General features: G+C 35.7%; 13 protein-coding genes across 20 annotated transcripts in view; 3 read left to right on the forward strand and 10 right to left on the reverse strand.

Moving 5' to 3' along the window:
- Nucleotides 1-1841: 1841 nt before the first annotated feature.
- Nucleotides 1842-7859, reverse strand: adm2b (adrenomedullin 2b). Its single transcript, XM_065283644.1, has 3 exons — nt 7692-7859; nt 7463-7606; nt 1842-2528 (listed from the first exon to the last, which is right to left on the reverse strand). Exons 2-3 carry the CDS (start codon nt 7531-7533, stop codon nt 2168-2170), a joined length of 432 nt encoding a protein of 143 aa, XP_065139716.1. The 5' UTR covers nt 7534-7606; nt 7692-7859; the 3' UTR covers nt 1842-2167.
- A 4795-nt stretch (nt 7860-12654) lies between these two features.
- Nucleotides 12655-25948, reverse strand: LOC135773817 (MOB kinase activator 2). The gene is made up of 5 exons (XM_065283643.2): nt 25550-25948; nt 20214-20365; nt 19518-19614; nt 14701-14825; nt 12655-13713 (listed from the first exon to the last, which is right to left on the reverse strand). Exons 1-5 carry the CDS (start codon nt 25687-25689, stop codon nt 13481-13483), a joined length of 747 nt encoding a protein of 248 aa, XP_065139715.1. The 5' UTR covers nt 25690-25948; the 3' UTR covers nt 12655-13480.
- Nucleotides 25949-43117: 17169 nt separating this feature from the next.
- Nucleotides 43118-67011, reverse strand: ppp6r2b (protein phosphatase 6, regulatory subunit 2b). Of its 2 annotated transcripts, XM_065283641.2 has the most exons (22): nt 66772-67011; nt 63398-63660; nt 61436-61622; nt 61212-61349; nt 61061-61126; nt 60244-60356; nt 59197-59310; nt 58986-59112; nt 58591-58743; nt 58311-58514; nt 55757-55821; nt 55392-55507; nt 55220-55305; nt 54993-55090; nt 52765-52816; nt 52503-52633; nt 52239-52393; nt 51966-52128; nt 51809-51882; nt 44794-44989; nt 44596-44685; nt 43118-44514 (listed from the first exon to the last, which is right to left on the reverse strand). In XM_065283641.2, the coding sequence occupies exons 2-22, from the start codon at nt 63622-63624 to the stop codon at nt 44499-44501; spliced, it is 2571 nt and encodes an 856-aa protein (XP_065139713.1). In that variant the 5' UTR covers nt 63625-63660; nt 66772-67011; the 3' UTR covers nt 43118-44498. The 2 variants fall into 2 exon arrangements, with proteins under 2 accessions (XP_065139713.1, XP_065139714.1); XM_065283642.1 differs by lacking the exon at nt 43118-44514 and having other exon boundaries at nt 44592-44685.
- A 672-nt stretch (nt 67012-67683) lies between these two features.
- dnaja2b (DnaJ heat shock protein family (Hsp40) member A2b) lies at nt 67684-71785 on the forward strand. The gene is made up of 9 exons (XM_065283640.1): nt 67684-67861; nt 68520-68579; nt 68931-69160; nt 69570-69650; nt 69751-69884; nt 69969-70165; nt 70329-70473; nt 70556-70683; nt 71086-71785. The coding sequence occupies exons 1-9, from the start codon at nt 67784-67786 to the stop codon at nt 71272-71274; spliced, it is 1242 nt and encodes a 413-aa protein (XP_065139712.1). The 5' UTR covers nt 67684-67783; the 3' UTR covers nt 71275-71785.
- Nucleotides 71786-71927: 142 nt separating this feature from the next.
- On the reverse strand, nt 71928-81524 carry LOC135774028 (uncharacterized). Its single transcript, XM_065283959.2, has 9 exons — nt 81315-81524; nt 80888-81013; nt 80744-80801; nt 78375-78601; nt 77827-78030; nt 77410-77739; nt 74375-74479; nt 73366-73457; nt 71928-72102 (listed from the first exon to the last, which is right to left on the reverse strand). The coding sequence occupies exons 1-9, from the start codon at nt 81522-81524 to the stop codon at nt 72030-72032; spliced, it is 1425 nt and encodes a 474-aa protein (XP_065140031.1). The 3' UTR covers nt 71928-72029.
- A 2479-nt stretch (nt 81525-84003) lies between these two features.
- Nucleotides 84004-88591, reverse strand: LOC135774027 (uncharacterized). The gene is made up of 11 exons (XM_065283957.1): nt 88569-88591; nt 88269-88413; nt 88076-88168; nt 86530-86628; nt 85918-85982; nt 85674-85843; nt 85440-85578; nt 85166-85333; nt 84773-84892; nt 84528-84642; nt 84004-84114 (listed from the first exon to the last, which is right to left on the reverse strand). Exons 1-11 carry the CDS (start codon nt 88589-88591, stop codon nt 84004-84006), a joined length of 1248 nt encoding a protein of 415 aa, XP_065140029.1.
- A 1680-nt stretch (nt 88592-90271) lies between these two features.
- On the reverse strand, nt 90272-139244 carry kcp (kielin cysteine rich BMP regulator). 5 transcript variants are annotated; one of them, XM_065283634.2, is made up of 53 exons: nt 138592-139243; nt 136056-136606; nt 134213-134285; nt 131824-132023; nt 131401-131566; nt 129608-129684; nt 129426-129519; nt 127204-127286; nt 123656-123749; nt 123487-123569; nt 123297-123390; nt 123126-123208; nt 120680-120765; nt 120518-120608; nt 120159-120252; nt 119986-120071; nt 119698-119794; nt 119498-119608; nt 118301-118407; nt 118065-118158; nt 116489-116641; nt 116187-116342; nt 115896-116006; nt 115680-115789; nt 115464-115557; nt 113669-113842; nt 113307-113389; nt 113133-113226; nt 110471-110653; nt 108169-108339; nt 106704-106880; nt 106524-106606; nt 106141-106320; nt 106017-106056; nt 104437-104613; nt 104262-104344; nt 103881-104060; nt 103757-103796; nt 99717-99799; nt 99537-99630; nt 99280-99453; nt 99094-99176; nt 98903-99023; nt 96807-96889; nt 96625-96724; nt 96449-96537; nt 95885-96157; nt 95633-95805; nt 95439-95550; nt 95242-95343; nt 94444-94608; nt 92113-92413; nt 90272-92025 (listed from the first exon to the last, which is right to left on the reverse strand). In XM_065283634.2, the coding sequence occupies exons 1-53, from the start codon at nt 138701-138703 to the stop codon at nt 91808-91810; spliced, it is 6936 nt and encodes a 2311-aa protein (XP_065139706.1). In that variant the 5' UTR covers nt 138704-139243; the 3' UTR covers nt 90272-91807. The 5 variants fall into 5 exon arrangements, with proteins under 5 accessions (XP_065139706.1, XP_065139708.1, XP_073671905.1 ...); XM_065283636.2 differs by lacking the exon at nt 116187-116342 and having other exon boundaries at nt 138592-139244; XM_073815804.1 differs by lacking the exon at nt 138592-139243 and having other exon boundaries at nt 134220-134285; nt 136056-136105.
- Nucleotides 139245-142351: 3107 nt separating this feature from the next.
- LOC135773813 (uncharacterized) lies at nt 142352-155603 on the forward strand. Its single transcript, XM_065283633.2, has 13 exons — nt 142352-142907; nt 143546-143641; nt 143892-144025; nt 145207-145293; nt 146755-146865; nt 146963-147121; nt 147348-147438; nt 147528-147634; nt 149089-149289; nt 149452-149583; nt 149671-149749; nt 151490-151683; nt 153212-155603. Exons 2-13 carry the CDS (start codon nt 143554-143556, stop codon nt 154010-154012), a joined length of 2184 nt encoding a protein of 727 aa, XP_065139705.1. The 5' UTR covers nt 142352-142907; nt 143546-143553; the 3' UTR covers nt 154013-155603.
- A 921-nt stretch (nt 155604-156524) lies between these two features.
- On the reverse strand, nt 156525-164905 carry calub (calumenin b). 3 transcript variants are annotated; one of them, XM_065283630.1, is made up of 7 exons: nt 164810-164905; nt 163994-164235; nt 161977-162170; nt 161726-161892; nt 161576-161636; nt 161254-161453; nt 156525-157609 (listed from the first exon to the last, which is right to left on the reverse strand). In XM_065283630.1, exons 2-7 carry the CDS (start codon nt 164212-164214, stop codon nt 157505-157507), a joined length of 948 nt encoding a protein of 315 aa, XP_065139702.1. In that variant the 5' UTR covers nt 164215-164235; nt 164810-164905; the 3' UTR covers nt 156525-157504. The 3 variants fall into 3 exon arrangements, with proteins under 3 accessions (XP_065139702.1, XP_065139703.1, XP_065139704.1); XM_065283631.2 differs by having other exon boundaries at nt 164806-164875; XM_065283632.1 differs by lacking the exon at nt 156525-157609 and adding an exon at nt 157616-158707.
- A 1470-nt stretch (nt 164906-166375) lies between these two features.
- Nucleotides 166376-177739, reverse strand: utp15 (UTP15 small subunit processome component). The gene is made up of 13 exons (XM_065283629.2): nt 177609-177739; nt 177241-177380; nt 176883-176975; nt 176368-176552; nt 174639-174817; nt 174355-174480; nt 174142-174277; nt 173171-173252; nt 172919-173074; nt 172733-172834; nt 172506-172639; nt 167548-167606; nt 166376-167432 (listed from the first exon to the last, which is right to left on the reverse strand). The coding sequence occupies exons 2-13, from the start codon at nt 177328-177330 to the stop codon at nt 167224-167226; spliced, it is 1551 nt and encodes a 516-aa protein (XP_065139701.1). The 5' UTR covers nt 177331-177380; nt 177609-177739; the 3' UTR covers nt 166376-167223.
- Nucleotides 177740-188007: 10268 nt separating this feature from the next.
- il12b2 (interleukin 12B 2) lies at nt 188008-192923 on the forward strand. Its single transcript, XM_065283627.2, has 8 exons — nt 188008-188232; nt 188598-188679; nt 189067-189315; nt 189928-190030; nt 190111-190274; nt 190871-191031; nt 191175-191297; nt 192685-192923. The coding sequence occupies exons 2-8, from the start codon at nt 188598-188600 to the stop codon at nt 192817-192819; spliced, it is 1017 nt and encodes a 338-aa protein (XP_065139699.1). The 5' UTR covers nt 188008-188232; the 3' UTR covers nt 192820-192923.
- Nucleotides 192924-193082: 159 nt separating this feature from the next.
- On the reverse strand, nt 193083-201219 carry cfap161 (cilia and flagella associated protein 161). Its single transcript, XM_065283956.2, has 7 exons — nt 201010-201219; nt 200848-200937; nt 198870-199102; nt 198721-198802; nt 194716-194874; nt 194497-194570; nt 193083-193316 (listed from the first exon to the last, which is right to left on the reverse strand). Exons 1-7 carry the CDS (start codon nt 201079-201081, stop codon nt 193097-193099), a joined length of 930 nt encoding a protein of 309 aa, XP_065140028.1. The 5' UTR covers nt 201082-201219; the 3' UTR covers nt 193083-193096.
- A 1598-nt stretch (nt 201220-202817) lies between these two features.
- minar1l (membrane integral NOTCH2 associated receptor 1-like) overlaps nt 202818-203705 on the reverse strand; it is a 12310-nt gene continuing 11422 nt past the window's right edge. Inside the window, exon 4 of the mRNA XM_065283626.2 lies at nt 202818-203705. This exon is cut by the window's right edge and continues 4326 nt beyond it. The gene's annotated coding sequence lies outside the window, so the exon portion shown is untranslated.

Consider the following 203705-nt stretch of genomic DNA (forward strand, 5'->3'; position numbering starts at 1 on the left):
AGGATTTATTAACAGAAATGCAATATGATATACATAATGTTTTCAGTGCTGTATAAAGGCCTTACATAATAAACCATTATTTACATTTGTTCATTTAGCTGACGCTTTTATCCAAAGCAACTTACAATTGCTATATATGTCAGAAGTTGCCTCTGGAGCAACTAGGGGTTAATTGTCTTGCTCAGGAACACAATATTGTGTCACAATGGATTCGAACCCGCGTCTCTCACACCAAAGGTGTGTGTCTTATCCACTGCGCCATCACCACCCACATTATGTTTTTATTTCCTTAGAATGAATTGTTTTTATCTAAATACACAGCCTTAAGAACAAACTGCTCTTCAGAGTGTGTTTTGTCCCTATGTTGTGTCAGATGATGACATGTTTGTCCTGTGACAGCTACCGTAGCTTCTCTATGTGCTTCGAATGGGAGGTGTGAGCAGGGGTTGCAATTCACAGTCTCACCGCTAGACGCCGCTAAAATCTACAAGGTGCACATTTAAAGGACCCTTCCATAAAAAACCTATTGTGATAGTTCGACCTACAGCCAGCAGAGGGCAGTCATACCTAAAACATTTGCAGTCAGCATAAACTTTAGGAAAGACTTTAATTTGGGAGATTGTCTTAGTCTCTGTCATAATGAAAATTTCTAATATATGATTGGATGAGCCACCTGAAGGTCATTAACCAGGTTTTTTCATTTTGAATAATAAACTCACATATTCATAAAAAAATTTGAATGTTTATTAAACATTTGGTGTTTCTATGGGTCGTGCTTAGAAATGTACCTGTGATACAATGCACAATCTTTTAAGTCATGTGTTGTGTAGTTTTGCATACTAACATGCAGTAGCTGAATAGTGGTTGTTGTCTTGTGATGGGTTATTGATCAAATCACACTGTTTAATGCACATTAGTAATGATGCTTACGCACGCACACACACCTAGTCTTGCCTGTCTGTGTGTGTGTGTGTTTGTATGCATGTGTCTGTTTGTATGCTTTACAACCACTCAGAGGATATAACCAGTGAAAATATTCACATATTTTCTGTTTATTGACAAAGCTAAATTGTAATAAAATACACAAGGCAGACAGGGAAACTACAAACATGCAACTTAAAATACACTTGTAAAATATTTACACTTCAAATGCCTTAGTTAACATAAATAACATCTCTTTTCATTCAAGTGATATATCTTTTTGCTTTTAAAGTGCCTTGTAATGTAACATTTGGCCTATGTACAGTAAACATTTATTTATAAAGTTAAATTAAAACTTAAATATTAAAAGTTAAAATGGAAAAAACTATTTAGTGGCGGTTTCCCGGACAGGGTTTAGTCTCAGACTAAAATGCATGTTTGAGCTGCTTTCATTTAAAATTTAATGTTAACATATTTCATTGACATTGTTTTGTCTTAAGATGCACACCTGTAGTGTTTTTTGTAAGGTATCTTTGTAAAAACTGCTTAAATGACCTAATATTTATAAGGCCTAGTCCTGGATTAACCTAAACCCTGTCCGGGAAACCGCCCCATAGTGTAAAATACTTTGGTCCCAAAATATTAAAGCCATGATCAGCATGTCTAGTTTTTGAATGTTGAAATAGTTGAGCTCACAGCTAGTTTAGTAAGCCAAACTGCAGATTTATTTTCCATCAGATTGTAAACACTGTTGGTCTGTGATGCTTTTTAGCATACTCTTCAGGTATTTTAAGATGATTCAAGTGTCGCATTTTTAACCAAAATTTAACAGTAAATGGATATCGCTGCATTTCATCTGCATTCGAAACTCTTCTTTACAAACTTCTCATGAAATGTTTTGCTTGAAAGGTGCACTTGCACATGCAATGACATTCACGCAGTCTCATTGGCGAGGCTTAAGTGTCCAAATACGGGATGTTTACTCTTATAAAGTGCGTATGTCGAAGCTCTGTGCGCCTTTATCTGGCTCAATCAAGGACGTTTCGTCTTGGATTGAAGAGACAGAGAATGCAAGCCTCCCTAAAAGTCAGATTACTGTAAAGATAATGCAGCTTCAAACAATCCACTACAAAAGCGTATCAAGTATTCAAAGAAGGTTAAGACAGCTTAGCGGCATCCTTTATCCAAAACGTGAGCTGTTGATAAGGACAAGTTCATTGGGTTCGTCAGTGTCGACTGTGTGGTTTTATCCATAACTATGTGGACTTTTAGGATTGATCGGTGAGTCTTGGCGTCCACTTTGACCCATTTGGTAAAGACGGTGACCGAGATTTTGGACCTGACAGGTGCCGAGCATGCATCCCACACGCATTAGTTGACCCCGCGACGGTTTGTGGACGTGCCGGCGTTCCCGCTGATGTCCTTGCGGAATGTTGTTTGGACTGGATGTTGGTCTCGATGATTGTCCTTTATTCATTAGGGCCCTCCATACCGCACCATGCTCTCTTGCCCCGGCACTTGAAGCTTTGGAAGGAATGGTGATGGTTTCCATGGTAACACTGCTCTCTGTTTCTGGAAGCCTCCATTGTGTTCTGGGAACTCTGAGTCTGGTGATGGGAAAAGAAATAATTTGATTGATCACCAGTGCACACATTGAAGACATTTAAAACGTTTGTTTTTAATAAAGTTTAGTATTCAGATTAGTAGCTGCCTTTTTGGGATGACTAATACAAGGATTTATTAATAATCGAGTCTCAAAGTAAAAGTTTGGGCCGTAGTCCCATTTATCTCTGGCATTGGGTAATATTGACTTTCCACACACTTCACTTCCAACTCTTTCCCATTTTCTCTCTGACTTTCCTTGAAACACTCAAGACAGGACTTTAACAGGAGTTTAACAGTGTATTAACAGGAGATTGATCATTAAACGTCTAGAAATAAAGATGCTTAAAAGGTTCTTCACATGCTATGCTATTGAAAGAACTATTTTTGGTTCCTTAAAGAACAACTTAAGTCAAAGGTTCTTGGAAGAACAATTTCTTTCTTACTTTCTCTTTCTTTTTATAATCTCAAGAACCTTTTATCACCATAAAGAAATTGAAAGGTTTTTCAGATGTTAAAAGTTTCTCATGAAACCATTCAGTCAAAAATGGTTCTTCTATGGCATTGTGAAGTGCCTTTATTTTAAAGAGTGGGTTCTTTGGTGTAATGCTATAGAAGAACCATTTTTGTGAACCCTCATTTTTTTTAGTCCTTAGAACCTTTATACACTTTTTCTTTTTTAAGAATATAGGGCGAAACAGTTTTCGAATTGAAGGAGAGCTGTGGTGGTCCTGGACTTCCTAGCATTGAGGGCCTACTATAAAGCACAAAATATAAATTAGGGGAGTCCCCTGGTTTTTATTAAAATACTACATGAATTTAAAATTCTTTTAAAGTTAACTCATTCCCCGCCAGGCTTTTTTGAAAAAGTTGCTTGGCAGAATTTTTTGTGATTTTCACAAAATGCCTTCCAAATTTTCTTCTTAAAATATTTAAACATACAAATATATCAAATGAAAGAACAGACCCTCTGCTTTCAAACAAACAAACAAAACGAGAACATTTTTCTCTGCTTATAAACTCTTAAATATGGTTATTTTTCTTAAAAAATATTTTTTTAGCAAAAAGCTGAAATAATTGCATTTTTGTGAAGGAATTTTGATTAGATTCAGAACGATTATAACTTACACAGAGTTTAAATTTAGAAAAAAAAATTGCTTCACTTTTTATAAATTAGGTTGTTTTTTGGATAATCATGGTATTACAGATTAACATGAAAACTGATCAGGGACACGTTTTTTCATGCAAATGTTTTTTCTTATTTGATGAGATAACTCTTCAATATGGGGAAAGAGTTGAGGGTAATTTGGGGTTTTTTTGATTAAAAAGTTGATCCAGGACCAAAAATAAAAATGTTGATCCAGGATCACCTCTTACTTTGTGAAATCACGGTGACCCTTTAATGATGGGGGGGGGTTAGCTAAGGGACCCCCGTAAGCTTTGACATAATTCAAACATAGGGGTGAAAATTAACTCTACTCCACGGATTTTGGATTTTGGAGGATTTATTTTTGCCATCTTAAAGAAGGCCTGGGACTGTTTTAAAACTAGATTTAAGTAGTATCAAAACACTACTTTATAAAAAAAACTTTATCAGCTAGTTTACATCACAAACAAACTCCAGTGGCCAGTTGCATTAACTTAAAATAGTCTTAAAAACTAGTCATGTATTTTTTTCTTGAAGACTTATCATAACTGTTTTAAGTATGTTACATAAAAATGTTGATTTTAATCCAAACGCTAAGACTGATTAGCCCTAACTAATTGGTTAGACTAGTTCTTAAGACACAGTCTTAACTTAGCGGCTATGTTTATGCAACCGGCCACTAGGATTTATTCAGACAAACTAATGCAAGGGCCTTTTTGTCAGGTTACTGGATATAGGGTTACTTGTTTTTAGCTGTACTCTAAAGGGAATAGCTGAACATTGGTCTTGTGCTGTTAATGTCTTAGAAATAAACTGGCACCAGTACCCTACCCATCATGCATCAGTCTTAAGTTGGGTTTTATGGTAAATATTAATTTCACTTTTGACTTTAACATCGTAATTTGAATTTTTTTATACAACTTAAAAATTTTTAAAAGAGAGATGCTCATGTATGTTCTTCTGTGTGTATTTCATGCTCCTGTATAGAGCATTGTGTTAGCAGCGCCAAAGGCAAAAGGTCATTGGTTCAAACCCTGAAAACACACACAAAAAGTGTATTTTGAGACGTCTGTATGATTTCATGTGAATACAGTCTCTTAAATTATAATCTGAACCAGAATGTTTTCTTAACAGGATTAGTCTGTTTAAAACTAGCTCATTACAGAGAAACACTTGGTCAGTGTACACAAACATTCCTGTATCTCTTAGTAGTTTCCGGGTATTTAAAAGATTATAGTATGTAAGCCTTTAGTCAATATGTATGGGTTTTTATGTCCTTTGACACTTTTTGCTCAGCTGGTAGAGCATTGGATAACAAACCCAAGTTTGTGGGTTTTATCCCAGGGAACACACATAATAATAAAATAATGAATAGCTTGAATACACTGCAAGTTGTTTTGCATAAAAGTGTCTGTCAAATGCATAAATGTAAATGACTGTTCTGATGATTTAAAACAATAACGTGTGTTGGCATGTTGACTGGCTTGTGTGTTGGAGTTGGAACAACGTGTTACTGTAGTTCAATAGGTGGAACCGGAGATGTTGGGATCAGTACAGGTTTGTGTGTGTGTGTGTGTGTGTTGGCTCCTTTTGTTTCTCCATACTTAATTAAATGTAGGCTAATGCAGGAAAGGGCTTTCAGTCTGAAGTTGTCTGTGTTATTATTAAAGGGCTCATTGTAGTTCTGCTTGGGTCTTATGGTGAAGCCTCAACACTTTAGACTACACGTCAGTTTTTATATACACTTCTGCGCAGAAGTGTTCGCGTCATCGTGCAATTACACATGCAGACCGCTAGTTGGCAGTATACACGCATGTAACCCACAATAGCAGTGCAACAGCCGAAGAAGAAGCAACTAGCCCAGTGAAATCACAAATGAAAAAGAGGAAAAAGCTTGTGTATGTTATTTGAGAAGATCAGCAGCAGTGATTTGAGTTAAATATCACATCTCATCTTGGCCCATCTTTGTTTTTACCATCATAAGTGGAAATGCGATGGGATCTTTTTGACCTGATGAGTGCCCAGGATTGGAGAAATCTATTGGCAAACCTGTCTGTCTACTGGTCTGTCTGTCTGACTGCTTGCCCATTTCTTTGTATGTCTGTCTGACTGCATATCTTTTTTTCTGCTTGTCTCTCTGTCTTTCTGTCTGTCTGCTTGGCTGCCTATCAAAGTTCTTTGTCATCCATTCTTTCACAAGCACTTCATAATTTCCAGCGTGTATCTGATACCACATTATCACCATTAAAGCACGATTTTCTATTTAAGGTTAACCTGCCATTGTTGTTGCTATATTTAGTAATGATTATATTAGCAACCTCATAAAATCTGAGAGTTACAGATACAGTTACAGTAAATCAGTACAGAGTACAAGGACTCCATATTCCCATCCTAAGCTAAATTCCCACTGTTTCCTTCATCCATTAATAGACTTCAGACTGAGGTGCTGTATTTCACACACACATCTGTGAATATGAAAGAAGACAGGGTTAAGAGTCTCTTGGCGGTCAGAGGAAAGGCACAAGACAGACAGAAAGAGATGCATTGTGATGTTTCATTCTGCCCGTTTGGATGAATGGATAGAAAGAGAAGAAGGAAGTTTGAGGATGAGAGAGAAAGATTGTTGAGATGAGTTCCCACATTAGCGCTCCACATGACGTCCGTGTGTGTGAGAGAGACAGAGAGAGAGAGAGAGAAAGGTGTTGGAATGGAGAAATATTCATCTTAACCACATAAACTGTTAAGAATAATTTTGCAATTCAATCTTTGAATGGCACATGGTCAAAACATGGCTTTTGTGGCGGGAATGGCCTAAATCCACCTTATATAAATTCGTTGGACCTTGGCCCTATGCTTGCGTGTGAACACAAGAGGATTTAATTTGCGGCTGAACATTAAAGTTGTAAATCACGATCAGTGTTTGTGTCTGGGACCTCATGCTGCCAATTTGACCTTTTCTCACATTACATTCAAACAGCATGTTTCGATTTATAACGAAAGCTTGTTTCACTTTTGAAGGCCAAAGAGGCATTAACCAACCAGCAGGGGGAGCCAATGGGCTTCAAACAAGAAATGAGATTTGAAAATGCATTATTTGAAGGTCTTATTACGCATCAGTACAGTGACCCCTAAAATTAGTTAAGATTTGGCATAGTATTTGAATATGTAACTGATAATTGTATCAAATAAAATATTAAAACAAATGCGTACTTAAATCCGGACCTGTTCTCAAAACTGTTAAATATAAATATTAATAAATACATAAAGTACATACAATTTGGGTAGCCTGTACAGTACTGTAGGGACTTTGTGAGTTACGCATAATTGGTTTACATCACCACTCAAGTTTCATCCAACAAGTCAGAGTCTGAAATAGATCTTTGTATCATGACTAAGCAGTCACGATGAGGAAATATGAGAAACTACGTTACAGGTGGCACGTCTCCCCTGAGCTCTGTGCGTGCGCCCGTGGAGGCTGTCAAATGAGTCATGAGTCATGATTTTGGCCTATTACACACACTTTTACTTGTTCAATCAAATGAGAAATTGTATCTATTTTTAGATTATATCCATTTTTAGTCGTTTTATTTAGATACCAATAATGCGCACTCGCACTAATTATGCACCTTACAAAACTCAGCATATTGGTCGTATTGTGTACAATATTTAAACGATAAATAATCAAGCACATTTACATGGTTATTCTACACATGATTAAGTTCATCATGGCACACAGGTAAACCGGGCAGCGCCGCGGTACCCCGTGCGTAAACGCAAGTGTCCATCACTCACCTGTTGCGCACCGGCAGCGCCAATGTCTGGAGCGGCAAAAGAAACACGCAGATCAGCAGCACTGATTTCATTTTGAATGAAGACGTTGTTCTTTAGTCCAAAAGGAGTGTAAAGTGTATCAGTCCAAATGGAGACGACGCGCACCTGTGGAGGAAACCAAAATCAGAAATGATCGTATATCTATTAATCTCTAATGACAGTTTTTGATCACTCTTAAAAGCGTTCTTACGTCAGAAAAAATTCAGGACTGGTCATTTCCCATGATCCGGCAATAATGTTATTAAGATTAAGTGTAAATCATGCGCATTAAAAGAAAAAAATGAGCGAGATGGTTGCGCTCCGGCTGTTAGTAAAGCACTTTGATTTATGGGCTTCAGTGACCCTCAATAGCGACTCGGAAAACTTTCCTTTTGAGCACCGCAGATCCTTAAATACCCAGAGGGAGGGATTTAGCATAACTGACACTTCACTATTAAAGATAAAGCTTATAGATTAAAGCTTTAGTTAAAATAATAAATAAGCATAAAAGCAATATGCTACTAAAAGACAGTTAACTGTACATCATTCTGGTGGCCAAGTTTTTCCTCTCTCTCATGCTAGTCGTTTTTTTGCCAAATTAAATGATATGGGGCGTGGCCAATATCATAATATTAATATTTATAAATTAATATTTATATAATGAGTTATGGCAGCTCATTTTAGTCCAAAATTTTGATTTGTCAGTATTCACTCACCATCATGTCCAAACCTGCACTGTATGTAATGGCTGAGTTTATTTCAAAATGAAAATAGCCTAATAAAGAAAAATATATGAGTAAATAAAAATGTAAGCCTAAAAAATGTAAACAAATATTGGTAAATATTATTCACTTCTCTCAAGGGAGATGCTGTCCCAACGTTAATTTTATATTGTATTAATGTAATATTTGAAGATCTGAGCTATATTATTAAGTGTCAAATACAAATACATGTCAGATACAACCTAGTGTCTTATGTTGAAGGTCAGAGGCAATAACAGAATTGTATTTTGTATTTATTTATAGATCTAGCTCAGTCTGTCCTGTGTCCTTTCAAAGAGGATTTTAAGAGCATCAGCATGATGAGAGTCAGTCACAGATGAGACTCAAAGACACACGCGTGTCGTGTCTGAACGTGTTGTATTTGAGTTTGTGTGTGTGAGTGTAACTGTATGATTGTCTTTCTTTATTACTCAGTAGCATAAAGGTCAGATTTGTTCATGTGACTTGTGTTCAGAGTAGCTGTTTAAAAGCAATTGAGAAAATATTTACTTATTGATGTGGTTAGTTAATCAATGGTGATGCTGAATTGGCAACAGTGTCTGAAAAAACACTAAGAATTGATCAATCATTATCTTATATTGATATATTTAGTGATGCATGCTTAACACTGACCCTAAATATAACAGTAGCCCATGCCAGCATTTGTGCATGAATCTTGCCTACAATCATGTGGCTCTTTTAAAGGGCACATTTCACAAGACTTTTGTCAAATTGACATTTTGACAAATTGACATTTATTTGACACCAAAGATGTCAAATAAGTCTTTGGTGTCCCCAGACTAGGTAGGCTATGTGAAGTTTTAGCTCACAATATCATATAGATCATTTATTATAGCATGTTAAAATTGACACTTTGTAGGTGTGAGCAAGAATGTGTCATTGGGTGTGTCCTTTAAAATGCAAATGAGCTAATCTCTGCACTAAATGGCAGTGTCGTGGTTGGATAGTGCAGATTAAGGGGCGGTATTATCCCCTTCTGACATCACAGGGGGAGCCAAATTTCAATGACCTATTTTTTCACATGCTTGCAGAGAATGGTATACCGAAACTAAGATACTGCGTTTTCCGTTTCCACATTTTTGGTTGAAGCACTGGGGACCCAATAATAGCACTTAACTCTTTCAACGCCAGCGTTTTTAAAAAAAAGTTGCCAGCCAGCGCCAGCGTTTTTCATGATTTTCACCAAAGTTTAATGCCTTCCAGAAAATGTTCTTCTTTAAATATATAAACATACAATATACCAAATGAAAGAACAGACCCTCTGCTTTCAAACAAAAAAAAAACGTTTCATCCTACCTTCAGTAGTTCTTTTGTAATCAGCTTTTGAATATGGGTAGGTTTCTGCAAAAACACCACATTTTGAGCAAAAAGCAGAGATAATTAAATTTTTGTGACGGACTTTTCATAGAGATCCCATTCAGAGCGATCTTTAAAACAGACACGGACATGCAGCAGCTTGCCATAGGGCAATACTTCCGGTTTTAACAAGTTGCGGAAGGGCGCCACCTGGTGGATAATAGCGGTATTGCGGAAAGACGGAAAGAGTTAAACATAGATAAAGTCAGATTTTCATGATATGTCCCCTTTACAGGTGCACTGTGTGACTTTTAGAAGTGGTGGACTGAGCAGTTAGTTGCTATTCCAAAACATCACCACTAGATGCCACTAAATCTACACACAGCATTTTTAACTGTTGCACGGGAAAAATACCCTGGATTTACTTAAAAATATAAACTGCAAAAAACGATTTTCAAGAAAAAAGTTTTTTAGTATTTTTGTCTTGTTTTCAGTAAAAATATCAAAAAATTCTTAAATAAAGATGCTTTTTCTGAATGTATAAAACAAGCCAACAAATCTGCCAATGGGGTAAGCAAAAAAATCTTGAACATTTTTCTAAAACACAAAATTCAAGAGAAATGTGCTTACCCCATTGGCAGATTTTTTTTCTTGTTTTAAGCACAAAATCACTTAAATTTGACATTTTTGGTCTAAAACTACACTTATTTTCTTGGGTCATTTTGTTAATCTTTTTTTAGATATTTTTACTAAAAACAAGACAAAAATACCAAGAAAATGTTTTCTTGAAAATCATTTTTTGCACTGTAGTGCACCATTTTTGCATCCACTTTTTTAAGTAAGTTTTACTTGAAATTTTAAGCAATTGCATAAATTGCTTAAAATTGCATGTAATACACTGCAAAAAAATATTTTAAAGAAAAAAATGTCTTATTATTTTTGTCTTGTTTTAAGTAAAAATATCTAAAAATTCTTAAATTAAGATGCTTTTTCTTGATGAGCAAAACGATCCCAAAAAATGAGTTTAGTTTTTAGACCAAAAATATCAAATTTAAGTGATTTTGTGCATTAAACAAGCATAAAAAACCTGCAAATGGGGTAAGCACATTTTTTTTGAATCTTTCTTGAATTTAGTGTTCAAGATTTTTTGCTTACCCCATTGGCAGATTTTTTGGCTTGTTTTATACACAAAATCGCTTAAATTTGACATTTTTGGTCTAAAAACTACACTTATTTTCTTGGGTCATTTTGTTCATCTTTTTTTAGATATTTTTACTAAAAACAAGACAAAAATACCAAGAAAATGTTTTCTTGAAAATAATTTTTTGCACTGTAGTGCACCATTTTTGCATCCACTTTTTTAAGTAAGTTTTACTTGAAATTTTAAGCAATTGCATAAATTGCTTAAAATTGCATGTAATACACTGCAAAAAATTATTTTAAAGAAAAAAATGTCTTATTATTTTTGTCTTGTTTTAAGTAAAAATATCTAAAAATTCTTAAATTAAGATGCTTTTTCTTGATGAGCAAAACGATCCCAAAAAAATGAGTTTAGTTTTTAGACCCAAAATATCAAATTTAAGTGATTTTGTTCATAAAACAAGCATAAAAAACCTGCCAATGGGGTAAGCACATTTTTCTTGAATCTTTCTTGAATTTAGTGTTCAAGATTTTTTGCTTACCCCATTGGCAGATTTTTTGGCTTGTTTTATACACAAAATCGCTTAAATTTTATATTTTTGGTCTAAAAACTAGACTTTATTTTCTGGGGTCGTTTTGCTCATCAAGAAAAAGCATCTTAATTTAAGAATTTTTAGATATTTTTACTGAAAACAAGACAAAAGTACTAAGAATTTTTTTGGACTTACTTAAAAAAAATGGATGCAGAAATAATGCACTATATTTTTAAGTAAATCCAGCCTTTATTTTTTTTCAGTGTGTGTTATTACTTTTTAAAGTGCTTGGACCTTCTGATTTTTATTGCACAGAAACTGAAATAGATTAGATAGACGTACACTGAATCCAGGATCTGGGCTATATAAGGACCAAAACATCTTATAGGCCCACTGTAGCCTTGGTCTTTCTTTTGATCTGAAGTAGACATTATATCTAAACCAATTTTGTTTCTACCAATCTGGAGTTTTTTGTGTCTGTACTGTATGTGTGTGTCTGTGTTATGCTTTATTTCACACCTCAGTTACCTCAGACAGACCTGTTTATGTGTGCAAGTTTGTGTGTTTGTCCAAAAATGTCTCTCCACTCAAAAATAGGATAAACCCAGCCGCTGGGTAAATAAACCTGGAAAATGTTTATACTTGACCCAACAATGGGTTAAAACAACCCAACTCAGCATTAGGTCAAAAAGGGACAAATCTCAACCTCTTGGATTGTAATTTAACCTATGGGTTGTTTCAACTCGAAATGCTGGGTTGTTTTAACAAATATAAACGTGAGTAACTGATGAGTTTTCATTTCAAGAGCTTTTATACAAAGAAACTACAAAACTTTCACTACTGGATAGCTGTGTATTACTGTATGTTAAGCCTTGAATTTACCAAGGAGTTCTGCCTAAATTAGGCACAATATCACAATAAAACAAACAGCGTTTTATTATTGAATGCACCATATTTACATTCACAGTGCAAGATGGAAAAAGCTTGTGAATTACTTACAGTCAAATGATTTGTTAAAACTCATTTTACTTTCTCAAAGCTGCCCTTCAGACAGATACATTAACCAAATCTGCACATTTATGAGATGTTTCATAGTCATTATTTCTGTTACTTATTTAAACACTGTTTCAAAGGCTTTCAGTGTTAACAGCCTTTGACGTCATGTCATTTGGTTGAAGTGTGTGCTTGTTGTTGTTGGGGCTACAGAAACGCTTTGCTGCCCCCTGCAGGAAGAACACATTTTAACACATTGAGGTCATGTGTTTACAGTGTAACAGTTTGAAATGTTTATTGGTGCATGCTACTACAGACTGTTTTTCATACGACTTATATTTGATATGACTTCTTGCTAAAATACTTTGCACATAAATATACATTTTCAGCTTGAATGTGCTACTTTTTAATGCAGGACAAAGACTTAATGTGTGTGCGTCTGTCCTTCAACAGATCTTATTCCTCATGGGAACCAGTCAGACCAGATCACTCCTGCAAATACAGTGTTTGTGTATATTTCAGATATCCTAAGGGCTCTTCATTCATGAGCATTCGTTTACGTTTCAGATAAAGAAGAAAGTCTTTTTTCCATACAAATCCTTCTGACCCAAAGATATATGCAACACTAACCAACATAAGACAATCAATACAAGACAAACAACAGTATATTATGATGTATATAACAGCGTCACTATTCTACTTAAATTAATATAACTTCATATACATTAAAGACCTTCATTAAATTCTGAATCAACATAGGTGATGCATTTGTGAATGATTCATTGAGTCAGTGATTCGTGAACCATTTGTTTTGTGCTTCTGTTGTGCCACAGCATGCCATGTGACATTTTCACTATTAACATATCTTTCCCAGGCGTGACATGTAAATGGCTGTGTCTGTTCTGGACACAAAGTCAGTAATGTTGCTTTGAACACAAAGCATTGCATTCGGTCATACAGTATGTTTTTTTCCAGTAGTACCGGATGAAATAGCTGTCATACTTTAAAACATTGTTGCAGACAAATATGTCGATAAGGAATTTGATTGGAATTTGCAAGGCGCAACAATGTAGATTCCCTACGACGGGATGGCAGGTGTCCAAAAGAAAATGACTCACAGTTGGCACTGAAATAGGCGGGAAGACTACTGAACTAATCAAAGTCCAGTATGCAGTTGATTGACACATTACAGGAGTGCATTCCCTAACATCATCAGAAATAATCCCAGCTTTGATTTAAACCATCAGTGTGTTTATTCAGCGCGTGAGCACAGCGATGAGGTCATCGATTGGCGCCGTCTCCGCAGGGTCCAAGAGTTTAAATGTGTGGCTGAAGGTGATGAAGTGTAACATTAGGGTGTTGAGATGAGGGTGTAACTCCATGGTGACGCTGTCTTGATAATGTGCACTGAACATATGAGCCAGAGTACGGAAGAGCATTACAAAGACCTTCTGGATCAGGAAGGTAAATCCAGGAGGAAATGATAAACCTAGACAGATAAAAAAAAGTATTTTACGTAATGTTCACCACAGACGTAAATAAATACTGCTATTGTACAATCCAGAGAGAGCTGAATTAGACTTCTGGATCGCCAAACAAATTTAAAAGTGTCTTAAAGGTGCTGTGTGTGGATTTTAGCGACTTCTAGTGGTGAGACAGCTCACACCTCCTGTGGAAGCGCATAGAGAAGCTACGGTAGCTGCAACAGGACAAACAGCTTGTTGTATTGACAATATAGTGACTTCTTTTTTCAAGGACACTCAATGCGAAGTTTGTCACAACATGTATGTATGTATCCCGTCATGTGTGTGGTTCGTAATTTCAAAATATGCGTTCTGCAAGTCGAGTGATTCTGTGTGCATCACGTGTCTTGTCAAAATAAGTGCCTGCGGCAGACGCATGATAAAAGAGACGCTCGAGTTTGCCAGATACTCACATAATCTCATGCGTAATCTGTTTACTGTTAAGGGAGTGTCTTGCGTGTATTTTGTGAACGTCTCTTTTATCATAAACGGTTTTGACGCACTTATTTTGACAAAACACGTGATGCACATGGTTCACATGACGCAACAAACAAATATTTTGAAAACACAAGCAACACACGTCACTCACTCCGAACACATATTTTGAATTTGCGCCCCTCGGATGAGCAGTCATGAGCACTATATATATATAAACTTGTAATTATTTTTATTATATTGCATTTCTGTCAATAGATCCTCCTAAAATGTACACACTGCACCTTTAACTAATCAGATTCTACAGCTGAAACTGTTTAGCGATGCTTGTTGAGTGCTTCTGTAACTCAATCCTGAATGAAAACACATATTGATCAAATATATAGCCTGTAATTTACTTTGGATAAAAGCATCTGCCAAAGTTATAAATGTACCAGGTTCAGTAACGTGCAATCAGCTGATGCCTCTTTTCTGATTGGCTAGAAATAAACGTTTGTGCGTAAAGCATCATACAGTACCACTTTTGGAGGGAAAGACTCGCTCATCTGTGAGAAGCTCCTGGATGTAACACATGGCGTAGTCGATGTATTGCGGCGCTAAACACTTCATCTTCTTGCCTTGATCATCTGTCCATTCATAAAGACTAAAACACACAAATATATAAACACAACTGTTTACAATCTCCATTAACAACCTTTGCAAAGTAAAATTCTATTTAATAATACACTTTCAATTAGGGATGCTAAACAATGAATCGCGATTAATCGTTAGCAGAATAAAAGTTTTTGTTTACATCACATATGTGTGTAAACTGTGTATAATAAATATGTATATATATAAATATGAACACAATCATGTATAATTTTAAGAAAAAAAAATGTATATATTAAGTATTTATATTTATATATAATATAAATTATACATAAATATACAAATGTGTATACACATGTAAACATTTCTAAAACATATACATGGATGTGTGTACATTTATTTATACAAATTTATTATACACAGTTCACACACATATATGATGAAAACAAAAACTTTTATTCTGCTAACGATTAATCGCGATTAATTGTTTAGCATCCCTACTTTCAATATAGTCAATACCAATAACTCATTATACAATAATCAATTTATTAATTAAAAATAAGGAAGAAAGAAAATGTTTTTCAGATTCAATACCCAGCAAGCAATTCTGCGTTTAAAAGATGTCTAATAGCCATAACCATAGCCCAAAGAAAAATGAAAATAAATACATAAATGAAACCAAACACCTTGTAATCACTGATGACTTTGCTTACAGGATGAAATATCATACATCTCAAGGTATTTTGGCAAACTAAATTCAATTTTATTTGGTCTAGAAGTGGGTAACTCCGTGCTATGTGATCTCATGAGAATATGTGTGTATTTTTACTTAAAGTGTGGTTGTACACCCCACGTACATTTACTTACGTTTTCGTACACCGTGAAATGTATAATATTGATGTGTTGACAGGACTTATACCAGTGGTTCTCAAACTGGGGGCCCTGAGATGGTTCCAGGGGGTCACAGTTTAATTACATTTTTTAAATCATCAAAACCACATTGTATAATTTAATATTTTTTATTTCAAATCTTTGGGATGTTTTATATCATACATTTTCTTTAGGGGGGCCACAAAGGGATGCACCATACACAGAGGGGCCGCACGCCGAAAAAGTTTGAGAACCACTGACTTATACGTTAATTATTTATGTATTTAAAAACAGCTTTACAGACGTACAAATTTGTACATAATTTCTATTCATAAATATTAACTCTTTCACTGCCAGCATTTTTAAAAAAAGTTGCCAGCCAGCGCCAGCGTTTTTCATGATTTTCACCAAAGTTTAATGCCTTCCAGAAAATTTTCTTCTTTAAATAAATAAACATACAATATACCAAATGAAAGAACAGACCCTCTGCTTTCAAACAAAAAAAACCGTTTCATCCTACCTTTAGTGGTTCTTTTGCAATCAGCTTTTGAATATGGGTAGGTTTTTGCAAAAACACCATATTTTGAGCAAAAAGCAGAGATAATTCAATTTTTATGACGGACTTTTCATAGAGATCATATTCAGAGCGATCTTTAAAACAGACACGGACATGCAGCAGCCTGCCAGGGCAATACTTCCGGGTTTAAAAAGTTGCGGATAATAGCGGTATTGCGGAAAGACGGAAAATCTCGTCATTGGCGGGGAAGCGTTTTCTCTTAATTGACGAGATATCTCGTCAATGGCGGGGAAAGAGTTAAAATCGTGGGCATTGCCGTTTCTTACTCATATTAATGATAGTATACTCATTTACCTAATGAAATGTTCATGATTTTCAGAGAATAACACAATATTAAACAAGAAAGTGAAACCCCTAAAATCAATAACGTTTCTGTAATCATTTAACCATTTTAAATATTTAGGGTTTTTTTTAGTTTCTATGCAAGTCTTCTCCTTTGCAAATAATAATTACACCAAAACACAACATACATAAATTCTCACACTGTAAAAAAGTCATTTCAACTTACTATTATATATCTTGACTAGAGATGAGTTGTTATAACTACAGGTAAGTTATTATAACTTATAAAATTAAGTTGACTTTTCTCAACTATATTTTATAAGTTGTGACAAGTCATCTTTCTTGAAATGACTTGTAAATCTGAGTTGATTTAACAAAAAATTTTAAAGCAGCAAAGTATTTTTTTATAGTGCACAAAAGATGTTTTTATTCATTCACTGTAATCCACATCTTTAAGATTCATATGATTGGAGGAGCAGATCCAAATTCAGCTCTTTATCCAGCAATCTTAATCCCAGTTTTCATCAGCGACCGTACACGTCAAAACTTGTGTTTATTATAAAACTGAATTCAAATAGTTCACCTCAAGAAGCTTTACGACAAATTGCTTTATGGCGGTGATATCAAAAGCTCGCTGGCTCTTGTGTGCTACAGATTTGTGACATTGCTGTCTTTCAGTCGATTTACTTTTGAAATTTGAAATGCACGCCTTAACAAAGAGAAGCTGAATTAATGTTATCGTCAATCATATACAGAAGTAATTCATTTGAGTAACTACTTTTGGTACTGCTTTAAAAATTTTGCAATAAATAATTTATTGTGAATACACTTGTCTGTCTGTTATGCTTTTTATTTTTAATAGCACATGATTTTAATAAACTGTTTTTATGTAGGACTGTATTGTGTCTTAAAATGTATTTTAACTCTTTCCCCGCCATTGACGAGTTATCTCGCCAATCCGCAATACCGCTATTATCTACCAGATGGCGCAATTCCAGAATTAATTAAACTCGGAAGTATCGCCCTAGGGCAAACAGCTGTATGTCTGTGTAAGTTTTGATCTCTACCAAAAGTCCTTTACAAAAATGGAATTATCTCAGGTTTTGCTCAAAATGTGGTGTTTTTGATGAAACCTAATAAAAAGAGAATAAAAGGTAGGATGAAATGTTTGAAAGCAGATGGTCTGTTCTTTCATTTAATATTGTATTTTTTTATATATTTAAAGAAGAACATTTTCTGGGAGGCATTAAACTTTTGTGAAAATCATGAAAAATGCTGGCGATGAAAGAGTTAAATGCTTTACTGTTACGATTGCTACAAAAGTTTCCTACACATTTCTGTTACTTTGCATAATATAAAGAGGATACATTGCATATTTTAAAAATTTTTGTAAAAAAATTAGTTTTAGGGTAAGGTTTGGGGTAGGGTTAAGGTGGTAACATTATCGATAAAATTTTTAAAGGGAAATTATAAAGCAATCTTTATGGTACTGTATGAAAGTAAATGATTTGTAAACGATTTATGTTTTGTAGCTGTATAAAATTAAAAATGCTATGATTATATGTTGCAAATACGTCTACATTGTACACTTCAGCATCTTTTTAAAAAAACAAAAAAGTATGTTTCGTGTTTTTGAAAGTTACGTATTAATGCTACGTATTAACAGTGAGACCAGGGCCAGGTTTCCCGATAACGATTGAACTTAGCTCTTAAGAGCGCTTTTTACGAGCTACTTAACGAACATTCTTGGTTCATTTACGTGCGTTTCCCAAAGATGCACGTTAAACGATCGCTCGCAGCTGGGTTTTAAGTGCTACTTACGAGTCGCTATCCGTTTGTCAAGTGCTGAAATGACACCAATAGAATGACTCGAATTTGTAGCAGAAGCTTGTTTAGGATAATGATCTTCAGCGATGTGCACTAATGTTTTTTTATAATATTTTTCATTATTGTTTGATGACTAAATATTATAAAATATAGTTATTAAACAATTATTTGTTTAAAATTATTAAAATGTTTTAATAATTTGTGCATAATGAAATATTCTTTTCCGTATGTAGTTAGGACTCGTCCCACTGCGAAATGCCTTCTGCATTTTATGTAATAGTTTAGATTATTATTATTATTATTAGTTTTTATGTTTATTCATTATTAGGGATTATTGCATTGTACCGTACATATTTATTTGGTTTCCTTAATCAGATGCCATTTCACTTCAAAACAATTTTTTTTTACTGTAGATTAATTATAGAAGCAATTGGTAGGAACCATTTATCAATTTAATAGTACCAACTATTACCAAAATTATAATTTAATTTAATTGTAATTTAAATTTGATTTCTCATTTTAATTTTAAATATATTATATTAAAGTAATTTAAACAAATAAACAAAGAAGAACCCAATAAATAAATATACATTACATTTAAAACATTACATTATCGTCATTGCAGGAGTGCAATTTGCTGGTTGTCCTGCAGGTGACCTTGTAACTCTGTTGTCTTACGATGCACTTATGAATGAACGATTACTCCAGACCACTCGTAGATCTACGATGATTTTCAAGTGCTACTTAAGTTACGAAGCTTTTGGGAAACGGCCCGTAATTTTAAGATGATTCGTACGATCGTTTTTACGATCAACTTAGCCTTACGATGCTTTTGGGAAACCCGGCCCAGGCTGGTTAGCCAGGTAACCTAGATGGTAAAATGACGGCTATCACTTGCTGGTTATTAGAATCATAATAGAAAAATGCCTTATACCATTACATAGTATAAATTAAACATTTAATTACTTTTAATAACAGTTACACAAGCGTTACATACATGTCTGTAGGTGTATTATTTAACAATGCTTGTTTGTGTTTTCTTTATAGTTTATTTTTAAATGTCATCTGTGCCATCTAATTGACATCATGCCAAAGATGTTGTCACTGGGGTTCAGTTGTCATTTTTATTTCTTAAGCTGACTGAAACAAATGCTTTGTGTGTGTGTGTCGTGCGTGCGTTTATCTCACATGTTTCTGGGGCCTTTGTTTGCTGGACATGTTGTCGTTGAGCAGAAATCCGACAGAGCGCCGAGGATGATGGTTGTGTTGTGAAAGAACGAAACAGCTGAGAGAGATTATTAAAGGTGAAGTGTTAGTGCACATGTATATGACTGGAGTTATTAATAGTTGTCTTTGTTTATTAAGCTGGTATGGGAGAAAACATTAGACAGATAATCTTTAACTCACATGAACACACGGTTAATAGTTAATTACATAAACACATTCTTTACATTCTTTATGTGTGACTGAACATTGCACATGCATGTGTTTCCTCTCTCTATTTGTTTTTTTATAAGTCTGACTACACTTTTGTGAGTAAAATCATTTTCATGTTTGTAAATATTGTACATATTCTTGTAAAATGACATTTTGTTACATCTTGTATTTTGTAAAGTTAGAAAAAAGGTCCCTAGGGCAGTACCCTTTCAATAAAGTACACCTTTGCACCTACATAGTGCATTTTAATTCCTAAGAGGTACATATTGGTACCAAATATAGCCTAGGCATTAGGACCTTTTTAAAGGGTACTGCACAGCTACGGACCATTTTTGACCATTCCTTCTGATTTACAGTTATGCATTCGATTCGTATGTGCGTTCCCTGGGATTGAACCCACACATTTGAGTTTCGGGAACACTGTATGTCTTATGTTTTAATACTCACTGTTTGTTGCAATCCACTCCTGCTGGTCGAGTCCATGTGGAAGAGCAGAGAGAGACAGAAGATTGACGTCAGTGATGCGTTTAGATAAGTAGTGATCTTTCAGGTACGGTTTGACCGCAGCAGATGGGACCATATGTAGACTGTTATTTTTTCTGTTAGACACACACAGATAGCAATTTATTGCAAGGCTGTCTCCTGTATTTCTATTAGCATTTATATTTATGAAAGAAATTATACACCACTGATACACCTTTTTTTACCATAACTGTATATTTTTGTACATTTCACAGACAGGGTTACATATAAAGTCATACTGGAAAATAAATCCCATCTGGTTATGATCACACAGTCAGGGTTTATTTTTGCAAAACGTTTTGTTATACCTCCTGTTTGTCCTCATGGTGTGAAATACCTAAAGGACTTTTATTTTGTAAGTTTGAGTCAGGGTTTTATGCATGACGCAGATTTGTATACCAACATAAAGTAAGTCACAAAAGTGTGAAAAAGAGTTACAAAAACATTATACACTGCAAAAAATTATTTTCAAGAAAATAATTCTTAGTATTTTTATCTTGTTTTCAATAAAAGATATCCAAAAATTCTTAAATTAAAATGAAACTTTCATGAATTTAGTGTTTAAGATAAATGTTCAAGATTTTTTGCTTACCCCATTGGCAGATTTTTTTTTTTTTTGCTTGTTTTATGCACAAAATAAGTTAAATATGATATTTTTGGTCTAAAAACTAGACTTATTTTCTTGGGTTGTTTTACTCATCAAGAAAAACCAACCTAATTTAAGCATTTTTAGATATTTTTACTGTAAACAAGACTAAAATAAAAATAATTGTTTTTCTTGAAAATAATTTTTTGCACTGTAGGTAAACCATGGAAAAATCTTTTATATGCTAATTAAACCTGGTTACTTCAATTTTACTATAATAAAATAATTGTTAATTTTCATAAAGGTTAACTAAGATGATTGTTTTAGTAAGGGAACCCCGGCGAGTTACTTTTATTTTATGTACACTCTAAAAAAATTGAGTATATATATGAATATATGTTTTTTCTTGATTACCAAAACAACCTAAGAAAATAAGTCTAGTTTTTAGTGAATTTGTGAATAAAACAAGCCAAAAATCTGATTTTTTTTCTTGAATTAAGTGTTTAAGAAAAAATATTTTTTTGCTTAACCCATTGGCAGATTTTTTTGCTTGATTAATTCACAAATTTGTGAAAAAAAAATTCTTAGTATTTTTGTCTTGTTTTCAGTAAAAATATCAAAACGACCATAGAAAATAAGTCTAGTTCTCAGATCAAAAATATCAAATTTTAGTGATTTTGTGCTAGAACAAGCAAAAAAATCTGTGGGCTAAGCAAATTTTTCTTGAATTTAGTGTAAGAAAAATGTTCAAGATTTTTTTGCCTACCCCATTGGAAGATTTTTTTGCTTGTTTTATGCACAAAATCAATTAAATTTGATATTTTTGCTCTAAAACTTATTTTCTTGGGTCGTTTTGCTCATCAAGAAAATACATCTTAATTTAAGAATTGTTTTAAATTTTTACTGAAAACAAGACAAAAATACTCAGAATTTTTTTCTTAAATAATTTTTTGCAGTGTACAGGTTTATTTTTAACCCAATAGTTGGTACTGGCCACTACAATGGGTTTTACCAACCCAATATAATATTAAAAAGTTAAATGATGTAAAATTGAAGTGATTTCTATCTGTTCCAGTAATGCAGGTAATGCTTTCTGCTTGTTCATTGATGTTTAAATAGTTCTGCTGAACAAACAAAGGAAAAGTCTGTGTTTTCCCACAAGGACATACGGGTATAAAGTTAAGTGTGCTGTGTGTGCACATGGTGTTGGTTGTTTAAATTGTGATTGTGTACCTACAAGGCACGGCGTATGCACGTAGTGTTTTCCAAGAGTGTTATCGAGCACCCGATCTCATTATCCTGGAAAGAGATCAGCTTACTACTGTACAGGAACCAAATTTTCCTTCATGCAAATGGGAAAAGCCACACGTGGTGGAAAAACAGCCGTAGTGTAGATTGTACTCATACTTTAAAACTAAGAGTATTAGCCTTGAAATAACTGCACGTTTGTTTGTGAAGTGAGGGTGTCCTCGCCCTCGACCTAAATGATTAAAAAATAGCGGGACGTGGAGTCACTCTTTGGTTGATGATCAATGGTTCTTTAGGGGACAGACAAAGACTATTTTAAAAACCTTTGGTGTTTGGAGGACACACTGCAAAAAATGACTTTCTTACTTAAGAATTTTTAGATATTTCTAGTGAAAACAACACAAAAATACTAAGTCAAGATTTATTTCCTTGATGAGCAAATGAACTAAGAAAATAAGTCTAGTTTTTAGACAAAAAATATAAACTTTAAGTGAATTTGTGCTTAAAACAAGCAAAAAAAATCTGCCAATGGAAAAAATTATTTTCAAGAAAAACATTCTTAGTATTTTTGTCTTGTTTTAGTAATATACCTAAAAATTCTTAATTAAGATGCTTTTTTCTTGATGAGCAGAGTAGTTTTTAGAAAAATATCAAATCTAAGTGATTTTGTGCTTAAATAAAAAAAAACTGCCAATGGGGTAAGCAATTTTTTCTTGATTTTAGTGTTTAAGAAAAGTGTTCAATATTTTTTTGCTTGCCCCATTGGCAGTTTTTTTTTTGCTTGTTTTATGCACAAAATCACTTAAATTTGATATTTTTGGTCTAAAAACTAGACTTATTTTCTTGTGTTGTTTTGCTCATCAAGAAAAAACATCTTAATTTAAGATTTTTTTAAATATTTTTACTGAAAACAAGACAAAAATACTAAGAATTTTTTTTTTGAAAATCATTTTTTGCAGTGTAAAGGATTACTCCACTTTTCTTTTTTTCTTTTTTTTGAATAAAAAAATCATGATTATTTACTCATCCCCATGTCATCCAAGATGTTTGTCTTTTCGTTTTTTCAGTGGTAAACAAATTTAGTTTTCTGAGGAAAACATTTCAGGATTTTTCTCCATATAGTGGACTTTAGTGGACCTCAATAGTTTACAGTTTCATTGCAGTTTCAATGCTGCTTCAAAGCTCTACACTGCAAAAAATGACTTTCTTATTTAGATATTTGTTCTGAAAATGAGACAAAAATACAACAAATTCTTAAAAGAAGATGCATTTTCATGATGAGGAAAATAACCTGTAAGTCTAAAAAATATCACATTAAACTGAACATGAACATAAAACAAGCAAACAAAATCTGCCAATGGGGTCTTTAACTTTTTTCTTAAACATTTAATTCAATAAAAACAAAGATTTGTTGCTGGTTTTATCCACAAATTCACTTAAAGGGATAGTTTGGCCAAAAACGATATTAAACCCATGATTTACTCACCCCCAAGCTGTCCGAGTTGCATATATCCATCGTTTTTCAGACAAACACATTTTCGGATATTTTAGAAAATATTTTAGATCTTTCAGTTGATTAAATGTAATGTTACGGGGTCCACGACCTTCAAGTCCAATAAAAAAGTGCGTCCATCCTTCACAAATTAAATCCAAACGGCTCCAGGATGATAAACAAAGGTCTTCTGAGGGTAATCCGCGCGGTGTTGTTGTAGAAATATCCATATTTAAAACTTTATTAACGTAATTAAATACCTTCCGGTAGCGCCGCCATCTTAGTCGCGTCCGCATTCAGGATGAGAGCTTACGCAGCCTACGGAGGCTACTCTGCTGCTGCTCTGTGCCCCCGCCCTCCGAATTTGTCATACGTCACTAAGAAAAGTGCGTACACTACGCTAATACTCTCTCCTGAATACAGAGGAGTCTAAGATGGCGGCGCTACCGGAAGGTATTTATTTACGTTAATAAAGTTTTAAATATGGATATTTCTACAACAACACCGCACGGATTACCCTCAGAAGACCTTTGTTTATCATCCTGGAGCCGTTTGGATTTATTTTGTGAAGGATGGACGCACTTTTTTTGGACTTGAAGGTCGTGGACTATGGACCCCGTAACATTACATTTAATCAACTGAAAGATCTAAAATATTTTCTAAAATATCTGAAAAAGTGTTTGTCTAAAAAACGATGGACATATGCTACTCGGACAGCTTGGGGGTGAGTAAATCATGGGTTTAATATAGTTTTTGGCCGAACTATCCCTTTAAATTGTATATTTTTTTTCTAAAAACTAGACTTCTTTTCTTAGGCCATTTTCCTCATTAAGATTTTTTTTATCTTAAATCTTGATTTAAGAAATTTTAGATATTTTTACTGAAAACAAGACAAAAATACTAAGTATTTACTAAGTAACTACTAAGTAATACTAGTTTTTTGCAGTGTGAGTTTTTTTTATAAAAGTGGAGTAATCCTTTAAGGGTTCTTTATGAAACCATTCAGCCAAAAATGGTTCATCTTTTCTATGGCATCGTGAGGCACCTTTATTTTAATATTGTGTGTATTTTTATTTCCATGTTTTTCATTTTTTCTGCATTTCTTTATTTATAGTTGAGTTCTTTCTCCTTCTTTACGCAACTCTATTGTCTTGCAAACAAAACCCTTAACTAAAAACATTTACATTTTGAAGAAAAGTTTTAGATTGTTGCAATGAGATTCTCCTCACACCCTGTTGTTTTATCACTTGAACTCATCTTAACTAGTTTCTATTGCAGACGTTTAGGAAAAAATCCACCTGTTCTCAGCACAGTCATGACATCGTGTTTACCTCACATTTAATGGATCTAAACAGATGCATGACCACAAGTTTGGGTTTTCCTTTTTTAATTCAGATTTTATAAAAATGAGTTATACTTTCTGGGGCATTGTTTGATGATACAGATCCCAATTTGTAAGTTTTTTTTTAATAAGCATTTCTTGGTTTCAAACATATGTTTAGTTGTTCTGAGTTATTTTTAGAAATGTATATTCCTGTCTCAAGTCGGCTCGATACAGGGCCCTAAAATAACAACTAAACACAACAACCAATCAAACTGTGCCGTTTGTGAAAATCCTCATCTGCAGTTTTCTCTTTGTAAACAATATAAATATTTTCCAGCACAAGTGCGTAATATGTAAATATAGGGGCCGGAGCAGGTGTGTTTATCTATAAACGGGGCCCATACAGGGGTCGGTGTTTTTATACACAAAAAAAGTTTCTTTTCACTTTGAGCTATTCAACTTTTCAACCCATGAAGTGAACACAGCTGAATTTTCTCTCTCTCTCTCTCTGAAGGTATGTTGGATCTTATCTCTCCAGCAGTTTGTGTGCATACCATCTCCCATCTGTTGTGTGTGTGTGTGTACTGTATGTGTGCAAAGTTTGTACTCACACTTTAAACGTGCTGTGGTTTGCCTTCAGGACTTTCACGTCCTCTTCATCAGAGCTGCTGTTGCTCTGACATCCCCCCATATCCACAACACTTCTACCCATTAAACGTACATAGAAATTCCCAAAATCCACATCTTTCATACGGCGAACCTCTGGGATGTAGAGTCGCACCTGTCACATAAGGAAGCACAGATCCAGCGCTGTCTCACACCCATGATGTCTTCATTTATGTTAGATCCGTTCAACTCAATTCTCATAGAGTCGATTTACCTCGATCCCTCCCTGGCTGGTAATGTAAATGTGTTTTTGTTCTCTCGGTTGCCCTTTTTGGGCTCTACACCTCAGGCTGCGTCTTCTTGTGTCTCCGCTAAAGCAGCCAGACAGGTTTCACCAGTACTGGAAAAATATTTACTCTCGTGCATACGCCCCTTTACACACATAGGCCCCTCCCCGTTCATGCCTCCAGGGCAACTTTCACTTTCTACACCATTGGAAAACTGGATGGATTCCATTGGATGGAAACCAACGTTATGTTTCACTATTCTGAATACAAGTTATAGTTACAATGCAAGGCATAGGGGCTACAACAACAACAACACAAGATGCTATAAAAAAGGGATCTTCACAGCTGTGCCAATAAGAACCATTCATATAATGGTTCTTAATATTTTATTGTCCTTTTTCCAATATCAAGAATCTTTATATGAACCATGTATGACCCTGTCTGTGAAATCTATGTTACTCATAATCTAAAGATGAGATTGATTTCAATCTTTGACATGACCTCACTCAGTCAATATTAAAGGTTATGTTTTCACAGAATGGTCTTTACATTAGGATGATTTTATGTGGAAAACAGGAAAAAATGACTTTAGCTGGGTTTTATAGGCAGAGTTTTTTCTAGTTTGTGGAACCATTTCCCCTACAATAAATATTAGTGCAACAGAAAGGTTCTGTGGATGTTCTTTATGGAACCATAGCCTGACAGAAAAAATGTAGGAACATTTATTTTTAAGACTGTATGATGAGAAAATGTCAATCAGAACATACAGTATTGGCCAAAAGTGATGTCCTAAGTTCAAATCATAGCTAAACTACTACTCTGAGCTAACGTAAAACTAATGTATACAATGTTAGCTACAGATCCTTAAATTCTTGCCTGGCTGCCAAACCTCTCTTTACACAATTTGGATACATCCCCACCGTGTCCCCTTGTCTTTAGGAAACCAAAACATTTTCCACAAGGTATTTGTTCCAGAAGTCGTATGGTGTGTTATGTTAGGAAAACATATGGTATGTTGCATTAGGAAAACGTATGGTGTGTAATATTACAACAACGTATGTTGTGTAACGTTATGGCAACGTAGGGTCTGTAATGGTATGGCAACGTATGGTGTGTTATGTTAGGACAACGTATAGTGTGTTAGGTTAGGGAAACGTATGGTTGTGTTACGTTATGGAAAATTATGGTATGTTACGTTATGCGAACGTATTGGGTGTTATGTTAGGGAATGTATGGTGTGTAACGTTAGGGCAACGTATGGTGTGTAACGTTAGGGCAACGTATGGTGTGTTACGTTATGGGAACGTATGGTGTGTAACGTTAGGGCAACGTATGGTGTGTTATGTTATGGGAATGTATGGTGTGTTACGTAAGGGAAACGTATGGTTTGTTATGTTATGGGAACGTATTGGGTGTTATGTTATGGGAACGTATGGTATGTTACGTTTGTGAAACATGGTGTGTAACGTTAGGACAACGTATGGTGTGTTACGTTAGGGAAACGTATGGTGTGTAGCGTTAGGGCAACGTATGGTGTGTAACGTTAGGGCAACGTATGGTGTGTTACGCTAGGCAAAAGTATGGTATGTTACGTTATGGGAACGTATGGTATGTTACGTTAGGGCAACGTATGGTGTGTAACGCTAGGCAAAAGTATGGTATGTTACGTTATGGGAACGTATGGTATGTTACGTTAGGGCAACGTATGGTGTGTAACACTAGGGCAACGTATGGTGTGTAACGTTAGGGCAACGTATGGTATGTTACGTTATGGGAACGTATGGTGTGTAACGTTAGGGCAACGTATGGTGTGTAACGTTAAGGCAACGTATGGTGTGAAACGTTAGGGCAACATATGGTGTGTAACGCTAGGCAAATGTATGGTATGTTACGTTACGTTATGGGAACGTATGGTATGTTACGTTAGGGCAACGTATGGTGTGTAACGCTAGGGTGTATGGTATGTAACGTTATGGCAACGTAGTGTGAAACGTTAGGGCAACGTATGGTGTGTAACGTTAGGGCAATGTATGGTATGTTACGTTATGGCAACGTATGGTGTGTAACGCTAGGGCAACGTATGGTATGTTACGTTATGGGAACGTATGGTGTGTAACGTTAGAGCAACGTATGGTATGTTACGTTATGGGAACGTATGGTGTGAAACGTTAGGGAAACGTATGGTATGTTACGTTAGGGCAACGTATGGTTTGTTACGCTAGGCAAAAGTATGGTATGTTACGTTATGGGAACGTATGGTATGTTACGTTAGGGCAACGTATGGTGTGTAACGCTAGGCAAAAGTATGGTATGTTACGTTATGGGAACGTATGGTATGTTACGTTAGGGCAACGTATGGTGTGTAACGCTAGGGCAACGTATGGTGTGTAACGTTAGGGCAACGTATGGTATGTTACGTTATGGGAACGTATGGTGTGTAACGTTAGGGCAACGTATGGTGTGTAACGTTAAGGCAACGTATGGTGTGAAACGTTAGGGCAACGTATGGTGTGAAACGTAAGGGCAACGTATGGTGTGAAACGTTAGGGCAACGTATGGTGTGTAACGTTAGGGCAACGTATGGTATGTTACGTTATGGGAACGTATGGTGTGAAACGTTATGGGAACGTATGGTATGTTACGTTAGGGCAACGTATGGTGTGTAACGCTAGGCAAAAGTATGGTATGTTACGTTATGGGAACGTATGGTATGTTACGTTAGGGCAACGTATGGTGTGTAACGTTATGGGAACGTATGGTATGTTACGTTAGGGCAACGTATGGTGTGTAACGCTAGGGAAACGTATGGTGTGTAACGTTAGGGCAACGTATGGTATGTTACGTTATGGGAACATATGGTGTGTAACGTTAGGGCAACGTATGGTGTGTAACGTTAAGGCAACGTATGGTGTGAAACGTTAGGGCAACGTATGGTGTGTAACGCTAGGCAAATGTATGGTATGTTACGTTATGGGAACGTATGGTATGTTACGTTAGGGCAACGTATGGTATATAACGTTATGGCAACGTAGTGTGAAACGTTAGGGCAACGTATGGTATGTTGCGTTATGGGAACGTATGGTGTGTAACGTTAGGGCAACGTATGGTATGTTACGTTATGGGAACGTATGGTATGTTACGTTAGGGCAACGTATGGTGTGTAACGCTAGGCAAAAGTATGGTATGTTACGTTATGGGAACGTATGGTATGTTACGTTAGGGCAACGTATGGTGTGTAACGCTAGGGCAACGTATGGTGTGTAACGTTAGGGCAACGTATGGTATGTTACGTTATGGGAACGTATGGTGTGTAACGTTAGGGCAACGTATGGTGTGTAACGTTAAGGCAACGTATGGTGTGAAACGTTAGGGCAACGTATGGTATGTTACGTTATGGGAACGTATGGTGTGAAACGTAAGGGCAACGTATGGTGTGAAACGTTAGGGCAACGTATGGTGTGAAACGTTAGAGCAACGTATGGTATGTTACGTTATGGGAACGTATGGTGTGAAACGCTAGGGCAACGTATGGTGTGAAACGTTAGGGCAACGTATGGTGTGAAACGTTAGGGCAACGTATGGTGTGTAACGTTAGGGCAACGTATGGTGTGTAACGTTAGGGCAACGTATGGTGTGTAACGTTAGGGCAACGTATGGTGTGAAACGTTAGGGCAACGTATGGTGTGTAACGCTAGGGCAACGTATGGTGTGAAACGCTAGGGCAACGTATGGTGTGTAACGTTAGGGCAACGTATGGTGCGTAACGTTAGGGCAACGTATGGTGCGTAACGTTAGGGCAACGTATGGTGCGTAACGTTAGGGCAACGTATGGTGTGAAACGTTAGGGCAACGTATGGTGTGTAACGTTAGGGCAACGTATGGTGTGTAACGTTAGGGCAACGTATGGTGTGTAACGTTAAGGCAACGTATGGTGTGAAACGTTAGGGCAACGTATGGTGTGTAACGTTATGGCAACGTATGATGTGTAACGTTAGGGAAACGTATGGTATGTTACGTTATGGGAACGTATGGTGTGTAAAGTTAGGGAAACGTATGGTGTAAAACGTTAGAGCAACGTGTGGTATGTTACGTTATGGGAACGTATGGTGTGTAACGTTAGGGAAACGTATGGTATGTTACGTTATGGGAACGTATGGTGTGTAACGTTATGGGAACGTATGGTGTGAAACGTTAGGGCAACGTATGGTATGTTACGTTATGGGAACGTATGGTGTGAAACGTAAGGGCAACGTATGGTGTGAAACGTTAGGGCAACGTATGGTGTGTAACGTTAGAGCAACGTATGGTATGTTACGTTATGGGAACGTATGGTGTGAAACGCTAGGGCAACGTATGGTGTGAAACGTTAGGGCAACGTATGGTGTGTAACGTTAGGGCAACGTATGGTATGTTACGTTATGGGAACGTATGGTGTGAAACGCTAGGGCAACGTATGGTGTGAAACGTTAGGGCAACGTATGGTGTGAAACGTTAGGGCAACGTATGGTATGTTACGTTATGGGAACGTATGGTGTGTAACGTTAGGGAAACGTATGGTATGTTACGTTATGGGAACGTATGGTGTGAAACGTTAGGGCAACGTATGGTGTGTAACGTTAGGGAAACGTATGGTATGTTACGTTATGGCAACGTATGGTGTGTAACGCTAGGGCAACGTATGGCATGTTACGTTATGGGAACGTATGGTGTGAAACGTTAGGGAAACGTATGGTATGTTACGTTAGGGCAACGTATGGTGTGTTACGCTAGGCAAAAGTATGGTATGTTACGTTATGGGAACGTATGGTATGTTACGTTAGGGCAACGTATGGTGTGTAACGCTAGGCAAAAGTATGGTATGTTACGTTATGGGAACGTATGGTATGTTACGTTAGGGCAACGTATGGTGTGTAACGCTAGGGCAACGTATGGTGTGTAACGTTAGGGCAACGTATGGTATGTTACGTTATGGGAACGTATGGTGTGTAACGTTAGGGCAACGTATGGTGTGTAACGTTAAGGCAACGTATGGTGTGAAACGTTAGGGCAACGTATGGTGTGTAACGTTAGGGCAACGTATGGTATGTTACGTTATGGGAACGTATGGTGTGAAACGTTATGGGAACGTATGGTATGTTACGTTAGGGCAACGTATGGTGTGTAACGCTAGGCAAAAGTATGGTATGTTACGTTATGGGAACGTATGGTATGTTACGTTAGGGCAACGTATGGTGTGTAACGTTATGGGAACGTATGGTATGTTACGTTAGGGCAACGTATGGTGTGTAACGCTAGGGAAACGTATGGTGTGTAACGTTAGGTCAACGTATGGTATGTTACGTTATGGGAACGTATGGTGTGTAACGTTAGGGCAACGTATGGTGTGTAACGTTAAGGCAACGTATGGTGTGAAACGTTAGGGCAACGTATGGTGTGTAACGCTAGGCAAATGTATGGTATGTTACGTTATGGGAACGTATGGTATGTTACGTTAGGGCAACGTATGGTATATAACGTTATGGCAACGTAGTGTGAAACGTTAGGGCAACGTATGGTATGTTGCGTTATGGGAACGTATGGTGTGTAACGTTAGGGCAACGTATGGTATGTTACGTTATGGGAACGTATGGTATGTTACATTAGGGCAACGTATGGTGTGTAACGCTAGGCAAAAGTATGGTATGTTACGTTATGGGAACGTATGGTATGTTACGTTAGGGCAACGTATGGTGTGTAACGCTAGGGCAACGTATGGTGTGTAACGTTAGGGCAACGTATGGTATGTTACGTTATGGGAACGTATGGTGTGTAACGTTAGGGCAACGTATGGTGTGTAACGTTAAGGCAACGTATGGTGTGAAACGTTAGGGCAACGTATGGTATGTTACGTTATGGGAACGTATGGTGTGAAACGTAAGGGCAACGTATGGTGTGAAACGTTAGGGCAACGTATGGTGTGAAACGTTAGAGCAACGTATGGTATGTTACGTTATGGGAACGTATGGTGTGAAACGCTAGGGCAACGTATGGTGTGAAACGTTAGGGCAACGTATGGTGTGAAACGTTAGAGCAACGTATGGTATGTTACGTTATGGGAACGTATGGTGTGAAACGCTAGGGCAACGTATGGTGTGAAACGTTAGCGCAACGTATGGTGTGAAACGTTAGGGCAACGTATGGTGTGTAACGTTAGGGCAACGTATGGTGTGTAACGTTAGGGCAACGTATGGTGTGTAACGTTAGGGCAACGTATGGTGTGAAACGTTAGGGCAACGTATGGTGTGTAACGCTAGGGCAACGTATGGTGTGAAACGTTAGGGCAACGTATGGTGTGTAACGTTAGGGCAACGTATGGTGCGTAACGTTAGGGCAACGTATGGTGTGAAACGTTAGGGCAACGTATGGTGTGTAACGTTAGGGCAACGTATGGTGTGAAACGTTAGGGCAACGTATGGTGTGTAACGTTAGGGCAACGTATGGTGTGTAACGTTAGGGCAACGTATGGTGTGTAACCTTAAGGCAACGTATGGTGTGAAACGTTAGGGCAACGTATGGTGTGTAACGTTATGGCAACGTATGATGTGTAACGTTAGGGAAACGTATGGTATGTTACGTTATGGGAACGTATGGTGTGTAAAGTTAGGGAAACGTATGGTGTGAAACGTTAGAGCAACGTGTGGTATGTTACGTTATGGGAACGTATGGTGTGTAACGTTAGGGAAACGTATGGTATGTTACGTTATGGGAACGTATGGTGTGTAACGTTATGGGAACGTATGGTGTGAAACGTTAGGGCAACGTATGGTATGTTACGTTATGGGAACGTATGGTGTGAAACGTAAGGGCAACGTATGGTGTGAAACGTTAGGGCAACGTATAGTGTAAAACGTTAGGGCAACGTATGGTATGTTACGTTATGGGAACGTATGGTGTGTAACGTTAGGGCAACGTATGGTATGTTACGTTATGGGAACGTATGGTGTGAAACGTAAGGGCAACATATGGTGTGAAACGTTAGGGCAACGTATGGTGTGTAACGTTAGGGCAACGTATGGTATGTTACGTTATGGGAACGTATGGTGTGAAACGTTATGGGAACGTATGGTATGTTACGTTAGGGCAACGTATGGTGTGTAACGCTAGGGCAACGTATGGTGTGTAACGTTAGGGCAACGTATGGTATGTTACGTTAGGGCAACGTATGGTGTGTTACGCTAGGCAAAAGTATGGTATGTTACGTTATGGGAACGTATGGTATGTTACGTTAGGGCAACGTATGGTGTGTAACGCTAGGCAAAAGTATGGTATGTTACGTTATGGGAACGTATGGTATGTTACGTTAGGGCAACGTATGGTGTGTAACGCTAGGGCAACGTATGGTGTGTAACGTTAGGGCAACGTATGGTATGTTACGTTATGGGAACGTATGGTGTGTAACGTTAGGGCAACGTATGGTGTGTAACGTTAAGGCAACGTATGGTGTGAAACGTTAGGGCAACGTATGGTGTGTAACGCTAGGCAAATGTATGGTATGTTACGTTATGGGAACGTATGGTATGTTACGTTAGGGCAACGTATGGTGTGAAACGTTAGGGCAACGTATGGTGTGTAACGTTAGGGCAACGTATGGTGTGTAACGTTAAGGCAACGTATGGTGTGAAACGTTAGGGCAACGTATGGTATGTAACGTTATGGCAACATATAGTGTGAAACGTTAGGGCAACGTATGGTGTGTAACGTTAGGGCAACGTATGGTATGTTACGTTATGGGAACGTATGATGTGTAACGTTAGGGAAACGTATGGTATGTTACGTTATGGGAACGTGTGGTGTGTAACGTTAGGGAAACGTATGGTGTGAAACGTTAGAGCAACGTGTGGTATGTTACGTTATGGGAACGTATGGTGTGTAACGTTAGGGCAACGTATGGTGTGTAACGTTAGGGCAACGTATGGTATGTTACGTTATGGGAACGTATGATGTGTAACGTTAGGGAAACGTATGGTATGTTACGTTATGGGAACGTGTGGTGTGTAACGTTAGGGAAACGTATGGTGTGAAACGTTAGAGCAACGTGTGGTATGTTACGTTATGGGAACGTATGGTGTGTAACGTTAGGGCAACGTATGGTGTGTAACGTTATGGGAACGTATGGTGTGAAACGCTAGGGCAACGTATGGTGTGAAACGTTAGGGCAACGTATGGTGTGTAACGCTAGGCAAACGTATGGTATGTTACGTTATGGGAACGTATGGTATGTTACTTTAGGGCAACGTATGGTATGTTACGTTAGGGCAACGTATGGTGTGTAACGTTAGGGCAACGTATGGTATGTTACGTTAGGGCAACGTATGGTGTGTAACGTTAGGGCAACGTATGGTGTGAAACGTTAGGGCAACGTATGGTGTGTAACGCTAGGCAAACGTATGGTATGTTACGTTATGGGAACGTATGGTATGTTACTTTAGGGCAACGTATGGTGTGTAACGTTAGGGCAACGTATGGTATGTTACGTTAGGCCAACGTATGGTGTGAAACGCTAGGGCAACGTATTGTATGTTACGTTATGGGAACGTATGGTGCGTAACGCTAGGGCAACGTATGGTATGTTACGTTATGGGAACGTATGGTGCGTAACGCTAGGGCAACGTATGGTATGTTACGTTATGGGAACGTATGGTGCGTAACGCTAGGGCAACGTATGGTATGTTACGTTATGGGAACGTATGGTGTGTAACGTTAGGGCATCGTATGGTGTGTAACGTTAAGGCAACGTATGGTGTGAAACGTTAGGGCAACGTATGGTGTGTAACGCTAGGCAAATGTATGGTATGTTACGTTATGGGAACGTATGGTATGTTACGTTAGGGCAACGTATGGTGTGTTACGCTAGGGCAACGTATGGTATATAACGTTATGGCAACGTATAGTGTAAAACGTTAGGGCAACGTATGGTATGTTACGTTATGGGAACGTATGGTGTGTAACGTTAGGGCAACGTATGGTATGTTACGTTATGGGAACGTATGGTGTGAAACGTAAGGGCAACGTATGGTGTGAAACGTTAGGGCAACGTATGGTGTGTAACGTTAGGGCAACGTATGGTATGTTACGTTATGGGAACGTATGGTGTGAAACGTTATGGGAACGTATGGTATGTTACGTTAGGGCAACGTATGGTGTGAAACGTTAGGGCAACGTATGGTGTGTAACGTTAGGGCAACGTATGGTGTGTAACGTTAAGGCAACGTATGGTGTGAAACGTTAGGGCAACGTATGGTATGTAACGTTATGGCAACATATAGTGTGAAACGTTAGGGCAACGTATGGTGTGTAACGTTAGGGCAACGTATGGTATGTTACGTTATGGGAACGTATGATGTGTAACGTTAGGGAAACGTATGGTATGTTACGTTATGGTAACGTGTGGTGTGTAACGTTAGGGAAACGTATGGTGTGAAACGTTAGAGCAACGTGTGGTATGTTACGTTATGGGAACGTATGGTGTGTAACGTTAGGGCAACGTATGGTGTGTAACGTTAGGGCAACGTATGGTATGTTACGTTATGGGAACGTATGATGTGTAACGTTAGGGAAACGTATGGTATGTTACGTTATGGGAACGTGTGGTGTGTAACGTTAGGGAAACGTATGGTGTGAAACGTTAGAGCAACGTGTGGTATGTTACGTTATGGGAACGTATGGTGTGTAACGTTAGGGCAACGTATGGTGTGTAACGTTATGGGAACGTATGGTGTGAAACGCTAGGGCAACGTATGGTGTGAAACGTTAGGGCAACGTATGGTGTGTAACGCTAGGCAAACGTATGGTATGTTACGTTATGGGAACGTATGGTATGTTACTTTAGGGCAACGTATGGTATGTTACGTTAGGGCAACGTATGGTGTGTAACGTTAGGGCAACGTATGGTATGTTACGTTAGGGCAACGTATGGTGTGTAACGTTAGGGCAACGTATGGTGTGAAACGTTAGGGCAACGTATGGTGTGTAACGCTAGGCAAACGTATGGTATGTTACGTTATGGGAACGTATGGTATGTTACTTTAGGGCAACGTATGGTGTGTAACGTTAGGGCAACGTATGGTATGTTACGTTAGGGCAACGTATGGTGTGAAACGCTAGGGCAACGTATTGTATGTTACGTTATGGGAACGTATGGTGCGTAACGCTAGGGCAACGTATGGTATGTTACGTTATGGGAATGTATGGTGCGTAACGCTAGGGCAACGTATGGTATGTTACGTTATGGGAACGTATGGTGCGTAACGCTAGGGCAACGTATGGTATGTTACGTTATGGGAACGTATGGTGCGTAACGTTAGGGCAACGTATGGTGTGAAACGTTAGGGCAACGTATGGTGTGAAACGTTAGGGCAACGTATGGTGTGTAACGTTAGGGCAACGTATGGTGTGAAACGTTAGGGCAACGTATGGTGTGTAACGTTAGGGCAACGTATGGTGTGTAACGTTAGGGCAACGTATGGTGTGTTACGTTATGGGAACGTTTGGTGTGAAACGCTAGGGCAACGTATGGTGTGTAACGTTAGGGCAACGTATGGTGTGAAACGTTAGGGCAACGTATGGTGTGTAACGCTAGGCAAACGTATGGTATGTTACGTTAGGGCAACGTATGGTGTGTAACGTTAGGGAAACGTATGGTATGTTACGTTATGGGAACGTATGGTGTGTAACGTTAGGGCAACGTATGGTGTGAAACGTTAGGGCAACGTATGGTGTGTAACGCTAGGGCAACGTATGGTGTGTAACGTTAGGGCAATGTATGGTATGTTACATTATGGGAACGTATGGTGTGAAACGCTAGGGCAACGTATGGTGTGAAACGCTAGGGCAACGTATGGTATGTTACGTTATGGGAACGTATGGTGTGTAACGCTAGGGCAACGTATGGTGTGAAACGCTAGGGCAACGTATGGTGTGAAACGTTAGGGCAACGTATGGTATGTTACGTTATGGCAACGTATGGTGTAAAACGCTAGGGCAACGTATGGTATGTTACGTTATGGGAACGTATGGTGTGAAACGTTAGGGCAACGTATGGTATGTTACGTTATGGCAACGTATGGTGTAAAACGCTAGGGCAACGTATGGTATGTTACGTTATGGGAACGTATGGTGTGTAACGCTAGGGCAACGTATGGTATGTTACGTTATGGGAACGTATGGTGTGTAACGTTAGGGCAACGTATGGTGTGAAACGTTAGGGCAATGTATGGTGTGTAACGCTAGGGCAACGTATGGTGTGAAACGTTAGGGCAACGTATGGTGTGTAACGCTAGGCAAACGTATGGTATGTTACGTTATGGGAACGTATGGTATGTTACGTTAGGGCAACGTATGGTGTGTAACGCTAGGGCAACGTATGGTGTGAAACGTTAGGGCAACGTATGGTGTGTAACGCTAGGCAAACGTATGGTATGTTACGTTATGGGAACGTATGGTATGTTACTTTAGGGCAACGTATGGTATGTTACGTTAGGGCAACGTATGGTGTGTAACGTTAGGGCAACGTATGGCATGTTACGTTAGGGCAACGTATGGTGTGTAACGCTAGGGCAACGTATGGTGTGAAACGTTAGGGCAACGTTAGGGCAACGTATGGTGTGAAACGTTAGGGCAACGTATGGTGTGTAACGCTAGGCAAACGTATGGTATGTTACGTTATGGGAACGTATGGTATGTTACTTTAGGGCAACGTATGGTGTGTAACGTTAGGGCAACGTATGGTATGTTACGTTAGGGCAACGTATGGTGTGAAACGCTAGGGCAACGTATTGTATGTTACGTTATGGGAACGTATGGTGTGTAACGTTAGGGCAACGTATGGTATGTTACGTTATGGGAACGTATGGTGTGAAACGCTAGGGCAACGTATGGTATGTTACGTTATGGGAACGTATGGTGTGTAACGCTAGGGCAACGTATGGTGTGAAACGCTAGGGCAACGTATGGTGTGAAACGTTAGGGCAACGTATGGCATGTTACGTTATGGCAACGTATGGTGTAAAACGCTAGGGCAACGTATGGTATGTTACGTTATGGGAACGTATGGTGTGTAAGGCTAGGGCAACGTATGGTATGCTACGTTATGGGAACGTATGGTGTGTAACGTTAGGGCAACGTATGGTGTGAAACGTTAGGGCAATGTATGGTGTGTAACGCTAGGCAAACGTATGGTGTGTTACGTTATGGGAACGTATGGTATGTTACGTTAGGGCAACGTATGGTGTGTAACGCTAGGGCAACGTATGGTGTGAAACGTTAGGGCAACGTATGGTGTGAAACGTTAGGGCAACGTATGGTGTGTAACGTTAGGGCAACGTATGGTGTGAAACGTTAGGGCAACGTATGGTGTGTAACGCTAGGCAAACGTATGGTATGTTACGTTATGGGAACGTATGGTATGTTACTTTAGGGCAACATATGGTATGTTACGTTAGGGCAACGTATGGTGTGTAACGTTAGGGCAACGTATGGTATGTTACGTTAGGGCAACGTATGGTGTGAAACGCTAGGGCAACGTATTGTATGTTACGTTATGGGAACGTATGGTGCGTAACGCTGGGGCAACGTATGGTATGTTACGTTATGGGAACGTATGGTGCGTAACGCTAGGGCAACGTATGGTATGTTACGTTATGGGAACGTATGGTGCGTAACGTTAGGGCAACGTATGGTGTGAAACGTTAGGGCAACGTATGGTGTGTAACGCTAGGGCAACGTATGGTGTGAAACGTTAGGGCAACGTATGGTGTGTAACGTTAGGGCAACGTATGGTGCGTAACGTTAGGGCAACGTATGGTGTGAAACGTTAGGGCAACGTATGGTGTGTAACGTTAGGGCAACGTATGGTGTGTAACGTTAGGGCAACGTATGGTGTGTAACGTTAGGGCAACGTATGGTATGTTACGTTATGGGAACGTATGGTGTGAAACGCTAGGGCAACGTATGGTGTGTAACGTTAGGGCAACGTATGGTATGTTACGTTATGGGAACGTATGGTGCGTAACGCTAGGGCAACGTATGGTATGTTACGTTAGGGCAACGTGTGGTATGTAACGTTAGGGCAACGTATGGTATGTTACGTTAGGGCAACGTATGGTGTGTAACGTTAGGGAAACGCTTTTGGCCACTACGGTATGAAAACAGATATAAAAAAAATGACTCATAAACCCATTTGAAATATTTATTTGATATCTGATTTAAGCCTAACTTTTGACAACAGATAACAGGTACGGTATTGCATTATAAAAAAAAAGATAAATCACCAGCATCCGTTTACACTGAAAAGGCATTTGACTAAATGACAACAGACATGTGTTCCAGATTCACACAATGGACAGATGCTCAAGGCAGTAACATACCATAAAATATTCAACCAGATTATACAGTATGCGTTTTCAGGTATTTGAATACATACAATAGCTGAACATAAAAATGAAAGTAAACAACATAGGTTTCACATTGCATTTTCAGACGTACCTATTAAGCTATAAAATCTTGCTTTTGGTGGCGTGAGAGGGGTTGATCGATAAATTACATTTTTATAAAATGAATTCAAGAGTGGGCAAATGTTGTGTAAAGTTCTACTGGTTTGGTCCAAAACTTACATTAAAGTGGCATCATTTACAGGTGCATCGTTTCCCATATTTTCCGTCTCTTCACATGTTAATGCTTTAAATAAACTATCGCTATTATCTCATTTTAAAATGAGTTGCCACAGCAGCAAACAGTACTAAACCCGTGTAACAGTACCTGACAGGTCAAATAAACATGTTTTAGGAACACATTAACCACAACCATTGATGATCTCCACTGAGACGAGGTGGTTAATAAAGACCTGTACTGTATGTGGAAGACAAGATCAATGGTATAATAAAGACCTCAATACTATTTCACGGAGCGGATGTTGAAATGCAGTGCAAATAATACAGCACAAATGTGAAGGTACAGCAGTGACGAACACTGCAAAAAATTATTTTCAAGAAAAAAATGTCTTAGTATTTGTCTTGTTTTCAGGAAAAATATCGAAATATTTTTAAATTAAGATGCTTTTTCTTGATGAGCAAAATGACACAAGAAAATAAATATAGTTTTAAGACCAAAAATATCACATTTAAGTGATTTTGTGCGTAAAACAAGCAAAAAAATCTGCCAATGGGGTAAGCAAATTTTTCTTGAATTTTTCAAAAAAAAGTTCAAGATTTTCTGCTTACCCCATTGGCAGATTTTTTTGCTTGTTTTACGCACAAAATCACTTAAATTGTATATATTTTTTTTGTCTTAAAACTAGACTTATTTTCTTAGGTCATCTTGACTTGACAATTTTTAGATATTTGTGCTTAAAACAAGACAAAAATACTAACCAAGAAAGTTATTTTTTGCAGTGTTCATACGTATTTTTACAAGGTAGCTAATTCGTATGACCAACATTGTTCGCATTTGTATAACTTACTTTCTAATCAAAAGTTTTTGTGCAATTCATTCTGTACGAACACATACGAATTTAAATACTTACAAATTCCCGTGAAAACATGCAGGTTAACGTTCATATGACAATTTAGTCTCCAAGGGAAGAGAATGTAACCCTGTTATCCAATAGCTAAGTTAAAGGGACACTCCACTTTTTTTGAAAATATGCTAATTTTCATTTTTAGCTCCCCTAGAGTTAAACATTTGATTCTTACCGTTTTGGAATCCATTCAGCCGATCTCCAGGTCTGGCGCTAGCACTTTTAGCATAGCTTAGCATAATCCATTGAATCTGATTAGACCATTAGCATTGCGCCTAAAAAATAACCAAAGAGTTTCAATATTTTTCCTATTTAAACTTGACTCTTCTGTAGTTACATCATGTAATAAGACAGACGGAAAATTAAGTATAGTTCCTAGTCATATTGGCCTAGAAAATGTCAACTTTTAATTTTCAGTCAGTCTTAGTACACGATGTAACTACAGAAGAGTCAAGTTTTAAATAGGAAAAATATCAAAACTCTTTGGTTATTTTTTAGCGTGATGCTAATGGTCTAATCAGATTCAATGAATTATGCTAAGCTATGCTAAAAGTGCTAGCGCCAGACCCGGAGATCAGCTGAATGGATTCCAAAACGATATAAATCAAATGTTTAACTCCAGAGGATCTGGAAAATTAGCATATTTTCAAAAACAGTGGAGTGTCCCTTTAAGGGACAAACCAAATATTTAAGCGACTTTGGCAAAAATAAAGCATTAAATTATTAAGAAAAATAAAGCACATATAAAAATGAATTACATTCAAGCACAAAGCCGATCAGTCATCATTTCTCTTTCAGTTGCTCTCATTCTAACACACAGAAATGTAAAATAAAGTAAATGCTTGTAAACTCAAAAACACAACCAAGCACCGACTACTGTCATTCTGTTGCATTTGGTATCAAAATCAAGTTTTTAAGAGTGCAAAAACTAAGAAAAACATTCACACACGTTCACTCTTATCTTTAGACACACTGTGTGCCTGTGTGCACATTGTCCCAAAGCTACATTAATAAAATACAAATCAAACTTCTTATTGCTATCGCTCTAGATTCACTTAGACACAGATGCGTTCTAGTGTTTCGCTAGTAATTAGTAAAAATATATGAATTGTACATATCATAAAGAATACACATCAACAGTTCTTACTAAGACCTGATAACTACAGGAAGATTATGACGGATATGTGCACACACACACAGGCACGTGTTAAACTGTACTGATGTGTCATTCTCGGACATTTCAAGGCACACACACACCCAATTCTGTAAATTTTCCAACTTAACGCTCAAACACACCACCTTCACCTGAGTTCATTCTTACACATACAACCAATTTAAATTCATAATGAATCAAAGGGATAGTTTAGCCAAAAATGAAAAATACCCCATGATTTACTCACACGAGTCATCCTCAATCTTTTTTCAGACAAAAACAATCTGAGTTATATTACAAAAAGTCCTGGCTCTTCCAAGCTTTATAATGGTAGTAAATGGTGCTTTGCTTTGATTTGAAGCCTAAAAAACCACAGGCCCCAGAGGGTTAATAAAGACCTTCTGATGGTAAAAATTTCAATATTTAAATCTTTACACTGCAAAAAATGATTTTCAAGAAAACATGTTCTTAGTATTTTTGTCTTGTTTTCAGTAAAAATATCTAAAAATTCTTAAATTAAGATGCTTTTTCTTGATAAGCAAAATTACCCAGAAAAATAAGTCTAGTTTTTAGACCAAAAATATCAAATTTGAGTGATTTTGTGCATAAAACAAGCAAAAAATCTTGAATTTAGTGTTTAAGAAAAATGTTTTGGATTTTTTTGCTTACCCCATTGACAGATTTTTTTTGCTTGTTTTATGCACAAAATCACTTAAATTTGATATTTTTGGTCTAAAAACTAGACTTATTTTCTTGGGTCATTTTGCTCATCAAGAAAAAGCATCTTAATTTAAGAATTTTTAGATTTTTTACTGAAAACAAGACAAAAATACTAAGAATTTTTTTCTTGAAAATCATTTCTTGACGTGCATTCTTTCATGAACGTGCGTCGGTCATTACCGGAAGCTACTTATTTTGGTTTTATAAGAAAAATATTAATATTTTCTTACAAAATCGGATCAATTGTCGTTAGAAAGTATTTTTTAATCCCCTGGAGCCATGTGGATTACTTATGTAAAGGATTGGATGCACATTTTAGGGTTTCAAATCAAAAGCACCATTTCCTTCCATTATAAAGCTAGGAAGAGCCAGGACATTTTCTAATATAACTCAGATAGTGTTTGTCTGAAAATTTTTTTTTTCAGGGATTGAGGGGGAGTAAACCATGGGGTGATTTTAATTTTTGGGAGAACTATCCCTTAAAATGAGCAGATTTAAACTCATTTTTCCCAACAAAAAAAATGAAACGTCTGTCAATGAATTACTTTCATGACTTTGTGGAACACAAAAGCTTTACAGTTATTCACTGTTATTAACTTAGAAGTGATGGAATATTATATTCCAGAAGAAAGGTATTCAGAAGAACATCTCATAACATCTCATCCAAAGTTGATGCATCACAATATACATATGTGATTTAATAGCTGGAGCTGAAAGAAAGATAGTACACTGCAAAAAATGATTTTCAAGAAAAAAATAGTATTAGTATTTTTGTCTTGTTTTTAGTAAAAATATCTGAAAATTCTTATATTAAGATGCTTTTTCTTGATGAGCAAAACGATCCAAGAAAATAAGTCTAGTTTTTAGACAAAAAAAAACCACATTTAAGTGATTTTGTGCATAAAACAAAGCAAAAAAATCTGCCAATGGGGTGAGCAAATTTTTCTAGATTTTTTAAATATAGTGTTTAAGAAAAATGTTCACGATTTTTGCTTACCCCATTGCCATATTTGTTTGCTTGTTTATGCACAAAAATCACTTAAATTTGATATTTTTGGTCTAAAAACTAGACTTATTTTCTTGGGTCGTTTGCTCATCAAGAAAAAGCATCTTCATTTAAGAATTTTTAGATAATTTTACTGAAAACAAGACAAAAATACTAAGAATCTTTTTCTTGAAAATAATTTTTTTTGCAGTGTAAACGTTTGATTTTAACTATTTTGGAATCCATTCAGTCGATCTCTGGGTCTGGCGGTAACACTTTTAGCATAGCTTAGCATAATCAGATTAGCATTGCGCTAAAAAATAACCAAAGAGTTTGTATATTTTTTTCTGTTTAAAACTCGACTCTTCTGTAGTTTCATCGTATACTAAGACTGACAGAAAATAAAAAGTGTGATGTTATGATATTACGCACTGCCTGAAAATAGTCCTCTTGGTAACTTTCAATAGCATATTTTTCTGTCGGTCTTAGTACACGATGTAACTACAGAAGAGTCAAGTTTTAAATAGGAAAAATATTGAAACTCTTTGGTTATTTTTAGCGTGATGCTAATGGTCTAATCAGATTCAATGAATTATGCTAAGCTATGCTAAAAGTGGTGCCGCCAGACCGCAAAATTTTGCTTATAATCTTTTATGTTCCACAGATGAAAGTCACACAGGTTTGAAACAACAGCAATAAAATACTGAATTAACCCGTTGATGTGAAAACACAGTACATCAAGCACATTTGCTCAAAAAATGGGTTCAATTAGTTTAGTTAGTTTTAAAACACATGTGTGTGAGACTGTTAGGAGTGCGGCTGATAAAAAGTGCAAATAAAACCAAAAGCTTACAGAAATATTGATCAGCCACTCGAGTCACACAAACACACAGTTTTGTTAGTGCTAAACACTGATCCAAAAACAAAACATAACACTATTAACACCCGTAGATGTATCTTTTCGAGCATGTTGTTTATGCATATGTCAATGTGCAACTTATTCTTGTCCCAAAACAACAAACACACGCTTACGGGCTGCTCTCACAGGGTTCAAAGGTCAATTTAACTCCAATGAGTCTTGGTTAGGGAAGACTGGGGTAGATGTAGATTACCAGTCAACAAAAACCTGCATGACTACATGACAGATCAATAGGAAGGGGTTAAATGCCAAAGGGAGGGGCTAAGGGTGGCAAAAAACATCATTTCACGGGTGTGGCAACAGTTGTCACGGATATAGAGGTGGGGTTGTGAAATGCCGTTACTTCGGACTGCTGCTGTAGAGCGATACAGAGAGATATTTAGAGACTTTGATACACATGCATTGAATTCTTATGAAAGAACGTGTTGATATTTACTTCTGCTCCTTGGGCGGCTGAGTGCCGGTCATGGTTCCTGTTGCTATGACATCTGTTGCCATGCCACCTGTTGCTTTATCATTAGTGTCACTGAAACGGATCGGAAATAAAAATCCTCATTTAGCTTCAGGTGTTTTACAGAAGGTATGAAATGAATCCATCTGAATATTTAAAACAAATGTATATGATATAAAATACCTGCTGAATACTTTCTCATTCTTTGCGTCCACACCGAGTTTAACTGCATCCTTGGCCTTGCCGACGGCGACCGTCTCTATGATGTTGGCTTTGTCCTCCTCTTCCTCACTGTCTGTATCACTGGAGCTGCTGTCTGATGCCACGAGCGGAGCCTTCCTCGATCCACACACGCTCCACACACACGCTGAACCTTTCACTACAACATACACATGCATACTTTAGCTCAAATGGTCTGTTGTTGTATGTATCAAATGCACTGTAAGTCTATTTGAAAAAAAAAGTCTGCATAAATGTAATACTATTAGCCCCTTTAAACACTGAATTATTATTAAGAACAAAAACTTTCCACTAGAGTGAAATCTAATAAGTTGAAGTCATTAGTTATCCCACATGAATAAATACTATAGTACCCTTTGGTAAAATTCCTAGATACTACCTTACCATAGCAAATAATAAAGTATACAACAGTATTTAGTACAGTTTATCAATTCACAATAGTTAATATGCTAAAGAGTACTGTAGTACACATCAAAAGTTGCTATAGTATAACTGTAGTAATTACTATAATATACTACAGTATACTTTAATTTACTATAGTAAATAATAAAGTATACTCAATATTTACTAATGATAATCAATTTAATAAAGTTATTACTACAGAGTACTGTAGTATACACAAAGTTTAGTAATTACTAAAATAACCAACAGTATATTTTATCTTATTGTAGTAAATAAAGGAGTACTATGGTATTTACTACGGTTTATCGATTCAATATATTTAATATACTTAAATATACAGAATACTATAGTATACATTAACAATGTGTAGTGATTAACATACTATAGTAAATTAAGGTATACTGTAGTAAGTAATAAAGTAAAGTGTATATATATATACAACAGTTTTTATTACAGTTTATCAATTCAATATAGTTAACACTACAGACTAGACATAGGTGTGATTGGCAAAGGACAAAAAAGCAGGAAAATATACGGCACACCTACCATGACGTGGCGACATACATATGCACGCACGCACACGCACACGCACGCGCACACGCACGCACACACACACACACACACACACACACACACACACATATACATATATATATATATATATACATATATATATATATGTAACCCACAGTTCAAATAGAACCATAAATAATATTAGTGATATAAATAATATATATAATAATATATAATATAATTAATAAATAGCAATAAATACATAAGTTATTTAGAAACAACACAATATATTAAAATATTTTGATTTTGTAAAGGTTTCAATTCTTTTAATGATGTTGAATCATCCCTTTAGTTTAATGTCACTGTCCCTTTAAGACACTTTCACAGTTATGCACGAGCTGTTTTGTTTTGTTTTGTTTTGTTTTTAACATAAACGGCAGAAGCTAACGGAAAATCGATAAGATACACACGGAATCCAGACACCTTAAACTAAACTTCAAAATTAAGCTTATTTAACACTTTTAATATTTTGTTCATCAAGAGTCATCCCTATAATATCTTAGCGGTGGTTTTGAGGAGTGTTTTGAAGACGGTTTTGGTGAGTTTCACTGTGTTTTAATGTGTATTGAGTTCAATATATTACAGTGTAACAAGTTATCGGTGTACAATCTATGTGTATCAGCTTATGAATGTTTAATGTAAAAAAGGGAAAATGTATGTAATATTAAGATTATTCCCTTACACTTTGAGAGTTTATTGATTTATTTGTGTTTTGAGAAACGGTTTTACAAGTTTGTTGATGTTACCATGGTGACAGTCAGTAGCGAGAGGAATCGCAATCCTCCGTTATCAGTGTTAAACATGAGAATAAGCAGTTGTTACTGTTGAGATAATTTATTTTATTTATTTATTTGACATTTTCTTTATGGCCTGCTGTGCAGGCCAGGTTTTTTTTTCTCCTACACGGAAAAGTTTGTGGACAGCTCGACGACAGATCGGACCTTTGGATAATCAGCGTATTGCGAGACAGCATACGAACGAATAGATATTTCAACTGGATACTAGATGGCGAGCCAACCCAAGGATCTCTAACCTGCAAGAATTGAAACACCACACTTTGATCGCTTATACGGTTTGACCTGAAAAAAGTGAACCACTGAGCTATATTCTTTTGATCACATAGGATATTGACTTTTTTTTGAACACATCGAATTGGACTCTGAAATTGCAACACAATAATTTAGATTTATTGAGTAGAGAAATTTGTGAATAGGTGAATGCATGAATGTAAATTGGTTGATGTATTGTATTTTTTTTCCCATTTATGTTTTTCTGTTAAAGTGAGACTCCTTACATTTTACCTGCAAAAAAAAGAGTTAGACCCTCTAAAGTGAAACAATCACACTAACATAAGCACACTAAAATACTTACCTGTTCCCATAAAGAAAGAAGAGTTAACTCAAAAGAAAACTAGAAACAAATAGCTTAAAAATAGTTAAAGCAACTGTTCTAAAAGAGCTGATTAAAATTTAATAGACCGGTCTAAGAACAAAACTAACCAGAATAAACCCATACTTAAACCAGTTAAATCCATTTAAACTTATTTAAATAAGAAAAGATTAAATATAAAGGATTTAAAATTATTTATTATACATATCGTACTGTAAATATTTATTGATTATTTATTGACATACATCTTTTACTATAAATATTTATTGATTATTTATTGATCTACATTGATTATTTATTGACACATCTTTTACTGTAAATATTTATTGATTATTTATTGGTCTACATTTTGTGGGGTAAATATTTATCAATACATTTATTGAATAATTTATATCGATATATTTATTTAATTATTCTATTCATCTTACTAACTTACCTATTCCATTTTTTATTCCTGTTCAGTAAACTGCTAATTAATTTATATAAGTTTTCATGTCTCATGTGTCTTTTCTAATATAACATACACCACTCAACGAACCTAGAACTGGTCCAGTAGCATAGTTATTACGATTGCAGTGACATAAGTGCTACATATATATATATATATATATATATATATATATATATATATATATATATATATATATATATATGATGAAATACAGTTGAAATATAATTTGAGCTCAAAATTGATCGATCTGAGTGGACAATCGTCAATCAGCATGGGCAAGTGCCACCCTGACAATTATGTAGCCTTGCCACTGCATCAGACTGAACAAAATCATTTTGTGCATTTAAAGGGAAATACATCAATGCGGTGCATTATGAGAGTACAAATAAGTGACTAGATCTATGAGGATTTTTATGTTCTTCAAAACAAATTTGTACCCTTTTAGTAAAATCTTTGGTTGCATATGGTAATAATAATAATAAGGCACACAAGCCACATACACAATTTGATAAATGAGATTTGCCAATTGGTCAAAACATGTTTAATGTTTATAGAATAATTAGTGGGGGCATTAAGTAAAGATTAATTATTGATTACAACATTTGAACGCTGAATTTAAAGTGGATACTGTAACATTAAAGTTACTTAATTCAAATGTTGTGACTTTCTGGAAAGTGCATTTGTCTTATGCATAGTTCTTTTGGCACAGTCGAGCTACGCGTTTCACACGCACACGCACACGCACACACACAGGGAAACCAGATCCATGAATGTGTGTGTTTGTCATTATATTATTCTGTAATCGCAAGCATTACTGCCAGATTCACAAACCATTAAGAGGAGCAAATACAGGCGTGTGTTCGTCAGGATGACGCTGGATCTGATTCGCGTAACTTATATGCGTGCGTTAACGTAAGTGATTACAGAATTATAATGCAAGCAAACGTTTTGACACAAATGCAAGTTTATATTGATATTGCGAGACAGCATTTCACCTCGACGAGAAATCTGGCATATAGCGGTCTGATTTGAAACGGACAGTTTTGTAAAGGAGCAAACACCTGGCAGGTTCTCTTAATTTCTTACTACTAAAATGCTGTTTGTCTCTGCCTTTTCCTTCTATCCATGCCCAGCGCCACTGATTTAAGTCCTTTATCAATTAGGTCGTCTTACCTAGGCTTCATATACATACTCTTCATCCCGCTGACAACGTTAACTTGTTATGACATCTCCGCGGCCACGCGGCATCTGCAGCTGGATCTCAGACACCTCAAAGACCCCTCCTCATTCTACTTCTGATTGGCTAGTTTGTTAGTTTGGCTGAGAGTGAAAGATGTGTTCCTCTCATTCTATTTGTAGGCGAACGCATGATTTTTTTTATTTGCAGCCAAGACCACACGCCGGATCTGACTGCAAGCTGTTTGGTGAGCTCTGCTTTGAATAGAGTTCGATCGTGACAAATAAATAGACTACTTGCGGAGTGATATGCGGTCATTTATAACGGTGCCTTGCGACCCCCCCCCCCACATAAACACAAAAAAATTGGATTTGCATGATTCACGAAAGCCTCATTTTCAGGTCGGAAAAGCCGGAAGAATCACACCCCTGCTAGAGTACTATAGTATGCATTAAAAAGTGTAGTAATTATACTACAGTACTAAAGTATTTACTACAGTTTATCGATTCAGAAAAGGTAATAATACATAGTGCTGTAGTATACACGAAAAAAAGTTTAGTTAATTACTAAAATATACTACAGTATATTTCAACTTATTATAGTAAATAAAAGAGTACTATGGTTTTTACTATGGAGGACCACAAGAGTCAAAGAACTTCAATATTTAATAACCACCTGGACAATAAAATAGCAATTCATAGATTTGTTTAAAAATTCATGAATGAATCTATAAATAAATAGATACAAAAAAATCATTATATAACATTTTATTAGGCAATAAAAAGTGAGATTATAAAATTAACGTAGAAATAAAATATTAATCCATTAATAAATAGTTCAAATTAATATAACAATTTACAAAAACAACATAAAACACTCAATAACTTCATCATTTTAAATTGCATTTATAAATTCTTAATTAAATAATGGAATTTCAAAATGTATTTCAAAAAGCGATTTAAAAAGAGAAATAAATAACTGGATTAATAAATTGAACTACAAATACAGGTTTAAATTTCTGTTTTCATTTCCCGATGGTTCTTCTTATTCTTTTCGCTATTCGATTTGCTTTTCGTTTTAGCCTCTCTATTTAGCTTTTCCATGACTCTTTGGGTCCTTGCAAATGGTCAAATGAGAAATGCAAATTAGCCATGGCCAGGCGGATGTAACAAGCTCGCTGATTGGCTCTGATTGTACGTCATGCGCAGATTTATAGATCTCGGATGAGGACCCAAAGAGTCACGGAAAAGCTAAATAGAAAGGCTAAAATGAAAAGCAAATCAAATAGCGAAAAGAATAAGGAGAACCATCGGGAAAATGAAAACAGAAAAGTTAAACGGAAATGCCCTTTTAAATGCCTAATTTAAACCTGTATTTGTAGTTCGATTTATAAATCCAGTTATTTATTTCTCTTTTTAAATCGCTTTTTGAAATACATTTTGAAATTCCATTATTTAATTTAGAATTTATAAATGCAATTTAAAATGATGAACTTATTGAGTATTTTATGTTGTTTTTATAAATTGTTATATTAATTTGAACTATTTATTAATTGATTAATATTTCATTTCTACGTTATTTTTATAATCTCACTTTTTACTGCCTAATAAAATCTTACATAATGATTTTTTTATAACTTTGTCTATTTATTTATAGATTAATTAATGAGTTTTTAAACAAATCTATTAATTGCTATTTTTATTGTCCAGGTAGTTATTAAATATTGAAGTTCTTTATTACATTTTGCATGACTCTTGTGGTCCTCCATAACAAAAAGTGCTAAACATGCTAAACATCTCAGTCTCATAGAAATTCCTCTTTTAGAAATGTCAGCCAGAAAACAGCCCAATCTGAAAAACTGATGCTTATGACATCACAGGCATCTAACTGCCCCTCCACTTTAAAATAATTGGCTAAATTTTTTGATTGGCAGCAAAGTCAGCCAATCAGTAATGAGATTGCAAGTTAAGCCAGTAGGGGAGCCAAATAGGTGCAAAACCACTTGTTTAAAATCCCCCACCCTAATAGAGCTATCTGAGAGAGGTTTTTAGGAAGCTTCTAAGGCATTACAGACCCAAACAATTTTTTTTTTGTCTACATGTCATATCACAGAACAAGGATAAATACTCTGTTCAATCATTCTATGTCACCTTTAAATATTGAAGGTCTTTATTACATTTTGCATGACTCTTGTGGTCCTCCATAATTTACTACAGTTTATCGATTCAATATATTTAATACTTCAGAATACTGCAGTATACATTTTCAAGGTGTAGTAATTACTAATTTGCTACTGTTTACTTTAATTTACTATATTTACAGTTAATCAATTCACTATAGTTAATAAACTACATTGTACTGTAGTATACACTAAAAGTGTAGTAATTACTACAGTATACTTCAATAATAAATAGTAAATTATACTACAGTATTTACTACAGTTTATCAATTCACTATAATTATTATACTACAGAGTACTATAGTATACATGATCAAAGTTTAATAATTAATAAAATATACTACCGTATATTTCAACTTATAGTAAATAAAGGAGTACAAAGGTATTTACTTCAGTTTATTGATTTAATATATTAAATACTTCAGAATACTGTAGTATACATTGTGAAAGTGTAGTAACTTCTAATTTGCTACAGTATAATTATACTACAGAATTTACTAACAGTTTATCAACTCACTGTACTTAATACTACAGAATACTGTAGTATACACTAACAATGTGTAGTGATTACTATAGTTTCACTGTGTTTACCGCACTAGCAATGACAAAAAATGTTGCAACACAAAATCATTTATTATAGTTTATAATAAACGTATTAGGTTATAATAAAGTAGTTGTTGTTCATTAATATTACCCATTAACTATATCAACTAATTATCTAGGTAACACACTAATTGTAACAAAGTGTTTTACTTTACTATTACGATTATCATTTAAAAAAACTCACCTTCATCGGTCTGGCTCTGTTTGCCTGGATTTTGAGAGTCCACCGGTGAACTGCATCTGGGTCCTGTATCTGAACTGCAGAACACACAATATGATTTAACACAACATCAGCATGACGTTAATATACACCATCACATCAATCACAGTCCCATACTCACCAGCAGAACGGCTGAAAGTCACCAAACGTCGCCCATCCTTTCTCCTCCGTCTCACTGAGCGGATTGGTTGTGCTGCCCCACACGCTGGATCCCGTATCCATGGCGATACTCGCAAAGTCCCGGCAGTTGAAGTCATCTTCAAAACTCGCTATCCATCCCGAACCTGCAGAAATGGAGAGAAAAGCTGAAGGTTTTCTTATCACCCACCTCCAAGTCTCTACGTTAGTTTGTGTCTAGATATGGCTTGGGTGGCGCTATACGTCACAGACGTACTTTGAGGACCACCGCATTGCTTGTCCATGTCCAGATTTTTGGCGTTCTCCGGAGTTTGTTTTGATTCTGGATACCACTCCAGGTCAGGTGACCCCAAACGCCTAAGAGAGCCGCCATCAGCTTCACTTTTCTGATCACTGGTCATCAGTCCAAACCTAATAAACCACAGACAACAGTTTAAGAAATGACTCTTGTGGGTGGGTTAATTCTGTGAGGGTCAGGTGTAGGGGTGTGGCCAGGGTTTGGGAAGAGAATGTTATGAACCTGCTTCGTGCTTTAACTTGTTTGCGTGTTGCATAGTTGATTTCTTTATCTTCCCAAATATCTTCCTCCTCCTCCTCATCAAACTGGCGAATTCTCTCTTTTGCACGAGTCTCAAACATGGCAGAGCTTGCCTGAGAGGGAGAAAATGAGGAAGAACAATAAATGACTGACACAGATTTAAGATTATAAAACAAACACAGAAACAGGCAATTATGCAGACAGAGACCTTTTAAAATAATAATGTTTATGAATCAGTACTCACCCCCTCATCCACCAGGTTAAAGTTTATCTCTGTAATCCGATCAAATGTGGCGCTAAACCAATAAAAGACAGACAAACGTGACTAAACATGCCAGTTAACTACCACCTGAAATCATGTGACTCTGTTTGCATTTGGTATTGACACTGAATGTGCTACCTTCATACTGTTATCTTAATTATAAATGCGATTAAAAGGACAGAGGTATCCATTCAGCTGATCTCCGGGTCTGGCGGTACCACTTTTAGCATAGCTTAGCATAATCCATTGAATCTGATTAGACCATTAGCATTGCGCTAAAAAAATAACCAAAGAGTTTGGATATTTTTCCTATTTAAAACTTGACTCTTCTGTAGTTACATCGTGTACTAAGACTGATGGAAAATTAAAAGTTGTGATTTTCTAGGCAGATATGGCTAGGAACTATACTCTCATTCTGGCGTAATAATCAAGGACTTTGCTGCCTTAACATGAAAATAGCAAAAATTTGAAAATCTCAACTTTTAATTTTCTGTCGGTCTCACACAATGTTACTACAGAAAAATTTTAAATAGGAAAAATATCGAAACTCTTTGGTTATTTTTTAAGCGCGATGCTAATGGTCTAATCAGATTCTATGGATTGTGCTAAGCTATGCTAAAAGTGCTAGCGCCAGACCCAGAGATCAGATGAATGGATTCCAAAACGGTAAGAATCAAATGTTTAACTCTTGGAGAACTGGAAGATTAGTATATTTTCAAAAAAAAAGTGGAGTATCCCTTTAAACAACAAAACATTTTATATGCCATATTCTTATAGACTACACAGACAAAAAGAGAAGTGTTTAGGAATTATTTTATTGCAATTTTACAAATTAATCAAAAAAGCGCTAAACAGTCATGTGACGTCTGTGATTGGCTGTAATGATCAACACTGCAAAAACTTTCATGCAACGTAAGCAGTATGTAGTGCTGTAATTAACATTTTTCGTTTTATTATTTATTAAACTCATTTCCCGCCAGTCTTTTTTTTTAATGTTGCCTGCAAGCATTTTGTGTGATTTCACAAAAGTTTCACAAAATGCTTTACAGGAAAAAAAAAATCTAAAAATATATAAAAACACAAATTTCAAATTAAAGAACAGACCCTCTGCTTTCAAGCAAACAATAAACAAACAAATGTTTCATCCTATCTATATTTTTTCTCTGTTTATAAACTCTTAAATATGGGTATTTTTCTTTAAAACTAATTTTTTTTTAATAAAAAGCTGAAATAATTTCATTTTTGTGAAGGAATTTTGTTAGAGATCAGATTTAGAGTGATTATGAAAACATACACAGAGTTTAAAGTTAGTAAATAACTTTTCTGCATCAGTTTTTTTTATAAATTGGGTAAGTGGATAATCGTGGCATTACAGATTAACATAAAAAATTATCAGAAACACATTTTATGCAAATGTTTTCTCCTAATTGACGAGATAACTCATCAGTGGCGGGGAAAGAGTTAATTGCACTGATTTATTAGCTCATGGTGCGCTAATTAACGTTAATTATACCACATGGCTGTTGAATGCTGTATTCTGATTGGCTGAGAAATGTTCCATGGGTGTTGATTATTTTTCTGTAAACCGCACACCTAACTTGTTAAATGTCTTAAAAATAGACACCAGAGCAATGTTTGTGTTAACCGTGGTTCACTCCATTATTCGAAAATAATGCACACCCGCTTTGCGTCGTGCCACATTACCACCTATCTCTTTCTCTCTCTCTCTCTCTCTCTCTCTCTCTCGCTCTCTCTCTCTCTATATATATATCTATATATATATATCTATGTCTAGATATAAACATAATAAATGGACTTTGAACTGTCATCTTTGTACACAGTTAATTCACGACCGTGCATGATAATGGCACCAGCGCTGTTTTGCATAGGTTTGTATATTTCATTAATAATTAATTGCGTCCAAAAAGAGGCACGTGATTAAAACAGCGAAACGTGCTGAACTGATCATATTTTACCCATGAATTAAGTAACAGATGAAAATATGCTTAATTTATTTTAAGGTTGCATGCAAAATCTACTTAAAAAATGCCAAGTGCTCCCTCAGTTTTAACGGGCATGACGGCTCTGACTAAATTCAAAATGTAATTTTAAATTGGACGGTGAAATCAATGTTACAATAAATGTGAAATTTCAATGCAAACTATGTGTTAAATGTGAAAATAAAATATAAATGCTTGTGCAGAAATCACCTGATGGTGCCATCATGTTCTCCAAATTCATCATCGTTCATTCCAAACTGATCAACAAAGTTTGCAGTCATCTGTTGAATCTGATAATCTGAGAAAACCTTTGTTAAGAGCAAGAGAGATTATTGTACATTTTGTTATCAGGTTATCATGAAACATATTCAGCTAACTAAATAATCCTTAAATAAAATGCCAATAGCAGTTCTTATCATCTGTGTGTAAAATCTCACCAGGTCTGCTGCATTCTTCTTGTTAGTTTCTGTTAGTGCATCATTCACAAAATGTTCCCAGCGCTCTTTATAGTTCTCGGGTAACTCTGTAACACCATAACAAAACACATTTTTACATATGTTTGTTAGAAATCTATGAATGACACAAATCCTCTCCCAGCGTCTCATCTACCTTTTATTAATCCTGTTATTTGGGTCTGTTCCGGCTCTTTGTCTGCACTTTGTACCACTGTATTGGCAATCCTGGTCAGGTGACCCATGAACCCCTTTCTCATGCCTCCAGCTTCCCTAGAACACACACAGATTCAAGACTTGTACATCAATCAACAACAATCAACATTTATTTATACAGGTGAACCAAAGTGCTTTCTAATAAATACAAAACAATAAAGACAAAAATAAAATATATATATAAAATACACAAAAATGTCACAACAACTGCTAGATATTTAAAGATATTTATATTTATCTAAATAAATAAGTTTAGGTTAAAACATTTATAAACATACAGCTCAAATATATGTAAAGTGCACTTACTGTGTTTTGTCATTTTCTTCCCAGGCATCTAAGATCCTCTGAATCAGCCTGCAGTCCTTTATAAGCTACACACACACACACACACACACACACACACACAATTATATCACAATTATATATAAAGTATGACATAACTGCACTAACAGGCACATTTTACTTCTGAAAATTAATGTCATAACCAAACCAAAGTCAATGAGATAAAAACAACAAATGTAAGAGTGCCGCATGGATTACGGATTTTTGTAGGCAAAATCCGGAAGCAAGTTTGCATTTTAGCACATCCGGTTCCATCATCCCAAACTCAATGGGTTTTTGAATGGGTTTTTGGTTAAACTTTTTAAATAAGATCTTGGGTTAACAGAAGTTAACTCATCAATGGCAGGGAAAGAGTTAAAGGCACAATATGTACATTTTTTGCCACTAGAGGTCGCCATACAAAACCAAAGTCGCAGCTTGATGATGCTGTAAAGGAGCGTGAAGTAAATTCTCTGGATTCAAACATTGTTGAAAACATTTGGGATAATGTAAGCACTAGAGGTGACCCCGAATAGTTGAAGATTCGATGCATCGATAGGAGAAGCCTGATTCGACTACCAATCTCACAGTCGAATCGTCGTAGATGTGTTATGAAATGGGCATCATTCAATTTTGGTCGTATATGGGTGCACACATTATCTGATTTCACATATAACCGCTTTCTCCCAATATATTAATATACTGCATATTATGATAATGCTGCAAATAATATGTGAAGTAGCAGCTTTCAATAAATATTTTTAAAATGCGTTAATAAATCCAACAAACCTTGTGACCGGGGTACACTTCCATAAGAGGTTCCTATGTTAATAAACCATTGCCTCTTTGTTTCTACATTTAAAAGACAAAGCTGGCAATTCTGGCTGTACTTTCATTCTTTTATTTCTTTATTTTATTGTATTTATAAATCACTCTGGGTTATCTGATTTATCTATTTGGCTTGTGTTTTGTTTCTGTGCACTTCAGGCATTTTGCACATATTTGTACTACACTTTGTTACTTCTGACCTTATTTTATTACATTTATTTTAAACATAAATTCTGATCTAATTTAAGTTAAATTTTGGATTGCTTTTCATTGTATCGCTGTTGTGCTGGCGCATGCAATTTAGCCGAACAGGCTAGGTGCCCTGCGTCTCATATTTAGGAGTTCATCAAACTAAACATTAAAAAATCGGATGTTTTTCGACGGATATAAGTTTTTAAAATGTATTTAAAACATAGTGGTTATCTTGTCAAAAGTTAAACTACAAAACAGGTAAGCCGTTTTTTTTTAATTTTGGTGATGACACGGAAAATATCTGCACCGAACCTATATTTATGCCTGACACGTCTTTCTTGTGATTTAATATTATGGTCGGTGTTTACTTTCAAATGATAGAAAAGAGATTCCTGAAAGAAATAATATAAAAATCATCAGGTGTTTCTACCTAAAGTGAATACAGAGATGATAAAAGTCAAAGTAAGCAAGCAGGTATTTCTGTGCTAAATAATAACGCCTAGTGTCTATAAAATCATTAATTTCAGTGTTTTTCTTGTTATAAATTAACGTTAAATGAATTGTATATAAAGCTTAGTTTTTATCATTTACAGTAACAATCACAAATTATATGTAATTTCTCGTTTTTTTTTTTGGTCATGACTGTTTTGATGCGCTAAATCTCCAAATTAAATAAAATCGCTGAATTGTAGGCGGGGTTTCAAAGGCAGGATCACATTTGTTTCTTTTTTTAGGTTTAGTTATCAAAATGTTTTTTGTTATATCTTTGTGTGATGCTCTTAAGATCGTGGCTTTAAAATGTTATGAGGAATAATTAAACAAATGTTTATGTTGCCTTACATGTTAGCTTAAAAAATTATATAAATGCATCGTCAGTTTTGTCTTCGTTTTGGTCACTTAATCAGAAAGTTGTTTATGTGTGCTGCTTGTGAAAGAAAATAAAAGTTACCCATTTGTACCTGGTCTGGCCCCCTCCCAACCCATGCACACACACATAGATAATTCAACTATCGGTCGACTATAGAAAGATTCGACAATTCTGATTCGAAAAATGTAAATCCTTAGTCGAGGACAACCCTAGTAAGCACACATGTGAAGAAAAAATATAACACTGTGCAAGTATTTTTTGTATATTTGAATGAAAAAAATCGCACAAGAAAAAGTACCATGATTATTGAATTATTACACAATTTAATGATCTATTCTGTATATTTAAGTATCATAAATGACATTTGTGACCCTGGACCACAAAACCAGTCGTAAGCCGCACAAGTATATTTGAAGCAATAGCCAACAATACATTGTATATATATGTTTCATGAAGATATTTTGTACATTTCCTACTGTAAATTTCTTAAAAATGTATTTATCATTAGTAATATGTGTTGCTAAAGACTTCATTTGGACAACTTTAAAGTCGATTTTTATAATATTTAAGTTTTTTTACACCCTCAGATTCCAGATTTAGAAATAGTAGTTTTGTGGTCAAGGGTCACATTTGTCTCATAGTTATACATACATGTTTGATCAGATCGTAGTGTGTGAACATATCACATCCGTCAGAGGTTTGCGTCTCCGTGTGAAAATTCTCCAGCTGATTCTCAGTCTGATCCGGAGTATCCGGCAGTTTTCCATTTAGTGTCGTAGGGTTAAGGATGGCTGAGATACAGTGCTCCACTTGGATATGTAAGAAGTTATTCCAGGAGAATTTAAAAAACAGGTCCTAAACAAGAAGAGAAAGAGAGATTAAAAGAGGAAACATTAAAACTTAATTCATTGACTTTGAAAAGGCTCGTCACCAGCAGCAGGTTGATCATGTTGAGTCGGCACAGTTCGTGGTGAATTCTGGGAGCTCTTGTGTACAGCAAAGCAGCCATAAGTCTGACCGCATGCAGTCGAGCGTTGCCGAACGGCTCCTCTAAGACACCCATAGTGGTCAACATCACACATTTCTACAGGACAGAGACAAATTTAATGTAGGGTGGGATTTATTTGACACTTTTACATTTTAAATGGTTGTGAAAAGAAGGCCAGTGTGGCCAGACAAGAAAGTTACAATCTGATGTAAGATATTAAAACATTTCTTTACAAAGTCAATACTGATATCATGTCCTTGGGGCCTTATTTGGATAAAAGTGTAAAAGGCGTAAATGTAAATAAATGTATAGTAATACAACTGGATGGCCGGTCCAACCTTGGGTGGGTTTAACAAAAGATGGTGGAAGAGTTTTAGTTGTGGTTGGATTCCCATTAATATGCTGTTGTTTACAGTGTAAGACTTCTCCAGTCCCTGAGAACATGGGTCAATGATCTGCTCTATACTGTCATACAAAAACAAACAAACACAAACATGAGTAACAGTAAATGTCTGTGTGATATACACATCTTTATGCGTTTCTACTCACCCTGGTCTACGAGTTTCCAACAATGTCAGTAACACCAGCGTCCCGTACACGATACAGACTTCACTCCTCTCACCTCCAAACATGTTTTTCAGGAGAGCCTCCACGTTCTGTTGTCTGAAAAAAACACAAGCAGAAATTGATGGCCTGATCTTTTCGGGAATCTAAACCACAGAGCAGTTTATTCTGTCTATGAACCGCCCGCTTGAACAGGAAGAGGTTATCTCTTTCATAGCTCAAGAGATTTGATGGTTGTTTTCATTCGAGTTTGAACTGAATCTAAGATCAGGGTTTCCACAACTTAGTTAACTTCAAATTCAAGGATTCAAAAAGTCTAGAATTTTATGATATTATCCTACACTACACAGGGAATAATATGGATTTTTTTTTTTCAGAAAACAAAATTCACTAAATATATTCAAGCACTTTCAATGACCTGTATCTATGTATGTTTATTTTCAAAAAATAAGTTAAAATAAAACTTATCACAAAAATGAACAATTGAATATATATCAGCATGATAACAACTACCTCAAAGGAGAATCTTTTGGAAAATTTTATTGGAAGTGTAAATAATGTTTTTATTTAGAGCCGAGTCACATTCATTTGAATGGAGAGGCCGGGGTTTACTGCAGCCAGCCACCAGGGGGCGATCAAAGAGCCAGCCGCTTCACTTTTCAAGATGTATGAGGCACAACCATCTAGACCAGAGGTCTTCAATCTTTTTCAGGCCAAGGACCCCTTAATCGATAGTGGGGGAGCAGGGACCCCCAGTAAATATATCAAATTAAGACTATTACTACATACTTTGTTATGATGGTTATATTACAAATATATCAAAAGAATAATTTTGGTATACACAGTCACATACTGTAAACATAAAACATAACATTTTAAAATTACTGAATAGATTTTATTGTGGAAACATTCATTTTAATCATGCCTTTTGTTGAATGCCTAATTGGTTGTACAACCAGGGACCCCCAAAGAGACCCGGGAGCCCCTGCAGAAGACCCCTGATCTAGACCACAAAGTCACACACTCCCTTACAGTTCTAGTGTTGTGAGCAGAGGGTCGAGCTCATTGTTGTCCGGCATTAGACCGGTCTGATCTCTGCTCAGACGGATGATGTCACACAGGGCTTGAGATGCGTTTGACTGCCTCTGTAAAAATGCACCAAGAAATTTCTCAGTATTCCTGTTTGTTTACATTAATTTGTAAGGTGGAATGTTTTTGACATTTATAACAAAAGCATTAATAATGTCAACTTGCTGATTATTAGTTTTTTTTTTAATGTAATAGTAATAGTGATATTGTTCTTTACAATTTGGTATATCTTTACTAGTGCTGGGCATAGATTAATCTAGATTAATCATTTAGATAAAAAAGCATTTTTTTGCATAACATATAAGTTTTTGCTGTGTGTAATTATTATGTATATAAATACACACGCATTCATGTACGTATTTAAGAAACATTTACATTTGTCTATACATTTATTTATATTTTTATAAATTCTATATTATATATAAATAAAAAACTATATATAAATAAAACATTTCTTAAATATATACATGTATGTGTGTTTAAATATACATATTATTTACACACAGCACAAAGTCATATATAAAATACTTTTATTTTGTATGAGAATAATCTAGATTAATCTATGCACAGCCCTAATTTTTACACAAATATCTTTAAATTATGTTGGATGATTTCATGTAGAAAAGAGTAAAAAAATCATGTGTTTTTTACAGACTGGATCACATGTGAAGAAATCAGAACATCATTCAGAGATTCTGAGGTTTGGTTATTTGATCCCAGTGAGCAACCATCGAGTTTTGCATGGACAAGCAGCACTCACCTGATCATCATATTGAGGATGAATCAGTTCAATGAGCCTCTCAATCAGTTTTTCCTCATTCAGCCACTGCAAACACACGATATGAATCAGAATATATCCTGAAATATCCTAACACATATGCAGTATACAAGAGCTGCAAGACTCCACCCACACTGAGTACTTCCTGTCTGACAGAAGCCGACTCTACACTGCTGATGAGACGCAGCACCAGATCCATCATGGCTGACGCATCCATGTGTTTCAACACCTGTCCGAGAAAATCTTCCTTCTTCTTTAGGAAACCGATCACCTGATGAATAACGTTATTAAACAAAGTCGGTGATAAAACATCAATCAAGCATTTTTAAGAAACAGAGTCGCAGATATTTGACACACCTGTTCGGTTTTGCGGCTGATGAGATTCCCGATGGTCTTACTGAAGAATGAGGCCAGTAGCGGGTTCATGGGCGGGGTCTGCTCTAGGAAGTTATAGAGCGTGTTGAGCAAAGATTCGTCTCCGCCCATTCTATCGTTGATGAGGGACACGTCGCACGTCAACAGTTCACATGCTGTATTAGCGTATCTGTGTATGAGACCACATGAAACAAAAACCACATGTATGCGTCATGTACAGTAGATGATCTATAAAGAATTTCTATTGGCTAAATGTAAAAACAGAGTGGTCGTAGTGTGACAGGATTAACAAGTATTTTTATAAGCATTTATTTCCTAAAATGGTTTCAAATTGATGCATTTGTCATCAGTTCAGCCATTTTTACATTCATAAGAGACTGACTAGGACTAAGACATGGCATTTTTTTTAAAAAAATTGTTACTTACAAATATGTCTGTGTTTACCTTAACTGGCGCCAAATTTACTTCAATATTTTGCATGTAAAAATGTAATCTGTTGTTTTGTAGTTTTCATATTTTAAAACCTTTTAGCAGTAACAATAATGCAGTGACAGTAATTTATTAATTTGTGACAAGAGTATGCAGCAAACCGTTGACACCTAGTGGCCGTTTTTGTGATAATTTTATGTATAAAATATATACTTTACTGCATTATTTGTATTTATTAAAATAAATATAAACTGCTATGATGATTTTTTTATATAATATTTTCACCTTCAGACACTTCCGTGAAAAACTTTAAAGTGTTTTCTTTAAAACAAAACCAAGATTAGGCTTTTAGACCAATATAATACCGGAGTTATATTAATTTGAAGGTATGCATCACTTTTTCACCCCTATAAGTATACGTGTCATGAACATGAAGGAGATTTTATGCACGTTTATGACAACTGTCATTAAGTGTCATTTGTTCAATTATGTCATTTTTATTGCAAAGATGACATTGTTTGAGATGTCTTTGTTGACAACTTTTTATTAACCAATACTTCATAACTTGTCGTGACAACTTGACATTACCAAGACAACATAATGAAATTTTAATGACAAATTTAATTTGTATCATTGGTAAAAAGTGGTCAGTTAAGTGTTAATACTCTGTTAGTTTATAGTTTTATAATAGCATCAAAAATATTTTTCTTGACCTCAACTACAGGGGTACAAATATAATTTGTCATTAAAATGTCATTAAGTGTTAATACTCTGTCAAATAGTTTTATAACAGTGTCATGAATATTCTTCAGTTCATAATGGTTTTTTTTAAGTTTCCTCCAGGTGTTACAGAAATAAAATCAATCATCCAATAATAATAATTATAATTAAAATTGATAAAATTATATTTTATTGCATTTGAAGACCGAATTACCTAAAAATAAATAAAACAGTACAATAATGGGTTAAGCCATGCAGCGTTGGGTCTATATCACAGCAAAAACAATTAATTACATTAAATTAATAAAATATTTTGTGACGGGTCTGTTGCATTTTGTTAAGGTAGTTAAATTATTTGACTTTTTTTAACACTTAATTATATTTTAATGATAAGTTAAATTTGTAACACTGTAACTGAGGTCAAGAAAAATATTCAGGACGCTGTTAACTATTTGACAGAGTATTAACACTTAATGACATTTAAATGACAGTTTAATGTAATGTTAACCCATAAAGCTATGAAGTTGCTTAAGTTTCATAATTATTCTGCTATGTCACGTTTATGACAGATTTAGCAATGATGTATTGGTTTATGTCAAGTTGTCATAACAAAGACATCTCAAAAAATGTCAATGACACTTAATGACAGTTGTCATAAATGTGCATAAAGTCTTCTGACACGTGTCATGTCATGATTATGAAGGTGTCCAAAATCATCCTCAAAACAAATATATGTCCGTTATTTTAACTGGCCAATATATTGTTAATTGATTGAAAGGGTGCCCCTTTACTCACTTGTAGCGCAGTTTCTCCTCCTGGTCAGTAGGTGGCTCGTGTGTAATGAGATTGATGAGCTCCAGCATGCTGCTGTCCTGTGTGAGGAAGACGAGCAGGCGTTGATTTTGGGCCTTACACTCCTGTAGCACATCGTCTTCATCCAGAAGCTCTTGCAGGGTCACATCCTCCTTCTCCAAAAGCTTCTCAACCTGAGAGTTGTTGTGCAGGTCGAACTTCCAAAACATGACTGCAGCAGCCTATAGAGAAAAGAGAAAGAGTGCCTGAGACAGAGAGAGAAGGAGAGAGAGAGAGAGAGAAAGATTATTGCCAGGGTTGTGGTTTATGTTAGGACATGTTTATTGACAACAGTGGATGTCAATCCAGAAACACATCTTGGCAAAATAACTGTAACCATAATAAATAATACATAAACAACCTGGGTATAAATAATATACAGTAAAGTTGTAATTGATTTACCTTTAAGAGTACTGTAATATTTATTGAGTCTACTGTTATCATGACTAACCTGATATGACACAGTGTTAATATTCTGCCAAACTGAGGTAAAATCATACATGTTTGCAATGAAACCTGGGTAAGTAAATTTCAACTGTTCCTGTGCATTGTGTAAGCAGCAGTGCAAAGGTTGTGGGTTTGATTCCAAGGTAAAAAACATACTGTTTTTTGAATGCATTATAAATTGGAACAGGACTCTGCTTTGTTTAAACACACGCAGTACGGTAGACACTAAGATAGCAGCATGTTTATTTTAAGTAATTTAATGAGATCAGAGGATATGAGGTCAGCCTTCGGTCTAAACTACAGGACATCATCCAGAGCATCACTGCAAACACACATACTGAGATTCTATTAAGAAAACAATTTTGAGCTGCCCTCAAAAAAAATGAGACTTAAATTTTAAATTATTTTCTATGATTTTTAAAACTAATTGTTATTTTCTTTGACTTTCCCAGGACTGAATACATCTTATTTCCCAGAAGATTACCAGTACCTCAGAAAGCCAGAGCTCACTATGCTTTTTATTAAAACTTTTACTGTATTTTCAGCTATTTTCTTCTACATTTTTATTATTTGAAAAAGAAAAGTAAAAATGTTTAAATAATTTAATTGATTAGAAAAATTAGGTTTGGACAAAGAAAATACCACAAAATAGTAAGCATTGTGAATTACTTATAATTTAGGCCTATCACTTTACCTTACCTGAGCAAACTAAATAATAGTTCTGGACGGTATTGAAGGAAAATGCAATGTGTGACTTGCTACGATATGCGTAAACAAAAAAAATTATACAATTATATAACCAACATACACACTTCACATTGAAGTATTAAATATCATGAAAATCTGACTTTTTCCATGTTTAAGTGCTATGAGGTCCCCAGTACTTCCATCAACCTAGAAAATGTGAAAAAGATCAACCCAGTAACTTAGTTTTGGTAAACCATTCTCTGTAAGCATGTGAAAAAGTAGGTAATTGGAATTTGGCTCCCCCTGTGATGTCAGAAGGGGATAATACCGCCCCTTAATCTGCACTATACAACCACAACACTGCCATTTAGTGCAGAGATCATCTCATTTGCATTTAAAGGGACGCACCCAAAACGGCACATTTTTGCTCACACCTACAAAGTGGCAGTTTTAACATGCTATAATAAATTTTCTATATGGTATTTTGAGCTAAAACTTCACATACACAGTCCAGGGACACCAAAGACTTATTTGACATCTTAAAAAGTCTTGTGAAATGTCCCATTTAAAATAATTTGGTTATTGCTAACCATTTCAATATTGTAATATGCATATTCGGGCTATTCTGATAATTCAGATTGTTTTAAAGTCCCTGTGAACCGGAAGTTGCGATTAACTTTATTTCCGGAATATCACATTAGGGCGTGGCCTGTGTTTTTCACTGTGAATTGATTGGATATAGAAAAGTAGGCGTTTCATTCAAAAATTTTTATAAAATAAATAAATTATATAAAACTTGCAGCAGACTGACAGCTAGAGGGGGCGGGGTTAACAAATGCCCCCGCCCAAGCGGTCTAGCTGACTTCATCAGAGAATGATTGCCAGAAGAGGGCGGAAGTACATTTTAAAGTGAGGGCACATTCATAAAAAAATGACTCACACAGATAAACAAATATTCCATAAAAAACATAAGAATTGTTAGTTTTGATTTTATGGGGACTTTAAGTTTAAAGTACCATAAAACACCATAATAACCATCTGTACTGTATACATAACAGACAGACAGTTAACAGTCTAAACTCAAATCTAAAGTTTCTGTATAAAATAAGTTGTGTATTGGTACAAATCTTAAAATAATTACATGAATATAATAATTTCTGAATCTATCAATTGCAATATATGCAGTAATTCTCAAATGTTATTTAAAACAGGACCCTGCTGAAAAAAACAATAAAACCATTACAGAAAATTCTAATGGTTTTATTGTTTTTATTGGGAATTGTATTGGTTCTAATTGAATATGGCCCAAAACACACTACAGTCTATTGGTTTTTGTTGGTCTCTAATGGTATGTATTGGTTCTATTAGTTTTATGTATTGGTTCTAATGGAATATGGCCCAAAACACACTGTGTATAGTGGTTTTAATGGTAAAAGCTAATGGTTCCTAGTGGTATTTTAATGGAAACCATTAGAATTTTCTGTAATGGTTTTATTATTATTTTTTTCAGCAGGGGAGTACAGTATTATACTGTAAACATCAGCCAGCAAATCCTAAAAACTGAACTGATGTGATCAAATACACGCTAACGTGTTTGACTCTGCTGTGCTATTCAGGATAACCAGATACAAAATAACTGTACAATTACTCTCATTACCATGTTATTTTTACTAAAATACACACAAAATGAAATTAAATCCCCTATGTGGCATCAATGTCAGGGACAGAGCACAGCAACCTCGCTAAATGTCACTGTCAGCGATCCACCAATCAGAACGCAGAGGCAAGACGCGGACCACCAATCGGAACGCTGAGATTTACATACGTTTATTGACTACATTGTTGCAAAGCGCTTATAAAAGCATCTAGTACCAAAAGCCTGGTTGTAAATAATATTAGGATCATTTGTAATAACAAAGGTAAACATAGTCTGGCGTCCACGAAGCATGTCAAATTATTACAATGTACAGATTTCTTATAGTTTATCATATAAATAAAATCATAGATTTCAAGGTGAAAGTCATTTATCTTTAACAGAAGCATGGTGTAGTTAAACATTGCTCGTATACAGAGTATGCAATCTACATGCATGTAACACAACGCATGTGTTTATAAGTCAAATAAGCCCGCACAAACTGTGATAAATACCAGTATAGAGAACAAATTAACTGTTGTTAACTTACCAGTAAGACTTCTGGGTGTCAGACTAACAGCAGTGATCTCTGATCAGACCTGCCCTATAAGGTGTCAGAGGGGAGATCTGATATTTGGTTGGCATCGCTGTACATTCATAGATTTCTATGCTGTCACCTCCAGCAGCCCTCTCCAGCACTGCTGTCCCTTTCAGATCCTCAAAATGTGAGCAGAAAAGATTAGGACATTTTTCTGAAGTCAAAATGGCCGACTAGAGACGGGGACGCGCTTGCTGTGTATAACGCGAACGCGCGTTGCCCGTGTTTTTGAATAGGAAATGAGTTTAAAACGAGATTATCAAGTCTGTTAGATCAACTGATCTCAATTGGTAGATATTGTCCTGTTTTAAAGCATTATATGCCATATTCACAAACATATATTTGACTATAATAACCTTAACCTAATACAAAACCTTGACTTCTTGAATCATGCATGAGTAAGGGAAAACTATAGTTGTTGTTTTTTTTTTTTGGGGGGGGGGGGGGGCTAATAGTGACACTGTCAACAAAGCTTAAATCCATCTCAGAAATTTGAATTACTTCATAATGTTATTTGTAAAAGACACCATTACATTTCGAAAAGTTATAGTTAGTTAATTATTTTAGTAAGGGCTTCATTCTCCGTATCTAGTTTAAAAACACTACATCTTAATATTTACTTATATTTAACCATTGACAAGAATAAACATTTGTTCTACATTCTTGAATCTTTTCTGTAGGAGTAAATAATAAACTCAGGTAATAAATTCTAATTTGTAGTTTTAAATTAGAGAAAGTATTTCTAATTTAAAATCAAATTTAAAATAATAAAAAAATTAATGTATGATGCAACACGTAAAATAACAAAAACCCGTGTTGTGTGTAGAAGGGGATTGGCGCAGAAGCGAGCGCGCGCACTGATCAGACGCGGCGGCGCGCACGTGACGTCTCGCAGCCGGCTTTTTTCCTCTTTCTCTCTCCCCGCTCCTGCTCGCTTGCGCAGCTCCTACACCGGTCTGCAGACATGGCGAACGTCGCAGACACAAAACTGTACGACATCCTCGGTGTATCGCCGTCGGCCACCGAAAACGAGCTCAAAAAGGTAAATGCGTTCCCATAACGCATCGTGTTATTATGAAATCAAAAGTGCGCGTGACGTGGGATGCTGCGTGTTTAGTGAGCCACTGGCATGTTTTGCAGGATGTACGCCGCTCAGATCCTTCACTGGGGCCTTGTGTATTAAGGACTGACTTTGGGAAAGATTTAAACTGCGAACAGGCATATATGTCGTTTTTATAACTATAATTCTCATCTATGTTTATGCATTGAGCATCTGCCAGGTGCTGGAGACAGCGAGCTTTGAAAAGCATTATGGGTAAACAGGCAATGGGAGACTTGGCTTACTTGATGCTTTGTTAAATCTGAGCTGGTATCTGATGTGCATTGTTGGTTAATATAGGTCCTGTGTTGTCAGTGTCCCATTTTTGGCTGTTTTAGATGTCTACACCAGGATGCTATTCCCCAGAGCATCTTTGTTTGAAGGTTAAGTATCCAGAATTGATGCACAAATGATCTGGGTGTGCGTGTTGGCCCTATTTTTTTTTTATTGTTATTATTTTGACTTGTTTCAGAAAGATCACATAAGCTAAGGTGCATGGCAATACCTGACATTGAGGATTTAAAGGTTCAGCAGAGAAAAACAAGCAAGGCAGAAGCTAATAAAGGACTTTTTTGTAATATTTTTGTAATTTCGTTTTCAGGCATACCGGAAATTAGCAAAAGAATATCACCCTGATAAAAACCCCAATGCAGGTGACAAGGTAAGGTTTTATTTTAGTTATTAAGATGGAATTGTGGGCAGTCTTGTGCTAATTGCCTCATTCAATGTTTGCATTTACGATGATTTTTGGAGTTTCAAAAGACAGATTTGCCTTAAATGTGACAAATTTCCTGTTTTCTTTTTCTACATAATATAAAAACATTCTGTGAAAATATTACTTCAATATCTTTGATAATTACTGAGTAAGGTCAAATATTAAAATTAATGATAAATATCCAGTTTTAATGCCCTAATCTCATAATGAGATTGAGACTCGACCCTCGATTTCACAGACAGTGCCGCAAATGCTATAAGACATGAACAAAATGATGACATTTCCCATGTGTTTTAGTTTAAGGAGATCAGTTTTGCGTATGAAGTTCTGACTAACCCAGAGAAGAAGGAGCTCTATGACCGATATGGAGAGCAGGGCTTGCGTGAAGGAGGTGGTGGTGGAGCTGGGATGGAGGACATCTTCTCTCACATCTTTGGTGGAGGTCTGTTCGGCTTTATGGGCGGCCAGAGCAGCAGGAGCCGAAACGGAGGCAGACGGAGAGGAGAAGACATGATACATCCACTGAAGTGAGTGATTCGCAAAGAATCTGAGCGCTGAGAATCAGGTTAAAGGCGGTCACTTTTTTGTGTCTGACCTATTTTACATGTAGCCTACTGTAGGGTAGTGGCGGGTAGTATTTTAAGAGCTAGGCTGATAATTGCGTAAAATGTTGCTGGGCAATGTATCTTCTTCATCATTTATCACAATACTTCCATATTTGTTTTTCCTAAAAAAAAAAAAAGTTTTGGGTGAACTATCCCCTTTTTTTTTTTACAAAGATCGTCTAAGCTAAACTAAGCTAATGCCAACAGGGTGACAGCAGCAAGTATGTGTGGTCTCAAAACCTCAATCAAACCCAAGACCTTCGCGTTAGCTTTACAATAAAACTACATAAAAATTGCACACGTCTCAAAGTTGTTGTTTTTTTTTCAATAGAGTTTCACTGGAAGACCTGTACAACGGGAAAACTACCAAACTACAGCTCAGCAAGAATGTCCTCTGTAGTGCCTGCAATGGGTGAGCGCGTGTTATTGTTTTACCTTGAAAACATTTAGCATTTTCTGTTGATTTTTCCAAAACGCCTCTTATTTTCTGTATATCTTTTTCTCATCCTCAGTCAAGGGGGTAAAACAGGGGCCGTACAGAAGTGTGCCACTTGTAGGGGTCGCGGGATGCGAATCATGATAAGACAGTTGGCCCCCGGCATGGTTCAGCAGATGCAGTCTGTGTGCACTGACTGCAATGGAGAGGGTATAATATATTTACTACTACCTGTGTTTTATTGGGTGTAAAAGATGCTTTGTTTACCATTCTGATGCTTGTATCTGTTTGCAGGGGAGGTGATCCATGAGAAAGACCGTTGTAAAGAGTGTGACGGCCGTAAAGTGAACAAAGAAGTGAAGGTCTTGGAGGTGCATGTGGATAAAGGAATGAAACACGGACAGAAGATCACATTCAGCGGAGAGGCAGATCAGTCACCTAACACAGAACCCGGAGACATCATACTGGTTCTGCAGGAGAAAGATCACGAGGTAAGACAACGTTCAAGTTGGGGCTATGATTTCGATGTCTGCCACCAAGGGACCCAAACTTGGACCCATTAGGTCAGACATTATGTTAATAGTAAAAAAATGGTCCGTATTAACAATGGAAAATGTGTGAATCCCATCATGAATGGTCACATATGTTGTACAGGAATTTCGTCGGGATGGGAACGACCTGCACATTTGCCACAGTATCGGTCTTGTGGAGGCACTCTGCGGGTTTCAGTTCACGCTCGCGCACCTCGACGGACGACATCTCGTCATCAAATATCCTCCTGGAAAAGTCATCGAGCCAGGTGAGTACAGCGGGTACTTGTGACTTTAAGGTAAGCTGGTTTTTCTATGAAGTGCTAATACTGTTTTGTTTCGTATTGTCAGGTTGCACAAGGGTCGTCCGAGGGGAAGGAATGCCTCAGTACAGAAACCCTTTTGAGAAAGGAGATCTGTACATTAAGTTTGATGTACAGTTTCCAGAGAGCGGATGGATAAGCACAGAGAAACTAACGGTGGGTTTACTTAATATTGAATACATTTAGTGGCTCTGTATAAAAGATATTTATTTTATTAATGAAATATTGCAGTGTTAATTATTAACTATTTCTCCGTGTGGGTCATTATTTCATGTAGAACACTCCAAATTAAATATGTAAGAGTGTAATTGAATGTACTTCAATAACTGAGAAGTTCAAGTGTGCGTATAAATACAAAAAACTTACGGAATTATTAGTGAATGAGATCCAATATTTTCACAATTCCACTAATTGTGCATAAATTACGCTCCTAAAGACGCTTTAAAGTGCTGTACATAAGCAGCTTACCAGGTTTTGAAGCAGAGCTGTTGTCTTAAGCAGGTGTATCTAAATAGAGCTGAAGTGCCCTTAATAGTGTCATAATGTGTCTTCATGTAGGAGTTGGAGGATCTGTTGCCATCACGTACAGAAGTTCCTGTCATCTCATCTGATGCAGAAGAGGTGGATTTGCAGGACTTTGACCTCAGTCAGGGGTCTTCTGGTGGTCTCCGACGTGAAGCTTACAACGACAGCTCCGATGAGGAGGGCGGTCCACATGGACCGGGGGTGCAGTGCGCCCACCAGTAGTAGTGTTAAAATTCCCTTTCGTCGGACCCTCAATCATTCTTCACACCATGTAGTTACACACATGCACTGACAACACACACATGTATACAAACCCACAAATATGCTGTTTTAAAAGAACAGACGTTCAGCATAACAAAGAGAAAGCAAAATAATTTATTAATCACTCTTTTCATTTCCATTGTAGACTTTTGCCGTATATAATGCTCTCCGAATATATATGTTGATGTTGTTGCGGAGGCAGAGTTTGTTGTTTAAGTTATAATCAAAGCACGCACACATCTGTTTAGAGACTGAGGCAGTGTCAAATTTCCTGAAGTTCAATAAAAGTTGTGTTTTGTTAAATGCTCGCCAGGCATTGCGCTGTTACATCAGAGGACGTCTAAAGTACCGGTTTGTTTTTAAAGGAAAACAGAATATAATGCACATGGGCAGCAGTGAATATCTGCAGAGAAAACAAGCAACTGTATTGTGTTTTACTGTGCTCATGTTGTGCAATAAAGTTATAAAATCACGCATCTCCTCTCTAGTTTTGCCAAAGAAACACAACAGCCGATGGTGTGCATGCATTGTAAGCACTACTGCAGGCCAATAGGGGGCAGCATTAATCATCGACAACCAGGAAACTGAAAAAAGTTCAAACGGTTACTTCCCTGCTCAAGCATTAATAAAGTTGATGAATGTTTGGGGTGTGTGCTCTGTGATGATGTGTATATATCTGTGTGATTTGTCATTGGTTGAATTATGAGATTTGAATGTTAATGCATTTCTTCAGTCTCTGCCATGCGTTGAGCGGTTGGTGCAATGAGCTCTTTAAAGCCAGCGGTGTTTCTGTAAACCCAAAACAAAAAGATTAACACAACATCGCCTCAAGTAGTAAGTCTACAATGACATAAGGGTGTAATGACAATAAAATAACTACAGAATAGGATTTGCTTTGTGGATTCTGTCCCATAAAACAACTGATAAGTTAGTTATCAAGGTAATAAAGTAGTAATAAAAATGATAAAAGCAATCAATATTATTGACTTGAAAAGTAAAGCAAGTTACATGGATTACTTTTATACTGCTGATTTTTGTTACTTATGGAGACGCCTCTGGGTCAAAGATTGAACACATTTAGTTTCAAAGCAACTTCAATAGATTTTAATGCAATTAGCTGAAAGCTTTTAAGCTTTTAAGGCACACATTTGGTTTTATATTTTATTGTTTTTTTTTTTTTACAGATTTTGAGGATTAATTGATCAAACATATCTGGACTTTTAACTTGGAATATTATAAGTCTTGGAAATTTTGCACTTAAATTGTCGAAATACATTCTGGGATCACCAAGCATAAAAATACATAACATATACATTTGGCAGTCCCTCCAGAAAAACGTGATTATGCGATCGCATTATTCAATTTATAATCAGCCAATGTCCTCATATTTATGTGTGGGCCGCATTTTTGCCGCATAAATTGCGAATTTTTTGGAGGAATCACCTTTTTCTCTTTTCATCAAAACGTGCGGGAAGATCAAGGAAAAAGTAAAAAAGTTTTTAAATAAAGTAATTAAAACGTTTTTTAGGATTAAATAAAACACATTAGTATTTTAAATAGACATCATACTGTAGGAATATTTTTTAGTGTGCTTGCTGAATTGTGTCCTGGGATTGCCTTTTTCTTTATGAATACGTGAGATGCTGACTTGTAAAATAAATAGTCCCACCCTGGAGTGCAAGCAAATGATGAAAGATTTTGACTGAACTTCAAATGACACCAGCTTTATGACTTAAAGCAGTGGTCTCCAACATGGTGCCCGCTGGCACTGGATTGCCCGCACAGAGTCTGTGAGTGGCCCACCAAAGCACATTCTATTAATAGCCTAAATTTTAATATTTATTTAAAAAAATATCTATGTTAACATTTTAAACAGTGATCATTAAATAAATGATGAATAAATTAAAGTTTTAAATAGACTATATTAAAAAAGTGGCCCTCCAGATTATTTCATTCATTGTGGTAGCCCTTGCTCACAAAAAGGTTAGAGACCCTTGACTTATAGTATACAGGAAAAAACGTGGAAATACGTACGGTATCAATGTACATTACCTTTCTCGTCTGGTCTGGAGAATACACGAGCGCTCTCTCCTCATCTGCTCGAGTTTCTCTTTGACTAAAGTTTTCTGTTGTTGCTCGTCCTCCTAGAAAAGTCAACATTTACATCAAGTCCACATAATAAAGTTAGAGCATACAGTATGTATATTTACATACTGTATATATGTGTCCCAATTCGCATAACATACTATCCATTCTAAACCGTATTCAAAATTAGTTTAAGCAAACTTATTTCAACATACTATGATCTGTGACATACATAAGGTTTCTGGGTTGTCTTGTATTCCCATAGAGCAAAAAAAAACTTATCTGGCCAAAAAAACAATTTAAATGCTAAATACATTTTAATATTTTAAAAGTATATTTTACAAGTAATATTAATTACATATTTAGTTTTAACCTTCATATATTAACATATATTTAAAAATGTATTTTAGGGGCAACAAATACATTTCTAATTGTACAACCCAAAAAAATATATTTATCCTGGCCAAAATATAAAAGTTTTGTATTAAATGTATAAATATGTATAAAATATAAAGTTATTAGTATAGTTGAAAATATATTTAATTTTAATCTTTTCAAACCTATGTTTCAATGTGACGTGAATATAAATGCTTTAAAATATATTTTTAAAAGAAATTTTGTTTTTGTAATCATTTCATTTTTTTATATTTTGAAATATATTTAAAATTATATTTGAAAATATATTTTTAAAAGAAATTTACGTGCCAATCTATGCACACTGTATAACAGTTGCTACGACCCACAATACATTGGGAGTGGGAGGAATTTAGTGATATAATGAAAAAAGTATAGGCTACAGTATTTAGTATGTAAACATTACATAAGAGATTGTGTTTGATAATACCACAACACCTTTTATTTCAGCTTTTCTACCTTCATTATAAGTGTAGGCAACAGTGGTCACTTTTGTTTCGCTACTTTATATACATTTTAGTGCATAGCAAAATATGAATTGGTACGCCGAATGTGTCTGTACCTGTCGTAGTGTGTCAGTAAGATGCCTGAGCGAATCTTCCTGAGTCAAACCTAACAAATCCTCATCGGCCTTCCGACTCTGCACGATTGCCAATCGCTCTTGAACCTGAAAAAAAAAAAACACATAAAAGACAAATGTTTTGTGACTGGATCTTGTATGACATGTGCAAGTTAGCCAACCAACAGATGTTATTTACATTAAAAAATGTAAAAGATTATTTTCATAGGGAAAAATGGTAATAAAATTTTTTTTGGACTGTTTGGGGCAGAAAAAACTTAAAGTCACCATGAAACGGAAATAGTGATTGTCTTATTTTCCTCATTGTGACGTATTTCAGAGTGAAATGACTTCTGAAATAAAAAAAAATATGTATGGATAGACTTGAATTGGTCTATCGTGAACTAATTGGACCATTTGAAGTTGGGTCATGTTCCTATTTGCTAATCACTACAATATTTTCCCAGGGTCCCCACCCATCTGCCATACCTTATAACCGGAAGTAAAGAGAGATCGTTTTAAAAAATATGGTGCCTAGCTATAAACAGGGCATCACCCTTTAAAAAGTACACCTTTAAGCTACTAATATGAACTCTTTAGGTACAAAGGTACATATTGGTATAAATCAGTGGTTCTCAAACTGTGGGCCGGGGCCCCCTAGGGGGGCTGCGATATGATGCCAGGGGGGCCCCAGTTTTATGAAATGTTATCAAATACATTTATTTATCGTGAATTATGTGTAATTAAACCTATAAAAATTTGGCTACTAACCAACAGCACTACTTTCTATCATTTAATATGTTTTGTTTAATTAAAAGTTGAGTTTTAGAACAGTTTTTGTCATAAACTTTCTTTGGGGGGCATGGAGGAAAAACCACTGGTATAAATGTATATATATCTGTACCTAAATTATACATCTTATGCATTAATTATACTTATTACACGGCTCTCTGGAATGCTTGATTCTGATTGGTCAGTTGAGACATTTGCAGGTTCGTTCTTTTCCAATAATAACCGCTCCAAAATAATAACGCATAGCCGGTACTACTTTTACGAGTAAGATCGCTCCGCGCCAATAAAGATTACTGTTTGTTTGGCGCCATCTTGTGACAAACACTGGACAACCACGACAAGACACAGAGAGCTTACTGAGACTGAACTTGACAAAATAGAGCATGACAGCTACGAAGCCAACACACAAAAAAATACAGAATGGGCATTAAAACTTCTCAAAGACTGGCTAAAAAAAAATGGAGACAAGTATGAAGCAGAGGATCTTAATAAGGTATTACGATCATTTTATGCATCTGTGCAAAGTTTCGCGGAAGGATAAAAATGTTAATTTAAAACAAATATGCCAATAAAATGTTTCAAATTCATATTCATGTCCAGTTTTTTTTCTTATGTGACAAGTAGCCGTGTAATAAGCGGGATAATGTAGAGTCAGCCGGTAGTTATCGGGAAATAAGCCCCTTCAGTGTGATACAAGACCCTCCGCTTCGCGTCGGGTCCTGATCACACTGTCGGGGCTTATTTCCAGATAACTACCGGCTGCCTCTACATTATCCCTTACAGGTTCTGCCCCAGTACCATTTTCCTAACAGTGTAACTAGGAAGGCATTTTAACCCATTCAACTAAAAATACTCATAGTCAATGGCGGTTCATCTGAGAGGCGCAAATGCAAAATATGGGTGTCATGTGTGTTGCTCGTGTTTTCAAAATAAGTGCCTGCTGCACACGCGTCAAAACCGTTTGAGATAAAAGAGCTGCTCACTTCACAAAATATACGCAAGACACTCCCGTAAACTCTGATTACGCATGAGAATATGCGAATATCTAAAAAATGCGAGTGTCTCTTTTATCATAAACCCTTTAGACGCTCCCTTAACAGACACTTATTTTGACATGACACGCACATAGGTTCACTTGACGCGCAAAACACATATTTTGAAAATACGAACCACACACATGATGGGCTACAGACAGTACATGGGTGATTCTCACGAAAACTTGGTTTTAAAAATGTCAAGCATGAAAATGTAAAAATTGCTTAAATTTACTTTTTTTCCCACCAGACATTGAAAAACAAAATCTGGAGTAAATGGGAACATTAATTTAAACACTTTTACTTATCATTTAACACTTTTTGTAACATAATTTAAAAAATTAGTCCTAAAAAATCTCATTACCGCAACAGTCAGAAAACATCAACACTGACACATTTTCAAAATGACATGACAAACCTGAAAGAACAGAATTTAGAGATTCTGCACATGCATTTGCAATCAAAGTATTATGCTTCTATTAATTAAATTAACATTTAATAAGCATCTGTTGCGGTAATGATCATCAAAATGTCGTGTAAGAATTCTGACAAGACAATATTTCAAATTAACTGTAAAAAAAATGATCTTACCTGGTAGCTATCTTGAAGTAACTTGTCCATGTTCTTGGTCACTCAAAATGAAACTTTATTAAAATTCTGTATGTGTGCTTAAACTGTTCTCAAAAAGTGTTGCGGAGGATGAGAACATCAGTTATCCTAATTTTTCTTCATTATTATTATTATACATGAATATTCAGTAAATATTTTTTCTGTCATCTAAAGTAGTCTAGCAAAACATCCATTTACTTTTTTCCTAAATATTTTTGTGTTAATTTGATTAAATTACAACATAACGCATGTTCAAACACAGCCGGACACATTGCGGTAATGAGAATTTCAGCAGAAAATGAGATAAAATTGACAAATTATAAATTCTTATGTTGAAATCACACATTATGCAAGGTAGAACACAGTATTGTGTTAATTCTGATGCTTTTTAATATTACTATATTACACATTTTATAGCTAAAATCATTAGTGCCGTGGTGTTTCTATGGTTTCGTGAGAATCACCCACATGTTGTGACTAACTTCGCATCGAGTGCCCTCGAAAAAGAAGTCACTGGCCGCCACTGCTCATAGTTACACACATTGTACTTTTATATAGGTGTGAGATACAGTGAATGTTATTAACATGGTTTTGTGTACTAACTCTCAGTAGTTGTCTGTCTCTATCTCGCTGCCAGCGTCTCTCTGCTCTCCTCTGGATGTTTACTAGGCACTGCATTGTGGCCTCCCGCTGTAGTTGCTGCTCCTCACCTCCTCTCTCACTCGTCTCCTCCTCCCACTTCTGCTCCTCTTGGGATGACTCCATCTCAGCGGCATCACACCCGTGTGTTTGTTGGTGATCTGGGTACTGTGTGCTTACAGGTGGTGTGCTGGGGTCTGTTGTGTCAGTGGATTGTATGGGTAGTGTTGTGATGGGTTGTCGGTCGTCACTGGGAGATTCGAGTCCTTTCAAACCTTCCTCTTGGTGTCCATCCTGGTCAAACAACAACAATGTGATATGATCAGGGAAAAGAGGGAGTGCGTGGGTAACATTTACAGTAGACCAGAATTAGTTTCTTACAACATTGAAGGCTGGATGGTCGTGTGTGATTTGAGTCTGTGTTTCTTCAGCAGAGTTGATGCTTTCCTGAGGTGTGTTCACGTTCACTTCATGTAGTGGAGTTGTGTTAGGTATATTTGCATGGTCTTGAAGTGTGCTATCTGGTCTTTCCTCCTTAAGTTTTGTAGTTGCTTTTGCTTCTTCCCGTACAACGGAGGTCACTTCCTGCAAAAAAGCTGTTTTTTGTTATCAAGAAAACATTTTCGTAGTTTTTTTGTCTTGTTTTCAGTAAAAATATCTAAAAATTCTTAAATTAAGATGCTTTTTCTTGATGAGCAAAACGACCCAAGAAAATAAGTCTAGTTTTTAGACTAAAAATATCAAATTTAAGTGATTTTGTGCATAAAACAAGCAAAAAAAATTGCCAATGGGGTAAGCAAAAAAATCTTGAACATTTTTCTTAAACACTTATTTCAAAAAAAATGTGCTTACCCCATTGGCAGATTTTTTTGCTTGTTTTATGCACAAAATCACTTAAATTTGGTTACTTTATATAAGAAAGTGTGTACCTGAATCTGATCGTCTCCGTGCATTGGTTTGCTCCAGGCGAGAGTGATCAGAGAGTTTTGTTTCTCTACGGAAATCTCTTCCTTGTTTTCTTTACTCTCGATGTCTATCTCTGTTTTCGCTCTCTCTCCATCACTCCTCTCCATCGTTCTCGCCTCATCTCTTGGGTCTCTAACACAAATGATCTCTAAATATGGAGCGTCTTCAGGGTCTAAAGCCATGCCACATCCTACAAACACGGAAATTTAAAAATAAATGCATTTTTAAAATCACACAGTACTACAGTGTATTTTTCATTTAATACATCTATATTTATTAAAATGTAACTAAAACTATTGTATGTACTAAATCATGTTTCTATAAATAAATGTGACCCTGGACTACAAAACTAGTGATAAATCACTTGGGTATATTTGTAGCAATATCCAACAATACATTGTATGGGTCAAAATACTGCAAAAAATGATTTTCTTAATTCTTAATTATTTATTAAATTCTTAAATTAAGATGCTTTTTCTTGATGAGCAAAACGACCCAAGAAAATAAGTCTAGATTTAGACCAAAAATATCAAATTTAAGTGATTTTGTGCATAAAACAAGCAAAAAAATCTGCCAATGGGGTAAGCTAATTTTTCTTGAATTTATTGTTTTTAAGAAAAATGTTTAAGATTTTTTTGCTTACCCCATTGGCAGATTTTTTAGCTTGTTTATGCACAAAATCACTTAAATTTGATATTTTTGGTCTAAAAACTAGACTTATTTTCTTGGGTCGTTTTGCTCATCAAGAAAAAGCATCTTAATTTAAGAATTTTTAGATAATTTTACTGAAATATAATATACAAAAATACTAAGAATTTTTTTCTTGAAAATCATTTTTTGCAGTATAAGTCAAGATGCTTTTTCCTTCATGAGCAAAAGCAATCTTGAAATAAGTTAACATTTTTCTTAAACACTGAAACACAGTTTTAAGCACAAATTCACTTAAATTTTATATTTTTTGTTTAAAATCTAGACTTATTTTTGATCTTTGATCTTGATTTAAGAATTTTAAGATATTTGTACTGAAAACAAGACAAAAATACTAAGTAAGAAAAAAAATCTAATGTGATTTAACTTTACTGCAAAAAAAAATTTCAAGAAAAAATTACTTAATTTAAGAATTTTTATATATTTTTACTGCAAACAAGACAAAAATATTAAGACTTTTTGTTTCTTGAAAGTCATTTTTTGCAGTGTAGGGTGTTACCATTATTTGCATTGACTTACCAAAGTATTTAAAGTAAAAAAAAAGATACATTCAAACATGAATTTTAACTTTAGACTTTAAATTTTGATGTTAAATCCAGTATACATAGTCAACATGATCTCATGGAAAGTTGTGTTATAGTCATGAAAAATTAGATAAATGTTATTATGTCCATGGCACGAAATTTAGCCTATTTTCGTGCCTTGAGCACAAATGTCTTTTTTTGTGTCACTTGCACGAATTTCTATAAATAGTTTTTCTTGTACGTGGCGCAACTTTCTTTTTCGTGTCATTTTATGTATTATTTTTTTCCTATTTTTAAATCATTGTCGCTTGGGGTTAGATTTGGGGTTTGGGTTAGGATGTACTTTCATGTATTGGTTTCTACATGTTTATCTTCCGCTTTTAAAACTATTCTCGCCTGGAGGTGAGTCTAAATATGGGTTAGGATGTCTAAAAATATAACAGAAAGTGAATCTAACCCCAAGCGACAATGGTAAAAAAACGAGAAAACAAAATAAAAAGACACGAAAAAGAAAGTCATGCCACAGACACGAAAAACTATTTAATAAATAACAACAAAATCTGTTTAAAGTAGTTTATTTATATAACAAGCTAAATAAACAACACATAGATTACCTAGAAACATTTGTTATTTTCGACGAGGCATTTGTTTAAGAGTTCAGTTTCAGCAACTAGTCAGACCATTAAACAAACAGAAACCGGAAGTAAAGTTCGGACCAGATGCGTAATCACGTCACCGCATGTGCGTCCGATTAAACCGTCTATAGAAATGTGACACGAAAAAGACAATCATGCTCAAGGCACGAAAAAAAGCAGAATTTTGTGCTATGGACACGAATAAATTTTTCGTGACTATAACACGACTTTCTGTGAGATCAGTCCCTTACTTTACTTTTTCAAGGGAAAAGTAATTAAATTACAGTAACTAGTTCCACCCAACACTGGTGTACAGTATGATGTTTTTAGATAAAACGGTCTTTCAAATACATAAATGTCATTATTTTCATAATTCCATTTTTTTATGCTAATGCTGGAGCAATGACACACTTCACTTGTAAGGCATTAGATGGTGTTGTATGATTATGAATGCATGTCATTTACCAGTGCAGAGTTCTTGTTCTAGTGATCCTTCTTGCACATATTCAGCCCCCTGTCTCTCCTATAACACACAGTTTGTTATTGCTCTCATTCTCAAATCCATTCACATTACAAATTCAATCTTTTTGACAGTTCAGTTAATCTCACTGCGTTTGGCCTGCCGGTGGACTTGGCGGGTGCACGTGACTGTAAAACATCACACAGGTTGTAGAAACTGGGTCTGTGTAGTTCTCTCTCATATTTGTGCAGAACAGCTATAAGGCCTGCAGGTTCCTATAAAGAAAGGAGACATTTATTCACACACATAACAGACATCTTACTGTATAAAATAATTGAATAGTACACCCTCAAAGAAAATATGTACTGCAGCTGTCACTGGGGCTGTACACTTTCAAAAACTACAGTCACATAAGTACCCCAAAGATACATATTTAATATCTCTCTGGTACATATTGGTACCAGATGTATACATATAGCTAAAGGTACATTTTAGGACCTTTTACTGCCCTAGGGACAGCTGGCATATTTTTTCTGACAGTGTATATAAGAATGAATGAATGTTTCTGAGATTCACCAGATCTTGTAGAGAGTATAAAACGCTCCAGGTCTCATCTTCATGTGCGAGTATAAGCTGGGTTAATAAATGCATTGCACATTCAGCCCATGAGACATCTGTCCCAGAAAACCCTGGTGCTGGGGGTTCAGTATTTGAACCCTGTGCTTCCTGCAGTGAGACTTTAATCTGCTGCAGTCTGGAAACACAATCTGCATTTCCCTGGGCCATGTCTTCAAAACACAAACAACTTTAATTAAAACCAGAGATGGCATACATGCTGCTGATGTCTTTCTATACTCAATGCTTGTCATGTTTGGAAATCTCAAGTGCTAGTTAAAGGATTACTTCATCCAAAATTCATCATCATTTACTCACCTTTACTATGCTGTTCTAAACCCATATGATGTAAAGATACACAGAAATATTGGCTAATAATCTGTATCGGCCGGTAAAAGCAATTTGAGAGCTCATATGCAAAACCCTCTAAGTGCGACATGTTTTCTTAAGTTAAGAATGTTAATTTGAGTAACAGGTTTGTTTATAACTAAGAAGACATGTTACTTTAAAACAAGCTGATATAGAGATCATAAAGTTTTTATTTGCATTTCTTATAAAACTATTAACTAAAACATCTAGTGGATAATAACAGAATTACAGATTACCTAAACTTGTCAAGAAACTACCGAGCCCCTACTGAGCACCTAAGGTGACATTGGAGTAAAAAAAATCTAAAGTTAAGTTTCATGTGCTCACGTGAAACTTTCGAATGCGCACGTGAAACTAAACGTTATTTAATTTTTGCTCAATGTCCCCTTAGGGGCTCTGTAGGTTTCTGTGGTTTATTTGCATTTTTTTACATTTCCTTTACTCATCTTTATACAATTAATTTATTTAAAATTGTTTTTTTAACAAAAAAACTATCCAAACAATGGCCCCTAAGGGGACACGGAGCAAACATTAAATAAAGTTTAGTTTTGCGTGCACACGCGATAGTTTCACGTGCGCATGCAATAGTTTCACATGCGCACACGATAAATAAGCCCATAAGGCGACATTCGAGTAAAAAAATCTAAAGTTTAGTTTTATGTGCTCACGTGAAACCTTCATGTGCAGAATATTTTTTTAAAGTTTAGTTTTGCGTGCTCACGTGAAACTTTCGCGTGCGCATGTGAAACTAAACTTTATTTAATTTTTGCTCCATGTTCCATTAGGGGCTCCGTAGGTTTCTGTGGTTTATTTGCATTTTTTACATTTCCTTTACTCATCTTCATACAATTCATTGAATAATAGTTTTTTTAAACAAAAAACTATCCAAACTACGCCCCTAAGGGGACATGGAGCAAAAATTGAATAAAGTTTAGTTTCACGTGCGCACGCGATAAGTAAGCCCCTAAGGTGACATTCGAGTAAAAAAATCTAAAGTTTAGTTTTATGTGCTCACGTGAAACCTTCATGTGCAGAATATTTTTTTTAAAGTGTAATTTCGTGTGCGCACGTGAAACTAAACTTTATTTAATTTTTGCTCCATGTTCCATTAGGGGCTCTGTAGGTTTCTGTGGTTTATTTGCATTTTTTTACATTTCCTTTACTCATCTTCATACAATTCATTGAATAATAGTTTTTTAAACAAAAAACTATCCAAACTACGCCCTTGAGAGGACATGGAGCAAAAATTGAATAAAGTTTAGTTTCACGTGCGCACGCTATAAGTAAGCCCCTAAGGTGACATTCGAGTAAAAAAATCTAAAGTTTAGTTTTATGTGCTCACGTGAAACCTTCATGTGCAGAATATTTTTTTAAAAGTGTAGTTTCGCGTGCGCACGTGAAACTAAACTTTATTTAATTTTTGCTCCATGTTCCATTAGGGGCTCCATAGGTTTCTGTGGTTTATTTGCATTTTTTACATTTCCTTTACTCATCTTCATACAATTCATTGAATAATAGTTTTTTTAAACAAAAAACTATCCAAACTACGCCCTTGAGAGGACATGGAGCAAAAATTGAATAAAGTTTAGTTTCACGTGCGCACGCTATAAGTAAGCCCCTAAGGTGACATTCGAGTAAAAAAATCTAAAGTTTAGTTTTATGTGCTCACGTGAAACCTTCATGTGCAGAATATTTTTTTAAAAGTGTAGTTTCGCGTGCGCACGTGAAACTAAACTTTATTTAATTTTTGCTCCATGTTCCATTAGGGGCTCCGTAGGTTTCTGTGGTTTATTTGCATTTTTTACATTTCCTTTACTCATCTTCATACAATTCATTGAATAATAGTTTTTTTAAACAAAAAACTATCCAAACTACGCCCCTAAGGGGACATGGAGCAAAAATTGAATAAAGTTTAGTTTCACGTGCGCACGCGATAAGTAAGCCCCTAAGGTGACAATGGAGTGAAAAAAATCTAGTTTCATGACGCGAAACTAAACGCGATAGTTTCACATGCGCATGCGAAACTAAACTTTATTTAATTTTTGCTCCATTTCCCCTTAGGAAAGCAAAATTTGAAGGGAATTGTTTTCTCTTAATTTGGGGATAGTTAAAAATTACGGTACAAAAAAGGTGCTTTGCAGGACTGGTTCTTTTAAGAACCGCTGACCAAAAAGGTGTATGGTCATTTTAATATAACATCTGTTTTGTATTCCACTTAAAAAAGTTGCATTGGTTTGGAATGACATGCAGTAAATTTATTTCTGTTGAATTTAATAATTGTTTAACTGTAGCTTTTCGGTCCTTCAAGTTCGCTTAAGGAAACCCTGTGCAAAATCTCCACCAATTGTTTCCTTTCCTGCTCCTGACACAGAACCAGCAACTGCAGCACAGCCTGATGGGTAAGAACATATACGACTGATTATAAAACTACATAGAGGTTAATGAGATGTTTATGCAATTATAGCAATAACATGTTATGTTCCCGTAACTCAACTTATGGTGCATTACGTTGGGTCATGGGTTCAAGCCCCACACTCCAAAAAATGTGGGGTTATTTTTTAACCAGCGTTGGGTCAAAAAGGGACAAACCCAACCCTTTGGGTTGTAAACTAACCTATGCTTAGATTCAACCCATTGTTGGTTCAAATATAAACATTTTCTTGGTTAATTTAACCCAACTTCTAGGTTTGTCTCTTTTTGACTAAATGCTAGGTTGAAAATGAGTGTACAGTACTAAAAATGTACAGCCTGATTGGACTGTAAGCCCCTTTGGATAAAAGCATCTACATGTAAATATGCATGTACCTGTCGTGTACAGCTTGCTGTTTTCCAGCCCTGCTCTTTTTTTACATTGGGATCTGGATTTTCCTGTAGCCAAATCCGAGGGAGTTCCTGACTGACAGAGCCTCTCATAAAGGGCCTGGAGTGTACAAGAGATGCTTTTGTTTTAAGCTTTCAAACTTTCAAGTGAAAGCATGTGAGTGGGTCATGAACGGGGGTGATGAAATGTATATATAGATGTGCATACCGCCTGAATTGAATACACTCACCATCTGTGCCAGTGTTGTCTGGCGACCAGCAGCGCCGCGTGGGATTGATTTTCTCTTTCGGCTTTCCGAACAGCGACGCACAAGGTCAGATATATGACACGTAAAGCTTCCTGCCCCAGTCTGCAGAAACAGTGAATCACATTGAACATCTGCAAGTACAATCTGTGTGATATTACAAATTATAACATAATATTGCTTAGCAGTGGCGGCCAGTGACTTCTTTTTTCGAGGGCGCTCGATGCGAAGTTCGTCACAACATGTAGAGTCCGTCATGTGTGTGGTTCGTATTTTCAAAATATGTGTTCTGCGCATCGAGAGATCATGTGTGCGTCACATGTTTAATAAAAAAGCACTGTACATCTGTTTATCTCAACCAGAACATGAAGAAATAACCTGTGAATGAGAGTTGTGAGCGACTCCTTCTCTTCTTCATACATGGACTCCAGCTCAGACAGGAAGATGACGGCAGACCAAGCCTGTTCTTTCGGTTTAGATGACCACGCTTGATCTCTGAGCTTAAGACTCTCAGTGCAACCCCTCAGGGCCACTGAAGCACAGCTTCTACAAAATCCATCACAATAAAGCTACAGTATGAGCGGCAATTACTGTAAAATTAGTCTGTATGTGGTATGATGGCTAAATAAGCAAACAGCTATTAGTACAGTACCTGTAGCACCGGAGGGCCCCGGGCAGCCCACATATTTTGAGCCAATCCTTGCGTCTGTAAGCTTGTTCAACAGATGCCCCCAATTCACACACACACTCGGTCTGTTGCCACGTGGGCATAGAGTCCCACCAAATCATCCCTTTAATCATGTTAAAAAAAACAAAAACAACAACTGTACATTGAAAAGAAGAGTTTGGGTACCCATTGAGTGACCTGACTTAATTTCTCTCTCACCGTACTCATCCTGTAGCATCTCTCTGTATAGTCGCTCTTTGATGATGTCATATTTACAGTGCAGCAGTTGCAGGATGTCCGAATTGTTGGGACACATCATGCTGCCCATAATGATGATATTACTCCGCGATAGAGATGGTAGGAGAGTCCAAACTCCGTCGAGAACAAGCCTGAATGCAGGAGAAATATTGTAAATTCATTCAATATTATGCAAGCATACAAAGAAAAAAAGAGTGCATGTGACCTGATGTAAAGTCTCTTGGCTTTGTTCTGAAGACACAGGATGTTCAACTCATCTGCGTCCTCCTCCTGAAAGAAAATAATGCACACAAAGTAAAATACAACATTTACATACATTCATTTAGCAGATATCTTTAAGAGAATAAGGGGAATACAAATATGCACAAAGAATCATAATTTACATAGTTAAGTAAAGTTGTAATTTTATTATATACTTATATAGACTTTGAGATTTCATATTTAGAGATGAAATGTATTATTCAGCATTATATTAAGCAACACATTCATACAGCATATTATATCACATTGTTTGTCAGAAAAAAAATTGGTAAAAAAATGGTCCCAAGCTGTCATTGGCACTTTAAAAGTTCCTAAAATATACCATTTAGGTATAGTTGTATATACATTTGGTACCAATATGTACCTTTAAGAATCTTATATAAAAACTTTAGGTACAAATGAGTACTTTTTGAAAGAGTACCGCCCCAGTGACAGCTGTAAGAATTTTTTTTTTACCATTTTTTCTGAGAGTGTAGCCAAATATTACGTTTTGTATTTTACACAATATTATGTTAAATATAACTCTCACAGAAATCATAATCATAGAAGTTTGTACCTTAAGTATGTGTCTATGGTTGATTGTTGGTGATTGTATGTTGTGTTTAAGTGAGGTGGCGATTCTGCCAGCTTTCAACATTTGTAGATCCCAGTACAACTACAGAAGACATAAGGAGTGGCCACCAGTGTTGGGTTAAGTAACTCAAAAAAAAACTTTATTAATTAAAATATGAATAATAGGAGGGCAGCAATAAATGCCGATATACACTAAAAATACGTGTCCGATAACTATTCTGAATCGCACAGCGGATATTATTCACAGACATTTCATGTACTATGGCTTTTGATCAGTAGATCCTTATCGATCTGAAATCACTGTTAGTTTGAGTCGTTTATAACATCCATTTGAAAAAGCAAACATAATCATTATACATATTCTTTATTATCATGAAAATACCTGAAAAGGTTTGAAAAACAGCAATATAAATATATCCTGAAGCCATTTCCTGGCTGGAGCTGCGTGTGTGGTTCTTCGTCTGCAGCAAATATTGAGTTTCTGCACGATAGCGACCTCTGGCTTTTGGATGTAGCGGCATTTCACCGTAATTCATTGAGAAGCATAGCAAGTATCATCGGCTGATAGGCGCACCCCTAATTAATAAGCAACCAATATCTCAGTTATATTAATGCTGATAGGTTAACCAACCAGTTCATAGTGAGAATTGGAAACTACCATAATTCTTATTAACTCACCAAAGTATTTAAAGTGAGAAGGATACATTCAAAAAACATTTTAGCTGAAATAATTGCATTTTTGTGAAGGACATTTTTTAGAGATCAGATTCAGAACGATTATAAAAACATACATAGTTTAAAAATAGTATACAGAGTTTTTATATTAGTAAATATTTTTTGCTTCAGTTTTTTTTATAAATTGGGCACGTGCGCCATCTAGTGTATAATCACATTATTACAGATTAACATAAAACCTCATCAGGAACACGTTTTTTATGGAACTGTTTTCTCTTAATTGACTAAATAACTCGTCAATGGCGGAAAAAGAGTACAATTTTCTGGAAACATTAAAAGTATTCTCTTACTTTCAAGGAAAAAGTAATATAATTACAGTAAATAATTACTTTGTAACTAGTTAAAGCCAACACTGTTGGCCACATACCTGTACATAAGCAGTGAGGTACAAGAGGCTGTGCTGTATCATGAATAAATCACAGCCAATGCCATTGTTAGGCAAGACGTTCCTTCAGCTGTGACTTATTCTCGATACAGCACTAGGCTTGATCGAGCACTTTATTGCTTTAATGAAATTGTTACAACATAATACAATGATTAAAGCAAATATTTATCACTGCATGCACATCCATGAAGTAAAATCACTAAAATCTTTCTTCTGCTGGAAAAAAATTGTCAAATGTTTACATTGCTAAGGGTGCTGCTGTGCAATGATACACAGAATCGTTGAGTGCATCGATTATGGCTTTTAGAGTGAAGTGAAAGTTAAAAATTATTTAAATAAACACATTAACTGGAGTTTAACATAAAAAGTCCCAACATACTAATAGAGAAAAAGTATAATGTAAAAATACCACTTCTCTATTTTCACGTTGCCTCTCCATCACTAAGAGAACATGCAGAACACTTCTGGCTGAACATGAAGACCCTCCAGTCTCACCTTTCACCTGAACACATCATACAGTGACATCAGATGACATCACACATCTTTCTTCCTCATCATCTGTTGTAATGCATGAGGCTATGAGAGTAATGTAACTCATTCACCTGTGAAATGGCTCTTTTAGTATCCTCCTGACTGGTGGAGATGAGAAAGATACTATTGTAAAGCGAACATATCATCTCACTGCCAACCACATCATCCTCCAGCAGGCCGAGGGACTCGCAGACCGAATGTACACAGTCTTCCATCCTACACAACAAAAAAGTTCACTAAAGCTCAAACACATACAAAATACTGGATCCCAAAAACAATGCAAACAACTAATATACAGTTTCTTAGTGGATTGACTACAACCGCTTATATGTTATTTACACCCACAAACATGAAAAGAGAAAGTGTCTTACCTGTCTGATGAGCTGATCTTCATGAATAATGGACGATTACAACAAAGTAGCGTCTGTTGCCGAGGTAACCATTAGGATCAGATTGCAAAGGTAGAGAATCAGCTCATCACATACAGATGATCTGGCAATCCATATCTCTACTTTTATTATCAAATAGCAAAGGCTGCAAAATGGGAAATATGCGAAAAAAAGAGTCTGTGTCAGAGCAAAAGCACAACTGTGACAATTGTGACAATCTTACTAACCAATTAAGTGTCCATGTGACAAAAATATATTATCAAATATAATTTTAAATATATAAAAAATACAAAAAATGACCAAAAATTATATTTGCTTATATTTATTTTGAAATAAAGGTATGTTTACAAAAATGTTTTTTTTTTACCAATCTATTGTTTGGCCATTTTTTATATTTTGAAATATATTTTAAAGCATTTATATACATGTTGCATTGGAAGAAAATCTTTGTTTGTTACAAACCTCTAATAATAACAGGTTTGAAAATGTTCAAATTATATATATTTTCAAATTTAAAAACATATTACTTTCTATAAAATTTTTTAGCATATATTTAAAACATATTTTTTGCAAGAATTTTTTTTTTTGCCATGCCTGTCAAAGATATATACTGCATCCTAATTCACATAACACTTATGTAATGGTGTGTAATATTATTATATAATATAATTATTAATGTTATCATTATTATTATTAGTAGTAGTACACATATGCATAATTCATGATTTTGGTACTTATATGACCCAAACCGAATTAACGTTAATGCATTTTAATATAGGCTACATTTATGTACATATAAGTTTATTATAACATCTATGTAGCTACTGTATACACAAATGTTGTTTAACACTGATTCCTTATCACCATATTATGTGATAAGACGCCGTTTTTATGATGTTGAGATGATGCACTGGTGTTGAAAATACATCAGCAATGAAGTTTGTATAAGAAATGTGATGCAGCTATTTTTAAACATCATTAAATCACTTCAGTCTTTCAGATCACACATTATCTTATATATCATCATCTTGCACACAGAAACTGCCAACTACCAAAAAGCTTAAAATATCAGTCTTACAACGTAACAAATTAGTAAAACAAGTACTGCATTTATACAAACAGCAATAAATACTTTTCTATTGCTTCCCTACTAAAAAAACACAGCTAAAACCAGCATTAGCTGGTCCAACCCTAAACCGAAGTGAAAATGGTTTGAAAAATATTGAGAAACCAATTCGTTAGAAGCTGGGTTGCAATCTTTTCCCGGACTCCGCCCACCAGCCGTACCATATGATCGGAAGTAAAGAGAGATCATTTCGAGGAGGGGAGGAGATTTGCATTTTTGATTAAAGATTATGAGGGCACATGAATTAAAAAATAATGAAGCTTACAGATAAGTCATTTGTAAAATGTTAATATAATAATAATAATAATACAAAACACAGTTTATCATTTTAATTTCGTGGTGGCTTTAAATTTGTTAAAAATTGTTAAACTTTTATTTAGATTATATTATAGGGATATTTGACATAATCAAAATTATTAAAAGAAGTGGAATTTATCAACACACCAACAAACTTTATAAAACTGTCAATTTAAACAATTTAGATTTTGTTTTTGTAGACATGCGTAACCTCCATGTATGTACCTGTTTTAAATTCAATGCAGAACAAAAACAAACTAGACTGGGTGAAGATGGGATTTAATGCAATATTTCGACATGGTAAAAAAACTGAATACAAAGAATATGAAACACGGCTTAAAGGTGCAGTGTGTAAATTTTAGCGGCATTCCAGTGGTGAGGTTGCAAATTGCTCACCTCTCCATTTGAAACGCATAGAGAAGCCATGGTACCTGCCACTGGAAAAACATGTAATTGACGGAAACAACTAAGTAAAAAGAAGTTTGTCCCTTAAGGGCTTCTGTAGAAACATGGCGGCACAAAAGGGCGACTTTCACGTAAGGGGACCCTCTGTGTATGTAGATAAAAACGTCTCATTCTAAGGTAATAAAAACATAAGAGTTCAATGGTCTTTATACACCCCTGATAATATGGTTTTGTATATTATTTTGTATATTTCATTTCTGTCAAGAGATCCTTCTAAAAAATTACACACTGCACCTTTAAAAGAAACAATAGCAATTTACCTGAATATAACATCCATAGCTTAGAATAATTCTGTCAATACATCGTATCAAGCACTGGTCTCATTGTTTTGTTCATATGGATTATAATTGTCATTATAACACTGTCATTATATGGAAACGTGTTTAACATTATTTAAAGCAGTGGTTCTCAAACTGGGGGGTTGTGAGATGGTGCTAGGGGTCCCGAGTATTAGATACATTAATTTATCATAAATTCTGTGTAATTAAACCTCATGAAAATAAAGCTACTAACCTACTGCACTACATTTAATTCAAATTCTTAGTTTGAGATTCTTTTTGTTTAATGTAAAGGGATGTACTCTACACAAGGGGGTTTGAGAACCACTGAATTAAAACAAGTAACAAAATAATCGCAACACCAGTGCAAGAGCAGACACAAAATCCTGTTCCATAACAGTGAGATAAAGTAAAAAAACTGTGTTAAATCAAAACTGAATTTGTCACTTCCTGAATATTTATTAATCATTTGAAAAACGAACTCCATTTATGATTTAAACCGTAAGCAAGAAAATATCCAGATATTTCCATTAAGCTTGCAGCTCTGCTAGTCCATAGTGAAGAAACTGTGATCTGTCCAGTGTTGGGCTCAAGACATCAGTGACTTTACAAAGACAGAAAAAAATGTAATTCAATATAAAAGTTATACACGATAAATCATAAACACTTACAGTAGCACCAATAAAAATAAAATCTTTAAAAGATCGTCTGTATTTGACATTATTTGGATTATGTAGTGGTGATATCTCATAGACTTAAGTTTAATGTGCGTTAGGTTCAAGCATTGTAAAGGAAACATGAAACACTGTTTGCAACTTGTTTTACTATTCATGAGCGAGACGGTTTATTTAATGTCAAAAACTGAAACATCAGAATGGATCCGGGTGGTTGAAGGAATGACATCAAAAGTAGAGTCACTTCAAAGACAGAGCGAGTTTGATAAAAGATTACAAAAACAATCTTGCACAAGGGTTTCATGTTGACTTTAGGTTCATCAGATCTCAAGGTCGATTGGAAAAAGCATCACGGGACGGACTCCACTCGCCGTGTGTGGTTTATGGGCCACCGTGGATAATTTTAGGGCATTTTTCAGGGGCGATGCAGTGGCCGTTGTGATCAACCAGTCCAGCCGGGCACTGGCATCCTGGCACACAGGGTTTAAAGCAATGAGACTCGATCACACCCAGTGGGACGTCTTTATTGAAACAGGTCTTCGGACACGGCGGTCCGCATTCATCAAACACGTAGCCTCTGTCCGTCGGGCAACCGACAGCTGTGAGGATTGCAGAGAATGAGATGCGTTACATCAAAGCATACGTCTCCTAAAGTTATAGAGGTATAGTCTAATAATGAAACTCACCGCAAAGCATGGGAGATCTCCACTGGATCACGACGCCGACCTCGCGACACTCGGATGCGTAAGCCTCCAGCACCTCACACAGACATTGGTCCATGTTGGACCCGCAGGCGCACAGGTCATACACACACGAAGCGAAGAACATCTCAGGTGGCACCAACTTGTGGCAGCGCTCAAACACAGGAGACTTCAGGACCGCGCAGCGAGCGTTCGCCGTCTTACGGGAAGAGTAACCAGCTTCCTTACACGGGTCAATGTTCCTCACGTCCGAACATTGAAGGTTCGAATGATTTCCGCTGCCATCCTGCGAGGAGAGACACCAGTCGTGCACCAGTCAGAAATAAGTTGGGAAAGATTCTACAATTTTATTTAAATATTAAATTTAGGGAAATTATTAGTGTGAAATAGTCAGAAATACATTATCGTAAATTCAGCATATGGGGTGCTGATATAAAAAAAAATTGTTAGCAACCCCTCAGACAAATGAATAGATCACATGCAAAACCCTCTAAGTACATCTGACATGTTTTCTTGTAAATGTGCATTTTATATCAGACTCCTCAGTATAGGTTTGGTAATTTCTCTTCAATGGCAATGAAAAGGTTATTAGTCAATAATTGAAATGACTTAATATCACAAATGTCACTTTAGTCATTTCATTGTAGTTTAACAAATTTGACTGTCTTAGCTGCAAAACCCTCTAAGTGCATGCAAGCTTTTCTTTAAACAAGACATAGTAAACGACTGCAAAATCACTAAGGATGCAACTAGAAACATTGCAAATAATGAAAGTCAAAGTGTAAAAATAAAGAAACTGAACCACAGATAAAAAAATCTTTAAAAAATTTTCTTAAACACTAAATCCAAGAAAAATTCAAGAAAAATTTGCTTACCCCATTGGCAGATTTTTTTGCTTGTTTTATGCACAAAATCACTTAAATTTGATATTTTTGGTCTAAAAACTAGACTTATTTTCTTGGATCATTTTGCTCATCAAGAAAAAGCATCTTAATTTAAGAATTTTTAGATATTTTTACAAAAAAAAAAAAAAAAAATACTAAAATTTTTTTCCTTGAAAATAATTTTTGCAGTGTAATCACTAATTTCACTACAAAAATAATGACTTTCTTAGTAGTTTTGTCTTGTTTTCAGTAAAAAATATAAATTTTTTTTTAAATTAAGATGTATTTTCTTGATGAGCAAAATGACCTTAGAAAATAAGTCTAGTTTTTAGACAAAAAATATAAATTTAAATTATTAAATTAGTGCTTAAGCAAAAAAATCTGCCAATGGAATAAGAAAATTTTCTTGAATTAAGTGTTTATGAAAAAACAATTTCTTATTTCAAGAAATTTTTTCTTATTCCATTGGCAGATTTTTTGCTTCATTGTTTTAAGCACTAATTTACTTAAAGTTTATATTTTTTTGTCTAAAAACTAGATTTATTTTCCTAGGTCATTTACTCATCAAGAAAATACATCTTAATTTTAAAATGTTGAGATATTTTTACTGAAAACAAGACAAAAATACTAAGTAAGAAAGTCATTTTTGCAGTGTTCTCATGTTGTAAGCACACTGCAAAAAAGACTTTCAAGAACAATTTTAGTATTTTTGTCTTGTTTTCAGTAGAAATATCAAAAAATTCTTAAATCAAGATGTATTTTCTCAATGAGCAAAATGACCTAAGAAAATAATACTAGTTTTTAGACAAAAAATATACAATTTAAGTGAATTTGTGCTTAAAACAAGAAAAAATATCTGCCAATGGGGTGAGAAAATTTTACTTGAATTAAGTGTTTAAGAAAAACGAAATCTTATTTCACAATGTTTTTTCTCACCCCATTGGCAGATAATTTTGCTTGTTTTAAGGACAATTTCACGTAAATTGTATTTTATTTGTCATAATACTAGACTTATTTACTTAGGTCGTTTTGCTCATCAAGAAAAAGCATCTTAATTTAAGAATTTTTAGATATTTCTACTGAAAACAAGACAAAAATACTAAGTAAGAAAGTCATTTTTTGAAGTGTATGTCCCTTCTTATTTTAACAATACATGATTTCTGAGGTTCTTTGTAGTTGTGGAAATTTGTAAAACTATGTATTTTCTGTGTTTTGATGGCTGAATGACCAGCATCCTGATATAAAACAATAGGTTAACAGCGCACGTTCTGGACGTCCATTCCTCACTGCCTTGTTTGGATTTAACATGTTGTCAGGCTGCATAAGGTGTATATCATTATCTCATTTTTGACTGAGGTGGTGTTTAGCAACTTTTGCATATGAACTCTTCAAATATAGAGATGTTTTGAGATGCTGAAATGGCTTCTCGCACCTTCCAGTTGTTTCCAAACGCTGCTTCAGATGTGGCGATCTGTCCGTTACGGAGTCTCATGTCATCCTGAGGATAGTTGTTGAAGTTGCCACAGAGGCCACACATGTGCTTCTTATAGGTACCAGGAACACTGACCTCCAAATGAGAGCGACCGTTCCATAACACCTGCACATAAACCATCACCAAAAGTGGATTTTTACTCAGTACTCAAGTATCTGTACTTTTACTTTACTACACTGCAAAAAATTATTTAAGAAAAAAAATTCTTAGTATTTTTGTCTTGTTTTCAGTAAATATATCAAAAAATTCTTAAATTAAGATGCTTTTTCTTGATGAGCAAAACGGCCCAAGAAAATAAGTCTAGTTTTTAGACCAAAAATATCAAATTAAAATGATTTTGTGCATAAAACAAGCAAAAAAATCTGCCAATGAGGTAAGCAAATTTTTCTTGAATTTTTCTTGAATTTAATGTTTAAGAAAAAATTTCACGCTTTTTTTTGCTTACCCCATTGGCAGATTTTTTTGCTTGTTTTATGCACAAAATAATTTAAATGTGATATTTTTGGTCTAGAAACTAGACTTATTTTCTTGAGTCGTTTTGCTCATCAAGAAAAAGCATCTTAATTTAATATTTTTTAGATATTTTACTGAAAACAAGACAAAAATACAAATAATTTTTTTCTTGAAAATAATTTTTTGCAGTGTATATTCTGATGCATAATATTTTACTTCTTACAACACTACATTTAATAAATACAATTGTTTTTACCCTTGAAACTGAAGTACATAAAACTGTACCTTTAGCCCAACATTTGTGTTAAGTAGAATAGTGTTGGTCTTTCGCTCCAGGTAAACATACGGCTCTTTAAGAAACGGCAGGGAGACGGGCTGATAATCAACCTGATCAATGCAATAAAAAAAGAATAATATAGACACATAAACAAAAAAAAATTATAATTATACATTATTATATTTGATTAAGAGGTATACAGCACCTTGACAACCCAATCTTGTAATAGCTGTACCACGACATCACCAATAAACACAGTGACCTCTTTAGTCCACGACACTTCCTTACGACCCCTGTCTTCATTAGACACATGGACACTGGAGGAAAATGGACACACGTGAACGTTCTGCTAAAGTATGTGGTGTAAGCATTGAAAGCACAATACAATGTTTTAAACACCTGAAGTCTCCGCCCTGACAGTCCTGAGCTAACACATATGTACACGTGCCCTGGAAATTCACCATCTTGCCATCAAACGTCCGGTAGTGAGGATCTCCAAACACGATACAGGTGGCCGGACGAGGAATGCAGTGAGGACAACACATTCCAGGAGTGAGAGTTGGAGTTTCATCCTTCAAACACACAAAAATTACACTCTGACATTGACACCTGTACCAATACACATCTCACCCGGCTGTTTGTGTAACTCACCGAGGCGCAGGTCAGCGCAGGGCATCTCTGGGTTTGGCAGTGCACCTCTCCAGACACACAGGTGCAGAGCGTGCACTCATCCACCTCCCAGTGATCATTGTGGTTGTACACACGTCGGTCATACACACACTGCGCGCTGATGTCTATGGAGTAAACCACGGCTGTGACATCCGTGCACTCGTGGCAACATTTCCCAGGGTTCTTTAGCTTAAATGATCCATCTGGACAATCGATTGCAGGACACTCCTGCAGGTCACACTCGATATGGCCTTGCTAAAGCACAAAAATCACATAAATAGGGGTTTAAAATTACACGGATGTGCAAAAATCTTTATTTTTTTTAAAGAAAGACCCAACTCATACATGACATTCGGACACGACTGTCGGAGTTCGCCCCCTAGTGGCAGTCGTACTTAAGTTTCAGTATAATCGTAACATGGGAGAGAAGCTCATTCCAGCGAAAAAGGTTTCATTTTAATATTCACCATAGTGGAATAAATAAATAAATGCAAATGAATGAAACAGCTGGGTAACATATATGACAATGTTTTTGTGTGTCCTCACATTGCAGACGCAGGTGACGCACTCGTTCTCTTTGTCTGTCCATCTCCAGCCGTTTCTTACGCGGGTCTTGTCACCGTCTAACACACACTCTGAAACACACATATATAAATAAATATTTAAAAGCACACATGCTGTTGTAAGAGCAAGCAATGCTAGGTTATTATTTCTGATTGTACCGTCACACACGGGGCAGCAGGAGTCTGGAGAGGTGTGCTGCTCAGACTGAGGACAGCTGAGAGGAGGGCAACCTCGATGAATACACGTCCATGTCAAATCCTGCACACATATACACAGAGAGATACAGCAGATCCGTCCACAGAAACAAGCACAGATTCATAAAACAAATGTGAAACGTCACCTTGCACTGACAGGTAAAACATGGGTCATCTGTGGCCAACACTTCATTACCCAAAAGCGTAGCTGTGCAGTTACTCAAAGGCTCTGAAGACGGGAGAAATGTTAAGTTTGAGATAAATAAATAAAAGACATTTTGTCAAGATTTCTATTAAAGTATCATTCATCATGTATCATTTCACATCTGAAAACATATACTATAGGGCTGTCAAAAGATTAATCGCAATTAATCATGATTAATCGCATACAAAATAAAAGTTTGTGTTTGCATAATATATATGTGTGCACTGTGTGTAATTATTTTGTACATATAAATAATAAAAAAAAAATTTTTATACAGTTATACATAAATAACTTTTTTTATTTATACATATATGTGTGTATTTATAATAATAACAATAAACAGCTATGCATATGACAAAGACTGCCAATATTTTTTATAAAAAAAGAACGGGTAAATATTACATTTATAATTTATTACTTATCCGTAATAAATAGTTTTTAAGGAATTCAAGGTTTTGATTGTTTTTGATATGTTTTCAATTTGTTTTGCATCAACGCCATAATTGTTCACATTATCATTGCGATGCATCGTAAAAACAATTATATTCAACAGCCCTATATACAATCTAATAGCCATTTACTGTAAAGCTCCTGTGCAATTAAAAAAAGTTATACATAAATAAATATTTTCTTAAATTTATACATATATGTGTGTATTTATATATACATAATAATTACAAACACATATATATTATGCAAACACAAACTTTTATTTTGTATGGGATTAATCGCCATTACTCTTTTTACAGCCCTAATATCTTTTTTAAGGATTTTTAAATAATTGCATTGTAAAAAAAAACTATTTTAGCAAAAATAAAACACAATAGAAACTAATTTGTAAAAAATGTGTAGGGCTGTCAAAAGATTAATCGCGATTAATCGCATACAAAATAAAAGTTTGTGCTTGCATAACATATTTGTGTGTGTATTGTGTGTAACTATTTTGTATATATAAATACACACATGCATTTAAGAAAAAAATATTTATGTTATTTTTTTATATAATAGAAAATATATAAAAATAAAGAATAATTTATATAATAGAAAATATATAAAAATAAAGAATATATGCATTTGGGTGATTCTGGCGAAATTAGATTTTGATAAAAAAAAGTAAATGCAAAGTAAGAGTATCAAAATAAGAACTACTTTGCCTATGATTTCAAATGACATACAATTTAGTTGTTTTTTCTACATTTAGGGGAAAATTTTCATTACCGCAACGTGTCCATGACTGGATTTGGGTTCATTGACATGGAAATATTTATAATTAAAAATTCTTAAAAAATTAAAAGCTTGAGTGCATGTTATACTGTAAACATTTACATTAAAGAAACATGTGGTATTTGGTGATCATTGGTAAATGTAGAGACAATAATAAGGAATATAAATGTGTCCAATACCAATTTTCTCATACTCCACAACAAAAACAAATAAAAAATTAGTTGGAAGGGACATAATTGACTGTGACACTCACGATGGCTACCAGGTAAGCAGTTCTTATTCTTTTCTATCCAGATAAAAGTTGAAATTTTGTTGGTCATAGTACCTAGACAACTTTTTAGTTATATATATCATGTTGCGGTTATGATAATTTTTGATAATGATAATCTAAAAAATTGAAATAATTATATAGGAAATATGTTTTAAATCCTCTAAAAATAACGGTTATAGTAAAGTCAGACCTTAATCTTATTTGTGCAAAAAAAAAATTGGCTTCAAGGGATTTTTTAAAATTCTGATGCTGGACACCTTCTAAATCTGGATTTTGTGAGAATCATGCAAGTATGTGTATTTATATATAAAAAATAATTACAAACATTGCACACACATACATTATACCAAAACAAACTTTTGTTTTGTATGCGATTAACCGTGATTAATCTTTTGACAGCCCTAATTTTTTTGATAATAAACTGTACAGTCCAATCTCTCTCTCTCTCTCTCTCTCTCTCTCTCTCTCTCTCTCTCTCTCTCTCTCTCTCTCTCTCTCTCTCTCTCTCTCTCTCTCTCTCTCTCTCTCTAGTTAATACTGACGTGCACAAACAGGACAGCAGGCATCTGGGCTGCTGTACTGTATATAATGTTTGGGACAGTCCACCAGTCTCGGACACTGTTTCCGATAACAGCGCAAGTGCTGCTCTCCATTCGGCGTGACCTACAACACAAACACACAGTGAGAAAACACAAACCAACACAGGTGCGCAAACAACTGTAATGAGCCGTACCTCACAGGTGCAGATCTGACACGGGTCATCTGATGGGTGAAAACTTTCTCCAGGACCGTACACACGGCCTTCAAAGACACAGTCTATCCAAACAATAACACACATGAGGGTATAAGTTAAGAAAGAATGTCAAAATGTCAGGTATTCGTGTGTTTTAAGTTTAAGTGTATAAAGGGAGAGTTGTACCTGCACAAACCGGGCAGCATTCACCTGGTACGGTGATCTGATTCAGACAGGTGGAGATACAGTGGACCTCCGAGCAGGTGGTCACTCCATCCACACACATGCAGGACATGCAGGGTCCACTGGACGCAAACCAGGTGCTGCCTTCAGAGTGCTCAACACCATCATAAAAACAGCCTAAGAGAGAGATTAACAAACAACTTACATGTAAAAATACAAACTATACTTCGGGCTTTAATTATTAGTTATTTTGCAGTTACCTCTGCAACGGGGGCAGCAGGAACCCGGATCGGTAATCTGATGCATGCAGGTCAACTCAGCACACGGAGGTTTCACACAGATCACCTCACCATCCTAAAACACATACATGCAAAAAGATGGCAGCACTACCATTTCAACCAAATGCATGGCTGTAAAAGCAAAATTGTGAGATATCTTACCATACAGGTGCATTTGGAGCAAGGATTAGCGGGTAGGATCATATTTTGCCCCTGCAGATATTCCCGACCATTTTGATGACACACTGTGGGGTCAAAGCAGGTGCAGATAATATAAGCACAGTCATACAAACTCACAGGTAAACCAGCTAGCTAAACTCTGGATTAAACCCCAAAGCCTGTAGCAAATTTATTCTGGGATTGCCTTACCTGTGCAGGATACACAAATTGCTGCCTTTGAAAGTGATCTTATTTAAAATTCTCTGCTTATTCCCATAACAAAGAAAAATGGCAGATAAAATAATTTTTTTTATCTCAGTTATCTCATTTTTCCTAGACATTAAATGGAGAGTAAATGGAAACTTCAGCTTAAAATCCGATATTAAATGTGTTAACCACCCAGACAAATTTGAGAGATTTAAAAAAACGCCAACTTAATAAAATACGTTTATAAAATCTTTGATAAAATCTTGAAAAAACAGGCAGGATTCTCTGCTTTCATATGCTATGGGCGTGTCCGCTGTTTGCAATGAAACCCCGCCCACTCGTGGGAAAGCTGCCATCTCTTTTAAATTTCAAATACCGCTACAACCTGAATGGATGTTTGCAATTGTGTTAGGGGCGGGTCATGCTCGGTGGCTCCAGTGCATCATCGAGCCACAGTTTTAGCCCCGCCCAAATAATCCTGAACACAGAAATGTGGGAAAACTGTTTAACGGTGTAACTCCACAATTCAGTCTTACAAAGTTCACAGTTTTGTAACGTGTTTCAGCATTTCTAACATTTATAATGCATTTAAAAAAATGACTTCTCCTACGTCTCAGATATTTCTATGACCCATAAATTTCACAAAAGAAGTTTCAGATGAGATCTCAACATTGTCACAAACTGAGAAAAGATTGGCAAAGTCTGCAATCGATAGTCAATATAATTGAAGATTACAATATGAACTTAACTCAGTGTGATCAATATGCACATTTCTGATTATTTTATACATCTAAATTAACTTAACAGGGCCCGGTTCCCCAAAACGTTCTTATCGCTAAGTAGTTCTTAACCTATTCCTTAACCTCTCTCTTAACTCTATGGCACGGTTCCCAAAACGTTCGTACGCTAAGTATATCTTCTGTAAGTCACACTTTCGTAAGGTTGGTCTGGACCATTCGTAAGCTCTCTCTTAGCGTTGTTTGAAGGCAAAACGCTATCGCCGCAGTCTTTAGAAATCAGCGCAGCGCAGTACAAGTCAAACTATGGTCTGCTGACAATGATTTTATGATATGGACATTTTTAAGACTTATAATAAAATATGTTTGCAATGGATACGGGACTATTTATGCAGTTGACTTTATTTGGTATCAGAACTAATGAATCAAAGACTGCGCCGGTGTTTGTTCCTCATTGAAGTCTGTTCCCTCTATGTTTATAGCGTTTTCATCACGTTACATTTATAATTTATTTAGAAAGATTAAAGATTTCAATTGGTTATACTAAAAAGCAATAATATCATATATTCTATTATACAATTTATTAAATATTACATATTTGACAGTTTTATGTCTTTTAACATATAGCCTGTCTTTTTCCGTTTTTCTCTCTTCACTGTTTGTTTTAAAACTGTTATGTTTCCATACATTATAAATATATATTATACATATAATATGATTCATACTGTAAAAATAATCTCAGTAGCCATTAAAACTTTCAATGTATATAAAGAATAAATGTATAATGTGATAAAAACGCTATAAAAACACTGCACTAAAGGTAAAAAAGGGGGACAAACTTCCCCGTAAAACCGGTAACCCCGTAACCGTTTAGTCCATGGCAATTTTTTTATTAGGCAACACTTAAAACCTTTTGACAATTTGCCTGACGTGGCTAAATAAAAAAAATTGCCTCCCAAGACAACCCATTATGGAGCTGGTGGATCTTCTCAGACCATATTCTCTATCTAACTCTCTCTGTTTATTGTAGATAGGTTGTTTTTTATTGAAAACATTAGTGGCAAGCAATACCGCATTAAACAGAGGTACTACAGCTGCTTGCCAAGTAATTCTGATTGTAAAGTACCTTACCTTTAGTATAAAAGTGTATTATATAATTTTTTTAAGTCGTTAAACCCACATCAATAAGCGGCACAAGTGGCACAACGGAATAAGCAGGGTGGATGATTAGCGAGGGATACCCGGTTCGTCTACCCGTATTACTGACAATTTGATAATTTAATTAATAGTCTATATTTTACAGATAACTAAACTATGTTAAAATAAATGTTACTGGAATAATTTGAGTAATGTTCCATTTGTATAGAACGTGTTGTCGTTCTTAACGCTGTAATGCACCTTCACGTGAAGTGGAAAATCGATCCCTGAGAGATCGATTGCAAATAATTCAGCACCTTCACTTGGGACAGCGTCATTGTTACGTCGTTCTTGGATACAGCGTGTTAAGAAGCTTCCTAAGAGACACTTCGGGGAACACACTTAGGAACACAAACAACTTTGGTAAGATATATCTTTTTGAGTCTTCTTAGCGCGCTAAGAGTGAACGTTATCGGGGAACCGGGCCCAGATCTTTAAGTTTCCTCTTAAAAGAGTTTTTACTGCAATCCATATTTCCGCTTTTATCCACTAGTTGGTGCTCTTGCCCAATTTATAAAATACCAAATCATCCACTGATCCAAAAACTTTAAAAACTCAGTGTATGTTTTGATTATTGTTTTAAATCTAATCTTTAACAAAAATTATCTCAGCTTTTTGTTCAACATTTTGTATTTTTGAAGAAATCTACCCATATTTTAGAGGAAATAAAAAGAGAACAAATGAAAATAGGATGCACTGCAAAAAATGACTTTCTTACTTTGTATTTTTGTCTTGTTTTCAGTAGAAATATCTAAAAAATCTTAAATCAAGATGTATTTTCTTGATGAGCAAAATGACCCAAGAAAATTAGTTTAGTTTTTAGACAAAAAATATACAATTTAAGTGAATTTGTGCTTAAAACAAGCAAAATAATGAGTTTACGTTTTTCTAAAACGCTTAATTCAAGAAAAAAATTCTCATTCCATTAGCAGATATTTTTGCTTGTTTTGGGCACAAATTCACTTAAATTTGATATTTTTTTGTCTGAAAACTAAACTTATTTTCTTAGGTCATTTTGCTCATCAAGAAAATACATAGATTTTTTTAGATATTTGTACTGAAAACAAGACAACAATACTAAGTAAGAAAGTCATTTTTTGCAGTGTGAAACAGGGTTTTTTTGGTTTAAAAGCAGAGGTTTAATCTTTTATTTGATATATTTGTAAGTTTATATATTTAAAGAAGAACATTTTCTGGAAGGAATTAAACTTTTGTCAAAATCATAAAAAATGCTGGCGCTGTCTGGCAACTTAAAAAAAATACTGGCGGGTAAAGAGTTAATTGACAGTATTTTAACAATTGCCTCATTTGTTTATATTTTTTATTTATTGTATGCAATTTCAGGAGAAACATTTGAGTGTAAGTTGAGACACAACCGAGCTGTTAAAGAGCAACATATTCATCAATATGTTTTTCCTTTTGCACTGCAAAAAAATATTAAAAAAAATTCTTAGTATTTTTGTCTGGTTTTCAGTAAAATGTTAAAAAAATTATTAAATTAAGATGCTTTTTTCTTGATGAGCAAAACGACCCAAGAAAAGAAGTCTTGTTTTTAGACCAAAAAATATCAAATTTAAGTGATTTTGTGCATAAAACAAGAAAAACAATCTGCCAATGGGGTAAGCAAAAAAATCTTGAACATTTTTCTTAAACATAAATTTCAGAAAAATTCAAGAAAAATGTGACATTTTTGGTCTAAAAACTAGACTTATTTTCTTGGGTCGTTTTGCTAATCAAGAAAAAGCATCTTAATTTAAGAATTTTTAGATATTTTGACTGAAAACAAGACAAAAATACTATGATTTTTTTTCTTGAAAATAATTTTTTGCAGTGTGGTTGTTTGATTAGTTTGGTACACATACATTCAAACAAGAGCACGCACACATCCTCACATACGCTAACCTCTGCACTGTGGTTTTCTGTTACACGTTACTTCCCCGTTCTGAAAAACACAAATACACGTGCGCTTATTTAAAGTTAAACTTCCTTATCAACCCACAGATGTTTCTACAGTCAGTGATCTCACCTGGCACGTGCAGATGGAGCAGTGGTCATTGACGGGGCTGAACGTAGAGTAAGACTCGTACACCTGTCCTTGATATTCACATGTTCCTGTGCACACGGGACAGCATTGACCTGGAGGACGCACCGGCCTACTGCAGCGAACCTCAGGACAGCTTTTGGGATAACAGCGCACATCACCCCTCTGATTGACAAACACATCCCGACACAGAATTAATCCATATGCTATTGCGCACAACCTTCTGTGTTTATGTCAGTGCTAGGATGATATGGTCTGACGTTATTAGCGTTTATTTGCAGCTGGCCTCCATTTATACCCATCTCGAAATTTGGAGCTGTGAAATAAAATTGTGCAAGTATGTACTTTATGTGTGTGTTTACTTACTGTACATCTGCACTCCTCGCAGGCTGCTGTGAGTGATGTGAACGCCTCACCATCAACATAAACTCTTTCATGATACAGACAGCCTGTGTTAAAAACATACAGACAATTTTACAAAGGTCATACACAATATTATTAATACACAATACAATGCACACAAAATTGCATGTTACATTACCATCACACACTGGACAGCACTGATCTGGCCGGGTGATCGGGTGACTACATCCTGGGTTGTGACAAGGCCTCTGATTGCAATTTACTTGACCATTCGTGCACACGCAAAGCCCACAGCGATCAGCAGGGTCTGAAAATTCCTGACCATTCCGATATTCCAAACCCGCATACCGACAACCTGTAAATGCACACGACACAAATGTCAAATTTCTTTAGAAACACTACAAAACATGACTTTCTTACTCAGTATTTTTGTCTTGTTTTCAGTACAAATATTTAGATATTCTTTTTTTTATTAGCAAAATGACCTAGGAAAATAATTTTAATGAATTTGTGCTAAAAACAAGCAAGAAAATTTTTCTTGAATGAAGTGTAAAAGTTTGTAGCCCATTGGCAGATTATTATTTGTTTTTTCTTGTTTTAAGCACAAATTTAAGTGCAAATATGCTTTTTGTCTAAAAACTAGACTTATTTTGTTAGGTAATTTTGCGCATTAAGAAAATGTACACTGCAATTATTTTCAAGAAATAATTTTCTTAGTATTTTTGTCTTGTTTTCAGTAAAAATATTCTTAAATTAAGATGCTTTAAGAAAATTAAGAAAATAAGTCTTACCCCATTGGCAGATTTTTTTGCTTGTTTTATGCACAAAATCACTTACATTTGATATTTTTGGTCTAAAAACTAGACTTATTTTCTTGGGTCGTTTTGCTCATCAAGAAAAATAATTAATTAATTAATTAATTTTAATTAATTTAAGAATTTTTAGGTATTTTATTGAAAACAAGACAAAATACTAAGAACATTTTTTCTTGAAAATCATTTTTTGCAGTATTCAATATTAATTCAAATTTTTTTTAGATGAAAACAAGACAAAAATACTAAGTAAGAAAGTAATTTTTGCGGTGAATAAACTCAACAAAAGCTATTATTGAGTTTATACACTGCAAAAAAATTATTTTCAAGAAAAAAATTCTTAGTATTTTTGTCTTGTTTTCAGTAGAAATATCTAAAAATTATTAAATTAAGATGCTTTTTCTTGACGAGCAAAATGACCCCAAGAAAACAAGTCTAGATTTTAGACCAAAAATATAAAATTTGAGTGATTTTGTGAATAAAACAAGCAAAAAAATCTGCCAATGGGGTAAGCAAAAAAATCGTGAACATTTTTCTTAAACACTAAATTCCAGAAAAATTCTAGAAAAATGTGACATTTTTGGTCTAAAAACTAGACTTATTTTCTTGGGTCGTTTTGCTCATCAAGAAAAAGCATCTTAAAGGTGTAGGGGAGGATTTTCTCAAATTTAGGAAAGAACCGCCTGCTCCACTTTAAAAAAAAATGCAATTGGGCAACACTCCTGATTGACAACTAGGAGGACTAATAGTCTTGATAATCCACCCGGAAAAAGAAAATCCTCCGCAATACCTTTAATTTAAGAATTTTTTGATATTTTGACTGAAAACAAGACAAAAATACTAAGATTTTTTTTCTTGAAAATCATTTTTTGCAGTGTGGTTGTTGGATTAGTTTGGTACACATACATTCAAACACGAGCACGCACACATCCTCACATACGCTAACCTCTGCACTGTGGATTTCTGTTACACGTTACTTCCCCGTTCTGAAAAACACAAATACACGTGCGCTTATTTAAAGTTAAACTTCCTTATCAACCCACAGATGTTTCTACTGTTAGGGATCTCACCTGGCACGTGCAGATGGAGCAGTGGTCATTGACGGGGCTGAACGTAGAGTAAGACTCGTACACCTGTCCTTGATATTCACATGTCCCTGTGCACACGGGACAGCATTGACCTGGAGGACGCACCGGCCTACTGCAGCGAACCTCAGGACAGCTTTTGGGATAACAGCGCACATCACCCCTCTGATTGACAAACACAACCCGACACAGAATTAATCCATATGCTATTGCGCACAACCTTCTGTGTTTATGTCAGTGCTAGGATGATATGGTCTGACAGTATTAGCGTTTATTTGCAGCTGGCCTCCATTTATACCCATCTCGAAATTTGGAGCTGTGAAATAAAATTGTGCAAGTATGTACTGTATGTGTGTGTGTTTACTTACTGTACATCTGCACTCCTCGCAGGCTGCTGTGAGTGATGTGAACGCCTCACCATCAACATAAACTCTTTCATGATACAGACAGCCTGTGTTAAATACATACAGACAATATTACAAAGGTCATACACAATATTATTTATACAAAATACAATGCACACAAAATTGCTTAGCGAGTTACATCACCATCACACACTGGACAGCACTGATCCGGCCGAGTGATGGGATGACTACATCCTGGGTTGTGACAAGGCCTCCGATTGCAATTTACTTGACCATTCGTGCACACGCAAAGCCCACAGCGATCAGCAGGGTCTGAAAACTCCTGACCATTCCGATATTCCAAACCCGCATACCGACAACCTGTAAATGCACACGACACAAATGTCAAATTTCTTTAGAAACACTGCAAAAAATGACTTTCTTACTCAGTATTTTGTCTTGTTTTCAGTACAAATATTTAGATATTCTTTTTTTTTATTAGCAAAATGACCTAGGAAAATAATTTTAATGGGTTTGTTCTTAAAACAAGCAAGACATTTTTTCTTGAATGAAGTGTAAAAATTTGTAGCCCATTGGCAGATTATTATTATTTGTTTTTGCTTGTTTTAAGCACAAATTTAAGTGCAAATATGCTTTTTGTCTAAAAACTAGACTTATTTTGTAAGGTAAGTTTCCTCATTAAGTAAATGTACACTGCAATTATTTTCAAGAAATAATTTTCTTAGTATTTTTGTCTTGTTTTCAGTAAAAATATCTAAAAATACTTAAATTAAGATGCTTTAAGAAAATTAAGAAAATAAGTCTTACCCCATTGGCAGATTTTTTTGCTTGTTTTATGCACAAAATCACTTATATTTGATGTTTTTGGTCTAAAAACTAGACTTATTTTCTTTGGTCGTTTTGCTCATCAAGAAAAATAATTAATTAATTAATTAATTTTAATTAATTTAAGAATTTTTAGGTATTTTATTGAAAACAAGACAAAATACTAAGAACATTTTTTCTTGAAAATCATTTTTTGCAGTATTCAATATTAATTCAAATTTTTTTTAGATGAAAACAAGACAAAAATACTAAGTAAGAAATAAATAAACTCAACAAAAGCTATTATTGAGTTTATACACTGCAAAAAAATTATTTTCAAGAAAAAAATTCTTAGTATTTTTGTCTTGTTATCAGTAGAAATATCTAAAAATTATTAAATTAAGATGCTTTTTCTTGACGAGCAAAATTACCCCAAGAAAATAAGTCTAGATTTTAGACCAAAAATATCAAATTTGAGTGATTTTGTGCATAAAACAAGCAAAAAAATCTGCCAATGGGGTAAGCAAAAAAATCGTGAACATTTTTCTGAAACACTAAATTCAAGAAAAATTCAAGAAAAATTTGCTTACCCATTGGCAGATTTTTTTTGCTTGTTTTATGTACAAAATCAATTAAATTTGATATTTTTGGTCTAAAAACTAGACTTATTTTCTTGGCTCGTTTTGCTCATCAAGAAAAAACATCTTAATTTAAGAATTTTTAGATATTTTTACTGTAAACAAGACAAAATACTAAGAATTTTTTTTCTTGAAAATCATTTTTTGCAGTGTAGAACAGCAGATAAATCAAATAAACATATGCAAGTGTACAAACACACACAGACCGTCACATCGCGGGCAACATTGGCCCTGCACAGGAAAGGGGCAGTTGACGGGTAAACAGGGCCTCCTCTCACACCTGACCGTCCCGTCACGACAAACACACGTTGTGCAGGGATCTGATGCATCATTGAACGTGGCACCATTAGCGTGTTCCCTCCCTTCATACAGACAGCCTGCAGAGTCAAAGTCAAAAAAGTGAGTGGAAAAAGAAATTTTATTGAATAAAACTCTTGATAAAAGTATCAAATGTATTTTTGTAGACAAATATAGTTTAAGGCTGGCCACATGTGCGAAGTTTTTAAGCTCGATTTGGCCCTTTGGCGATCGAAAAGGGTATATCGAAATATTACCTGATTAGTGTTTAATTGCAGCCGTTGTTTGAAAAAAAAAACTGCGTTGGAGCCTCTCCGAACCTTAATCGGGTTGCCTCTGACTAGAGATCTTCTTGTGTCCAAAGACTCTACCCGAAATGACCCAAATCACTTTTTACCCGAACCCGAGGTGCATGATATTGCTAATGTTATACCCGACCCATGTCCGAGGCACACCTGAACGCTGCCTACTTCCATACTATATAGTAGGCAAAAATCAGTACATTTTCATTTCAAATACTTATATCACTGACATCAGTGGCCTGGCAAGGATATTGTCATTTAAAAAGTTGAGTTGCAGCCCTCAACTGATGTTTATGTTGTCATTTTGCGTATTGGCCACCAGTTGTGTGATTGCAGTACCAGTTTTAGCCACAAGGTTTGTGATTGCAATACCAGTTTTGGCCACAATCCTACATACTGTTCCTTTAATTAATTGGATAAAAAAGCACTGAGCACTGAGACCTGGACTATTAAGCGCAATATGGATAACATCACGGAGTAGCTCACAGCTTTGCAAAGGCAAATGGATCGATTCAGAGACCAAAATGGACTAGGAGAGTAGTCGTGTAAATTAGAATGCGCCTACTCGCCCCAAGACCAAACAATCCCAATCTTATCTGAATCTACCCCAGAAGAGCACTACAATGAGACGCTCTTAGGTGATTCTCACAAAATTAGACTTATGAGGTGTCATGAAACATTTTGATAAAAAAGTAAATGCTATCATAATAAGAATCAAACAGTTACAAACATTTCTTCATGTAATATTTCATATGACATCACACAAACCAATTTTGTTGTTTTTTCCACATTTAAGGGGAAAATTTTCATTACCGCAACGTGTCCATGACTGGATTTGGGTTCTTTGACATGGAAATATTTATAATTAAAAAATCTAAAAAATAAAAAGCTTCAGTGCATGTTATACTATCAACATTTACAGTAAAGAAACATGTGGTATTTGGTGATAATTGGTAAATGTAGAGACAATAATAAGGAATATAAATGTGTCCAAGACCAATTTTCTCATCCTCCGCAATCATTGTTTAAGCCCTCAAGGAACTAACATTTCCAAAGAAAAAATAGTTGGAAGGGACATAATTGACTGTGACACTCAAGATGGCTACCAGGTAAGCAGATCTTATTTTTTCTCTCCAGATAAAAGTTGAAATTTTGTTTGTCATAGTACCTAGACAACTTTTTAGTTCTCATTACCGAAACATGAGTTTGTAAATGCATATATTTAATGTAATATCATGTTGCGGTAATGATCATTTTTGATAATGATAATCTAAAAAATGTAAATAATTCTATAGGAAATATTTTGTAAATCCTTTAAAAATAATGGTTATAGAAAATTCAGATATAAATCTTGTTGTCTTCAAGGGCTTTTTGAAAATTCTGATGCTGGACACCTTCTAAATCTGGATTTCGTGAGAATCACCCTCTTGAGTTCCTCCCGTCACTTCCGCAGACACCTGCTGATTGTTGACTCTGTCTGGGACCTGATCAAGGCCGCCTCCGTGGGAATTTGCTGTGTATCGCTGTGACATTCTTGCGGACTGAGGGACCTAGATTTGAGGCCGGGATTTGATTTTCATGCTGTACTGATTATGTGCTTATGTTGTGTTTTTCATGTTCCCACACTGTACTCCCCACAGGAGCAGGTTGTTTTTTTCTTCTCCCCTCCCTCATGTTATGCTGTATTTCTTCCTCAATCCCCTGTCTTCCTGTCCCCTCCTTGTCATATTGTATGTATTGTATATATGGACAGGTTTATGGCTAATTTCGCTGGTACCTGTGACCAGTGACAATAAAGGGATACTTCTACTACTAATACTACTACCTAATCTAATTCAATACGTACTGTCAAAGTACAATTTCAGACACAGGGAGACAGGCAGTCGAGATATTAGTTGAAGTATCTCACCATCACAAGTGCGACAGCAGTCCTGAATTATGGGGTGGGAACAAACAGCAGAAGGGCATGGCCTACGTCTGCAGTTCATAATCCCATTGAGGCAAGAGCATGATTGACAGCTGTCAGTGGGATGAGAAAAGTGCTGCATGTGTCTGTAAACCTGTCCGTCGACATTGCAATCAACAGGAGGCGCTGTAAAGGATGAGATGGACACAAACATTTAATACACACAAACAAACAATGTACAAGGGGGAATAATGTTGGATGCATGTTGGAGTTATTGTCATGTCAAATGTTAAATTTTAATCTGTAATTTCAATTTTGTGAAATCTGTAATGTTTAAAGGACACAGGCTTCTCTCTCCAGTCTGTTAGGACACAAAGGAGGAAGGCACTCTTTTGTTCATAAAGTGGTGCAATTTTTAAACTCTCAGTCATCTCTGACCCCTTCTTGTTTGCCATGCAATGATTTCCAATTTTAATATATTATACTACTGTATGTAGTAAACATACAAACCTATGATATGTTTATGCTTATTGTGCTTCTATAACTCCATGAGATCTGACGCCTTGGGTATTTGAATTCTCATCTACTACATGTGACCCTGGACCACAAAACCATAAGTCAAACGGGTATATTTGTAACAATAGCCAAAAATACATTGTATGGGTCAGAGTTAGGGCTGGGCAATTGATCGATTTTTCGATTAATCGTTTTTTAAAACGTGGTCGATTCAGAATCGATTCTCAAAGAGCAGAATCGATTTTTTTTCTTTCATATTTATTTCTGCAAACATTGAACGAAAGATTAACATTAATCGAATTACTAGTCTTCTTCACTAGACGTCACCCTCTTTTTTGTCTAGCGCATGTTACCAAGGAGCAAGAGGCAAGCCTGTCATTCATTCATTCAGTGCTTAAAATGGTTTCAGGTGCTTCGTCGATTTTATTAATTACCTACTTGTAACCTGCTGTTCACTGTTCTTTTTATTAATATAGTATTTGTATTAAATCTATATTCATTGAATAGAGTATAATAGAGTACAAATAGAGTTGAATAGAGTATAAAAACCGGTCCGAGAACCAGAATCGAAAATTGAATCGAAAATCGAAATCGAATCGATTTGGTAGCTTGTGAATCGAAATCGAATCGATCTGGAAAATCTGAATCGATACCCAGCCCTAGTCAGAGTTATTGATTTTTATGCCAAAAGTCATTAGGATATTCCATAAAGATATTTTGTAAATTTGCTACCTTAAATATATAAAAAAATATTTATCATTAGTAATATGTGTTGCTAAAGACTTCATTTGGACATTTTTTTTACTTTTTTTTGCAAGATATATTCCAGATTTTCAAATAGTTGTATCAAATATTGTCCTACACTGGAAAAGATTTTCAAGAAAACATTTTCTTGGTATTTTTGTCTTGTTTTCAGTAAAAATATCTAAAAATTCTTAAATTAAGATGCTTTTTCTTGATGAGCAAAACAACCCTAGAAAATAAGTCTAGTTTTAGACCAAAAAGGTCAAATTTAAGTGATTTTGTCCATAAAACAAGCAAAAAAATCTGCCAATGGGGTAAGCAAAAAATTCTTGAAAATTTTTCTTAAACACTAAATTCAAGCAAAAAAAAAATTAAGGAAAATGTGCTTACCCCATTGGCAGATTTTTGTTGCTTGCTTTATGCACAAAATCACTAATGTGATATTTTTGATCTAAAAACTAGACTTATTTTCTAAGGTCGTTTTGCTTATCAAGAAAAAGCACCTTAGTGTATTATCTAAAAATAATTAAATTAAGAATTTTTTTTCTTGTAAATTTTGACTTTCTTACTTAGTATTTTTGTCTTGTTTTCAGTAAATATATATATAAAAAATCTTAAATTAAGATGTATTTTCTTGATGAGCAAAATGACCTAAGAAAATAAGTCTAGTTTTTAGACAAAAAATATACAATGTAAGCAAATTTGTGCTTAAGACAAGCAAAAAAATCTGCCAATGGACTAAGAAAAATTTTCTTGAATTAAGTGATAATGAAAAAGTTAACTTATTTCAAGAAAAATTTTCTTATTCCATTTGCAGATTATATTGCTTGTTTTAAGCACTAATTTACTTAAAGTTTATATTTTTTTTGTCTAAAAACTAGACTTATTAAAAACTTATTTTCCTACTGGATGTCATTTTGCTCATCAAGAAAATACAATAAATGATTAAATGATCAATAAATAATTTTAATTTAAGAATTTTTAGATATTTTTACTGAAAACAAGACAAAAATACTAATTAAGAAAATCATTTTTGCAGTATAAAATATCCCTTAATTTTTTTGAAATTGAGATTTACACTGCAAAAATTTTTTTAGTTGTTTTGTCTTGTTTTCAGTAAAAATATTAAAAAAAATCTTAAATCAAGATGTATTTTCTTGATGAGCAAAACGACCCAAGAAAATAAGTCTAGTTTTTAGACCAAAAATATCAAATTTAAGTGATTTTGTGCCCAATGGTCCATGGTCACATATGTAAAAAATGCATCCTAGCATGTGACACCTGACATCACATTTTGTTCAATGAATTCATTCTTTTGTTAATAGCAAAATAAGTACGTTTTGAGTTTAATGACAGTAATAATGACAGTAACTTTAACATGATGGGACTGCAGCAGAGGATTGACCTGGACACTGAGGGCAGCATTCTCCCGGCTCAACATATGGATCAGCACACTGCACTGGTGGACATCTCTTCATCAGACACTGGACATTACCATTCTACAAACAAAAACAAGCAAACATACGTCCACGATGCATCTGTGACTTTAAACGTCTGTGTGTGCGGGAAAGAGACTCACATTACAATGGCAGGTCCTGCAGTGATCGGTCGGATGTGGAAATTCCATTCCATTCGGATAATCAATACCCGCATAACTGCATCCTATAAGAAGAAACAAGTAATATGTAATAGAAACAAATTAAAGAAAAACAAAAGCATGGCAGTTTTTAAAAATTGTTTAGCTGCATGGAGTACCATAGAGTTATTCAAATGTATTTTCTTGTTTAAATAATGTATTATAGTAAGTAGTACTGCATTCCAAACTACAGTATATCATGGATATAGTTTAGGATTGTAGTACATGGATATATATTCAAATTTGTTACTAATAGAATAATGCAAAAAGTAATACTCCAAACTCTGAGACCTCCAATCTCTTACCATTGCAATTGTTTTGACAACAGGTCCCTTGACGAGGATTATTGCAGTTCGGTTGTGGGCACTCGTGACTTCCACATGTCACACGTCCATCAATACAAGCACAGTCCTCACATGGATTTGTGGGATTCGGGAAAATGTCACCATTATTAAAGATTTGGTTATTATATTCACAGCCTAAACAGGGAAGAAAATGAGAGGAGGGAATGCAGTAACTGGTGACACTTTAAGATAAGTGTGTATCAGTAAACATTAGTAAATGCATTAACTAACATGAACAAACAATGAACAAGTTTCAATTCTAGTTAATGTCAATACAGTTATTCATGTTAATTCATGGTGCATTAGTAAATAAAGGGAATATCATCAATAAAGATCAGTAAATGCTGTAGAATAGGGGTCTCCAATGTGGTGCCTGCCACTTTTAAGTACAAATATCTAAAAAATCCTAAATCAAGATGCATTTTCATCATTAGCAAAATGACCTAAAATCAGTCAAAAAAAATTGACAAAAAAATAAAACAAGCAAAAAAAGAAACTGCCAATGGGGTAACCAAAAAATCTTGAACTTTTTTCTTAAACACTTAATTAAAATTAATTCTTTCTTTTTCTTTCTTTCTTTTCCTTTAAATGCCATACCAGCTTCTACGGCTATATTTATAGGGAAAATAAAGTGTAATTAAATAAAGTAAGACTAGAAAAGATGTTTAAAATTTAATTTCCTCTAAAAATCTTAGAACTATGTTTGGATTCACAAATTCACTTCAATTTGATATTTTTTGTTTAAAAACTAGACTTGTTTTCTTAGATCATTTTGCTTATCAAGAAAATGCACCTTGATTTAAGAATTTTTATATATTTGTACCAAAAACAAGACAAAAAAGTAATAAGTAAAAAAGTATTTATTTTTGTCCAGTGTAATTGTTAACAAATTCAACCTTATTGTAAAGTGAAACCCAGTTACAACTAATAAATCAATTATATAACCTATTGCTTCAGTCCTGGGAGTTTACAATCAGTTTACATGTCATGGGTCATATATATATATATATATATATATATATATATATATATATATATATATATATATATATATATATATATATATATATATATATATATATATATATATATATATATATATATTAATCCTTAATTTACATGTCAAGTATTATACATTTGATTTTAAAAACAATTTACATATACAGCACTGAAAATAAGTATTTGACACATCAGCATTTTTATCAGTAAGGGTATTTCTAAGTGGGCAATTAACACAACATTTCCACCAGATGTAGCCATCAAGCCAAATATTGAATTCATACAAAGAAATCAGAACATTTAAGTATACAAGTTGAGTCATAATAAATAAAGTGAAATGACACAGGGAATAAGTATTGAACACATGAAGAAAACAAGGTGCAAAATGGCATAGAAAGCCAGGAGATCACCTGAAATCTGTCAATACTGAGAGAGAAACCCTGCCCCCTATCAGTACTAATTGATATCAGCTGCTTTAGTCTATTAAAGTATTAAATAAAGTGTGTTAAATACTTATTTACAGTCATTTCACTTTATTTATTATGACTCAACATTCTTAAATGTTCTGATTTTTTTGTATGAATTCAATAGTTGGCTTGATGGCTATATCTGGTGGATATTTTGTGTCAATAGCCCACTTAGAAATCCCCTTACTGATAAAAATGTTGATGTGTCAAATACTTATTTTCCCCGTTGTATAACTTGTAAATTGTTAACATGTAGTCTGAAGTCATGAATGTGAGATGCAAATGTGTACCTGGACAGCGCTGACAGCACTCTCCCGGAGGTGTGTACGGATTTGAACATGAGAGAGCTGGACATCCAGCCACAGCACAATGTACCTGGCCTTGCTACAAACATAAACGCATGTAGTAAGACTACGGCATAGACTTTACAGTACACTTTCAGCAAGTATATCACTTGATATTTGCAAAGTCAAGGAATGACATGTAACGTGTGTGTGTGTGTGTACCTGACAGGTGCATTGTGCGCAAGGATCCTCTGGATCGGTAAATGTCTGACCGTTTTCATAAATGCGCTGCTTATATTGGCACTGGCTACAAGAATCCCCACAGCACCCCCCTGTCATAAAAAATATCATATTGAAATAAATGGACATTCATTCTTTAGGATTATTATGGGTAATTTGACTGTAAATGTCTGTACAATTTCGTGTTCTCCGTCTCACCTGTTGGTCTGTCAGGGTCACATGTCACACGACCCCCTGCACAATAACAATTTCTTCCTCCATCACTCCAAGACGCTCCTTCTTCATACTGAACACCATTCCACTCACATCCTACACAAACACACACACGGTTAGGCAAACGGGCAAACGCACAAACATGCAGACACACACAGACACACATGCACAAAAAGATATACACACACACAAATACTTGACACACACGCGTAGGATTTTTTTGTATTACTGACCAATGTGCATGTCAATTTGATAATTTTTTCTTGTTCCTCTCACCTCTTGGTCTGGTGTTTGGGCAGGGTTGGGGCACGGGATCTGGTCCACAGTTTGTTCCACTGTTGCACGTCACACGACCCTCTGCACAATAACAACTACTTTCTCCATCACTCCATGACGCTCCTTCTTCATACCGAACCCCATTCCACTCACATCCTACACAAACACAAACAAACAGACAGACAGTTAGGCAAACACGCACCTGGACACACATGCACAAAAAGACACACAAACACAAATACGTGAACACACACATCTATTTAGTATTACTGACCAATGTAAAATGTTTGCCTTGGTCTCACCTGTTTGTCTGTCTTGGCAGGGTGGGGGTGAGGGAGCTGGTCCACAGTCTGATTCAGGTTTGCATGTCACATGACCCTCTACACAATAACAACTTCTTCCTCCATCATTCCATGACTCTCCTTCATTATACTGAACACCATTCCACTCACACACTACACAAACAAACAAACACACACAGTTAGGCAAATGAACACACGCACAAACACATAATAAACATATAAAACAACTACATTTATTCAGAATTGTTTTTGTTTTATGAAAAATATTGCTTCTTACGCACTAAAGGAAGACATGAGCTTAGGAAATTACACTGCAAAAAATTATTTTCAATTTTTTTTATTTTTGTCTTGTTTTCAGTAAAAATATCTAAACATTCTTAAATTAAGATGCTTTTTCTTGATGAGCAAAACGACCCAAGAAAATAAGTGTAGTTTTTAGACCAAAAATATCAAATTTAAGTAATTTTGTGCATTAAACAAGCAAAAAAATCTGCCAATGGCTTAAGCAAAAAAATTTAGAAAATTTTTCTTAAACCCTAAATTCAAGAAAAATTCAAGAAAAATGTGCTTACCCAATTGGCAGATTATTTTGCTTGTTTCATCCACAAAATCACTTAAATTAGATTTTTTTTGTCTAAAAAATTTACTTCTTTTCTTAGGTCATTTTGCTCATCAAGAAAAAAACATCTTAATTTAAGAATTTTCAGATATTTTTACTGTAAACGAAACAAAAATACTAAGAAAATGTTTTCTTGAAAATCATGTTTTGCAGTGTTGGCAGATTGTTTTTCAGATTTGCTTGCTTGTTTTATGCATAAAATCACTTCAATTTGATATTTTTGGTCTAAAAACTAGACTTATTTTCTTGGGCCATTTTGCTCTTCAAGAAAAAGCATCTTGATTTAAGAATTTTTAGATATTTTTACTGAAAACAAGACAAAAAAACTAAGACAATGTTTTCTTGAAAATCATTTTTTGCAGTGTGCAAAAATATCTCCCAATGGGGTGAGAAAGAAATCTACAAATAAGTTTACGTTTTTCTAAAAAGCTTAATTCAAGAAAAAATTTCTCACCCCATTGGCAGAAATTGTTGCTTGTTTTAAGCACAAATTCACTTAAATTGTATAGTTTTTGCCTAAAAACAGTTTTGTCTAAAAACGAAATTAATGTGTTTTGAAAAAGTGAAAAGGGTAAATGTTGAGTTCATCCTGAGAAAAAGACACACAACTTATGCTACGTACACACCAAATGCAGGGCATCGCATTACTCGGTCTAGATTACTTGGGGGATTTAACTTCGTTTCATGCTAATTTTTCACTGAAGTTAAATATTTTCAACTTGGGCGAAGACGCGTTTCAGGCAAATAGCGAGTTTTTGCGACAAACGCACGGCCCATATCGCGTCAGTCGCATTGCCCCGCCCGAGGACTCGTCTGATCGCGTCTTTGCATTGACTTTTTTGTATGTAATCTACTCGCGCAAAACGTTGAACTCGCGTTTGGTGTGTATGCCCCATTATAAATGTTAACATGTAGTCTGAAGTCATAAGGTTGTGAATGTAAATTGCGAATGTGTACCTGGACAGCGGGGACAGCACTCTCCCGGAGGTGTGTATGAATTAGAACATGGAGGATCTGCACATCCAGCAACAGCACAAAGTACCTGGCCTTGCTACAAACATAAACACTTAAGTATGTTAGTTATAGCACAGATATTGAGGTACATTTTTAGAAAGGAGTGACTTGAATCACAATTCTGTCTTAAGCAATCAATTGATATTTGCAAAGTGAAGGAATGACGTGTGTGTGTGTACCTGACAGGTGCATTGTGTACAAGGATCCTCTGGATCAGTAAATTTCTGACCGTTTTCATAGATGCGCTGCTTATATTGGCATTGGCCACAAGAATCCCCACAGCACTCTGCCACAAAATGACCATATTAAAATTATTTTAACGTTTCTCTCGAGGTCTAAGCCTCTAGAATACAAATATCAGTGTTTTATAAAATAAATAATGTAGGGAGAGTAAGTGATTGATTTATGATAAGAGTGTGCCTCAAAACATTGATAATCCTGCTAACTGTCACCGTTACGCCAGCGGGACGCCTACAATTCAGTGTTTAGCATATGAATTCATATCCAATCATGACAAACTACAGGTATATATCATTTGAAAGCTTTAAGAGTATAGTTTTCATTTATTATCATCATTTTGGGAAATGACTGACATAGTGAGAGTCATTTTCTAAAAGATCATGGGCCCATAGGTGGGACCAGATTGTTTTTTCATATTTATAAAACAAATACCCTAGTCTAAACATAAAAATCTTGACAAACTATATATCTTTGGAAAGCTCTCAGAGATTGTAGTTTTCATATATCATTACTATTTTGGGGATAGAATTACATAGCGAGAGTCCGTTTGTAAAAGGTCATGGGCCCACAGGTAGGCCCAATTTGTTATGACATATTTGTAACAGTAAAACCCTACACTAAACCTAAAAAATCTTGATAGACTATATATCACCAGAAAGCTGTGAATGTAGTTCATATTTCAAGGTCATCTGATGATAGAAATTATGTTTATTGAATGCACATTAATTGTATATATTTATAACACTATATCCTATTATAAATCTTAAAAAATGTTGACAAACTATATGTCATTGGAAACCTCCAAGAATGTAGTTTTCATATTTCAAAACCTTTTTGCATAAATAATAATGCAGTTACAGTAATGTATTAATTTGTGACAAGAGTACGCAGCAAACCATTGACACCTAGTGGCCTTTGTTGGTAAAACCACTAAAAGTGTGACACAAATATCATTTATTTGTGATTTTAATTTAATTTATTATTAAATTGTCTTCTTTAAAACAAGACCAAGATTAGGCTTCTAGAGCAAAAAATGTTATATTAATTTAAATGTTTAACAGGTAAAAGTCATTTTTAGGATAATTATGGCTAATTTGTCAGTAAATGTCTGTAAAATGTTGTGTTCTCCGTCTCACCTGTTGGTCTGTCAGGGTCACACGTCACACGACCCCCTGCACAATAACAATTTCTTCCTCCATCACTCCAAGACGCTCCTTCTTCATACTGAACACCATTCCACTCACATCCTACATACACATGCATACATAGACTCAATAATCACTAAGAAAAGATGTCTGTGTCATGCGTTAGTTAGCAGCGTAAGTATGCATCCCACCTCTACACACCGGGCAGCAGGAATTAGGACTGGGCGGCACAGGGTTTTCACAAGTCAACGTAGGACATCTTTCCTGATGGCATCTCACATTTCCTCCCTACAGCACATGCATACTGTTATTATCTGCCTAATGATGCTCAAACCCTGTGTGATTGTTTTAAGCAGAATAAAAGTATGCAACTCATATAGACTTCTGAAGCCATATGATAGCCTTGAACCCAGATCTCAAATGTCATGCACTGTTGAATAAAAAAGCAGCATTCTGCAATTTGCTATTATTTGTTTCACCTTGCATGTACACTGGAAACAGGGTCCATCACCAGGCGGCCTGAACTCTCTTCCATCTTCGTAAATCCTTCCTTCATATTCGCACACTGTAAAATTGTAAAACTTAATCCTCACCCTTATCTGTCCAGATCAGAAGTGGTCCGTCGGTCTGTGTGTGTGTGTGTGTTACTTACTGTCACAGGAAGGACAGCACTGGTCACGTGATCTTGCCGGGTGTGTGCATTGTGGAGCCTGACATCCTTTGGAGCCACATGTCACCTGGCCACCCTGCACACACATCACCAAACATATTGCATGTTTACTTTTTAGTATGTTCATGTGAGACTTTGTATCTGTGGCTTGGCCCTTAGGGTTAGAAGCCAATAAAAACACCCTAACAACTGCATACGGACAGGGTATCTGTTTGGCACAGGTCAACGACCCATTAACACACTTGCTAATTTTTGAAATCTTGTATATTAGTAAAACCTAAAATAATAGATATTAGCAAATAAAAGTGGAGATGGCAAAATACAACAAAAAGGAAACTCACCAAACACTGACAAGTGATGCATGGATCCTGTCTGGATACAAATGATTCACCTTCTAGGTACATCTGACCCTCATGTCTGCACTCTTCACACCTGACACCAAAATATCAATGTAAATATAATGTCAAATGTCAGAAAATAACATTAATAAGTATCTTTAATACCGTGGACAACATTCTCCAGGTCTCTGGATTGGATTATGACAGGATGTGGGTGGGCAGGGTTGTTTGATGCAGCGGATATTCCCATTCTGAAAGACAATCAGCAAACATGTCATATTACTTCATTCATTCAATGTCACTATTTAATTATATTAATATAAATATAAGCAGCATTTATGGGGATCAAGACCACAAAAGGCACAAAGGGCACCAATAATGACTGTAGTGGTTTAGGGACCCATACTCAAAAATTAACCTTAAAGGTGGGGTGCATGATCTCTGAAAGCCAATGTTTATATTTAAAATGACTTAAACAAACACACCCCTACCCCAACAGAATCTGGACCTTTTTTTGATACACATGCAACCCAGGCAATGATATTGGTTAGTAGACACGCCCCTTACTGCTGATTGGCTACAAGTGTGTTTTTGTACTCTGCCCGACTCCCTTTTCCAAAGTGTTTTTCAAAAATCATGCACCCCACCTTTAAAGCGATTTAAAAACATGGGTGCAACACTTAAAGGAGAAAAGTACATTTATTTACTATTTTTGACCAGTAGATGTCACCAAAATTGTATGAGGCGGTCTGGATGTAGTGACAATGACACTTTATTTAGTCATTGTTTTTATTTAGTTTTCTGGATGTAGTGACAATGACACTTTATTTAGTTGATGCATCATTTAAGGACAGGCAGGTCTATTAAAAAGGTATTACAAACTTTTTGTAAGGAGTGTCTTCAAGGTCAGGGGTTTTTAAACTGGGGTCAGGGGACCCCAGGGGCCTCCATGAGGTCCTAGGGGGTCCCCAGAACATTTCAGAGAGAAATTTTAAAAAAGTAAAAAATATTTATTTGGTTTTATCTCTTGTTTCTTCCTACATTCATATTTGCTTTGTATCTTTCTAGTGTTTTTTCCTTATTAAAGAGTGCCCTTTATCACTGTTTGTAAAGCTGCTGTATGTGCTGCAATATAAATAAATGTGATTTTTTTTTAAATAAATAAACGTCTTCCGGTTTATACGTTCAGCTTTAAGCTCAGTGTAACCAATTATCTATTCGTTATACATACAAATCTGTAAATTGCTATGTATATACACTCACCTAAAGGATTATTAGGAACACCATACTAATACTGTGTTTGACTCCCTTTCGCCTTCAGAACTGCCTTAATTTTACGTGGCATTGATTCAACAAGGTGCTGAAAGCATTCTTTAGAAATGTTGGCCCATATTGATAGGATAGCATCTTGTAGTTGATGGAGATTTGTGGGATGCACATCCAGGGCACGAAGCTCCCGTTCCACCACATCCCAAAGATGCTCTCTTGGGTTGAGATCAGGTGACTGTGGGGGCCATTTTAGTACAGTGAACTCATTGTCATGTTCAAGAAACCAATTTGAAATGATTTGAGCTTTGTGACATGGTGCATTATCCTGCTGGAAGTAGCCATCAGAGGATGGGTACATGGTCAGAATCAATGCTCAGGTAGGCTGTGGCATTTAAATGATGCCCAATTGGCACTAAGCGGCTTAAAGTGTGTCAAGAAAACATCCCCCACACCAGGCATTACCACATTGAATTAATGAGAAATTGAACAGGTGTTCTTAATAATCATTTAGATGAATGTACATGTATAGATAGGGGGCCCCTCAAAAAAGGTTCAAGAAATTTGGACGTCCTTGGCACTATGAAGTTTGAAAACCCCTTTCTAGGTGGTCTATGCAAATTTTGGACCAAAGCTCTATGAGTTTCATAAAGTAGGATTTTCGAAAAATTTTAAAATGGAAGACAGAAAGTATAATCGTATTTTTTTTACAAATTTGATATCGTAGTTCATGGCATGAATCAACAAAACTAATGATATTAATTATGTGATAATATGATAAACATACATATAATTTTATTAATTTGGTTATATCTTTTGACTCAAACTACCATTCCCTTAAATTTTGGCAGATACTCTCAAAACAGTGTGCACGGTTGCAAAGCTATCGTTTTTTGGCATGCTCTTTGCCAAATTCGTTGGTGTGATATATGAGAATGGACTGGTCTATGAAAAAGCTTTTAATAACTTTTAATAACTAAAAAGCTTTTAATAACTATAAATGTCTCTAGATGCTACATACCTGTACCAAATTTCCATGCAAATCAGACAAATGCCTTCAGAAAATGAAAGAAAATCATAGGATGTATTTCATAACTTTCCTGCAAGCAGTTCTATGAGCTGCCATAGACTTTTAAAGCGTTAGAAAAAATAGCAAGAAGAAAACGGTTACAATAGGGGACTTTTTGGAGGTTGACCCTATGCAGTATATGTTTTTCGTATGAATTAATCACGTATGAATCAATCAAGTATTATATTTCATCACTGGTTCAATGGAAAATCAATGGCTGTCATTCATTATTGTTAAAATAGTTTAAATAAACCATGTAGACAATTTCTGACATACCTCACACCAGCAATCACCTTCACACTGGGGTCCTGGTGGCAGTCTATGCCCATTCGGAATGTCCCTTCCATTCACATTACAACCTGTGAGAGCCATAGGTGTTACATAATATACTACTTACATAAAGTACTGAGTCTTGTCACATTTTTTAAATTCTGTATTTAAACAAACCATCACAGACTGGACAACAAGTTCCAGGGTGAGGAGAGGCAGGGTTTCTACATGACACCCGACAACTTTCACTGTTACAGAAAACTTCACCCTCCTACAGAGAGAGAAGCAAGAGGAAATGTATACTTTATAAGACACGCAAGACACTATATGGCATAGCTAAATGATTGAAAAACAAGTGATGGCCCACCGTGCATGTACAGGTTCTACAGTGGTCATTTGGGTCCTGCCACTGTGTGCCATGCAGGTGCCACGCATTGTTATGGGAACAACCTTCATGTCACAATCAGACAAAAACATAATCTGATGAAAATGATGAAATGGACAAACAAACTATTAGAAAGAAACATTACGCTTACTTCGACACCTGGGGCAACACTCTCCACCTACAGTCTCCACCAGATTACAGGGAAGTATAGGACAGGGCTCATGGCCACAAACTACATGCCCACCCTACAATCATAACACATACACACATTATCATCATATTTACAAGAAATTACGTTTTTTATATCGGGAGACCAAATGGCATTTTCATGATGTCTCATGTCATTATTAACATTGCTTAGAAGAAATGAAAAGTAATGACCCAAATGAGACACAGTATAGTTTAGAGAAGGGGTTTTCAAAATTTTTGTTAGCCGATCCTTTTTAAGCAAATATTTCAATAATTTAGTAGCACATTTGCACATTTAACTTAAAAATTAATTCATTAGTTTAATATTTTTTGGGTTTTTATCAGTACTTTTTTACATAGCTATTGCTATTATTGTTCATTATTAAATCTGTTCATCCCATGAGCGGAACACGTGGGTTTACTTAAATATTTTGCATGAAAATTTTATTGCACGACAAACTAAATATTGTTAGAAAGGTGTAATAAGTTTTAAGTAGTTTTTATATTTAAAACCTTTTAGCAGTAATAATAATGCAGTGACAGTAATTTATTAATTTGTGACAAGAGTATGCTGCAAACTGTTGACACCTAGTGGCTGTTGTTGGTAAAACCACTAAAAGTGTAATTTTAATATTTTTGTGATAATTTTATGTATAAAATATATACTTTATTGCATTATTTTTATTTATTACAATAAACGTAAAGTGCTATAACAAAATTTTTTATTTATTTAATATTTTCACTTCCAGTCACTTCCATGAAAAACGTTTAAGTGTCTTCTTTAGAAACATGACCAAGATTTGGCGTCTAGACCAAAAGAATATATATTTTATATTAATTTGAAGGTGTACATAACCTTTTCACCCCTCCACTCAAAAAGGGCTGCGCCAGTGAAGGGTTTAGTGTTGATCAATGGTCAAATGACATTCAAATTAAACAAATAAAATATATATATTTTGCTAGTACATGTTATATTTAGATTATTTTTATTTTAAAATTATTTATTTTATGATTTAATTATAATTATTTTCATCAACTCACGAACCCCTGCAATTCCTTCGCAAACCACAAGGTTCCCATAGTTTGGGAAACCAGAGAGTTATATACAATGTAGCTATAGCTATGCTATGCTATAGCTAGGAAAAATTTGATTTAGGAAAAACATCTTTGAATGCATATGGTATTCTGACTTCGGGGTCGCAGATTTTGTCATTTTGAAACACCATTTGTTGAGATTTCACGATCTGAATCTCTAGAAGAGACACATGAGAGATAACTGGAGTCTTTCTCCCAGGATAACCTTTAGAGGAGACTTCTGCACACATTTCAATTTGCTCTCTATTTAACCTTTTGTCTTAACCCTTATGTGTTGTTGGGGCCATTTTTGGCCATTTTTGCAATTTTTTTGTCTTAATTTGGCCACAACTTTCTCTGTGTTTCAGCAAATGGAATGATTTTTGGTGACAAATCTTATATTTACACATATTTTAAGAAAATGCTTTGAAATTTTTCAAAAACTTAACAATATACCGTGGGCAAATTTACTACCCTTACGTGTTGTTAGCGGCCAAAAAAGGCCACTAAATTAAACTGCTGTAAAAATTTATCGGATGAAATTTTTTTCACATTTTTTTTGCATAAATCTGTTAATCAACCTCAGTACTGATCAAAACTACCAAATGTTTGCAAAAATTCCATGATTTTAACTCTTTCATTGCCAAGTTTATAAGTAGTGTCACTGATTTGGGGAAAAAAAACACACAAAATGACAGATTTTCAATATAAAACGTGACTGTGGACTGGATTTTCTTTTACCTTTTTTACAGTCTTGGGCATGCCAAAGATTGGTAAAAACATTGGCTTTGATGCATTTTTAGTTTTTGTGCAGCATCAGATTAAATTTTTTTCTCCCTCATTTATTGTTTGTGGCCATTTTTTCCCCATTGACTTCCATTATAACAACATTTTTTGATTGCTGAGCCATGACACCTTATTACCATGCATTCTTGATTCTTTGTGCCTTTTCCTTTTGCAAAGAGGTAAAATTTGTCATTTTTACTGTTGATCACCATGTGGCACCATTAACCCTTTAGTAGCCTGTGCAAAAAAACAGAGCATAAATTCTGGTCTGTACATTGAGTTATATGGACTATAAAACCATTGTGTGTGTACGAGTGTGTGTGTGTACGAGTGTGTGTGTGTACGAGTGTGTGTGTGTGTGTGTGTGTGTAGGTATAGTGTTAGTATTGAGGAGAGAGCACCTCCCTCGCGCACCAGTTAGTGCTGCACTGGTGAGAGGGATTTAGTCTCCTGTAGCTGTCCCTCTAGACACAAATCCACAGACACCAACAGGCACCAGCAGCTCAGGAGTGAAGAGGGGAACATGCAAGTGGTGTACAGAACCAAAAAAAGAACAGTCAGCATTTGTATCCGTTGTGGTAGACACACTTGCACACTTTCATTGTTCAGTTTATTTGAAGTTGTTTTTGCATTTTGGTTCATGGTTCAAATGTTGTTAATAAATCTGATGAAGAGAAGATTTTTTACAGATTTTTCCACACAGATGCACACACATGCAAGCACGCACGCACGCACGCACGCACGCACGCACGCACGCACGCACGCACGCACGCACGCACGCACGCACGCACGCACGCACGCACACACACACACACACACACACACACACACACACACACACACACACTCTCACTCTCTCTCTCTCTCTCTCTCTCTCTCTCTCTCTCTCTCTAATATGCTGTTATAGTCCATATAACTCAATGTACAATCCAGAATTCAAGCTCTTTTTTTTGCACAGGCTACTAAAGGGTTAATTGTGCCACATGGTGATCAACAGTAAAAATGACAAATTTTACCTCTTTGCAAAAACTAAAACCACAAAGAATCAAAAATGCATGGTAATAAGGTGTCATGGCTCTGCAATCAAAAAATGTTGTTATAATGGAAGTCAATGGGGAAAAAATGGCCACAAACAATAAATGAGGGAGAAAAAATTTTAATTTGATGCTGCACAAAAACTAAAAATGCATCAAAGCCAATGTTTTTACCAATTTTTGGCATGCCCAAGACTGTGAAAAGGGTGAAAAAAAATTCAGTCCACAATCACTTTTTATATTGAAAATCAGTGATTTTGTGTTTTTTTTTTTCTCAAATCAGTGGCATCACTTATGAGCTTGGCAATTAAAGAGTTAAAATCATGAAATTTTTGGAAACATTTGGTAGTTTTGATCAGTTCTGAGGTTGATTAACAGATTTATGCAAAAAAAATTGAAAAAAATATTAATCTGATACATTTTTACAGCCGTTTAATTTAGTGGCCTTTTTTGGCCGCTAACAACACGAAAGGGTAGTGAATTGGAACAAGGCACAAGGGTTAAAAAAAAAAAAAAAACATTTCCTCTGCCAAGAATACGAAGCATGCACATGCATGTTTAGTTTGGCACTTTTCTATTAATATACAGCAGGGCAGATCTCAAGTATGTGACTTACAGTGCAGGAGCATTTCAGACAGGGGTTTGACCGGGGCACAAACACATCTCCGTTCCTATAGCTCTCACCTTCATACTCACATCCTAAAGATTAACCCCAAAAACATCACAATGTTACAATTATGTGGTCATGTATACCTTAACTTCATTGTTTTCTTTGAAATATGTAAATACCATACAGTAGTAGATGAATATAAAGAGATCAGATGCAATACCCTCTATATGTTTTCTCGTAAATTAGCTTTTTTTAACCAGACTCTTAATGGATTCTGCCAACAAAGTGGTATTTCTGAGAGGCCTGAGACCAGGATTAAGCGGATTTGAAGTGAAAATATTTAATGAATGTATAATGCATGCCGAGAGCACTCGGTTAATATCATCATCTCATTTTTGACAGAGGTGGCGTTTAGCGGCTTTTGCATCAAAGCTAATCATATGGCATTCGTTCAGTATATGCCATAGTATATAAGATAATAAACATGAAGTGGATGGTATTGCAAAATCAACCCTGACAGGGTGATCAGGACAACAATGTGAAGAGGCTACTTCCAATTATTTACGCACATGACTACTTGCCACATGAGTAATATTGGAAACAAATAATTGATTAGAAATCTTTTGGCACAGATAGATATTTTGTTGTGTTGAGAAAAGAGATAGTGGAGAGATACGTTAAAGAAACTATCGGGTGCGCATGTGAAACTCTCGTATGTGCATGTGAAACTATTGCGTTTAGTTTCACATGTGCAAGTGAAACTTTTACGTGTTCACGTGAAACTATCGCATGCGCACGTGAAACTTTCGTGTGCTACTGTGAAACTAGCTTGTTTGCACGTGAAACTTTCTCTTTCACGTGTGCACGCAAAACTAAACTGAAACTATCGCATGCACATGTGAAACTTTCGCGTGCTCATGTGAAACTATCATGTGCGCATGTGAAACTACTGCATTTAGTTTCACGTGCGCAAGCGAAACTTTCCCGTGCTCACGTGAAACTATCGCATGCACACATGAAACTTTCGCGTGCTCACGTGAAACTATCATGTGCGCACGTGAAACTATCGGGTGCGCATGTGAAACTACTGCGTTTAGTTTAACGTGCGCAAGTGAAACTTTCCCGTGCTCACGTGAAACTATCGTATGCACACGTGAATCTTTCGCGTACTCACGTGAAACTAAAGTATTTGCACGTGAAACTTTCTCTTTCATGTGTGCACGCAAAACTAAACTGAAACTATCGCATGCTCACGTGAAACTTTCGCATGCTCACGTGAAACTATCGTGTGCGCATGTGAAACTAATGCGTTTAGTTTAACGTGCGCAAGTGAAACTTTCCCGTGCTCACGTGAAACTATCGCATGCACACATGAAACTTTTGTGTGCTCATGTGAAACTATCGTGTGCGCACGTGAAACTATCGGGTGCGCATGTGAAACTACTGCGTTTAGTTTCACGTGCGCAAGTGAAACTTTCCCGTGCTCAGGTGAAACTATCGTATGCACACGTGAAACTTTCGTGTGCTACTGTGAAACTAGCGTGTTTGCACGTGAAACTTTCTCTTTCATGTGTGCACGCAAAACTAAACTGAAACTATCGCATGCTCACGTGAAACTTTCGCATGCTCACGTGAAACTATCATGTGCGCATGTGAAACTACTGCGTTTAGTTTAACGTGCGCAAGTGAAACTTTCCCGTGCTCACGTGAAACTATCACATGCACACATGAAACTTTTGCGTGCTCACGTGAAACTATTGATCTATCGATTTAACTTTTAAAAAATTCTGCAAATGATCTAAACTTTAGATTTTTTTTACTCCAATGTCACCTTAGGGGCTTTGGTAGAGATCAGATTCAGAGCGATGATCAAAACATTTTTACTGTTTTTTGAGTCAGTGGATGCTTCAGTGTTTTATAAGTTGTGTAAGGGCACCACCTAGTGGATAGTAGCAGAAATATGGATTGCAGTAAAAACTCGTAATTGGCATGGAGGCGATTAAAGAACTTAGTTTTGTTTATTTTAACAAAAAAGTTACAGATTGCGGCTTTAAACATCAAAGCTTTAAATGTCAAAGCTTTAAATGTCTTAGTAGTCGGATTAGCAGTCAATAATGGCGATAAAGTTGCTAACCTGGGAACGTTGCATGTTCTAGCAGGCCGTGTAATAAATTAAAGTAACATGTTAGTTGTAAGTGTGTGTGAGCGATCGGGTGTGTTGTAGGTACTTGTTAGGCAGTTAGGGCAACATGATTCATGAGGAACAGATATATCAGTGCAAGACGCTGAGCATGTGATCACATCGCACTCCACTCGTCCATTCTAAAACACAAAAGAACATCAGAAGCTACAGAGGATGCAAGCAGAGACCAGCAAAAGAGTGAAGATCAAAGGTGTTTGTTTTTTATACCTCACACGTACACTTGGAGCAATCATCTGGACTGAAGACTTCACCACTATGGTAGATATTACCCTGAAAGCTGCATTCTGTAAATGCAAACACACATATATTGTAATCACGTGGTTATGTATTGTGCTGAAAAAGAGCCCCTATGCAACAATCTCAGATAAGCATCAGAGGAAAGAACAAGTGTGTGTGAGGAAAAAAAGATGTATCTACAAACATAATCCTGCCCACATCAGAGATATTCAGACCTTATCTACAAAATGAACTCTAAAGTATGTCTGCCACTACACATAAGAGACAGACATCTGATGTCTGAAAGTCGTAAAGACAATTCAATGCATTCACACTATACATAAAAATGCCTTGAAGATGAGAATATGAAATATTCCCAGTTTGTTGTACACTTTTTTGCCGCATGAATGCTTTTAGATTCCTGCTAGGGCTGTGCGATATTGATCAAAAATTATATCTCTGTAATTTTGGGCTGAATTGCGATGGTTATATTGTTTGAAAAATATACAGCTACACAACATGCAACCTGGTTGGAAAGCTTACGTCTGACCTCATTGTGCATTTCTGGCTGAGCATCTGTTGCAAAGAAGGAGGGTAATGTCTAGTGACAATATATTGCAGAGGCCAAAATATCGGCTGGTATTTGATTTTTTTAAAGGTGCAGTGTGTAATTTTTAGAACGATCTCTTGATAGAAATGCAAAATATTATACAAAACTATATATTGTCAGCGGTGTATAAAGACCTTTTTATAATGAACCGTTATGTTTTTATTACCTTAGAATAAGACGTTTTTATCTACATGCACAGAGGGTCCCCTTACGTGGAAGTCGCCATTTTGTGACGCCATGTTTCTACAGAAGCCCTTAACGGACAAACTTTTTTACTAAGTTGTTTTCGACGATGTTGTATTTCCGGTGGTGGCTACCATAGCTTCTCTATGCATTTCAAAATCAAGGGGTGAGCAGTGGACTGAGCCGTTGGTTGCAATACGCAACCTCACCACTAGATGCTGCTAAAATTTACACACTGCACATTTGGCCGATAATATTTTTCAATCAGCCAGTAAAAAATGAAAAGCCAAAGTCTGACAGACAGTAAAATGATCTTTATTCAGTATTGAAGTTTAATGTCAGATATATTATTTTGCACTGATAAAAAGTGTAATATGATCATGTGACCTCATTTGTCTTTTTTTATGATGCACAAGCGTCTTGACACGCAAATGTATGTATCTGATTCACATACGATTTATTTCCATATATGAATGAGGCCTGAAATCTGTGAATATCAGAATCGGAATTGTGTCACTTTGACCATGCAGTGTAAATGCGGCCTAAGACATAAAGAAAGACTGACACAAACAGCTGCAGATTCTTTTAAGTTTTAAACACAAGACAAAGTTCAGTTTTGAAAATCTGTAATCCATCTGAAAGAACATGCAGATCCAATTAAACAACTTAAATACACTTTTGTTTTTCCTTTTCCCTGGCTATGGTTTGGGGCTCGTTTACATACAATTATCAAACGCACACAAAGTCAGGCAATAAAGAGATGGGTTTTGAAATGTGTTATATACAGTTATATAAAATACAGTAATTATGAACTCAACACTGACATCACATTGCAATTGCAAGTACTGTAAATGTATGCAAACCTCCAGACACTTTCAACACTCATGCACCCAGACATAAACAAAAACACTCACACCCCACTTTTCAAGTACTTATGGGATTTTAAGGAAAAGCACTGAGATGAAATGGATATCACAATGAGGAAACTCACCATTCATGCGTTCACACTGAACTTGCCCATTGGTGCATAAACACACGGTGCTACTGTCGGGAGACCAACGAGACCCCTCGTCCATCTGACGTCCTTCCCAGACGCACTTACGTTTCACGCATTCACACGACTCCAGGTACTCAACCCGCGCCTGTAGGTTAGCGTTCTACAAACAAACCCATAAACAGATTGAGATAGATTTTACCATGGTAAAAATATCCATGTACTGATGAATCAGATCGTAAAACTGTGTTTCTAAAATGACCTTACTGTGGTATTTTTATGTTACCTCAGGACAGTCCCACAAGTACCATTACTAACATCCCAAATTTTTTCCCAAAACATTTATGTGGTACTTCAAAGAATATTATGGTGCTTTCTTACACACTAGCAATGCTAATTAACAATAAGGTATCCACATACCTGCTTCTTTAGCATGTCCAACATGGTGTTAATGCTATGCAAATGGGAATCCAGTTGAGCATAAGGCTTGACTGAGTCATTGGGTGTATCTGGGGGGTAACTTAATTCTGCTCCACCTTCATGATGTCCCTGGTCATTCATCATTTCTGAAACCGGTGATATAGCAAGGGCCGTGAGCTGAGCTGGGTCTTGCATGAGGTCTAATATACAAAAACACGTATAAGAAAAACACCCCTGAGATTTTAAACTTTTATCAAACATACACTGCAAAAAAATTATTTTCAAGAAAACATTTTCTTAGTATTTTGGTCTTGTTATCAGTAAAAATATCTTAAAATTCTTAAATTAAGATACTTTTTCTTGATGAGCAAAATGACCCAAGAAAATAAATCTAGTTTTTAGACAAAAATATCAAATTTAAGTGATTTGGGCATAAAACAAGCAAAAAAAATCTGCCAATGGGGTAAGCAAAATTTGTCTTGAATTTTTCTTGAATTTAGTGTTTAATAAAAATGCTAAGAAATCTTGCTTAACCCATTGGCAGATTTTTTTTTTTTTTTGCTTGTTTTATGCACAAAATCACTTAAATTTGATACTTTTTATCTAAAAGCTAGACTTATTTTCTTGGGTCGTTTTTCTCATCGAGAAAAAGCTTCATCATTTAAGACTTTTTAGATATTTTAACTGAAAACAAGACAAAAATACAAAGACATTTTGTACATACATTATTCTTGACATTTCAATTCAGTTTACATTTATTTGTATAGAACTTTTCACAATGCATATACATATAAAGCTGTATTACAGACAATGCATGTTTATGTTAGAAAATAAAGTTGTTTCATAGTATAAATGATGTTTATGAAGTTACAGATAAATAAAGAGTACAACCGGCTTAAACTACTTTTTAATGTAATAAAGCAGTAACATGTATACTAAAATCTGCAACAGGGCTCAAGCAAATGGAACAAACCAAACATGTTGGCATAACAAAAAAAAGAGCAACCGTATCTCATGAATTTCCTTGGTATAGTCATGGAATATTTTGCTAATTTTTCTGTGACATTGTCACGAATCTCCGATTTTTTTCCGTGTCATAGGCACGGATTGGTAATGTCAATGGATTTCTTATTATTGTTGCTTCGGTTAAGGGTTAGATTTACATAAAATGACATCCTTACCAAAACCCAACTCGAACCCTAACGCCAGGCGACAATGGTTTAAAATTGAGAAAATATAAAAATATATAATATAAATCAGAAAAAATAGTATAAACCAATACCTAAAGTGACATCCTAACGCAAACACCAAATCTAACTGTGCATTCAGACCGCCACCGGCGAGAGCGTCAAAGTGGCCTGAAGTCATTTATTTTCAATGAGAGCCGGCGGCGACCTCCGGCGAGCAGCGGCGCGGCGCGTTATGTACAGCGTGAGTGTCGGGGAGAGTTGAAATCAACTCAACTTTATGGTAATGAGATATGACGCGGTTCGGCAGCAACCAATCGGAAGGCGGAAATGTTCGGCGGCAACCAATCGGAAGGCGGAAACCTCCGCCTGAGAGGAGTTCAGAGAATGCATTCGAGCGTCAGATCGTCCACTACACCTTTTCTTTAGCGTCGTTGACAGGGCAGCCAGAGCTTTTATTGACGCTCTCGCCGGTGGCGGTCTGAATGCACAGTAACCCTAAATCGAAGTGACAATGGTTTGAAAATAGGAAAAAGCAGTTGAGTAACCAATCTGTGACAATGACACAGAAAAAATCGGAGATCCGTGACAATGCCACGGAAAAATTAGCGAAATATTCTGTGACTATACCACGTAATGTTATTATAGTAACTAGTTACTGCCCAACACTGAGTATTACATATCAAATAGTAGACAGTTTCAGATTATAAAAGAGAGTGTGTGTCTGTATTTGATTTATAAAAATAAGTAAACAGAAATAGCCCACCTGGGACCTATAAAACAACTTTCCAAAAACACAGAAAATGATGTTCTCATAACCACTATATCCCAAAAGTGTCATGAAAATGATTTGTAAACTGCAATTAAGCAGTAAAGACTGTATGTGTTAAAATGATTAATAATACAGCCAACAGCTGAAAATATGACAATCAAATCCTTATGTGAGTTCACTCTGATCTTTGTATGTTTTGCATACAGGAATATATCTGGATTATATGTGTGTTATTAAAGGTACTGCGGAGGATTTTCTTTTTTGGAAATCATCAAGGATCATCAAGACTATTGGTCCTAGTTGTCAATTAGGAGTGTTGCCCAATTGCATTTTTAAAAAAAAGTGGAGAAGGAGGTTCTTAACTAAAATATTGAGAAAATCCTCCGCTACACCTTTAAGGTGATGTTAAAATGTTTTTAGCGATTCATGCCTGTTACATTGTCACAGAACCACGGACGTCTCTCGTAAGCTCTTGTGGAGAGTTCAGCTGTCTGCCAAAGACCCTGAAACAGTAAAAACACAAAGTCAACTGTGTGACCGTAAACTGCTTAAATTTAGAGATGCACTGATTTATCGACCAACAATCAGTATTGGATGATAAAAGCAATTTTTCACACTATCGGTTTAAAAACAGCCGATAGTCATGGGTGATATATCCTGTCAATTAAAAGAGAACCGGAAAATGCAAAGAATTTAAGCTCTGTGTATAGAAAATGTTAAAGAAACATAATAGTTTAATTTTCAATATTAATGTTGTTCATTATCAGTGTTAAGGGTAACGCATTACAAGTAACATGCATTACGTAATAATTTTACTTTTCTGAAGTAACGAGAAAAGTAACGCATTACTTTATAAATGTACACATTAATATTTTAATTACTTTTTCAAAAATGTTTTTTTGTTTAATTAATTCGATAAAAAAATTACGTACTGAATTAAACTAAACGTAGTCACATTATGCATTCTATGCGTACACGCCTGTGTGGGAACAGTTTGAGTCAGAAACTGAGATGGCAGGCCAGAGCTCGACATTTTTTTTGATGAAATATGCCATTTCTGAATGCAGAACTTTTCAGTCATATAAAACACCTGCAAGGCCTTAAAGAAATCAAGCCACAGCCAAGAAAAAGTAACGCAAAAGTAACTAAAAAGTAACGTAAGCATTACTTTCCACGAAAAGTAACTAAGACATTAAACATTCAGAAAATGTTATCTTTAGAATTTAGTTAATGCAAGTTAATATAACTACCAAACTATCGGAATCAGCATCTGTATCGGCAGATACCAGTCCGAATAATCGGCTTTCGGTATCGGTGGACATTTTTATATCTGTGAAAATCATCTGAACGTAATTGTATTTTATCATCCCATCCATTGCAATATTGTAGCAGTAACTACGCAAAAGAAAATGCTGGGTTGTTTTACAAACTATGTTTCTGTAACCTAATGTTTATGTAACATATTGTATTCCAATAGTTAATTGTACTGTCTAATACAAAGCTAACAGATTTAGAAAGCAGATGAAGAACAGAAGAAATGTTTGGCACTGCAGAAAAACGAATTTCTTGTTTGCGTGCTGGATTTGTTTTTGTTTCACTCTTTAAAATTCTGTTTGCGTGTCTGTATCTGTAATGATAAACATACTGGAGCAACACTTTTAAATGACATTTTAACTGATCTGATTATATTTATGGTTATTTATGGTTACATTGCTTATGTTTTTTTTTTATACTCTATCTTTAAGAATAATCTTGACGATTGAGTCGCAGCTGATAAAAACAAACATGTACAGTATGTGGAGTGGCCCCAAACAATATCTGAATGCTTAAGTCTCACCTAAAATATATGAACGTTGTTGCATTAGATTACAAAATATTAAATCAAGTAGCATTTTTTAAAGAAAGACAGAAACAGGTTTCTTAAACATAACATTACATTTCGATTTATGCATTTGGCAGACGCTTTAAATTCAAAGCCACTTACATTAGTGCATTACAAGGTATACATTTTATCACTATGTGTGTGGATCGAACCCACAACCTTTTGCACCACTAATGCAATGCTCTACACAACATATAGCTTGAATGCACTGAAAATCAATCTGGTAACTGCAATCGCTAAATATGATGTTGGACCAGGTAAAAAAATGCTAAGAAAAAATAAATCGTTTACAAATTGGTTTGATGCTTATTGCAAACGTTTCCATGTGTGGCTAAAGTGGCCAAATACTTTTGGGAGCTCTGTGCAGATTTACACATGTCAATAAACTCACGTTGAATTTGTGGGCCTTGCTTCCTGCGGTGCTGGAAAACGTGACCTGCAGATCATCTGGGAGGTCTAGCGACAGAAGCCCTTTTTTTGATTTGAGCACCACAGCCTCTTGGCATTCCACAAACAGCACCAACTGCCTGGGCTCCACATTTAAAGCCATTCTCACCCAGCCACCATCCGCAAACGGGCTTCCGCCCGGAAACTTCAACAGCTCGGGTAGGAAGCCTTCTGCTGACCTGAACTGCATCAGGAGCCAGTCTTTTCGGGTGTTGGAAATGAGCTTCAGCAGCGGGCGTCCATCTTTCTTCAAGAAGACAGGTGAGGTGAGGGAGATAAGGGTGCCATCTGAGTTATTCTTCTGTCGGCCCACCAGGTGCAAACCCAGCACACCTTGCGAGGTATTACGGAGGTGTTGCACTAAGTCATGTGGTAGCGTGAGATGAGGCGTGCTGGAACGAAAGCGCCAGGCGGAGGTCCCTGGGTCACGACCTTTGACCTTGGAGGCAACTTTGTCTGATTGAGTGGCGTTGAGAGCCTCAAGAAGATTGATTACTGGAAAATAACATTAGTGATCAGTGATATCACATTCCAAGTTGCCATCACAATGTTAAGATGTGTTGCTAGGGTGTTCTTTCAAATGGTTGCAACCATTTGGTTAATAAAATGGTACTGTCGTGGTTTTCGGCAATGTACTTTAAAGTATAAAGGTTTTTAACATGACATCATTGTATGGTAACCTGAGTGTTGTAAATAAAGCTAAGCTGTTCAACATTGTGAATGAGGTAAGTAAGATAATTGGTAAGACACAGAGACACTTGAATGATCTCTATCGATGTAAAGTCAAAAAAAATGTTTTAGTTGAGGATGTTTCTCACTCCCTACATAATGAGTTATAATTGTTGCCATCGGGAAGACGTTATAGGCAACCACGAGCAATAACGGAAGTTTATCAATCATTTTTTGTTCCAAACGCTGTCAAAATTTTTAATGGTAATGATTGATATGTATTTTATATCTTTTCCTTTTTTTCTTTATTGTTTCTTATGTGTTGTTGTACGATTATAATAGTATTAAGTATTATTAAGTAAAGTAAATGGCTATACTGTGGTAATAATTAAGTACCATAGTATTACCATTTGAACAGGTTGTTCTAGTATATATACCTTGTACACTGTAAAAAATGATTTTCAAGAAATATTTTTCTTAGTATTTTTGTCTTGTTTTCAGTAAAAATATCTAAAAATTCTTAAATTAAGATGCTTTTTCTTGATGAGCAAAACGAAAAAAGAAAATAAGTCTAGTTTTTAGACCAAAAATATCAAATTTATGTGATTTCGTGCATTAAACAAGCAAAAAAAAATCTACCAAAAAAAAGCATCTTAATTTTAGACATTTTTGATATTTCTACTGAAAACAAGACAAAAATACTAAGAATTTTTTTCTTAAAAATCATTTTTGCAGTGCATATATTTAAAGCTATGACATTTATGGAAGCTTACTAGAATGAAGGCGATAATGTATGATAAAAATATCTGATAACACTTTAACACACATTTCTTTAAGATGATGCTGTAAAACACCAAGTTTATCTATGTGAAATTATACTGGCAGTACAAAACAGCTGGTTGACTGTTTATAAGCAACTAAAAGAGCAAAGTACAGCAAATACCCTGCGGAGCAATGATGGTGAGTGAGCAAAGTCCATTTAATGACTTCCTTTACTTTGTCAGATCTTTTGCTTTAGTCTTTTAAATCTTGGGGATAACAAACACATGCATGCATACACACACACACACACACACACACACACGCACACACACACACGGGCGCGCGCGCACACGCACACACGCACACACACACACACACACACACACACACACACACACACACACACCTCAGGTTCTTTAGTTTGGAATCAGATAGAAGAGATAAGAGCCAGAAACTCAAAAGAGCAGACGGGGACAGAGACATAAACAAAGGTTATGTGATGTTGATCCTTTGAAAACTTACCTGCAGTGTGCAGAAATTTTAAAGATAAAGACTTGAGCTAACTACAGTTAAAAAAAACATGGTTACTGTAGTTAAACCATGGTAACCACAAAATAATTTCTTAAAATTTCTTAAACCATAGTTAAACAATGGTTAGTGTAGTAAAACTTCTTTCGTAACTTCACATCATCTAAAGTATTAAATATATTTAAGTGAGAATTTGCATATTCAAAATGCATTTTCCTTTAAACTTTATGAAGTACAAACTTTCAGTGTAGTCTCTCGGTTTATATGCGGCTATTAAACTGAAAATTATAAATAAAAATGAAAACTGAAAAGAATGTTTTAAAATCAATTAAATTAAATGAAATTAAGATTTTGTTATTTTAAGAAGATTTTTTTGCTTTAAAGGTCACTCCTCACTCGTGTCAACAACACACACACGCGCACGCACGCACACACTCTCATCTCTTACTGTCACGCATCAGTTGAATAGCAAAGAGAGCGTTTGATTGACAGATGCATGTATGATTGACAGTTGCGCTCACCTTTCTCATCGGCGCGCGGATGTTTCGCGTCCTGATAGGTCTGAACAGATCCACACAAATTCCCGAGCACAAAAATCGCCAGAAAACCTCCTATAACACACTTAATCTTCATCCTCACAACTCGTTTAGCGTCTCCAGAGAAAAACACTCAAAATTAAAATTTTCATTATTCAGAAGAAAAAACTAAAAAGCAAACAATTGCAAAAATCAAGTTTGTATCGTAAAAATGAAATAAATATTAAAATGCATTCAAACTGCTTTTTTAAATATACAACGAGATGTCCGAAGAAGATCTGGATGAATATGATCTCTCCGTGTGTGACAGCAAGCTTCTAATACGAAACATCTGGACTGCGCCTGAGGAAAACGTTGCCTTGCCTTTCTCCTAACAAAGTAAAAACGTGGCTAAAACTTTTCGCTTTCTTCGTCCAAAGGGTAAATGTAGACGTCTGAAGTCGGGAGGACATGTCAGGATATCAGATTGTTGTGTTCATTTGATCCTCCTCCTTACGAGAGAAACACTTCGGACTTGAACAGTTCCGGATTTCCGGAGAGCAGCACGAGTGCCAGGACTCCTTAACAAGTAAACGAAACACTTTCATTAACAAATAACTTTGGTAACACATTTACAGTAACTTGAATTTGATGGTCAAATAACCTGTAAATTGACTTACTTTCTAAAATGAACACATATAGCTAAGTTTTGGAATTAATTTTATACATAATTTATTAGACGTTTTATGACATGCATTTTTCGAAAGTTTTGGTTCACTTGAGGTAAATGTTCTTGTAATCGTGAAAATCTTTTGATCTGAATGTTGATGCTTGTTGTTTATGTCTGTCTGTCTAGTTTGAATTTTTTGTAGACAAAATATAATTGTGCCAACATTTAAACAACTGTGGCACTACCATGGTGCCCAATGAACATTAAACTAATAACATGTTGTTGTTTTGTTTTGTTGTTGTTGTTGTTGTTGTTGTTGTTGTTGTTCAGTAGGGTGGAATCAGAGTGCCGGGCTTATAATATTATAAGATCTTTTCTTGAACTTTCTTTACCCCTCAAAATCCATGTGACCTAACTTAATTACATGTAGGCATTTATTTATGTGGGTGTTTGAAAGTGAGATCAGAATGTGTTTCAAGTGAAAGGTCACTTCAAGGGAGAATACCTTTGTCCTAATCTTATTGGGTGAGTAGAGTAATTATTTCCCATCCCTAATCTCTAGCAATATTAATTACACTCTATCAGAGTTTATTGAAGTATAAACGGTTGAGAGAGGAACTGTGGACTACAGTGTCAGTCTGTCTGTCTAGTTTGCTTGCATGTCTGTCTGTCTACTTCGCCTGCCTGCATGCCTGTCTGTCTCACTAGTTTGCCTGTATGTCTGTCTATCTGTCTGTCTAGTTTGCCTGCATGCATGTCTGTCCGTCTAGTTTTTTCTGCATGTCTGTCCATCTAGTTTGCCTGCATGCATGCATGTCTGTCCGTCTAGTTTGCCTGCATGTCTGTCCATCTAGTTTGCCTGCATGTCTGTCTGTCTTTTGGCTGCATGTCTGTTTGTCTAGTTTGCCTGAATGTCCGTCCGTCTAGTTTGCCCGCATGCCTGTCTGTCCGTCTAATTTGCCTGCATGCCTGTCTGTCCGTCTAATTTACCTGCCTGCATGTCGGTCTGTCTAGTTTGCCTGCATGTCTGTCCGTCTAGTTTACCTGCATGCATGTCTTTCTGTCTAGTTTGCCTGCATGCCTGTCTGTCCGTCTAATTTGCATGCATGTCTGTCCGTCTAGTTTGCCCATATGTCTGTCTGTCAGTCTAGTTTGCCTGCATTTCTGTCCGTCTTGTTTGCCTGCATGTCTGTCCTTCTAGTTTGCCCATATGTCTGTCTGTCTGTCTAGTTTGCCTGCATTTCTGTCCGTCTTGTTTGCCTGCCTGTCTGTCCTTCTAGTTTGCCCATATGTCTGTCCGTCTAGTTTGCCTGCATGCATGTCTGTCTGTCTAGTTTGCCTGCATGTCTGTCCGTCTAGTTTTTTTTGCATGTCTGTCTGTCTAGTTTGCCTGCATGTCTGTCCGTCTAGTTTACCTGCATGCCTGTCTGTCCATCTAATTTACCTGCCTGTATGTCTGTCTGTCTTGTTTGCCTGGATGTCTGTCCGTCTAGTTTGCCTGCCTGTATGTCTGTCTGTATAGTTTGCCTGTATGTCTGTCCGTCTAGTTTGCCTGCATGCATGTCTGTCTGTCTAGTTTGCCTGCATGTCTGTCCGTCTAGTTTTTTTTGCATGTCTGTCTGTCTAGTTTGCCTGCATGCCTGTCTGTCCGTCTAATTTGCATGCATGTCTATCCGTCTAGTTTGCCCATATGTCTGTCTGTCTGTCTAGTTTGCCCATATGTCTGTCTGTCAGTCTAGTTTGCCTGCATTTCTGTCCGTCTTGTTTGCCTGCATGTCTGTCCTTCTAGTTTGCCCATATGTGTGTCTGTCCGTCTAGTTTGCCTGCATTTCTGTCCGTCTTGTTTGCCTGAATGTCTGTCCGTCTAGTTTGCCTGAATGCCTGTCTGTCCGTCTAATTTACCTGCCTTTATGTCTGTCTGTCTAGTTTGCCTGTATGTCTGTCCGTCTAGTTTGCCTGCATGTCTGTTTGTCTAGTTTACATGCATGTCTGTCCGTCTAGTTTTTTTTGCATGTCTGTCTGTCTAGTTTGCCTGCATGCCTGTCTGTCCGTCTAATTTGCATGCATGTCTATCCGTCTAGTTTGCCCATATGTCTGTCTGTCCGTCTAGTTTGCCCATATGTCTGTCTGTCAGTCTAGTTTGCCTGCATTTCTGTCCGTCTTGTTTGCCTGCATGTCTGTCCTTCTAGTTTGCCCATATGTCTGTCTGTCCGTCTAGTTTGCCTGCATTTCTGTCCGTCTTGTTTGCCTGAATGTCTGTCCGTCTAGTTTGCCTGAATGCCTGTCTGTCCGTCTAATTTACCTGCCTTTATGTCTGTCTGTCTAGTTTGCCTGTATGTCTGTCCGTCTAGTTTGCCTGCATGTCTGTTTGTCTAGTTTACATGCATGTCAGTCTGTCTAGCTTGCCTGCATGTCTGTCTGTATAGTTTGCCTGTATGTCTGTCCGTCTTGTTTGCCTGCATGCATGTCTGTCTGTCTAGATTGCCTGCATGTCTGTCCGTCTAGTTTTTTTGCATGTCTGTCTGTCTAGTTTGCCTGCATGCCTGTCTGTCCGTTTAATTTGCATGCATGTCTGTCCGTCTAGTTTGCCCATATGTCTGTCTGTCCGTCTAGTTTGCCCGTATGTCTGTCTGTTGGTCTAGTTTGCCTGCATTTCGGTCCGTCTTGTTTGCCTGAATGTCTGTCCGTCTAGTTTGCCTGCATGTCTGTCCGTCTAGTTTGCCTGCATGTCTGTCCGTCTAGTTTGCCTGAATGCCTGTCTGTCCGTCTAATTTACCTGCCTGTATGTCTGTCTGTCTAGTTTGCCCGTATGTCTGTCTGTATAGTCTGCCTGTATGTCTGTCCGTCTATTTTGCCCGTATGTCAGTCCATCCGTCTAGTTTGCCCATATGTCTGTCTGTCCGTCTAGTTTGCTTGCATGTCTGTCCGTCTTGTTTGCCTGCATGTCTGTCTGTCTAGTTTGCCTGTATGTCTGTCCGTCTAGTTTGCCCGTATGTCTGTCTGTCCATCTAGTTTGCCTGCATGTCTGTCCGTCTAGTTTGCCTGCATGTCTGTTTGTCTGTCCGTCTAGTTTGCCCGTATGTTTGTCTGTCTGTCTAGTTTGCCTGTATGTCTGTCCATGTAGTTTGCCTGCCTGTTTGTCTATTTAGCTTGTCTGCATGTCTGTTTGTTTTTCTATCTAGTTTGCCTGCATGCCTGTCTGCTATGAACAGTAGATAGTTGTTTATTTGTAGGTCCTTTAATTCAATTTTGGTTTATTAATTGACTGTATCTTATTTGTGATGTGTCCACTTATACTTCTGAAACAATACTTTGACCTGTTATTTCACGGCCAGTATAAAGAAGTGGAGCAATGTGTATGATGTGGAGAATGATGTGCTATTTGACTTGTTAAGCTGTTGGCTCACGTATTCAGCTTGGCCCAGATCCAGCGAGTTTTAACACTAAACCCCAGACTAATCCTGTTCTGCAATTGCCCCAGTACATACGTGCGCTGAGACTCCTAGATGCAAGTCACACACGCAATATCTTTTTCACAATCTTACACACACATTATTTTCGAGTTCAATGGGTTCTGCAATGGCGATAATGTATTTTCGGAAAAAACCCCCACAGCTGGATATCTGATGGGACCTGATGCACCGTTTGATAGGTGGGTAAACATGTTTTATTCCTAATCAAATTCCAATGCAAACAAACAAACAAACGAGTTAAAAATAAACTAGAATATAACAATTATATTGTAAAATATGGTATTCTGCATGTGTATGTACGCAAACTTATGTAATAGTCTTGTATAACTGATGACAAACCAAATAACAACCCTTAATCCACACACAAGTTCCATGTCGTCTTGTGTGTTTTGATCTTGGTAAGCCAATTGTGTGTTTGTGTGTGTACAAGTTTTGCTTTATTTATGTTGATCAAATCTTTGGTCCATATCCTCACAGATATAGTCAAATGTAAAACAAATTGATTCACAAATAGACACATACTGTATATTTGACAAGCCATTTTTTATTTAAAATCTATAATACTGTTAACATGCTTGTGAATTAGTTTGTTTACAAGTTAGAAAGCTTGCTGTTTATTAGTCCCTTGTTTAAAAGATTTACAGCTCTTAAATAAGAGCAGGGCTTTCCCAGAAAGCCCATATTGGGTCATATATTTACAGGTCAAGTGACTCTGGGAATTGAACCTTCATAATGTCATAATAGACATTATTATATGAATTATTATAATTATTAGTTATTAATAACAATAATAACATTTTTGTTTTTTGCCTGACAGCGTAAGAGATGGTTTTGATGTTTTGTCAAGTGCCATCATGGAATATTCTTGTAGTCTGCCACCTGCTGTTTGCATTCAACTGGAACTCTGTTATAGGTATAAATACAAACTAAAAGCATGAAAAACACAAATACACACACACTAACACAAACACACATGCATGTCACACATAAAGAAAAAAAACAAACAAAAATTTTCACAACAACATGTTTGGCAAGTAAACATATCTAAAAGTAATTTCAACCATAAGAAGCCACGATCCAAGTCAATAAAGAAAACTTTATCAAACGTTATGTGTTGCATATAAGCATATATGGTTAAAGTCGTTTAATATACTTTATGACAGCTGGTGAATGTGACGGAGGGCACAGTGAGTTTCTGACAGTCAAAGATCCTGAACACAGAATCATGTTGGATGTGTTGAATGACAACAAGCCGGAGTTTCTAAAAAGCTCAATACAATCTCTGGATCTCAGCGAGGTACAGAAAGTTTAGTATATTTTAGTACAGTCTTTACTATAGAAAACTGTAGTAAATTGTAGTATATTATAGCAATTGCTACACTGCAAAAAATGACTTTCTTACTTAGTATTTTTGTCTTGTTTTCAGTACAAACATCTAAAATTCTTAAATTAAGATGCTTTTTCTTGATAAGCAAAATGACCTAAGAAAATAAGTCTAGTTTTTAGACAAAAAATATAAACTTTAAGTAAATTAGTGCTTAAAACAAGCAAAATAATAATAATAATCTGCCAATGGAATAAGAAATATTTTCTTGAAATAAGTTTACTTTTTTCATAAACACTGATTGGCAGATTTTTTTCTTGTTTTAAGCACACATTCGCTTAAATTTTATATTTATTTTCCTAGGTCATTTTGCTTATAAAAAATACAAATTAATTTAAGAATTTTTAGATATTTTTACTGAAAACAAGACAAAAATACTAAGTAAGAACGTCATTTTTTTGCAGTGCACCTTGTTCACGGCAAAAAATAATTTTTAAGAAAAACTTTTCTTATTATTTTTGTCTTGTTTTCATTAAAAATATCAAAAGATTCTTAAATAAAGATGCTTTTTTTTGATGAGCAAAACTACCCAAAAAATAAGTCTAGTTTTAAGACAAAAAATATCAAATTGTGTGCATAAAACAAGCAAAAAATAAATAAAAAATCTGCCAATGGGGTAAGCCAATTTTTCTTGAATTTTTCTCGAATTTAGTGTTTATAAAAAAAAAAATCAAGATTTTTTTCCTTACCCCATTGGCAGATTTTTTTGCTTGTTTTATACACAAAAACACTTACATTTGATATTCTTAGTCTAAAAACCAGACTTATTTTCTTGGGTCGTTTTGCTCATCAAGAAAAAGCATCTAAATTTAAGAATGTTATGATATTTTCACTGAAAACAAGACAAAAATACTAAGAATTTTTTTTCTTGAAAATCATTTTATGCAGTGTATACTACAGTATTCACTACATGCAGTGATTGATAAATCATAATCAAACTGTAGTATACTGTATTTATTTACTATAAGGTTCAAAAACAGCATTTAGGAATTTTACTACAGTTTACTATAGTAAACTAAAGTGAGACACTAAAATGTGAGATCTAGCTTTATGATAACTTTCATTTTGAATTATTTTCTTTCATTTGTGTTTAGTTGACAGCAGTGAACACTGTAGCATTTACCGTCCAGGCCATGGATGCTGATGGAGACACGCTTACATACATCATTGATGAAACATCAGTAAGTGGATAAAACAACCAAATTATTAAACTACAGAAATAATCTTCTGTTGTGCTTTACCAACCTCATCTCATGTGAATTCGTACGTATGTTACAGGGTGGCTAATTCATATTAATATAAAGTGAATCGTACAAAAATTTACTATTATGAGGAAAAAAGCATTAATGAAACCCCATCCCCAACCCTGCCCTTAAACATAACCACACTAGGAAGATAGCTATAGACCAATTTAGAGTAGACGTCACAGTTACGTCACTGCAAGCTGCGCGCGCAATGCGGTTGCAGAAAAACAGTGAAAATGAATTAGACACGAGTGAAAAGAGCAAGATAACTCACTGGAAAATGTCCGGTTGTGCTGTTAAGTGTCAGAATAAGAATGCCAAAAAAAGATGGCTTTCATTTTTATAGAATATCATCGTCAAAGACATCATTTGAAGATAAACGTAGGTGTTTATGATTACAATAAGCCCTTAAACGAACAGAATGGAGCAAGGAAATCATCTGGAAATCTTTTAATAATTAGAATAGAAAATAAGTAGAGAAGATGTCCGGTGTTCTGTCGAAGTCTGTTCCCTCCATGTGTTTCTTATAGCGTTTTTATCATGTTACAATCATAATTTATTAAGGAAGAAATAATAGAAAACAGGAAAATTATGAAATATTTAATAAACGCTATTATATATATAATACATGATAGTATTGCTTTTACATGTACTTTAGCGATTCAGACTGTAAAAATATTTGATTTAGCAAAAAAGAACAATACATATACATTACATACATGCATATAGCCAAGCCATTTAAACTTTCTATCTATCTAAAAAAATAAACACAACGTGATTAAAACGCTATAATAAACACTGCACTAAAGGGAAACATAAAGGAATCAGACTTCGACAGAACACCGGATCCATAAAAATCACGGTTTAATGCTAAAACACTTCACAACCCTACTGCGGAGCAGTCACTTTCTGCAACCAGTTTGGCTCCGCCCACAAAAAACGTCATCTCTGTTTGCAAACACGAAATTGGTCTATAGACTTTAGCATCCGGTCTGGATCCCCCCATGAGTTTATTGCTATCTGGAAGGCATATTGCACAAAATCACAGTAATATGAGATTGTACGAATTGCCATTGTGTTGGCTGTACACAGAATCATTCACTATAAGTTATCTTGTTACCAATGTTAAGATTTTACACTGTATAATTATAAAATGTATATTCTATAAATTGTCTGGTTGCTAAACAACTCTGTTTGCATCAGATTTAAGATTGCTTAAGCAATGCATAATAAACATTACTCCATGCAGGCAGTGTAAAAAGCCTTTTCTACTTCAGACTTGGATTCATCTTTAATCTTTTAGGATGCCTTGATATTGATTCAGATTTATTATAATGACAGAAATTCTTTGTTGGGTACACAATAACAACCAGGTGCGGGCATGTCTTTACATTTCAGCCTGACGCCGGATATTTTCGCGTGGACTTGCCCAACAGCGGCAGAGTGATTCTCAAAAAATCTCTGGATTATGAAAGCAAAACTCAGCTTCGGATAACTCTTTATGCCGTGGTATAAATTTTGTGTTTTCTTTTGTTAAAAATTATGGAATAGTAAAATGCATTACTGGAACGTGCCTGAATGTGCCTAAATGTTTATGTTGGTTTAGGGGTCTTACCAAAACACGACAGCAACAATAATAATCAACGTATTGGATGGAGATGACCAATACCCACAATTCCTGCCGTGTATTCTTCTCTCGGCCAATCACAGTAAACGGATTTGTGCCAATCCGCTGTACACTGCCAACATCACAGAGAATGAGCAGGTAAAACTGGTAAAATAAACAACAAATTAAACATAGTGCACTCTCAAAAGAGGGTACAAAAGCTGTCACTGGGACGGTACCTTTTTAAAAAGTACACCGGGTGCATATTAGTACCTTAGAGGTACTTACTGATACTGGTACACCGTCTCAATGACAGCTTTTGTGTGCAATGTCTGAATCAATCCTGTAAGCATATCTCTTTATGCATTTCATCCTTATCATTTAGGACATTGTTTTGGACTTTTCTCCGGGGCCGATTCAAGCTGCGGATGGTGATAGGGGTATCAGAACAACATTAACATATACCATCCTATCAGGTGTTTATCTTCCCCGACTGAACTTCCTGCAGTCTCTGAATTAGTATCCTCTATTGAAGTTAAATGCATGTGTGTGTGTGACTGTGCAGGGGCAGATAATGGGAGATTTGTCATGGACAGTACCTCTGGAGAGGTGAGGTTAACCAGACGCGTGGAAAACCGACTGCTGACCCCGATGCTGAGACTGCGTGTCATGGTATGTCTGACAGTAAAGCATTCAGGGCATGTTGTGTTTTTTCAAATGTGACCCTGAATCACAAAACATAAAAGGTCATAAAGGTCAATTTTTTGAAATTGAGATGTATACAGCTGAATAAATAAGCTTTGATGTATGAGTTTTTAGTAGGACAATATTTGGCCGAGATTCAACTATTTGAAAATCTGGAATCTGAGGGTGCAAAAAAATTATAAAAATAATATTGACCAAATATTGCATTTAAAGGATTAGTTAATTTTCTTTTAAAAAAATCCGGATAATTTACTCACCACCATGCCATCCAAAATGTTGATGTCTTTCTTTGTTCAGTCGAGAAGAAATTATGTTTTTTGAGGAAAACATTCCAGGATTTTTCTCACTTTAATGGACTTTAATGGAACCCAACACTTAACAGTTTTAATGCAGTATAAATTTGCAGTTTTAAAGGACTCTCAAACGAGGCATAAGGGTCTTATCTAGCGAAACGATTGTCATTTTTAAAATATGCACTTTTAAACCACAACTTCCCTTCTTCCTCCAGCTGTGTAACAAGCCAGCGCGACTTCACGTAATTGCGTAATGACGTCGAAAGGTCATGTGTTACATATATGAAACGCACATTTGCGGACCATTTTAAACAATAAACTGAAACAAATACATTAATATTCGTATCATTCGACATACAACAACGTCAGAACGGTCCTCTTTCTCCAGACTTGTACACTGGGGCGTAGTTTCGCATGCGTCATCTGTGACCTCTTGACGTGATGACGTAATACGTGAGGTCGCGCTGGCGTGTCACAGGACCGGAGGAAGACGAGAAGTTGTGGTTTAAAAGTGCATATTTTTTCTTTTTCTTGCCAAAAATGACAATAGTTTCGCTATACAAGACCCTTATGCCTCGTTTGAGATCGTTTAGAGTCGTTTGAAACTGCAATTTTATAATGCATTAAAACTGTTAAGTATTGGGGTCCATTAAAGTCCATTAAAATTAGAAAATTCCTGGAATGTTTTCCTCAAAAAACATAATTTCTTCTCGACTGAACAAAGAAAGACATCAACATTTTCTATGACGTGGTGGTGAGTAAATTATCTGGATTTTTTTTTAAGAAAATGGACTAATCCTTTAAAGTTCTTAGCAACACATATTACTAATGATAAATAATTATTTTTATTATTTACGCTCGGACATTTGCAAAATAGCTTCATGGAACATGATCTTTACTTTATATCCTAATGATTTTTGGGCATTAAAAAAATATATATAATTCATACAATGTTTTGTTGGCTATTGCTACAAATATACCCATGCTACTTATGACTGGTTTTGTGGTCCAGGGTCACTCACAAATAGAAATAATATTACTAAAAAAAGTATATCTACTCTTAACTAAAACAATGAAAACGTTACACTAAGAAAATTTGTTGGAAAGCATCCTTATATTTCTGTTCAGGCAGCTCAGGTGGACGATCCTCTGAAGTATGCAGTAGCCACGGTTCTTGTGAGGGTTCTAGCAGAGAACAGATATCCAGCCCAATTTAATCGTTTAGTGTACCATGGTTTTGTCAGTGAGGGCACAAGTCCCGCCTCTCTCGTCATGACGTACGGCAATAAGTTACTCACAATGCAGGCCGTGGATCAGGACTTTGCTGATGTATGTGACTCAACCATACAAACCACATACATGGCATACAACTACACAACACTAACAATCCAGTCTCGACATTGAATTTCAACATCAAAATGGCATTAGTTTATTTTTGCTTAAATTAAGATTGATGTCAGAATCTCAAGTTTGTTTGTGTGTCGGCTAAAGGGCTTCAATCCCAGACTGCAGTACTCTCTAAACTCAGAAAACAGCAGCTCTCGACTGTTTTACATTACACAAGAGGGACTACTCATCGCTAAAACCAACCAGCTACATCTCAACCACAAATACTTCCTGGAGGTATGAGACTGCTGTAATAGGGTTATAATCAGTGCAATACATGTCTGGAATAACTTGAGATAATATTAATGGCCATGTGTGTTGCAGGTGGTAGCCACTGATCTGGAGTCAGGGGACACTGTTAATGCTGCCTTACATGTAGAAGTTCTTCAGAAAGGCCAACCAGGTACCAAACAGTGTTGGGTGTAATAAATTACTAATTATACCATAAGGCTGTTGAATGCTTTATTCTGATTGGTTGAGAAATGTTTCACGGGTATGCATTATTTTCCGATAAATGTACACCTGATGTGTCATATGTCACCACCAGAGCAATGTCTGCGGTAACGGCGGTTTGTAACGAATAATTGACAACACGCCGTTAAATTATTCGAAAACAATGCGTGGTAGTGCGACACGATGCAAAGCGGAGTGTGCATTATTTTCAAATAAATTAAAGGTGCGGAGTCAAATATTCCGCTTATACCATAGTTGCTACAAACTTTGCTCTGGTAGTAATTTAAAACATTTGACAGGTCAGGTGTGCATTTATCGAAAAATAAACAACACCCATGGAATATTTCTCAACCAATCAGAATAAAGAATTCAACAGCACCATTGTACAAAAGCGGAAAACTTGACTCTCGTCCTTTAAATTATTCGAAAATAATGCACACCCGCGATGAAAAGACACGACGCGAACCACCTTGAGTGTGCATTATTTTCGAATAATTTTACGGCCTGTTGTCAATTATTCTTTAATTATAACCAACTGTAATTAAATTTACATAATTACACTTTTACACAGAGAAGACTAAGTAATTTAATCAGTTACGCATAATTTGCATTACATTCTGTATTATATTTTCAATTACGTATATAAATAAATAGCAATATGAAGTTTGTGATGGAAATACATTAGAAATTAGTTCATTTTGTGAAATTTATATAAAACAAATTAATTGAAAAGTCTAAGGTTTACAGCTCATAGTTGTAATGTTTAATTTAAGTAAAGCTTTTTTCAGATGTTGTTTTTTCAGACTAATGAGGGATACTTTTGTCAATCGATGCCACATGCATTCAAGACGTTGCAGTTTTTTAATAGCTTTTATTTTATTAAGTCAGGAATTGCGTTCGTTTTTAGTAGTTCATTTTGTTAAAGTGATTGTTCACCCAAAACAAAAAACTTTGTCATTATTCCCTTACCCTTATATTGTTTGAACCTCCAGATGTTTTAGAAAGTGTTGTTTTCTGATTTTCTGGTTACTGGGGAGTGGATTTTTTAAACTGTTTTTTAAAGGTGCCAAAGATTGCATTGAAATAATATGTTAAATTGTTCTCTGATATCTACATAGAAGTGCAAAAATTATCCAGAAACATTTTTACATCCATTTACAACCCTACGATTTGCCCTCAGAATGGTCTATTATTACCTTATTTGAAAGGCTCATGAATAATAATGTTGAGCTCTGCTCTGATTGGCTGTTTCACAAAGCAGCTCCTTCAGTAGCTCTGTGTGTAAACAGACCTTATGTTTGAGCCTTTATCAGATGAAGACACATAATTTGAGGAATAATTAAATATTTGGAGATTGTTAATGAACGTTACTGCATGGTATGTTTGTGTGTTTTTTTAATATAGACCTGCAAAGCGTAACTGTAATGTCAATAGTAGAACTTCAGCCTAAACGCTAGCATATAGCATTAACTAGCATATAGCGCTAACTCAGCAGTCACAACGTTTTTAGCATTGTAATGAAATTGAATTAATTACAAAGGGGACATTTCACAAGACTTTTTAAGATTTCAACAAAGACAGACATTGTGGATAAAATAAATTACATGAGGTTGGGTAAATAATGACAAAGTTTTAGTTTTAGGGTGAACTATCACTTTAAGTATTAGATTATTAATAAATTTATTATTAGTTCCTCAGGGTCCTTTGGGATCGGGGCATCCTGATGGCATTGAGACGGTGGGCAGGGCAGAGGGCTTGGTAGGGTTGTGTCTAATCTTACTGGGCATTACCTTATTCATGCTGGTGCGGTGTATAAGGAGGAGAAGAAAGAGGCGGGATCCTTTAATACACGCCAATGTGGCAGACAGCAAACACCCTAATGTGGTGAGAGAAAATTACATTTATTATTCTACAACTTATATCACAATTAAAGTAAACTAATTATGTACAAATACATAAGAATGTAGATCTGTAAAGCATACAAAATAGAAATCTTTGCTTAATGTTTCAATTTGCCAACATTCTTTGCCCAGACCCTGAAATGTTTTCAGCTGGTAAGTTGTTGTACATCATAACAAAGTCATTTTTAAATTTATGTTTTTGTACAAGTAACATGTCAGTTGTGGTATGAGATTAAACCAGAGATGAGATGGTGGTTTTGTAGTAAAGCAGGTCCATGTTTTGAGTAAAAACCAAATGTATGCTCTTAACAGTTAACAGATGTGTTTGTTAGTAGACACTCCTTATGCAATATCCCACAAGGATGCTTCATTTTGTAAACCTACCCCTGGTTTCACAGACCAGGCTTAAGGCTAGTCCTAGACTAAGACACATATTTGAGCTGTCTCAACTAAAAATGGCAGATCTTAAAATAAGCCAGTACCAATGATCTTTTTCTAAGCCATGTTTAATAAAGATGCTTAAACATCTTCATTTAACTAATTCCTAGCTTAGCCTTGTCTGTTAAACCAGGCCCTAGTGTATTTGTCCTTTTAGATAATAGAAAAGACCATGTGTGCCAACACCGTTTGATTTATACGATCAATGAAATACAATCCTAACTCTATTTCTGACCCCAAATGACTCTTGTAATGAAAGATAAATGAAAAAATATTGTTCAAAACCCTAGGCACAGCCTCGAGACACTTTGAAATCCTTGAAAGTTTGTGAATCTGGGGGAAAAAATTCAAGCCCCTGGAACGTTTTTGAATATATTCATACATAGATACAGGTGATTGAAAGTGCTTGAATCTATTTCATGCAAGAAGTTTTCTGGAAAAAAATCCGTATTATTCCCTGTGTAGTATAGGATTATATCATAAAAAACGTTTTAAGCACACGTGCTAAACTGTTTGCTTTAAATCTTTATATATTCTGTATGTGAATGTTGATTCATACCAAAATGCTTTTTTGCATAGTTGTGTTTGACACATGAAAACGTCTCGGGTTACGTATGTAACTGTTGTTCCCTGAGAAGGGAACGAGACGCTGCGTCTCCCTTGCCATACTTCCTGCGTCCCTGTAACGCCGTCTTTGGCAATATTTCAGATAGCGATATACTTCCTGGCTCCCGCGTCACCCTGTCTTTTTCGTTAAGCCTCACCATTGGTTGAATTTGATATACACATTCAGACGCACTTACCCCTGGAGGCGTCCCCAAAGTGTCACCGCAGTGACGCAGCGCGAGTTCCCTCGAAGGGAACTGTAACAATGTATCTTAAAAGGTAACACGATGTAACCTTGCTCTCACTTGAAATGTGTCCCCACATAAGTCCTTGAATTTGAGGGTATTGGACCTGGAAAGTCCTTGAAAGGTCCTTGAATTTGAAGTTAACTAAGGTGTGGGAACCCTGAAATCTGTAAGGAATGTAGTAACATAAAAAAATTAAAAGCTATGGTGTTTTTCTGACAGATGAACCATGGGAGACCAAAGCCTCCAGTGGAGGAGTCGTTTTATCACAACGAGGCTTTCAGCGGGTACGATGGCTCGACTTCACCTTTTTATGGCAAACAAGGCGTCTACACCAAAACAGAGGAACCACCAACATCCACTGTCGACTTGCCACCAGTAACCTTCGATATTCCTTTACTGGATCCAGTAGTTTCTGCCACACGTCCCAATGGAAGGCCAGCAGACAGATCCAGCAGTAAAACGGTGTCGTTTCGGGATTTTGCTGTGGTTCGGGAATGTGAGGAAGAGCAGAATAGAGAAGCAAAAGCATCACTCAAAACTAAAATAGAGGCTTGTACCAATACAGAGGAAGTGGACAACGATTGCATGCATGTAAATACTGATTTAGGTATAGCAGAAGATAAAAGCGTAACCGGATTTGACACAGAATCACAACTTGAGTCAGAGATGCACAGTGTAAAAGTAAAAATAGCCATCAAAGACTATGACCCTGAAGATAAAGTGAATACTTTACAAGTTCATACAAACCCTGAGAAAACAACAAACCAACATATCACAAATCCGGAGATGCTCAAAACGTTCGTTCCTGAAGAGAAACAAGCAGGAGATTCATATCAGGATGACACAGATACAGAAAAAGATGCCACACAAGCAGACTTTCCAGTTTCATCCCATCCAAAACTCTCGAGTTCTGAAGCAAGGTCAGATGGGATCAGTAAATATGTTGATCATCATATAGATCCTGCATATTCAGCTACAAAGAATTCTATGGAAAAGATAGAAACAGGAATTCAGGAATGATAACGGTCCAAGACTCGCAGATACGCTAAACTAAAACATTGCTACGCGAAATCGAACAAACACGCATCAAACACGCACAATGAATCTTGATTCCACTCAACGTAATGTGTCAAAGCAAAAACCGACACCACCACAGACCTGAACCAGATAAGATTAAACCCGCATTATGTTAATGAGGACACCCAAATCTAATTTAGATAACGTTAGCATGAAGAGAACCAGCATACAAGTAATCAAAATCTTGTACAACCAACTTGACATGAACATACAGGCAAACATAGATCCTGATTTATACAGTACAGATAGACAGGTATATACATTTAACAAGAGAGATGCGACAAGTGACTCAGTAATGAAAAACAAATTGTACTGAATTAGATTCTCCTGTATAGCTTAGTGGTAGAGCATTGCATTAGCATTGCAGAAGGTCTTGGGTTCAAATCCAGTGGCGGCCAGTGACTTCTCTTCTGATGGGTGCGAATTTAAAGCAACACTATGTAGTTTCCATGTAAAAATGACTTACAGCTCCCCCATGTGGTTGAAAAGCGCAACAGTGCCTGGTATGAGACACTCTTCTGCAGGCAGGGGGAGGGGCGGGGCTGTGTTTCCTACCCTCCACCGCCACTTTCAAAGTGTGCTTGTAGCAGCTAGGAGGCTGCTCAGGTTGCAGCAACAGTACAATTTGTCCAGTTAAAAGTTGTTCTATCACTGAAATAATTTTAGAGAAATTATTTAAAGGTAAAAAAACTACATAGTGTTGCTTTAAAATATGTGTTTCGCATATCATGTCAAAATATCATGCGTCACGTGAAATTATCTGCATCATGCGTCATGTCAAAATATGTGCCTGCTGCACACACATGTCGAAAGGGTTTATGACATAAAAAAACGGCCGCTACTGTTCAAATCCAGGGAATAATGCATACTGAAATGTATACCTTGTATTCCACTGTAAAGTCGCTTTGGATAAAAGCATCTGCCAAATGCATTAAAGGTGCATTGCGTAAATTTAAGAATGATCTCTTGACAGAAATGTAATATAATATACATAATAAATATATTATTAGTGGTGTATAATGAACTTTACATAATGAACTGTATTGTTTTATTTATTTTAGAATGAGCCGTTTTTATCTACATACACCGCAGGTTCCTTTACATGAAAGTCGCTGTCATGTTTCTACAGAAGCCCTCTACAGAGCACGTTTTTGCCTCAGACGATGACGTGTTTGTCCTACCGTAGCTTCTCTATGCGTTTCGAAAGGCAAGGGTGAGCTGTGGACTGATTTGTTGGTTGCAAGTCACAATCTCATGTCTAGATGCTGCTAAAAATCTACATAGTGCACCTTTAAAGAGTAACTATAGTCCGATTCACGATTTTACATTTCCTTTGGTGTGTAAGAGTGTATTAATACTTGTTAACGATATGCAAAAGGTACAGACCCCAAAGTAAACGATGACGTGAGTTTACTTCCTGGGATTGGTGATGTAGACAAGACCGACATTATCATAATTCCTCCCACTTTGACTCACAGTCTGTAAATTAACTCCTGTTAGCATTGCATTATAAGCGAATCTTTCAAACATGGTAAGGAGCATGACATTAGAGGTATTTGGGCCAATCACAAGGTACAGATTAGCTGGCCAATCATGGACACAACGCTTTTCAGAGCGTTTGAGTAAAGCAGTATATCTGGAGCTACAAAAATGTACGGTTTGTGAAAAATATGCGTTTCTGAACCATAAACCACGTAGACTTTGTATTATAACAAATACACAAAATAACATTGTTTTTAAAGGATTAGTCAAATTTCCTAAAAAAAATCCAGATAATTTACTCACCACCATGTCATCCAAATGGTGATGTCTATTTTGTTCAGTCAAGAAGAAATTATGTTTTTTGAGGAAAGCATTCTAGGATTTTTCTCATTTTAATGGACTTTAATGGACCCCAACACTTAACAGTTTTAATGCAGTTTCAAATTGCAGTTTCAAAGGACTCTAAACGATCCCAAACGAGGCATAATGGTCTCATTTAGCAAAACGATTGTCATTTTTGGCAAGAAAAATAAAAATATATGCACTTTTAAAGAACAACTACGCGTCTTTCTCCGGTCGTGTGACATGCCAGCGAGACCTCACATAATACGTCATCACGTTAAGAGGTTATGGAAAAAGAGGACCGCTCCGACGTTGTTGTATAAGGAATGATACTAATGAATGTCTTTGTGTCAGTTTATTGTTTGAAATGGTCCGCAAATGTGCGTTTCATATATGTAACACGTGACCTTTCGCCTGCGCAATTACGTGAGGTCCGCCGGCTCGTCACAGGACCGGAGGAAGACGAGAAGTCGTGGTTTTAAAGTGCATATTTTTTATTTTTCTTGGCAAAAATGACAATCGTTTCACTAGATAAGACCCAGTGATCCCAAAACATATTTTTACTTGGTCTTGGAATTTTTGTTAACAAGCAATTTACCAATAAATGTAAATGAAAATCATATAAAAGTGATCATTTTAACACATTTTATTGAGAACAATATTCTCAGCTACGAGGCAGTTATTTACAATACCTGACCACAGCATACTGAATACATTTAACATTCATTTACAGACAGATAAATACACAAACTATAAACTAAAGTTAAGAAACGGATTTGTTTTCAGTCATGTACAAACTGCCGGGAAAACAACAACAAAAATACATTTGTTAAAGCAGTTTTGTGGTTATGGGTATGAAATGGAAAGAGGCACTTGAGGAAAGGCGACTTTAATTTAATGATTCAGTCCATAAATGACTGCTAAACTTTATACAAGTTTGACTTGTTAAGCAGTAGCAGTATCAAGAATGATGTTTAATTTGCTCTACATGCAGATGCCATATTAATGAGCATCGATCAGGGCTACTGAACTAACTGTGTGCTGATCTTGGATCAGATTTAATCCATTATTGCATTTACACTTAACTGGGTAACAACAGAATAAAAATGTCATACACAATATAATGCATCATATAGCTTCATTTGGGGATACAAAAATCTACATGAAGTGGTTATAAAACATCTGAAAGTATATTTAGAAAAAAAATTGATATAAATTTATTGTGTCTTTATACAAAGTTATCCTATTATTCAAGTCTCTCTAAGCTGCAGTTTAACTCAGGTTACACATGCCATAGTGTTGCATTAAATGAGCACAAGTTAATGTATTATAAACCCAGCATGTGCTATTAAATCTGTGACCTGAATAACACAACCATATCAGTGCATTTGAAAACGCATAGTGTAATCCATCGGCTATGAGCGTTAACCTGCAAAAGATACAGCATTCACGGAAAGATGCAGCAAAACTAGATTTGATCAATTCGCTGTATAAAACACATACAAGTTTGTAAACACAGTAATAATTTGTTTCACAACAGTTGCGGTCTGCTTGAAATCATACAATAAATTATTGTCCGTTTTGGATTCTTCAAGTGCAAAGTTTCTGAAATTAAAACTCGTCGTGTCGAGCCAGAGCCTCACCGAAATCTGTCGCCTGGCTCCCGACAAATAAGTCGTATTTGTCCACAATTTCCTGTTTAGTGAGGCGTCCATCCTAGGGGTGTGCCGGTTTCAGAATTGGTGATGACGGTTATGACGTGAGTCAAATGTGACGGTTCATCACATAACCGTCTGTGGGGGGCGTTTTGCTCGTTTAAATGCTCGTGGATTGACGGGAAAGTGTCATTTTACCATAAAATCATGAATGTGATGCCAAGTGTGTTTTAAACAGTAATAACTTTGAACAATTTAACAGAAAGCAATGAAATATTAAAAAAACACACTGTTGCCAGAAGACTGCGCTGTCACTCTCTGCCCAGCATAAATTAATCCTCTATCTATCATCTATTTTAATAATCTTCAGAGAAACAGATTTGTGCATTGGGCTTTTTATGTCTGTAATTGTGTCTATATCTGTCATTACACGGACCAGAACAGCATGAAAACAATGTGGATTAAAAGCGTATTGAAGAGGTTTTGCTCATAAATGCGCAGGTAAAAGAAAGTTAATGTGAACTTGAGATTGTTATTAAATGCAGCCGGTGTAAAAGCACAATGGCCACGCGCAGCAAACGCTCTCCGCAGACGCGCTGCACAGTGCTCACCCGGCGTTTGAATAAACTAGACACTGATTAGCTACTTGCTCTACGTTTCTTTAAAATTAACAGCAAGACAACTAGCAGTGAACGTGCGTTCAAGAGAGTTAGTAGATTAGCATGGGAGGATTTGAACTTGAAAAGCGGAGTGTACTGACGCCTTTCCGCGGTTAAAACAACATTCCTTCTCATGGTCATTCATGTTTATTTGATGCTATAAATTAACTAGAAGGAAGAGATGATTGGAAAGGTGAGACTTTGTTTAATATGTTAAATCTCAAAAGTAACCGAAAAGTAACCTGGTCTGTCCTGTATGTCAGCGCGTTGTCAGTGTCTGCTCCGCTCTGTATTTTTCACTCCGTGAGAACGTGAGGGGGCGTGTAACACAGACTGTTAACAATTGTTTTAAATAGTATTTAAAAATTCTTTATGATAAAAAATGTTTTAAAAAATATTTTAATAACACGGTTTTGGCGGTTATAGAGTTCTAATGACGGTGTTCAACTATAACCGTCGGTCTCACGGTTATATAATGACCGTCACACCCCTAGTCCATCCTATCATTTAAAATATAAAAGCAGTTAGACTACAGTTACATATTCATAAAATACTAGCAAAAATGTTCCTGGTTAAACTCTTCTTCATATAATTTAAGGGGGTGCTTTATAATTGCAGATACATTTGGTCAACAAAATAATTTTTTTCAAATGGATTTATTTTGATATATTTTAATAATTTGTTACTCGGATAACAGAAAATCATGATTTTCAGCTATACAAGACACTTTATACAGAAAACAATGTTGCTATGGGCTTTAACATCTTGTGATCTCTGGCCATGAGTACAAAATTATTAAAATGATTAAAAATATAACCAAACCTGGACACCAAATGTAGCCTACCTGCAATTATATAATCACCCATGTTTTGTTTAGTAACACTTTACAATAAGGTTAACTATTCATTTACATTAGTTAATTGATTAAACAACATTTTTAATCGTTGTTAGTTAATACAAATATAATTGTTTGTTGATGGTAGTTCATTGTTCATTAACTAATGATAACAAAAACAACTTTTGATTATAAAAGTGTATCAAAAAATGTTAAAATTAACATTAACTAAGATAAAATGTATAAAATAAAAATTATTATATAAAAACCTATATATATATATATATATATATATATATATATATATATATATATATATTTATATATTTATATATTTATATATATTTATTTATATATTTATATTTATATAGGTTTGTAACAACACGAGGGTCAGTAAATAATGACAGAATTTTAATTTTAATCACTTTAAAGAATCTTGTAGACATATTGTAAATTTTTCCCTGTGTTTTCATGTTTAATTTTTCCAACTAAAACAAAGTGAACCTTAATATAAAGTGTTATAATTTTTCAATGACATCACACTTAAATAAATAATCTAATAAATAAATAAATAAAATCCAGCCAATAAAGGTAACGTTAATTTAAAGCCACAATATGTAAGATTTTATAATAAAATATGAACAAAAAAACGCTTGCATAGTCTAAAATAGCTGAGAAATTTCCAAGGATTTGTCAATCCAGAGAATTTTCAATTTTTAATGATTACTCATCCCTTGTAATTGTCATCCTTTAGTGACCTAATACGTATATGTCGAACATCACGTGACCAAACCAGAAAACTGGGTTAATCGCTTCCGGTTGCCGGCACGTGCTATCGTAGTTGTTATTGTTACTCGTAGTATTATTATTTGTGTTATGTTCTTTTTTATTCTAATATCCAAATTTGATAGTATGAAAACAGCACCATGTCAGCGTAGAGCATACAGAACTGGTACCGATATACTATGTTTAACAGGAATGGGGAAGTAAGTTGCGGATATACCCGATACTCGCACTATCCTCAGTTTTTGGTTGTAGAAACTATGGCAACACGAGTGAATAAATGCTGAAGTGCTTATAAATGCGGTTTTACAACATGTAACACGCAGCTGTTGTGCCTTGCAGCTAATTCATTATTACGATGGCATAAAATAATGAGATCAAACGTACAGGTAATAAAACATCAGCAAATTCCATACTCTGGATGGTAAAAACAACATCTCTTCTATTTCAAAATGTCATTAAGCTTCGCATTTGTTATTGTGAAATAGCAACCTCTAGTGGTGAAAATCCTACATATTGTGCCTTAAAAGGGACACTCCAGTTTTTTTGGAAAAAAATACTAATTTTCCAGCTCCCCTAGAGTTAAACATTTAATTTTACCGGTTTGGAATCCGTTCAGCCGATCTCCGGGTTTGGCGCTACCATTTTTAGCATAGCTTAGCATAATCCATTGAATCTGATTAGACCATTAGCATTGCGCTAAAAAATAACCAAAGAGTTTCGATATTGTACTAAGACTGAAAATTAAAAGTAGAGATTTTCTAGGCCAGTGGTTCTCAAACTGGGGGCAGGGGCCCCCAGGAGGGCCGTGAGATGGTGCCAGGGGGGCCCTAGTTTTATGACATTTTATAAAACACATTATTTATCATGCATTCTGTGTTATTAAACCTAAAAAAGCAAGGCTACTAACCAACAGCACTACTTTATAATTTAATATTTTTTGTTTAATTAAAATGTTACATTTTAGAACTGCAGTAGGCATAGAGATATTACGCACTGCCTGAAAATAGTCCCCTGCCATTGAAAGTTACTAAGGGGACTATTTTCGGCTGCTGCGTAATATCATTGCACCTCCTGCAGCCATGTTACAGCAGCAAAGACCTTGATTATTACGCCAAAATTGAGTACAGTTCCTATAGTTTTAAATAGTAAAAACATCCAAACTCTTTGGTTATTTTTAGCGCGATGCTAATGGTCTAATCAGATTCAATGGATTATGCTAAGCTATGCTAAAAGTGGCACCGCCAGACCCGGAGATCGGTTGAATGGATTACAAAAAGGTAAAAATCAAATATTTAACTGTGGGGGAGTGTCTCTTTAAAAGTGTGAAAGGACCAAAAAACCTTTTACATCTAGTATTTATTATATACATTGTAATATATTTGACTAAAGAATTGGCCAAGATGTGGGAGAATAAATGCACATTACCTTGTCGGTATCAGACTCATACAGCAGGTGTTTGGCTTCAGCCTCCGCGTGGTCGTAGTCGGAAGGCAGAATCCAGTCACGGGTCTCATCCTTATCCATACGGCCATCTTTGTTTTTATCCCTGAACTCTGTGAACTGTTCTCTTTCTGTTTTTACCCATTCTGGTTCCGATGAGTCTCCATCTTGACTGTACATATCACCTAAAATACACACACACAGCAAGATAAAAGTTAGACAAAGCAATACTCAGATCTAAAGCAAACAAAACAACTGGATGCTGTCCTCTCTCTCTTAAAACTCTCTGTGTGCATTTTTAACCTACCAATGTATTCATTCAAATCAATGAAACCATCTCCATTTTTATCAATGTCTTCCATCGTCTCCTACATGTCAAATACAGAATAAAAGAAACATTACAGGTCACATAGCAGATTAAGCAAAAAACTAAAATAAGCTGCATGTCCACATTTACCAACACTACAATCTCCTTCATGTGGTCAAACTCCTCCGGGTGTAGAAATGCTGTAAACTCTTCCTTATTTGCTCTAGCATCCCCGTCGACATCGGCCATCTTGAAACGCCGTTCATCTCTGTTCATCATCTGCCTGTAGTTGAAACCATCCTCAGGATCGGCTTCATCTGAACACACACTCAAAACCATTAGCATTAGTCTGCCTATGTATCATATATATCAAATATCATGAGTGATCACGATGCACGCACAGAGGATGGGGCCGTAGGTGGCGTTCTTGTATTCTTCCCAGGTAACGTAAGAGTCTGTGTTAAGATCATGAGCGTGCCACTGCCGGTCCACATCGCCATATATCCAGCGTCTCTGAGCGTGTTTAATCCACTGTTTCATCTCATCAGCGCTCACGAAACCATCGTGGTCAGTATCGATCTTTTCTACAATCATACTGCAGATAGAAAGAGAAAGAATCTTTATTTAATGAGCAGATATTCTGAAAAAATCAGGATGCCTTTGGTGGGGCTTTTACGGTTATGAAATTTGGCTGATTGCTTAATAAATTGTAATGATTAATTACCTGTTTAAGACTTTGGCAATAATGACGATTAATTGTCTGTTTTATTGCTTTGACATTTAATTCTCATATTTTTTGTTTGTTCATGAAATAATTTTCACACATTGTTGTGATTACGTAAAATATTTTTTTTGCAAGGTTTACCTGGCAGTAAGTATTAATACACATAACACATATTTAAAATGTAATTATTTAATGAATATATTGAAATGAAAATTCTTCATAAGAAATAAACACAATAAAGCAGTGGTTCTCAAACTTTTTCCACATGCGGCCCCCTTGTGTACCTTATTTTTTTAGGTTTAATTACAAAGAATTCATGATAAATTAATGTTTTTTATAAAATGTCATAAAACTGGGGCCCCCTGGCACCATCTCACGGCCCCCCTGGGGGCCCCAGACCCCAGTTTGAGAACCACTGCAATAAAGTTCAAAAAAATACCTGAAAATAAAAATGCTATCAAAATAAACGGACTATTCCACAACAGGTCTTAAATGGTAGCCAATCATACTAAGGTCATATTAGTACTGGACCACATGTCTGCAGCAGCTGCAAAAAAAATCAATTCCTTACAGTTCCTTAAGAATAGGATGCTTCACTTCCCTAAATTTGGAATTGCTGTTTTGGAAATGTATGTTTTACTTGGTAGTCAATACTGCTTATCAAAGTTTTTTGCATTTCTTTAAATGCTGTTTTCCACTGTATTGAATGGCTTTGCAATGTATCACGTTACTCTGTCAGTTAAGGAGTGCCATCTGATACGGGCTCATTAATACTTTGCGCTGCAGCTCCCCCTTGTGTTTTCTAAAGAGATGTGCAATCATTGCGGTGATCTGAAATCATCACGGTGCGGGTCAAACAAACGCGATGAGATGATTATATATATATATATATTTATATATATATTTATAAGTTTATATAAAATATAAATATATATATTTCTTGATGAGCAAACGACCCAAGAAAATAAGTCTAGTTTTTAGACCAAAAATATCAAATTTAAGTAATTTTGTGCAAGCAAAAAATCTAAATTAAACACTAAATTCAAGAAAAAAATTGCTTATCCCATTGGCAGATTTTTTTGCTTGTTTTATGCACTAATTCACTTAAATGTGATATTTTTGGTCTAAAAACTAGACTTATTTTCTTGTGTCGTTTTGCTCATCAAGAAAAAGCATCTTAAATTAAGAATTTTTAGATATTTTTTTACTGAAAACAAGACAAAAATACTAAGAATTTTTTTCTTGAAATTTTTTTTTGCAGTGTAAGGTCATCACTGCAAAAAATGATTTTATAGAAAAAAAATCTTAGTATTTATTTTTCTTGTTTTCAATAAAAATTCTTAAATTAAGATGCTTTTTCTTGATGAGCAAAACGACCCAAGAAAATAAGTCTTGTGTTTAGACCAAAAATATCTAATTTAAGTGATTTTGTGCATAAAACAAGCAAAAAAATCTGCCAATGGGTTAAGCAGATTTTTCTTGAAATTTTCTTGAATTTAGTGTTTAAGAAAAAATGTCAAGATTTTTTTGCTTACCCCATTTGCAGATTTTTTTGCTTGTGATTTTGTCCATAAAACTTACATTTGATATTTTTGGTCTAAAAACTAGACTTATTTTCTTGGGTCGTTTCTAGGAATGTTTTTTTCTTGAAAATCATTTTTTGCAGTGCATGGTAGTGATGTGCATGTTTTCACCCCAGTCTCTCTTTGCTCTCCTCCGGAGTGAGCTGGTCAAACGTCTTCGCCTCTTCTTGTCCAAGAAAAGCGTCGTGGTCATATTCAAAGTTGTCTTCATCATCGTGTGTTTTGTCACTGAGCGGGGCGTCGTGATGGACACGGTCCTTCTTCTCCATGGGTTTGCTGGAAGACTGAAGAACACAGAGGGCGAAAAACAACAACAACGGCCACAGGTCCATCTTCTTATAGACTTTTATATGCTGTAAAACACACAAAACAAATAATAAACACACAAATGTTTAGCTTATATAATGCACACTGGTAATTGGACACACTTTGACAGCTCCTAAGGTCATTTAGTCTGAAGACATGAATGAAAAGGTAACTTTCACATATTATTATAACATTTCCCTATTCATTTGAAAGACAGTGAATTGTACTTAACTAATACTGGCTTAAAGAAAATGAACTGATACTGGTAATTGAAATGTAAAAATTACATTACATTTCTTAATGCATGAATGTAAATGAATGTTAATGTAGCGTTACATTATCATGGTAAATGTTAAAAATGTCATGTTAGGTACCGTGTTATTTGCTAGTATTAAGAAGGTTATTATTAAACACATTATATTCTCTCATAAATATTAATTAAATGTAAAGAATATACAATTACTGTCCTAAGTATGCAAGCATGAAACATCTCGCCTATAATGTGCATGAACTTGCTTGTCACACGACATAAATGTAGAATAAAAGTGGAATTAAACTGTAATAACTTATACAATCGCAATAAATATGTGAATATTTTATTTGTTTTTCAACTTTACCTACCGACTTTTCTATCGTTTCACGCCGCCCGGTTTGTTGCAAACACTCCGGATGTTGAACTACAGTTCCTCCAGCTCAACTGACCAATTAGAGAGCAGATAGAGCTCTGACGCGGCCCTGCTGACGTGACCAGTGCTGCATCGCGATTGGTCCACTTCAGGCCAAACGTGATTATGTCATTGGTTTAGAACTGCCACGTCCGCAAGGCACGTTCTTTCTAAACGTTTCAAGTACAATTTCTTATTTTACTGTTGTGTATGTAAAACAAGATTTAAGTACAATTGTGACGGATTAAAAAAAAATATAACTTTTTTCAGTAATACCATTCATGCATAATGTTACCTCTGCACATGTTTATTTTATTTGTGAAACTTTACATATGTGATTGTATTCCTGTAATAGTTATATTTGTTAATTCTGTTTTGTCTGTTTAATGTTTGATGCCTTAAAAAAATATAATAAATAGAAAAGAATAAAAAAGATTCAAGTACAATTTAAATTCTTCATATTAATTCTTTTAACATTTATTTTTGTAGAAATTTTAGGATATCAATGAAGGTTTTTTTGTTTTTGTTCAGATCAACCAGAAAAATATTAGTTTTCTAATTTTATGTTAAATCTTTTGACATAGATTATTTAAGTTATGGCAGAATTTTTGTATATTGACTTTTAGTTATTGTACTCTTAATCAGAGGCGGACACTACTTGAGTATTTTATTAAACTTTTCCAAGGATTTATCAGAGTGTTTGTCTTGGGAAAAATTTTACTTTACTAAAAAATGTTCACTACATTCTGAAGCATAGAATCATACTGTGTATTCCTTTAATATTGCATATTAAAATTAATACCTAATTATAAAAATTGTGTACTTTAAAAAAAACTAGATGTTTAATGTACTTAATTATTAAATATAAACCAAAAATTTGAAATTATGAAATGTTATAGAGTAAAAATTATGATAATATGCTTTGGAATGTATGTTTTCCAAAGAAAAACACTGATAAAATACAAATACTTAAAAATTTACTTTTATGTAGTGACCGCCTCTGCTCTTAATGCACAAAAAATTAAGTTATACAATTATTTTGCTAAAGAGGTAAACATTAATTAAAAAGAAAATTTTGGAAACTGCTATCTGCTTTTTTATGTATTATTTTGTTTCAATTTTTATTTTATTTCTGTAAACCCTGTACATTTAAAAATGTGCGGATATCTATTTATCTTGCTTGCTTTAAAAAGCTTCAATAAAAATGCAAGGTTTATACTAAAGTATATACAATTTACCAAATCTTTTTTTATTCAGATCCCTTAGGCTATAAAATGTATATTTTCAGCTTTTGAATAACTTTCTTTTTGCTTTAAAAAACAAATAAGATGAGGTACATACAGATGATACATGGCATTTCTATAATATATTTGAATACACCACACAAATATTGTCAGACCATTTTATAGAGCTGTTTACACTTTCTGAACGCATTATGCAATTAGAAATTATTAAGGCAGATACGTGAGTCAGTTCCCCTTGAGTTCATAAGTATATTAATCATCACATGGACATATGAAACCATTTTGTATTATTTAATGAAAACGACAAGCATGATATTGAGTCATTTTAGGGTTAGGGAAATAAATAAGCTATCCATTGATGTACAGTTTGTTAGGATAGGACAATATTTGCCCAAAATACAACTATTTAAAAAAATTTGAATCTGAGGGGGAAAAATAAATAAGAAATAAAAAAGAAAATCCCCTTTAAAGTTGACCAAATTAAGTCCTTAGCAACACATATTATTAATGATAAATACATTTTGATTTATTTATGGTAGGAAATTTACAAAATATCTTAATGGAAATTGATATTTTCTTAATAACCTAATGATTTTTGGAATAATAATAATAATAAATAAAATAATTGCTAATTTTGATCCATACAATGTACTGATAATAACTAGCATTTGTATGTTACTATTTTGGTAAAATACTTTCTATTTTAAAGCCATAATTTATTTATTTCTCAGAAAAGTTTGACTCTTGACGTAACTCATGGTGTAATTATTGTGTAATTACATTTGGTGATGCTAGTGCCAAAGAAATGACACGCTTTAACTTTCACTTCAAAATATATGAACTTGTTTTAGAGCAGATGAGATAAATGTCACGGGAACAAACAAAACAAAACAAACCTCAGATTAAAACACTTTATAGTAGGAATATACAAAATACAGTTTCAAATTCTGCACACTTCAGCAGAAAATGGAAAAACGCTGACACAGCGAGTTTTCACCACCAGCAATTCCAACGATTATGAAACTGTCCTCTCACAGCCGTCTTGCCTGTATGTTTCCTCTCGATTTCCATTTCCCTTTCGGTAGCATGTTTCGATTATGTCACCACACAGAGTTTTTAATATGTGTCAAGTGGCTTGTGGCTGTGACTCCGTCGGTGGACCAGCAAAGGTTGGAACTTCTTTTCTGGGAGTCAGGGATGCGAAAAGCGTGTCCAATATTCCCAACACCTGTAGCAGTTCCTGGTGAAGCTCTGATTCCCGACCCAACACCTCCATGAGACGCTGCAGCAACCGCTCGACAACAGGTGACTGTGGAATAACCTGCTCATACAGATCTACACAAACAAAAACACTTGATAAGGACACGAGAATGACTTCTCTTTTTGTAAGCGGAAATGAACTTCTTCAAATGTATTTGCCCATGTGTACATGTGATAATGTGAAACTCACCAAGAAGCATATCTCCGACAACAACCAGCTGACGAGAGAATCGTGGGTCAGTGATGTGTCTGTGACAAACAAATACAACATTTAACCTTTCGCCCACGTGCATGCATCATCTATGATGAGAAATAATAGCTGATTGTTTACAGAACAACGTTTCAACTGCACTGTCAAAAAAATTGACTTAAGTAGTGGTCCCAATACCATTTATATACATTTGGTATCTTTAACCACATACATGGACATCACATATTTTGTTGTTTGCACCATAATACTTTTACTTTTACTGTTTTACACAAACGTGGACATTCAATTACACTGCTTCATGTTAAAAGAAAAATATTTGGTTATTATATTTATTGGCTGAAATAAATCTGAAAATATAAAAGACAAACCAAAGCTCGGGTCTTATGAGGTTAAGGTCCTAACATGAACTCTTTAGCTGCAAATGTGTACTTTCTGAAAGGGTGCTGTCCCAGTGACCATTAACATTAACTTTTATCATTTTTCTCACAGTTTATCAAGGTTGTAAATAGGTATGTTTAGTAAAGCAGTGAAAATGTCCTTTATTACCAAAAACCTCATGAATCATATATATATTATGTTTCAATAACCAGATTTACAGAAACTAGTCCAAATCTCACCATGATCACGGTTAAAGCTTGTCAGGTGGTTTGAACTTTAAATCTGGGTTATTTTCAGATTGCGTGACCCTGATTCGATTTGACCGCTTCATCACAATCTGAATATTTCTTAAAACTTGTCTGTTGTTTTATTCATTCCAAGAAATCTAGTTTTGTAACAAGGATTTTGTGATCTTCATTTATACCAAGGAATGAAGAAAACCCAGATCTCTAGTATCATAGAAGATGAAACTCAACTACTTCTGAACTTTTTCCATAAGTATCAACCATACTGTGTAGTGTTGACAACCATACAAAAATGTTTGTTTACATAAAAATATGTATAAATACACACATACATCTATATATTTGTATGCATGTTTATATACATGTTTATTTTTATATATCATCTATATTATTCATAAATACAAATATTTATTATATAGATATATATATAAAATTATATATGTGTGTGTGTGTGTGTGTGTGAACTGTGTATAATAACTTTGTATAGATAAATGCACACACATGCATGTATATATATATATATATATATATATATGTATATATATATATGTATATATATATATATATATATATATATATATATATATATATATATATATATATATATATATATATATATATATATATATATATATATATATATATATATATATATATATATATATATATATATATATATATATGATGTAAACAAAAACTTTTATTCTGCTATAGATTAATCGTGATTAATCCTGATGTATCCCTAGTGTGTAATAATCATGTATAAATAAATACACAATATATATATATTTAAGAAATGTTTACATGTGTATATACATTTGTATATTTATGTATAATTTATATTAATACTTAATATATAAATATTTTTTTTCTTAAAATTATACATGCATGTGTACATATTTATATATACATAATTATTATACACAGTTTACACACATATATGACGTAAACAAAAACTTATTTTATGCAAAAGATTTGTTGTTACTTATCATTATGCAACCCTAATCTGAAATGTGATAAAAGTATCAAAGTTTGATTTGAGTCATTGATTTCTGTGGCTTTACTTACTCAGTCAATATTAAAGATATCAAGGTTATATTTCACAGAATGTTCTTTATATTAAAAAACAATAAGCCAGCAGAAAATAACTTTAGCTAGGCTTTCATAGACTGAGTCACAAATCTCTTTTGAATGGGCTGTAATGTATCTGACATGTTGTTGTCACACAAGGTCTTCATAATGGCTAATAATAACTACAGGTTTAAATAGTATTTTCTAGTCAAGATGTTAAGGTATATGCTTAGGCCGAATTGACTGTACAGTATAAACATACCCTGAGAAATATTTACAAGAGTGAAAGTAGGACAACCACCTCTGTGGTCGCTTGCATAAACATAGCCGCTACAACCTCATTCACACGGAACTTTGGTCCTAGAAAATTTTAGTAAAGCTTCTGTGTAAATGTTCTGGGATCGTTCCCGTAAAGCAGACCTAGTAACATCTGAGATATCTGAATCTGAGATAATTCACCAGCAAGACAGAAAAGCGCATCATGCGCTCCTTATGACCTTGTCATAAACACACATGCATGTGCGTGGTTTCTAAAGAGAGAAAATCACAGATACTTCGCAAACTTCAGACGCTGTGGAATGAACCGAAAATCAAACAATCCTAAAAAAATCCTGGACGCATTTTCTGTAATCTCTGTGTGAAAAGGGCTTAAGTTACGACGAGGGCTGTGTCCAAATAACCACACTTGTGGTCTTTGACCACTTGACTACTTACATGACGTACTTCCTGTATTTTGCCCAAGTGTTCTAGTGGGCGTGAAGATCCCAAGCGTGCATGTAAAAATTATTCACCCGATGGGACACACTTAGGGCCCTATCTTGCACCCAGCGCAATTGACTTTGTCAGTGACGCATGTATCATTCGTATTTTGCACCGGCGCACAGCAGGTTTTTCCCTCCACAGACGCACGTCGGCAAACTAGGGAATGAACTTGAGCTCCCTGGGCGGCTCAGCGCAGAAAAGGAGGCGTGTTCCAGCGCAAACCATCCCTGATGCTATTTTGCAATTTCAAAAAACAATTGCGCCACTGACCAGAAAAAAAACTAGTCTAAAGTCAGTGGCGTGTTACGCATTGTTCATTATGCTATTTTAAGGGTGCATGCTTGACCATAATGTATAGCGTGCACAACGCGCACACACTTTGCTTTTCTAATCTACACAGATGCAACAGTTATTTTGCAAATCATAAATTGTTACAATAAAAAATATTTAACACATGAGATAAGGGAAATCATAGTGGTGAGCATTGTGGTGATAGATTTTATTTATTGTGTGGCTGCGTTAAAAACTTCTCATGCAAATAACGATTAAAATATTTTCATAAGTTTGTTGTGTGGCTGTATAACGTTTATTTTATGTAAATAATAATTAAAATGTTTTCATAAGAAACCTTAATGTATATGAACTTGATTTGTAAGTGTACTTTGGGGGTTGGACCTTGCTTGCGTTTCTTGGGTCCGATTTCAAAGCCCCCAAACCCTTTCAGCGGTGAGGGTGGACGCAGCGATGTCCTCTGCTGGCGTCAGGTCCTGAGGCAGATCCACCTCCCGTTACACGGCGTGCCCGATTTATGCTGGCAAGCTTGGGATTCCCCCGTCTCCTGACATCATTGTAGCGCTTGCGGCGCAACGTCCTGGGGATGCCAGCTGATGAGACAATTGTGGCTATTTCCTCTCACGCCTGTTTAACCTACGCTGATTTGGGCGGGTTTCTCCCATCCCCATACAAAACAACTTCTCTGTCTTTGACTGCTCTTACAAGAACGTCCTCGGCTGTGAACCGCTCCTGGCGTACGCCTGGTAAATCCGTCATAATAATAGCAAACCGCCATGGAACTTGCGCCCTTGCATTTAAAGGGAATATTGGATAGTGTTCTGATTGGTTTATTTGATGTTACGCACAAACCACACCTATGAATAATGAACCTACTTCAGACCAACCCCTTATTGATTTGCGCCTGTCGCAAGAGTTATTTCTCCCGCCGGGAAAATAGCAACAGCGCCCAAGATCTGCCCACAAAGTCACTTGTGCACTGCGCTTTGTACTTGCGTTTCAGATCGATAAAATAGGGCCCTTAGTGTTAAAATGTCAATCTAGGTAGTGGCAGCAATTTGCACCAAAACATATTTTAAGTAGCCTAAATAAAAACAAATATATATTTTTAAGGTTTTCTTTAAATAAAATGAACACAAAATCACTCTGAAATGAACATTTGCTAAACTTAAAAGATTATCTACACTTATCTGAAAGTTTCAGAAGCAGAATTCTTTGCACCTGTAAAAAATTCTTAATTTTGTGCATGTAGCTTTATTAAAGTTTTTTTTTTATGTAGTAGTCCCTAAATAAACTACACCATTAATGTTGTTTAAATGTTAGAAAAGCAGTTACAGATGTTTTACAAAATACATAACAATGTGTGCACCAATGATACACGTTTTACTACCAAAATATGTAAAATCTATTTATTAACTTACAATTAAAAGTCTCCACGACATCTCTCGAGTTTTTGGGCAAAAGTCTCACGATTTAAATCCTGAACATGATGCATGACGGGATACGCTTAGTCTTGAATACCGCTTCGAAGTGGTATTCGAGAAAGTGTGGGTTTAGTGTGCGTTAAGGGGACTGCACTTTGCCAGTTTTAAGACATGGGACAGTCTTGTGCACTTACTTCCTGTCTTGCATGCGCTTTCCAGTGGCCAAGGCCGCAAGTGTGGTTATTTGGATGTAGCCAAATTTTTTTTATTTTTTATTTGAGACGTCAAATTCGCGTGTACTGCGTGTAGTTGGTGGCTTGAACACCCGCTTAATTCTCGCGTGAAATTCAAGTCATTGAGACATTCATGGAGGGGCATCTGCGACTCTGCTCACTTTCTGTAATCACGCCACTACTAAAGCAAGTTCCTGATTGGCTAATGCGGCGTGTTTTTCCGCCAAAGTTCAAATTTTTCAACTTGCGCGTTTCCCGCGGCTACCATGCTAAACACCTCATTCGCGCCGCGAGACCTCCAGACGTGCATCAACAAATCTTTACATTACATCACAAAGTATGTGTGTTCCCTGGGTTCGAACCCATGGCCTTTTGCACTGCTAATGCAATACTCTACCACTGAGCTATACCGGAGTTAAAAAAAGTCATGAACAGTCCTGAAGAGTGAATGAGATGACAAACTTATAAGACAAGTCTAAGTAGTTTACGCCACTTGTTTAACATCCTTACAGTGCTGCACGAGTGTTACATACTTGAGAAGGAAGTTGAGGATTTTGGCTAAGCTTTCTTCATCTCGTCCCGCGAGGGCATTCTTCAGAGTTCCTCTGCGGCTGAGCTCCATGATTACCGCTACGGGCACCTCTGGTTTAGTGCTACGAGTCCACGTCTGCATGCAAAAACACGCACAAATATGTATTGATGTCTGCATCTGACTGATTAAATCATGTTGGCATCACTGGCAAAAAGCATGCTTGTTTACCTGCAGGGCTGCGTCCAGGGCTTTAGACACTTCAAAACTTTTCAGTAGTTTGTCGTGTTTCTGCAGATGCTGTTTTACTGGTTTACTGACCAGGAAATCGTCCTAAATAAGACATGAGAGGACGTAAGGTAACAAATGCAGAATAAATGTGAATGTAACTAAAAATAATCCGAAGAGAAAAAATACCTGTTTAGGTGTGAAGTTCTTCCCCTTTACAAACACCCGGTATGCTGGGCCTCGTCGCCTTCGACCAATCAGTGTCTCTTTTACATCTTTGTGTTTCCTGTGTCTGACGCTCAACACGCCATTGGTCATCCCGACAGCAATGACTTCATCATCAGGCTAAATGAAAAGCACAACACATTAATAATGTAAAATATTTTTAAAACAGAATTTGTTTTTGATTATACTAATGCTGTGTTATTGTACTAAACATACCGCAACAGCCAGGCTGAGGATAGATGCTGAAGAGTCGAAATTATGTACGACCTTATAGGAAGAGTTATACACTTTCACATGCCTACAAGAAAAAACACAAAGTGAAAACATATCAGCATGATGTTTTAATAACAAGAACCTGCTTCTTAAAGGCTCAATATGTAAGATGTTTGCATTCAAATATACAAATAGAAGTAGCACTATGCTATATATATATATTTTGTTCACATGTACTTACATTATCCAAAAATGTTTTTAACAATGTTTGAATTTAAATCTTTGGTTTCTGTGTATTTGATTCAAAAGCAATACTTGGATGTCAGATGCCAATAGATCCGAAGTAGTACTTATCATGCTGGAAATGTTAACATGCACAAAATTTTGTCAATCCGACTGAATTTAATATGATTGAAGGTAACGACAACACGGTTTACATGCACCCTAAACATTGCAATCTAATAAAAATGTTTGTGTACATGTACACTCAATATAATCCGAACTGAACATCTGCGCATGCACACAGCCAAGGTTGCCAGATTCGCGTATCAAAACAATCCTAATGGACATTCAAAACTATCCCAAAATATTCCCAATGACTATTCACAGCCCAAACACCAATAACTAATCAATACAATTATTTCATCTTTCACCAGCAGGAAAAAACAACAATTGGTGAAACAGTTTAAACAGTAGCCCAAAACTAAACTCGAAAAAGCAGAGGACTTGGCAACGCCACGGACAACATCTCCCATCGAGTTCATGCTTTATCTCTAAATAAAAGTCAAAGCTGACAATTTTCGAAAGGCACAACAGTATTTTATTGCTTTATGTAGCCTAATGTTAGAAAGTACACATGAATACAGCGTGTGACCCCATTAACTTTACCTTAATAATGCATGTTGCCATTGCATGTTTCTGTGACAAAAATAATGTGATATACTTATTACTACACACAGACACATCCAGCTTACCTGTCCAAGGATCCTGTGATTAACCTGTTGTGTGTTGAGCTCAGACACGCGCACGTAACGGTTTTGTGATGATTCTTCAGAGAAACGAGCTGTTGGCCACCTTTCAAAAGGTCCCAGATTTTCACATAGCGCCCTCCTGTAACACAAAACGCAATCATTTTAGCATAACTAAATTATTTAAAATCTTACACATACGGTTTTGATGTTTTTTACCTGTTGAAACTAGCAGGGCCTCCGAAGGGTAAAGCAGCACACACTCCACAGGATGACCGTGATTCATGCTCATCACACTTCCACCTGACCGCATGTCAAATAATTTCACTGTGTGATCATACGAACCTGCGAGAGAGACTATCAGTCAGGACAACCATCATAAAGTGATGCAGAAATAACTGTTATGAGCCAGATGATGGAAATGAACTCTAACTGGTAATAATCGGTCGGGCATAGGAGTGAGGTGCAATACAAAGTCGTCCGAAAGGGTACGGTTATGTTACCTGTGACAAACATCTCTGGGTTGAGTTTGCTTGGAAAAGCTGTTCTGATGTAGTCTGTGTGTTCGGTGAAAGAGCTGAGCTCCGTGGCACTGGCAACATCCCACGAACGACAGGACAGATCATCGGATCCTGACACCACACGAAACCCATCTGACAGGAATGAGGTTGCATGTACCGCCCTGAATGAGGGAAAGATGTCCGACATGAGAAACTTATTTTTAAAAAGTCCACTTTGGTCATGCAATCATTTTCTTGATCTTGGCAATACAAGAGTTTGTCATGAAACTAAAAAACAGCTTGTTTTGTAATTTTACAGCTTATTGTTCACCAAGCTAGATTCGCTTGTTCATAAGTTGCTTAAACAGGTAGTTTAAACTTGTCATCTATTCTAGACGGCTGCATTTAATCTAAACTTTTAAAAGATGAACATCTATTTCATAAAAGCTTGTCTGTTTATTACGTCCTAACATCTGATAACCCATCTGTTGTTCAAACAATCAAAGCTTAAAGGAGTAGTCCACTTTATAGATGGGGCCCATTGACTTACCATAGTATTTTTTTCCTACTATAAAAAGTCAATAGACCCCATCTTTAAAGTGGACTACTCCTTTAAACTGCAAAGAGCCTCCAGTTAAAAACATCTGAAGAAATTAAATACTTTTTTTAGGTATGACATGAACAAAATGTTTTATGTTCAAACTTTTACATTTTCATTTAGCCAGAACAAACGCAGCAGATGTATTACTCATTCTGATGATATTTTTCAGATACAAAAAAATGATTTTCAAGAAAAAAATGTCTTAGTATGTTTGTCTTGTTTTCAGTAAAAATATCTAAAAATTCTTAAATTAAGATGCTTTTTCTTGATGAGCAAAACGACCCAAGAAAATAAGTCTAGTTTTTAGACCAAAAATATCAAATTTAAGTGATTTTGTGCATAAAACAAGTAAAAAATTCTGCAAAATTTTTCTTAAACACTAAATTCAAGAAAATTTCAAGAAAAATGTGCTTAACCTATTGGCAGATTTTTTTGCTTGTTTTATGCACAAAATCACTTACATTTGATATTTGTGGTCTAAAAACTAGACTTATTTTCTTGGGTCGTTTTGCTCATCAAGAAAAAGCATCTTAATTTAAGAATTTTTACTGAAAACAAGAAAAAAAAATATTAATTTTAAGATTTTTTTTCTTGAAAATCATTTTTTGCAGTGATGACCTTACACTGCAAAAAATTATTTTCAAGAAAAAAATTCTTAGTATTTTTGTCTTGTTTTCAGTAAAAATATCAAAAATTCTAAAAATTAAGATGCCTTTTCTTGATAAGAAAAACGACCAAAGAAAATAAGTCTAGTTTTTAGACCAAAAATTCAAGAAACATTTGCTTACCCCATTGGCAGATTTTTTTGCTTGTTTTATGCAAAAAATCCCTCAAATTTGATATTTTTGGTCTAAAAACTAGACTTATTTTCTTGGGTCGTTTTGCTCATCAAGAAAAAGCATCTTAATTTGTAGAATTGAAGTGTCATGCCGATGTATAAAGACATATGCGCTATGATGTAGTGATCACAGACATAAAATTCATCCATGCCGAGTAAGAGAGTGAAGCACAATGCACGTACAGAAAAATATTCCCAAAAAATGTGCAATATTATATTTTAAACCGAGGTGGCAATAGAGAATCAAAAGTTTACATTGCTGTTTTCACTTAAAAATTTCAAGCTGGTCATACTTGGAGTGTCCTTTAAACTGCCTAAGAGCCACTCGTCCGCTGACGTCAAACAGTCGGATGAGTCCCTCTTCACTTCCGGCCACTAACAGCTTGCCGTCGCCTCTGAAACTCCCTCCATACGCTGTATCCCGAAAACGTGTGAAGCTCCGTATGGGCTCCTGGGAGTGAGGTCCATATACCTGAATCTGACACAATACATCATGACATTAGCACAATACAGGTGGGATTGTTCATGAGACTGGTGAAGCAACATTATGTCTTCCAATTCACACACAAACTACTAATATATTTGAAGAGTTCAGATGCAAAATCCTTTAAGTGTGTCTGACATGTTTCCTGGAAATTGGCATTTTTTTATGGATTCTGCAAACAAACCAGTATTTCTGAATAGCCTAAGACCGAGATTAAGCAGATTTGAAGCGAAAGTATTTGATAAACATACCAAATGTGGCGTTTAGCAACTCTTCATATCTTTAAATGTATGTTTTGGATGTGTGATAGAGAGGATAACTCACTCTGGTTGATGCTGTGACTGCATAATTGTGAGGTTGGAGAGGAGAGAAGTCGATTTTTGTGATGGCACCAAACTCTTTAATATTCACTGCAGCCTGAAAGATTAAAAAGTCGGACATTAAACAACACAACTCTGTATACAAACACCGGGAGCAATGTACAGAAGTGTAACATGATTAACTTAATTTAAAACTAATTTATTCAGGTTTTATTCACATAAACTAAGAAACTGAACATTTGTAGGCTAACTTACTTGAAAAAAACATTTGCCAAACAGGACTACTTAAATAAAGTGTGAAGTTTCTTTATTTTACATTTTAATATCAACACAGTAAAAACATTGCAGTTTGCCATTCAAACCTTATAATTTTTCCAGTATAGCGTATCCTCTGTCACTTTTTCTCCTAGTTTGGGATACGTCTGAATTTTAGTGGGTTTGAATGAAGCCATCTCAGAGATGAGCTCTGCCTCCCAATTGACAGTTCGTTCACCCTGAGCACCTGCAAAACATTGTTTTATTCATCTATTTATTTATGTACGACAGTCGATTTACCCAACTGCATTAAAAACGTGAACTTAGATCTGCAAATATCACAACACAACATTGCTAAACTTTATAAGTGAGTAGCCCGATGCACATGCAGTTCTAAAATCATTACACGATAAGTACGAGTACACAGTTATAACGTTATATCAATCTAAAACGATTTGTATAAATTATATCTCACCTTATTGTGGACCTCAAAATATTCTGACGGACGTTTGGTTTCTCTTTAGATTAAAAGCTAGAAAACGAGCTGAAATCACGTTGTTTCTACAGACACATGGAGGCCGCCATTGTTTGACGTCACACTTCCGGCTTTCAACAAACTTTATTTAACATTCAGAAGCTGCATTCAGAAGCTGCATTCCAAGAGCGATACGACTGATAGTAAATCTGTTCCGTTTTTAAAGGTGCGTCTCAAATCGCATACTATTCATCATTTTGTAGTATTAATTGTGCAAGTAACGTGTTCACATTTAAACTTCCAACACGTAAAATTGCATTTCAAGTAGCATACTGCCAGTATGATACTGTCTGGTTAGACGTAATGTTACTTTACAAACTCCGTAGAAAGTTTTTTTTAGTCTTTACATTTTAAAATCTATCGATATTAACTTAAACAGTACCTGGCTGTAACAACATTTACCTGTACAAATGACACTTTTTGGTCCCGTTTTAATGCATTTCCGCCCTTTTAAATGCAAACTAAGGTTTTATGCAGAATGGTTAAAAATACCGTATGTAATGTAAGTGCATAATAAGTAACTATAATTAAATTACTTAAAGTTGTGGAAAAAATATATAAAGCCTACCCCATATTTTTTTTAGTAAAGAAAGTTAATTGTTTACTTTAAATTGAACTAATAATTTACCTTAATGCTTTATACATAAGATCGCTTAAATATAATACAAATGTGTGTATGACATAAAGACAAACTTTAGTATTCTACCCAAATTTGTATGTAGTCGAAAACCCCTCCCATATTTGCTTCAAAATGCATCACAAGAGGTAGGGTCTAGAAGGGATACAGCTACGGCCAAAATCTCGCGTTTCATCCTTTATTCCTACGCCAAACCCAACAGTTCACGAGATTTATGCGTAACTGTATCCCCTCTAGCCAGAACCAATACGCTTCGAGTTAATGCGGTACCGCAAGAACCGCCATGGATATAACATCAAAGAACCGCGAGAGCGATTCGAGAAATTATAATGAGAAGTTTAGTTTCAATCGCTCTCGCGGTACTGTGATGTCATCCGCCTAGCGGAATTTGCTGCGCGCGCCTCAAGTCGAACACACCATAGAACGCTGAACCTAATGTGATTACAGACTATGTACACACCCACCAGTTGGGTTTAATATTAACCCAAAAATTTTCATGTTTAACCCAACCAACCCAACCATAACAATCCAGCATTTTTATAGTGTGATATTTAGGTTAAGGAAAATAGGAATTAAATGATGGCAAGATTTTGAAATTTTCGTACATTTCTTTCAATAAATCCCTATTAAACTCTTAAAAGGGTTCTTCACAGCGAGGCCACAATAATTTTTGGTTCCACAAATACTATTCAGTCAATTGCCTCAAAGTCTAAAAAACCTTTTTCTACAAATAGCCTTATCTTTTGGAAAATGTCTAATGTTGTTCCTTACCAAAACTAAATTAAAAATTATAAACTATAGGAACATGTAAACAATTTAGACTGTAAAAAATGCTGGTAGCATCTAAAAATGTATTTTTTGCAACTTTTTCAATTTTCTCACTTTAAGTTGAAAAATCTTTAAAAAACAAAAGAAAAAGAAAGGTAGATCCAACTTTCACTCTTTACATTGTATGGCATTATGTTTGTATTAGGAAAATAGATAGGGTAATTTTGAAGCATTTGCAAATAAAATTTTCGTCAACTTTTAATACAATGAAGATTCATATTTTTATTGTGTTATTGATTTATTTATCTAGGGTTCAATTCTAATCTTTTTTAAATCTCACATAAAAAATGGTTGTCAATAGCAATATATCTGAAACAATTACTTTAAATACAGGAGCCCCACAAGATACGTCACAGGTACGTTTTCCTTTATAGGCTACTACCAAGTTTAAAATTAAAAATAAGATGTTTAGTTCAAATATTTTTTTAAAAGCAGGGAGGACTCTAAAAAAGCATATAAAAGTCCTTTATAAGTGGTGTGAGTTAAGCACCACTGTGATTAAAGGGAAAGTTCACCCAAAAATGAAAATTCTATCATCATTTACTCACTCTCATGTTGTTACAAACCTGTAAACATTTCTTTGTTCGGATGAACACAAAGGAAGATATTTTAAGCAATGTGTGTAACCAAACTGTTCATGAGCCCCATTCACTTCCATAGTATTATTTTTCCAACTATGGAAGGGAACTATCACTTTAATGTAAGACAAAAGAACTGGTAATGGTTAGAGACAGACAGATACAGTTAAATTATAAGCTGTAAACCTTTGAGTATTAATAACCAGTAGGCTCAGGCTGTCTAGGATCTTAAATAAATACAATAAGATAATAGGCAAAACATCTGAATGACATTTGTAAAGTTAAGTTTAAGGCTTTAGCATGTCTTGAGTTTTAACTGTTGCCATAAAGGAGACGTTATCAATGAAGAATCGTTTGTGCCTAATGCTGAAATCTTAAATAATTTCATATTTGTTATGTAATTGTTTTATATTTTGTAAATGTTAAAAACAGAAATCATTTTCCACAACATGAAAAACTAACTAACTTTCGTAAAGGTTTTGCAGATGTAAAGGTTCAGTATGGAACCATACAGCCAAAAATGTAAAAATCTTTTTTATTTGCTTTTTAATAAATTCACATGCATTTAATGAAAAACTATATTAAAAAATGATATATGTGGGTCAATCCAAGTGTTTTAATTAAAGCCTAGTTAAATTAAGATGTTTAAGCGTCTGTTAGAAACATTCCTTAGTAAAATATGTTACTGGTGTGTATCTTAAGACAAATCAATGGCACTGGCATATTTTAAAGAGCACCTATTGTCTGATTCACGCTTTTACATCTTCTTTGTTGTTTAAATGTGTATTAGTACATGTTAACTAGTATATGCTATGCAAAAGGTACAAGCCCCAAAGTAAACGAGGACGCGCGTTATCGTCCAATGTAAATCTCTTTTCTTGGACTACAACAAACACACGGATTGTAGGCAACAGTTTACTTCCTGGGATTGGTGATGTTGACAAGGAATCATAATTCCTCCCGCTTCGGACTCACAGCCTGTAAGTTAACGGCAGTAAGCATTGCATTATGTGTGAATCTTTCAAACATGGTAAGGAGCGTCACATTTCCTGCTGATGTCAGAGGTATTCAGGCCAATCACAACGTACAGATTAGCTGGCTAATCAGAGACACAGAGCTTTTCAAATCTGTGCGTTTCAGGAAGATAGTGAAATCTGGAGCTACAAAAATGTACAGTATGTGGAAAATAATGTGTTTTTTAAAACACAAACCACGCAAACACAATGTATTATACCAAATACACAAAATAACTTTAAGAAACAAGTCAACCATGTACATCTAAGACTATAGCCTTAAGCCTTGTCTGTGAAACCGGGAGAAATTATTAGCCAAGTTATTAGCTTCATGTTTTTTATTTCATATAGGGACATTCATTGCAATTGCACCCTTTCACTTCCTGGTTAATCCACCTGACGTTTGCAACTAATTCACATTGAGCAAGCTTCTGCTTGGATGTCGGTATAAACTTTTGCCTCTGATACCAAGTTCATAAATATATGTTTTTATTACTAGTAAAAGATGTTTAATTAAAAAGCACGTGTACCAGTTTACCCATTACATTAAAGTAATTACATTTTTTCAATATTTCAGAGAAATCTTAAATCTTTTCCTTCAGCCATAAGGATCCCTTGGGGATCCCTCTGAATGATGTACAAAACACTAATAAAAATCCCATGATTGTGGTTGTACCATCCTGACATATGGAAAAATACAAATAGTTGCACGGACAGACGTTTTTCATTTATCCCAACAGCTACTGATATTTGTAAAATATAATTTGTAGTTTTAAACATAAAATAATGCCAACGTATTTAAAAAAACAGTTCTGATAAATGTAAACTTTTTCATAGAATAAAGTGACACATTTCATAATTGTATCAAGTAATATTTAAAGTAAATAACACCCCAGAAGCACATTATGCAAGTTATGTCACTGACCCATATAAACGAGAAGTGATGGCATTAGTTGGTCAGTATGGGGACAGTTTGAAATTAGGTGTTTTTCATGGGTATGATAAAAAGGATAGGTGGAGGGACTGGCCAACTGTCTCTTTCTAGAAATTAACATAGGCTATTTGGCTTTCCAGGATATGTGCCCCAAAGCAACATGAAACAGAAAACTTCATATAGCCAAATTAGTCAAAAGGGCAGAAGTACCTTCAGTATGTGACCAGTTTTCGATTGGTGCTTTCAAAACGTGATCACACGTATATGACAGAGTTGCGGTCAGTCTTCTTCTAAAGGTAGAAAGTTATTTGAAGTTGTCGAAACTAGACTACTAATCTCTCCCAAATTAGCCTTCTGTGTAATTTTATCAATTAGTGATAGTGTGCAGTGAAGTGTCAAGGCGGACACATGCATCATTTTCATAGTAACACACTTGAGACTTGACCAAATGTCAAAGCTTGGCAACCAAATTTTATTTACACCTAATAGGAAGTGTTGTATCTGTAGTGTGAAAGGGGTCTGCCCAAATGATGTCAGCCACAAACAAAAATGCAAAAATTTTATGCTACGCTACAATGCTTTCTCTTTCAATGTACTCATTTTCACATGCACAACTTCACCAAATAGTCACACACACACACAAAAAAATGAAATGTGTTAAGTTTCCCAGCTTGGGGTGTAAAGGTCCTACATCATTTGCAAAGCAAAGTTGGTGTAGAGGAACTGGCATGACCACAGATAACAGTCAGAGCTCTTATCATTTTTAACCACCTCGGGTTTGGTTTCCGTCACACATTTATTTAAAGTCGATGTGAGATAAAAAAAATAAATTCAAATCGGAAGACTACTGTACTGTATGTAATTGCAGGCAAGTGAGTGACCACTGTGTGTAAGAAGAAAAACCTAATAAGCACTTTTCCAAATTATATGGAAGTAAATATGAACACTACCAGGTATTTGGCATTTTGCAGAACTGCATGTGACACAAAGACAGTATTTAAGCCCAAGTGAATCACCTCCTTCTTTGTCATCATCTCACTTCCTTGTTTCTGTCATTCGTAGTGTGCATATTTAAATCGTTGTTAAAGGTCTGGTTACCTTCTGACTGATATGACTCAAGAAAGAATTTCTTATCTTTATTCTTTTAACTTCCTAGTCTTCATAGAGACCACATAAAAATAAACAATATAAAGATAACAAGGTGCATTATGACAAAAAATAAAGCTGTTTTAACAAAGTCATTCACCCAACGAGAATATTACATGAACATATTTTTAAGAAAATGGGCCCAACAACATTTATATATATATTTATTAGAAACACCATCCTAATACTGTGTTTGACCCCCTTTCACCTTCAGAACTGCCTTAATTCTACGTGGCATTGATTCAACAAGGTGCTGAAAGCATTCTTTGGAAATGTTGTCCCATACTGATAGGATAGCATCTTGCAGTTGATGGAGATTTGTGGGATGCACATCCAGGGCACGAAGCTCCCGTTCCACCACATCCCAAAGATGCTCTATTGGGTTGAGATCTGGTGACTGTGGGGGCCATTTTAGTACAGTGAACTCATTGTCATGTTCAAGAAACCAATTTGAAAGGATTCAAGCTTTGTGACATGGTGCATTATCCTGCTGGAAGAAGCCATCAGAGGATGGGTACATGGTGGTCAAAAGGGGATGGACATGGTCAGAAACAATGCTCAGGTAGGCTGTGGCATTTAAACGATGCCCAATTGGCACCAAGGGGCCTAAAGTGTGCCAAGAAAACATCCCCCACACCATTACACCACCACCACCAGTCTGCACAGTGGTAACAAGGCATGATGGATCCATGTTCTCATTCAGTTTTCGCCAAATTCTACCATCTGAATGTCTCAACAGAAATCGAGACTCATCAGACCAGGCAACATTTTTCCAGTCTTCAACTGTCCAATTTTGGTGAGCTCGTGCAAATTGTAGCCTCTTTTTCCTATTTGTAGTGGAGATGAGTGGTAACCCGGTGGGGTCTTCTGCTGTTGTAGCCCATCCGCCTCAAGGTTGTGCATGTTGTGGCTTCACAAATGCTTTGCTGCATACCTCGGTTGTAACGAGTGGTTATTTCAGTCAAAGTTGCTATTCTATCAGCTTGAATCAGTCGGCCCATTCTCCTCTGACCTCTAGCATCAACAAGGCATTTTCACCCACAGGACTGCCGCATACTGGATGTTTTTCCCTTTTCAAACAATTCTTTGTTAACCCTAGAAATGGTTGTGCGTGAAAATCCCAGTAACTGAGCCGATTGTGAAATACTCAGACCGGCCCGTCTGGCACCAACAACCATGTTACGCTCAAAATAGCTAAAATCACCTTTCTTTCCCATTCTGACATTAAGTTTGGAGTTCAGGAGATTGTCTTGACCAGGATCACACACCTAAATGCATTGAAGTAACTGCCATGTGATTGGTTGATTAGATAATTGCATTAATGAGAAATTGAACAGGTGTTCCTAATAAATCCTTTAGGTGAGTGTGTGTGTGTGTCTATATATATATATATATATATATATATATATAGATAGATAGATAGATAGATAGATAGATAGATAGATAGATAGATAGATAGATAGATGGATAGATGGATAGATGGATAGATGGATAGATGGATAGATAGATAGATAGATAGATAGATAGATAGATAGATAGATAGATAGATAGATAGATAGATATTTTGACCCCAACTCTAGGTTGAAGATAACTTAACATTTTGTGTAGATGTATGTACTTTTAATTTGCTTAATGTATGGAAAATTTAAACCAGTGGTTGGGTCTGTCTATATTACACCAAACCTATAATTGTCTTTACTGTGCTGTAAAATAACTTTCACTCTAAAAATGCTGGGTTTTTTCAACCCACAATTGGGTAAAATATGGATAAACCCAGCCGCTGGATTTAAATTCACCTATAAAATAGTTCAACCAAAATGCTGGATAGTTGTCAAATATGAAAATTTTCTAAAAATTGTGGGGTTTGTTCATGTTTTACCCAACCATGCTGTTTTTTCCAGCAGGGATTCAGGGTATTAAGCTATTTCTTGTAACTGTTCATTTAAAATATGTATAGAAATGTAACCAGTCCTACTCGCACCTGCTGGCACCACACTGGTCTGGCACGAGAGTAAATAATTAAATTATCTTTTAAATTGTGAAATTGTCTTTATTTTAAGCTGTTTATACGGGGATAATCATGGGGGATACATTTCGGGATAAAAAATAATTAATCAGAGGCAGGGATAGAAAAACCAGAGGGGGATAATCCCCCCCCATCCCCCCAGCAAATCGCACCCTGAGTATAAGTGCAACTCAGTCCTGTATGGGGGTAAGAAACATCAGGCTTGTAACAAGTCTCATGGCCGGCAGGTTGCGACTGTGGTGCCTTTGAGCAAGACACCTTAACCCCAATTGCCCCCGGGCACTGAAGGCATAGCTGCCCACTGCTCCGGGTGTGTGTGTGTTCATAACTTGCAGTGTGTTTTACTCGCTGCGATAGGTTAAGTGCAGAGGTCACATTTTGATTATGCATTGCATACTTGACAAGCATGTCACACTTTCATAAGGGCTTTGAAATCATTTTATCCTTATACTGTATATTTAAGGATGTCATAAAAAGTCTGGTCATGCACACTTGCATTTTTACAACACTGATGCATGGTGCACTTCCCCAAATTCGTATAATTTCTGGACTTACATGTGCAATAAAATCTCCGCAATATAGAAGCTCAGCTCACTTACAAATCTATGAATAAACCACAACTTGTGTTACTATCACAGAGATTCACTTAATCAATCTCAAATCATCACTTTCACTGTTGCTCACTGGTGGAATGATCACCGAAACCTTATTCAAACCGCTGACTTCCTTGCAATCTCTTCACAAGCACTTAACCGAATCATGTTAATGAAGTAATACTACAAAGGCATGAAAATCATTTGAATATGTCTCAAAGACATGGCTGTTGCATTTTACATTTGCATTACATATGCGCTGTCCTTCATTGTATATTAGCCTATATTAATAGTGCAGTACAGTACACTCTTAAAAATAAAGGATCATTTAGGCTGAATTGTTTCCAAATAAAAAGAAAATGGTTCTTTTGAAACGGTTCTTATGACTAAATGGTTATTTGAGTAACGCAAAATTATTTGTCTATGTCATTGCTGTGAAAATCTTTAAGGCATCTTAATATTTAAGTGTGTAAGAATCATTTTGCTTTGACACAATCTTTAGTTTCACCAATCAGCCCTTGGTAAATACGAGCAAAAAAAGCTTGGAAAATAAATCTACATTGTTTCTCCATTTTGTCTTTTATTTTAAAAATGCACACAAAATACGATGTTTCATTGATGCAAAATAAATGAAAGTGTGTTTGTGTGTGTGTGTGTGGGGGGGTTACATCATAATTTGTTTTGTTAACGATTATATTTCTTGAGGATCCTCAGGAAAAATAACCTTGAACAGAAGCTGCTGAAGTCTTTTTACCGGTCAACCATAGAAAGTGTAAATCACCTTTTGCATTACAGTTTGGTATGCGGGATGTTCTGCGGCGAATAGGAAGGCACTGCAGAGGATCATAGGCACAGCCCAAAAAATCGTATGCTGTCCCCTGCCCTCCCTGGAGGAGCTTGCCAATTCCCGCTGTGTCAATAGAACCAAATCTATACTCAAGGACATCCTGCTCATCACTTGTTTAATCTGCTCCCCTCCGGCAGGCGCTACAGGTCATTGACAGCACGAACTAGCAGACTAACCAATAGTTTTTCCCCTGGGCTATACGCTCTGTGAATAAACAATTATCTTGTGCCAAAGGGCCTTATTCTACCACAACTCACCCCCTATCGTAACCTATTGCACTTTGTACAATTAGAAGCCTTTGTAATGATGGTTGCTGCTATTCTATATTTATGTGACTGGGAGGGAGCGAGTACGAGTTTGTGTTGTTTGGGAGGGATTGTTGATTTTGTTGTCTGTTAGATAATTTATTTATTTATATTTATTATCTATTTTCTTTTATTTATTTATATATGTATATTTTTTTATAATTATTATTATCTTTTAAGTACGAAGCTAGAGAGTGGCACTTTGAATTTCGTTGTTTTAATACACTGTATTTTTACAATGACAATAAACTTGAAACTTGAGGTGATCTTAGATTATTCATCCATAAAGAATTTCTTCAGACCCTTCATGTGTTGCTGATCTCTCATCTTCAGTCATTTTCAGTCATAATATCTTGAAAAAAGATTTAACCACAACCCATAAGATTTCTAGTTGAGCAAGTCAGGTTTTGACTTTTTTATCTTTTGGTATTTGATATATAATCCATGACGTGTATCTGAATAAGATGTCCAGGACCTCTGGTATAAAAGTTGGTTCATTTAATGGTAGATATTGAGTAGTTTTAACTCCTGTGTGTTCCTGCTGCCAAAAAAAAAAGTTTTCAACAATTTAAAGTTTTAGTATATACTGGAGTTAGTTTTTGCATAAGAGCAGATGATTTCTTAAACTCAAACAACTTGTGGTGATGGTGATGCTATTTTCCTTAAATTTTTTTTTCTGACCCCAAAACTGATTTTTGAAGTTATCCACCCTGTAATCCTTGGAAAGTCTTTGGCCACTCAAATTATTCTCCTTGCTGAGCATTAAGACAATGTAGACACATTTGAGACATCTCCGGTCGATTAAAACTATTGAAATGTTTAACTATTTCCTTAAAAACACTTTTTATATTGTTTAGCTCAACATTTTTTTTTTGCTGCACATCAGAAGTCTTTGGTTTTACTCATGAAGGGGATTTGGTCTTTGTGTTACTTTATATTTATTCTCCTGTGAAACTGGAAGTTATGACTGTACATCATCTTGTTTCTAGTCACCTTGGTGTGCTAAGAAATGTTAATATTAATGGGAATATACTTCAGAGATATTTTACTCATAAACTTTCTGGGGGACAATAATTGTATTAACATTTATTTCAAAGTTCACCCCCCTCCCCCCACACACACTTTCAATTGTTTTACTTCAATGAACCATGGTATTTTTGTGATTTTTTTTATTTAAGCTCAAAATGAGAAACATTGTAGATTTATTTTCACAGCTTTCTTTGCTCATATTAACCAAGGGGGCTTATATTTTTGTCCACAGTTATACCTTATTTTAGAAGAAGAAAAGTCCTTAGAAAAGTAAAAAACACGGGAGTGATGATGACAGAGAGAGAGAGAGAGAAAGAGAGAGAGAGAGAGAGAGAGAGAGAGAGAGAGAGAGAGAGAGAGAGAGAGAGAGAGAGAGAGAGAGAGAGAGAGAGAGAGCGAGCGCGTGCCAATCTCTGGCATTAGTAGTGAATAACCACACGCGTAGGCTATTTACTAATAATTTTTGCACTTGGGAGGGGAAATCTTTTCTAGAAATTACAGCCCACAGGAGTGAGTGGGTGCTCATGGATAAGAGCAGCACGCACCCTTGAAATATCGCTGAGATCTCATCAAGCGCACTTTATTTCTGCGCATAATCTGACGCACAACGGAGCGCATCACAAATAAGGTAAGAGATGCATTAGGGTACTTTGTTCTCTCATTTACTAATGAAAGCAAACAAAGACATTTATTTAAACTTGATCAAATTTATTATAATTACAATTTCAAAAGTATGTAGACTTAAAAAGAATATAAGGAATTCGAATATATTGTTTCCATATATAGTTTGATTAGTAAAATTGCTAATTACACATTAATAATAAATACAACTTATAATTTGAATGGTAAATTCATACTTTTCTATTGTTTTTATTTACTTTACATATACTGACTTTACATAATTTTATTGACATTTATATACTTTACATACATTTTTATTATTATTTTTTTAAATAAATGATTTAGACTAATATATATATATTTTTTTACCAGATGGGTTTGTTGGTGAGATTCGTTCTTCTCTTCAGTTTGTTCATCATACGGATGTCTGCGCTTAATGTTTTCCCTGAGAAATGTAAGAATATCGATTAAATCCTCCTGCATACATGAGTACACAGACACTTGACTGATGGGAACTTCTGTTTAACGCCGGCTAGTTTAATATTAAGCGTACTTTAATAATAACTACAAATTAATCTTTACCCAAACGACTTTATTGCATTAAGTCATTATTTACACAGTAGTTCAGTTTAATTTTAAATTATTTAATGCTGGGTTATTTTCTGCAATGGGTTAAAAAGGGACGAACCCAGTCGATGGGTTAAATTAACCAGAAAATGTTAATATTTTACTCAACAAGGTGTTAAAAATAACCCTGCAATTTTTTAGAGTTTAGCATTTTAATTTTGACCACGATGAATTTTCTCATATTCTTATCTATTTTTTTTATTCTTTAACGCAGTCGTCCTTGGTGAGGAACACGACAACATTACGCTTGATTGTAAAACAAATAAAAAGAGTGTCACGTGGAAACTACAGGATTCATTCGGCTACATGGAAGAACTGGATTCACCCTATGAAAAACCCAATGGTACGAAACTGATCGTATACGACCTGCGAGAAGACCAAACTGGGAATTACACCTGTTGGAGTGACGAAGGTGTTGAAGATTACACCTATCTTCTACTGGACAAGTCTAAAGAACCTGCAGGTAGGAATTAATTATGCTAAACATTATGCTAAAACCAGCCTAAAGAAGTTTAGTTGGTCTGGCTACTGCTCAGCTGGTTTTACCTGCATGAGAATCAGCTAACACATTTAAAACCATCCTGCTAAATAACGAGATTGGAATACTAAAACTTGCCAACCAGTTTAGTATTTTGTGCGGTGAAAATAAAACGTGTTTTTGGATAAATACACACAAAAAAATTGCTGGGTTGTCTGAACCCCACCGGTCAAAAGGGGAAAAACCCAGCCGTTGGGTTAAAAATGTTGACGTTTCGACCCAATGCTGGTTTGAAAATAACGCAGCATTTAAAGAGTACAACTTTATTTGGTGCTGGAACAAACATTCCAGCAGATTTTAAGCTCATGTTTTCTTATAACCTAATATTTCCTCTTCATTTTATGAATAGGTTAATGTTATGGATTTGGTTTAGCGTCATGGAAAATGCGCAACCGTGTCTTAATCATGCCAATACGCAATATCACATGAACACATTACGCATGTCTGCCCATAGCCGCTGCATCAGATGTTTCAATGCGATCTATATGTTCTGTTCAACCCCATCAGGCTCAGATGAAGTTTTGTCTTTCTTTACAGGTCTCAATATAAATTGCACAGCCGAAACTTTTTCCTGCGCCAAAAACCTGAAGTGCTCGTGGAGCGCATCCGATTACACAGCTTTCAGACTACGCAACATGCGGTATGAGAAACTGAAACACCCACACGTATTAAGTTGATTTTAAACTGTGATTCATGTAAGAATGTTGTATTTGTATGTAGTGACGGTGGTAGCTGGGTGTCACAGGCTGTGGATGGGGTATTTTATGTGCCACACTCCACAAATTCTTTTTCGGAGGAGTCTGAGCGCCTGCTGATAACAGGAGAAGCGGTTTCATCATGCTGCTATAAAAAAACCGAGAACAGCTTCTTCTTGCGTGAGATTGGTGAGTATGTTAGTTAGACTTGCCAGTTTCTCACGATCCTATTGTGTTGTAGCTCAGCTGGTAACTTGAGGTTATGGGTTCAGCACTAGCGGCACACGTCCTGATTAAAAATGTATTGAATGCACTGCAAGTAGCTTTGGATAGATGCGTTTGCCAAATGCGTAAATGCTGTTGTTGGAAAATTGTACGAACGGTTGAGGTGAGATATGAACAATTATTGAATTAAGTTTTTTAAATAAAATGTTTTGACTGCTTTAGCAATATAGAGAACAGAAACTTTGAAAGGGTCCTCTTTGGTTCCCCAAAGTTGAAAGTTTCTTACCTTTTTATAGTCTGAACAACTTTTTTCCACTTAAAAGAAATGTTCTGCTTCTGTAGATGTTAATGAACCTTAATTTTTATGTAATTTATGTAACACTTTACAATAAGATTGTATTTGTTAACAAATGCATTAGCATGAACTAACACTTTTATCAGCATTTGTGTTCATTGGGTATCGAACCCATAACCTTGTGCGCCATTCTCTACCAATTGAGCAATATAAACACTTAAGTCATCTTGTCACTGACTGCATGTCATCGATTTGTTTTTGCTAGTTAAACCCGCTGGTCCGAACATTTCCAAATGTTTTCAAAGAAAAAAAAAAGACACAATGGAAGTGGAAGTGGAGGTGAAGCCTCCCTCGACGTGGCCGCAGCCGCACAGTTTCTTTCCTCTGACGCATCAGATTGAGTACGAGATGCGCGACGACGGGAAGGTAATATTATGTAAATTCGTTTACATTTTCATAGTATTTTTGTTTGAACAACTAGAAGCTCTCTGTCTGCGGTAAACAACGAAAGAAGTTTCATTTCAAGATCCTCATTTATTCATTTCTGACTTTCTATGCGTCTCTCTCAGGTGAAGACTCATCAATGGAATGGGCCAACGGTTGAAGTTCAGGGGGTCGTCACAAAATTGAGAGTACGCTGCAGAGACCCGCTGGTCCTCTCTCAATGGAGCGAATGGACACCATGGAAAAATGTAACCCACTGATTCAAATCTATTTATGTTTCTCTTATCCTAACTCTATTATGAACCTATTTATTTAATTATTATTTATATTTATTTATTTATTTATTTATTTATTTTTGTATGATCATGTGACATGACTTCATGTTTGCATGATATAAATGTTTTTCTATCCTATTAAAGTAACTTTGATGGTCATCGCAATTATATCTGTCTCTCTGTCTCTTGATTTTGCTCACATTATTCATGTTACACAAATGTTGGTTTATGGTGACCCCAAAAGATATTTAGGAACACCGTACTAATGTTATTGCATTAAAAAGCAAAATAACATTTTAAATGGCAACTGCAAACAAATGATGCTAGCTAGATCTAAATATTTTTTATTGTAATGACTCCAAATGTGATATTTTAGTGGAAGTATGAAGTCTCATATGTTTCATTTAAATTTTAAGTTAAAATTTAAAGTTAGTTTAAAGGGAAGGTTCACCCTAAAATAAAAATGATATCATTATTTACTCAACCTCATATAATTTGAACCCCCAATGTCTTTCCTTGTTCTTCAGAATTCAAACTTAGATTTTCCAAAAGTGTTGTTTTGGGTTTTTTTGGTTACTATGTGAGTGCATGGTGACTTGTCAAGTCTCAAAAGAACTAAAATATGATGTGTTAATTTTTTACACACTGTTTGTGTGATGCCATTTAACACATGTGTCATTTCGTGTTAAAATAAACGAAAGGGACAACACAAGTTGTGTTAAAAATAACACAAAAAATATTAAACTAACAGAGAATGTGTTGTTTTTAACACGTCTGTTTTTAGAGTGCAAAAGTCTGAAATAACTTTACTCGACCGGTGCCCTATATATTTTAAATGTCCTAAAGGCATACTGAAGGATTTGGTGAAAAAAAATCAAACTAAAATATACATTTTATTATTTGATTAAAGTCTTGACCTATTTCTCCCTTTCAATGAACATTCTCTGTGTCCGTACTGTTGTTTTAGGATGTTTACTTTAAAATAATCTGCAATAACAGCGATATCCACAGCAAAAAAGTAGAAGGAGTAAATGTTTTTAAGACACTTAAAGTATATATGACACACACGAGTCGAGAGATATTTATTTAACACGTTGGGGTTCTTCCAAACTTGAAGAGGCGGTTATCATTCACTCCCATAGTAACCAGAAAACCCAAAACAACACTTCTGCATTTGGGTTCTGAAGAACAAAGAAGGACATTGGGGGTTCAAATGACAAAGTCTTTAAGACTACTTGTAAAACTGACACCCAAATAATGGTGTCCTTTTGGGGCCGTTGTACTTGAGAGAGAGAGATGCTTGAGTCCAAATATCATTTGTGTGTTTACAAGAGTGCAAATGATTGTTTGTTCTCCATAGGTATCAACACGAAGGAAAGCATACCAAGACAAAGAACAGAAAAAACAACAGAGAAAAAAACAACAGAGAAAAAACAACAAAGAAAAAAACAACAGAGAAAAAAACAACAGAGGAAAAAAACAGAAAAAAAACTAAGAACTCATCTAACCTGGACTGGTTTCTAAATGTTTAACTATATTGTATTAAAAGATCATCTTGACTGATGAGCTAAGAACAGTTTTAAAACTTTGAATCAACAGCAGAGGGCAGCAGTGAGTAATGGAGAAATGCTGCCTCATATATGATGCTTCATGCATAGTTTTCACATTAGGAAGTTTTAATAGTATTATAATTTTGGTATGAAGCTATATGATTAAGTGTAATAAAAATATATAAAAAATATTTTTCCAAAACAAATCTTTATTTTGAATCTCTAATTTTCACTATCCTCTTTAACTTGCGTGTCCTTAACTGGCTCTTGCTCTCCTCCAATCTCATCTATTACGGCAGCGTCATGTTGTGTTTGCAGCAGGTTTTGGTTTTGATTGGTAGGATTTGCCGTGACAAACAGCCAATGATTATTATCCTGCTCGGCCTTATGGGAGTCCAAAAAAGTGTGAGCGGTGAGCTCATATTCTTTACCAAATGGAGTCCTATACACACAAACACAAATAAATAAACACATTTGTTTTAACTGACAGATAATAATAATAATAATACATTTTATTTGTAATGTGCTTTTCTCACACCCAAAGATAACATTAGACTGTATAAACTTTATATATTACTTTCTGTTCAGGATTAAATTTGTAAGGAAATGGTTCATGCAACTGAAACGTATGTACCTAATTTGCATCATTTTGCATTGCTGGGTAATGTGAAATGTAAATTCTTAAATAAAAGTGCTACAAAAGTGATGCCATAGAAATGCACGTTACCTAAAATCTAGTTTATCACAAATAGCACAAGCCTGAAACATTTAGGTAAAGTAAGTAAACACTTTTATTTTTATTTCCCGTAAACAAGATTTTGTCACTATTTATGCACCCATTTAAACTCTGTCATCCATACATACAAAAGAAAACATATTAATTAATTTATTATGTTATTTACCTATTAGTGTTATTAGGGCTGTTTATCAGCAAGAATATCACCATGCGACAAGTATCATGATACGCGTTGCAATGTAATATGTTTTGAATACATTGCAGTGCTTTAAACTGAGGCAATATATTGGCATATTTCTATTTTAGGAATATAATAGGATATCATTTTAGGAAAGGTGTCATTGTGAACACACCATCATATGCAAATCTTAGCAAAAAAAATTGTGACGTACCCCTACTCTAGTTCTTCCTGTCACTAGGGGTGGGCGATAAACAGTTAGGTATGGTAACCGGAAGAAATGTATTAACCGGTAGAGATTTTGGACTATCATCTCTTTCAAGGTTTGTACACGTATTTAAGCACCAAAGTTTTACAACAAGTGATTCCAAGCCATTGAAACACAAACAACAGTGCTTAATGCGTGTGATGTTTCTGTGTGAGAGAAACGCGCATGCCATGCATCTTGTATGATTAAAAACATATACATCCATATTGCATTTTTGAGAATTGATACAGTGTTGCCAAACAAAATATCACATTACTCACATGTACTGTAACAATATATCCGTACACCCCTAAATGTTAAAATGCTAAAACCTGTTTCAACGCCCGATTACATCATGCATGACATATGAATTTGGGTATACATATTTACCTGTAGCTTGCTCACTTAAACTGAGTAATTGTGGTATTGATTTACAATTTAAAAAAATATATACATCTTACCACAGGATGTAACTGCCCAGTGCAGCCAAGCATTGATTGGTTTTACGGTGGGAAATCAAAACCTTGCTGTTCACCTGCAAAAACAGTATCCATTATACATCAGATGTACACAATGTCATCAATTATTCATGCTGTGTGCAGTGTACGCAAGCTTATGCATAAGAACGTCTTCTTAATGTTTGAAAATGACAGACATTACATATGAAAGATATGCTATACCTGCACAGGATATCCCTCGTTTTCAAATCTTTCTTGAGGGTCCAAATACATCATTCTCCACCAGCACAGAAAATCAAGGGTCTCTACTAAGCTCAACTCCTGTAGTCGAGACTTCTTAGCACACTTCTGAAATGTCCTGTGGTCACTGGCAAGGTAGAGCTGTGGAGTCATGCAGATTAATAATAATAATATATTTTATTTGTAAAGCACTTTTCATAGTTAAAAACAATCCAAAAGTGCTACAGCGGACATTCCCAAACTGTGGTCCGCGGACCACTAGTGGTCCGTGAGGGTACTGCAGGTGGTCCGTGTAAAGGCAAAAGAAAATTTAAAATAATATATATATTTAAGAATATCTATATAAAGAATATTGATATAATAATATTGATATCATTTTTTAACTAAATTGTCATTTTTCAATTGTTCGAAATAAAGAATTCATTAATTCATTAATTCATAGCCTTTATAGTCAATTTATATGAAACAAAATTTTTATAAATGGAATGAATAAGGCCTGTTATTATTTTAATTTCCAGTTAGTTTCTTGAGCTCTTTATATGAGGTGGTCCGCGAAAATTTTTGATTACAAATAGTGGTCCACACACACAACAAGTTTGAAAACCCCTGTGCTACAGAGTATACACAAAGTTAAAAACATAAGTATAAACGATAGAAAAGATAAAAATGTTAGCAAAGGTTTTCAGTTCTTTCTTAAAAGAATCCATGGCTTGGGGAGCCCTTAGGTTGTCTGGAAGGGAATTCCAAAGACGTGGCGCAGCTGAGCAGAAGGCTCGATCTCCCATAGTGCGAAGCTTACATCTGGGGGGTTGAAGAAGGGCTTTGTTTCCAGAGCGGAGGTAGCGTGAAGAGTTTTGTGTAGTGAGTAGTTCCTTTAAGTAGGGGGGTGCGTTTCCGTAGATGCATTGATGGGTAAGTAGGATGATTTTATAATTGATCCTGTATGATACAGGGAGCCAGTGGAGTGAGTGAAGTATGGGTGTGGTATGATTTTCTTATCCTCATTAGGATTCTGGCAGCACTATTTTGAAGTTTTTGAAGGCTTTTGCCAGGAATCCCATAGAGGAGAGCGTTGCTGTAGTCCAGCCTCGAAGATACAAAAGCAAGGACAAGTTTTTCAGCATCTGCCAGACCAAGTGTGGGACGGAGTTTAGCAATGTTCCTAAGGTGATAGAATGAGGTCTTACACAAGTGTTTTATGTGGGCATCAAATGTGAGTTGAGCATCAAATCTTACGCCCAGATTGGTGACTGTCGATGATAGTGGAATGTTTTGACCAGAGAATGTAATATGGGTTATATTTGATGACTGAACCTGATGTGGTGTACCGACTAAAATAGCTTCTGTTTTGGAGCTATTTAGCTGTAGAAAATTAGTCTTCATCCATGCCTCAATCTCCTCAAGGCAGGAACTCAGTGATGGCTTTAGATGAATTATGGTTGGTCTTTATATATAGCTGAGTGTCATCGGCATAACAATGAAAAGATATTCCATGCCTGTTGATGATGTGGCCAAGGGGAAGAGTATAGATGGTGAACAGGATTGGTCCAAGAACCGACCCTTGAGGAACACCGCATGTGACTGTGTGCGTTTGAGATTTTACATCTCCCAAGGAGACATACTCTGTTCTTCCAGACAGGTAGGACTGGAACCAGCCTAGAGCAGTGTCAGAAAGTTGAATAGTGTGGTGAAGGCACTGAAGGAGGATATTGTGATCAACCGTGTCAAACGCTGCAGATAGATCCAGTAGGATAAGTAGCGATCAAAGCTGTTTCTGAACTGTGGGCAGAACGGAAACCCGACTGAAATTTTTCAAAAAGGAGATTTGATATTAGGTGATCCTGTATTTGGGCGGCAACAACTTTTTCTAGAACTTTGGACAGGAATGGTAAGTTGGAAATGGGCCTGTAGTTTTCGAGAGCTTCAGGGTCTAAAGTAGGCTTTTTTAGAAGTGGTTTAATGACAGCAGTTTTGAGAGCCGATGGAACATGACCAGTGTGTAGAGAAAGGTTGATGACTTTGGTTATTAGGGGACTAAGAAAACTGATGTGTGTTTTCACCAGAGCTGTAGGAAAAGGATCCAGTGTACAGGTGGAAGCTTTCATCCTGCCGACGATGTCCTCAACTTGTTGCTTAGAGATTTCAGAAAAATAACAGAGAGGCTGGAAAATCCCAGACTGTGGGTCAGCAGTAGGGACAGACAGAGCAGGGGAGATGGAGAGGAGAAAGCGGATGGTGTCAACTTTTTTCCTGAAATAAGTGATAAAGCTGTTGCATTTCTCTTCTGATGTGTCACTGTATAAAGCAGTTTGTGGCTTGATGAGATTATTTATGGTAGAGAAAAGCTGCTTGGAGTTTCCCGATGATATTTGAGTAGAACTGTGTCCGTGCTTTTTTTAATGACCTTGAGTAAGCCTTTTGATGTTCTTGATAGGCTATTTTGTGAACAGTACGCCGCTCAAGAACACGCCCAGCTGTTTTCATTTTCCGTTCTGAAGTGAACCAGGGTGATGTACGTGAGAAAGTGACTGTTCATGTTTTTACAGGTGCATGGAAGTCCAAAATACTGCTCAGAGTGTTGTTATAAAAATCCACTGATTCATTTACTGATGTAAAATTTGCTGATGGGATTTGGAGGAGGTCCAAAGCCATAGTGTCAGTGTTGATATTTCTTATGTTTCTTGTGTGTTGGGACGTCAACATGCTGTTTGAGATTTAGACTGTCCAATAGCTGTAGAAAATCAACTGCTGGATGACAGGAGGGGGTGTCAACATGAATGTTCAAATCTCCAAGTATGACAATATTTTCAGATGTAGTACAGAAGGAGGTGAGAAATTCATTTATCTCTGAGATAAAAGCTGGATTTTGCTTAGGAGGCCGATAAATAATAAGAATAGTCATATTGAAGGGTGGTTTACATCTGAAAGCAAGGCATTCAAAGGTGGACAGCGTAGACAACGGGGTGAGTTTTAAGTCACTGCGGTGTAATACTGCTAGGCGACCACCACGACCAGAGTGGCGGGCTTTTTCCAAGTATTGATAACCAGGAGGACATGCTTCATTTAATGTAAAATATCCCTCTGGCCGATGCCAGGTCTCAGTAAGACACATGATATCAATATTCCTGTCCAATATGTGCCTGTGTATAAGACAAGATTTATTTGAGAGAGACTGTGTGTTAAACAGTACTATTTTGATGTTTGATGGAGTGGTGTACTGTAAAGAACGAAGTAGACTGAAAACCACTCCACGTTTTATATTCCGCTCCGTACTGACAGGTCTATTTATTCCACGTAGAGAGGCGTTCTGATGACGTAGATGCCGTGCGACAGTGTGCTCGGTTGACCAGAGAGTTGGAATGGAGTCACCAGACTGAGAGAAAACAAACTTTCTGCGGCAGCTTCTATGGATGTAGCGGGGTCTGTTTTGAAGTTTCAGTTGTTTAATGGCTGAGATTGCTGTTTAATGGACTGCTGTTATTTCTCAAATTAAGCAGTTGCGGGATGGAGTATTTCAGCGTCATGTCGCTTTAGCGAGGAGACCCGAAAATTCTGTCCAGCCTGTCGGCAAGTGGCTACTCGCCAGCCGAGGAGATGCCACCCTGTCCAACGGGGACCAACTTAGCAGTGAAGTATTGTTCGTTTTGACGATATTTGGCACAGATGTCGACGAGCAACATCAAAACCACAGGGTCAGCAAACAGTAGTAAAACTCAGATGAAACGGCTCAAAACAAAGTAAAAGCCAACGTTGCACGAGGAAGATTGGCAGCAACATCAGGTACGACACAAAAATCCATAAATCCAAATACTCCAATCAGAAGGACATTTCTTAAGACGTTTTCTAAAGGGAGAAGCGGCAACAGATAGTGCCAGCGTCCTCTCCCTCCGGCAAGAAATGCTAATTGCATTCTGAGGTTAAATGGTAAGACCACACACACACATTTAAAAACAGTACACTTTATAAACATTTAACATTCTTGCTTACCTCTCCGGCAAAGCCTGCTGTAGTTCTAAGAGCGAAATTTTGATCATATCTGACCACCTCTCCATCTGAAGTCCCATCAACACTAAAAACAGACCACAGGTGATGATGCAGATCTGCATATGTATGTGCTTATGTGTTTGTGTCTTTACCTTGTGATGACAAAGGCGTTTCTGACACAGGGGTCCATAATGTGGGCTCCACCAACTTGAAGGGGCCCTAAAAGATGGGGATTTGTTTGCGAATGTGAATCAATATTGCTGCTGTCGGCAATGATGCTGAGGACACAGGGTCTGCGCGGGTCAAGCTGTCCACCTCCAGGGTTCACCAGAATGACTGTGTCTCCAAAGTGCAAAAAGCCATCCACCGACACTGATAAGCTAACCTACGAAACAAAGTAGTCAGCCTCACGTACAGCGGTTCTTAATAGATTTATTTTACATGTATGCACTAAGCAGATGCTTTTAGCCAAAGTGACTTAGTGCATTCAAGCTATACATTTGCCATCACTACGACTGCTTTCTGGGAATCAAACACACGACCTTTGCACTGTTAATAAAATGCTCTTGCAATGGAGCTACACAAACACTGTTTTACTACTACAGTTAAAATATATGCATTTAAATTTATATGCTTATTATCCAAAGGGACTTATGCTGCGTACACACCAAACGCGAAGCATCGCGTTCCTCGCTCTAGATTACTCGTGGGATTTAACTTCTTGTTATGTGAATTTTTTGCTTGAGTTGATTATTTTAACTGTGGGTTCACACCAGACGTGAATTCAACAATTTGCGAGAGTAGATAACATACAAAAGTCAATGCAAAAAAGCGATCAAACGTGTCCTTGAGTGGGGCGATGCGAATGATGCGATATAGGCGGCGCGTTTGCCGCGAAAACACGCGCTACTCGCCTCAAATGCGTTCAACTCGAGCGGAAAATAAACATCACACGAAGTTAAATCCCGCGAGTAATCTAGAGCGAGTAACGCTACGCCCCGTGTCTGGTGTGTACGTAGCATAAGCATTTGAGGCGAATAGCGCGTGTTTTCACAGCGGTCGCATTCAATTCGCGTCATTCACATCGCCCTGCGTGAGTTTGCGTCTATTTGTGTCTTTGCATTGACTTTATGCTACGTACACACCACACACGATTCATCACGTTACTCGCTCTAGATTACTTGCGGGATGTAACTTCTTGTCATGCAAATTTTTCAATGTTGAATATTTCCAACTTGGGCGAAGACGCGTTTGAGGCGAATAGCGTGTGTTTTCGCTGGAAACGCGCAGCCTATATCGCGTCATTCGCATAGCGCCCCTCGAGGACACGTCTGATCGTGTCTTTGCATTGACTTTGTATGTAATCTACTCGCAGCTAAAATACGGTGAACCCACAGTTAAAATAATCAACTCAAGCGAAAAATTCACATGACACGAAGTTAAATCCCACAAGTAATCTAGAGCGAGGAATGCGATGCTTCGCATTTGGTGTGTATCTAGCATAAAGTCAATGCAAAGACACGCATAGACGCGAACTTGGGCTGGGCGATGTGAATGAAGCAAATTGAGTGGCGCGATTGCCGTGAAAACACGCGCTATCCGCCTCAAATGCTTTTGCTACATACACACCAGACGCGGGGCATCGCGTTACTTGCGCAAATCGTTGAACTCACATCTGGTGTGAACCCATGTAGTCTACTCACGCAAATCTTGAATTCACGTTTGGTGTGTACGCCCTATTATTCAAGGTATACAACCCTGGGGATCAAACCCACAACCTTTGCTCTAGCAATGTTCTACCCACTAAGCAACAGAAACATTTGTTTTACAAAAAAAATTATCTGTAGTGGGAAAGAAAGGTTTCTTTTGGGTATACCAAAAATTATTTTGGTATAGAATTTTTATTTTTAAGACTGTAGTTAGTACTGTTTAATTATTGATAAACCAATAGTGAAATCACATTGACAGCAGTTGGCTAAAACAAAACAAAAAAATAAATAAATACAAAGTAAAAGCTAGTTCTGGGAAAGTTTTAGCTTTCTTTGGGTGATGATGGTTGTGCTATGCATTGCATGTACTTTATTTACTAAATATAACACGTAAAGTCTTCGTTTTAAGTTTTGTTCTTACTGGTTGCATGATGTTTTGTCTCAAAGCTCCTTCCTTCTGGACGGTGAGTTCACCTCTCTCTTTCTGAAGAATAAACTCCTTTAGAGTTTCCTGTAAACACACTCATCATTAATTCACATGTATTGTTTGGCTTCAAACTAAGAGCCGTCAAAACATTCAAACCTCTCGTAAAGTCACGTCTTCTTTCCAGTTCCCCACACGGACACGAGGATTGTAGCTTCGAACATGAGTCATTTCGATGCTCTTTGTAAAGTTCGCTCCACTGCTCTGAATAAAAATGTTCCTTTGAATGTGAACTATACGCGTTTACCTCAGGCAAAGAAAGTAACGGTTGCCACGGAGACGGCGAACTGCGCATCTCTACTGCGCAAAGGTTTGTTGTTGCCTTGTGTCCATGGTAACGAGTTCGATTTCTTATGCGCATATGCAGTTCAAAACATAAATAGGTTCACGAATAAAATAATAGTTAATTAATTAAAACAAAAACAAAAATAATTAAAGGTTTGAAGTGATAAAAATGAGCAAAAAATATGAAAGCAATTAACTTTAGCTTACAATGTTATTTATTTATTTGACAAGTTTTCTGGAAATTTTCTCGGTGAGCTCAACAACATTTTGACTCAAATAAAGTTATATTAAACATAAAACATATTTCAAAAATATCTAAGGTTCTTCAATGTAGCTGCCCATTGCCTACTTTTATATAAGGCCCAACATACATGCAATTGGGGTCATAAACTTATACATCTTGCAGAATCTAAAAGTAAGAGGAATTCTAAAAAAATAATATAGAATAATAAGAAAAAATACAAATTTATATAAACTAGGTTCACAACCTTTCATTAAACTTTCATAAAACCTTTCATACCCATTTTGTCTTTTACGACAACTTTTTTTTGATGTACTTCAAATGTTGACGTGTGTATGTAACATTATAATGATGAAGTATTTAAAATATAACATTAGTATATTTAAAAAGACCCTATAAATAATCCCTCAAACAGCTGTCAATAGCAAACAAAAAATTATATTTAATTTTAACTTTAATTTTACACTGTATATTTATAACAATCAAGTGTCATCAACCAGTCAATAGTTTATTACAACTGAATCCCTTTGTACTGATGGTGTCACTACAAATGTAAACTATGGGACATTCTTTATGATTTAAAATGCATTTTCCAATGTATTTGTGTATATTTGTTTGTATTTTTTGTTGTAGGTCAGAAAAACGGACTGAATGTTGAATAGAAAAAGGAAGATGATATTTGTATTTTTTATTGCCTTGTTAAGTAAAAACACTTAGTGACACCACAATTGGTAGTTGACCAAACTACCTGTAGTTTTATTTCATAGCTAGTAGTCAACATTAAGATACTTGATCCCACTTAGAGCACTAATAATCTGGATTTGGTTATCTGGTTGATCCAATGCAATTTTACAAAAGTAAAATGGATAACCCGATCCTGGATACCAAAACAAGAGATTTTCTCAAATCTGGATCATTTTGAATGAAATATTCTGAATAACTGGGCCCAGATTATGAGAATTTAACCTGGATTTCACAGATATATTACTTAATAATTATTTGAATACCATTAGCCAGTTTAGCTAAAATGTACCCAAACTTTTTATCAGAAATGTATGTTAGATAATCTAACAGTCATGATTCTTTCAGGGAGACTCTATGTGCTACATTTACAATTAATTACAGTTTCTAATTAAATTAGAGCACAATTTACAGAATCAATGGCATAAACATGACAGCTTTAGCTTAATAAATCTTCCAGTATTGGCTGATATGAAGCAAAATGGCTTTGAGAATATGTGTGCAGAGTAGAGGAAAAAGCCAGAGGAGATTTTCGCTAAACTACATTAGAAGGAAGTCTCATTTGGATTTAAGAGAGTGTGTGTGTGTGTGTGTGTGTAAGTGTGGTTAAGTGCTTTTACGTCAATAACGGAACTGACAGATCATAAATAGATAATAAATGTTTATAAGAGCTGTGCACTGAAATATTAAAACTCCAATGGGATGCGCAGCAAACAATCGTTTGTTGATATTATAAGAGTATTGAATCAAATATAAACATTATCATTGTCACAATCTGACTACTACTTATGTACCCGTCATGTACCTTTTTTTACTGTTAAAATACAAAACACACAAAGTCTACATGATTAAACAAAACCAGCTTTATGATGACAATATAAGAGGCATAGATAGATATACATTCAATCATATACATATATACCAAGAAAATGAACTATTACAATAAACTGTGGAAAATGAATCAGGGTGATTCTGATTTGGTTTCAACAGGCCAGCAGGTGCTAACTTTTATAAAAGAAAGAACTTAAAAGCAAAAATAACATTACAATAGACAAAACATTCATTTAAATCTTCCCTTTAATGTATATTGTATAATTTGTGTTAAAATACTTCTATCATAGTTTAAGTGAAATAACTTTGACTCCTCCAAAAAGTTTAAACACTGTAACTTGGCACTTTCAAAATATTCTGTTCGTTTCTTTCGTCATACAGTAGCAAGATTGTCTCCAATAGCATGAATTTGGGCAGGACTATTATCTGGCTAATGGACACTTGTTTTTGCAATGCAATTTAGTAATGCTCATGGCACAAAAAATACACCCCTCATCATTAAAACTGGGCATCTTATAAAAATGTTGTTTACTTTGAAGTATTTAGCGATTATTTTTTTGAAACGTGTGCAAATTTTGTCAAAAAAAACAAACCCTAGAAAACTCAAAAAGGCCCAAAAAGACAGAAAAGGGTTCTAGTAAAAAATATGTTGGAAGACATGAGTTTATTTGTGTATAATACTGACTGTAACAGTACA

This window comes from Paramisgurnus dabryanus, chromosome 9, assembly GCF_030506205.2.
Source record: "Paramisgurnus dabryanus chromosome 9, PD_genome_1.1, whole genome shotgun sequence".
NCBI lineage: Eukaryota > Metazoa > Chordata > Actinopteri > Cypriniformes > Cobitidae > Paramisgurnus > Paramisgurnus dabryanus.

Excerpts from the sequence above, each read along its gene's own strand:
- adm2b (XM_065283644.1), bottom strand. The coding sequence starts at position 7,533 with ATGAAATCAGTGCTGCTGATCTGCGTGTTTCTTTTGCCGCTCCAGACA. Across the intron at positions 2,529-7,462 it reads GCGCTGCCGGTGCGCAACAG|ACTCAGAGTTCCCAGAACAC; the intron begins GTGAGTGATGGA and ends TCCCATCACCAG.
- LOC135773817 (XM_065283643.2), bottom strand. The coding sequence starts at position 25,689 with ATGAAAGATGTGGATTTTGGGAATTTCTATGTACGTTTAATGGGTAGA. Across the intron at positions 20,366-25,549 it reads AACCACAGCACGTTTAAAGT|AAAAAATAACAGTCTACATA; the intron begins GTGAGTACAAAC and ends TGTGTCTAACAG. Across the intron at positions 19,615-20,213 it reads GGAGTGGATTGCAACAAACA|CTGTTTCGTTCTTTCACAAC; the intron begins GTGAGTATTAAA and ends AATCTCTCTCAG.
- ppp6r2b (XM_065283641.2), bottom strand. The coding sequence starts at position 63,624 with ATGTTTTGGAAGTTCGACCTGCACAACAACTCTCAGGTTGAGAAGCTT. Across the intron at positions 58,744-58,985 it reads TTTTGTTAAACCCACCCAAG|AAATGTGTGATGTTGACCAC; the intron begins GTTGGACCGGCC and ends TCTGTCCTGTAG. Across the intron at positions 44,990-51,808 it reads ACAGAGCCAGACCGATGAAG|TGAAAGGTTCAGCGTGTGTG; the intron begins GTGAGTTTTTTT and ends TGTATGTTGTAG.
- dnaja2b (XM_065283640.1), top strand. The coding sequence starts at position 67,784 with ATGGCGAACGTCGCAGACACAAAACTGTACGACATCCTCGGTGTATCG. Across the intron at positions 69,651-69,750 it reads CTCTGTAGTGCCTGCAATGG|TCAAGGGGGTAAAACAGGGG; the intron begins GTGAGCGCGTGT and ends TCTCATCCTCAG. Across the intron at positions 70,166-70,328 it reads TGCAGGAGAAAGATCACGAG|GAATTTCGTCGGGATGGGAA; the intron begins GTAAGACAACGT and ends TATGTTGTACAG.
- LOC135774028 (XM_065283959.2), bottom strand. The coding sequence starts at position 81,524 with ATGGCCCAGGGAAATGCAGATTGTGTTTCCAGACTGCAGCAGATTAAA. Across the intron at positions 73,458-74,374 it reads TTACTGACACACTACGACAG|GAGGACGAGCAACAACAGAA; the intron begins GTACAGACACAT and ends TGACTTTTCTAG. Across the intron at positions 72,103-73,365 it reads CTCCAGACCAGACGAGAAAG|AAACACCGCTGGCTTTAAAG; the intron begins GTAATGTACATT and ends TTGGGTTTACAG.
- LOC135774027 (XM_065283957.1), bottom strand. The coding sequence starts at position 88,591 with ATGAAGATCAGCTCATCAGACAG. Across the intron at positions 86,629-88,075 it reads AACGTGAAAATAGAGAAGTG|TTGTACTGGGATCTACAAAT; the intron begins GTATTTTTACAT and ends TGTCTTCTGTAG. Across the intron at positions 84,643-84,772 it reads AGACAACACTGGCACAGATG|GCCCTTTATGAGAGGCTCTG; the intron begins GTGAGTGTATTC and ends TGTACACTCCAG.
- kcp (XM_065283634.2), bottom strand. The coding sequence starts at position 138,703 with ATGAAGATTAAGTGTGTTATAGGAGGTTTTCTGGCGATTTTTGTGCTC. Across the intron at positions 119,609-119,697 it reads CTGCTGCCCGGTGTGTAGAG|GATGTGAGTGGAATGGTGTT; the intron begins GTGGGATGCATA and ends ATGTGTATGTAG. Across the intron at positions 118,408-119,497 it reads TGACCCTGACAGACCAACAG|AGTGCTGTGGGGATTCTTGT; the intron begins GTGAGACGGAGA and ends ATTTTGTGGCAG.
- LOC135773813 (XM_065283633.2), top strand. The coding sequence starts at position 143,554 with ATGGTTTTGATGTTTTGTCAAGTGCCATCATGGAATATTCTTGTAGTC. Across the intron at positions 147,439-147,527 it reads AACATATACCATCCTATCAG|GGGCAGATAATGGGAGATTT; the intron begins GTGTTTATCTTC and ends GTGACTGTGCAG. Across the intron at positions 149,290-149,451 it reads TGGATCAGGACTTTGCTGAT|GGCTTCAATCCCAGACTGCA; the intron begins GTATGTGACTCA and ends TGTCGGCTAAAG.
- calub (XM_065283630.1), bottom strand. The coding sequence starts at position 164,214 with ATGGACCTGTGGCCGTTGTTGTTGTTTTTCGCCCTCTGTGTTCTTCAG. Across the intron at positions 161,454-161,575 it reads TGATTTGAATGAATACATTG|GTGATATGTACAGTCAAGAT; the intron begins GTAGGTTAAAAA and ends TGTGTATTTTAG. Across the intron at positions 157,610-161,253 it reads ATGAGTCTGATACCGACAAG|GATGGACGCCTCACTAAACA; the intron begins GTAATGTGCATT and ends GCACACCCCTAG.
- utp15 (XM_065283629.2), bottom strand. The coding sequence starts at position 177,330 with ATGGCTTCATTCAAACCCACTAAAATTCAGACGTATCCCAAACTAGGA. Across the intron at positions 174,278-174,354 it reads GGCCCTGCTAGTTTCAACAG|GAGGGCGCTATGTGAAAATC; the intron begins GTAAAAAACATC and ends TTTGTGTTACAG. Across the intron at positions 167,433-167,547 it reads TGTCGGAGATATGCTTCTTG|ATCTGTATGAGCAGGTTATT; the intron begins GTGAGTTTCACA and ends TTGTTTGTGTAG.
- il12b2 (XM_065283627.2), top strand. The coding sequence starts at position 188,598 with ATGGGTTTGTTGGTGAGATTCGTTCTTCTCTTCAGTTTGTTCATCATA. Across the intron at positions 188,680-189,066 it reads TAATGTTTTCCCTGAGAAAT|TCGTCCTTGGTGAGGAACAC; the intron begins GTAAGAATATCG and ends TCTTTAACGCAG. Across the intron at positions 190,275-190,870 it reads CTTCTTCTTGCGTGAGATTG|TTAAACCCGCTGGTCCGAAC; the intron begins GTGAGTATGTTA and ends TGTTTTTGCTAG.
- cfap161 (XM_065283956.2), bottom strand. The coding sequence starts at position 201,081 with ATGACTCATGTTCGAAGCTACAATCCTCGTGTCCGTGTGGGGAACTGG. Across the intron at positions 200,938-201,009 it reads AAGACGTGACTTTACGAGAG|GAAACTCTAAAGGAGTTTAT; the intron begins GTTTGAATGTTT and ends GTGTGTTTACAG. Across the intron at positions 199,103-200,847 it reads GACAAAACATCATGCAACCA|GTTAGCTTATCAGTGTCGGT; the intron begins GTAAGAACAAAA and ends TTTGTTTCGTAG.